The following is a 288,358-nucleotide window of genomic DNA, read 5'->3' as shown; positions in this document are numbered from 1 at the left end:
TCCTTTGCTATCTGGTTAAGCCATCATCATGGCTGCAATCATTGTCCACAAATTTCTGCTTCTACTTCAAATATCTGATCAATCTCAAACAGCCATCATATCCAAATAACAGAACTGGACAGAAGCATGTTTCCTTTTCTCCTTCCACATTTGGAACTCTTCAGCCAACTCCAGAGTAACAGTGGCCCAAGATTCACAAAATTCAGTCCTGGACCAGCTGCAGGTTAAAATTCAGTATCTCATGAGACACCAGGGCTGCAGATGGGAGTGTTATTCATTAGAAATACATGGATCCTCTTCCAATGGCATATTGCTTTTGTTTCTGTGGGTATGTATGAAAAAATACAGTAACGTTGTAAACTAAGGGGAAGATAAAGATTATGAAGGACAGCAAAATGAGGGTGTTTTTGACCACCAGAGTAGGATTCTGAATAGGCAAATGAAGTTTAGTTTGGGGTCAGATAGACAAGTTCACGTTTTCCTTGACTGTTGAGAGCATTCATTGCTAATGGGAATTAGACACAGATCTGCTATATTATTTATTTTTGCAATGTACACAGCAGTAGGGTATTCTACCTGGTTCTTTTAGCAAGAAACATAAGGGGGCTGATTCTCATTTATATTAAAGCCCGTTTACAACACTCTGGCAATAGAAATGGTCCTTAAAGTGGGTAAAATTACATTTACATGCCGGAAGGAAATAAAGGAGCCTTGGTGTAATTGAGAATCAGGCCCAAGATGTTTGTTACCCAGGTCTGTCTATATTGATGAAAGTGTGTCTACTTGGTTCTCAGTATCAGCCGACCTTGGAAATTGACTAGCATTTAGTCTTTGAATCTGTCATTTTACGGTAGGATAAGATAATCATAACAGAACCAGAACAGACAAGTGATGTAAACAATAAGCAAACGGACAGATCAATACGTGCTGAGCGAGGCATGCTTCACCTCATATTGTATTGACTTACTGCAAAAACAATGGAGCAACAAGATGAAAATGTGTTATGTTCTATCTGAGTTGTGGTCAGTGGTTACATACAGGACAACACAATGTATTAACTCAGATGGGACTTGCTGTTCCAAAAAATAGCCACGCACAGAATGTGCTGTCTCCTGGAGTGCACAGCAACTCGTTGCGATTTGTTACACAAAATATGTGAGGAAACAAAAGCAACAATAAATGTATATGATTAGAGCCATTGAAAGAATGTGAGAAAGATTTCTAGGGCTAAGGGCATAATTTTTGTGTCCTGTTAGTCCGGCTGCCCAGTGTCTGAAAGATTTACAGGGCCAGTGAGGAGTGATCAAAAGTGTTTACAAAAGTTTACCATTTGTTAGCTTTTATTTTTTGGTCTCTTCGGTTCAGACTATTTACGAGAAGTAGAAATCTGACTTTGTGCTGACTGACTGCTCATGAGAATGTGTACTGCAGATCGGGTAGTCAAGCAAATATAGAAATATTTTAACTTCTAAGGCTTTTAGTTCCAAAAGGCAGATTATAATAAAGCGGAGGAAGGGGCCAGAAGGAGATCTTATGTGGCTAAAGAAAACTGGGGTCATACAACCTAATTTTATTTTTTTTCTAATTAGATCTTAAGGTAAGAAGGCATCTCTATGATCATCTAGTCCAACTTCCTGCATAGCACAGCCAATGCAGAATTTCATCCAGTAAGGTTAATGATTAAATACAACATGCCGTTCAACTTCTTTGTTGCATATTGGGCTCAGGAATTAAAAATTGATTCATGTATGACCAGGTTTTAAAAAGATCTCAGCACCCAACGGCTCCCATTTAGACACCTAAATGAAACAGCTGGATTTTCAAAAGCGTCCGCAGCCGGCAGCTCCCGTTGTTCTCAAACAAAGCTCTTCTGAAAATCTGGGTGCAATTGAGGATGCTGAGCGCTTTTGAAACTCTTGCTCTTATTGTAAATAGATGCATAGACATGAACACTGGCACAGACATTCCTCCAAAGAATCACCAAATTGTGACTGTGGTGAGGTACAAACCATGCAACACATCACAGACAACTGCTGCATTCATGCTTACGGTGGTGGTACAAGGAGGTTCCATCTGGTTGCCCCAGAAACATTAGAATGGCTTTTGAATCTTAAAATTCAATTATAATCCCAGCCTGTTGCTTTTTCAAATGCCATACAAAGGAAGAAGACAGACAGACCTCTGTGTGTGTGTGTGTGTGTGAGTATAGAATCTGTATATCTCTATGTATACATACAGAGAGAGAGAGAGAGAGATAGGAGCCTTGCACTAAAATCTCTTTGCTCACAGAGTAACCCTGCGGGCTGATGTGCATCATAATGAACCGGAGTTGCAATTGGCCATTGCAAGGCATGTAAACAGTCAGGGGGTCTCATTCTATGTCATTATAAAAACAAAGCTTCTTTGGAAATAAACAGAATAATCCCCGAAGCCACCCACACAAGGCATATGCACATTCATAATATTAAACCAAAGGCTATTCTGTGTGGGGATGGTGAGCAAATCTCCTTTTTTAAGGAGGTATGGATGATAGCTATTGAAGAAGAGGCCATTGCTGGGGGAAAGTAGTTTTCTGCGTCCACTGAGGTGCAGTGATGGTGGTGGTGGGGAAGGTTTTGGGAAACAATAACTCACTGTTATTTAGCAGTTTATTGCCTTAAAATGGATTACACGTGTCCTGAAAATAGGGCATTCTTATAGCTCTATGAACACATCTCTTTTCTTCCTATGGAAAATAACAGGAATGCCTGCTCAGGAATATGGTATGATAGGGGTTCATTATGGCTATTTGGTTAACTGTGATACAACACGACATGGAGTATAATTTACTTTAATAATAATTATAATTGACTCATGCAGTTGTACAGACTGCAGGTGATTACTTTGATGGATAAGCTCATTGCAGGATGAATGTACTGCAGCCGCAGAACTTCATAAATGTAGTGTAAATGTGCCAAAGTATTTTTCATAAATCCCAGGACTCAGCCAGAGTCTAGGTCAGGAGAGCACATAAAAATCCAGGGGACAATTGTCAAAAGAGTTTTTGAAAATCTGGCCATGCTTCACTTTTGAAAGTGGGTTATAGGCTCCTAAGTCACATAGGAGAAAATTTTACCCACGATCTTGGCTCTTGGTCTTGAGGTGGTGTAGTCTGGTGGCAGTCAAGAGACCTGGGTGCTGTTCCTGGCTCTACTGCAAACTTGCAAAGTGATTTTGGGTGTCACTTCACCGCTTGGTGCCTCTGTTTCCGCTCCTGCCCTTATTCTATTTACTATGTAAGCAGGGCTGTCAAGTGATTAAAAAAATTAATTGCAATTAAAAAAAGTAATTGCGATTAACCGCATGATTAATCGCACTGTTAAACAATAATAAATACCATTTATTTAAATATTTTTGGATGTTTTTGACATTTTCAAATATATTGATTTCAATTACAACACAGAATACAAAGTGTACAGTGCTCACTTTATATTTATTTTTTATTACAAATATTTGCACTGTAAAAACAAAAGAAATAATATATTTCAATTCACCTCATACAAGTACTGTAGTGCAATCTCTTTATCATGAAAGTTGAACTTATAAATGTAGACTTATGTACAAAAAATATCTGCATTCAAAAATAAAACAATGTAAAACTTTAGAGCCTACCATTCCACTCGGTCCTGCTTCAGCCAATCGCTCAGACAAACAGGTTTGGTTACAATTTGCAGGTTACAATTTGCCTGTTCTCACTTTCAGGTGATGTAAACAAGAATGCTGCCCGCTTCTTGTTTACATCACCTGAAAGTGAGAACAGGCATTCGCATGGCACTGTTGTAACCGACATCACAAGATATTTATGTGCCAGATGCACTAAAGATTCATATGTCCCTTCATGCTTCAACCACCATTCCAGAGGACATGCGTCCATACTGATGACGGGTTCTGCTCAGTAACAATCCAAAGCAGAGCGGACCGATGCATGTTCATTTTCATCATCTGAGTCAGATGCCACCAGCAGAAGGCTGATTTTCTTTTTTGGTGGTTCGGGTTCTGTAGTTCCCGCATCGGAGTGTTGCTCTTTTAAGACTTCTGAAAGCATGCTCCACACCTCGTCCCACTCAGATTTTGGATGGCACTTCAGATTCTTACACCTTGGGTCAAGTGCTATTTTTAGAAATCTCACATTGGTACCTTCTTTGCGTTTTGTCAAATCTGCATGACAGTGTTCATAAATCAAACAACATGTGTTGGGTCATCATCCGAGACTGCTATAACATGAAATATATGGCAGAATGCGGGTAAAATGGGACAGGAGATATACAATTCTCCCCCAAGGAGTTCAGGCACAAATTCAATTAACACACTTTTTTAATGAACATCATCGGCATGGAAGCATGTCCTCCAGAATGGTGGCTGAAGCATGAAGGGGCATATGAATGTTTAGCATATCTGGCACGTTAGTACCTTGCAAAGCCGGCTACAGAAGTGCCATGTGAATGTCTGTTCTCACTTTCAGGTGACATTGTAAATAAGAAGCAGACAGCAGTATCTCCCGTAAATGTAAATAAACTTGTTTGTCTTAGTGATTGGCTGAATAAGAAGTAGGACTGAGTGGACTTGTGGGCTCTAAAGTTTTACATTGTTTTGTTTTTGAATGCAGTTATGTAACAAAAAAAATCTACATTGGTAAGTTACACTTTCATGATAAAGAGATTGCACTACAGTACTTGTATGAGGTGAATTGAAAAATACTATTTCTTTTGTTTTTCAATTTTTATAGTACAAATATTTGTAATAAAAACTAATATAAAGTGAGCACTGTGCACTTTGTATTCTGTGTTGTAATAGAAATCAACATATTTGAAAATGTAGAAAAACATCAAAAAATATTCAATACGTTTCAATTGGTATTCTACTGTTAATTTTTTTAATTGCAGTTAATTTTTTGAGTTAATCGCGTGAATTAACTGCGATTAATCGACAGCCCTATTTGTAAGCTCTTCTGTCTCTGCCTATATATATGCACAGTGTCCAAAACAATGGGGCACTGATCTTAGTTAAGGGTTATAGGCCATATTGTAATACACATAATAACAACAATAATAATACTACATAATAACAGTTTCCAGCTGGGTGGATTGCCAGATTTGGTCTAATCCGTACAGACTATGGGACTCGGGAAACAGAAAATATTTCAGTCTAAGAAGTGAGCCTCTTTGTTCAAGGAACACATACATGTATATTAATGCATGCTAATTGAGTTGATCCTTGTCAGTTAATATCATCCCATTAGTTACAAGCACTACCTGTTAAACACTAGGATATTTTAAAGATCAGATTACTTTCTGAAAGTAGTACCGTGAGGGGAAGAGAAGGCGGATGGGTCTGGAATAGGAATGGTGATAGCTATGTTAGGGGCAGCCATCTTGTCTTTGCTCCTAGGCTGAGAAATGGAAAACACCTGATGCTCACGTTGAACCTCACCGTTCTGGATCATCTGAGCTGAGGTGGCAGCATCTCCCCACCCTGCCGGTGCACATCTGTGGAGGATGCTTTGAAATATCACTTCATACTCTGCATCCAAGAGCCTGAAATTGATTTGAAAAGCATTGCTGCTTCAGGGCTGAGAGACAATCCTGTTGTATTCCACACAGCCATGGGAATATCAGCTTGCCGAGAGCCTGATCCAGAGCTTGTTGACTTCGCCACGCTTTGGATCAGGTGATGAGCATCCAGGGTTATTCTCTTTGGTGCTGCCAGGCTGAAGGCTGATGGGTGGGGTTTAAATTAGTGTCAAATCCAACCAGGCTCAGCCACGTTCATTCCAGAGTGGGAGGGGGGCTGGGGTGCTTTTGCCAGGGCTGCTGAGAGAAGACTGCAGAGACCCACAACCCTGCCAGCCAATTAGGGCATGGCTTTGGGTTGGGTCATGGGATTGGTCCCACGTGGGGAAGCTCAGGATTGGATGGATGGAGAAGTGGCTTGGATTCTAGAAGGACCCAGAAATGGCATAAAGCAGCCCCAAAGGAGTCATTTTGCTATTAATTTATAATTAAATCTGCCATTAATTTGGCTGCTTTATGAGAGGCTGAGACAATGCCTGTTTAAGCTGCAGTCATTTAATACTACTTCTACGTGCCTTTGGGCAAAATCGACTTTAAAGTATTGCATACAAATCAAATTTTTGAAGTTATTCCTGTTTCACAAGACTCTGATTAGACACATATCCCCCCCCCGAACATTTTCCATGATGTTTTAAAATAAATGTTTAATCATCATTTTTATTAAAACCATGATCAACACTGTTATCAGCATTCTTGTGTTCACTGAGAACTGAGAGTTCAGTAAATAAAACATCCAGATAATGGTTTTGATAACCATAAAATTGTTGATAAAAAGATAAATAAAAAGTGTGAACAAAATTGAAAAAAAGATTAAAAGGTAACTTGTCTGTGATTTTTTTTTTATTTGTGGGAAAAAGTCCTTTTCCCAACAAAAAATCTGTACATTGGTAATTTTGTCTCAGCTAAGAAGGGCTGTCAGTGAGCCTGATTCTGCTCTCAGTTACACTAGGGTTAACCTGCAGTAACTCCGCTGACTTCAGATGTATCCTGGTATAAATGAGTGAAGAATTCGGGCTAGTGAGTGTGCACTCACCACTGGAATTCACAGCCCTGTTTGGCATGCCAGTTGGGACAGTGTTCCCAGAGGAAGTGAGAGCTGGAGATGTAACTTTGTGTCAGGCACAAACATACCCATCTTTGTGGGATAAATGAGACTGGATTGTAGGATTTTCCCAAGACGTACCCTTCTACAAGAGGTCTAACCCCAAATGTATCGTGGTGGGGTGTGTAATCTGCACACTGATTAAGTATGGGCTAACAGGAGCCTGAGCTCAATTAGGCCACTGGGGGGCACCTGGAGGGTAGATACTAATTGGTGATCAAACCAGCTGGGGAGGGGCATAGCGGGCAGTGGAAGGAAAGCAGGCTGGGGAAGAGACCCAGGAGAGGTGTAGCTGGTGTTTCCTTTCTTGGGCTAAAGACAGAGCAAAGCCTGGAGTCAGAACCAAGGCTCCTGAGCCAGGAGGTGGCCAGGGGCAGTGAGGCCTTGGGCCAGAGGCAGGTTGCCCTGAGCCAGGAGGCAGTGAGGCCCAAGAGGGAGTGACAGTGGAGTCCGGGGGGCTTTGGACAGAAGTTGGTGCTGCGGGGAGAGAGGGGGGAACTCTGCAGTCCCTCTCTTGGTGGCAGAGTGTGGAGGAGAGGGGCACAGGACTGGAGCAAACGCCTGTGGCTGACCCTTTGCACCAGGGCAGGAACCGGACCTCTGTGGAGAAGCCTAAGAGGCTCTGATCATTGCACAGAGCCCAGGAAGGGGCTGGGGGAAAGGCCTGGAGAACTGCTGATGGCAGGAAGAAGTCCAGGGAGGCAGCGGCGAGGTGTCTGATGGAGCGGACTGTGGCTGCTCGTCCGAGAGTCTCTAGACTGGAACCCAGCATAGAGGAAGGGGCTGGGTTCCCCTACCAGCCACTGCGAAGGTGATGTGGAAAAAGGACAACTGAAAACCCTGAGAGGAGGCTGTAAGGACCACAGGTCCGAGAGTTGGGGCTGGGGACCGGCTGTAAGGGCACTTGATTTTGTGTTGGACTTTGTTACCCTGGAAGTGGTGGGACAAACATGAGCTGGCTGGAGAGCCAAGTCGTGAGAAGAGGTGACCTCCACAGGGCCAGAGCGACCGCTGGCAGGGAGTGCGGGATACGAAAGAGCTGCTATGCCACACCCAGCCACGAGGGTCACACCGACAGTAAGTCCTCCCTTCTACACACACGTTATAATCTACCAGCCTCCGTTGCACCACCAAAGAATGTGAGCGCGGGAATGGGCCGGTGCTTGTTTATTCCCTCTGGGTTTGGAACATTTGGCTCCTTTAGAGGGACAGGAGAAACTAGTGTCCCAGAGAGTGAGTTTACAAAGGGTAGTAGCTGGAAGTGGTTCCCCATCCTCTGAGCTCTGACCTGTTGCAGATTTTCTTCGGGTTCACTAAAACGATGGCATTTTCTAGCTTAGTTCCTTGAAAATAGGCTCCAAAAGTTAGGCTCTGATGACTATATTTAGGCACCTCAGTAAGTAACCTGCTTTTCAAAAGTGCTGAGCACCCAGCAGCTTCTATTCAGGTCACTGGGAGCTTCCGGATGCTCAGAATTTTTGAAAATCAGGCTTCTCATTTAGGTGCCTAAATATGGACTCAGAAGCCTGACTTCCAGCGCCTGCTTTTGGAAAACCTTGGCCTTAGAAGGGGTTAATAAATGCTAGCTCCTTTGAGGACCTTTGGCCTGAATTCTTCAGACCTCCTTCACTTGCCCTCTAAAACTGGTCTCATTTCTCCCCCAGAAGTTTTGCAAGGAGGTCTTGCCTGGGGTGAGCCTACCATTTACTTACATTTCTGTCCTCAATCCTCCTTCCCTTCCCCCCGGCACCCACTCCCATTCTACTGGAGAGCAGGAAGTACTTTTCCCCAGTGAGGTTCACGGTGGTAACTCCCCCACCACAGACCATGAGATGGACAAGGGGTTTTAATAGATAAGAAAATGCTTCTGTGACGAAAGGAAAAGGTTACATCCCAGTTTATTCAGCGAAGGCATGGCCAGTTCCTCAGCGAGTGGAGCTCGATACATAGCACAATTGACTTCAGTGGAGCGATGCTGATTTAGATCAGCTGGGGGTCTGGCCTGTTGACTTCAATTTGGCTATGCTGGTTTACACCAGCTGGGGATGTGGTTCCTCGTCTTTCCATGGCTGTGTGCTTTCCTGCCTTCTCAGAAATGCTTGCAGCAAACTGCCTCCCTATTAGGATCGAGTTAGGCTTATTGTTTGCTCTAGTGCCAATGGCCGTGGGTTTGTCTCCCACCGTTTACTTGGCCGTCTAGTTCTTTCTTAAGCTCTTTCAGGAAGAAGGAGGGAGATATGATCAAAGACCCTTGGAAGTCAGGGAATGGTGACTAATGCCAGGGTCCAGATGAAACTGATGTGTAATATTGTTGAGGGTCCCAACCAGAGTGTGTGGGGGAGTGTCCTGGGTCTGGGTAGGAGGGTTCTATCATGAAGCTGAGGAGTTTGGGTAAGGGTTGGTGGCTGCAGAGTAGAAGGGTTTACTCTGAGAGAGGGGCTGTGTTGGGGTGCTTCTCATGGGATGAAGCTCGTTAGGCCTCAGTTGCTAGGTTAGGGTTTCTGGAGGATCATGGTAGGTGGGTGGATTTTATTGCAGAATGTGCTGATTCTGGTTTTGGGGGGATCCCTCACAAGTTTAAACAGGCTGCCGACTGTGAATCTAGGACAGTATTTCCAAAAACACCAAAGGGAGTTGATTTCATAGTTGATGTCAGTGGGAGGTAGGCACCTAAATACCTTGAAGGGACTGGGCCTGAGTTACCCAGCTCCCACTGAAAATCTAGAGGAGCTGGGTGCTTAACTATGTTAAGTGCCATTGAAAATTCTACTCCTGGATAATAAGAAGTGGCTCACACACTGTAGAGAGAATAATTCTTCTCCCATTGGCATGAGCTACCCAGGTATATGTGGCAATTTCCCATATGCCATCCCAGTAGATGGTGGCATGCATTTTGTCTCCATAAAGCCCCTGCTGTGATGGCTGAAGACCAAAGAGACCCACTTTGCACGAGCATGTCCAAAGCACGGGTGCTCCTGGGACACGAGGCTCAGCTCTGCAGAGGAGATGGAGCGGGGGACTTTGAAATGACAGGCTACGAGTTTCTGTCGCTATGTAGCCTGCAGCAGTGACTATGGGGAGAGCTGGCAGCTGTGAATGCTGAAGGGATGAGCCAGAACATCTACTTTCCGCTTTGGATCATGCGAGTGAGCTAAATAAACTGTGATTGACCCGGCTCTGTAAAGCTAGATTCCTCCAGAAGTGTGAACATCCTGTATGCAGCAGTGCATAATGTGTTTGCTTCTGAAATGACTGCCACGACATCACTGTATGTGTCTGATCGCACAGGATCAGCTCCCTGCTAGCGTGCATGCAGTATGAGGGAACCACCATCCAATAGGAAGGGAGAGACAACTAGGGGCCTTGTACAAGGTACCTGGGCTGGGGGAAAATGTTCTCTGCCATTCATTCCTCCCCAGTTGCACACCTGCCTCCGAGTCCTTGTTCCAGGGAAGTGCAAGGAATGCTTCAGGCTAGCACAGTGAAGTGGGGTGGGCCAGGCTAAAGATGTTTATAATATGTTCATCTAACTGATGCTCCCTTTACACCCCTTGCACGGGGGGAGGTGTGGCAAAAATCCACACTGTAGCAATCTGATTGTGAACTGCCCCCACCCCTTCCATGTGAAAGGCCTCAAGGACCTCAGCATGCCCCGCATAAGTCTCATGAATGTGGAACTTTCCCATGTGCAGCCTTGAGCAGCACACAGCAATAATGCCTTTAACCCCTGCAGCAGACAAGAAAAGCAGGGGAGCTGTTTGAGACATAGAACAACTGCGCATTTATTATAAAGAGGAAAAATAAAGCAAGTCCTTACAGAAGGTTTCGGCAGCAGCAGGGGAGCCATCGCTGCAGCTGGCAAGTTGCGTGGGCTTCTCCGTGTGCAGATTTCCTTACCTCGCCCTCCCATCAACAGTAGCAGGGCTATAATTTCAGGCTGCGGCAGTCTGAGCATTCACTGAAGCCTCGCTGATAATAGTTCTCCAATAACTAATTACTGGAGAAAGGAACCGAAAGCAGATCGGAGTGTTCCGAGGGTGATTAGAGCGGGGAGAATGCATTTGAATAATATTCCCCACTGCTTGAGCTCGGTGGATTTTAAAGGTACTTGTGCCATGGGATTTTTTTCTGAAGGTGTAGACCTGGAAGAAATATGGTTCCTTGCGAAGATGAACGGAAAGGCACTTTTGTTTTCAAAATAGAAGTTACAAGTGGTTTACAGTGCAGCCAGGAGGGACGTACTACCATATGTATAAATACTCCGGGACAGATCATCAGTTGGTACAAGTCATCAGTTGGTACAAATCAGCCCAGCTCCAGAGACATCAATGGAGCTGCACTGATTCACGCCAGCGCACAAAGCCACCCCCATGAGCATATAAATAACCGTTTAAAAATCAACTCCTCCTATTGGCTTACCACGACCTGAGCTCCACACTCCAGTGTTTCCCTTACACATTAATGATTCAAAAGAATCTAAAGGAGGAGACTTTTCTGCACTCTCTGCCCTAGGCCCCAATTCAGCAAAGCACTTAACCCAGGCTGAAGGTCATCCCTACTCAGCAAAGCGCTAGAGATCATTTGGTATGGCGAATATTTAAACTCTATGGGTTCTGCAGTAGCCATCAAAACGCAGTAGCAATCTAGTCTAGATGCGATAAATCGACCCCCGAGTGCTCTCCCGTTGACTCCGGTACTCCACCGGAGCGAGAGGCGTAGGCGGAGTCGACGGGAGCATCAGCAGCAGACTCGCTGCAGTGAAGACAGCGCGGTGAGTAGATCTAAGTGCGTCGACTTCAGCTACATTATTCACATAGCTGAAGTTGCGTAACTTAGCTCGATCCCCCGCAGTGTAGACTAGGCCATAGAGAAAGACACAGTCCGTGCCCTACAATCTAATAAAGACAAAAACCAAACAGAGGGTGGGGAAAAGGACACAACATGCAAACAATTGATTTTATTACTGTAGCGTAGGAGCCGTATTCATGCGCCAGCTCCCTGTCGTGCTAGGCGCTGTACGAACAGTAAGATTAGGGTGATTGGCCACATTTGGTTAGTTCTGTTTTTTTAAATCTAGATCGAATGACTTGTTTGTTTTTGGACATTTTTGCCTGTCTTTTTAGGAGGCACTTGGGGATAAAAGGCAAGAGGTGAAAGGTGGAAAGGGAGTGTCGGTCTAAGAGAGGGGAATGGATAAAGTGATAGGGGAACTGCATGGGAGGGAGAGACCAAGGACAAGCAGCACCATGGGCAGAAGCAAGAGGCTGGGCTGCTGATGGGAGAAAGGGGGGACCAACACCTAATAGCAACACAGTAAATGGAAAAAAAACACTCCTGGAGTTTAGCTAGGGCCAGACTTTCCAAAGATCTCAGCTCCCATGCAGTGGAACAAAGCAGATTCCCCAAAGGGTGCAGTGCCCCTAGCAGCTTTTGCTCAAGCTCTTTTGAAAATCTGGCCACTTATTTAGGTGCCTGAATGGGCCCTGTGGGATGCTGACTGCGTGGAAAGTCTGGCCCTGACTTCCTATCCTTGAACAACGTGGCACTCGTGGTTAATTATTGTGCCCTTAATTCATCTGTGGGCACAAAGCAAAGTGGGTGCGAATCGCCCCTGCAGCAATGGAAGCCTGCCTGGAAGTGTAGGCTGGGAGGTGCTGGCTTCCTCGCCCGCCATGAGTCTCTCTTTAGGCACGTTTTAAAAAATATTTCCCAACCACAAACCAGTTCTTCAGCCCACCCTGGGCTACAGCTGCCACTGGATTTTCCCCTTCGCCTCTCTCAGCCTCTCCTGCCTCAAAGCCCAGGACAGAATTCTTCTGAACGCCACCTTCCAGGGGCTTTCTCTTGGGATGTCCTTTCCCCTAGCCACCTCCTACTGCCTCCTCACACGGGGGCTACCTGCTGCTCCTGCTCCCAGAGTATCCCCCTTCCTTACTGCCACCCTGCCTCTTCACAGCCCCAGGTGCTGTCCTGCCCTCATTCGTGTCCCAGCTGGGAGCAGCTGTTCTAGCACAGGGCAGCTGAATCTGCTTCATTTCAAGTCTGTACCCAGCTTTAGAGCTGTCCAGGGCAAAGCGTTTAAGGTTCAGTGGTGACTGGCTGCGCGGAACCGCTTTAGAGCACAGATCTCCATGGCTGTAATTTGATTGTGTGGCACATGTGATTGTCTCCCTTTGAGGTGCGGAGGGTATCAAACCTGCACAACTGAAGGCTGATGGAGGGAACAGCTCCTGGCTCCCTGAGCATAGACACTGCGACCGTGACAGGCCAAGGCCATCTTCTTAGTGTATGTGCAGTGTGCCTCAGGGTGGCACTTGACCAGGATTCATCACCAAATTTGGTCTGCTGGTTGGATCATTGGCTTCCCTGGGCCGGGTTCTGATGCAGACCATGGCGTGAACGCTGATCCATGCCCCCCCAGACCAAGGCAATGGGAAGCTGGAGGTGTTCCCAGAGTGCAATGCATTCTGGGTATCCCCAGCCAGCAGAATGGTTCTAGCATAATTTAGAGCAATCCTGTGGCTGAATTGGCTCTTGGCTGGCTCCAGGATCAGGCATGCAGAGAAGTGACCTAGAACCAGGTTCTTTGATCCCCTCAAATGGGGTGCTGAGCCCATCCTTGCTACCAGAGAGAGCTGGCCTATTAAATGGCAATGTAACTTGCACCCCAGAGAAGACTCTGGGCACACACATTCTGGGCAGGTTCAGATTCTAGGCTGTATTCCAGTCTCTCCAGCTGATGCTGATATGTGACTATTATTTGTATTCCTGTAGTGCCTGGGAGGCCGAGTCACAGAGCAGGACCCCACTGTGTTAGGTGCTGTACAAACACAGAACAAAGACAGTCCCTGCCCCAAAGAGATTACAAATGTAAGTATAAGAGAAGAGACAACAGAGGGATGCTGACAGATGTTGGAATACATGTAAACAAAGAGACAGTATTGGTCGGTATGGTAGGCAGCGGTCTCAGCACACTAGCAGCTTAATCCCTGTCAAGTGTTTTGTAGGCGTCATGGCCAGGGAGAGTCTTGAGGCAGATGAGCAGATGTGTAAGGCTGTAGCTTTGTGGATGGTTCTCCCAAACGTGAAGGACAGCCGGGGAGAAAGCACAAGATGCTTGGGTTCAGAGTAGCAGCCATGTTAGTCTGTATTCGCAAAAAGAACAGGAGTATTTGTGGCACCTTAGAGACTAACCAATTTGTTTGAGCATAAGCTTTAGTGAGCTACAGTTCACTTCATCCGATGATGGCAGGCTCGGTGGAGTGGGGGCAGGGCTTGTGGCAGAGTCAGGGGTCGAGCAGTGAGCACCCCCCCAGCCCATTGGAAAGTTGGCACCTGTAGCTCCAGCCCCGGAGTCGGTGCCAAGACAAGGAGCCGCATCTTAACTTCTGAAGAGCTGCATGTGGCTCCGGAGCCTCAGGTTGGCCACCCCTGGACTAGATGATCATGATGGTCCCTTCTGGCCTTAACATCTGAGTCTGTCTATATGTATCACTATCTACTGAGCCTTTACAGAAATGTGGCCACCTCACTGTGGTGCCTAACCAGGAGCTGAGTGCTTCTTAAAATATGGCACCCGTTGTGGGTGCTGAGCAGAGCTGGCTGGAGATGGGGATTTTCCCATGTGGAAAATTTTGACCTTTCACCACAAAACAAACAATGGAGCTGAAAACATTTTGGCTGTAAACGTTTCCAGATGTCCAATGAAACAGTAAAAAACAGAACAATAACCACCCAACCCCAAGAAAAGCAGATACTTCCTTGAAAATTTGAGTTCCATGGAAAACCTAAGTTTAGCCTCAAGGAGCCCTGGTGCTGGGTACTCTTGAAACTCTGTCCTATATTTGTCCTTCAGATTACACGGGCTTGAAGTACAGGGTATGCAGTAGCTGTGGTAAGTTTAAAGTCTGATATGTGACATCCCATCAGAGCTGAGTTTTCAAAAATGCTCAGCATTGGGCCTAATTCTGCCGTCATTGAAGTCGGTGAGTAGCTAACACTCACTGATTTCAGGAGGAGTAGAGCTAGGCCAATGTTGAAACTCCCACCTTAGGGGTTTATACTTTTGGGAAGGAGAGAGATTCCCAGCTTTTCAACATGATCCACAACGCTTTCCTTTAGCCCTGATAGGCCATGAGATACAGGACTTTAAAACTTCAACATTATTATGTATTGCGGAGGTTTATACTCTGGGGATCTCTCTCCTTCCCAAGCTTTTAACTGGATCCACAACACTTCCCTTTAGCCCTGGAAGGCCTTGAGATATAGGACCTTAAAACTGCAATATTATTATTTATTGGAAAGCTATGTTACATATTTGTATAGGGTTGTAAAATATATTGGTTATGATCTTCCTCCTCCGAGACCTGTGCAGATGGACTCAGTAGGATTGCTATGGCAGCAAGGTTTGATGGATGTGAAAACAGTAACAATTAAAATTGCAAAACGTCCTTTCCTAAATAGTTTTTCTGTAAAATATGTGGCACCCTTGCGAGTCTTCCAGAACAAGATATTAAACAGCTACTGCTGGCCTCCAGAACATTTGTTCAAGGCTAGATTGGCAACCCACAGTGAATGCTGGAGATGCAAACAGCCACGTGTCAACCTTTCGCACATCCTCTGTAGCTGTCAAAAATGTCTGTGTTTTGGAACACCATATTCCGTGCTCTCTCCAAAACTTTAAATGTCACTAGCTTTCCTTCTCCAAGCGTGTGTATTTTATGGGTGCTGGAGGAGTTGGTATTATCAGTTAACATTAAGAAATGGATTGCTGTAACCATGTTAGTGGCCAAAAGAATTATTTTGAGAAAATGGAAATCTGCAATTCCTCTCTCACACACTGGCTTAGTGAGTTCTCTACTGCTGCATTAATGGAAAAAATGACTTTGTCTTATAGAAACTATTGGAATAACTATGAGGATGTCTGGTCACACATTAAACTATTGCATACTTTTTGCAGCTTAGTGTATATATTAGTCCTCCACACTTATCGGTTATGGTATCACTGATCTGTCTAATCACTTTAATAATTGATGCCCTGAATGACCTCCATGGGTTCAGGGTTTGTTTGTGTCCAGGTTTTGCAAATAACGCACATTGGATTTGGTTATTTATGTGCTATTTCCATCTTGTGCATGTATTTATATAGGCCTGTTTTTGTTGTGTTGTGTTGTATATAAAAACAAAGTTAAAAACAATCAAATATGTGGCAGGTAGCGTAGATAGACGACTAAATCCATATTTAAGCCCCTAGATAAATGGCCTGGTTTTCCAAAGTCCTGACCACTCAGCAGCTCCCGTTAAACCTCAAGGGGCGCATAACTTTAGGCACCTATTTTAAAGCCCTAGGGCATGTCTTCACTTAAAATGCTACCGCGGCACTGCTCTAGGGCTTCAGCATAGACACCACCTACCCCGACGGGAGGGGTTCTCCCATTGGGGTAGGTAATCCACCTCCCTGAGAAGCAGTAGCTAGGTCGAAGGAAGAATTCTGCCATCGGCTGAGCGCTATCTACATGGGGACTTAAATCGGCTTAATTACACCTCTCAGGGGTGTGGATTTTTCACACTCTGATTTAGGCCGTTAAACCACCCTAATTATCTAGTGTAGACCTGGCCTGAGTCACTTTGAGGGAGATTTACAAAGGTACCAAGGGCAGTTCGGAACCCAGCTCCCACTGGAAGTCAATGGGGTTTAGATTATATTTGTTTCTGTGGGGGTGTAACCCCCACACCTCCTGGGTGTGGTGTTCTGTCACCTCTAGTGGCACCGAGACCACTTAGAGATTAATGAGTCTGTTACAGCCTTAGTTAAGGGCCATGTGGCTTTTAGCTCATGCGGTAGAGGCTCATGCATTTAGCTCCAGAGGTCCCAGGTTTGATCCTGTCCGACGACCGGGGTCTGTCGGTGTTACAGGGGCACCCAGAGCCCTGGGTTGTGGGGGGGAATGGGGGACCCAAGTATGGAGGGAGGTGAGAATGTGGAAGCACACAGAGCCCCAGATGTGGCAGGGAGGATGTGGGGGGGAGAGGGTAATGGGGGACACACAGAGCCCTTGGCATGAGGGAGGGAGAGAGTCAGGAGTCCAGAAATAGAGGGGGCTGGAAGGATGGCACACAGGGAGATTGGGGAGGGAGGGGGAATGCAGGGAGCCCCTGGTTTGTGCAATATGCTTAGCCTACACAGTGTGCAACCCCTCTATTATTCTTGGGGAGCAAGGAGAAAGCAGATGAGAGTAAGACTCAGAGGGATGTGTCTGAGTCACAGCACCTGGAGGGGTGCAGTTTACACACCAGCCCTTACTCAGAGTTAGCTCTCTCGTCACAATCTGGCCTACAGTGGATGTGTTTTCCTTAAGTCTTCCAGCTTTCCGTTGTCTATAATACACTCCCTGGCTCCTGCTTCCAAGCGAAAGCGTCGAATTCCTCTTTGCATACAAGTTGTTAATGCATTGTGCATGAGGTTTCTGATTAATGCTCCACTGCAGATGGTGACTTTACATGGTAGTTCTTAACCTTGGTACATTTCAAAGTCAATGCTTATGTTTTGGCCAAAATTTTTTGCCCACCTCCACTTCTTAGTATCTTTCACTTTTGAAAACACGACTTAAGGCCTTTTTGCAAATGTTGCCCCTACACAGTAAAAAACCCAAATGCTAGCAATGTTGAAGGGGCCAGCGAGCCACCTGTAGTTGGTGCCACATATGCCAAATATGCTCAGAAGGGGGAGATGCGCTCACCTTTATTCTTTTTATATGAAAAAATTAATAGGAGCATAAACAAAGACTTGGCTATTGAAGTTGACCGGCAAATCGGCCCAAAGAACCGGGCCTGGATTCCGTTAAGACCTGACTCCGGTTAGCTTCAGTGGCCTTTGGAGCAGATAGAGGGGAAGAATGCTTGGGGCACTGCCAGTCTGTGTTAACGGTGTTTTGCACCCAGTTGGCACTCACTTTGCACAGAATGACCGTAGAAGATGCAGGCTGGTGGCGAACCTCATCCCTGATATCTGGCTCATGACTGGAGCCGGGCAAAGCTTTTTGGTTGAAACTTTTTTTCCCCCCCAGCGAAAAATGCAGATTTGGTGACATCAGAATGCCTTGCAAATTTGTCCCTTTCACAGTTCCACACCAGCCCTGCTGCTCAGGCCAGTAACTAATGGCACCATTGTACCCCCAAATGACCTGGAGTGACCCCATAAACCCTGCAGAACCAAGGTAAACCATGTCTACGCTAGGACTTGGTAGCAGTGTTGGCTAAATTCCCAGTGTAGACAAGGCAGCCGTGTCTACATTGTTGCCAACTCTCATGATTTTATTTCAAAAATCATATGTGGTGTCTGTCTTAAAGACCTACCTGATTTCACGAGAATCTCAGCTTTCATTTCAAAAAATAAAAAATCTAGCCCTCAAGATTGTGGAGAAAAGCTAGAAAAATGTGACCCAAGTGTAATCTAAAGGGCAAAGTGAAAAGACCAAAAATGTATTGTTTTTGAAGAGCTTGTGAATTTTTGGTCAGCCAGTCGTGACTTTTTGGGGCCACTCATTATTTTCTTGAATGTTTGGGTTAGCTTGGGTACCGGTATGGCCATGTTATCTCTTGATCATATACGTGTGCATTTTAACTCCTTCTGCTCTTTTCATCTCACCCAGCCTAGATATTTCACACTTAGAGGGTCCAGATTTTTTGGGTGTGGGGGAGGGGAACCCTCCAGTCCCAAGTATTGAAGTCTTAGGAACCTTGGCCCTTATTTGCTGCTCGCTTGCAGTGATGTGTAATGGAAAAGGAATACTTACAAGATAGGTTTCTTTAGGAAGAATTCCACTTCTGATCCCACTGGCAATAACTCAAACTCTCTGCAAACTATTATGTAGATCTTTATAGTTAACAGATCAATTTTATTATACTTGGCCACAGAAGTGAGACTGTAAACTCCGGCTGTTGGCTGATGCCAGGGAAATATATTTATAACTTTATTCCTTTCCTTTAATGGCATCAGTTTTTTTATTTAATCTAAATTGTGCTGTGCTTTCTTCCCTGCTATTTTGTTATGCAGAACTTTTCCACATGGCCAGCTCCAGCAGAACATATTGTACTAATGAGGAAGCATTCACAATTCTAATTAATTACAGGTCTCTCTTTCTTGATTTTTCTGATTTTTCCTCCGTTAATTTATGTGAAGGTGTTTAGATGCTGTGCTTGCAAATAATAAATTCCAAGGAAGTCCAACATCTGAGAGGGGAATATTTGCTTCAAACGACTTATTCTTTTTTTAAAATTAAAACTGGAATGTGTACCTGTGTTTACTAAGGATCAGAATGAGTTGTTGATATTTGCATCACAGTAACATCTGGAGGCCTCAGCTGAGACTCCATTGCGCCAGAAGCTGTACAAAACCAGATGGTCAGAGATATTGTAAGCTCTTTGGAGCAGGGACCATCAACAGACAAGACAGATAGAGGAAAGGGAAATTGAGGCACAGACAGGGGAAGTCACACAGCAGCCCCTCCCTCCACTGACCCTCCCTCTGCCCTGCTAATCCAGCAAGCCCTGGAGAAACCAGCTAAGTGGCCATGAGGAAAACTCTGATCATCAGAACTCCTAATTTTAGGGTGACAGAAGGAGGGTAACACTCTTTCAGGGAATCTGACGCGCCCTTTGTTTGCATGTCTTTGCAGTGACATGCGCCTAACCATGCACGGTGAGGAGCGGGTGCTTGACTGTGTCAGGAGCTGGTTGCACGATGTTTATGAATAGCTCATTCAATCATTTTTCCCCTCTGTCAATTATTGAAAAATGATTCACAAGGACATGTCTGACCAGCTCTCCTGACTTATTTATTTAGATTTCAACATGTCAGATACAAAGGAACAGCATATCCTAGGCTCCATGCACCCTTAAGTGACTGTAAAAATGCAGTCCAGCCCAAAACACACAGAGCATGAGCCAGCAAACAGCCTCTCAGCACAAAACCAGCCAGTCCACAAGATTGAAACTTCCCTATCTCAGCTCCCAAAAAACCCTAATACACCCCCAACCCCCCAAAAAGTTGTGTTTTCAGTGAAAAACCCAAACTAAAAACTATTTTTTTGGTTAAAAATCTTTAATTTTTGAAACTCAATAACTGGAAAATTTAACCTAAACCAAAAACATTTTATACAAAACCTAAATTTTTCACCTTTTTCGCTTCCTTGTTCTTCACTGAAAAACTGGGAAAAGTTGATCAAAATAAAAAATTTTGTTTTGGTCCAAAAGCCATTTTTTGTCCAAAACATTGACAGACATTTTGAGCAGTTCAGTTTGGTGTTTAAAACATGTGAGGTGGTCATGGTCATCCGAGAGTCCAGTCTACCAGTGACTTTAATGGGAGCACATAGGCCAATTTTGAGCATTTTGAGGATCTCACCCTAGAACACTATGCAAGAAACACAAGTCTGCTTGATTCCCAATTTGGTACCTTGATCCCCAGGCTGAAGCACTGCAACCACAGTGTACATGAGTTAGTGGTTCATGGAAGGGTTACCAGAAGGATGGCTATCTTATAGTTTCATAAAGAAGACTGTGCTCTCAGTCAGGGAGGGATTTGTTGAGCAGCGTCCGCTTCCTTTGCGGACGTGTTGTTGCAAGGGAATTAATGAATCAGAAATCTCCAAAGACCTTTTTAAAACAAACCAAGTTTAGGAACATAGGAATTGCCAGACTGGATCAGACCCGAGGTCTATCTAGACCAGTGTTTTGTCTCTGACAGAGGTCAGTACCAGCCACTTCAGAGGACGACAAAGAACCCTGCAATAGGCAGATATGGACTAATCTGCCCCACACAGGTCACGTGCTGGTCTCTAATATTTAAAGATTAGCTTAAATCAGTGGTGGATTAATGATTTTGCCATCCCTAGGCCCAGAAATAATTGCCGCCTCCCCGCCCCTCCAGCTTTCCTCCGCTCCACCTCCTCCCCTGAGCACACTACTGGGTCCTGCTTCTCCCCGCTCCCTGCCGGTGCTTGTGTGCGAAACAGGTTTGCAAAGGAGGGGGGAAGGGGGGGAACGCGGCACGCTCAGCAGAGGAGGCGGGGCTGGGGTGGGGATTTGGGGAAGGGGACCAATAGGGGCAGGGAAGGGGCGGTGAAGGGGTGGAGTTGGGGTGGGGCTGGGGGCAGAGATTGCAAATCGGCACTGGGGGAAGCAGCCTCTGGCTGCTATTATAAATTTGCCGCCCCTGCAAATTTACCGCCCTAGGCCTAGGCCTTGTCGGCCTAGGCGTTAATACGCCGCTGGATTAAGTCTTGAAGTACAAAGTGTTATGTCTCTTCAAAAAAAAGTTAATTACAATACCTCTGGATGTTCTTGATATTCATATCAATAATGTTAAATACAAATTCAGAGTTTACTGGGAAAACACAAAAGTGCATTTCTACTTTGAAAAGCATCTGTGCACAAATGGCCCCATCTTACTTGAGAGACCCTCTTCCTGTTTGTACTCCAGAGTTCTCTCTTCCTACTTCGCTGTCTAAAGTAAGGTTTTACTGCCTATTAATCTGGCAGTCAAAGCAGTTCTGGGAGACTGATTCCATCTGGCTTTGAATCGTCAACTTTGTTCTGGCCAAAGAATCTTTATGGTTGATCCTGGTGAGTTAGAAAGGACCCAGTTTGACCTGCAGATTCCAGGTTGTGCTTGCAGGGTTGACGGTTAAGAAAAACTAATCTTTTGTATTTGTTCTGAAAGTCAGTGAGAAGCCTTATATGGATGCCTACTGGGCCATTCTTACAAAGTCACTTTTCAGAGTAGAATCACACCTTAACTTCTGTTGTGATGCGAGGTAACTGCTTTATTGCACGTCAAAATTATCCCCACAGGTGCTATGTCTCCCCACGCATCCCCGGTCAGGCCTTTGCTAATGACATCTCTTTGCATTTCAAGGTGGTTGAGCCAGCAGGACATATGGTGCATAGCCACAGAACTTTAAAAATATCTCTCCATGTGACATATGCTGTGCGTCCCTGAACACTAGGGGGGTTAATTGTTAAAGGAACATTAATAACAGAAACTGATGGCATGCTTGCTGGGGAGCATTCCACTGCCAGCAACAGACTGTGCTAGCATGACGGCACTGGCAAACGGGTTAATCAGTAGATTGGAAATAAATGGAGTTGCTGTGTAAGTAACTCAAAACTAGATAATTTAAGAATAGTCTGGATGATTACTAATTAGATCCACTGACACAGGGGAATTTGAATTATTCATGATCGGCTGAAAACAGTGGGTAATTCGTTCGTGCACTTCTCTGCAACTAATTTGAAAGTTGTTTATTCCCCCACCCCATCCAGATGATGTGCTAAAAAATTATCCCTAATTTTAGTTTTAATACTTTTGGGAATCACAAGATTTGAAGAAAAAACTTTAAAAAAAAATGTGGAAAAATTGAAACAAGACACATTCAAACAAGGATTTTACTGCTTATTCCTTATGATGCTTGGGTAGTTCAGATAAGCATTGGACTGTCTGAGTGCTTATCCAAATGATGATATTATTCGTTTTATTTCTATTTTGACAGCACCTTGAGTTGCCAGCAACAAATCAGGGCCCGGGGGCACTAGGTGCTGTATGTATAACAAAAAGACAGTCCCTGCTCCAAAGATCTTAGACTCGACAAGAGAAGTGTTTGCCTGCTAGGTAGTTCTGAAGTTCACACACCCTTAGTATTGAAGGTTTCCACAGGAAGTGGTGCTAGTTTACTTCCTGCTCTGTAGAGGTGCTATGGACCATTTGTAGAGCTGCCATGTTCTACCGGAGATGAATTTCAGTGGAGGGCAAAGCGTGGCAATGTATATGTGTGCACAAACATGTTGGTGTTTACACCAAGTCTGGGCTTGTATTAGCTTCTCAGGGAATCTCCTGTAGTTGCAGAGGGCAGCAGGATGGACATTCTTCAAAGTCGCTCCCATAATGTGCCCCCTTCTGCCCAGTCTTGTTCTGACTCCATTCATTCCTCCATGCAGACATCAGACCGCATGGAGAATGCTCCACAAGAACTCCCTCCACCCTGGGAAATAGTCCTTGATTATGCCACTTAGGCACAGCCTTGTGCAGAGGGCAGTGCAGACCCCAAAGAGGTAGAATGCCTCCCGTTATTCCCAGGGTGCATGGGAAGAGTTCACACTGCCATATCCCTTTAAGGGAGACCACTCGCTCCTCTATTGTGAAGATGGCCAGCTGTGCTGGCTGGTCATTGCAGTGGCTGAGCGTATGGATCCGCCTACTCTTCACCTCTCCTTGCCTCCTCTCTTTATGGTGCTCTCAACCCCTCGGGTAACACCTTTCTTCCCGCTCTCTGCATGGTCACAGCAGAGTCTGCCAGAATCCAGTACATAATAATTTGGCAGTTATTTTACAGAAACTCTGCCATTCACCTGTGAAGTTGTGTGACTGCCTGCACAGAAAAAGACATGAACAGGTGCAGAGCTAGAGACTGTAGACATTGCTCACGGCCCTAGGCAGGAGCATTGCCGAGCTGGATGCCACCTCAGAGTGTGTGGCGGTGCTTCGGAGAGGCACAAGGCCTCCTGAGGCGCCCCACTGCGCCGTCTGCTGCACTCCCTCCGTGGGCGTGGTACACAAACCCTCCACACACGTCCAGCCTGTGGGGGAGGGGGGGCAGAGCTGATTCTCCATTCTTCCCGCCGCCACTTCTGGGGCGCTGTGTGCCGTAGCGGGAGTGGGATGGGGATGTTCAGCCCAAGCCATCCTGGAAAAGGTTAATGAGGCTGAGAAGGGGCCAATTATCCAGACAGGCCGCACCTGAGGAGAGCTAGGTGGCCGAAGCAACCCCTGATTGATGCTAGAGCCCAGCTGAGAAGGAAGGCGCTGCACTGAGGTGGACAGCTGTCACCCTCTAGGCATTAGAGAGGGCAAGGAGGCCACCCAGGGGAGAGGAGAAGCCCTGGGATACAGGCCCGGAAGGACGGGTTTACGCAGGAGGGTGGTGGAGCAGAAGCCTGAGAGAGGTGGAGTGGGGAAAAGGCTCAGGGAAACAGCAGCAAGTTTTGGGAGGGAGCAGACTTTGGCTGCTGATTTAGAGGGTCCCTGAGCTGGCACCCAGAGTAGAGGATGGGCTTGCGTTCACCTACCAGCCCCTGAGGGAAGTGGCATAGCTTTGGCATAGAGGACTGCAGGGAGCAATACCCGGACGGGCAGGCTGATGAAACTTTGGCACCTCAGAAGGGGAAAACATATAGTGACCTGACCGGAGGGCCAAGCCATGAAGAGGGAGCCACAAACTTACAAAGATGAAGGGCTGCACCTCCTGGACCAGGAGGTGCCACAGTGCAAGCGAGAGGCCAGGAGTGTCAGACTGGGCAGCGTAATCCCCAGATGAGCCACCAGGAGGTGCCCCAGCTGTGAGCCATGGACCCCGTGACAGGGTGTGATTTGGCATTCCCTGGAGTGCAGGGACCAGAATTCTGCTCATGCAATGCACAGGCTCTGCAAGGTTCCCTACTTCTTCCATATCAGTTATGCACCCTGCTATGGCCCAGGAAGTATATGGCTCCTAGTAATTCATGAATAGCCAGCCATGGGCCACTGGGAGACAGAAAAATCCTAAGGGCTCAATTCTGTTTAGATCCCTGCTTTACACCAGTGACTTCAGGGGTGCATTGTACAGTTTACTCCAGCATGGGGAGCTGTAGGGGGCTTCTAGATATTTAGAGCAGCCAGCCTTACTCATGTTGAGCAGCATGGGGAGTGACCTCATTGAAATCAAGGAAGTACGGTACTACTTCATGTGGAAAAGGCTAGCAAGATCTGGCCCACAGAAAGTATTAAAAGCAAAGGATTTAAAATATAGAATATGCTTAATGTCTATTTGTATTTACTCCTCTCCCCCAACCCTGGAAAGCTTAATTGCGAATTTTACGCTCCGTCCCTTTTCTCCTTGACCTTAGAACTCTGTAGCTACCGTCTTTCGCTGCACTCCATAAATGACAGTAAAAATACCTGATCTGGCAAGTGTGCACTTTATGAAAAGTGATACGGCATCCGTCATAATTAACCCAGATGTCCCTGTCGCAGGCTGGGGCTGACCCCATCACATCTGGTTTCCTGTTGGAAAATGCTTCAGTTTATGTAGGTTTAGCTGATAACCATGAGACTGATCTCTAGGCAACGGAGCTGTTAAAAGATGAATTATCTGTCACTCAGAAAGATGCCCTGGCTATGGAAACAATCAAGCACATCCATACATTGTGTTATTACTCCCCCACCTCCTTTGGCTTCCCTTATTTCTTGGATTGGCTTGCAGCTAAGCATCTACTTTTAAAGCCTATTGAAAACAGCTATGGGCAATGTGAGGTGGATGAGAGACCTACTGATGTGATTTTTGAGTTGTCTGTACATTTGGGTCATTCTCTCAAATAAAATGATGTATCCTTAGCATTTTAGAGCTGCCCTTAATCTATAAGAGTCTCTTATCAATTTGAAACAAATTGCCATGCTGCTTAGTGTTAGGGTCAGAGGCGCTGGGCATTCTGTGCTACGGGATTGTAACGGGGCTGAATCAAGGTGGAGAAATCTTGTCCATAGGCGAGTTATGCTGTAGGAAGAGAGAACGGATGAGGCTGCAGGCTAATTCCACCCCCACCCCACCAGCCCTGGCCTGAGGAAGTCTCTGTCTACAGAGATGATTCAGGCTATTTCACTACCATGCTTGTCTAATAATACTGTAGTACCTGAGTGCTTCACAGATATCCATGAATGTATCTTTAAACTCTCCTGGGAGGGCAAAGAGTATTATTATTCCCATTTTACAGATGGGAGAAACTGCCAAAATGACATGTCTGAGCCCAGAGCCAAGATTATAGTCCAGGACTTGAGGTGGCTGCACATAGGGTGTGACCAGACAGTAAGTGTGAAAAATGGGGACAGGGGAGTGGGAAGTAATAGGTACCTATAGAAGAAAAAGCCCTGAATATCAGGATTGTCCCTATAAAATCAGGACATCTGGTCACCCTAGCTGCACAATGGAAATTATTCTCTGAGAAATTTAGAACGAAGCTTGTAGGCTGAAAAATGTTGGTTTTCCTGTGGGAAGTTTAGAACCAATTCAAAAAAATCTGTGTTTTGTTTGGACTTAAAATATTGTTTTGTTTCGGTTGTTCGGTTTCAAGGACTTCTGAGTTATAGTTGAGATGGAAAAAGTTGTGCCATTCACTGGCATTTCCACTCACTCCTGGAGTTTCCAGCCAGCCTCCTTGCCCTTCCATTTCATTCTGCATGCTTCCTCGCTCCCTGTGGCATGTTCTCTCTCCTCCCCAAGCTCTCATCTTGCTCACTGTCTCTCCCATCTCTGCTGTCCTGCTCTACCACTCCTTCTCATGCCTGATCTCTCTCTCTTCCAACCCAGGCTCTTTCCTTGTCTTCATTCCTCCATTGTTCCATCCTCTCTGCTGCTCATTCACTCACGTTTTGCCTCAGGCCACACCCATCAAGACCTCCATGTCTATCGTATAGTCGCTGCTGACCCCTGATTCTCTCACTCTCTCCCAAACTCAAGTCTTCCTGTTCCCCCCACAGCAAAGGGTAACTATGCTAGCCCCACCCTTCTCCCTGTGAAAATGGTATTGGCTGCACTGGACTCTCTCCCTTCTCATACATCTCCTACCTGAGTTTTCCTACTGGCTTCTGGGCAGTTCCCCTCCTCCCCTTCAAGGCGCCTCTTTCTTCCCTGAAAGGGTTGGGGGAGGATGGGTCTGGCAGACGCTGTCCTGTGGAGCATGGGCAAGAATGCAGTTTAGTGGGACAGGAAGGCCGAACCAGCTCCTGTGTGGGACACACTACGCAGTAAGGTACAGTTTAGAGCTCTGTTCAGTGCTGGATCCCCATCACTAGATGTTTCCATTACCCCTTCTAGAGTTCCCTGATCCAAACAACCCTCTACCACCCATTCCTACTCCCCACCCCAGCAAGAGAAACGCCGTGTGGGACATGGCTATGTTTTCCAAAGCATCTAAGTAGTTTAGGATCCTAAGTCCAATTTTTAAAAGTTTCCTAGGAGCCATGGCTATTAGGACTTATAAGTCATGGTTATTTAAGTACTCTAGAAGCCTAAGTGCCTAAATCACATTTGAAAATTGGACTTAGGCTCCTAAGCCACTTGGGCACTTTTGAGAATTTTATCCACTATCTAGTAAGGAGCAGGAGTCACAGAATTACTGGGACATTTCCAGATTGCTACCTACCCACCTGAGAAGGTTTCTAGCATGGCATGAAATGATCCTCTGCTCTTGTGATCTTCCTGTCTGCGAGGACAATTCCATCTTCCCCTTGCACCCTACGTGTAAAATCATTTAAAGTTGTCAAAAAAATTTTTTTAAAAAGGTAAAATCTACCTACTTACAAAATCTATTTTCCCTCCCAAAGAATTCTTGGAATCTGTAAAGAGCTTTTGTGGATTTGACATTCCAACAAATCTAACAATATACATCTAACCTAGCTAAACATCTCATTTGAGAATATTTGAAGTAATGTTTTTTCCTCACTGTAAAATATGAGCGATAGTTTCAATACTGTTGTGCAGAACATCTTGCCTTGGCATAGTCTGCACATGCTCCAAAACAGACTAAAAGTTGTCTCACATGTGATATCTTCCGTTGTGTTGCTGCCAGATACTCCACTAATGGCATGTGTCGATTTTTTCCTCTTGCTAGTGAGAGGTGAGAACGGGTTAATTCTGGCATTTCTTTATAGGATATAAAATTGAAATTAACATAAGCGATGGTCACATAAACACCACCCTATACTGGAAACCTACTGATCGCTATACTTAGCTACATGCCTCCAGCTTCTATCCAGGACACACCACACGAGCCATTGTCTACAGCCAAGCTCTAAGATACAACCGCATTTGCTCCAATCCCTCAGACAGAGACAAACACCTACAAGATCTCTATCAAGCATTTTTAAAACTACAATACCCACCTGCTGAAGTGAAAAAACAGATTGACAGAGCCAGAAGAGTACCCAGAAGTCACCTACTACAGGACACACCCAACAAAGAAAATAACAGAACACCACTAGCCGTCACCTTCAGCTCCCAACTAAAACCTCTCCAGTGCATCATCAAAGATCTACAACCTATCCTGAAAAATGATCCCTCACTCTCACAGATCTTGGGAGACAGACCAGTCCTCGCTTACAGACAGCCCCCAACTTGAAGCAAATACTCACCAACAACCACACACCACACAACAAAAACACTAACCCAGGAACCTATCCTTGCAACAAAGCCCGATGCGAACTCTGTCCACATATTTATTCAAGTGACACCATCATAGGACCTAACCACATTAGCCACACCATCAGGGGCTCGTTCACTTGCACATCTACCCATGTGATATATACCATCATGTGCTAGCAATGCCCCTCTGCCATGTACATTGGCCAAACGGGATAGTCTCTATGCAAAAGAATAAATGGACACAAATCTGACATCAGGAATCATAACATTCAAAAACCGGTAGCAGAACACGTCAACCTCTCTGGCCACTCAGCAACAGACTTAAAGGTGGCAATTTTGCAACAGAAAAGCTTCAAAAACAGACTCCAATGAGAAACTGCTGAGCTTGAATTAATATGCAAACTAGATACCATTAACTTGGGTTTGAAGAGAGACTGGGAGTGGCTGGGTATTACACATATTGAATCTATTTTCCCATGTTAAGAATCCTCACACCCTCTTGTCAACTGTCTAAATGGGCCAGCTTGATTATCACTACAAAAGTTTTTTTCTCCTGCTGATAATAGTTCATCTTAATTAATTAGCCTCTTACTCCACCTTTTCATGTTCTCTGTATGTATATATATATATATATATATCTTCTTACTATTTGTTCCATTCTATGCATCCGATGAAGTGAGCTGTAGCCCACGAAAGCTTATGCTCAAATAAATGTGTTAGTCTCTAAGGTGCCACAAGTCCTCTGGTTCTTTTTTCAAGATGCAGTCGTCTCTACCTGCAGAGGCCACCTGCGCTGCTAATTCTTCAAAGTCCTCTTTCCAACAACTTTCCTGTCTTTTATTAAACATTTGTCACTGTCAAGCATATCTCTCAACCTGCCACGGCCCGAATGCTGGATGCGATATGTGACAAAGCCTCAATGAGAGAGAGAGAAGTTATTTGTACAGGGAATTTAAGATGCGGTGGGATTCATTCCTTTAGCGTGAACAGCCCTCCGGGTAGCTCAAATGAAGGCCGTTTGAGAGAGAGACTTTCAGGAGCCATGGAACATGAAGTCAATAGCAATTTTGTATGCCTCAGAACACCATGATCAGACCTTTTGTTCCTTATTTTGTCTTCCTCCAGAAACACGATGGTTTGAGATATTTTAGGATTTAGTCAGTGCTGACCTATACCATATAAAACACAATGAGGTCCAATTCTGCACTGTTTTATGCCCCATGCAACTCCACTGCCTTCAGCAGAGCCGCATGGGGTGAGTGTTACACTGATTTGGCCAATAGTTTTAAATAGGCAGATTATTTTTCTTGTTTTACTGTTTACATCTGAATAGCCTCTTGATTCTGGTACCGTATCTTCTTTACCTGGTGGATATTTTTGAGGCCTACTCTGCTTGCTGTTCTAGTTTTTCTCTCCTTAGGTTAGTAGTTCTTCATTTAATTCCTGCAAAATCAATTCCAGTATCGTATACAGGGCTGCATTATCTTGTTTATACTGAAGGCACGTTACCTTTTGGTTTAATTTTTGAAGTGCCTTAGATTAATTGCCAATGAATAAATGCATACATCTATGCATGCGCAAGTAACCCTCCGCATTTTTCTTGTCAGGCTTTTTTAATCTCATCCTTCAAGCTACAAGTAACTCTGTCGCGCAGCTGACTTTCAATCTTCCTTGTTGTCATTTGCTTTTTCATTTTCTCCCATATCTTGAGTTTTTGTTTTCAAAACTTCCTCCTTATTACCAAGTAAGGCAAAAATCAAACCATGTGCTTATTTCTTTCTGTATCTTGTATCAGTTGACTGTGGATCACTTCAAAGGTACAAGATCTACAGAGACCATGTTAAGCAACAATTTGCTTTCACTCAAACTCCTGCATAAAATGTTTTTTACATATCCCCCTGAGAGTAGAGAAGGCAGTAAACATGAACAACTGGATTCCAGTACAGATTACTCATGTTGATTAATACCTTATTGAAATCAGTGGGACCACGCATGGAGTAAACCAAAGTGAGGATATCCGAATCTGGCCATAAGGCAAAATTGTCCTCTCCATGGATCAGATCCTCCGTTAGTGTAAAGCAGTGTAGGTTCCCTGACTTAAATGGGGTTTGTTGAAGAGCTGACCCTGTAGCTACATTGAGTAATCCTTCTATTGCATCTTTGGCTCTCAAAACCCTGGGTGAGAGTCTCATTGACATTAATGTGATTGTAATATGATGCTTTCTGGAAGTGAGTTCTACAATCGCCAGCCAGCTACCAAGCAACCTCTGCCCCTGCGCGCTCAGAAATCTCAGCCTTGTTAACTGTTGTCCTGCTGGCAGCTGTCGTGGGAGGTCATGTTCATGTAGAAGGAAGCAGTTCCTGGACAAATCCTGTAGCAGGCTCAGAATATTGGATTTTCATTCTATAGTCCATGGGGACGGGGAGCCACCAGAGTCAGTGGAGCAGGGGGGTCATGAGCCGTTAGTAGCATGTATTGCGGAGCTGCTGCATTCTGAACCAGCTGCACCTTTTCCAGGGTTTGTTGCTTCTTTGCTAGTCATAGTGAATTGCTTTAATCAAGCTAGAGTTCAGGAATCCATAGCTCAAATCATAGGCCAAATCAGTCTGCTACAGTAGGTCTGCTATGCCATAGATGGAGGAGGCCATTTTTAGCAGCCGTAGAAATGTATCTAGAGGCTGCAGGCCATCTCGATTATAGAACGGTAGATGGTCTTGATGGAATATGATGTTATGGGTGTGACAAGTTCTTTGTTGCTTTTTGAACTGCCACGGCACACGCTGAAGAGAGGCACATCAAGCTACAGGCCAGGTCTTTCTCCTGAGTGGTTACCAGTAATTGAGGACCCAGCAAGGTGTATCAATAGTTCATGTGATTCCTTTCAATGTCCATTACCTGGCATTTGTGAACTCTGCATTCCGTAAGCCATTGAGCAGCCCGCTTGGCCTACATTCGTATGCTCCTTGACTGCTTGAGACAGTGTAAGATAGTCATTTCTTGCACGACCCATGGCATGCAGTGCTGCTGCTTTCAAGTCATGCTACTGAGCAGCAATCCATGTGGTGGTAGAACTGTGTGTATCCACTCAGATAGCACCCACGCTCTTCATGACCAAGTCACGCTGGCTCACCTCTGTCTTCTCCACCTCCTTCAGAGCCGCCACACTTGTCCTGGGGCTTGATCTAAAGCCAGTTGAAGTCAATGGGAGTCTTTCCATTGATCCGAGGCCCACTGAAGTCAGGGCCTAAATGAATAAAACACATTTTGTTGTTAATAAAAATACTGCTACCCTTTATTATTCTCATATTTTACTCTTCCCACAGTGGAACACAACTTTTTTTCAATACCTTATTTTTACTATTATTAATCCCACAGAGACAAAAATAATGAAATTTTACATTTTTCCATTAGGCTAGCTTCAATAATAAGAAAAAAAAAACCCAACTCCACCCCGTTCCCCTAGTACACAGCATTATTTACTGCCGTTTTCATCACCCTACTATATTCAAAACACTGTTGCAATTTTTAATAATTCCTGCAGACCACTAAGTGACAAATAGGCTGGCATGCATATTTTACAAATTTCTGAAGAAAAAGTGCAGATGAGTATTTTTAATTTCCATGGCGCATAGAATAAAAAGTGTTGTTATGGGTGTTCGAAAATTTTCTATACTACTGATTTCCCTAATAAAAAGCCCCTATTTATTTATTTATTTATTTTTACTACAGCCGTCTCTACTTCAGAAGCGATATGGATGTTCGTGCAGTGACCCCCTCCAAGTGGTGTCCAGAATTCATAATTTCATAATTAAAAAAATTTGAAAATTTTACTTTCCCATAAGACTTAGCTCCATAATAACCTAGCTAAATTGTTACCTTTGAATACAGTGATCATTACCGAAGAGGAATTTCTTTATTCTAATCGAGAATTGCTACATCTTTTCACCTGCTGACTGCTTCTTTTGCAGTGCCTAGGGCAGAGATGGAAAAAAAGCAAAAACAGATTCACCTGAGCGTGTTACGTTGTGGTAATTTAGAATGACTGCGTATGAAGCCTGTGTCTTGGGCATTAGCTCAGAGTATGCTTAATGCACGGTCCTCATATCCTCAGTGTAATCGGTAAGGACCCAATGCTGCTCTCATTGAAGTCAATGACCAAAACTTCCCCTGCCTTCCTTAGGGGTAGGACTAAGCCCTAATTGACCTGATTATCAATATCCTGCCAGTGCACACACAGCAACTAACAGTAGTGACTGATATGGGGCTTACAGTGGATTCTGCTGCCCACTGGTCTGTTCCCTCAGGCTCAAAACACTTCCTGTTAATTCCCAAACACTTCTAGATGTCCCACTGGTGGCAGCAGTTTGGATGGAAATTTGCTAGCTGGTAAAGCCTCCTTGGGGACACTGGCCCAACTGCATACCGAAAAAACCTAGTTGGTAAATGGCTGTCCACTGCAATGCGCACATGAGCTCCCAGAGTGCATCTAAGCTGAGCACTGATGCCGTTGGTGGGATTGGGCCTAGATTCAGCAAACAAGAGCTGCTTATTTTATCACAAGTTCATCAATACTCAGGACAGAAGGGACCACTGTGATCCTCTGACCTCCTGTGGACCAGTCTGTAGAACTTCCCTGAAATAGCTCCAGATCGAACTAGAACCTTTGCTCAGGAAAAAACATCCAACCTTGATTGAAAGTTACCAGTGATGGTGAATCCCCCGTGACCCTTTGTAAGTTGTCCCACTGATTAATTAACTTCACGCCTTGAATCTGTCACTATAAGGCATGTTTTCCAATCCTTTAATCACTCTGGTGGCTCTTCTTTGAACCCTGTCAACTTTATCAACATTCTTCTTGCATTGTGGACACCAGAACTGGACATGGTATTCCAGCATCAGTTGCACCTAGGTTTCTTGGGTCTTGTCCAGTTATACACCCATACTCCACGACAAGAGATGGAGAAATGGGAGCACCCTGCTTGCCTATCTTATCTAGGGCACTTCTGTGGTCACCATTACCATATCTGAGCACCTCATCAGCTGTTAATGTGTTTATCCTCACAACACCCCTGTGAGGCAGTTATTATCCCTATTTTACACAGGAAGAACTGAGGCACAGAGAGACTAAGGCCCGAAAAGCTATTCCCATTGGAGTTAGGTGCCTGAATATCTTTGAGGATCTGGGCCTAAGTGACTTGCCCAAGGTTGCACAGGACACCTGTTGTGGAGCAGGGACTTGAACAAGGTCTCATGAGTTCCCGTCGTGTCTGACTAGGACATCACAGGAATCTCGGCCACTGCAGCAAAGCATTTCCTGTTCCCCAGAGTTGGACTGTTAACCGAGATTTAAAGAGACAGAGCACTTTGTGTAGTGCAGCAACTTTTATTCAAGGAAACGGGCCACAATTTACACTGAAAAGCTATTACAGCTTGTGTATTCCGAACCCCAAGTGTTCAAAAAAAATTTGTGATATTGGCTTAAAAATCGTGAGATTTAAAAATAGTAAATGAGCGGGGGGAGTTCTTTTTGTTTGCCTTCCGGTGTCTGAGCTTTTCAGGTTCACATTCACATTTTCAGGCTTTTGTGTGTAACCATGAGAACGAAAAACTTTCCTTTTTATTAGGGGAAAAAAAAAGCCTGATATTATCCCATAATCATCTGACTCCAGGAGCTTGGATCCCATATATTGTGAGACTTGCCATAAAGTCACAAGAGTTGGCCACAGCGTGTGAATAGCATCACTCGAGTGCTACAGTGAATCTAATCTACACAACGAAATTAGGTTGAATTTATAGAAGTCGATTTTTTAGGAAGCGATTTTATACAGTTGATTGTATGTGTCCCCACTAAGTGCATTCAATCGGCGGAGTGCATCCACAGTACCGAGGCTAGCGTCAACTTTCGGGGTTTTGCACTGTGGGTAGCTATCCCACAGTTTCCGCTGCCCATTGGAATTCTGGGTTGAGCTCCCAAAAACATTGTCATGGGTGGTTTTGGGTACATGTCGTCAGTCACCCCTCTCTCCATGAAAGCAACGGCAGACAATCGTTTTGCGCATTTTTTCCGTGCGGGTGCCATACCGCTTTCAGCAGATGGTGCGTAGGTCTGCAAACCGTTGTCATCGAACGACTGCTTCCGCTGCCACTCTGCTCTCCTGGTGCTATGAATCCACCTCGCAGGTCCTCTATGTGACCGTTGTGATCCACCGCTTCTGCTGCCACTTTGCTCTCTTGCTCTCCTGGTGGTCTCACAGGTCCTCTATATGACCGTCGTCACTTCTGCTGCAACTCTGCTCGCCTGCTCTTTTCTTGCCATACCATGGCAAGCATGCAGCCTGCTCAGCTGTTGTGTCCTGGCAGCAGACTGTGCAGTAGGTCTGCAAAACTGGTCATCCAACCACCGCTTCCCCTGCAACTCTGCTCTCCTGCAGATGTCATACCACGGCAAGCATGGCTCCCGCTCAGATCACCGTGGCAGTTACGAGCATTGTAAACACCTCGTGCATTATCATGCAGTATGTGCAGAACCAGAACCTGCAAAAGAAGGCGAGGAGGCGACGGCAGCGCGGTGACGAGAGTGATGAGGACATGGACACAGACTTCTCTCAAAGCACTGGCCCTGGCAATTTGGCCATCCTGGTGGCAATGGGGCAAGCTCATGCCTTGGAATGCCGATTCTGGGCCCGGAAAACAAGCACAGACTGGTGGGACCACATAGTGTTGCAGGTCTGGGATGATTCCCAGTGGCTGCAAAACTTTCGCATGCGTAAGGGCACTTCCATGGAACTTTATGACTTGCTTTCCCCTGCCCTGAAGCGCAAGAATACCAAGATGAGAGCAGCCCTCACAGTTCACAAGCGAGTGGCAATAGCCCTCTGGAAGCTTGCAACGCCAGACGGCTACCGGTCAGTCGGGAACCAATTTGGAGTGGGCAAATCTACTGTGGGGGCTGCTGTGATCCAAGTAGCCAGCACAATCACTGACCTGCTGCTATCAAGGGTAGTGACTCCGGGAAATGTGCAGGTTATAGTGGATGGCTTTGCTGCAATGGGATTCCCTAACTGTGGTGGGGCCATAGATGGAACCCATATCCCTATCTTGGGACCAGAGCACCAAGGCAGCCGGTACATAAACAGCAAGGGGTACTTTTCAATAGTGCTGCAAGCACTGGTGGATCACAAGGGACGTTGCCTCTGTGTTTTTTTGGTAGGCTTGCCTGAGCTCCTTAAGTTTCACGTGGCACTGCTGCGGGTCCCTGTTATAGCCTCTGTCCTTCATGCCCTTGGAGATTTTTGCAAATATTTTGGCATTTTGTCTTTTGGAACGGAGTTCTGATAGCACGGATTCATCTCTCCATACAGCAATCAGATCCAGTACCTCCCATTGGGTCCATGCTGGAGCTCTTTTGCGATTCTGGGACTCCATGGTCACCACTGCTGATGAGCTCTGCACGGTCACCTGTGCTGATCAACTTGCCATGGTGGACAAACAGGAAACGAAATTCAAAAGTTTGTGGGGCTTTTCCTGTCTACCTGGCCAGTGCATCCGAGTTGAGAGTGCTGTCCCGAGCGGTCACAGTGGAGCACTCTGGCATAGCTCCCGGAGGACAATACGTCGAATTGTGTCCACACTACCCCAAATTGGACCCGGCGATGTCGATTTCAGCACTAATCCCCTCGTCAGGGAGGAGTACAGAAATCGATTTTAAGAGCCCATTAAGTCGACAAAAATGGCTTCGCCGTGTGGACGGGTGCAGGGTTAAATCGATCCAACGCTGCTAAATTCGACCTCAACTCGTAGTGTAGACCAGAGTGAGTATGCATTGGACAAGTATGCCTGTGTCATGTCTGCATAGACACTGACTGTGTGGGTGCTCTGGGGTTCGAGCACCCACTGAAAAAAATAGGGGGGTACTCAGATGGCACACAGTGAGCCCGGAAGGCAGCAAGCACCCACCAGCAAAACCAAGCCAGCGCCTGTGCATGTCAGTACCATTAGCACTCCCAGCAGGAATCCTTGTTACTGCACTGCTCTCTCAACAGTCACCAGGCTCAGATCCAGTGAAGTGGATGAGAACAATACCGCGTCCTACCTGTGTGCCCATATTAAGGCACGGCGATTGCATCCTGCAGCACTCGCGTACGACAGGGTCTGTTTTTTTCTTCTGCTTGCCCCGGCAGGCTGTAATTTAGGTTGACATGCAATAATTTTGTCACGGAGTCCCCAGAGGACAAAGTTATTTTTATAAATATTAAAAAATTCTGGAAAAAAAGACCAAAGTGTAATTTATGAACGTTTCACAGTTGTGAATGGTTTCCCAGATCCTTGCTGCTTCTTTTCTTCTCTGCTGCTTCTGAGTGATTTCTTACTGGAGTGTCCTGACAGAGGCAGATAAACTTGCAGGGGGTGCCAGCATCGCTGACCTCAACAGTTCAAACACCAGGAGTCAGGCCCTAAAAAAAATGGCGAGATTGGTTTAAAAATAATGCGATTTTTCAAAATAATAATTTTTTGGATCCTTTTTATTTGTCTTCTGGATTTTCAGCCTTTACATTTTTCCCCCCACCAGCATGAGGTTCAGAAACTTACTTTTTTTTTTTAAACCTGTTAGCTGAAGTTTTGTGATATTTCACATGACTGCAGGAGTTGAGGCTTTAAGGAAACACTAAATATTGAATAATAATAATGAAATCACAAGTTGACAACACTGGCATTTCCGCTGAGAGTTTAAATCTGAGCTCTCGGTGGCTTGCCTTACTGACCGTTAATATTTACCATAGATGATATATTGTCCTTGCATTATTTATGTTGTAGCTTTTATTCCACAACATTTGTTGGTTTGCTTTGAGACAAAGCCCAGTAAAAGGTCTGGAAAACCTTTCTAATCAATATTTCTGGAAATCTGAGTGATGCCAATTAAGCAAGCAAAATTAAATGATCAAACTGCTAACCTAGTCCAGCTTGACAAAGTGCCCTTTTGTCTATAAAAGGGAGATTGTTAACACACTGTAATTAAAAACAGCAGGCAGAATGACACTTACTGAAAACCATCCTTTCTATCTGCTGGGCAGTGTTGTAACTAGGGGTGTCTGGAACTATAGGTGTCAGATTTTATCCTTTTCTTAAACGGGAACTGCAGAGTTTGGTTTACATGATTTCTCAGCTTTTCAGATTTGCTTAGAGATACACGGTTTGTACAGATCCTGAAATTCCAGGGATGTGATGCATGCTACACTGGCTGTTTTAAAAACCCATATCCTACAAGATCCAAGACTCCCCGTTACCTTATACAGTCTGTTGGGGGTGGCCGGGAAGTAGATGATATAACCTTCCCCTCCAACTACTCTGGCTGTGATGTTTACAGGCTAGTCCTTTAAGTCTCAATTTTTCAGGCCAAACTTCACTGCCATAAGCCTAATTTTTCCAAAGAATTAGCCCTTGATTCTCTCTTACTTTCCACCTGGTTCAATCACTCCCACCTAAGGAAAGAGAATGCCACATGTTTGTAAAATGTTACCGCGTCAGAGTGTTTGCACCCCCTTTTGCACTGGTGCAAATCACGATGCAAGGGTGCAGGACAACAGAGACTCAGGCTCTTCATTTTCAACACATATTTTTTTCCTGTCTTGTGGAGACTATATGTGATGCTAGAAATGTGTTGATATCCAACATGGTCTCTTCTGTGACCCTTGGTCTATTGAGGTCAAAGATATCTGTGGCAGTAAGATCATCCAGAGCATAAGCACTGATATCAATCAATTATATCAGCCACTCACTGCAGCATTGTCACCAGTTAGGAGCCTTGTGTGTGTCGGGTCCCACTCGCAGAGACTGTGCCCCTGCCCAGCAGTAGAGTAGAATTCCCTAACATCAGCCCTCCACTGGCATAGGATCCATATTTTAGAGCAAACCAGCAGCTGATCTAAGTCACTTCAAGACAGAGAGGTCCTGAGAACCAGGGAGACTTACCTGGATCCCTGCTACGTCCCCCTCTTCCCCCTGCCCTCTCCCCCCGCCCCCACAAGCTTGGGCTTATTTTCTGCTAAGGTGGTGGAGTGCTGGAGGGATTTACTGTTCTATTGCCTACTTTCTGGCTTGAGATGTCCTGTACGTAAGATTTTCAAAAAGCAACTAAGGGATTTAGGAGAACAAGTCTTACTGCAAGTCAATGGGACGTGTGCTCCTAAATCCCAGAGGCGCTTTTGAAAATGTCCCTCCACATTTTTAAGATGGGATTTCCATAGGCTCTCAGGATTGGCCTCACTCTGCGCCCAGGGACTCTAGGGGCAGCAAAGTTGTGCCACTGAAGATCCCACTCTTCATGGCTTGTGTATTTTCTTGTCTTGTCATGCTCTTCCCCCGTTCAAGTGGCAAGGAGTAATTTCTCCAATGCCACATTCCCTCCTAGGTGCTTGTGTTTAGTCTGTTTCTGTTTATACCGTGCCAACGAAAACCACTGTCATTTGACGTTGGTTAGAGTTCCCATGGGTAGGACACTTGGGGCTATGGTTAGGGTTCCTATGGGTAGGACTTCCAGCCCTAGGGTTAGGGTTCCTATGGGTAGGGGAGTTGGGCCTAGGGTTAGCTATGTATTCTGTACTAGTCCATGGACATGCTTGCATTGATCGAATTTGTGGTCTCCCATTTCTTGCCTCTGATCACCATTCACCAATGGCAGCTTCGCAAACATTTTAGCAGTCAAATGTTGAAGCTTTGCAGGGCATGGTCTCTTGGCTGTCCCTCTAGTATGAATCATTGGCAGCCCTCGGAGTGACTATTTCCAAAGAACTGCTCTGTGATGTTTAGTGGTATCATTCTCCTGCCCTGTGACAGTGAGGCGGGGTGGCCTCCTTCTCGATTCGAGAGCCAGGGACCACGGCACTCCCCCTGATGGGTGGAGCTGAACCTGCCCCGCCTCCCTCACTGGAAGTACCAGGGCAGGACAAGTGGGGTGGCAGGGAGTAGGGGGCCACGGGCCCACCCGACTCCACCATGTCCCAGCCCACGGCCACCCATACCCAGGAGTTGGCACTTGGCAGACAAACAGTGCTGCAGACACCCTGGCACTAGTGTCAGTCAGTACATCAGAAATGTCTCTTTTTCAAGCGTCTTCGGGGAAAGATTGCGTTGCCTTAGATTACACAGCAGGTGTGGTCATGGGTGCCTTTTATGCATATAAGATCAGCAAGTGGGTGGGTGGAAGTGGCTTTATTTTCTAGCTTATCAATGTATACTCCTTAGTATATGTATATTGTATGTTTCTCAGCATGGATCTGTAGTAGGAAATCACCGTTTTCCCTTCAGCCTCCGCACTGTGCTGTAGAGAAAGGCTGAACGTTGGTCTAGCTCAACGGGCCAGGCAAGTCTGGCTGCTAACAATGCAGCTTTCGCGGCAGTGTGGCCCAATGGGTAGGGTACTAGCGTGGGAGTCTGGGGGAGCAGCGTTCCGTTCCCAGCTTGGCCACAGACTTGCTGTGCGACCTCGGGCAAGTCACTTCATCTGCCTGTGCCTTTGTTTCCCCTGCCACCCCTTGTCTGTTTAGATTGTAAGCTCTTCGGGGCAGAAATTGTCTCTTACCATGCATTTGTGCAGCACCTGGCATAATGTGGCCTGATCTCAGTTGAGGCGTCAGCTGCTACTGTATTATAAATAATGAAATTTCAGCTCTGGGAAGCACAGGCAGTGATGCTCTGTACATGTAGAAGGATGCTACCGCTCTGAGACAGTTTTATCAACAGCTTGGAGACTAGCTATTATAACCCCGTGTTTTCCTTCTGCAGTCACCTGTTGTGTCTTGTGTGTTGCTGCTTGCCTGACACGTGTCCTGTATGTGGGAGGGTGAGGAGGAGCGTTCCATTGATGCTGATCTCAGAGGAGCCTATCATTTAATTTATAGGGCTCGCCTCGTGTATGAAGATTTAGTCACCCCCGCCGGTTCATCGTGTGACTGTTTGTGTGCAGAGCACAGACATCAAACGACAGTGCTTTTCGTTGGCATGCTGTAACACAAACAGGCGAAACACCAGCGCCGAGGAGGGAAAGGTGGCACTGGGGAAACTACTCTTTGCCACTTGTACAGTGGGAAGAGCATGACAGGACAAGAAAATATACAAGCCCTTAAGAGGGGGATCTTCAATAGCACTCACTTTGGCCTAATTTGGCCATCCCTAGGGTCAATGAGAGCAGAGTGAGGCCAATCCTGAGAGTGTATGAAAATCCCATCTTAAAAACGTTGAGGGACATTTTCAAAAGCACCCCTGGGATTTAGGAGCACACGTCCCATTGACTTTCCGTGAGATTTGTGCTCCTAAATCCCTTAGGTGCTTTTGAAAATGTCCCTCTTCACTAATAGGACACCTATGCATTATAATTAATGATCCCGTTCCTCCAATCTACTATGCAGGAATAACTTTATGCTTCGTGGGCTATCTTGCTGGAGTCAATGGGACTTTGCAACCGAGTAACATTTCTCAGGTGTGTGTTTGTAGGATTGGGACCTTTCAGTCCAATCCTATTCCCACGTAAGTGAACAGTAGAGCTCCCACTGAGTTAAATAGGATTGGGATCAGGACCATAGCAGTGGAGCTGTAGTGGTAATAATAATAATTAATAAAAATATTTAATTATAATACTCATCCCTCACTCTGGTCTTAGTGCATTTAGTCAGTAGATCACAAAGTGCTGTGCAAAGAAAGCCAGTATCATTATCCCTGTTGTACAAATGGGGAAACTGAGGCATGGAGAGGTGATTTGCCCAAGGTCACCCTGCAAGTCAGTGGCAATAGACCATGCTACCTTCCCAATATTACATTGTTCTCGTAAACGGGAATTGCATTGTCCAGTGATTAAGAAGATGCTGAAGATAGGTTTTGCTAAGGATTCCTCATAATAGCGAGCACCGCGTTTCTCAGCACCATTGCCTGGCTCAGGGTATGCTTTGCCATGCTTCCCTTTCTCTCCTGCTGGGGAACAAGACCAATATCATCAGAAGTTGTTCAGAGTTCAGACTTGTCTCCCGTTGGTTTGCCTGCAGCAGTGCTAGCAGGAACTTTTGAGTTTGGCTTGTTGTTTTTTTTTAAACTGGGGTTCAGGTCTGTCCACCACTTTTCTCAAAGGGGTAATCAATCAGCTCCAGATTTATGACTATTTACAAACACCACCAAGCTTCCAGACTGCATCTGAGCCGAGCAGTGGAAATAGTTGATCAGGGGTTTGCTGAAAGAAATGTAAAACACTGTCATTAATGACAGGTTTCAGAGTAACAGCGTGTTAGTCTGTATTCGCAAAAAGAAAAGGAGTACTTGTGGCATCTTAGAGACTAAATTGGTTAGTCTCTAAGCTGTCATTAATGACGGAAAATAGTGCAGTAAGATAAAGGATGGCTTCCTTCGATAGTCTAAAGAAGTGAGTAAAGAGAGATTCCACAGGAAATCAGTATGCAGAGAAATTGATTAATTGGAATGGTTGCACTGACATTTAGAAATAATATTGTAGTGCACCAGGGAAAAGTTAGCAGCAATATTTGCAAAAGTTACTCGTTAATACAAATTGCTTACATTTAGGGATGCCACCTTTCTAATGGCTGGTAACTGGACTGTCGAGGCCCCTTCCCTGCTCCGCCTCTTCCCCCACAAGTTTAAAATAACTGGACATCAGGGCTTGTCAAATGGCACCTGGACACACAAGCCCAAACCCCGACTGTCAGGGTGAAAACCGGATGGGTGGCCACCCTGCTTGCAGAGTGCCATAAGTATATACACAGCTTCACAGACTCCAGCCATTGGATCTGCAGTGGGGACTCCTGAACCAAAGAGGAGTCCTACTGACTTCACTGGGATTCAGTGCAAGACTAAAGATCCCCCTGCAGGATTGTAAACTGTTTGGAATGGGGAACAAATCTTCTTGAATGACCTTGGGCATGTCACTTAGGCCTGGTCTACACTAGGGGGAGGGCGAGTTAAGCTGGTCTAAGTTACGCAACTTCAGCTATGAAAATAGTGTAGCTGAAGCTGACGTACTTAGAGCTACGCACCACAGTGTCTTCACTGCAGTAGGTCGACTGCTGACGCTCCCCCATCGACTCCGCCTACGCATCTCATTCCGGTGGAGTACCGAAGTCGACGGGAGAGCCCTTGGCAGTTGATTTATCGTGTCTTCACTAGGCACAATAAATCGACCCCTGCTGGATTGCTCACTCCGGAGGTAAGTGTAGACATACCCTGAACCTCCCTGTGCCTCAGTCAGTTCCACTTTATACAAGGAGGATAATAGCACTGCTCTACCCCACAGGAGTGTTGTGAGGTGTGAGGATGAATACATTAGAAAAATCAGAGGTGTTCAGATCCTACAGTGATGGGGCCATATAGTGAAATCTTGTCTGATTGTCCAGAAGGGTTTTTTGTGACATTTTGCAAGACTAAACATGATTTCTGGTGATTCACGTGAAGATGTTAAAAGCCTTTCCATGAATTTTGGAAAAGCTGAAGGAAGAGGCACCCCAACTCCACCAGCCAAAGTACATGGTCTGTTTGGTTAGGGACAGAGCTTTTGGTTGTTTTGTGAGTTCTAGTCCATCTCTGCCACACAGTGGCTTTGAGAGCGCTTTGCACGTACGTAGCGCTTTACAAGCTTTATTTAATAACGCTCCACACTCACCCTACGAACAGTTAAGGCTAAATCACTGCATTTTCAGAGATGCTGAGCAGCTGCAGTTCCCATTGATTTTGTGGTTTCTCAATACCTCTGCAAAGCAGACTACTCTTATATATGTTCCTAAATAGTAGAGGGGCTGTGGAAAATTTTGATGAAGCTAAAGAGAGAGGGGTTTTTTTGTTGAAATTTTCAATGAAAATTGTGGCATCTTCCACAAAAACAAAACAATAACAACAAATCCAGAAATTTTTGAGCCAAAAAATTAAATATTTTGATTCTGAAATGTTACCATGGTGCCTTCTGTGAGTTGTAGTTCAAGTGCCTCGTGCTCCCAATCACCTCTATATGTTGGGCTTCCCGTTTGGACTACAATGCCCATGATGCACTGCTTAATCTTGGCCTTAACTTAATCTTGGCCTTAACTTGTTGATGTTTTCTGATTTTTTGGGGGTTAAATTTATGAAGACCTTGATCCAGCAAAGCACTTAGGCATGTATCTACCTTCAAGCACATGAAGTCAACGAGACCACTAGCCTGCGTAAACTGAAGCAATCACTTAAGCCCATTGTTGGATCAAAACCAGAGTGTTCAACCCAGTGTAGGGCTGAACCCTACTCTTGTCTCTTATCCTGCAATCAGATTCACATAGAAGGACCCTGGCACTTGTGAAAAGGTCTATCAATGGGGCATCTGTGAAATCAGTGCAAGATCTGGGTCTTTATTTGCTTCCCTCACAGGATTTTAGGACATTTGGGGGGTCTGAAAGGAGCGGTATTATACTTTTTCTTTTCCATGTACTAGATTTTGCCAGGAACATAGGAACATAAGAACGGCCATAGTGGGTCAACCAAAGTTCCATTTAGCCCAGTAGCCTGTCTTCCAACAGTGGCCAGTGCCAGGTGCCCCAGAGGGAATGAACAGAACAAGTAATCATCAAGTGATCCATCCCCTATCGCCCATTCCCAGCTTCTGGCAAACAGAGTCTAGGGACACCATCCCTGCCCATGCTGGCTAATAACTCTCCATGAACTTATCTAGTTCTTTTTTTGAACTCTGTTATAGTCTTGGCCTTCACAACATCCTCTGGCAAAGAGTTCCACAGGTTGACTGTGCATAGTGTGAAGAAATACTTCCTTTTATTTATTTTACAGCTGCTGCCTATTAATTTCATTTGGTGACCCCGAGGTCTTGTGTTATGAGAAGGAGTAAATAGCACTTCCTTATTTACTTTCTCTACATCAGTCATGATTTTATAGACTTCAATCATATCCCCTCCTAGTCATCTCTTTTCCAAGCTGAAAAGTTCCAGTCTTATTAATCTCTCCTCATTCGGAAGCTGTTCCATACCCCTAATCATTTTTGTTGCCCTTTTCTGAACCCTTTTCAATTCCAATATATCTTTTTTGAAATGGGGCGACCACATCTGCACGCAGTATTCAAGGTGTGGGCGTATCATGGATTTATATAGAGGCAATATGATATTTTCTGCCTTATCATCTATCCCTTTCTTAATGATTCCCAACATTCTGTTCGCTTTTTTGACTGCCGCTGCACATTGAGTGGATGTTTTCAGAGAACTATCCACAATGACTCCGAGATCTCTTTCTTGAGTGGTAACAGCTAATTTAGACCCCATCATTGTATATGAATCGTTGGGATTATGTTTTCCAATGTGCATTACTTTGCATTTATCAACATTGAATTTCATCTGCCCAGTCACCCAGTTTTGAGAGATCCTCTTGTAGCTCTTCGCAGTCTGCTGGGGACTTAACTGTCTTGAGTAGTTTTGTATCATCTGCAAATTTTGCCATCTCACTGTTTACCCCTTTTTCCAGATCGTTTATGAACAAGTCCCTTTTAGCACAGAGTGCCAATCCTTTTGACCTGCTGAGTGTTTGCAGAGCAGCATGCATCTAGTTTAATGCTACTAGTGTTTTGATAAATGTTGTGGAATGGAAAATTAGATCTACTGAGTATTTATATGACCTTTAGCCAATTTTCTAAATACATACCAAATGGACCTGTTTGAAAGCTGCCTCCCCAGTCAGATTTACGGATGCATTTTGGAAGTAATAGTGCCATATAATGATTATAAAGCATTTTATTGTTCATTACCATTACTGTACATTAATTCACTATTATCTTCTAATGCATTGGCAGTTGCAAAAACTAGTCCCCATGGCAAAAGAAATATGAGCAGGCTGAAATCTGATCTCATTTGGAGGGTAGCTATTTTTGCTAAGAAAACACTACTGCTCATCTTCATATAAAGGCAAATCCAGCCTCCCTTCCTGAGTGCAGAGGACCCAGATACAGCAGAACTGATGTGGGTTAATCATAGACTCACAGAATATCAGGGTTGGAAGAGACCTCAGGAGGTCATCTAGTCCAACCCCTGCTCAAAGCAGGACCAATCCCCAACTAAATCATCCCAGCCAGGGCTTGTCAAGCCTGACCTTACATTTTTTTACCCCAGATCCCTAAATGGCCCCCTTAAGGATTGAACTCACAACCCTGGGTTTAGCAGGCCAATACTCAAACCACTGAGCTATCCCTCCCCCCAGACTGGTTTTACCATGTGAGGGAGAGGGACCAGGAGGCAGGGGCTGTACAGGGTGTGTGCATTCCATGTTGGCTCAGATCTCTGTGCTCTTACCTGTGGTGGGTTTTGGAACAAGGCAGGACTTGCTCAGGGGCTAGCAGACTTGCAGATGCATGGATCCAGCAGCCTTTACCCACATGCTGCAGGTGTGCAGGAGCCAGAGAAGCTATTATGCATGAACAGCTGCAATGGGGAAAAAAGGGGAAGCGTGTGTGATGGGCTGGATCCCCAGGGGTGTCACCTGGTGTGCTGGGATGCCACTGAGTCAGACTATTCCACCAGCCTGGGTCCCCTTTACCTGGCCTTGCGGGGCTAGGCTCCCCTGCCTTTCCCAGCCAAGCACATAGGCAGGGCCCCACCCAGCTGCACAGAGAGACACAGATCCGCTCTGGGAAGGCTCAGCTTAAGGGGCTTGCCACAGCACCCAGACGCCCACCCCACCTTGGAGTACAAACCCAGAATGATATGAAATTCACCTCTTCCGTCCACATGGAGGAGGGTATGCACAACTTCTCGCCCCCCAGTTAGAAATCACATCAACTGGGTTATACTGTAAACCAGAAATAAATGTATTAACTATACCAGGGGTATTTTAAATAGTTAAGGAGGTAGCAGACAGAACAAGGCAGATTACTAAGAAAATAAAACAGAGCATGCAATCTAAGATTAATACACTAAAGAAATGGGTTACATACATCTCACCCTAAATGTGGTTCTAATAATCTTCTTCATAGGCCAGATGCCCTTCCAGCCTGGGTCCAGTTCTTCCCCCCAGTTCAGTCTTAGTTGTTTCCAGCAGTCATCTTGGGTGGGGTAGCAGGGAGAACTGAAGACCAGGATTACCTCACTCCCCACCCTTTAAATAGGATTTGCATAAGGCGGGAGTCCTTTGTTTCCTAGTTTGACCCCTCCCCCCAGCTTCTCGTGGCAAAGTATTCAAGATGGGTTCCAGTATCAGGTGCCATGGTCGCATGCCTCTGTAATGCCCCTGTAGCCATTCTTCTCAGGCTGACCCACACGTTCACAGGAAGACTGAGCTCTTTTACAGTCCATTGTCCTTGTTGATGAGCCATCCACCCTGTTTGGCTTTTCCATTGTTGTGCCTGAAGTGTTAGCAGGGGGTGTCACCCAAAGTAACATAGTTGAAACACAGATTCATAGTCAATATTCCTAACTTCAGCTCCAGAAATGATACAGGTATACAAATAGGATAATCACATTCAGTAAATCATAACCTTTCCAATGATATCTCACATGAGCCCTCTTGTGTAAAGCATATCTCAGTTATGTCATATTCATATCATAAGCATATTTTCATAAGAATATGGAATGACACATCACAGCGCGGTCCAGTGGTTAGGGCACTGACTTAGGATGTGAGAGAGCGATGTTGAAATCCCTGCTCTGCCACACACTTTCTGTGTGACATCAGGCAAAGTCATTAGGCTCTCTGTACCTCAGTTTCCTACCTGTAACACAGGGATAATAATGCTTTGCTCCTTCACAGGGGTACTGTGAGGATAAATGCATTGCAGATTGTGAAATGCTTTGAGATCCACTAAGGAAATAGGCCTTATTAAGGAAGATTCCTTTCGCAAGGAAGCAACAGCTTAAGTTGCGCATCAGAATAAGTTGTCAGATTTTCAGAGGCGCCTCAGTACCTGGGGTGCTGCTTTGAACTTTTTTTGAAAATCTGTCCACGAAAGTCACAATGGGAGCTGCAGCGTGCTGCGATCTTTTGGAAACCCAGCTGCGATGGTGAGCTCTTTAAAAATGAGATGCTTGTGGCTTGAACCAGTGCCCATTGAGATAAAGGGAAATAACTGCCCGTGATATCAATGGGCTTTGGATCATGCCCGTAGGGCCCACTGCTGCAGGACTTGCTCAGATTGGCGAGCATATACACCTAGGCATAGTTCTGTTCATGTCAACGTTGACCATGGGAGTGATGTGGTGAGGTTTGCCCAGCCACTGCATGCACCACACCCAGTTAATTGGTGTGCTGTGCATCCCACACTTTTATGGACCAGGAATTCACCCCATATTTGTGCCTAGACCAAATGCAGCTGTAGTTTGGATTCCTAACTGTGTGTTTCCTTCACAGTGAAATGAGCGTAATCCTGAATTCCTCCTTCTGAAATCAGGAGTGCAGTTTTTTCAAATGCATCCAGGCATACAGTGGCTACCAGATAAGATTTCTCATGGACAGCCGATGATAACATTTTATTGAACTGGTGCATGGATTAAACCCTCTCAGGCATGACAATTAAATAGGAAAACATGTGCATGCCATTTCCAGGGATAATATTTAATCAGAAATAGACAAAAACATGAGTCATCAGCTCACAAACAACCCCAGTCTTGATATAAATTCAATTGAACTCATTCCAGCAAAAACAAACAAATAAATAAATAAAAAATCGCTTTTTGCACCCACGTGGCAACAGCAAATGAACCTGGGTTACTTCCAACAAAAGCTCTGGGTTTCTAAAATGTGATGGGGTTGGCTTGTTTTGAATGCCCGTGGCACTCTTTATCGGAGCTGAGTGAGGAAAATCATTTCCTCACTGGCTGGCAAATTAGCAGCCCTGGGCCAGACTCCCAGCTCTGGGTGCAAGTGAGGGGTTGTGAATGTGGCATCAAACTAGTAGAACTTGCTGGGGCTACTGTTTGCAGAGCTAGTTCCCAGGCACATGCTGGAGTAGCTGGTGGCCCTGCTGTAATTTACTGCAGCAACCAAACAGGAATGATTTGGGGGAAGTTCTATGGTCTGGGTTATGAGGGAGGTCAAACTAGATGATCAGAGTGGTCCATTCTGGCCATCAAATCTATGAATCTAATCATTAATTCTTGCCTTTAGTACAATAGCTGTGGCTGAACTGGAGCAGATCTTTTAGAAAAACATCTGATCTTGATTTAAAAATTGCCAGTGATGGAAAGTCCACTAAAACGCATGCTAAACTGTTCCTGTGGCTAGTTACCCTCACTTTTCAATAGGTGCACCTTTTTTCTAGTCTGAATTTGTCTAGCTTCAACTTTCAGCCTTTGGATCTTGTGATACCTTTGTCTGCTAGATTCAAGACACTTCTATTATAAAACTTGTTCCCCATGTAAGTACTTATAGACTGTGATCAAGTCACCCCTTAAACCTTCTCTTTGATAAGATCAAGCTCCTTGACTCTTTCACTGTAAGCTATGTTTGCCAATCTTTTAATCATTCTTGTGGCTCTTCTCTGAACCCTCTCCAATTTATCCACATCCTTCTTGAAATGCCCAGAATCTGGACACAGTAATCCAGTCAGTATACAGAGGTAATATAACTTCGTTACTCCTATTTGAGATTCCCCTATTTATGCATCCAAGGATCGCATTAGCCCTTTTGGCCACACTGTCGCTCTGGGAGCTCATGTTCAGGTAATTATCCACTATGACCCCCAACTCCTTTTCAGAGTCACTGCTTCCCAAGATAGAGTCCCCCAGGCCTGGCCTATATTCTTTGTTCTTAGATGTAGGATGTTATGGTCTATGACTGTCATATTGAAATATGTATTGGTTGCTTATGTCCAGCTTACCAAGTGATCCAGATAGTTTTGGCCCAGTGACCTGTCCTCTTCATTATTTACTGTGCCCCCAGTTTCAAACTTTATCAGTGATGATTTTGTTTTCTTCCAGGTCTTTGACAAAAAAACAAGTGTTGGGACAAGAACAAATCCCTGTAGAGCCCCACGAAAAGCACATCCTCTCAGTGATAACTCCCCATTAACAATTACATTTGGAGACCCATCAGTCAGTTTTAATCCATTCAATAAGTACCATGTTGATTTTGTACCTTTCTTATTTCTTGATCAAAATGTTATGTGATGACAAGGCATGCCCCTTAACAGAAGTCTAAGTACATTACATCCACACTAGTGTCTTTATCAACCAAATTTATAATATAATTATAATCCAAATATGATTTTGACAAGATCTATTTTCCATAGATCACTATTGAGTGGCATGCATTATATTACCCTCCTTTAATTCTTTATTAATCTGAGTCCTGAATTAGCATTCTATTATTTTGCCTGGGATTGATGTCAGACTGAATGGCCTATAATTAGCGGGGTCATCCCGTTTATTCTTTTAAACATTGGCACAACATAAGCTTTCTTCCAGTCCCCTGGAATTTTCCCCAATGTTTCAAGTCAGCACTAATGGTCCAGAGAGCTCCTTCGCCAGCTCTCTTAGAACTCTTTGATGCAGTTATCCAGACCTTCTGATTTTGAAAATAGTTAACTTTCGTAACTGAACCAGTCTGAGAACCGAGAAACACTAGTTCCACTTTCATAAAAAGTGAACGCAGAGGATGACTGTAGGAGGTGCCTGTGCCTATCAGTTAATGAGAGTAAAATAAACAACTCTCCTAAAACGAGGACAAGAAAATGAATGTATGTTTTCACAGAGACTCCATATATGTCAATAAAAAAGCTTTAGACATGTACTACAGATTGCACGAGAAAATGCTCAGTCATCATGTTATACAAGCAATAGCATGAGAGATGATTTATGAACAAATAACTAATATGTTTACAGTCAATACAGAATTTCCATCCATGACACTAGGTATAATATTTACAGAACACCAGTGCTGACGTGTTGTTTATAAAGTTTGACAGTATTCCACCTAGCAAGTCATGCATTTTTTTAAAGGTATAGTAGTGAAATCTGGGGCAGATTAATTTGGTGAATGTAATCTTGAATCAAAGACGATGGGAAGATGAAGCATTCCTCCAGGAGATAAAACTCTTTCCATGTTGATTAATATCACGGCTAATGATTGTGCCCATCAGCTTCAGTAATGCAGGGAAACTCCTCTGATTTCCTGATGGCAGATAAAAGGAGCTTTGTTCAAAGGCTGACAGTACTGAACTCAAACCTCTTTGCTTTTGGACTCTGAGCACTGTGAGGAAATGTTGAGCAAAATCAGTATCTAGCCAGAAGTACGGGGAGAAGTTTCCTGTCGTTCCAAGTTCAGCTGTGACACTCAGCTGGTGTCAATCAGTGTAGCTCCAATGGAGCTATGCTGATTTACAGCAGCTGAGAATCTGGCCTTTTTCAGTCATACATTTACATTTTCATGAGATATCGGTCAATGTTAAATCACAAGGCTAGTCAAAATTCTATGTGGCTTCAAAAAAAAAACACGTGGGGAAAAAAACAAATGTGTGTGTTTAGATAACAGGAAAAAAATTTAAGAACTCCAACTAGATTTGCAAAATCAAAAGTAATTTGCAAAACCTCATAAACGTGATTCTTCTGTTGCTGCTTTCTTTATAACAATGACAGTGACAATGAAGATGGAGGGAGGAGCATTTCCAATCTTTGCTTTTACTATCTCACACACAATGGTGAGTTACTGATAGACATGAGCCTGGATTGCATGGATGAAGAAAACTTTCTCTCAAACAGATCATAGAATATCAGGGTTGGAAGGGACCTCAGGAGGTCATCTAGTCCAACCCCCTGCTCAAAGCAGGATCAATCTCCAATTTTTGCCCCAGATCCCTAAATGGCCTCCCTCAAGGACTGAACTCACAAACCTGGGTTTAGCAGGCCCATGCTCAAACCACTGAGCTATCCCTCCCCCCTCAATGGTTAGCTTCAGAATTACCTACTGTTGTATTTTAAATCATTGTCTGCCACAGTGTTGGATGGCAGTCAATATTTTCCAGTTTAATAATTGTTTGATAATGAGAGAGCTGGTCCTGAGAAAGAAAGGGTGGTTTTATGGTTAAGGCACTTAACTAAGGGCTTGTCGACACTTACTGGGGATCAATGCAATTGATGCATTGGTGGTCGATTTAGTTGGTCTAGTGAAGGGCTGCTAAATCGACCGCAGATCTCTCTCCAGTTACCTCCTGTACTCCATCGAATCGAGAAGAGTAGGGGGAGTCGACGGGAAAGCATCTCCACTTGACATTGCATAGTGTGGACCCCCCGGTAAGTAGATCTAAGCTACATCGATTTGAGTAACGCTATTCATGTAATTCAAATTGTGTAGCTTAGATCAAATTTCCCCTGTAGTGTAGACAAGGAGTAAGACTGAGAAGGTATTGGTTGTATTTCAGGTTCTGCCACAGACTTCTTGGGCAAACCATTTATTCTTTCTGGACCTCAGTTCCCCATCTGTAAAATGGGATAATACAATTTCCTTTGGCTGTGTTGTCTATTTAGGTGGTAAGCTCTTCGGGCCATAGGCTGTCTTTTACTATGTGTCTGTACAACACCTAGCAAAATGGCGCTCCAGTCCCAGTTGAGGCCTTGAGATGCTGCTGTAATGTAAATAATAACTCTAGTAGTGGGAAAAGCAGAGCAAGCCATATTCTTTTCTCTCTCCTCTGCGGTCATGCACCATTATTGATAGATCTTCTGAAAGCCTTTCAAGCTGAATAATGCTGCTGGTGGTTCTGTCATCCAGTCAGTAGTATACTGCTTCCTTGGTGCTGTTAATGAACCTATCACTGCTTCATTGCAGTGACAAGGTGGTGTCAGTGAATGGTCAGGGTGAGAGAATCCTCCTCATGCCGGAGCTGGTTCTGTGTAGTCTCTCTCCAGCTCATCACAGAAGCTTTTGACCTGCCATCCTTCTCAAGGTGGATGGCCACTAGTGACATCATCCACCTCCTTGACCCTTCCCCTTTCACTCTTAGAAGTCCTAGGGAGTCTCCCTGGGAGATTGCATTACCCTGAATCATTTAGTTGCCATTTAAAGGCTAGGACGAGGTGAAATGCTGAGGAAACCAGGTTACACTCCGTTCAATGGGCTCTTATTAGCATTCGATTCACCACGGCATTACTCTGGGTTGATGAGGTCAATGGGGTTACACTGGTGTAAAACTGGAGTCAGGCAGTGGAGAATCAGGCCCTCTCTATTTGGCAAGTAAACTTACGTGATCTGCTGTAGCCCAACTAAAATTTTACTGGAAGCAACTAGAATATTATGATGGCAGCTGGTGTGGGAAAACTGGCTTTGAAATCACGTTTCCTGTTGAGAGAAAACAATACGTTATTTTCTCCTGTGATATAGCAGAAGTTTATGAGTCTGAAATTATTCTCTTTCAAGGAAAAGGGGGAAAAAAAAAGAAAAATAATCGGTAAGAAAGACACAGACTCCAGACGTAGGGGCTAGATTGTGTGGTTAAGGGGCTAGAGTGGGACTCAGGAGATCTCAGTTCAGTTTTCAGCCAAAGACTTCTTATATCACCTTGGGCCTCAGTTACCCATTTATAAAATAAGGTTAGTAATTCCTTTGCCTACTGAAGGCCTCATTAATGGGAATCTTTCCATTGATCTCAATTAGCATTGGATCAGCACCTTAGGCTGAAAACTGTGAAAGAAACAATTTTGTATTTATTTGTACCGCCCCTAGCACAATGGGGCCCTGATCTCAGTTGGGGCCTCTGAGTACTACCGTAACACAAATAATTAGGAATAAAAAGAATAAAATGTCAGTTTTCACACTGTTCTTTATCCAATTTTACTTTGAACTCTGGAAGAGTAAGTGGTGGTATTATTGTGGAGTAATTTGTCCCATTGTGTGCCGTGTCAGTGTGGGGTAGGGAATAAGTAACATGTTACATGCTCCCCTTTTCAGAGTGTCAGGAGTAGCCATTGTTAGACAATCCAAGCTTTGCATTAGGAAATAGTAAAATGCTTTGTACCAGTCTGTGCTGCAGGCTTGTCTTTACTAGAGGTCAACGCTGCTGCGATCGATGCAGTGGGTGTAAGACCTGCTAAATGGACAGCAGAGCGCTCTCCAGTTGACCCTGGTACTCCAGCTCCTGGAGAAGAGTAAGGGCAGGTCTTCACTACCTGCTGGATTGGCGGGTAGTGATCGATCTATCGGGGATCGATTTATCGCTTCTCATCTAGACGTGATAAATCGATCCCCGAACACGCTCCCCGTCGACTCCGGAACTCCAGCTCACGAGAGGCGGAAGCGGAGTTGAAGGGGGAGAGGCAGCGGTCGACTCGCTGCCGTCCTCACGGCCAGGTAAGTCAATCTAAGATACGCCAACTTCAGCTACTCTATTCACGTAGCTGAAGTTGCGTATCTTAGGTTGCCCCCCCGCCCCCCAGTGTAGACCAGGGCTAAGGGAAGTCGACCGGAGAGCGTCTCCCATCGACGCAGCGCAGTGAAGACTCCGGGGCAAGTCGACCTAAACTATGTCGACTCCAGCTACGTTATTCATGTAACTGGAGTAGTGTAACTTAGGTCGAATTACCCCAGTGGTGAAGACAAGGCCAAAGAAACAAAAACATGTACTTGCTTGAAAAGGCCACATATGCTCCTAAAAATGAGCTGTTAGGATGGTCTTTCATCCCAGCCCTAGCAGATAAAAGCTTCTCTCTCATTGCACAAGAAGACCTGATTGAAAGCCGGGAGGCTTTTTGTTGTTGTTGTTGAATTGCTATGGTGAGGGGAAGGTAGAAAGAACTCTGAATTTTTCACAAAATTGAAATGGCTCTTCTCCTGATATTGCCTATTTTCTGATATATATACGTACTACCTGCTTTGCAAGGAAGGGGTAAGGGAATCTTCACTATAGTAGGCGATAGCCTTCGAAAGCCAGTGATCCCATTTTTTGTGACTGGCTCAGCTGGTGACATCACTTGGATAGGTTTCCAGTTTAAGCAAAGCAATCTCGGTAGGCAGGGATGAATCAGAGAGAGACTTGCAGACTCTTAGCACTTTCATGGCAAAGCAAGGGCTATATTTTTCAGGGTCCATGTGGAAGTGATCATAAGGAACTGAAGATTCTGACGTAAATGAAATGTGTGAGTTGCCACAAATGTCAATAATGGAAAGGGAGCCCTTTTGTATTTAACAACCCACGTTTTACTCTTGTTCAAACTGTTAGGATTGTACAACTGTAACACAGAGGAGAATCTGCCCTCCGACAGGGAAGTGTTAGAGAAGGAAGGTTTACCAGAAAATACCATGCTTTACAAATGAGAATGAAGTCCTCTGTTTAGTCACATGCTCTGCCTGCCATTGGGCCCCAACCCTGACCCACAGGAATGGGGAGGAAGGGGTGTCTGATCATGCAGATGTTTGGCAGTAGTCAGGAACCAAGTGCTGAATTAGAAGGCTCAGACGTCAGAGTCTTGCCCTCTGCTGGGCTCAGGTGGCCTGAATGTTCCTCTGCTTTGTACATCCGTGGGCCTAGTGACTCACAGTGGGAGCAGGGGATACAAGAGAAGAGAGCTTGTGGTGCTGGGTGGTGGAATGAGTAATGTGCCTCATCCCTGGTGATCTGCTGAGGCCCCTTAAACCACACTGTGGACACAGGGAAGATAAAGTCTGGAGCCTAGGAAGGGGCACTGTACCCATGGCTGCAAGAGCTTGGGCTGAGAGTGAAAGGTCTCAACCAGGGCAGAGAGCTGATGATGTACCTGCGATAGAGGGTATGTGTGAGGGATGTGGTCAGGTAAGGGGAGCCCCGGCAATCCCTGACAGAGTGGGAGGAGTGGTTCCAGGGGAGAAGAGACCTGAGGCAGGCAATGTGACAGCAGAGGGGCAGGATGTAGCTAGGGGCAGCTTAAGGATGAGGAACCCTGAGAAGAAGTCTGGCCAGACAGCAGAGACCATGAGAAGAGACCCAAGTTCTCAGATACCGGTAAGAATAAAACAGAGGGCATGGGTGGGTTCGGTCTGCAAAATACAGTGCATACCAGGATGGGAAACAGCAATACTTGGGCTGGTGACAGAGGCAGCAGTGACTGCTGGGCAGAGACCAGCTGCTGGGGAAAGAGCAGCAGGAGAGGGAGCATTTAGCAGGGCAGGTACGGTGTCTGGAGGATGCGGTGACACAGCCAGGCAGAGGATAGACCCAGAAGAAGTGAGTGGATTTGAGCCCTGTGGGAGGGGGCGATGGCTGTGGCACTGACAGGAAGGATATCAAACCAGCAAACCAAAACCAAACCCAAACACGCCCCCAAAGCTGGGGGGGGGGTGGTGGTCCAAGGGGTGTTTGCAGAAAGTTTCATTTCCCACATGGGCTGTCAAGGAGGGAGCTTTGCCACCCTCATTCTACCTGTCTAACATTGTCTAATAGTAATAAGAAAGCCTTGCAAGGTAGGCAGCTAATAGCTGGAGGTGAAAGTGAAGTTAGATAATGGAGACTTGGATAACTACCACACCACTGAACATATTTTAACTCTGCTGTGGAAATGAGAGGTCCGAGTGCCTAGCCGTTGGTGTCTCAGTGAAGTTTGTATTGAATAAGGCATCATGGCTACTGGGGCTATATCCGGGAGAGAATGGCCCATTTTAATGCTGCCTGGAGAACTATACTTCTCACGGGGGAGGGCTTAAAGAAGCAATCACTGGTTTGAAGGCCGTCAATAGGTCGTTGTGTGGCCCAGGAACAATACGTAATGCAAGGACCATCTTTTTATATAAACACCTGGATACATGGAGAGGATGAACTTTTCCTTGCCTCCAGTCATTCAGGACAAGATTTACAAAAACAGTAGCTGAAAATTAGATGCCTTTAATAAGGGTGGCCTGATTTTCAAAAGTGCTGAGAACCCTCTGCTGCAAATGGCTGTAGATCTGACACGTGTGAGCATTCCCTTTGACTTCAGTGACACTACTTGTTCAAGTGAGTGCTGGAGGGTGAGTAAGAGACACCACAGCTGGATCTTAGTGAGAATTGCAACAGGATTCAGCTTTAATATTAGCACTGTCATGGCAGAGTGTAACACTAATGGGCCGAATTCATTCCTGGCATAACTCTTATTGCTTTCAGTGGATGCGCACCCCTAACACTGGATTGTTGCAACCCATTCTCCTGCTGGTGAGGATTGCACAGATGTCATATGAGTAGAGGATCATCAGTGTAAGCTGAGAACTAGAGCTGGTTGGGAATGTTCTGACAAAACATTTTTCCACCAGAAAATGCTGATTGGTGAAGGCAAATTTTTGTGTGGAAATAAGTTGATTTTGACAAAATTTTGTTGCATTCAAGAGCAAAAACATGTTAACACAGCATTAAGGTTCCTTGGTGGTATGTTGTCCCCTTGCAGAATGCTAAGTTGAGGAGAAACTCAGCTGTCTGAAAACCAGGAAATGCTCACCAAACACACCTTTACCAAGCAGGTCCAATGACTGCCTCTACCAGTTAGTGGTACACCACTGAATACAGCCGGAATAGATGCAAATACTTCCCATTGACACAACCTTAACTTCTATGCCACTCTAAGAATTGAAATTTGAAATTGGAATAATACATTTTCATTTTATGAAAACTAAATGCTTTGATCCCATTCTTTAAAATAAAATTTGACATGGGAATTTAGAATTTTTTAAAATTTTCATTCTGTTTTTGTAAGGAAAAAAATTGAAATAATAGATTTTTGCATGAAATAGAAACTCTTAAACCTTGGGAAAGTCACTTAATCTACCCTGGGTCTCAGATGGCGATAATACATCCCTATTTCATCGGGTTGCTGTGAGGATAAAATGTACTAATGATGGTGAGGTGCTGTAAATACTACAGTGGTGCGGGATGTATAAGTACCTAGTCCATTAAACCAACTTAAACCATAATGACTTGCGTTCCATATGTAATGCTATGGTGAATTCTACTGGTAGTATTGGTAGATACATGAGCATGTATGGAGAGAAAAATAGACCCTTTAATGCATGGTTGTCTCTTAGCTCTTGGGTTTCCCTCTCTCCTGTTGGTGTTGAAAGCATCCGGTAGATAAAGGAAGAAGAGGGTTTGACAGTTTTTTGCCCAGTGAATTAATTATAGATCTGTGCATGTCAAAAGAAAAGAAGGTTTCAGAGTAGCAGCCGTGTTAGTCTGTATCCACAAAAAGAACAGGAGTACTTGTGGCACCTTAGAGACTAACAAATTTATTTGAGCGTAAGCTTTCGCGGGCTACAGCCCAGTTCACTGGATGCATAGAATGGAACATATAGTAAGAAGATATATATATACGTACAAACAGAGAACATGAAAAGGTGGAGTAAGAGGCTAATTAATTAAGATGTGCTATTATCAGCAGGAGAAAAAAACTTTTGTAGTGATAATCAAGATGGCCCATTTAGACCGTTGACAAGAAGGTGTGAGGTTACTTAACATGGGGAAATAGATGCAATATGTGTAATGACCCAGCCACTCCCAGTCTCTATTCAAACCCAAGTTAATGGTATCAAGTTTGCATATTAATTCAAGCTCAGCAGTTTCTCTTTGGAGTCTGAAGACATTTATGTTAAAGCACAACGTTCCCTACCCCTGGAGTGACACATTTTCTATTTTGTACTTAAATAGTCTAGTATGTTATCATCGTATAACTTAATACATGTTCCTAGTATATCTTCCTCTAGAAATCCAGTAACATGAAGTACTCCAAATGGTAACTAAATATTGTTAAGCCAAAACATCTCCATAGCACAGCTAGGAACAGCAATGACCTGAGTTTCATTCACTTCTTTAACTCCCCAAGTTATAAATGGCCCATTACAAGTACATCTAGGGCACTGGATTTGGACTCGAGAGACCTGAGTACAATTCCTGGTTCAGCCACAGATTTCTTGTGTGTCCTTGGGAAAGTCACTTAATCTACCCTGGGCCTCAGATGGCGGTAATACATCCGTATTTCATAGGGTTGCTGTGAGGATAAAATGCACTAATAATGGTGAGGCACTGTAATACTACAGCGATGGGGGATGTATAAGTATCTAGTCCATTCCAGAAACTCCTCTTGTTTTCTATCTTGAATATTCAGAACTTGCATCACTTTCTCAAGCTCCTGAGTCTCGGTGTGATTGTTTTCAAAGTCAGCTTTGACCTTCCAAGGTGGATTGCTTCCATTTAATGAGCATGACTTCCTTTAAGGAACGTCAGAGCTGGGCGCTGAGTCAGATAATTTGATTGTGTTTTGCACATTAATCAAAACCCAGGTAATAATTTGATCTTGGCCAGAACAAGACTGTGTCACACGCTGGCCTGTGCTTTCCCTTAGCCAGTATGGTAGCACTGTATGGCAAAGAGGTTGACCATGGATCATGATGCAAATATTCCATTAGATCATGCCTGCACTCTGCAATTCCTTGCCACTTCGTGGTCCCTTCAGTTTTTCAGAGAATCACAATAAAACTTTGTTCTTCACCCAGAGTGATCCAGTACTATTGTTTTTCCCCCCTTACTTTTCCTCTTAGATCATCTTGTTGCTAAGTCTTAACAATTACTTTCGAAGAGAAATGTATCCTGGAAACAAGAGGAATGTGTTTATACAAAGGAAGGGCTGTGAAGCTAAAAACAGGGAAATGTTGGGCTGAAATTTTTTTCTTACAAGGCAGCCAAATAACTTGGATGACATTTAAACTTGAGTACTTTGGGGAAAGATGACAGACAGTAATTAATTTACCAATTAGTTAAAGTATTGATTCACAGGATCTTAAAAACTTTGTTGCCATTTAACTAGCCAATCACTTATCTTGACCGCAGTAATGTTTGGTTTAACATTTCCATTAGGCATACAACTGCGTCTCACTGTCTATCAATCACTTGCTGTTGGCCCCAGACAGACTACCCCTTAGTACGGTCCCTCAGCCTTCATACAATTATTGTTCTAAGGGAGAGCTGGGAGGTTAATAGTTCTGATGGCTGTATTATGCTGGCAATCAGCAAGGAGAGCAGTGGAGAACACTAAACTTTTCACCCAAGAGCTCAGCAGGGACTCTGCCTATGTTCCCAGAGGTGCAAGGGCAGGCCATTGGTTCACAATGCTATCTTGGCTCTGCTTACAGGTAATCTGAAACCCTTACATAAACTAAACCACTGAAAATATTTCACTGTATATCTGTAATTGACTCGGACAGTTGTAAGCATTTGATCAGTCTCTAGTACAGTGTGGCCTTGGCCCATGACTTGGGCTCCTAAGAGCTATTAAGAATAAAAATATGTGCCCACATTTGGGAGTAACCCTCCTTCTATCCCTGCACAGGTGACCCAGATATCGGGTCCAAACATTTATCTAGGAACTTCTCTGACCCTCATCATCACCATGGTAGTTGAGTACGTCACAACCATTAATAGATTTGATCCTCTCAGCATCCCTATGAGGTAGGGAAGTTCTATTACCCCCATTTCCCAGCTGAGGGAATGAGACCCACGGTAGATTTAGTGACTTGCCTAAAATCACCTAACCTTAGTTTCCTCAGTCCCATTCAGTTCCTTAACTACCAGACCATCCTTTCTCTCTCAAAGGAAATGAGGCTATTACCCAGTTACCCCTTTGCTGGAGCACATGGGTAGGAATGGGCAAGGAGCAGATGAACACTTATCTCCACACCCCCACCTCAGTTAGCCAGTGTGACAGAGCCCGTGCTGGGGCGAGGATGTGTAGAATAGACCAGTAGTAAATTACTAGCTGGAAGTGGTCAGGGGTGGTGCGGATGACGTGTCACTCCTTGCTCCGGGCTGGACCTCAAGTCCGAATCTAGCCCAAAGAGCTAGATAAAAGCTGATGTCCTTTCTATATGGACAGGGGCAGTGTTTTCATTGCAGTTTGGGAGCTGACTCGTCTATGTACCGGAATGCATTGCAGAGAGATGCAATGACTTGGTCTCCTTCACTTTTTTAGCACAGATTGGAGTCACTGATGTCAGGGTGATTATGGTCTGGGAAGGCTTCTGAGCCGTTCTTTTCACAGGAAGTTATAAAAATAATAAGCTACATTATTACTAAGCTCTTTGCTGGAGCATGTTAAAAGTGTGGCGAGAATCACAAGATACCTCAGTAATTTCAAAGAGCGCTGTTGGTTGCTGGCTATAAAAACCAGCACAAATTCCTTGAAAAATAATGGTTTTATAATGTGGTTGGTGCCATTTTTCTTTTTTTACTTTTTTATCATTTTATGCCAAAATTCATCTGTGCTTTGTCACAGTCAGATCTTTTACTATTTGTATTCCAACACCTGGCCTATGCTCTGGTGCAAACAGTGACACAGAGCACATGCTGTTGCCTACAGCTTGACACAGATCCTTTCATGCACCTCCACCCATAAAGGAAGGGAGGAGGGTCTAATGGACAGGGCGCAGAATTTGGATTGGGATGAAGAGACTTGGTTCAAGTCATGGATCAGCCAGAGACTGCCTATGATACCATAGATACGTCCATTAATATACTGTGTGTCTCAGTTCCCCTTCTGTAAAATGGGTATAACAGTGCTGCCCTAACTCACAGGGGAATTTTGAGGAGCTCAGACACTCCAGTCCCGGGGGGCCATACAATACAACAATAGACATACCCATCTACCCAGTTGTTCATTCTCAGATGGTTTTCTCCCACATTTGCCCTAGGAAGATGTGAATGCTCACAAAGCACCTGCGACTTCCTGCCCTTAGGCACATGTGTACACCTGGAAATGTAACCTATAATGAGATCACTAAATGGGCTTGATCCTACAGTTCCTACTTAGGCAAATTCCCATTGAAGTCAAGGCAAGTTTTGACTACTGTTGACTGCCAGGGGACCCTTAATTCTGGCATTTCCTTATTTCTGAGTCCTTGACTTTGCAACTGTAGTGTTCTTTTAACATAGTTTTCTGTATGTAGGTTTTTAAAAGAGCAAACGGAAACAGCAGAAATTCCATTACGTGGCACCATATTGGTGCCACGTTGCTCGTCAGCAAGGTTCAAAACTTTTGATGCTTACTTGAGCTAACAGAGTAACTGAGAGCACTAGTAGGTTGTCATCCTCTATGTGTGGGCTAGCCACTAGAGGGAGATAAGGTACCCGTTTTGCTAATGGATTTCACAGCTATTTGCTGAGAGCAGAGGAATGCTGAGACTCCAGGATCCTGGGTTCTATTCCAGGGGACTGAACTGTAGGCCAGTGGCTCTCAACCTTTCCAGACGACTGTGCCCCTTTCAGGTGTCTGATTTGTTTTGCGTACCCCCAAGTTTCCCCTCACTTCAAAACTACATGCTTACAAAATCAGACATAAAAATACAAAAGTGTCACAGCACACTAAAACCGACACATTGCTGACTTTCTCATTGTTACCACAGAATTATAACATAAATCAATTGGATTTGTATCGTATATAGAGCAGAATAAACAAGTCCTTGTCTGTATGAAATTTTAGTTTGTACTGACTTCGCTAGTGCTTTTTATGTAGCCTGCTGTAAAACTAGGCAAATATCTAGGAAGACCTCTGAGTACCCCCAGGGGTACGCATAACCCAGGTTGAGAACCAGTGTTGTAAAGGGTACAGATCCTGCTAGCCTGTCTCACTGTCCCTTTCTGCTTCTATCCCTCCCCCGATCCTATCTTCCCCTCCATCTCCCAGCCCTGTCTCTCCTACCCCCTTCCCAGTTACTGCCCGTGTTACCCTCCCAGACAAGAAAAGGCGTTGTGTGTGTCTGCATGCAGACATAACATTTTGGAAAATATTTAAGGAACAAAAGATAGGGGGCAATAGCAATTCTACCAGTGTACGTAGCCACAGCTCACACATATTCAAAGCCGCTATCTTGCCTGGTTTCATTATTTGAAGCCAGATACTGATTTCCCTTCCCCCACAGCATGTGGCACCATTGACATCAACAGGACTACGTATGGAGTAAAGTGTTGTTCAAGGTGAGTAAAGGCTAACAGGATCTGACCCATGACTTATTTTCTGGGCAGCTAAGCATGATTCCTTTTTCTGGGGTGCAGTTTCCTTTCAAGCAGTGTAATTCAACACAATCTTTAAAGATTTTTATATTTTCATGGCAAGTTTTCTTTCTAGTTTCAGGTTCGCCCACTGCTGTTGAGCAATATTCTCAGAGGACAAATCTTGAGAGAGAGAGAGAGAGAGAAGAGATTGAAATGTTTGAAAATTAACAGGTTCCTAGCACACATGAACTTAAAATGTTTCTTTTATGTGACATTGTTCTTGTTAGTTTGAGACTGACATACCAGTGAGGCCCCGAAATTGAGACTTCTTTAGTGCATGTGAGCAAAGTATTAAACAGTCTCCCAAATTCATGTGACTCTATCTATCTACGCACCTATCTATCTACGTGTGTTGTGTCTGTCTTCTATGTGTAGATTTGTCTTCCTGTCTGTCAGTCCATCTCTGCATGCATGTATATACGCTGCAGTTGCTCTTAATGGCTCCATAGTTAAGGTTGCATTGTGATTTCCGCTCAGAAGATCATATCAATTGAATTTAGCTTCCACGTTTGTCCCAGAATCTCTTCAAGAGAAAAGTAAAATTTCTACACAATTTTGACAGTAAACGATTCTGTGCCATTTGTAGAGAAAACCTTTGATATTGCTTCCTGCTAAAAAATTGGACGTGTTTCTTTTCCTGATATTTCTTTGGGTTCCTTTAACTTAAAAAAAGTAATGTTCCACAAACTTCCAATTTCATGTGCTGGCTCAGGTGTAGAACGTCTTGGACGCAGGCTAGGGTTATAGGAGAGGCAAAAGCAATCTGGAGACCAATCCAGACCACACGGGAGAGGAACAGAGGTAGCTAGGGCGAAAAAGCGTTTCACGGAAGAGGCAGTAGAGACAGCTACAGCTAGGAATAGAAAGCAGTTGAGGGCATTCTTCAGGGTAGATGTGGGACTGAGCTTGGGATTCTGTCTTCAGCAGAAGGGATAGAAATCAGACAGAGATTCCTTAAATTACAAGATAGGGGATCTTGAACCAGGTCGTGGGGAGCTATGAATGAAGGAGTGAGAGGTTTGAGTACGGGGATACAGGAGCATAGAGACACTGAAGACATCTACATTCGAGCTGGAGGTGTTGTTTTTTTCCAGCTCGAGGAGCCGTACCTGCACTAGCTCTGCTTGAGCTGGTGCCATCAAAAGAGAAGTGGCGCTGGGGCAGCATGAAGGGCAGGTGGGGCTAGCTGTCCTGAGTACAAGGCCATCCGACACCCATAGCACCTGCTGCCCGTGTTGCTGCAGTAGCCACACCACTGTTTTTAGGCCCCCGCTGCTGTGTAGACGTACTCCAAGACTTGGGGTGAAATTCACCCCCGTGCAGAGGGTCCAGACAGAGACCTGTGCACCACTTAAACTGCACGTTAAGGCCCTATATAGAGCCCAGTACAGCACATGAATTTTACCCTGCGTGCTGATTTGGGTTCTGTCAATTCATATTCTCCTTCATTGTTGTTACAAGGCCAAATATCAGATGGTTCCTTTGTGAATAGAAATGTCTTAACAGTGGAGAAACAGAAGATATACATTCGTGAACCTATTGCAAAGACGTCTCAGGGGCTCATAGAAAGTTTTGGCTCCAATCAAAAGCGAGACTGATATTTTCACACTTGTGTGACTGATGTCACCTAAATCTATTTAGGAAAATGAATATTTGACATGACTTTCAGAAGTGCTGAGCACCCAGTAGTTTCAAAGGACTTTAAAGCAGTTACAGCAGGGATGAATTTGGCCCATAATGCTATGTGTTTGTGACATCTTAATTAGTTGCTGTGAAGCTGATCATGTCATCATCACAGAATTCAAAGTGACCTTGAAAATTAGAAAACTGGTCTGACAACAACAAAATGAAATTCAGTAAGAGCAAAGTAGGGAGGAAACATCAAATGCACAACTACGAAATGGGGACTAACTGGCTCGAAGGTATTACTGCTGAAGAGGGTCTGGGAGTTATAGTGGACCACAAATCGAATCTGAGTCAACAATGTGATGCAGTTGTGAAAAAGGCTAATATCAAACCAACCTAATGGCTTTCTTTGACAGGGTAACAAGCCGTGTGGGGATAGGGGGGAAGCAGTGAATGTGGTATATCTTGACTTTAGTAAGGCTTTTGATACCGTCTTGCATGACCTTCTCGTAAACAAACTAGGGAAATACAACCTAGATGGAGCTACTATAAGGTGGGTGCATGATTGGCTGGAAACACCTACTCTCTGGGAACGGATCAGTGGTTCACAGTCATGCTGGAAGGGAATAACAAGTGGGGTCCTGCAGGGATCGGTTCTGGTTCCACTTCTTTTCTTCAATATCTGCATCAGTGATATAGATCAGGGGTGGCCAACCTGTAGCTCCAGAGCCACATGCAGCTCTTCAGAAGTTAAGATGCGGCTCCTTGTCTAGGCACCGACTCTGGGGCTGGAGCTACAGGCGCCAACTTTCCAGTGTGCCAGGGGGTGCTCACGGCTCAACCCCTGGCTCTGCCACAGGCCCTGCCCCCACTCCACCCCTTCCCGCCCCCTCTTCTGAGCCTGCCCTGCTCTCGCTCCTCTCCCCTCCCCCCCCAGAGCCTCCTGCACGCCACGAAACAGCTGATTGGGAGGGAGGGGGAGGTGCTGATTGCCGGGACTGCTGGTGGGTGGCAGACGCTGGGACTGGGTGGTGGGAGCTGCTGGGGGGCTGCTGATGTATTACTGTGGCTCTTTGGCAATGTACATTGGTAAATTCTGGCTCCTTCTCAGGCTCAGGTTGGCCACCCCTGATTTAGATAATGGCATAGAGAGGACACTTATAAAGTTTGTGGATGATACCAAGCTGGGAGAGTTGCAAGTGCTTTGGAGGACAGGATTAAAATTCAAAATGATCCGGACAAACTGGAGAAATGGTCTGAAGTAAATAGGATGAAATTCAACAAGGACAAATGTGAAGTATTTCACTTAGGAAGGAGCAATCAGTGGCACACGTACAAAATGGGAAATGACTGTCTAGGAAGGAGTGCTGCGGAAAGAGATCTGGGGGTCATAGTGAATCACAGGCTAAATATGAGTCAATAGTGTAACACTGCTGCAAAAAAAGTGAACATCATTCTGGGAGGTATTAGCAGGAGTGTTGTAAGCAAGACACAAGAAGTAATTCTTCTGCTCTACTCTGTGCTGATTAGGTCTCAGCTGGAGTATTGTGTCCAGTTCTGGATGCCACATTTCAGGAAAGATGTGGACAAATTGGAGAAAGTTCAGAGAAGAGCAACAAAAATGATTAAAGGTCTAGAAAGCATGACTTATGAGGAAAGTCTGAAAAAATTGGGTGTGTTTAATCTGGAGAAGAGAAGACTGAAGAGGGACATGCATTTTTAAGTACATAAAAGATTGTTACAAGAAGAAGAGAGAAAAATGTTCTTGTTAACCTCAGAGGATAGGACAAGAAGCAATGGGATTAAACTGCAGCAAGGGTGGTTTAGGTTGGACATTAGGAAAACCTTTCTGTCAGGGTAGTTAAGCACTGGAAGGAATTGCCTAGGGAAGTTGTGGAATTTCTGTCATTGGAGATTTTTAAGAGCAGGTCGGACAATGTCAGGGATGGTCTAGATAATACTTAGTCCTGCCAGGAGCGCAGGGGATTAGACTAGATGACCTCTCGAATCCTATGATTCTGGGGTGTGTTAACAAGAATGTTGTATGCAAGACATGGGAGGTAACTGTCCTGCTCTACTCGACACTGATGAAGCTTTAGCTGGAATACTGTGTCCAGTTCTGGGCAACACACTTTAGGAAAGATGGTATAGATTGGAGAGAGTTCAGAGGACACCAACAAAAATGGCAAAGAGTCCTGTGGCACCTTATAGACTAACAGATGTATTGGAGCATAAGCTTTCGTGGGTGAATACCCACTTCTTCAGATACATGTCATGACTGCAATATGCTGCAATACGTCTGTTAGTCTATAAGGTGCCACCGGACTCTTTACCGCTTTTACAGATCCAGACTAACACGGCTACTCCTCTGAAACTTGACAACAAAAATGATAAGTTTTAGAAAGCCTGATCTACACGGAAAGATTAAAAAAACTGAGAGTGTTTAATAACAGAACAGAAGACTGAAGAGAGACCTGATAACAGTCTTCAAATATGTTAAGGGCTGTTTATAAAGAGGACTGTGATCCACTGAGGGTAGGACAAGATGTAATGGGCTTAGTCTGCATCAAGGAAGATTAAGAGTAAAAAAAAAAAACCTTTCTAACTACAAGGATAGTTAAGCTCTGGAATAGGCTTCCAAGGGAGGTTGTGGAATCTCCATCATGTGGGGGATGGGAGGAGGGGTTAAGAACAGGTTGGACAAACACCTGTCAGGGATAGTCTAGGTTTACTTGGCCCTGCCTCATTGTAGGGGGCTGGACTTGATGACTTCTTGAGGTCCCTTTCAAGCCCTACATTTCCCTCTTACAAAGAGAGGCAGAGATTTTAATGAATGGGTGCCAGTTTCATTGGGATTTGGGTACGTAACTCACTCAGGATCATTTGAGAATTCCAGCCCTAAATATTTTTCCAGGCACCTAAATTAATGCTGAGCGCCTGGCAGATCCTATTGAAACCAGTGGGAATGGCTGGGTGCTCAGCACTGTTTAAACTCGTTGTCTGAGCGATTTTATGATGTCAGGTGCCCTTTACGCAAAACCAAACATTTTCCATTGGAAAAATCTTGATGATGGTTCCCCAGCTGCCCACTTGGAAAGCTCTTGTCAATTTTGCTTCCTTCCTGCAGTGAAATTAATTAAAGCTTTCTGGGAGAGTTGCTGAGCCCTGGTTCTCTGCCTTTTCCTCCCCCTCTGGGGCTGAGCACCAGTGGGCTGGAAGGCTCCTGTCAACTTTACTTTCTGCCTGGAAGTGAAATTGGCTTCCAGGGAGGCCAGTGGAATAGTCTTCCAGGGAGGCCACCAGGTTGCTGAAAAATTCAGCATTTCTTTTGGTGCTCAAAATACAGACTTAGGTGACCAGATTGTCAAAGGAGCTCAGCACACCCAGTTGCTCCCATTGTGAGCATTTCCGAAAATCCAGGCCATGACCGTAATTCTAGACACCCATTTTTTAAGATCTTGATTGCAGGATCTAATCGGTAAGAGAATTCCAGATCTTAGGTGATCAGTGGTGTTAGGAAAAAAGAAGCACAGACCCTTGCCACCAAACGTGAATGTTTTGATGATGTACTAGGAACTTTTCTTCATAGCAACACCCTTATTCCTCAGAATTCTCTGCAATTTAGTTCTAATATAGTCTTCTTCATTACCATGAGCTGCAAACCAGCAGCAATCAGAGAAAAATATGATGTGATTCAATACTTTTTTGTTACAAGTTCATGTGAGCGCCACCTGTGAAGAATGAATTTTCAAGTGTCTGTGAGTACGTGCATCAGAACGTGAAATGTGCATTGTCATATTCAAGTGCAATTTCAATGCCAGACTCAAAGTCATGAGGGTGAGGCTGTGATAACTAATCAATATGGTCCGACAGTACATGATAAATAAACAGTCCTGGATGGAGAGTGGGATTACAGAGAACGTTTAGATTTACAACAGGGTGTTCATGTTTCCTTTAAGTGTTAATTAACTGGGCTCATGCATAGTGGATTGCAAATCAGCAAATTGCAAACATGCTGGAGACCCATTTACCCCTTAGACAGAGCAAATGGACTGGACTTTTTTCTGCTTTCGGGTGGGGGAAGCCAAAGTGCCAAAGTTCCATTCATCATTTATGTGTGTGCAATGAACTAATTACTACCTGCTGCATTTATGACCTCACTGCAGTGTTTTTCTTGTTGTGCATTGACACAGACTGTCTTAAGAGGCTCTATATCAAATGCCCATTTTCTTTTCCTTTGGTCTGAAAGGTGAATATATGAAAAAAAATTACAATCGGCTCCTGAGAATCCCATTATTCCAAATTTTCCTTGATCATTTCTAGAGACCCGCATAGCCACAATATTTATTGTGGTTATTTCTATAGCAGTAGCTGCTAAGGAATGCCTAAAGGGTTCAGGATGCTTTGTAAAAACAAATAATGCAAAGGCAGCTCTTACCCCAGAGACCTCACCATGTAAGATTCAGATAATATACAGGAAGTGAATAAACAGGTAAGAGGGGGTTGGGGGAGTGGGACTGGAGGGGAGGGTACAAGTAGATGCATGTGCAGTTGCATAAATCATTAGTACTCACAGCAATTGTAAGTGGTCACCAGCCCAACCAGTGCCAGATTAGCTGCCACATATACAGGAAAAGGGATGAGGGAAGCTAAACCCTATCCCTTCAGTACGGATCATTTGCTCCTATGTCCCTGTTTGTTTTGGAGTGGAGGGATGCAGGGTGATTTCCCGGCCAACAAGACATAGACAGTTCTCGTCAATTTTATCTGAAGGCACGTTGCGTGGCAAAATACTTTTAAACATGCATGCAAACAATAGTTGGAACATAAGCTATTCCAGGCCTTCAACCTCTGTTTTTATCAGCCGGTGCTTTTATTACTTTTGTTACAGTAGCACCTAGAGATCTCAACCAAGATCGAAGCCCCATCGTGCTACATACAATAAGAGCCGGTCACTGCTCTGAAGAGCTTACAGTCTAAATGTAAGAGGGAGAAAAGGGAAACAGAAGCACAGAGGTGAAATGACTTGTCCAAGGTCACAGAGTAGGTCAGTGGCAGAAATGAAACTAGACCCCAGAAGCCCCATCCCGCCAGTCTAACTCCATTAGAGCACACTGCTAATTTGGCTATTGACGCATTAATTGTTTAAAACGAAATTAAATGTAGAGACTGTTAATTTAATAAAAATCTGATTTAATTTTAACAGCAGTGAGGAGCTGATGAGCAGGGAGAGTATTAGGCAGTCTGTGTAAGGTACTCTTTGGAAAAAAATTAGGCTGAATGATGTTAGATTGCCAATATCCGTAAGATGAAAATCAAGTTGGCAACAAACTGTAAGACCAAATCCCATGTAAGTGTGTACACACACACTGCCCGTCTGTCTGTCTGTCCCATCTGATCTGCACTTTGGGGAAAAGAAAAGAAAAGGAAAAGATGAGATACGTGGGGAATGAAGCAATAACTAATGCACACAGGCTTGGAAAATCCATACGACATTTTTTTCCTTTGGAAATCAGTGAAGGTCATTGAGTTCCTTTAAGATTAATTCCCTTTTTAATATGCCAGTTCTCCCAGATGCCATCTAATTGTTTTTTCAAATGACCACAAATATCGACTCTGAGCCAAATGGCATATTACACATCTGTCAAAACGGCAATTCGCTGCCGCGTTGTGTTGTTTACAAAGCACGACCACAGCTTTTTGGCTTGCGTTTGCTGCTAGCTCTGTGTGCTCGTTACTTCTCCTAATACTGTTGATTCTTTCATTGATGTCATTTGTATAGAAGAGGGTGCCCCCAGATGAACAACATGGTCAGCTGTGGCAAACTCCGGCTTTGCTCCCAGAGGTTAACGTACCTGTTTCAACACTTGTGGGGATATAGCAGCCAAGTCAAAGCCAGGAAAAGAAGAGAGAGACAAAGCTTGCAGCTTGGAGGGAGTAGGGGCTAAGATGGGTGTAAGCCACCTTTGTGCCCTGCCAGTCCTGGGCAGCTCCCATGGCTGGAGAAGCTCTTGGGGGGCTGACAAGATTACAGTGGCCTGACTGGACTGCCCCATGGGCCACAGTGCTTCCTAGAATCTCTGCAGCACTATGCTGTAGCCTGGCCCCTGGCATTCCACGCCCACTGCTCTCCATCTCCATCCTCGAAATGCCTCCTACTCCAGTGCTTGCCAGGGCTGGGGGTGTCCCCAGGAGGCAGCCTTATGGCAGTCCCCTGCAGTGCTTGTTGGTTGTGGATCCTCCCTGAGCAGGAGCCAGGGCTTTTAGGGCCCCTTTTCAGTGACTCAGACGGCACCAGTGTCGCTGTTAAAGACTTATGTGGGGTGTGTGTGTGTGTGTGTATGTATAATCAGCTGGACACAAGTTCCTGGCATGACGCTGTGGCCAAAAAGGGCAAATGCAGTCCTGGGATGTGTAAAGAGGGAAAATTAGAGTAGACGTCCAGAGGTTATTTTACCTCTGTATTTGGCACTGGTGCAACTGCTGCTGGATACTGTGCACCGTTTGGATAGCCACAGCTCAAGGAGGGAGAGGGGTCAGAGAAGAGCCACGAGAACGATTAGAAGATTAGAAAACATGCTTTATAGTGGCAGACTCCAGGAACTCAATCTGTTTTGCTTCACCAAGAGAAGGTTGAGATGTGATTTGATCCCAGTTTGTAAGTACCTACATGGGACAGAAATTTGATAATAGGGGCCTGCCCCGCTGTGTCTCAAGACTCCCTCTCTCAACTTGTCAGGCTTTCATACTGCTAGGTAGTGTCGTCTGCCAGGTCTGTTGCCTTGTGTGATTTCTATGCCTATGTAGATGGTGGCTCTTCAGGGCTAACTTGGGAATCTCATGGCTGCCACGGCAACCCTGGGCCTGTCCCAGCTAGTTTCAGACTGCTGTTTTGTGTGTGTCTTCATTTAAAGTTATACCAGTACCAAATGCTCTTCTCCTGCTTCCACCTTCATCCACCACAGGCCCTCTGAATGCCCAGGTGATCTGTGATTGTACGAGCCTCTATCAAATGCAGCTGGAAGACATTACAGAGTACAGTAAATAGACTTCCGCATGCCTCCTGTGGGAGTCGTGGGTTTCAAATAGGGCCAAATCTCAGCTCTGTTTCTCTGATGGGATATTAACCTCTGATATTGCCTAATTATTAGCGTTATCCTTTTCCTGTGGGTGAAACACGGAAATGTCTGCCCTGCCTTCCAAACTTCGCTCTGATTTACTTGACAGCTCGAAACTGGACAAGCTAGGAAGTAAACTAAGAGTAATTACTTATGATTAATCAGGATTTAGATGAACAATTATGTTGCCCAGAATACTACCCAAAATCTCCACCACCCACAACCATGCCCTCTTCAGCAAGCTCATTATCTTTAATGGAACAACAGAGGAATAGGAAGCGTGTAACATTTCAACCAAACTTTCTAGTTATGACAAGCCCTAGATTGGTTCCTTCTTAAGCAGAAAGCTCTGTTTTTCTTAAGTATAAAGCAGTGTGAAATGTTGGCAGCTTTTCCACACAGTTGCTTAATCTGGGATTCATATTGTCAGTAGGGTAGATTGATGGAAAGGAGAGGTTCTTCAGACCGATGTGGTGAGTTGTTTTTCCATGGGCACTGGACACATGGTTTGACTATGTATATTTTGTATTTTTCAGCTTTGTACTGTCTCACCTAGATCTCCTTCTGTAGATGTGTGTTAAATCAGTACTTACTGTTGTATTAATTTAGATGGAATAAATGGATCCAAAGAATCAAATGTGTTAACATGCTGCTGAAACAGTCCCACACTAAACAGTTTTAGATAAGATTTGGGGTTTGGTAATACAGAGATCTCAGCCTACTTACTATCATGGCAAACACACCATTAACATCCCACTTTTAACAACATCCCCTGTTCCCTTTCCCTTTAGCTGGGATGTTTTTTAGAAAGAAATCTCCCTTGTTTGACAGTCTCATAGATGGTATTAAAGATGGTAATAATAAATTTCCTTTTGGGGAAAAGAGAAGCAGTGAGTCAAAATGGGCTGGAGCTGTCGTTGCTGCTGCTGTTGTTAAAGTCTGATCCTGTTTCCTAGAAGACCAAACCAGACAAACACACACAAAGGGGAGAGAAAAGAATGGCAAAGATAGAAAATGCAGTTTTTGTCTTTGGTGTCAACTTTCACTTGCAACCTTTGCTGCTGGAAAAACACAGGCCCAGCACGTGGTCTGATCTGCCACTCTGAGACCTGGCAAACTTGTACCAGCATCGGGCTGGGTTCAGGCTTTGCTGTTATCTGCATCTCTGGTCACGGGCTACAGGAGTGTAGCAAAATCTACAGTGTTGGCTGGTTAAGCCAGACTCTTATGAGATAGAAAGAAAAAGAAGAGGGATAGGAAAGAAAATAAGGTGAGGGAAGTAAAAGGACACATGGGGGGGTTGGGGGGGGCAGAAGAGAGAGACAGTCTCAAACACCACCTGGGATGTGGGATTTAGCCGGAGCTGGTGAAGTTGGCAGAGTCATCCTGTAGCCCACTCTGGTCAGGGGCAGGGCATCTCTCAGGATTAGGATGAAGAAGGCACAAGGGTATCATGCTGATTCCCGGGATCCCAGGAGATGGTGGGCTTGCCAGCCATGTTGGTGAAACTCACTCCTTCCCTTTCTCCTGTCTTTTAAGAGAGAGCCAGCTTTTTCCCAAAGTCTGTCTGTCTGTCTGTCTCTCTCTCTGTTTTTTTAATAAGGACTTCAAAAGGGAGTGATGGATGGAATAGCCCATCCTCTCCTCATTTTGTCCACGAATTAGGCCCAATTCCAACACTAATTGTGGTCCATTGATTTCTGGTTCCACCCTTTTCTTGTTGACCCAGACTTGATTTTAACACAGTTCCTGAGTTATAGCAGGAGGCCTTTTTGTTTTAGCTAATTCAGTTTTTCTGTTTCCCCTTTGCGCCTTTTCCCATCAACTTTTGTCATGACAGGTTATTGTGACATTTTATGAACTTTCCCTCCTCACAGTTGAGCTCACAATTAGGGCACATTTGTAGGCCCAATTACCATAACATAATAAACATAATAAAGGGTGAGATTTTCAAAATCATTTAGTATTGTATTATTTGCCAATCTCAGGTGTTCAAAACTCACTAGTCTGACCCTCCCAAAATCACTGGATTGTTTCAAAAATCATGAGATTTAACAAAAATGATAAATTTTAGGTTCTTTTTCTTGGCCTTCTGGTTTCTGAGCATTTTTAAGTGCACTGGGGTCACATTTTCAAGTTCTTCTCCGCAACCATGAGGGCTAATGAAATCTGATTCATTCTCAGGTAATCACATGACTCCAGGAGTTGGGGTTCTAAGAAAGAAAACAAATATTGTATAACTTATGAAAAAAACATGAAAGTTGGCAACACTGCATTGGCTTAAATTTCCTCCCAGTAAAGTTTATTTAAGCTCCCACTGGCTTCAGTGGGAGCAGAATTAGGCCAATATTGAGTGCTTTTAAAAATCACAGACAAAACTACTGGCAAAATGGAGTGTGTCTGTGAATATGGGTGGAAGCTAGATACTGAGGATTACATGTCTGTTTTGGTCCAGTATTGTAGTGGTGGTTGGCAGGGTGAGTAAATCCTGGTCCAGTCCAAAAAATGTTAAACTTGCCCAATTAATCCTGCTTTTCATCACAATGTCATGGAGAGACGGTGCAGGGGCAGAAAGGACAGAACCACTAAACATTATTGAATGCTTGACCGGCTTATATTTGTGGTTTAGTTCATTGACAGGCCTTCTTATTGATTGATAGAGTTTGAGGTCAGAAGGGGCCATTAGATCTTCCACTCTGACCTCCTGTATAACACAGACAATTAAATTTCACCCAGTTATCCCTGTACTGAGCCTAATAGCTGGTGTTTGGCTAACGCATCTCTTCCAGAAAGGCATCCAGTGTTGATCTGAAGATATCAAGCAATGGAGAATCTACGACTTCACTCAGTAGCTTGTTCCAACAGTTAATCACCTTCCCTGTTAAAAATGTGTGCCTTGTTTCTAATTAGAATTTGGCTTCCGCTTGCCTTGAGGGACCTTAAATGGGCCTGATTTTCAGAGGGTGGGGTTCTTAGTGCTGTCTGAAAATTAAGCCCCTTTACAGTGTTTCAGATTGGACTCCCAAAACTGGAGGCACCCAAGGTCACCAGTCACTTTTTGAAAAATCAAGCCAGTTTATATATTCCAGAGCATTCAGCAAAGTCAGCAGAAAGGCCCCGCCACTAACATGGTTTCTATTCTTGCAAGCTTCTAACTTTACCTTGTTCTGACCTAACAATTCTAGCAAACCCTGTAGGTTTTAATGATCCTGGGACTTTAGCCATGTTCTCTAGCTCTCCCTCGCTTTTGGGTAGTATGCCGATGATGTCACCTGTATATTTGACATGATTTGTCTGCAAATACTGAGACCGTCTGTGGGGATAAAACCAATTTTTTAAGATGGACAGTTGGATTGTGTCTGCTGTGATTGCTACACTGCGGGATAATGGGTGTGTTGTCATTTATAACTTTTATTTTCCCCAACCTCCTGTTCTACCTTATACCATCATTTGTCTTGTATTGGTAAATTCCCATCTGTACCCAAAATGAGTTTTCATTGCCATGTCGACTGAAAGATATAGTCAGTCTCGGTCCATTTAATCTTCATCTCTGTCAGCTGCCGTGTTCTTTTTGTCACAAATTAAAGGAGATAGTTTGTTTACAAAAAAGGCCTTTGTCGTCATTTTTATGAATATCAATTTCTCAACATTTCCTGCTTCTAGAATGATGTTTTATTGGCCACAAACCATCTTGTTTAAAATAATCAGTAAGGAAGGTGCTTGCTGGTAATTTCTGGGTCCTCATAAATTCTTGAGGTCAGCCTGTATCATGCTGGTTTATTTAGCCTGTTTTAAACATTTTAATGAGAGGGAAAACTTAAAACTCACAAAGTACAAGTCGATGTAAAGTCAGGCATGTATTTCCACGAAAGTCAAAAGTCAATATTTTCAAGTTAAGGTACTTAAAGTTAGGCACCGAAATACCTTTTTAAGCATGTAAAATGGCTGTTTTTCAGCAGCAAAATCAACAAGAAGTGTGTGTGCTCAACACCACTGAAAAAACAGGCCACTTTTATTTAGATTCTTGAATACTGACTTAGGTACCTAATTTTAAGTACCCAGCTTTAAAATGTTTGACTAAAGTCTACAGACTCAAGCTTGCTAGTTATTTACATTTATAGATATTTCTTAAACTGATATAAAATCCTAACAATCACTTCTCACACCATCCACTTCTCTAGAGTCTTGTTACAGTACACAACTGGATTTGTGGCAATCCCATAATTGATGATCCACACAGGACAGTATGCAGAATGCTACATGGGTAAAAGAATGAATGTTAGGTTCTTCTGGATGAATAGTGCTTATGAATGCAAGGTATTGTATGTTAATTCTTATGAATGGGCTAAATCCAGAGCCACGGGCTCTCTTTTCATTCAGGCATACTCCTCACTGAAGTCATTATTACTAGGAGATGCATTAAAGGGTAGACTGTGGATCTTAAGTCAATTTCCACACTGGAGAGGGTGTAGAGGGGCCAGCAGAAACCTCCAGAAGATAATTCCTTCTAGACCTTTCAAAGGGTACATGTGCTCCTGCTCTGTGTGAAGGGGCAGAACTATGGATTTGCCCTCAATTCACTCCTTTTCAGGTAAGAGTCTGCAGGTGCACTAGCAGGAAACAGTCCTTGCGCTCTGAAATACTTTTGTGCTCAGCATCTATACAGGGATACAATGGATGGGGAAAGCTCCTTGTCCCTTCTCCCCAGCCTCATGCATCATTATATAGCTGGCCACAACAGCTCCTGAATGATTCTTGGTCAGTAGTAGGGTTATTTGGTGCTTGCTAATTTTATACCTAATAATTTTACACTTTTCCAAAATAGCTTTCACTTTCCAGAAAATTGCACGGCTGCTCTGAAGTGAAAGGGATAACACACGGCAGTAACTGGGAAAATGTAACATATATAACATCTGAAATAACAGCAGTGTAGAGATATGTTTGTAGAAGGTTATACTTTAGAGATGCTCCCTCATAAGGGACAGCATTATGAACGTAAGAATTTGGAGATGTGCCGTGAAGGTGGGGGTTGAGAACCCCCCATTGCTGTGCGCACCAGTTCACCAGAGAGGCTTTCCAGTTTGTTTTGTTAAAGTTTTATTCCTTTCTCATTTGTTGGTTTGTTATTTAATAAACCCCAAGATTGTTACATGGTGTCAGAACATTTCAAATTACCAACCGGAGAAGAGATTATGGCTCAATTTGCAAATGCTCAATATTTCAGTAAATTGGATGCATCCTCAGGTTTTTGGCAGCTAAAATTAATGGAAGAAAGCTCAAAGCTATATACATTTAACCCCCCATTTGGAAGATACAGATTCTTATGCTTACCTTCGGCATAGCTTCAGCACCAGAAGTGTACCACAAAACCATACATATGATCTATGAACATATTAATGGTGTTAACTCAATGGATGACATCATCTGGGGCTCAATGAAAGAGGAGCAGGACTTCGGGAAATCCTGGATGCAACTAGAGTTGCAAACCTCAAACTAAATAGGGAGAAATGTGTTTTAGGGGTTACAGAATCAACTTCTGTATTTCCAATGAAGGTATAGAAGCTGATAAGAGGAAGATTTCAGCCATTGAAATGATGCCACATCCCCAGCCAAAGAAAGATATCCAATGGTTCCTGGGAATGGTTAATTATCTTGGAAAATTCATACCTCACCTTATCTACTAAAGCAGCAGCTTTGAGAACTAGAGAATGAAAATGAATAGTATTGGGGTGCAGAACAGGAGGAATCATGGGAAGGTTTAAAACAACAATGGATACGAGAACCAGTATTAAAGTTCTATGCACCAGGAAGCTCTTTTAAAATTTCAGTAGCTGCTTTACAGTCTGGGTTAGCTGCAGTGGTTTTGCAGAAGCATGGGGATTGTTGGCAACTAGTGGCATATGCATCCAAATCACTGACTGAGGCAGAAACCAGATACGCACAGATTGAGAAGGAGCTTTCTGGAATATTGTTTGCCTGAGAGAGATTCAATCAGTATATTTATGGTCAGACAGTAGAAGTTGAAATGGACCACAAGCATCTGATAGCTTTATTTAGCAAACCACTAAAAGACTGTACCTTAAGGATTCAAACAATGATGATCAAGCTGCAAAAGTATGATTTGGTTGTGACCTACATGCCCAGTAAATTCATGTTAACTGCAGATGCACTTTCCAGAGCAGTGGCTTCCATGAAGCCAGAGAAGACTTTAGAGACAGAGATGCAAGCCTGTGTAGATTTGATTTTAAAGTCAATTCCCACAGCTAACAGGAAACTGCAACAAATAAGAGAGGAAACAGAGAAAGATGAATCATTGGGAATCCCTAAAGAAGTGATAATTAAAGGGTGGCTTGAAGAAATAAGCAGTCTCTGTCCAAGGATAAAAGAGACTATTGAAACTGCAGAGATGAACTTACTGTGATAGATGGGGTGATTTTCAAAGGCAGTAAGGTTGTAATTCCAATAAGCCTCTGAAAAGAAATGTTACGGAAGATCCACGAGGGTTATTTAGGAATTGAGAAGTTCAAACAATGAGCACGAGAGGTGCTGTATTGGCCGTGGATCAATCATGACATTACTAATGTGGTAAGAAACTGCTTTTAATGCTTGAAATACAAGCCATGCCAGCAGGCAGAGCCACTGAGACCTCATCCAGTTCCACAAAGGCCTTATGAGAAGGTTGGCACGGACTGATTTACCTGGCAATCAAAGGATTATTTAATAGTCACAGATTATTATTCTCTGTATCCAGAAATTTTCACGCTGCACTGTACTAATAGTAAGTCAGTGATAACCGGCATGAAGGGAATCTTCTCCAGACATGGAATTCCAGATGAAGTCTTCAGCAATAATGAGCCTCAATTTTCCAGTGCAGATTTTAGGCAATTTGCTATAGATTGGGATTTTTATCACAAAACATCAAGTCCAATTTACCCTCAATCAGGTGGATTTGTGGCAAGGTCTATATGGATAGTAAAGAACCTTATGAAAAAGGCTTTTGACAGTGGGGCTGATTTGTATAAAGCATTACTGGTTTACCAAACTGCATTCCTGGAGAATGGCTCTCCTTCAGCTCAGTTATTAATGGGAAGAAGGATCAGATCTAATTTAGCAATAACTTGCTGAAATCTCTGGAATTTTCCATCTGACTGATCCTTTATCATCAACAGACAAAGGAGAAACTGTCAAGGAACAAGAAAACAACTCAGACTCTAATGAAAGGCTGATACTGAGAAGATCAGAGCGGGACTCATAGAGACTTGCTAACCTGCTTGGAGAAAGGGTATTTGAGGTAAGTGAGTCATAAAGACCCACTTGAGAGTGATGTGCTGGTAACCTCTCCTCTCTAGGTAGTTGACACATTTGGTTTAAGGAAATGTACTACGTGGGCAGAGAATTTAATGCATGTGTTATTAGATAGTTGTTAGTTGTTTATTTTTCTTTAAGAGGGAAGATGTAGAGATATGTTTGTAAAAAATTATAGTTTAGAGATGCTCCCTCAAAAGGGACAGTATTATGAACATAGGAATTTGGAGATGTGCCCTGAAGATGGGGATTGGGAACACCGCGTGACTGTGTGCAGTAGCTCACCAGAGAGGCTCTCCAGTTTATTAAAGTTTTATTCCTTTCTCATTCACTGGTTTGTTAGTTAATTAACCCAAGATTGTTACAGGCAGTTCTACTTTTCGTCTGACACACAGCATAGGCAAATAATACATGCCACAGGCCTGCTGGGTGATCTTGGGCAAATCACTTCCCCCTCTCTGTGCTTCAGTTTTCCCATCTGTAAAATGGAGATAATAATACTGCCCTTCTTTGTAAAGTGCTTTGAGAGCTACTGATGAAAATTGTGAGATAAAAGGGAGATGATTAATATTTTTATAATAAATACATTAAATTCATTTTAATTTTTTTCAGAGCTATGCTGTGTTCTTTTGTTCTCTATAGGGAATAGTCAATCTGGGTTGTATGTGTGTGTGTACATGTCTCCTATCTTTGCTTTCAGTCTTTGTCCTAATTAAACCATAGAAAAGTTTTTCAAGTGCTCTGGTTTTGTTGTGGGTGATTCTACCCCATAAGCCAGAATCTGCTTCCTTTATTTATGTTGGGTAGCACCAGACTCCACTGATTTCAATGACATAACTCCTGAGTAAAGGTTGCACAATCTAACCCAAATCTGGCTCCAAACATTGATTTCCCCTTTTCATACTTTGCTGTGAAGGAAACTGCTGTTATTTCTTCCATAATTACTGGTCCTGGTCCTTAGTGAACCATGCATTTATAGAGGGAAATATTTTCTTTTTCCAGCATCTGGCTACTAACAGTCTGGCAATGACTAAGTGGTGTGATATGAAGTCACTATTCCCTTGGATTGTTTAATTATCTACTGAAAGACCCAAAAGAATCACTAATGGATCCTCTGGCAGTACACCCAACTATTAACACCATTTGTGTCTGGATCTTATTCCAGTAATCTTGAAAGACCAAGCACTTCCAGCAAATATGGAGGAAGTCCTTCTTTTCATCACATTCCCACCAGCATCATTCTGCTCCCAGCCTCAAGATCTTTTATCACCCCCCTGATACAGTAGCTTTAAACAGTTCTCTTTTGTGGCCTGTATCAAAACCCATCAGAGTCAATAGGAGTCTTCAGTGCGTTTATGGCTTAGGCCCTTGTTTTGTTACAAATACAGGAAACTGGGCTCTTGCTCCAAACTGACTGCCATTCCTCCTGTTTAGATCCTTGTCCTGTCCATCCTGTGCCTTATGCATAAGACCAACCTTCCTCTTTGGGTATGTCTGCAGCTGGAGCTGTAACTTCCAGCTTGAGTTGATGTTCATGTGCTCATTTTGATCAAGCTAGCACGCTATAAATAGCAATGTAGCTGCAGCAGTATGGGTGGTGGGACAGGCTATCTGCCCGAGTATGTACCTAGGATCATAGGGTAGGTACTTGTACTCAGCCCATGCTGCTGTGAGTGCATTGTCATCGGTATAAAATCCTACCCATGTCCAACAGTTAGGGAAGAACTTTGATCTGACAATGTTTTACACCCAATTTGTGCTCACTGTGGAAATGCCTCCACAAGGTGCAAGGCAGAAGACAAACGTGCCCACTATCACTGGGGAATAAATCCACACGCTACTTAAAGGCAGACACTCATGGGCTAAAAACAGGGCTTCTTTCTGAACATTGCACAGCAATGTAGCACACCTAGGAAGGAAGGGGAGTGGATCCAATTGTAACTACATGGGAATTGAAGTAGGTGGAATGTAACTCCGTGCAACAGGGAGATAACACTGTTCTCACAGCACAGGGAGCCATAACCGTTTTAGTCAGGAGAGTTAAACAATTGTACACTTAATAGTTTTTACGCTTCGTTGCATTTTCTGGTGTATTATTTGGAATAGCCCCTTCTCCCACATAGCCACATCCTCTGGATTTATACAGAAATGCCGTTAAAAGTCAGGTGATTAAAATGGCAGCAGGTTGGGGTGGTGGAGATACGGTTATGAAGACAAAGTGCCTTCGCTGATTGACTTTCAAAGCGAAGGCCAATTGTCTTTATATCGCTCAATCTATTTTACATCCTTTATCTATTTTAACTACTATTACTTGAAATATACTCACCTTGATTCACGATGACACATTACAGCTGGTGAAAAATGGAAGTGGTAACTTCTAGCGGAATGAGTAGTGTTTCAAAACAACAGCTCTTTTAAAGCCCTGGCTGCCACTTGTGTTTTAAAATTTTTATAAGCCATGGAATACAGTTTGTCAGAGCAATCATCTTCCCAAATTGGTCATTACCAAAGTTAATGACCTGTTTATTAGAACATCAACCTTGGCTTTGCCTCATGCTGTTAATTAACAAATCTGTCATTAACTGCTGGTAGCCATGAATATTTTTTGGGGGGGTTGAGGGAATAATGCATCAGTAATTATGGCACAGTTAAAGTGATATCTCTGCAGATCAGCAAGACCACAAAACTTGTGCTGGGCTCTCGCCCTCTGGACAGTTTTAGTGTTATGCCAAACCCATGCTGTTAGCACGTGCCATTTATGGAATGAAACAAGGGTAAAAAGTGTGGTACAGTGTAAAATGTTCAAAAGTGCTGAAGTGACTGAGGTGCGTATGGGAGAAATTTATAAAGGTACTTAGATGCCTAAAGATGCAAATAGGCATCTAGTGAAATTTTCAAAAGTGCCTAGGGCCCATATTCTCAAAGATATTTAGGCATCTAAGACCTATTGGTTTCAATGGGAGTTAGGCACCTAAGTACCTTTAAAAATCTGGGCCTCAGTGCCTAATTCCCATTGCTCCTTGGTACTTTGAAAATCCCACTAGACACTAGTCTGCATTGTTAGGTGCCTAAATACCTCAAGGTATTTAAGTGCCTAACTCCCTGGTACAGGGTGGCTGGCCTTTGTGAAGGGACATAGCTATGGCACAGGTGGGCTGGAACCTAATTTGATTCCTCATGTGGAGAAACTGAAGCAAGTCATGTGACAAAACCAGGGCTCTGGGGAGGTGGAAAGCAGAGGCCTGTGGTCAGTTGGGGGGAACTGCAGACTGAAGTTCAGGGAGAGAGGGTCTCTGGAGAAGGGAGTTGGAGCTGGATAAGAAGACCTAGCTGAAAATTTTGCTTTCCTTTTGGGAAGGATGCAAAGAAGGCAGGCCAGGCCTTGACTTTCCTTCAGGTGCTCGGCTGCAGAAAGGGACAGTCCCTCAAGGATGAAGGGCTATGCCCAGTTTACGGCTGTGGGTAGAAAGGTTTTGGTGTCTGTGGGTTTTTTGTTTTTTTGGAACTGTGTGATGACAAACTCAGACCTCAAGAAGGGCTGTGAATTGGACAAGATAGACTGCGTGGTGTTGTTATGGGGCCCTGAAGTAGGTGGAATGTAACTCCTTGCAATAGGGAGATAACACTGTTCTCACAGCACAGGGAGCCATAACCGTTTTAGTTGGGAGATGGAGGCAGGGAGCTACAGAATGACCTCTGGCCATGAGGAGGTGCTGTGACAGTTTTCTGTTACCAATCTGCCTAGGATCTCAGGTGATCAGGCCGAGACGGCAGGACTGTTCCCGGGGGAGATACAGGAGCACAGCAAGTGACTGAATTTTAAAGCTTTATTGATAAAATAATAAAATAACAGTGGTGAGCGCTGGGACTGTTCCCACGTCACTCAAAGGAAGGAAGACGTGTGAGTGCTCAAATCCTGACCCACTTTCATACTCACAGCCAAGCCACCCCAGGCTGGCCAGGCCTGGGGGTACCGTCAGAAGAGGAGAGTGGGGGGGATGGATGGGAGTCTGTCCTGTGCACAGGTCGTCCAGGGTTCTGCTGCAAAGTCTCCAACTTGGTTCCACTCTTGGGAGGGTTTTTAAGTCCTGGGGTCTCTTGGGGGTGTCCTCTTCGGAGACCTTTGTTCCCCATGCTCGGTGTACCAGTTCCAACCAGCCTTCCGTAGTGTCTTCAGCTTTCCCCAAAACAATTAGTCTCAGGACCGGGAGAAAAGACTTTTGATCTTCTTTACTTTGCTTTGCTGACCTTCGCTGCCTTGTTTTGGAGTTCCTGCACCTTCTTGTTCTGTGACTCTTCGTTCTCACAGCAGGGCAGGGTATTATCTCAGCCCCCACCCCCTTCTTTCTTCGCAGGTAGCAGCACATCTGTGGCCTTGAGTTGGCTGAAGTCACCGTCTTATCTTGGATTTAGCAGGAGCGCAGAGTTAACCCATTTTCTGCTTTCTCTCCTTCTCTGCTGATTTTCTCTTCCCCCCCACACTCACCGGCCTTCAGAAACCTGCAAAGGAATCTTCCATTCCACACTCACCTTTAACCCCTCCCATAATACTTTGCGATACTTGCAACAGCGTTAGCAACATATACTACTACTCTGCTTCCCCAAGGGACCTGAGGGAGGGGGCCATTGGGGTGTGACAGTGCTTAGGGGGCATCTGCCCTGTCACAGTCCCATTGAAATAAGGAGCAGTTAGGTGCCTCGTTACCTTTCAGGATCTGGGCCTTAGTGACTGTTGAGGCTCAGAAAGATTCTGTGACCCCAAACAATTTGCACTGACTCAGCTGTGTTGTTCTTCCCATTGGTAATGAGCATACGCTTTATGGTGGGACTTTCAAAGCTCTCAGCATTGGCCTGATTCTGCTCCCACTGACGTTTCCCCCCATTGAAGTAAATGGTGAATGTCTACTTGACTGCAATGAGAGCTGAGTTAGGCCAATGCTGAGTGCTTTCGAGCTCCCTACCTTTCGGGTATTTCTTATGTTCCCTAGACCTCCCCACTTGTCTATATGTCTACATCTTAGACTGAGCTCACTGGGTTAGGGGCCACCATTGTGGTGTATGTTTGTAGAACCCATGACTTGCATTCACTTTTAGAAGTGTTCAGACCAGAGACGACCCGTGCCTGCCGATAGTGGGGGTAGGGAGGTGGGAGGAGGGGGGGCAGAGTGAGGGCATTCGACTTCAGCAGGGTTACTGAGCACACTCAGGCTGTGTGAGCATGCTCAGTACAGGCCAAGCAGCAATTTGAGGGAGGGAGCATGTGTGTGACCCTGCATGCCTCCTCCCCCCAGTTGTTGCCTCTGGTTCAGACACTTGCTGCACTTCTATCTGGACACGGATAGCAAGGCTTCTTCAAAACAAAGAGTGGACTTAGGTCAGGGCCGGCCCACAACATTTTGGCACCTGAGGCGGGAAGCTCAAATGACACTCCGATGCCCCCTCGCTTGGGCCAAAACTTTGAAAGGTCTCAATTTTGCCTTCTTCCTGTTCTACTCCTCTAATGGGACTGCTCTGCTACCTCCCCCAATAAAGCAGAACTAACTTAAAATGCCTCGTTCAAAAATTTTAAGTAACACTTAACTTTCAAACACCTGAAAAGCAAATGTAACTTTTCTTGTCTGCATAGCAAACACTGGCATTTTTATCTGTTTGAATAATCCAAGCGGTGCTTTCCGTGCTGCCTTGGTTACAAAGATTTGAACTGCTTCCTGCTGAAGGTCCACAGTCTGGGCCAGCCCATGCTCTATTGAGATGGTTGCAAGGCCGACCAGCCTCTCCTGTGTCATTGTGGAGCGTAGATGTGGTTTTATTAACTTCAGCTTGGAGAAGCTGCGTTCTCCACTGGCAACGGTTACAGGAAGTGTTAGAAGTCTGCTCAGAGCAACAAAAGCATTTGGAAAGAGGGTGGTCAGCTTATTTGTGCACATATATTCCAGAACAGCCTTTGGAGTTGATCCTGCTGAAATGTATCTTGAAAGGGCTTTCAGTTCATCACCTACATCACTCGCATCAATATCGCGCATGTCATCATGTGTCAACACTGTCTCAGGTGCCCTGCATTGCTGGTGTAGGTCTTCTTCAGGTATAGTGAGGAGTTTTGGAATATCATACATCATCTCAAATATACTGCTATGTTCCTTGAGCTACATGAAACGTTCTTCAGCTAAGTGCATTGCACAATCTAGCACCTGGTTAAAGAATTCAACTTTGAATTGTTGTTTGGGGTCTCTTATGGGATTATCCCGTGCCTCGTAATCAAAATGTCGTCTTCTTCGGTGACTCTTGTATTCTTGAATGGGTGGGAAAAGAGCTTCAGGGTGAAGTTCCTCTGCCAACTTCTGTGGCCTCTTCAGAATGTTTTGAAATCCCTCATCTGACCGGTAAGACTGTAGGTGTGACTTTGCTTTGTCCAGTTGTTCCATTGCTCCAGATATATCAAGGTCAACACCTTGGAGTCTCTTGCTTACAACATTTATTTCAAACAGTATGTCATGCCACAACACTAAGCCAAACGGAAATTTGAAGTTACGTATGTTTCTGGTGATTCCATTTCCCTCTGCCACTGTTCTCCCATGAACAGTTCCTGTCATAGCATTATCCTCCATAATGGCAACTATGGCATCATCTGTCTTCCCAGTTTGGTGTTTGATAGGCTTTATCGCCTCAGCTCGACTTTCCCATCATGTGGCACTCAGTGGTTTCAGTGTCAGAGAGGATGTTCCCAGATGTTGCTTCAAAATTGGCCATTGATGAGTTGATGCAGAGAAAAATGCTTTGAATGACATTAAAAAATTCAACAGCCTCACTAGAAGCTGATGCTGTATCACTGACCACCAAGTTCAATGAATGAGAACTGCATGGGACAAAAAAAGCTCGAGGGTTTAACTCTCGGATCCGTGTCTGCACTGCTCTGTTCTTTCCTCTCATGTTGGCACCATTATCGTAGCCCGGACCTCTCATGTCAGCTATCGCAATTCCCATATCTTCCAGCTTTTTAAGAAGCACGTTTGTCATACCAGCTCCTGTAGTATCATCAATGTCAGTAAACTCTAGAAAATGCTCTCTGACAGTCACCATTGCAGGGACATTTTCACTAGGTTCTGTTGTTGTTACAAAACGCACCATTAAAGTCATTTGTTCCGTATGGCTGATGTCAGGTGTGCAATCCAGAATGGCAGAGTAATATGTTGCTGACTTCAGATCTGCCACAATCTTCTGATTGACTTTTGTTGCCAGTAACTGTATGATCTCATTTCAAATTGTTTTTCCAAGGTAGTGGTGTGTGTGCATTTCTTGGGTGGTGACTTGGGTGGTGACTCTTCTTAGAAGCTCCTGGAGTACAGCATCAAACTCAGCCATCAGCTCCACAATTTTAAGGAAGTTTCCATCGTTTGGCACATGCAGCTGATCTGAAGTGCCACTCAGTGCTAGGTTTTGGGTAGCCAGCATTCTCACAATGGCAACAAGCCTTTTCAGAACATTTTGCCAGTAAAGAGACTCTGATGCAGCCTTCTCTTGATGCTGATCATCTATGATGGCCTTTAACCTTAGTCTCATCTCAATCACTTTCCACCTATGGAATGCTCTCTGGTGATTTGCTGCCTTCTCATGGCATGCCAGATTTCTAGCCAGACTTTTCCAGTCCTTTGTTCCTGTAGAACCCAATGTGGCTGGAATATTAGACTGGAAGAGTTTGCAACAAAAACAGTATGCAGCATTCTGGGTTTTTGAATACATAAGCCATTGGGGATTTCACGCCGGTAATGGGTTGGATGGAAACTTCTATTTTCATTGTCTTTGGGGAACATGAAGTTTTGCACTTGCTGTGGCCCGTGCAGTACAAGGAAGTCCCCTCAGGCTACTGCTCAAGTGGGTCCACAGTCCTGGATCATCTACACTTAAGGATCTAAACTCAGCAGCAGCTGTTTCTTGCGCCTCCACCACACTCTTCTCTGATCTACACTTTTCTTCAGGAATGTGCACGGTTACATCCATTTGAGATGGAGATATGGATGCTGCAGTAGCTGCCAGGTCACCTGCACTCTGACTAACTGGAAGATCAGGCATCTCCTCACCACTCATGTCCTCACTGGGGCCGGAAGGCTCACTGTGAACATTTGTGTCTATAAAAAGAACAGGAGTACTTGTGGCACCTTAGAGACTAACAAATTTATTTGAGCATAAGCTTTCGTGAGCTACAGCCCCTTTTTGCGAATACAGACTAACACGGCTGCTACTCTGAAACCTGTCATTATGCAAGGCACTGAATTTGTGTCTATGTATCTCAGGAGAGCTCCTTCCTGCTTAGATAGAAAAGCTTCCTTTGCTTTCTTTCTTTTTCTGAATGCTGCCCCAGAGGGGCGTTTTCTTCTTTCGATCATGACTGCTGTTCTGTGCCAGCTATGGTGGCTCTCAACACTCAGTTGAAGGGGACAAATAAGCAGGCTGGTAGCATGCCCGAGTGAGGGAAGGTATCAGCGTCTTAAGGGCCTCACTGGCTCCTACTACTTCAGTTGACTGCCTGTTCTCCTCAAGTGGGTTCAGGGAAGCAGCAGGAAAGAGGAAGCTCCCTGAGAAGCTGGGGTTAATCAGTCCAGGTTCCTGGGGGTGCTAGAGAGGTACATGAGAGGCTGCTCTTCCTCTCTCTCCCTGCAGCTCCTGCTGCTTTCTGTTATTCCCTCTCACCTTTTCTCCTGCCTGCCTGTTATGTCTCTTGTGCCCTCCTTCCTCCAGCACAGCACTCCCCCATCTCTGTGCATCTCGAGCAGGGAGAATACATATGCACCAGCAGCAGACACCATTTTCTACACTCTGGGTCCCAGTAGCGCTCCCCCCCACAGTCTCGCACTTGAGGCAGCCGCCTCAGTTCGCCACACGGTAAGGCCAACCCTGATTTAGGTGTTTGAAATCTCCCACCTGGCAAAGGAGCCTCTTTTCCACAAGAGACAGGTCAGGATTTAATTTGCACAAGTGCTCATTTGTAAACTGTACCCAACAAGGATGAATCTAAGAACAAACAATTTTTTATGATCAAAAATGGAATGACAAGTTCCGACCGCCTAGACCATTTCTGGCTTGGTGAAAGCTGCTGAAAATTAATCAGATCTTTGTTATTTTTAAAAGAGTTGCCAAAGCATAATCTATAATAGTTGAGTCTGGCATCCTTCTCCTTTAAATGAGGGTTTGGAAATTATAACTCTTATGAGTCGTCCCTACTTGGAGATAAATGAACTCTGCCACTCCTCAGAGTTATGTATCTTGTGCTAATTGTGGTGTCATAAAATCAGATGGATGAACAGGGCTTCAAAACAGACAGACCTCTTTGGGTCCTTTTCATGGTTCTACAGGGCCTTGTGATAAGGTAGTGGTCTTCTCAGTGACTGGTTAGTGTTATAATGGTGTCTGAAGGCCTGCACTGAAATCGGGCCCTATTGTGCCGGGTGCTGTACGAACACAACACAGTCACTGCCTGAAAGCAGTTGGGCTAATTAGACAAGACAGATAAAAGGAAGTGGGGTTATTCCCATTTACAGATGGGGAAATCAGGCAGAGAGGGTGAAATCCTGGCCCCATTGATGTCAATAGCAACTCCCATTGATTTCTGCAGGGAGTTCAACCCGTGAGATTAAGGCCCTGCTTTGTCAAAGCACCTAAGCACATGTCTAACTTAAGCATGTGCATAGTTCTGTTGAGTCGACTGGGACAATTCATACTTCAGGCAGGGATTTTCAGAGGAGGCTAAGTCAATTAGGTGCTCAACTCCGACTGAAATTCCCATCCTATCAAAATCCCAGCCACATGGGTTGCTGAATCCGGGCCCAAGTGACTTGTCTCAGTCACAGCAAGAATTGGTGGCAGTGCCAAGACCTCACCAGTTCCACATCAGTGCCCAAACCATATGGGTCTCCTTCCTCTTCATGAAGAGTACAAAATGGTCTGGAAGCAGGCGTGTCTGAAGAGGTTTGTTATTACTCTCAGAACTTGGTTTAATCAGGCGTACCAGCCTGGCACGGACCCTTAAAAACCACCTGACAACTGGATTCCTTTTTCAGCCTTTCTTGCAGGTTCGTACAAGAATACGTCTTTTACCTAATAGCACAGAATATTTATGTGCCACCCCAACAGCCCTGTGTGTGGTGAAAGGGGTGTTGACCATTTCCACTGAGAACTGGCTAAGCATGACCTCGCCAGTGGGGCTATAGGCAGGGATGGACATATATATGCAGTTGCATGTGAAGATGTTATTTTCAGTGATGTCAGGTGGAGAACTGCGTGGAACAAAATTCGAAATCACCGCTGGTGATTATAACTTGTAAAAAAATTAATAAATCACATTTTCAACCCAATTTTAGAGAAGAAAAACAGTACTGTCTTGATAAGTAGATTTTTAAAGACCTGGTGATGCCATATGTACCTTTTAACTTCCACCCCAAGAGATTTCTCCTCTGGTGAAAAGCAGCTTTTATTGGCAAATAAATAATCTTTGATCACTCATGAATTACCCCCCAGCCCAACTCCCTGAGACAGTGTGTGAATACGTAAATGTTAAACCTTGTAATCTCAGTCTAAGTCCTAAAGAAAACAGTCAAATATCCTTTTCTGTGGTTTTGGGCTGCAAATCCCCTATAGCAGAACTCTCCCGGTGAGTGCTGCTTTGTAGATTCCTGATTTGGTCAGCTCTGCAGACATACATGTAGTGGTCTGGCTGGCGCTGTGCTACGAACAACATGCAGCGTAGCTCACAGGTTAGAGTAGCTATCAGAGCTACTTGCAGCCTAAATATAAAGTATTTAAACAACTTAGGGCTGCTGGGAGTTGAAATATATTGGAATAAAACCCCATCTCAGACTTGCCATCTTAAGGTATGCAGTGTTGTCATAGCTGCGTTGGCCCCAGGATATTAGAGAGACAAGGTGGGTGAAGTCAAATAAAAGACATCACCTCATCCCCCCTTGTCTCATTTTAGAGTATGTCTACGATGCAAACGGGGTGTGTGATTGCAGCGTGTGCACACATTCCCAGGCTGCCTCTAATCCAGCTACTAGCTGTGAAGTCGAGCCATCATGGCCTTCGGCGTGGCCTGTACGAGCCCGCCTGGTGCTCTGGATATCTTTTCTGCACTGAAGTGTGTGCTGCTGTGGCATCCCTGCTGCTGGTACACAAGCTAGCTAGCGTAAAAATGCTTGGGTATGTCTACGCATGCTGTAATTCCACTCCTGCTTGTAGTGCGGACGTACCCTTAGACGCAGAGATGGAGATGGCCATTGTCTAGTCTGTTTTCCTGACAATGAAGAGGCTTTTATTCTACCCTAAGGTTTGATTTTTCTACACTGAAGGTGTGACCCTAATTCTGTTCCCATTGAAGCCAATGGGAAAACTTTTTCGATGGGAGAACGTGCTCTTGAAAACCCTACACTGTATTTTCTAATACTTTGTCCGGTCCTGTTTTAAACATCAAGTAAAAGATCTTCCACCATTTCTAATGAGAAACCATTGAATGTGGAGTTTGAAGTGTTGATTGCAATTCATCTGCTGACTGAACCATTCAGAATTTAGTGGGTTATGCTTAGAGGAGGTTTATAATATTTTTTTTGTAATGTATTGCTCAAAAAAACTCTCCTTACTAGCCAGGGACCTTACAGGCCTGAGTGCATCTGCTTTTGTTAACAAATACTGTGCCTTTTCACTGGATTGATGGTGGACTTTAAAGAAGCAGTTGTTTTCTTGATAAATGAGTTATCATATGCATTGATCTATTACAGAATTGCAATGGATAATTAATCACTGCCATCAGCTCATTACTGCTGTTCCGCGTATGTGTGAATATTCTGCAGGTTAACAGAATAAAAACACCAGGTTAATGGCATACTTAAGATCAGTGTGAGACTATGTTGTAAATCATCCAAACAGCATTTGAAGCTGGCATGCATTTTGGAACATCCTTTGTGAGTGCTATTCCTTAAATGGGCCTGATCCTCAGCAGGGGCAGATTGAAATATCCCTATTGAGGTCACTGGACCCAATCCTCAGTGGGTGTAAATCACTGTAACTTAACTTAAGTCAATGGGTCAGATCCTCAGCTGATGTAAATTGGAATAGCCCTACTGAAGTTAAGGGGGCCATGGAACTTTTCAGCTTGGAAAAGAGAGAACTAAGGAGGGTCCTGACAGAGGTCTATAAAATTGTGACTGGTGTGGAGAAAGTGAATAAAGAAGTGTTATTTATCCCTGCGCATAACATAAGAAACAGGGGTCACACAATGAAATTAATAGCCAGCAGGTTTAAAACAAAGGGAAGTACTTCTTCACACAACACATGGTCAACCTGTAGAACTTGTTGCCGGGGATGTTGTGAAGGCCAAAAGTATAACTGGGTTCAAAAAAGAACTAAATAAGTTCATGGAGGATAGGTCCATCAGTGGCTATTAGCCAAAATGGTCAGGAACACAATCCCTATGCTCTGGGTGTTCCTCGCCTCTGACTGTCAGAAGCTGGGAGAGGACAACAGGGGATGGATCACTCAATGATTGCGTGTTCCTTTCATTCCCTCTGAAGCACCTGGCACTGGCCACTGTAGGAAGACAGAATACTGGGCTAAATGGATCATTGGTCTGAGCCAGTGTGGCCATTCTTCTGTTCTTATGATTTACACCAGCTGAGGACCTGACCCATTGTATCAAAGCACTGAACATAATGAAGGACTGAAGAAAATGCAAGAAGTGGCTAAGCTTATGCAACAAAATGAACACACAGATGATGTGGGGTTTTGCTAAGGAAGAGCTAAGCCTAAATGGTTGCCAAACTATTTCAGCATGGAGAGTCTATAATGTACAGCATATTGTAGCTTTGCCGATCTGGATTCTATCACTGGACAGCAAACAGACCTCAGAGATGAACAAATCGAACAATCAATTTATAATTAGGAGGGTGGTGAAGCCCTGGAATGGGTTACCTAGGGAGGTGGTGGAATCTCCTTCCTTAGAGGTTTTTAAGGCCCAGCTTGACAAAGCCCTGGCTGGGATGATTTAGTTGGGGTTGGTCCTGCTTTGAGCAGGGGATTGGACTAGATGACCTCCTGAGGTCCCTTCCAACCCTGATATTCTATGATGATTTCCTTTCTTCCTCCTGGCAGCAGATGGGAAATGGAGGATTCTACAAGCACTTGATTATTTAATATTTTGCTGGCATGAACCAGTTCTCACATCAGTTTGTTCCAGAGGGTTCTGTTCACATGGGAGCAGGATGGATATGGGTTTGCTAAGAAGTCTGGAGAGTTCATCTTGAAATTATCCATCTCTGACAGTGGAGATCATAGCCCAGATCCTCAAAGGTATTTAGGCTCCTAACTTAATCAATGGAAGTTAGGGGTCTAATAACCTTTGTGGATCTGGGCCCAGGTGACATGGGCCAAATTCTGCTACCAGCTATGAGCCCACAATTTCCCTTGACATCAACGGGATCTCAGCTACGTAACTGGCGACAATGGCCCATGACTTTTTGCCTCTCCTCATTTAACACAACTTCCTCCCATGCTCTCCTCCTGCTTACTTGCTTCTGCTCAATCTTCTGCTCCTTTAACGTCAATAGAAGAAGGAGCAACTCAGTGGGGAAAGACCTGCATTACAAGTAACAATCCCAGATCATGAGGAAAAGCTAGTGATCTGGAGTCATACTAGACATTGCACACCTGGAGAAATTGTAACCTGGGGTGACTGAAGGAAGGTAACTGCTTTCATGAGACGAGGAAAGAGGGTCTTGCAGTTAAGGAGGTAGCCTGGGGCTCAGGAGTTCTGGAGTCAGATCTTGTCTCTGCCTTGACCCTTTGTTGTGATCTTGAAGGTTGCTCCTGCAAGGGTCTGAGCACGCTGGCCCACAGCCCACAAAACACTGATTTAATGAGGCTATTCACATGCTTAAGATTGAGCACATGGTTAAGGGCTTTGCTGGATGAGGGCCAGAGTGCTCTGCACCTTGTAGGATTGAGTCCTTAGTCCAGGGGTGAAAGTAAGTTAGAGGACTTACCGGTATGCCGGAGTCCTGAGCAGGGGGCGTGGCCTCAACCGGAAGAGGCGTGGCCTTAACTGGAAGAGGCAGGGCCTTAGATTCCCGGTCCCTTTAAATCTTGATTTGGCGGGGATTTAAAGGGCGGGGGTGGTAGCAGGGGCTGGAGCTCCAGGGCCCTTTAAATCCCTGCCAGAGTCCTGCCACCGCTACCCCAGGGCTTGGGCAGCAGGGCTCAGGCGGGATTTAAAGGCCCGGGGCGGTAGCGGCGGCTGGAGCTCCAGGGCCCTTGAAATCCCCACCGCAGGGCTTTAAATTGCCTCCTGGGAAAGCCGGTCCCGGCACGGTGCACCGGCTCTTACCGGTACCCCATACCGGGGAGTACCAGCTTACTTTCACCTCTGCCTTAGTCCCTCTATGCAATGGGGATAATAAGTTGTTTTCAAGCATATGCTGTCTCTCTTTCCTATTTAGACTAAGCATTTCAGGGCAGGGATGGTTTCTTACTATATATGTGTACAACAATTTTGTTTAGCAACAACTTATGATGTTTTGAAATTTATTTTTGTTCCGCACTGGAACAAACCCCAAATCTGTGGAATGTTTTCACAAAATGGAATGGTGTTAAGATGGCTGTTTTGGAGTGAACAGCTCAGACTTTTGATTTGCTTTTCTTTCTCCCTCTCTCTAGGGAGAAGGGACCAGAGAGCCCTGGACCTGAAAAACCTTCCCAATGAAAACTTGGTTGAAACTGGTATGTCTCTGTGAAATATTTCTGCTTCAATTAAACATCGCATTTCAATGAAATTTCATGTTTTCAAAAGTGTTCCAACCAATTGTAGCGTACAGCACCTCACACATTGGGGTCTTGATCTCAGTTGGGGGTTCTAAGTGCTTCTATATTATAACAAAATCATGATAATACATTTACTTACCCGAAGGATCAGAAAACCAGTGTGTCCCATACAGCAGCAATCAAGCTATATAGTTTGGAGGAGATTTTCAAAAGCACTCGGTGTTGGCCTAACACAGCTCCCACGGAAGTCAACAGAAGTTTTACCCTCATTGCATCACTGATTTCAGCAGGAGAGACAGCAGGTCATTACTGAGTGCTTTTGCAAATCCCACCCTTTCCCTTTCCCTTTAAATTACAATAGAACGCCAATTTTATGAACACAGATCTTCTGAACAACCAGTGAAATGAACCATTTTTATCCTCCATGAACAAGGTACATGTCTATGCGCTTGAGTAGAGATCACATGAACTCAGAGAGTACATATCTTTACCACTGGTGAAAGTATCTTAGTAGCAGATGAGTCACATCTGGGAAAGCTTATGTATCATGCTGAGAGATTGGTGGCAAAGAAGAGATGCAATTCTCTTAAAGAAAAATCAGCAATTTATTTCACTAGGGACTACAGGATCCCTACCTCATGTACATACAGTAGTGTGTGATGCAGCGCAGTCCATATGCAAGATTGTAATAGGCATACGGTATACATTTGTTGCCATTCTTCATGTACACTGTCACTGAATAATTAAATTAATTTATGCACCATACCTACTGTAATTTGGAGATGGTCGGTTTTGTGAACTCTTGGATTTGCTAAACTCATCAGTCCCCAATTAGTTCATAAAATTGGGGTTCTACTGTACCAGAGGAATCTGACACTGTGTCAGAGGGGATGTAATCTTCCAACAGTACAATGAGATAGAGGGGTCCTTTGGCGGAGTTTTCAGGGTGCTGCTGCTCCTTCAAGGTTTTAAGCCCATGTTTCACTTAGAGCGCATGAATGATCTCGTTTTCGTCAATGGGGCTACTCATGTTCTTAAACATGTGCTGGAGTCCTTTGCTCGATGGAAGTCTGTTGTGTTACTTACGATGGAAAAAATAGGCTCAAAGAGTTAAAGGTGTTGATGTGACCCTGAAACTATCCAACATTAAACGGTGTTAAACAAGGTTTGGGGTTTGGTATGCAGGGACCTCAGCCGGCTTAGCACCATGGCGGGCATACTACGAAATTCATGCCAAAGGTTAGAAATGTGTTGATTGAAACACACAAAAGGAAAAGAATCAAAACAAGGCAAAAAGCATTGAAACTGAAATTGAGTGATTATGCAAAACAAGCTTAATCAAAACCTACCAAAGTCTGTCTTTGAAGATGGTGATTATTGTTAAAGTCTCTTATTCCGTCAAACACTTCTACTTGGTGGGAAGAAAGGGTTAGATCTATTCTTCAATTTTGTGTTGGGACCAATAGTCACTTTCCTGCTTTTGACAAAACAGACAGAAGCCGACGGTTGAGAAGAGAGAGGACAGGAAAGACAGGGGATTACTGTTTTGTTGATGTTCTCAGGATACAAGGCAGCTGCTTAGTCATGGACAGGTGCTTTGGGGCCTGGCTGGTCAGCCACAACAGTTGTGGTTATCTGAACCCCGGCTTGCCTTCCCGGTCAGGGACGTCCTCTGGTTGGTCAGGTCAGGCCCCACTCCTTTGCTGGTCCTTCTCAGGTTGAGCAGAGCTGGATGGCCCGTCTCATCTCATCATGCTGGTGCTGTGCAGTACAGTTGTTTTCAGGATGAAGTGAAAAGCCGAGCGAGAGAGAAGATTGGAGGAAGATAGTAAGGGATGGAAAGGGGGACCCGAGGGAGGGCATGACTGAGCTGGATCTCACATGTTTCAGGCTGAGGTCCTTGCTGGCGCAGCAACGATGCTTATATGTCTCCACTGGCGTATTAAGGTCTGGTGTCATAGCAACAATCCTACTTCTGCCGCCGTGATGATGGTAAAAGTTCCTTTTTCTCCCTCTTGCCTCCTTCGAAGAGCCCCCACAAAGTGGTGATGGGCGGAATGGTCTATCCTCTCATTATTTGGTCCACCAGTTAGGCCTAATTTCCAAACAACCAGTTTGTGTCAATTGATTTCCAGGCCCCTGCTCCAATTGTAACCTTAGCCTGGTCCTTGAATGGTATCAGTAAACCTTCTCTGTCTAACGACAGGTTTCAGAGTAGCAGCCGTGTTAGTCTGAATCCGCAAGAAGAAAAGGAGGACTTGTGGCACCTTAGAGACTAACCAATTTATTTGAGAACGAGCTTTCGTGAGCATCCGATGAAGTGAGCTGTAGCTCACGAAAGCTTATGCTGAAATACATTTGTTAGTCTCTAAGGTGCCACAAGTGCTCCTCTGTGTAAGTTCATTCTGTCTCCTTAAAGTAGGCCTGCTAGGTCTCCGTTATTACAACAGGTCTTAACTCCAGAGGGGTTACCTAGCTCCTTACCTCAGGCTAGGTCTACTCAGGGATGCAAAAGATGCATGGCTGGCCTGGGCTAGCTGACTTGGGCTTGAGGGGCTGAAAAATTTCTGTGTAGCTGTTGGGGCTCGGGCTGGCGCCGGAGAGAAGGTCTCAGCCTTTCAGAAAGCAGTTTTTAGCCCTGCAGCCTGAGCCTTGCAAGCCTGAGCCAGCTCACCTGTGCCAGCTACAGCTGTGCCCCGGGACTGTTATCACCATGTAGACGTATCCAGTGGTGAGCTGGAGCCAGTTCCCACCAGTTCGCAGGAACCGGTTGTTAAATTTAGAAGCCCTTTTAGAACCGGTTGTTCCGCGAGGGAGAACTGGTTCTAAAAGGGCTTCTAAATTTAACAACCGGCCAAAAGTGGCACCTTAGGTGCCGACTCCATGGGTGCTCCAGGGCTGGAGCACCCCCGGAAAAAATTTGGTGGGTGCAGAGCATCCACCGGCAGCTCCCCACCCCACCCCAACCCCGATCCAGGCTTACCTCCGCTCCACCTCCGCCTCCTCCCCTGAATGCGCCACCCCGCTCTGCTTCTCTGCACCCCCCCCCAGTTTCCCGTGAATCAGCGGTTCGTGCGGGAAGCCGGGGTGGGCTGAGAAGCAGGCGGTGGCTTCGCACTCAGGCCCAGGGAGGTGGAGGTGAGCTGGGGCAGGGGGGCGTGAAGAGGGCTGCCCGTGCCGCAGCAGGTAACCTGGGGGGGGCGCACAGGGGAACCGCCCACCCCCCCAGCTCACCTCCACCTCCCTGGGCCTGAATGTGAAGCCGCCGCCTGCTTCTCAGCCTTCCCTGGCTTCCCGCCAAACAGCTGATTTGCGGGAAGCCGGGGCGGGGGCGGAGAAGCAGAGTGGGGCGGTGTGTTCAGGGGAGGAGGCGGAGCGGAGGTGAGGTGAGCTGGGGCCAGGCGCGGGGTGGGGAGCTGCCGGTGGGTGCTCTGCACCCACCAAATTTTCCCCGTGGGTGCTCCAGTCCCGGAGCACCCACGGAGTAGGCACCTAAGGGGCCACTTTTGATGTGATCAGTGGGGGGAGCGGCCGCTCCCCCTGCTCCCCCCCAGCTACGCTGCTCCGCCCCTAGGAGCCAGAGGGACCTGCCGGATGCTTCCTGGGAGCTGCCCCAGGTAAGCCCCGCCAGGAGTCCCCACCTTGCCCCCCGGCAGGTCCCTCTGGCTCTTAGGGGTGGGGTGGGGTGGGCACCCACTACGGTGGCCCATGAGACCCTCCTGCCCAGTTCTGGGGGCAGTCAGGGGACAGGGGAGAGGGGTGGATGGGGAAGGGGTCCAGGGGGTGGGGGCATCAAAGAACGTGGGGGGTTGGATGGGGCAGGAGTCCTGGGGGACGGGGGTGGGCAACGACCCCCTCGTGGGGTGAGGGGGGAACCAGTTGTTAAGATTTTGGCAGCTCATCCCTGGACGTATCCTCAGTGCCTTAAGTCCTTCTGTGTTTCCTAGGAAGCCAGTTTACAGACTAGGGGGTGGCACAGTAAAGTCATGGCAGAACAAACAGAATATTGACTTCTTTGCTGGCAGACCAGAGCAAATATAATGGAGGCGGCTCTGTGGGCCAGGGATATGTCCTAACACCCTGAAGAGCGGAATCTGTTTGAAAGCTGTTGCGGGGTTGGACCTATCTAAAAACAACATCTTCAGTTGCCTGTGAAAGCAAAAACAACAAGTCTGGTAAAAATCACTTGAAACGACTAAGAACAGCTTGGTGTGTGCTGATGGCAAAATTAAAAGGCAGACATACATACAAACCAATGAGCAAGCTGTGTGAGTCAAGAAATCTGATGTGCACGGTGTGCCTTCAACAGTTTCTTAGTTCCCAAATTACACAGCATTGGACAGAGACACTTGAAAAGCCTCCTGCCACGTATCTGTGCCTTGCCACGAAACACTGGGATCTGGTTTTGCAATGCATTGCCATATTCCAGTGTGAGTTTACAGGAGAACATTTTCCTTCTCATCAATCTGTCTGTCATACCTCACTAAGAAAGAGGAGAGATCACATTTTTTTTATTGTACACCCGCAGCATTGATTATTGCTCCCTGACAGCTTTCTTCCTACCTGAGATTCTCAGCCTGGGGCCTCTCCGGCACTGCTCCACATGCAAGGAAGCAGTAAGAACGTCTGTGATGTTACAGCACAGGCCTGGAATCCAGGTCTGTGTCGGAGGAGAGGGAATTTTAATATTTCCCACTGCCATGCAAAAAGTCCCCCCTCAGCAGAAGGTGAAAGGCCTTACAGGCAAGACAAGGAGCTCGTGTTATGGTGTAAGAGTGGGAGCCAGTGAAGGGCTGCAGAGAGGGAGATGATTTGGTGGGGACAACGAGCCAAAGGGTGAGCTGCAGCAGTGTTTTGATTGAGTTTGAGGTGTGCGGTAGAGCTGGGCTCAAGACCAGAGTGAAGGTGATGACAGTAGTTGAGGTGCAAGAAGATTAAGAGTCTTGGTGGTCTGGACAGACAGGAATGGCTGGCTCTGGGAAATGTTATGTCGGTAGAAATGGCAAGACTGGATGTGGTGGGTCAAGAGAGGGCTGAGTTGAAGACAGGCGTTTAGCATTCTTTCCCTCCTGCCCCTCAACGCACTAAGTTTTACCTCATGAACGGCCAATGGCTGGTACGTGATCTCCAAGGAGGCTACGACCAACGAGCCCTCTTCTTTTGCTTTGTGCTGTGTGGGCTACAAACTCCACTGACCACAACATTTTTGTGCTTGGGGTGACACCTGGGGGTGTCAAGGATAGCAGGAGGTTGGGATGGGTGCTATGCATGGGGAGAGGGAGAATTGTGGGGTGCTTGAGGAAGTCAGGGTGTTGGGGGTAGGAGGAGGGCGGGGCAGTTGGGTGTCAGGTGTACAAGGGGAGCAGGAAGGCGGGGCAGTTGGGTGTCGGGGAAGGAGAGGAGTGGGGTAGGTGCTCTGTATGAGGAGGGCAGGAGAGGTTTCAGGGGCAAGAGGGGAGTGGGGTGGGTGCTGTGTGTGGGGGCAGTCGGGGATAGGAGGGGAGTGGGATAGATGCTCTGTATGAGAGAGGAGGGCAGGAGAGGTGTTGGGTAAGAGGGGAGCTAGGTGGGTGCTGTGCATGGTGAGCAGAGGCAGTCGGGATGTTGGGGGATGGCGATGGAGGCTCTGCATGGGGAGCAAGGGGAGCTTCTGAGCCTTGGTGTGGGGAGGCAGCCAGCTCCAGGCTGGGAAGTGGGGTCCCAGTAGTTCATGTCTGTTTCACTAGGGTGCCAACTTCTGACTTGACTATCTCAGTACTTACTTGCTCCTGGGCCCAATCCTGGGTGCATTGGTGGCCGGGCAGCCCTGCTGGGTCCCACTCTTACCTCTGCCTGCAGCTTGCAGCACCCACCTGGGGACAGAAGAAGTTTTGAGCGGCACAGTATATGCAGTATATGGGAGATTGCTGTATGGCTGCACATGTGTGCTGTTTACAGAGACCACTGGGATTTGCCTTGATGACCGCCAGTGAAATGTGTTTAATATGGGGTTAGTTTCCACAGATGCTAAGACGTCAAGAATTATAACATTCAAAAACCAGTTGGAGAACACTTCAACCTCCCTGGACACTCAATTACAGACCTAAAAGTCTCAGTTCTACAACAAAAAAACTTCAAAAACAGACTCCAACGAGAAACTGCAGAACTGGAATTAATTTGCAAACTGGACACCATTAAATTAGGCTTGAATAAAGACTGGGAGTGGATGGGTCATTGCACAAACTAAAAACTATTTCCACATGCTAATTTTTCTCCCTACTGTTACTCACACCTTCTTGTCAACTGTTTGAAATGGGCCATCCTGATTATCACTACAAAAGTTTTTTGTCTCTTGCTGATAATAGCCCACCTTAATTGATTAGTCTTGTTAGGGATGGTACGGAAACCCCCATCTTTTCATGTTCTCTGTATATATATCTATATATATCTATATATAGAAATATATATCTTCCTACTGTATTTTCCACTCTATGCATCTGATGAAGTGGGTTTTAGTCCACGAAAGCTTATGCGTAAATAAATTTGTTAGTCTCTAAGGGGCCACAAGTACTCCTTTTATAGGTAGTCCTACATTCTCTCTGGTGTCCTTTCTCACCGCACTGTGTCCGAGGTAATCAGGTCATCTTGGCCCACCAGGCAATGTCTGGGTGACATTTAGAGCTGTGGGATTTGGGGCTTAGCCAGAGGGCCAAGACACCTCAGTGATCATTTCCCAAACTCACTGGGACTGGTGAGAATCCACTGGTTCACATGTACCTTTTGCTTTTTACACAGCACACATGACCTGAAGGAACCAGACAGGTTCTAAATAACTGTATGTACAGAATATATACAACACAAGAGGCCTAGCTACATATACACTGCTCCTGTGGTTGGGTTCTGGTGGCTTCTAAATCGCAGAGCGTGGTGAGCACCACTAGAGGACTCATAAGCTATTTAAAGGGATACTACCCTATTCCTTTAAACTACACACAACAAACCCTGTAAATGTTTCTGTGCAAATGCAAGATGTTTAAAAGCAAAAATAGGTGAACTATAATGTCTGTCTGGCAATAGGAGAGGACCTTGACCCTCCATGTTGGAATCATGCCATCCAACTACCCAGTTGTCCCAGTATCTGAAAGAAATAAGCACATGAAAGAAGAACAGCTGGCCCAAGCTGAACCCAGATGACGCAGCTGCTAAAGGAAAGTACCTTGATGAATCAACAGGAAATGTGGCTGCTCCCTCTAACAAGGGCATCTTCCCTTCATTTTCCAGAATGGTCTCAGAGCTCTACTTCATTCATATCTCTGACAAGGCTCCCAAAGAGCAGCCATGGGCAGAAACATGTTTCTCCACCAGCATTTGGGACAGCGACTCTGCTTCTTCCTGGCAGACATGAACCTAGTCACGGTGATCCAGGTTTTCCTCAACTCTGAGCTGGGTACTAAAGCTGAGTGCAGGGCCCAGATGAACACAGAGCCAGTCGGGCCCACAGCAGCACATTGCCTGTGTATCTGGAGGTTTAATGTTCACCAAAGTGCAACAAAGAGGGGATATATACATTCTGTAAGAGTCGGTCATGTGACAATGACAAAGAATCAGTCAATTTCTTCTAACACTGAACAAGGAACTTTATTTGCATAAAATAAACGCAATTATCCTTAAAGCTCCTCAGCTGTCTTTGGCTTCTGCCTAGCAACTTTCCCCTGTCCCCAGTTCTTCTCAGCTTCTTGCTACAGGTTTAAAGAAACAGTGCATTTATCCTCACACCTTCACTCCACCTTTCTTTCTGTATAAACAGTTTTTAACAAGGATTAATATTTAACTAGAAGTCGTAGACCAGTGACCAGTGTCACTGCTCATCCACTTCTGATCAGGGTCCTCACAAGTAGAACTAGGGGAGAATTTTTTGATAAAAGCTTTTTTTCCGGGGGAAAATGCAGATTTGTATGGCCAAAACAGTTTGAGGGAAAGAGCTTGACATCAAAACAGGATGTTTTATTTGACCCCCAAACACATTTTCTTTTTACTTTGAGGTGTCAACAATTTTGAAACATTTCATATTTGGGTTGACCCACCCCACAGCCTCCAATTTTTTGGAATTGCCAGTGAACCACAAAGTCTATTATTTACATTGATCTAGATTCATAGATTCCAAGGCCAGAAGGGACCACTGAGATCGTTGAGTCTGACCTCTTGTATAACACAGGCCAGAGAACCATAGAATTTCCCCCAAATAATTCCTAGAGCAGGTCTTTTAGAAAAACATCCCATCCTGATTTAAAAATGGCCAGTGATGAAGAATCCACCACGACACTTAGTAAATTGATCCAGTGGTTAATTACACTGACCATTAAACATTTATACCTTATTTCCAGTCTGAATTTATCTAGCTTCAACTTCCAGCCATTGGATCATGTTACACCTTTCTCTCCTAGGCTGAAGAGACCAATATTAAATATTGGTTCCCCATGTACATACTTATAGACTGTGATGAAGTCAACCCTTAACTTTCTCTTTGGTAAGTAAGCTAAATAGACTGAGCTCCTGGATTCTGTCACTGTAAGGCATGTTTCCTAATCCTTTAATCATTCTTCTGGCTCTTCTCTGAAACTTCTTCAATCCTTCTTGAATTGTGGGCACCAGAACTGGACACGGGATTCCTGCAGCAGTCACACCAGTGCCAAATGTGCAAGTAAAGTAACGTCTGTACTCCTGTTTGAGATTCCCCTGGTTTTGGATCCCAGGATTGCATTAGCTCTTTTGGTCTGAGGTCTCATGTTCAGCTGATTATCCACCTCTCCTTCCCAGTCGTTTTCAGAGTCACTGCTTTGACTCACAGTTGGTTTCGCCCTAGGCTCTGCGTGTACTTTGCAGTGTCCACTTGAGCTGCATCATAACAGTTATTAGATGCTCACTACGAAATTGCCTATAATTCCCAGACAGATTCTGGAGCAAGATTCTGTGGTGGCCAATCAGCTTGGCCTGGGACTCCATCCCAGGATGTGGGGTGGCGCAGGACGCTGTAGTCAGCCAGCTCGTTGTCTGGGCTTGTCTGTCATCTTTTTACAACTCGTGCCTGGTTCCCCTCCAGAACCCCCTCTCCTGGGGGAGTTCCCTGTGGGGGTCAGCTCAGTCCTGGGGTCCTTTCTGACTCCACTGACCTCCAGTCCCTGGTGCTGCTCCTCAGGTCCAGCTACAGGGTACAGACGGAGAGCAGCAATCCAGAGCCCCTCTCCAGGCTGCAATGTCTGTCTGCCCTAAACAGGGGGAGGGGAAGGGAAGGCTGATCACTGCCTTGGGCTCAGCTCCTCTGGCTACTGATCTCTCTAGCAGCCTCTTCTCTTGGGCAGACTCCTCCCCTGTGGTTAGCTTCACCGTTTTAAGCTCCCCTTCTCCAGGTAGCGCATGTTCTGCAGGTGCGCCTGACTGGCACTGCCTGAGTGCAGGGACGCTTGTTCGGCTTGCTGTCAGTGAATGGGGGCATGTCCCATCACAGATGCATAATGGGAAATAGTCACTGCAGATCACAGGTCACAGCTCCAGGGAGCTTCCAAGCTTGCAGCAGCTCTGGAGGGGAATTTCTGAGGGCTGCAGCCCTTCTTGTTTACATGCAGCAGCTGGATAAACATACCTTAACTCCTGTAGCAGCTCAGTAAGCCAGAAAAGTAGGAGAGATTTACACACTCAACTGTACGGGCTCCTTACCAGGCAGAACGATCTGTTGGGTAAAAATGAAAATCCACTCCTTAACAGCCGATAAATATGGCACCATTAAAATGCGTGACTAGCTGTGTCGGAAATGGGCTTGCACAAGACAAAGTGTATTTGTATGCGAGAGGAGGGCAGCTTCTGGAGGAAATGTTGAGTCACTTGATTTTACAACCAGCTATAAATTGGGGGGTTTTTAGGTGTCGTGCAAGATCACTATAATTTCCCCTCCACACACCTGAAACCAATTATGTTCACAAATTTAACCCTAGGGGACAAAAGTTCTCCATGGATGAATGCGTGTGGCTCCCAATGGGCAAGACTGAAACAAGAGGCTGATCCTGATCCCTCTGTGGGCTATCTGGGCCTGGGGTCTGAGGAGGTAGGAGATAGCAGGTGCTGTGCAACCATTTCCCTCTTCTTCAGAGCCAGTAGGTGGGGAGTGGTCAGGGATGGTGGGAAATGGGAGGAACTTAACTGTGTGGAACTACTGACATTTGCTGCAAATAAAAGGCATTTGGAAATTACTGCCCCTACTAGAGTGAGGAGAAAGGAAGTGAGGAATTGTGAGTCAGAAAAGTGTCTCTAAGGCACAGTACTTCCTGGAGCTGGAGTCCAACCCAAAGGTAGCATTGCATGCCCATACATCTGAGGGTGCTGTGCATGTGGAATGCAAAGACTGCAATACAAGCGCTCATAAACCAGCAAATATTGATCCCAGCTCGTAGCATCCTGTCTCCTCCTCAGCCGCAAGAGGGAGCAGAGGTTTTTATATTGAATTTGCTGGCTTTTGTCAGGTTGTCACTACCTTAACGTTATTTAAATGTAATTTTTTAGTCTAAGAATTTGAATTATACATGGATTCGATTCATTACCAGCACATGCCTAGTAGCCAGTTTCTAAATTATGTTGTTGCTGACTTGAATTATTATAAATAAGACCGTGCCAAATGTCAATTGATTATTCAGAATTAATCAATGGTGGGGGGCGGGGGGAGGGAGAGAGAGAGAGAGAGAGAGAAAAAGACAACTTTGGTTGACGAACAGCAAATTATTTTTTATTCCAGTCATGGTACATATAGCAAGGCAGGAAAATGTGCTGTCCTCAAACCCCCACACAGATAGGTACAAAATAAATGCAGCCTTTTCCTCATTTGAGACAACAAGGCAGTGGTGGACCTGCAGCCAGTTATACACCACTGGAGATGCTAAAACTTCCTGCCACAAATGTTCTGATTTGTAAATATCCATCGTATCTATCACTGTTTTGTTTTTTTTAAGGGCTAGATTGGCACAACCTCCACTCTTCCATGCTCAGGGAAAAGGGAGAGGGCAGCCCTTCTGCTTCTGAAGATGGATAAATGAGGAAGCTTTTGTGGATATTTTCAGGGAGCACCTCCCAATCGTATGGGGCAGCATAGCAGAACACACAAACATTCCCTGTTTGAAATTTAACCAGTGGGCGACAGAGGCTGGGCTGACAGGAGGCGAGTGTGAACAGCTCCATGGCGAGTGAAGAGTAAAGGCTATTTGCCTCTACTCCCACTTGTGATGCAAGTGGGTGGGGAAACAGGGGAGAGGCGGAGCAGCTGTGATTGGTTGGTAAGGATGCGCAATGTTTAAATAAAACACGTGTAAGTGATGAATACAAGTTGTATCTTAATAAGAACACAGCCTACCCATTTTGTCCAGTGACATATTCTACTTAGAAACCCCTGGCACAATTTAGCCCCTAATAATAGTATTTCCAACCTGAGTTTCCAAACATCTTAAGGCAGGTCCCCCAAAATAATGAGATTGGCTTAAAAATCATGACTTATTTTTTTAAAATAATAATTTTGGGTTCTTTTTATTTATCTTCTGGGTTTAGATCCTCTAGGGGGGTCATGTTTTCAAGCTGGGGTTTTAAGAAAAACATCAGATATCGTGATAGTTGGGATAAAATTGTGAGAGTTGGCAACACTGTATACAGCTGGTATAAAACAAGTCTCAGTTTCTAACAATTAGCAGTGCACTCCCTTTATGTGAAAGCTAATGACTTTAAAAAACCCAAACCCATGCTTGATAAGTGTGCTAGCTAATCCGGTATTTGAACATCTAAATGGCTTGAATTGCAGCTGCAAGTTTGCACACACAGTTTCTCATTTCCACCACTTGCAAGCATAAAATGGAGCCGACTTCTGAATGTCTGACCCTAAAGGCAAAATGTTAATGGACAATAAGGTTGGTTTACATTCAGTTCTCTGGCTGGTGCTGAATACTGACCACATCCCACCGTCTATGGGCTTGTCCTCACTACTGGGATAAGTCGACCTAAATTACGCAACTCCAGCTATGTGAATAACATAGCTTAGGTAGACTTACCCTGGTGTCTTCACTGCGCTCCATTGATGGGAGATGCTCTCTGGTCGACTTCCCTTACTCGGGGAGGTGGAGTACTGGAGTCGACTGGAGAGCACTCTGCCGTCGATTTAGTGGGTCTTCGCTAGACCCACTAAATCAACACCTGCTGCATCCATTGCAGCAGGATGGATCTCCCTGTAGTGAAGACCAGCCCTTAGATCTTCCTCCTTATAAGAGGCTATGTCACCTTGTTCTTCTGAAGGAAATACTCTTTCCCAAAGTGGAGAGTCAGACTAGCCTTCATCCTGAGGTATCACAGGGAAAAGCTAAGTCTTATGGTGCTCTCTCTCTTCCCTCCTGCCCCCTTTCTTCTTCTTTTTGCCCAGTTCCATCTTAACTATTGCTAGAATTTCACAGAAAATTATGCTGAGACATGAGGGTGTGTGTGGGGAGAGAGAGACCTCTAGCAAGACCTAAATGGAAAGAAAAATAAAGCAAACCAGAGATGAACGTTAGTATAATTCAAAGGAAAGTTCTGCTACCACGTCTCGCTGTACTCTACAAAACTCATTTATTTCAGGGTCATCCAGTTGAAACCTGTCCCTTCATCACCCTTCACAACATGAAACTCTGAACCCAGAGTGGGAAAAAAATATGTTTGTGAAATTGGGAGGAAGGCTACATGATATATCGTCATTAGCAGGCAAAATTGCTTCTCACTTTCACTATGTTCTATAGAATCATAGAATCATAAAATATCAGGATTGGAAGGGACCTCAGGAGGTCATCTAGTCCAACCCCCTTCTCAAAGCAGGACCAATCCCCAACTAAATCATCCCAGCCAGGGCTTTGTCAAGCCTGACCTTAAAAACTTCAAAGGAAGGAGATTCCACCACCTCCCTAGGTAATGCATTCCAGTGTTTCACCACCCTCCTAGTGAAAAAGTTTTTCCTAATATCCAACCTAAACCTCCCCTCTAACACCCTCAGCCAGAGTTGCTTTCTGTATGGTCCAGTTAGTTTGACGAATTCAGTACAGATGGAAAGGAGTAGGTAGAGAAAATTACCACAGTCCCAAATGTGGTACAAACTGGACAGAATATGGACATGTGGAATGGAGGCAAATCTGGAAGCAGTGTCATCAACAGAGAGAGAAAATGTAACAGACTCCATCAGTGTAAATCAGTGTAGTTAATCGATTTACACCAGCTGATGGCTCTGGTCCTAGGTGTATTGTGTTTTAACATCCACTACCATTCCTGGTTCCTCTGATTGGACAGTAGCGAGAGTAATGGTTTCCTTGAACACTGACCGAGAAAACATCATTATAATGCTAGTTAGCATTTTAAATTTAAATGCCACAGAGCAGCTCGGTTTTATGTGAAAATCAGAGGTAAAGGCAAGTCACAGAGTGCCAGACTGTGAACCCGTTACTCCCAGGAGAGCCCAGTTGAAGTCAGTAGGACAGTTTGAGCAGAAAGGTGCTACCCAAACTGAGTAAGGGGATCAGAACCTGCTCCAGAGACAGAGGCCCCATGGACATTCACCTGCTACAGCATTTCCTGGCTTACTTCTAACTCCAAATTAAATGGCAGTGGGACAATTCATCCCTAGTGTAAATCCACAGGCTTCAATAGTCACACCAGGGATAAATCTGGTCTGTGTCATATTTACAGTGTTGTCCACACTCATGGATCAGATCTGGGTCCGGTTCTGTTCAATATCTGCACCAGTGATTTAGATAATGGCATAGCGAGGACACTTATAAAATTTGTGGACGATATCAAGCTGAGAGGTGTTGCCATTGCCTTGGAGGATAGGATTAACATTCAAAATGATCTGGACAAACTGGAGAAATAGTCTGAAGTAAATAGGATAAAATTCAATAAGGACAAATGCAAAGTACTCCACTTTGGAAGAACAATCAGCTGCACACATACAAAATGGGAAATGACTGCCTAGGAAGGAGTACTGCGGAAAGGGATCTGGGGGTCATAGTGGATCACAAGCTGAATATGAGTCAACAGTGTAACGCTGTTGCAAAAAAAGAGAACATAGTTCTGGGATGTATTAGCAGGAGTGTTGTAAGCAAGACACGAGAAGTAATTCTTCCGCTCTATTCCGCGCTGATTAGGCCTCAACTGGAGTATTGTGTCCAGTTCTGGATGCCACATTTCAGGAAGGATGTGGACAAATTGGAGAAAGTTCAGAGGAGAGCAACAAAAATGATTAAAGGTCTAGAAAACATGACCTATGAGGGAAGATTGAAAAAATTGGGTTTGTTTAGTTTGGAGAAGAGACGCCTGAGAGGGGACATAACAGTTTTCAAGTACATAAAAGGTTGTTACAAGGAGGAGAGAGAAAAATTGTTCCCTTTAACCCCTGAAGATAGGACAAGAAGCACTGGGCTTAAATTGCAGCAAGGGCAGTTTAGGTTGGACATTAGGAAAAACTTCTCTGAGGGTGCTTAAGGACTGGAATAAATTGCCTATGGAAGCTGTGGAATCTCCATCATTGGCGATTTTTAAAAGCAGGTTAGACAAACACCTGACAGGGATGGTCTAGTTAATACTTAGCTCTGCCACGAGTGCAGGGGACGGGAATAAATGACCTCTCAAGGTCCCTTCCAGTCCTATGATTCTATGATTTTATCATGACTCTTGTGATATTTGGTGTTTTTTTCTTAAAGCCCCAGCTTCTAGAGTCTTGTCATTGCAGGAGAATCTAGCCTTGTGGTTGCCGAGAAAAGATTGAAAACTTCAACCCCCAAGACAAACTCCAAATGTCTTAGTTTTTTTTTTTTAAATCTCATTATTTGTAAGCCAGTTCCATGATTTCATTTTTTTAGGGCCTGACTCATGATTTTTAAACACTTGGTGTTGCCAGTCCCATGATTCAGAAATGCAGCAGGGATACATGGGGGCTGAATCAGTACTGCCAATGCCAAGCGTTCAAAAATTATGACTCAGACACCCCACAATCAAATAGTAAAGTTTTCAAATAGTAAAGCTGGAGTTTTCAAATAGTGAAGTTGGGGTTACTTTTTACTTGCCTTCTGTTTTTTTGAGCCTTTAAGGTGCACTTGCTTCCCATTTCCAACTTGTCTCTGCAGCCATGAGGGTTAGAAACTTACTTTAAAAAAATAAAATCTGAGATTCTCCCGTATTCATATGATTCCAGGAGCTGGGGGTTCACAAAGAACACCAAATATCATGAGACTCGCAGTAAAATCGTGAATAGCAACCTGAGGCTGGATCAGCACTTGAGTAAGAGACAGGGTGGTAACTTGGGAATAGGGAGGGGAATGAACTGTGATCCCCCCACTGCCTGCCCACTCCCTGCCCATCTGTGTGGGAACAGTAGTAGCAGCCTGGAGGTGGCTGCCCTGCCCTGACTCAGACTGGCAATACCGGCAGTCTGTGTAGGATTCCTGACAAACCCTTACTCCCTTGCTCAGGTGTGCAGCCAGGCTTGCCGTTGACCCCAAGGTAATTCAGCTATATTGCTAGACATGGACGCGTAGGGTAGGCACGTTACCTTTTCACCTCCTGACCTACAGCTGTGCTTTCTCCTGCAGCCAGCAGTTTTCCATCTCTACTTGAAAAGCTGAAGAGCCTCCACTCTCCTTTCCAATCATCACGCGGTCACCATCACATTAACTAAAAATCATGTCTCTGCATGTTGCTGTGAAGAGCCATTGATTACAGATTGCCATAGCCAAATCAGAGACAAAAACTAAATAACAGGGCTTCCAGCTAGCACCAGGAGCCTGTGGGATTCAAGGGGGGGCACGTGGTGTTTTAAAGGTGTTTATAATTCAGCTGTAGCAACGTAGCATTTATTACCCGTGCACGTTTATCCAGCGCCCTAATGTGGTCTGTGCGGGTGCGCGCATCAGTCAGATCATCTGCTGACTTCATTTCATTTCGTCTGGAAGCCTTGAAATAGAAACCCTGCAAAGGCCTGTAAGCATAGCATGGTGAGTGTGACAGAAGGAGAGAATCACAGGGGTGCACTGCATGTCGCATAAAATAAAAGCCCGCACCCACTGGCTTGATTCTGCACTTCTCAGTGTAAATGATAGACCAGAAGTAACACCGCAAAAAATACTTCAGGGCTTTTCAATACCATGTGAAATGCGCAGTGTGCAATTAACCTTCCACTCCCTCCTGTGTGGCAGTTTGTAATAGAAAACACAGGAAAGACAATCGGCTCAGGACCTGCCAGAGGGTATTTTTCTTACATTCTCTGAGTTTTTATATCTTCGGTTCTTTCTGTAGACTCAGGGCCCAGTGTGAGGCCAATGAAGTCCATGGGAGTCTTTCCATTTTGACTTCACTGGGCTATATATCAGGTGGTTAGAAAAACCATTTAAAAACAAGGCAAAGTTGAGTCATGGCAGTGACGGGGGCTGGCTGAAAAATTTCCATCAAAACTGTTTCTTGACAGATGCGTGGGTTTCTGATTAAACAAATTGTTTTACAAAAAGTCCTGCCTGAAAGCCAAAATATTTCAGCTGAAATCTGAAATATGTTGATTTGGAAAGGCTGTTGGGGTGCCTTATGGGAGCTGTATTTTCATTGCCTCATGTTCCCATTCTCTTCTACGCGCTCCTCTGCCAGACTACGTTTCCCCTGCACCATGGCTGGGAACTCCCATGATATACCAGCTCCCTTCTCCAAGAGGGAAAACCTTGGTGCCTCATAGAAGATGTAGTCTGCCCAGGGAGCCTAGCTTATAGAGGAGAGTGGGAGCTTGAGGTACCTGAACTACAACTCCCATGACACACTGCAACAGTATTTCCATATCAAAACATTTTTATTTTTTGGCCACAATATTTTGGATTTTGACTGAAAATTTTCATTATTTAAATTTCCACTGAAAAAACTGAAATTTTATGTGGGAAAAAGTAGATGAAAACAAATTTTTTGGAGCAGCTGTCACAGTCTTAGCATTAGAAAACAAGGCAATGTTGTCATCTGTACAATGATGGAATAACTAAGGTATTGTTATGACAGTGCCAAACTCTAGAACTGTACACTTCTGAGTTTTTGCAGGAAGTTATACAATTTATTACACCCCAAAATTAATTCTCATAAGGCACGCTATTTCTGGATAAATGTAGAAACCTTCTTGCTCTTCCTCATCGTCTTCCTTCCCCTTCTCCACATCCCTATTTAAAATAAACGTGGGCATAATATTTAAAATGATCTTAGAAACATAAAATAGCTATCTGCTTTTGTGTTGTCAAGTTTCTGACACAAAGTTTTGTATAAAATATTTCTTGTCAACTTAACTGCTTATTGAAGTTGGATGCTACCTTTTTATTTCATTTTTTAATTATTATTATTATTTATTTGCACAATTGGGAAGCCTGGGATAAGGTTACTTTTAATTAGTCATTTCTTGGACATCACATGGTATTTATTCCAGTTCACTGGGTGGCTGGGCCTTCTCCATATGGTAAGGATAAGCCATTTGGATGAGTTTTTCAGATGCTTGCTTGCTCTGAGCCAATAGGAAAGAGCCAGTGGCTGATTTTTCAAACGTGGGAGCACAGAACTGCACACATATTTTGTGTGTGTCCAGTTCATGTGTAGGCAAATTGCAGAGTGCACACATAGATCTCAATTTGTGTGCACAAATACTCACAAGCATGTGCAAAATCAGGGTTTGCTTGCATTCCCAGTAGTTGTGTGTGATCCAATCAGCAGCTATGTGACACACAATGTGTAACGATTTTGAAATATAGCCTTTGTTGCTTGCAATTTCCCGATCGGCCTAAACTCCAGGGTTTCCCTAGAAAGCAATCCCTGTCAGCCAGTAGCGGCAAGAAGTGGCTTTCTACAGTTCCCTGATACCATGCAGTGGCCCTTGTGGTGAAGGGCATGGTATGAGACTATAAATAGACTAGAGGAACAATACCCTCTCAAGACCACCACAGACAAAGAGCCATGTGATGGGGTGTCCACCCCATAATAGGCAGAATGGTTAAATTAGGTTAAATAACCTGATAGGCTGCACCTGGGAGAGAGCCAGGGATTGAAAGATTGATTGATGGATTGTAGCCAAGAAGGAACAGGCAGGGCTGATCTAAAGCCAGGAAGATGGCAGCGGTAAGGGGCTGCAGGGGAAGTAGTTTGCCATCACTCCCTGGGGGAAAGGAGGCATGTTTGGGGAGTATGGAGTTAAGTGACCTGCAGTTACTCCCTGTGGGGAAGGAGTTTGGACTGATAATCCCGGGGGGGGGGGGGAGGGAGGAGGGGGAAGAAGATGTAGGGAAAAAACAACGGGATCTGGGAGAAAGTAAACTGCCCTGCACTACAACCCGGAGTAGAGGGCAGGCCCAGCCACTGGGGAGGTGGCACAGACCAGGCAGTGGAGCAGAAGATTGCCTGGGGCAGTTGTCCTATAGGACTTTGCTACTCCAGAAGGGGAGGAATATAGTGACCTGGCCAGAGGGCCAAGCCACAAAGAGAGAGTGCTCTGAGTCACAGATAGAGGTGGCAGGGTGTGCGAATGAGTGGCAGAAGGAGCTAATCCCCAGAGCAGCCAGGTGGAAGTGCCCTAGCAATGTGTGGACCCTGTGACAGGCCATGATCTCTAGGACTGCCCAGCTTGCATGTATGATGGAATTGAACCCAGCTCCCTTGAGGCAAAAGCTGAAAAATTCACTGCCCTTCTTATTTGGACACCTGGGAAGGTATGTGGGTTCAACAGATCACCTGTAACCATACGTGTAAAGGAGTGCATATGTGAGTACTCCTACTGTGGCAAGACACCAGAGCACGAATAAGAAGGCATCAGCAGTGGTATCCAGTGGCATGAGAGATTTCCACACCTCCCATCCTCCTGCTGCCCATATATGAGATGCAATATGTGACAAAGAGCCAGAATAAGGGGCCCCAAAAAGGATTCCTGCAGGAAATGGTAGAACGCTGTGGGATTCACTGTTTGGAGGTAAGTAACACTCTCTGACTAGGGTTCCGAACCTTCCAGGATTGTCCTGGAGTCTCCAGGAATTAAAAATGAACCTTTAATTAAAAGGTTATGTCATGTGATGAAACCTCCAGGAATATGGCCGATCAAGGTTGGCAACCCTATCTCTGACACCTCTGTTTCATGGTTATTTATTACGGATGTAAGTTATTTTCAGCAATAGAAGTGAGGGTGCTTCAAATTTATGTGGAATGTAGAGAACTCTGGGACTCAGTTGGGGATATCTGAGAAGCACGTCTCTCTCCCTCTCTTTCTCTGTCTTTGCCTACATGATATACACGTGTCTGCTTTATTCTTCAACCCAGACTTTCACAAGCCAGACCATTTAAACCAATTTGTTTTCTTTGCATGTTGTAAAGCAAAACCTAATCTTCCCCCCAACCCCAGAATTTCATGCTAAAGCAAAATTTCAGGGTGGGGTGGCAAAATACCCCAAACAAAATGGTGAGCATAAATGCTTCTGCTTTTGCACTGCTCAAACTTGGTTGATTGCGCTGTAAATTGGGAGCCAAGGGTGTGACTGGCACTTGTGTGGGGAGGAGGAGAGAAAGGGAGAGACAGGAAGAGCATAAGGAACGTCCGTTATCTCCCCTGCTTATTTGTCCATGTGCATTATGTAATGGGACATTACAAGAGCTTCCCTCGCCATGTATACCCCCAGGGCGATCCCCACGGAGCAGGCTGATAAGGGCAAGATCATTGCCATGTTCTCCTTTCTGGCACCAGCTCATGCAGCCTGTTTCCCTTCCTTGACCATGGCAAGCTGGGGAGGTACAAACAATGGCAATGGATCTGTGGCAAGGTTATGGATTTGCTTTGGGATGAGTGGTAGGTGTTTACAGTAGAACCAGCAACATATTTCATGTAGTGATCTGATTAGTATTTGAACTTTTTAAGCATGGTAATGAGCAGTCCCTATCCTGCTATAGCTTTTTTAATTGTTGTGACATTGTGCAACTAGTCTCACCTTTGTGGAAGGATACCAACCACACTTCCAAATCCTGGTTGTTCTGATGCATCATGGGAAATGTAATAGTCTTTTCAAAGAGAACCATCATGGTCTCCTTCAACCTTTTCTATACTGAAATCTCTTTTCCCATAGCAGGAGTCTCCTCTGGGAACACCGCTCCCATCTAGCTGGGACCCCTCTCTCTGTGGCAATATGGGAAGGGCATGGGGGTTGAGCGTAACAGGATGAAAACTCATGGACTATGATGTAGTCCTAGAGACAGTCCTATTCTTCCCATCAGGTATGAAAATGTTGATGAATCTAAGGCCTGACCAGTCATGAAGCACATAGTTAAGATGTCCTTAGTCAAATGCATAGTCAGCATTTTCAAACTTGAATGCCTGAAATTTGTCACCTGTAATCCAAACTCATTTAAGTGCCTAAACATGGATTTGAGGTGCCCAGCACTAGGCACCCATCTTTGAAAATATCAGCCTAAGCTTTTATAAAACAAAATAAACATTTCCAAGTAGCAATGGAGATCAGAAAATCAGTCTAACCTAAGAAATTAGTAACTCTGCTTTCAAGATAACTAATTTCAGATGCAGGCTGTAATGAGTTGCACCAGTCTATCACCTTTTATTTATCATAGGCATTTTTAGCCAATAGGAAAAGTGTTAGTTGTATGTATTTCAACTTAGACCATGCATACATGTGAAATAATTAACCCGTTATTTCTTGGATTGCCACACTGTGTAAAGCTTATGTCTAAAATCACCATAAAGTCTCATGGAGAGTGTTTTGTACTGTCTGACAACATTGAAGTAGGACTTTCACATCAGATGGCTAAATGCTGCCAAAGAGACAAAAGGTTTCTGACACATCAACGTATAAGGCAGACTCAAATATATTTAACTTCACTTGGCTACTACAGCTGCTAATGCCAGAACAATCTGATATGTGAAATATGCTGGAATATAAACATTTAAAAACATATTTCAAAGAGATTCATTGCTAAGACTGTATGGCGCACTGGAAATCTCATATACATTACATAGGGTTTTTTTTTTAAAAAGAAAGAATTAATTGCCTGGCCTGAAATGTATTGGAATAACTCAAGAGAAGCAGGCTTTTAAAGCTGACATAAATCAATGAAAGTCCTAGCTCAGGATTATCTTCTGGCACGAAACAATCAATGAGCTTGGAAGGGCTGTTTTCTGAAAGCTCGTCACTTTAAACTATTATAGTAGCAGCCGTGAAAAACTAGAGATTTAAATGAAGCCGTTTTTGGATCAAATTTTCACTAAGGGCCTGTGTAGTGACTGTTTCCAGGGTGACTAGGTAGTTGATTTTCCATCCTGGGACCGGGGAGGGTGCATAAAGAGGCGCTAGCTAAAGTAGCGTTAGCTTTCAGAGTGCACTTGTGTCTTCAGCTCCTCGTTGTGCCTCTATGCACCCTGCAATGTGGGGCTGAACCCATTTCAAATCAGGTGGCAGTTGGGGGAATGCGCACGTTCCCCACGCTTCCGGCATTCCATAAAAACCTCCATCCCTCCACCGAGGACCTCTCCAATTCTGGCTACTTCTCCATAGTGGAGGGGAGGAGGGAGGGTGAGCGTAGATCTGAGAAGGCAACCCAGGCAGGGAACAAATTCACTTCAGTAAGTGCCCTCTTTTTCCTTCATGACAGTGCAGGTGTAAAAGTTGACCCATGCCGATCATCGTGCAGCATCGAGGCCTAAATGAGCATTACATTGTTCTCTCGAGGCCGCTAGACTGGGGCTCCAATTAGACTGCCACAGGGGGGCAAATTCCACTTCCAAAGGCTCCGATGAGAGCCCTTCGGTCAATTATAATGGGCCCGATCCTCCTCTCACCCTGTTCTAAAATAGGAGCATCCCCACTGAAGTCAGTGGACTTCAATGGCAATATGCTGGAAAGAAAGCGATGTGAGGAGAGAGTTATGCCTCAGGGTTCGGTCCCAGGAATTGATAGAGCTTCGTCTTTTATCTTAGCTGCCCTGCAAACATATAGGATGGGAGGTGGCCTCTCACACAGACAGGTCTCAAACCATTAACACTTACGTCACACCCTAAGCAGACTGGTAGCCCATGAGTCCAGCTCTGTACTGCACAATCGGGTTCCCAAGGGAGATGATGATAACCATACTCGCACTGAGTAGCACTTTACTGCAGGAGGGATCTCACTCACTTCAGTGGGAGGATTAGTGGAGTAAGCCACTATCTCACGCTGGTTAATATATCAGACTCTGGCCTTTAACCTGCAGTGACAGGCAATCTGAATACTGCTTGGTGGCTGTCTGTCTCTTTAAACAGTCAAGTATGTATCACTGCATATCTAGTTGTGATAAATGAAGGGGGGTGGGGTAGCTCCCTTTTATGGACACCCAGCCAGCCAGTGGCTATAGAATCCCTCTTAGTAGCTGTTCTCTAATTGCTCTACCTCTAAAGGGTTAAAATGTCTCACTGCTATGCATAGGTAAAAGGAAGTGAGTGGGCACCTGGCCAAAAGAGCCAATGGGAAGGCTAGAACTTTTTAAAATTGAAACAAGACTCCTCTTTTGTCTGTCTGTGGTTGTTCTCCGGGGAGAGGCAGACAGAGCAGCTATGCTGTAAAAAGCTTGGGCCAGGTATGAAAACCCATCAGTATCATACCTAGAAACTACTCATTTGAAACCCCAGATATGTAAGTAGATCAGGAAATGTCTAGGAAGACGCGATTAGGTTGATCTCTTTTATTCCTTTATGGCTTGTGGATTCCTCTGTGCTAATCCCAAATGCTTTTTGTTTTGCCTGTAACCTTTAAGCTGGACCTCAAGAAAGCTATTCTTGGTGCTTAATTCCCAAGTGCACCTTCCTGGGCTCTCAAAGGGGTTCTGCACTTGGGTGGTGGTAACATTTACCAAGCCAAGATCAGAAAGAAGCTGTAACCTTGGGAGTTTAATACAAGCCTGGAGTGGCCAGTATTAATTTTTAGAATCCTTGCGGGCCCCCACCTTCCGCACTCGAAGGGCCAGAGTGGGGAATCAGCCTTAACACTAGTGTATTAGCCACAAAAACCACTGTGTGTAACTGCAGTAGTCGCCTCTACACGGTGACCAGTAATGCACACCTGCAAGCCTTGGATGCTTGTTCCTGCATTAGTCCAGAAACATAGCTCCATTCCTGTAGTCCAGGGGTGGGCAAACATTTTGGCTTGAGGGCTGCAGCTGGGTATGGAAATTGTATGATGGGCCATGAACGTTCACGAAATTAACAATTCAGAGATATTCAAATAAACTCTATTTAATAAAGATACATTTTAGTGAAAATAAACATAAAACCTTACTTACTATTATAACTGTACCATCATAACAATGTATTACAATAATTAAACCAAATTTAACCCCTTTCCGTGCCCTCTCTGATTAATGTGAACAATGCAGCTGGTCACCCTTCTTTACAATGGCATCAAAGTCTGGTGTCATTCTCGTTGTGGAAATCCGCAATACTGAGTTGAGATGCTGGTCGGTTAACTGGGATCTGTAGCAAGATTTATTGTAATTCAGCACGGAAAATGTTTGTTTGCACACATAGGTGGAGCCGAACAAAACAAGGATTTTCTGTGCCACCTTGCGGATATTTGGGAACTTTGTTTCACTCAAGGAGGCATAAAACTTGTCCAGTTTTTCTGAATTGTACTTTTCCTTCAAGGTGGAATCGCACTGGAGATCAATGAGCTTGTGGGGCTTTCTTGTAGTCAAATGACAGTGGGCATGACACCAGCTCCAGTGTCTTCTCTATCGTCTCAAAGTCAGAGAATTGACGAGAAAATTCTCTGTGCAAGTCATTCAAAATTTTGCTGTACTTTTGTCTCTGCTCTGGTGACACGTCCAAGTATTTCACTGTTGGAAAGTGAGTGAACACTTTGTCCTTAATTTGTTTTGAAAACAAGACTAACTTGGCTTTGAAAGCTGTCACACTAGAATACAATTTGTGTACAAACACATTCTTTCCTTGCAGTTTTACTTTAAGTTCATTTAAATGTGCCAAGATATTCACACCAAAAGTGAGGTCACACACCCAGTTTGAATTCTTTAATTCAGGGAAATCATTTTCTTTCCCCTGCATCTCCAGAAAAGTGCAAATTTCATCTCTGAGCTCCCACACTCGCTGCAATATCTTTGCTAGGCTGAGTCAGTGGACATTTGTATGATCAATTAAATCCTGGTGTTCGGCGTCAGTGTCTTCAAGAAGGGAAATGAATTGCCGATGATTAAGTCCCCTTGCTCTTATGTAGTTCACTATTTTCACTAATGTGTGAACAACATAATCAATGTCCAGGACATTTTTGCAGAGGGCCTTCTGATGTATAATACAATGCAGAAAAATCACCTCTATATCAGGGACGTCTTCTTTTACTTTGTCCTGAATTCTTTTTAAAAGTCCTATGGTTTTCCCAGTTAAATTTGGCCATCCATCTGTGATTACATTTGCCAGTTTACTTCAGGGGAGCTTGAGATGTTCAAGGCAGCCAGACACTCTGTCATATAAATCCGATTCCTTAGTTGTGCCTTTCATTGATTCCATTGATACAATTTCCTCTGTGATTTCAAAATTGTCATCAATTCCTCTGACAAAAATCAGTGACTGTGCTGTGTCCTTAATGTCGGTGCGGTCATCGAGAGCTAACGGAAACAACGTAAAGCCCTGTGCTTTCTTGTTCAACTCAGAAGCCAAATGTTCATCAATCACTTCTACACGGTGAGTAACAGTTCTTCCTGACAAATGAATGTTCTCAAATTTGTTTTGGTATTCTGGGCACAGCATGCCAGCAACATCAACCCTGCATTCTTTCCAAAACTCCCCTTCAGCAAAAGACTTATTTTGTTTAGCTATTTTAAATGCCAGAACATAACTTGCCTTTGTTGTGGCTTCCAGAACTGTAGCTTGTCACACATATATATTTTGCTGAAAAAATATTTTGTATTTCATTCTTTATTGAAAACCTGACACTCACTGTCCACTTTTTTTTTTTTTTGCAGCGCTCATCTTTGAATGGGAAAAGAAAATCCTAACTGCTGCCCTTATTTCAAACAGCTGTTTGAAAAGATGGCACGTGCTGTGAAAAATCTGGGCCCTCTCTCTAGCCTGGATTTGTCGGGTGTCAGTGCCCCTGACAATTCTGAGCCACGGCACTTTATGCCAGAACCCACGTGGACGAGAAGTGGCAGAGGCAGGTGTAAACTCAACTGTAACTTTATGCCCCAGCCTCCCCTCAGAATGTTCTTACTGTTGTGAGTTCTGTTTGCACTGTTGCGTTCATTAAAAGTTTGTATGTAGTAAGGGATGTTACCGAGGTGGGGCAGAGGACTCCTGGGGCGTGGCACGTGGGGGGCTCTCCGGGGCGATACCAGGGACCTTGCTGGCAAGGCAGCTGTGCCACGTGCAGAGGCACACGAGCTGGGAGGGGTGCAGCTGCGGCCCCTCGGCGGTTCCCCTCCACTCGCGGCTCTCGAGGAGGAGACCGGGAAGGGATTGGGCGTGCTGCCGCATCGGGGCGGTGAATTCGCACCTGCTCAATGTGGCTCTTCTGCATGCTGGAAGAATCTTCCGGGAATATGGTGCTCAAAGTCAAACTGCTCATCAGGGCTGGGCATGCCGGGTGGCGCACGGAAAGCCCCTGACTCTGCTCCCTGGTGGGAGCTCGTGGGCTCAATAAAAACATGTCATAGTCCATAAGCGTCCCGCGAGCTGTAGTTTGCCCACCCTGTTGTAGTATGTGGGTGTAACGCCGACAGACCCCAGTCGGCGGCGGGCAGGATTGAACCTGGGATCTCTGAAGCTTAGTGCATGAGCCTCTTCCGCATGAGCTAAAAGCCAACTGGCTGTTAGCTAAGGCTGTAGGGCAGACTCATTAATCTCTCTCTCTAAGTGGTGTCAGTGCCACTAGGTAGGACAGAACACCACACCCAGGAGATGTGTGGGTTACATAGGCACCTCACAACACCTCTTTGCTGTCAGGAAGCACTATCATCCCAGTTCACAGATGGGAACTGTGGCACAGAGGGCCAGTGACGCCCATTGATTACCTCTGTGATTTGCCCAAGGCGACACAAGAAGCATGAGACACAGCAGGATCTGAATCCTGGTTGCAGGCCAGGCCCCTAACCCTTGGACCATCCTTCCTTTTCCTCTTTCCAACAGCCAGCAGTGACTAGGACTAGTGAGAGAGATCATAACATGGCAGCTCCAAAGTCAAAGCGGCATGGTGGAGACTTGCAAGCAGGCATAGATTTGCTTTTGTGCTTTCTAGGTCACAGGCTGTCAAGGTTCCTTCCCCACTCTGAATTCTAGGGTACAGATGTGGGGACCTGCATGAAAACCTCCTAAGCTTACTTTTACCAGCTTAGGTTAAAACTTCCCCAAGGTACAAATTAATTTTACCCTTTGCCCTTGGATTTCCACTGCCACCACCAAACTTTATCTGGGTTTACTGGGAAACGTAGTTTGGACACGTCTTTCCCCCCCAAAATCCTTCCAACCCTTGCACCCCACTTTCTGGGGAAGGTTTGGTCAAAATCCTCACCAATTTGCATAGGTGACCACAGACCCAAACCCTGGGATCTTAGAACAATGAAAAAGCATTCAGTTTTCTTACAAGAAGACTTTTAATAAAAGTAAAGGAATCACCTCTGTAAAATCAGGATGGTAGATACCTTACAGGGTAATTAGATTCAAAACATAGAGAATCCCTCTAGGCAAAACCTTAAGTTACAAAAAAGACACACAGAAAGGAATAGTCATTCTATTCAGCACAATTCTTTTCTCAGCTGTTTAAAGAAATCATAATCTAACACATACCTAGCTAGATTACTTACTAAAAGTTCTAAGACTCCATTCCTGTTCTGTCCCCGGCAAAAGCAGAATACAGACAGACACAGACCCTTTGTTTTTCTCCCTCCTCCCAGCTTTTGAAAGTATCTTGTCTCCTCATTGATCATTTTGGTCAGGTGCCAGCGAGGTTACCTTTAGCTTCTTAACCCTTTACAAGTGAGAGGATTTTTCCTCTGGCCAGGAGGGATTTTAAAGGGGTTTACCCTTCCCTTTATATTTATGACACAGGCTTAATTTTCTCGGAGCAAAGCTTGACAGCGGCCGCACTGGGCGACTGAAAATGGCGAGGCGCGTTTCGCTGGATGATCTCTCCATGCATGGGCTGGCAGCGGGACGTTGGCGTTTATGGGTCGTCATTACCCTTATTAGGGAGACTGTCTGCTCCGTATCACTGACATTTGTAAATGGCTTCGTTTAGCTGTCACTAGTGCACTAATTGATGGAGGCTTTAATTAGTGGCTCTGGGATGGCAGGTGGAGAGCAGTAAGTGGCAAAATTGCATACTGGCTTCATGAGGAATTTAGTGTGTCCGGCTGTTGGCGGCTGTGCATAAGGGAAGGCTGACAGGGAGGAGGGAAAAAAGTAAATACATTCAGCAAGACGGATGGGAAATAAAGGTCTTCTGAAAGATGGATTATCCAGGTGTCTGATGTTGTTTTCTGAGCAGAGGCATGGAGCCAGCGTACTTGCTGTCACAAACTCACTGAGCCAAATAACTCTCGACCAGGGCTGACATTTTATGATTATCCTGATCCTGAGAGTTGGTCCCAACAATAGGTTTTCGATTCCACCTCAAAGCCTGGAAGCAGCTGCTCCGCATATTTACAACTTCTGCAGACAAGATAGCGAGTGGGGCCATGAGAAGTGAGCAGGCCTTGCTGAGAAGATCAGAGAAGGATTCTTCAATAGCTCTTGCTCAGTTATTTAAAAAGGGAGAGAGAAAATTTCCAGCTTCTGAATTGTCTGCTCAGAGGGCGATTTTTTAAAGACACAAATAGCAGTTAGGTGCCCAACTCCCATTGACGTTCAGTGGGAGTTAGGTGTCCAATTGCCACTTGTGCCTTTGAAAAATCTTGCCCTGAGCTGATCTATGTAACCTTGTGCTCCAATAGTCACTGTGTCTGTTTGCTCACTTCCTGGTCTCCATTGGGTCCCCCCTACTTGTCATGCCTTATCTCTGTTTAGAGTGTAAGCTGTTCGGGGTCAAGGCTGTCTTTATCTGTACGGGGCCCTGATCCTGATTTGTCTCAGGGCATTACTGTAATGTAAACAAATAACACCACCGCTTCCTCCTCCTCATGAGAATGGCGACAGTTCCAACGGCAAGTAATTGCTCACTTCTGTGTAATATTTTGGGTGCCATTTCAACTACTCTTACAAGTTCTGTTTAACTGACCATGTGGTCGGTTAAATCTCAGGAGGAATGCTGTGTTGTTAGCTGCGGTGCAGCTCCTTTTAGAACCTGAGCAACTGACCAGTAAAGTCTGTTCCCCGCTGAGCTTCTACAGCTAATAAAAAGGGAAAGAATCATAGAATCATAGAATCTCAGGGTTGGAAGGGACCTCAGGAGGTCATCTAGTCCCACCCCCTGCTCAAAGCAGGACCAATCTCCCCCCGCCACCCCCTCAAAAAAACAAACAAAAAAACCCAGCAGCACAAACAGAGGCCTTCACATGGGCTGAAAACCAGCATTGTGGTAAGGCAACAATTTCAGTTTCCTATCGCCACTGCCACACCCACCCTGTGAGGTTAGGCCCACAAAACACAATAACTTTGCAGAAGCATCTGTGTGATGAACGCCTCCATGTAGCACCAGACAAACATGGCCTAAGGCAGAATATTAAGCAGCCTGAGTACATAATATCGACCCACTACGCCTAATGCAAATGAAACACATTCAGGATTAGCATCTCTTTGTGATGCAAGAAGCTGTGTAGGGATAGGGTAGTAGCCCTTTAAATGGCTTGTGGCCCTTACAGGGTTCTGTGTTTCCGAAACCTCCCAAACCCTGCCGAAGCAGCAGTGTATGTAGGTAGCCACGCCTTGCATGTTACACATGTCTCGTAAACACCGTTATTTGGTTCCCACCATGCCTGTGTGGTTCCTTCATCTCCAGTATCTTGTGGACAGAGCAAAGACACAACCCTGGGGCATCATGCCACCTGACAGAGGGCCTGGTTCACATTTGCTCTGCCCTGCATAGTCATGTTCACCAATGCAAACTGACTGTAAAATGCTACCAAAGGAGAATGGGTTTCACACCTACTTTGCAGTGGTGTAGACGACTACAGCAGGAACAGGACAATACGACAAATGCCTGATACAACTCAGGCATCAGAAACCTACGGACGAAAGGATCGTGCCTGAAATCTGTTCAGAAAAAAACCTGGCTGGCGAAAAATTAGCCTGTTGCACCCTGCCCTGAAAGCAGATGTATTCTAGTCCAACAGCAGCCACCAGAGGGTCTACAGCTGGAGGCCACAGTAAACGAAGCAAAACAATCAATAATAATTTTTCTTCACACAAAATAAAGTAAAAAAAAATGCTTGCAGGATAGAGGAAATAGTTGCAAAGGTCATTTAATACAGAGCTTTTCTACATGAAGGCCATCCACCACAAACCTATCGATCATACATGATTGCTAGCCAATCTTCCCGGCCTGTAATTTCTCCATCTAAAGAGAGGGCAGCAAGTCCAACGCTCTGATGAAACTTTTATGAAGGGGAATTTACACTGGTTGTACCTGATGGCAGGTTGGGAGCTGATTAAATGAGTGGGTTTTTTTTAACATGGGGTCAGAAAGCCTTGGCAGATTAAAAGAGGAGGTACGGCTTCCTGGTGTACATTCCCTCTTCAGGGCATAGCTGGTAGAAATTGCTAATGTGGTTCAAGGTGAGTTTGGTAACAAGGACTCAATGAAAGGGGATTTTGCCGCAGACAGGTACGGCCCATCCAAAGGTGATGATCTTGGGGGAGGGGGAAGGGGGAAGGGCAGGCTGCTAAGAGGTCAAGGGGAGGTGGGGTAGCCAGTGGTTTGTGGGCTAGGTTGGGACTCTGGAAACCAAGGTTCAGTTCCCAGCTCTGCCACAAACTTCCTGCTTGGCCTCAGGCAAATCACGTGATTGTTCTGTGCTTCATCTGAACAACGGGAATAACGTCACTTCCCTACTTCACAGGGGCATTGTGAGGAGAAACGCATTAAAGGTTACGAAGTGTTCAGATACTAAGGTTGTGGATGTCAGATAGGGTTGTCAACCCTCCCGGATTGGCTGGGCATCTCCCAGAATCGAAATCGATCTCCCAGTGGCTACTGAAACCAATCTGGGAGATTTTAATAGTCCGCTAAAAGTCCATTTGGCAGCGCAGTGGGGCTAAGGCAAGCTCCCTACCTGCCCTGGCTCTGTGCAGCTCCTGGAAGAGACCAGCAAGTCCCTCTGGCACCTAGGCACAGGGGTGGCCGGGGGGGTCTCTGCACACTGCCCCCTCCCCGAGCGCCGACTCCGCAGCTCCCATTGACTGGGAACCACAGCCAATGGGAGCTGTAGGGGTGGTGCTTGCAGACAGGGCAGCACGCAGAGCCGCCTGGCTGCCCCTGAGCCTAGGAGCCAGAGGGACATGCTGGTCACTTCCAGGAGCAGCCCAAGGTAAGCGCCGCCTGGAGCCCACACTTCTCACCCCCTCCCACACCCCAACCCCCTTCCCCAGCCCTGAGCCCCCTCCTGCACCCAAACTACTTCCCAGAGCCTGCACCCTGAACCCCCCCCCAGAACCCCAAACCCCTGCCCCTGCCTTGAACCCCCTCCCACACCCAAACTCCCTCTGAGCCCACACCCCCTCCCACACTCCAACCCCCTGCCCCAGCCCAGTGAAAGTGTGTGAGGGTGGGGGAGAGTGAGCGATGGAGGGAGGGGGCTGGAGTGAGTGGGAGGTGGGGCCTTAGAGAAGGGGTGGGACAGGGGCCGGGCCTCTGGAAAGGGGCAGGGCAAGGGTGTTTGGGTTTGTGCGATTAGACAGTTGCCCCCCCCAATGTCAGATAGCACCTAAGAGAGTTTGAAATGTTGGGGTACCAGCAATGCCACCCTGAAACATTCAAATGTCATGCTCCCCACCATGATGAGATTAGCTGAAAAATTGGGAGATTTAAATGAATACATTTAGGGCTCTTTTTATTTCTCTTCTGTTTTGGGGCCTTCAGGTGTCACATTTTCAAGCTTTTTTTTCTGCAGTCACCAAGAATAGAAATTCCATTTTTCTCTAAAATCAAAGCTGAGATTCTTCCACAATCACTTGAGTCCAGGTGCTCGGGCTTTAACATTTAAATATAATTGAAATTCCTTTCAATTAAAAAAAATCAAAATATGCAGTGGGAAATTTTGAATTCAACAACTTGTCACGCCTTTTTGACATTCTTCACGGAAAATATTTCCTTCTCAACCAGCAGCACTAATAATTGGAGCTGAGAGAAAGTTGAAATATCTGCCCTGTGGGAAATTCTAATATTTCATCCTAATTGGGACCAAAAACTCAAAATATTGACATTTTTTGCAGAACAAACAAAAAAAGTTCTGAAAAGGTTCCGTTTGGACATCTTGAATTGAAATGAAACATTTCAGCCTTCCTGAATCAAAGTGTTTCGTTTCCAGTCAGCAGAACACTAAACTGTGTCTCCCCATGATGCTGCAGTGGCTCATAAATTGATCCCAAAATATTCCATTTTAATTTTTTCCACCAAAAACAAAATCTGCAAAATTGAAATTTGATTGTGGAGAAATTGCATTTTCCATTGAAAAATCATTTCACCACGAGCTCTAAGATTAATAAAAGGTCCTTTGAATGCTGACAAAATGTGTTACACAACTCTAAAGCATTATTAGGATCACAGTTACATGAAACTGATAAAAAAAAGACAAGATAAAATTATGCTTGAATGTGACCTGGCATTGGTTGCTATTTGGTTTTTTTGCATTGAACGAGGCAAATTAGCAGTACGATTCTGCGGTTATTACAAGAGTGCCCTCCAAATCACACCACTGATGGGTAGCCATAATAATGAGAACCTAAAAGGAAAAGGAGCGGCATTGCTCTCTTCGGAAGCTCTCCCTTTCAGGAGAACTAACAGGAGATTGCTGTTTTAAAGCTGGCACTGCCATGTCTGGTTCCTGTCAAGGGGACAGAGCCCACAGCACAAGCATCATAGGTTTAGTATTCCCTTTGGGTTGTTATAAACAAAATCAATATGTACTAATGATTGCAGCAATACATTTAATCATACTTCATATGGTAACATTCTGCACTTACCCAGTTCTAGGTTTGACAGAGAATAATAGAGTTTACCCTTTTAAAGTTGTAAATTACTATGAAAATGCTGAGCCTCACAGTAAAATACATTCAGGAATGTTTTTAAGGGTAGGAAATATTGGTAATACTTTCACTAAGCATACTATTAAAATAAATAAATAGCGTTTATTGCCTGATTCCCCAGCTGCGGCTGGATGAAGAAACAGAACATGCATATTTATCACACAGCTCAAGGCTTTCTATTTGGCCAAAACTGCTTCTTGAAGAAGGCAATACAAGAGCCTCCAGTAAAGCTGGTGGAAAATGTTCTATTTGCCATCAGGAAATGCTGATTTGACAAAACCCAGAGGATTTAGCCTGGAAAACAAACAAACAAATGTATTAGTTTAGAACCAACATTTTTGTTTTCACTTTTATTTTATATTTAGGTTTGGCAGAGTTTGATTTATAGGTTTTATAATTTGATTTAGTTGGGGATTGGTCCTGCTTTGAGCAGGGGGTTGGACTAGATGACCTCCTGAGGTCCCTTCCAACCCTGATATTCTATGATTCTATGCCAGATAATATCAATGATTATTTTAAGCCCTTTTATTGTTATTGATTTACATTTTCACAGTTGTGTAGAATTATGGGATTTAAGCATTTTAATTTTTTTTCCTATTTAAAATGTCACATTTAGGGACATTATGAGGGAGGTCAGGCAATGGGGGCAGGTGGGGGTCAGACAATTATTTAACAACATCAGAAGTTGGGATTCAAAAAGGCTTTATAACGGTTAAAACACAAATTGTCAACATCGCATGTCAAAAATATCCAAAATAAATATCCTTAAATCAACTTCTGGTTCTCAAGCAACATTCTTCTTATTTTGCCTAGCTGTAAATTTCAATGATCATCAATGGAAATATTTTTTCGTTGCTTTCTGTGTTTACAGTGAGACCAATGTTTCCCAATATTTACTGATAGAAATCGAATCTTTCCCAGCCTCGCTATCTATTATAAATTACAAGTTATAATGTACAGTAAAATAAATGTCAAAGCTGAAACATTTTGATTACCCCACAACAAAATATTTCAGAGTATTTTGTTTCACGGCAAGTTCCGCGTTTCGACATTTTGTTCCGATTCAGAATGAAAGCAAATTTAAATTCATGTGGAATTGCCCATGAAACAGCACAAAAAAGTGAATTTCCACCAACCTCCGTTCTTTAGCTCTAGCTCTCGCTTTGATCCTGGGTGTCAAGAAGGAAACAGATAATCTGGTGGATTGAAATACATCCATCTTGTTACAGCTATTCTGGCAACTAGATAGTGGCAGAATATTTGTGTACGTTTTCCCGTCAAACCCTTTGAAGAGTAAGTGTTGCCTAGTTTTTTAATGATTTATTATGTATTGCTTTACAGTAACACATCAAAGCCCTTTTGTGCTAGGTGCTGTACATGTATTATGAGACAGTCTCTGGCCAGAAGAGTTTCCCATCCAATAAGAGAACACTGACAAAGGGTGGGGAGAAAGCTAGTATTATTTTGTTAAGGATTGATCTGTGTTTTCTAAACCACTATGGGCCATGTTTCCGAAGGGTCTCAGCTGGGGCCAGATTTACAAAACCACAGAGCCTTTTTTGAAAACCTGGCCAATTGTAAATATTCCAAACACCAGTTCTCTGCACGCTTACCCCAATATTACACTGGCGTAACTCCACTGATGGCAATGGAGTTCCTCCAGATTTACACCTCTTTACCTGAGAGCAGGATCTGGCCCAAAGAATAATAATCTCCCAGTTCTGTATCTTTCTTATTTCCATTACAGAACACCAGTCAAGGGGCACGGTGGTGCTGTGTATTGCAGCTGAAAATAAATCAGACATACCACACTGTTGGCAAAGTTCTGTACAGACTTAGCTTCCATGCGGTACGGATTACTTTATTAGGGTTGAGCAGGGTGTAAATCAGTGTGGAATTTGGCCATAGGCCTTGTTATTATGCAGTTGAATCTACGTATAGCATAGTGACCTCATATATCAGAGGAACTCCATTTATAATGAAATAGAAGAGTAGTCCCATATTGTTTTCAGTGTCTCCCAACTCACCTTCATAGTGAACGATCTAATGCCAGTGAAGCTGAAGCTGTGAAAGTGTAATGCAATTACAAGGGGATCCCATGTATATGCCTGCATTAAGCAGTGGGGGAATAGCTACCGTTTAGAGATATGCCCGATGGCTGTGTATTGTTTTGGTTCGGCAAAGCCAAGCCAGCCTTTCCCTACATAACCTGCTGCTTAACTACCCACAGAAGAATCCTTGAATCATTCTGGTCCCCTGGCATGCAAAGTGAGATTTTTTCATGCAAGCATTAAAACCCCCGACTGATTCGTATTGTGAGAACTGTGCACGTGTCTGCGTGAACCCGGGACAGAATCCTCGCCATCTGATGGGGGAGTGGTGCCAGGGGATAGTGCCACAACTGTAATTAGCACGGCAGCTAAATGAATCATTCATGCATTCAAGTTAATAATGGATGATTTATCCTATTGTAGCAAATGCCCGGCCCTCTGAAAGAGGACCAGGCATTCAGAACGGTCACATTTATCTAATTGGTTGCCGTATACGACATTGCATGTAGCCCTTATGTTCATACACCATGTGGCAAGAGATTGCATGGCACAGTGTTACCGCTGGGCTCATAACCAATCTGACATTTTGGAGCTGGGCTGGTTCTTCCGGTGGTGGAGCGGTCGTGAGACGATGGTTAAGAATGAGTGAGACATGGCCTGACACAGTGAACTGTCACATGGGGGAATCGAAACAAAACAACCCCCCCTCAGGCAACTGGCTCCAATTAATACTCTCAGAGGCTGCTGGGAGTGGCAGGGCTTGAGGCCTACGTAAGCCAGACCCAGGCCATTTCAGGGGGGAGAAGAGGAGAGGCCCCTGCTGAGAGACACTCTCTTTGTCAGCTGATCCCTGATCTGCCTCAACTGGTGATCACAGATCCCTTCCGGGTGACTTCACTGCCAGGTGACCTCTCTGCTTGTGAACCAGTTCTCCTGAGTAGGAGCCAGCCTTTTGTCCTGACTAGGTGATCCTTTACAGTCTAACCAGACACCATTGTGCCTTGTCTGTCAGAGACATGCTCCAACATCTTCAGCAGATAGTGGATTCCATGTCCACAAAGAAGTAGTCCATTATACAACTGTTTCATAATAACAACTTCATAATGTCAACCAGAATGCTTAGGTTGTACATAGATTCTGAGATCATCACAACATGGCATTTAGATACCAGGGTGATAAGCACCTTAGAGAAACCTAAGGTAGACACAAAACCTTATTAAAGCAGAGTCAGGATGGGCTCCACCCTGACATCTGGTGGTGAGGTGTGGCAAGTAGTGGAAAAGAACTTCAGGGGCTGATCTCAATTTGCATAGGCACACCCACCCCGCCTAGAATGAGGCCATAACTGCCCAAATGGTCACTTTGGCTGTTGTGGGATCCCCAGTGTCTTTGTTATTGGGGCGGGAAGAGTAAATTGTTATTACCCTGATTATGGGAACTGTGCTTGGAACTGTACTTGGCCTTTTGTTATGATGGAGGGACTCACCATCAACTGAGTAGCACTCACTAGGCAAGGGACATGGGTTCCAAAACTCTGTGAAGGGAGAGAGACTTGAGACAGGTATTAGTACCTGGTGGTGTGGGCCCCTTTGTGAGGGCCTGAAGCACCAATTGCACCTCTGTCTCTCTCCACTGTGGAATGTCAGAGCTAATTTTGGGTCTATTAAGAGTCTTGCTACAGGTACTGTGCTGCATTCACTTTGGCCTTATGGTGCACCAGCACTAAGGTCCCCACTACTATGAGCTGAAATCACTGAGAGCTGAAATCACTAAGAGCTGAAATCACTGAGCACTGTGTCAAGTAGTGGGGAGCCGGAAGATCTAGAGTGCAGTGGTGCTGTTCGTGAGACGGCGAGCTGTGCAGAGCGGAGCCGTTTGCGAGACGGCTAGCTGAGCAGAGCTGTTCGTGGGACAGCGGTGTGTTCGCGAGATGGCGAGCTGAGCAGAGCTGTTCGTGGGACAGCAAGCTGTGCAGAGTGGAGCCGTTCGTGAGACAGCGGTGTGATCGTGAGACGGCGAGCTGAGCCGAGCTGTTCGTGAGATGGCGAGCTGTGCCGAGCGGAGCCGGTCGTGGTGGAGCGGAGCCGTTCGTGAGACGGCGAGCTGAGCAGAGCTGTTCGTGAGACGGCGAGCTGTGCAGAGGGAGCCGGTCGTGGTGGAGCGGAGCCGTTCGTGAGACAGCAGTGTGTTCGTGAGACGGCGAGCTGAGCCGAGCTGTTCGTGAGACTGCGAGCTGTGCCGAGCGGAGCCGGTCGTGGTGGAGCGGAGCCGTTCGTGAGACGGCAAGCTGAGCAGAGCTGTTCGTGAGACGGCGAGCTGTGCAGAGTGGAGCCGGTCGTGGTGGAGCGGAGCCGTTTGTGAGACAGCGTAGCAGAGCAGAGCCCTGTGGGGCAGTCAGCTTCAGGACACGTAAGGTACCCCTTACCTCTTTCCCCCACACACAGGCACATTTTAGCCAGACTGGGGAGTAACACTCTGCAGATGAACTTTTGAACTCTGGGGCTGGACTTTTTGGATTTTGGGTGATTTGAGGATTGGTGGACTCAAGAGACATTTGGGTTCTGGGACTCAAGAACCCGAGGGAAAGGATGTGGCCCAATTTTCTGGGGTGGGTCTTTGCTCATGGTTTGGTTAATGAACACTAGTTGTGGTGTTTTCCCAATTTAATGCTGATGTCGTTTACCTCATGTTATTAAAGATTCTCTACTACACCGAGACTCCGTGCTTGCGAGAGGGGAAGTATTGCCTCTTCGAGGCGCCCAGGGGGTGTGTAAGATTTTCCCAGGTCACTGGGTGGGGGCTCGAGCCAGTTTTGTATTTGCTTTGATGAGAGGGAACCCCTGTGTACTGAACCCGGCCCTTGCTGCTATCAACTTGGCCTGGCAGAAGGGTTACACTTAGATAACCAGCTACTTAGTGAGTCTTGCTACTTTCCCTTGCAGTGGCTCAGTTGGATACACTCCTGTCTCTAAGCCGACGGTTTTCAACTTTTTTTCATTTGCGAACCCCTAAAAATGTTGAATGGAGGTGCAGACCCCTTTGGAAACATGAGACATAGTCTGTGGACCCCCATGGGTCTGCGGACCACAGTTTGAAAAACACTGGCCTCAGATCCAACACCAGAACTTAGGTTCATAACGCAGGAAAGGAACTGGGAGAATTCCCTTTTAGTGATACCATCCTCCAGAAGGGCTCTTAACCTGTCTCTGTGGTGGCAGCCCAGAAGGAAGTCAAGATGCTTACAGAGTTTCAAAGGTCTAGTGGTGGCAGTGAAGGCTATTTTGGGCTGGCCAGGACCCTAGTTCTGCTCTACCCAGGCCTTTTCCATTAGAGAGGATTGTAATCAAAAGTGGTCCTGTTTTCAAGCAAACACTTGTGCAAGGTGTGCCAGCTCCAGACCATGGCGAACTGTGTGTGGCATTGTGGGGTGAGCCAGAGATTACTATGGTTTTTTGAAAGTGAAAAGAGCTGTTGTTTGAAACAGAATCTGGACACTTGGCTGTGTTATCGCACACGTTCTGGGTCCATTTGACCCTAGCAGGGCTCCTGGGATGGCAAGCCCATCAGAAGGGAGTTTACGGAATCAAAAGGAAGCAGTAACTTCCTTCCTCCGAGGGTCCTGCAGCCAGCCGGGCTGCTCCAAAAGTGGGTCATGGGGGGTATCATTAGGCTGTCCATGCGTGTGTTCTTAGGGAGCCTGTGCTGGTGGATACCACATGGGAAATGTAAGACAGTCTTCCCCAAGTGAGTACCCAGGGCAGAGCAGGTGGTGCCCTGTCACTGCACCACCAGGATGTTTCCAGCTTGCCAAACTGTGTATCCTCACTTACTCCAGTGCATCGGGTTGAAACAACGTTTTCGAACACGTTTCATGTTTCATGATTTTTACTTTCAGTGAAAAACGTTGTTGACAATCCAATTTTGCCCTCACCCCTCACCCCCCAGAAGCCAAATCCCACCACTCCAAATTATGCTGATAATTTTTGACATGATTTGGGGGTTTTGTTATAGAACTAGTTGAAATTTTTATAAAATATTGTCCAATGACCAACTTTATTTAATAATAATAATAAACACAGTGTGATAATAATCACTAGAATATTTAGCTCCTCCCACCAGCTTCCTATCATAGGGTGTCTCACAGAATCCTGAGTTCATCTCTCAGCCTCTTCCTGGCTATCTGGAGGTGACTATATCTCCATTGGTGGCTTTAACTACCATCCGTATGCTAATGGCCTGCAAATCTCTCTCCTCTGCTCACTCATCTCCCTCCCTCCAATCTCACACCTGACTGCTCTTCGAGAGCACCCTGACATCAGGATTGTCTGGCTACATAGACTCTCTCCTCAGGGCCTATGCTACCAGAACTCCTAGCTATCTTCAAGACACCACTGTCTTCCTGAGGAAACTACAATCCATCGGTGATCTTCCAGAAAACACCATCCTGGCCACTATGGATGTAGAAGCCCTCTACACCAACATTCCACACAAAGATGGACTACAAGCCATCAGGAACAGTATCCTCAATAATGTCACGGCAGACCTGGTGGCAGAACTTTGTGACTTTGTCCTCCCCCACAACTCTTTCACATTTGGAGACAATGTATACCTTCAAGTCAGCGGCACTGCTATGGGTACCCGCATGGCCCCACAGTATGCCAACATTTTTTTGGCTGACTTGGAACAACGCTTCATCAGCTCTCATCCCCTAAAGCCCCTACTCTACTTGCGCTACATTGATGACATCTTCATCATCTGGACCCATGGAAAAGAAGCTCTTGAGGAATTCCACCATGATTTCAACAATTTCCATCCCACCATCAACCTCAGCTGGGACCAGTCCACAGAAGAGATCCACTTCCTGGACACTACAGTGCTAATAAGAGATGGTCACATAAACACCACCCTATATCGGAAACCTACTGACTGCTATACGTACATGCCTCCAGCTTTCATCCAGACCACACCACACGATCCATTGTCTACAGCCAAGCCCTACGATACAACCGCATTTGCTCTAACCCCTCAGACAGAGACAAACACCTACAAGATGGACTACTTCCTTGCTCCATCGTTTCCAAGTTTACCTTTAGTCAGTGATGCAAACACAGATTGGATCATTTGCATTTCTTTGTGAAAAGCAAATGTTCATCCTCTCCCCAACTATTTGGTTTAAACTATTCATTGCTGATCATCTTTCAGAGATGTTGGTGCTTTGGGTTGAAGGACTTTATTGAGAAAGGACTTGATAAGAACAGTACATTACATTTCTAGTTTGTCAAATGTCTCAAGGCTGTCTGGGAAAATTAGTGCAATATCATAACTTGGGTGTAGAACTACATTTCACAAAACAATAAATTCATATTATGTATTGAAGCTGCTAGCAATGCCTATGTTAATTTTCCATGGCTTATTAACAAAATCATAACAATGCATGCTATTTATGCAGGATGCATTCAGAGATTTATCTTCTCAGTAATGTATTAAATTAGCACAGTGACATTAGAGACAGATGAATGCATTAGCATTTCTCCTCTAGTTTAGAGTCAGGATTATATCACAAAGGAAATTAGTTTCATGGTCTCATCATCGACCCACTTTAGGTTCTGTCCTTCACCAACTCACTGTCAATCACGATCACAAGGAGAGATTCATGTTTGTGCCACTTTCTCTTCTCATTGCACTCTTGGCTATAAAAATGAGAAACGGGGAATGTTAATGCTTAACAGAGTCTATAAAAGACAAAACTATGCTCTACTGCTTTAACCTTTTAAGTGTGAAGTGTTTGGGTTGGCTGGCTACTGCGTCAGCTGCAAAAGAAAATTGGAATGTCCAGCCAATCAAATTATAGAACGGTGCAAAGGTTAAAACCTATAGAATTATGGCTGCCTTTCATTGAATATGTATGAGGAAATAAACCTCATTCTTGCGACAAAGATTATAGCAACTGGCCTGTCATCTTTCAAAACACAGAAGAGTAAAGAGAGTGACTGAACTGAGTTTTGGATGAGCAGCATAGACCTATCAGTATATAGTATATTCCAACAATGACGTTGAGAGGAGTTTACCCGAGGCATGCTTATTGGGCTTCTAGTAGCTTAATATTGCATACATGTTGCTGTGTGGAAGATCTAACTTCAGGTTTTGACATTGGCCTCTCATTGCATGCTTTGGTGAGCACTGGGTTGTACAGCACTGGTTCAGACTCAGTTTTATAATTTGATGTATGCCTTAACAAATACCAGTTCAGGAACTGGATTAATCAAATGCTTGAGTGGAGATTTCACTTTTAACAGAACACACCAGGACTGAAAAGGCACTTAAAGAGGGGATCATCCTACCAGAGACTGTTGGGATGGAGATCACATCTGTTCAGTCTCTAACCTCTTTGTTGAGGCTGACCAGTGGTTTCTGTGATACGGGCACCTGTCCACTAAGAATGCGACTGAGACTGGAAATCTACAGCCATCTGGAGACCAGGTTGGTAACAACTTTTGTTTGTGATCAGCATGGGGCAGATCTGAACTGATGATCTAGTACAGTGAGTCTCAAACGTCTGTCCATGGAGAACTGGCTAGTCACATAGTGCTAATGTCCCCCTTTTTCCTACTTGCCAAATCTCAGGAATGAGAGCTGAGGCTGTGTAGTCTAGTGGAGAGACTTTAGGCAGGTCACTTCTTCTCTCTGTTCCTGTTTCCTCTCCCACCCTTTTTCTGTTCTCTCTATTTAGCTTGGAATCCGTTCAGGGCAGGGTCTGTCTCGGCCCGGGCGTTTGCATGGGGCTTAGCAGAATGGAACCCTGATCTCAGTCTCCACGCCACGGGAGTATAAATAGTAACTTAGTGTACGTCACATCTTTGTCTAGTCTCGCTTTTCCGTGTAAGCAGATGGAGTGGTGCCAGAAGAGTTACGTGGTTGCGAAGAGGAGGTGAGATGGGCTACAAGGCAATGACTTTCGGAAGAATAAAGCTGACTGGCCTTTTTTTTTTTTTTCAAATTTTAAAATTTCAATACAATTTTGAGTTTCAGAATTGGAGGGAAAAAGTAAAAACATAGTAATGAAAAAAATTCAAACAGGTGCTTGTGATTCCTCCACCCCCCGCCGTCATTTTCCACTCTGCTGCAGTCGAGATGTGGGCATGTAACAGGGTAGCTGACCCACTAAAGGAAATTGGGCTCAGCTCTCCTGTTCCAGTCCAGCAGTTCCCTGTTTGGGCCAATTCAGAGGGTGGGGCAGCTATGGGAGCTATAGGAGGCCCAAGAGTGCGTTAAGTGGGTCAGAGATAGATGGCAGGAGAGAGGTCACTTGATCATTACCTGTTAGGTTCGCTCCTTCTGGGGCACCTGGCATTGGCCACTGTCGGCAGACAGGATACTGGGCTGGATGGATCTTTGGTCTGACCCAGTATGGCCATTCTTATGTTCTTATTAGAGCAGACTGGTGTAGTCAGGAAGAGCAGTTCTTCGGTTGAAAGCAGGAGAGCAGTGACGGGTTTGCTGGCTCATGTCCCTCAGCCAGTGCTGGAGAGGACTGAAGGCAGGAGGTGCAGTAGCAGGAGATGCATGCTGGCTGTGTGCTGGAGCCAAGGGCCAGAGGGATGAAGGAAGGGAAGCAACCAAGGGGCTTACCTGCCGGCATCTCCTTGTTGGGGATCTGGGTCCCAGAGGAACCAGGAGAGGCTCCCAGTGGAGAGGCTGTGAGAGTTTGCACCGGGAAGAGTGGGGTTGTGCTCCAGAAGGAAAGGATGGGGTGGCTGCCCTGATGGGTGGACAGAGGGTGACTGATAAAGAGTGTTGGTCTGGCAGAAGACACCAGGATGGTTAGAATGGAGCTGGGTTTTTAAAGATTATGAGCATGGGATTGATGAGGAATATGTTGTGGGACTTCTGGCTTGGGACTTTTGCCCTGTGTTTTGGTTAATGCACTGTGAGGGACTTGAGGACATGCTTGTATTGGACTCACTCTGAACTCAAGAGGGAAACTGAGGCAAGTGGCCACTCTTGCGGCTTCCTTGAGGCCACCAGGGGGCACTTGGGAGGAGACTGTTTGTTTACAGGGCAACTTAATGAATCACTTTCAGAACCCCTTCCCTGGAGATGAAAGTCTCTGCTACGCAAAGCTCCTGCGTCATCCAGTCTCCCACATTGCCATATATTTACTATTCCAGTAATGCTGTGCCCGGCTGAAATCTTTTGTTTCCATGGAAATTCTGTAGCAATGTAAACAATAGAGACCCATTTGATAAAATATGGCAATTAGTAAATATTGTTGTGCTTTTTGGCAAGATCAATATATGTCTAGTAAGTCCAGACAGTGGGAGCTTCGTTTGTTTAGGCAAGATAATTAGTTTAAAATTTCACCTTTAGTTGAGATATTTCTGATGTGAATGTACACGTGCAGACTGCTCCTGCTTCTCTAACTTTAGCATCTGTCATTTCAGTAAGAGCATTTGAACAAAACAAACAAACCACAATTTCCTGGAAGTTTTCAGTCTCACAGAGCTGCCAGCTTCATTTCCATAGTAATGCAATTTAGATGTTCCAAGACGACAAAAGATAAGACAGAGTTGTGTTTTCACTAATGTTGGCTCTGCTTCCATGTCTTGTTGAAACATATGGTGCAGTTACTGGCTTCATCTCCTGTAACAAGGAGACTCACTTCTTTGATGGTGCTGCTGTCAAATGTGTTCTAGTACTCCAGGGCATGAGACACGTATGCTGCTTACCCAGTGGTGACCTGGATTCTTAGCAAGGAAAAATAACAGCAGGACTCAGAAGGGTCAAGGCATACTTCCTGTATCTTTTAAAACTGTGGGCCTTCCACTCCTGGAACTCTCATTAAAGACAATGGACCTGATTCTTCACTCTATTTATTTTGTCTGGGTGTAACTCTACTGAAGTGATCAATGGAATTAGGCCAACATAAGTCCAGAAGTGGAGAAGAAACCTAAAGGAAATACTGCCAGTGGAAAGCTTTCCAAAGTCCGGCTCTTTGTGAAGAGGAACGCTGAAATATCTTCTGCAACATTCTTATTACAGACAGAGCTGACAGCAGTGTCTATAGTTCGAGATGCCTGTGAGTCTGGCTACATTTGAGCTGGGATATGTGATTCCCAGCTTGCCTAGAGGTACCTGTGCTAGATGTACTTGAGCTAGCAGTGGTTGCACAGTCAGCCATTCCAGTTAGCTGCCCCAAATGCAATCCCGCCTGACCCCTGGACATATAATTTGGCAGCCAGCTCAAGCTGCTGCTTGGGCTGCCATGGCCACTGTCAGGGTTCCTCCCCACTCTGAACTCTAGGGTACGGATGTGGGGACCCACATGAAAGACCCCCTAAGCTTATTTCTATCAGCTTAGGGTAAAACTTCCCCAAGGCACAAACTCTTTGCCCTGGGAGGGTACGCTGCCACCACCAAGTGATTTAACAAAGAATCAGGGAAAGGACCACTTGGAGTTCCTATTCCCCCAAAATATCCCCCCAAGCCCTTACCCCCCCTTTCCTGGGGAGGCTTGAGAATAATATCCTAGCCAATTGGTTACAAAGTGATCACAGACCCAAACCCCTGGGTCTTAGGACAAGAGAGAAATCAATCAGGCTCTTAAAAGAAACAGAATTTTATTCGAAAGAAAAAAGGTAAAAGAAGCACCTCTGTAAAATTAGAAGGGAAGCTAATCTCACAGGGCAATCAGGTTTAAAACACAGAGGATTTCCCTCTGGGCAAAAACTTTAAAGTTACAAAAAGAAAACCAGGAATACACCTTCCTCTCAGCACAGAGAAAATCACAAGCCAAAACAAAAGTAAACTAATGCATTTCCTTGCTAGTACTTACTAATTTGAATGGAGTTGGATTGCTTGCTTTTTTGATCTCTCTCCTGCAAGCACACAGAACAGACAGACAAAACCTTTCCCAACCCCCCCCCCAGATTTGAAAGTATCTTGTCCCTTTATTGGTCCTTTTGGTCAGGTGCCAGCCAGGTTACCTGAGCTTCTTAACCCTTTACAGGTAAAAGGATTTTGTGCCTTTGGCCAGGAGGAATTTTATAGTACTGTATACAGGAAGGTTGTTACCCTTCCCTTTATATTCATGACAGCTACATTGCTATTTTTAGGTGCTAGCTCGAGCGTGGGCACATCTACATGAGCTGGGAATTGCACCTCCCAGCTCAAATGTAGCCAGACCTAAGAATTTCAATTATATCTCACTTTTTTTACTTGCTTATAACTTCCATCTGGCTGACTTTTTCCATCTGCCAGGCTGAAGCTTTTTACAAAGTTTCAGCAAAAGTGCTGAAACCATTTCTGAGAATGAGGCTATGGAAAATAGGTAGCATTTTTCATTAGTATTTGTTTAAAAAACCACCTCCATCATCAACAACAACAACAAAAACCTAGGAAATTCCATTAATAAAAGAACCAGTGGAGATTACCTCATATACTTAACTATATGGACTGTGTGCCTAATTTCCTTTTACACTGCGGTCACTTTGCACCACTCTGGCAGTGTAAATGGACCCTAAGGCGAGTGTAAATGTTACTTATGCTCACCTTAAGGCTTCGTTACACGGCCAGAGCAGTGCAAAGCAGCCTCAGTGTAAATATGAAGTAGGTCCTGTGTCTTCAGTGCGACTATTTGCTGTGGCTGAAGTTATGCCCATGAGTAAGTCTTCTCAGGTTCGGGGGATAAGGCTGTAAACTGAGGCACTGGAAAACACAAAGTGCCAATGCAATCCAATTTGGTCCCAGTATAAGTAAGAGCAGCTCCCATTGACTTAGGCCTGGGCTGAATTTGACACCCAAGCATAGCAAATTAGCGTAAGATGTACTACTTTCCTACTTCCACCCACTTGTAATATTATCTGCCGAACTCACAGCTGATGGGTAACACCCCTTACCCCAGCAAGATTACCCAGAGAATTCTGCCTGCTTCCGGCTGGGATGGATCCCAGAGCATTCAGGGACAATTCCAGGCACACTCTCTCACAATCAAATGAACAAGGCACAAACTTATTATTTATTTTTTATTTATTGATTTGATTTTTTTGACAGGATACTGAAGTAGCCAGGAGTGAACACTGAAGATCAGAGGAAATATAAGGTAGTGACTCAGTGATCACAATGAATGCAGTGTAAAAATTTGAGTAGAACAGACTTCCTAGCTATGCACTAAGGCACATGGTTGGTCATCCAGGAGGATTAGAGCATGTGGAGAAAGCAGTGGGAGCTGAAGACTGATGTTTAATTCAAGCTGCCACAGATGTTTTCATTATAACTTTTAAACTCTGGATACTAAACCACACCACACAAAAGACCAGATTGAATAATAGCAACAAAAGCCAGGCGTAGGGTGCCTCTCAGTTCAGGATCTCAAGGCACTTACCAAACAGTCATTCACTAACCTTCACGGTATCGCTGCAAGGTTGGGAAGGCCAAATGTATAACAAGTTTAAAAAGGCTAAAGGTTAAAAAGAATTTGATAAGTTCATGGACAATAGGTCCCTTAATGGCTATTAGCCAAGATGGTCACAGGTGAAACCCCATGCTCTGGGTGTCCATAAATATCTGACTGCCAGAAGCTGGGACTGGACGACACGATAGATCACTTGTTAATTGCCATGTTCTATTCATTCCCTTTGAAGCACCTGGCATTGCCCACTGTTGGAAGACAGGATACTGGGTTAGATGGATCATTGGTCTGACCCAGTATGGTCATTCTTATGTTCTTATATCTTTGTCCTCATGTGACAGATGTGGAAACTGAGGCAGAATCAGTTAGTTGTCCAGGAATGGACAGAGAGTCCTTGGAAGAGGTGGGCGGGGGGAGGCAAACCCCAGGATTTCTGACTTCCTGTCCCACACAACAGCGATGGTTATTTCACAGTTTGTCACAGTGTGGAGTGCATCTTAACAGAGACAGTCTAATGTCAACAACTCTTCTCATTCATTACTGCCCTGGTTGTACAGACCTCTCCCTCTTCTTCTGGCAATTGGGTGACATCTCTTTGGCAGCTACAGCAATTGGTGACATGGAGTAGGCATAACAGAAAAGTATTTCGTATGGTTTTATCTTTTCTGAATACAGTTTAGCAGCTGGAAGCAAGGAGGAGATCCAGGTCCCTGCAGCCCGCCAGCAAGTGCCCCCATATCTCTGGTGGTCCTCCAACCAGTGCTTGGGAATAACTGCTTTCAAGAAAATGTGATGGCACAAGTAATCATTAAGAATAAAGGTCTAGATTTTTTTCTATGGTGAGATCAGCATAGTGCGGGGTGGGGGTCAGGGAGTCATTTAAGTTTCCTTGATTCAGTTCTCTTGGGGAATCTGTGCTGGCCCTGGCCCATCAGTGTAAGTTTTAGAGCAGCTTAGGAGCTGCTATTTTATGTCACCTGGTTCTCTTGTGTCACCTGCTCTCTTATGTCACCCTATGGGACCATACAAAAGTGGAGAACTGTCAGAGCACCATCCACTCCAACATGCATCCTCCTACACCATGCCAGGATATGACAAGACAGTAGCATAGGAGCTGGTTTTGCCACTTTACTCCAGTTGGCAGCTCCCTTATAATGGGAGAATTCTCAGCCGGGAGGGCCAGATTCTGTGCCACATGGGTGGTGCACAGTGGCTGGAACAGGAGGATGGAATCTAGCCACAAAGCTGCCATGAGATGGTGCTGTGGTTTATGTCACACTCCATCACTGTAAATGGGATGGGATTGCTGGTTTGCCCCCGGCTGTACATGTTGACTATTGCCTTGGATTTTTTATTCTTTCATAAGTTGCCATAGAAAGTAGGTAGCTCTTTACCTCTGCTTATCAAAGTGGTGTTAAAACATATGAGAAAGGAGCACTTTTGGCGCACACACGGCCGTTCTGCTTGTTTTAAATATCCACCGCTGGTTTCATCATTATTCACTGTGGCCATTTTTCAGATTCCCGCACACCTATGCATGACTAGATTTGATTTGCACTTTAAAAGGCACATTATTTAAAATTAAATATTTCAGGATGGCGCACAGGAGCTTGTAAAGGGAATATGTTGATTCGCCTCTGGCTTTGTGTTTTGTGGTGCTCAGCTAAGAGGTTCTGGTTCAGTGTACCTGGGGAATATTAGAACTACGCTGGATGAACTTGAGACATTCTTTGGTCTGGTCACCTGCACAATAATGATATTGCAGATAGCGCAATTTAAGCTTACATTTTCAAAGTGACGAGTGATTTTGGGTGTCCAACTGAAGATACCTTAAAAGGGACTTGGTTTTCAGAAAGTGCTAAGCACTCATCCTCTGACACCCAGGTCCCTTTAAGATGTCTTAAGTTGGACCCCCCAAAATGGGGGCAGCCAAAATCACTAGTCACTTCTGAATATGGAGGCTTAACTGTATCGATCTGCTGGTTTCCCTCAGTCTGACTGATATAACCCCTTTTTGTACTCTTTTTCCCTTGGACAGGTGGGGATGATCCTGTTCCTTCTCCTTGCTTTGGGGACCACCTGAAAGACGTCAGTTGTTCTGTGTATGCATCCGTTCGCTCTATTGGCTTGACGTGGAGCACATGACCAAGTACATGAACTCCGAATTTTGAAAGTCCAGAGATTTGAAATTTGACTGTGCTGTGGGAGACTTGCAGTACTAATGAGGTTTTGCTCAATGTCCCATCCACTTTTCCTCCATGTGAAATGGACAGCAAATACATTTTCATGACAGTGACAAGAAAAATAGACGAAGAGCAAAATATTTAAAATGATGCCCCTAAACTGCACATGCAAATCATGCAGCTGGATTTCAATCAACTAAATCGTACCTAGAACATGAAGAGATTGCAAACAGCATGTGCAATCACCTTTCCTATGTGTGCAGTTGCATCTTTTGCATATGCAATTTAGGGAAATGCTTTTGAAAATTTAGTAGTCCACATTTTAAAAATGTACTGTAAACAGGAAAAGTAATCAGTGATACAGGCTGTCTATTCTAATTGTTCTATGACTGTCAGAAATATTTCCAAATGTAGCATGCCCACCGAGACTGCTGCATACAAAATGACTGAAAAAGAGATAAAAAGGAGAATTGGCCTGAACAACGTTCCTGGATTTGTCTTGAAGTTGACCTTGAAGTTGGGCATCAACCAGAAGTGACAACTTGCATTGCTCTAGTAAGAACCAGCTTGCATAACCATCATCTCACAATTTTGTTAAAGATAGTGCACGAAGAGTCGCTGAATATATTAGACATCATATTTTAGCCTGAATTGTAATCTGATATGGGAAGGATTAGTTTTTCCTTCTGAGATGAGATTGTGTTTCTAATGCTGAATATGCTTTCTTTAAAGCTACTAGGTGAATGAATGCAGAAGGATATCATTGCTTAGGCTGGATGGAGAGCATATATTTTATTTATCTCTGTCATGGATAGCAGATCTGGGCCAACTAAAGCCATGTCTACATGGGGCACTCAGGAAATTTAAGGCGAATCAACTAAAGGTGTCAAGTCAGGGCATACAGGTTAAAGCACCTGATACCCCAGTGTGGATGCTTTACATTGAACATTAAATGAGGATTCAGTGAATTTAAGGCTGCTTTAATTTCTGCTCACATCTTTAGCTGATTGGTCTGACCCTCAGGAAAGTTATGTCTATATGCAATGTAAGCCAGAGCTCAGACTCAAGCTTGAGCCCAGATCCCCTTCAGTGTAGAAACAAATCTGTCCAACTTGGGCCAGTAAGCCCTCCAGGCCCTAGACCTGGCAAGAGGGGTGGCTTTGAGCCTAAGTCCCATTGAGACTCTGGTCCAAACTCCATCATTTTGCAGCATGGTCTCAGATCCCCCAGACTTGTGTCCTGAGAGTCCGCCAATACTATTCCACAGTCCCATGCACCAGTGTTCAGACATTTCTATCCCCAAACTAGCCAACTGACTCCCAGGAAATAGAAGCAATGCCCTGGTTCAAGCACAGGTGCTTGGCATTTAATCCTTTCATTTTATTACGACTGCTCAGCTGCAAACAGAGTGAACCGTCTTGTGCATTTGCAATGGCCACTAACAAGAAGTCCTTTGGCAAGCACGCTGCTGCCTGGTCACAGGATTGCAGCCAGATTTGGTCAATCTCTGGTGTGAGGCAAGCAAGACATTCAACTTCAGTAAGAGTTCCAGTAATGACTATGCAGACCAGGAAATAGCGAAGCTAGCTGGCAGCTTTCGGGATTTGCTGGATGGGTGTTGGGTCCAGGGAGCAGATTAAATGGCTCAAGAGCAACTGTTGTAAAGCCAGGGATGAGAACCACATCTCTGGGAGGTCTCTATCATTCTCTGTCTTACGAGGAGTTTGACCGGATCCTGGGTCTGCCCTGAGCACTGAGCTAACTTTTAAGAACATTTATTACTATCACTGCATGAGCTCACATAATGTGTATTTCTAAGAATAAAGATAGTCCAGGTACAGCACAACTGGGAAGTTGTATCCAACACAGTTTGTCTGCCCTGTCTGAATCACTATCTTCCTCTTCTTTCAATAGGTGCCTACGGTAGGTCAGAAGTTGCTGCCGAAACGTCCACCGGTATCTCATGGATGCTCTGCCTGTTTGCTGACACAGGAGTGAAAGCCCAAGCAAGACAAGTTCTTCAAATAGTGACTCTGCCATGTTGCTTGCTCCAGTTGACAGGAGCCTGCAGGCCTGAAAGATGGGTTGGCTGGATGCATTGGGAGGCTGCGACAACTTACTGTGGGATGGACAGTCAAGTTTTTCCACAGTGCCTCATGTATAAAGGACTAGGGTAAGGACAGCTGGGAAGAGAGCTAGGAAGCCTGGGATAGGTTAGTTTGACTCAAGGCTGCCTAATGCCATGTAGATACCTGAATGCGGGTATGAGACCCGGGTTCAGAAATTACAAACCTAAGGTAAATATTCAGTGTGGACACTCAAGCCTGGGCTTACAAACACCGAGCCAGAAGGCTTGAGTCAGACTGACCCTGGGCTTCCATTGCAGTGTAGACAAATCCTGAGTGTCCCTGTGTAGACACACTCTCAATTTCATTGGATTTTTGATGTGTAGCAGTCAGGAACCAGGTAACATTTGAAAAAGGGAGTTTGTTATCATCTCTCTTCATGCTTCAGGGCATAAGCCAATGTCTGGTGACTACAGGAAGAAACTTTCCCTGGGCAGGCTATATCATAACTGTTACTACAGGATTCCTAGCATCTTCCTCCAAATCAGCTGGTAGTAGCCACTGCTAGAAGACAGTACGCTAGGTGGACCACTGGTCTGATCTAGTCTGGGCAATTGCTGTGTTCCCCCTGTGAATTGTTTATCTGTCTTTGCTGCCATAGTTAATTTAGGTGAAGTTCTGATTTGAGTCACTTGAGATATTTCCTGATTTCTGTGGAGTTAGTTTTGCCCAGGAATTTGCACTGTGGAACATGGCTAAATATAAAGATTATACCAATAGGAAAAAAGGATGTGAAGAAGACATATGAATTATTAAATGTCAAAGGCTTGATTCCAGTGTAGGCAACCCCAGTCATTCAAAAATCAAGATCTAGGCCTGCCAAAATCATGAAATTTTAAAAAATAATAATTTAGCGGTCTTTTCCTTTGTCTTCCAGTGTGATATCCTTTAGTGGTCCCATTTTCAAGCTTTTTTTTCCACATCCATGAGGCTTAGAAACTTACTTTTTTTTGTTAAATGAAAGCTGAGAGTCTCACATAATCACATGACTCCACGAGCTGGGGCTTCAAAAAAAGCACCAAATATCAAGAGACTCATGATAAAATCATGAGAGTTGGCAGCACTGGGATTCTGTGGAAACCCCAGTTTTTGAAAAGTCCAGCTGACTGGTGACCAGAAGTAGCTGTTTGCCGGTGAAATCAATGACTGGTTGGCTGAACACGTGCATCTCAAGGACCTTTCCCCACCAGGCCTACTGCATGTTGATACATGGCCTACCAGCTCAATGGGCTTCCTCACAAATCTTTGAACCAGCCCTCCGATTGTGCTTGCCAAAATTAGAGTTGCATTAGTGCGAACGTTTGGCACAGGTCATCACTGTGAGTTGTGTCCATGTCTTGCCACTTGTTGGAACAAAGGCAGGGGACAGAAAGCTGGAGTGTGCCAAGCTGGAAGAAGTTTACATTAACGAGTTGCCGGGCTAATACCACTTCTGCCGATGTGCGTGGAAAGGACAGATGGTCTCCAGAATTTGCACTGTGAAGGAATTCAGTTTTCTGCAGCACTAAGAACCATGGGATGTACCTCCAGAAGTCTTAGCCCCACACCCCGGTGAGTACAGTGCCAGTGTCCCAACACAGGGCATTACAGCACCATGAGTGTTATTTCTCAGTGTGGCTGCTCTCACTCATGCAAGGCTAACCCAGATCACCTAAGTTTAACTCTCTACAGTCAGGTGCACAGAGTAGCAGAGAGGGAGAGAACTGGCAGATGTAGATGACCTTGATATTCTTACCTTCTCATGCACACCTCCTCAATGTTCACCAATCCTTGCCGTCACTCTGCTTCTGTGCACATATCCCCCTTTTCACTTTGGAGAGCAGAGGAAGGAACGTTGCAGGTTCAAAGTGTGAGAACTTTCCTTTCAGTGCGTGAAGTTAACAAGGGAAGAGATTTGTTTTAAGTTTTTGCTTGTTCGGGTGTTTTAGACCTTTAACTCTACCAGGATTTGGGGCACTCAGTATCTTTGTTCTGAGTGAAATTAGAACTGCTTGAGAAAAAGACGTGTGGAGGACTGCTGGACATGCAATGATCATTTCTGTTTGAGGCAGGTGAGTGGAATCCTGGGCTGTTTATTTAATAAGGCTACACGATATTTGGGGGAGGAGGAAATGACTGCTATGCACAGGGCCTGAGTGTTCAATTGTACGTAGGCAACCCTGTTGACTTAAAGGGAATTACTCATATGTTTAAGCACATTGCTGAATTGGCGGCAAAGATCCATGATTGCTAAAACAGTTCATCAGGAGACAAAGCCAGTGCTCTGTAAGGGATCAGGACATGTGATGGCCTGCTGGGGAATGCACATCTGCATGAGATGTAGTGCAAACATTATCTCCTATTAAACATTCTCAGTCTTGGTCATTAATTGGCCAAGTTCCACAATATTTGGTGGCTTTTAGTCTACACAACAGAGTAGTATCTGCTTATACGCAGTAAAGGGTTATAAAGAAATGTTTAGTAGGTGGCAGGACAAAGTAGCAGAACAATTCACAGTATCGGCAGCAGTAGGAGAAGTGCACATCTGGTTTCTTAGCACGTTTTTGGCACACTCAAAACTCCTCATATCTTCAGCAGAAGTAGGGTGATCATAAAGTCTTCAGGGTTGGCGCTACTGAGGGTAAGCAACCTACACAGCTGTAAGCAAGCTGTACCCAATGTTACAGGTGAATCAAATGGGTTAAAACTAAAAGGAAAGTATTCCACTTCACCGCTGAGAAGAGAGACCAAGAAGACCTGTCGTAACATAAGGTCCATTGTATGATATGGGCAATAAGTATGTGACAAAAAGTAAAGACCCAAAGATTATAATACTCAAATGAGACGTGCTGTTTAACCAGAAGCTAAGCATCTCCAGCAGTGAGTATAGAGTGCCATGCTTAATTCTAATGTTTTACATCCATAAGATACATGCAGCATTTATCATGCTAAAGGGTTCTTCTCTGAGTTTTATGGCTACATCTCAGATCTCTGCAGTTCCTTATGCTCATCGGTGGGATTAACTCATTGCTGACATGAGGGAACCACTTCCAGGCTATCGGGGTGACTTTTGAGTGGGCCACACACACATAAAAGAGCCAATTTAATAAGGGTCATTGCTCAATTAGCAACTTGCAGAGCAACTTGTCTGCTTCACGGGAAAACAGTGAGTGCAACTGAAGGCTGGTCTACACTACAAAGTTAGCTCGACCTAGCTACTTTGCTCAGGGGTGTGAAAAATTCACTCGCCTGAGCAACATAGTTAATCCAATTTAAATCCCGGTGTAGACACCACTAGTCAACAGAAGACTTCTTCCATCATCCTAGCTACCGCCCCTTCTGTCGCTGTAGCAAGTGTCTACACGACAGTGCTACAGCAGCTCAGCTGCAGTAGCGTTTCTAGCGTAGACTTATCCGGAGATTCACATGGATTCCTGGTCTAGCTTTAGGAGCATGTGAACCTGATAGCCCTAGGTTACTTGAAGGGATTGAACTGCTGTGGGAAAAACCCTACAGCTTAGGTACAAGTGAATTTTCATAAACTGAAACCAAAGGGATTCATGCAGTTCTGCTTTCGATGCACAGGACTCGCTCTCCTGCAGATCCTTTGTGTATCTTTGGTGAAGATACACACTCGGTTCTTCCCTTAGCACAGTGGTTCCCAAACTGGGGTTCGCAGAATGTTACAGGGGGTTCGCCAGAAAAATTTCGCTCACGGCGGCCAGAGGACCCCAGGCATTGGCGGCAGCAGGTGGGACCCGGTTGCAGGGCAGACAGCCCGAGTCCCAGGGAGAGCGGGGCCGGGCAGTTGGGGCTGGCAGCCTGAGCCCTGCCCCTGTCAGCGGGGGAGCTGGCCGCCCGAACCCCAGTGGAGTTCAGTTGACCAGGGCGGTCAACGGAGTCCAGCAGCAGGAGCCCCATGGAGTGCGGAGGAAATTTAAACTTAAATCCCTGGAAATATTCATTTTTAGGAGGGGGTTCACGAGATTTCGCAATTTAGTGAAAAGGGTTCACAGGCTGTTAAAGTTTGGGAACCACTGCCTTAGCAGGTATAATCCTCAAAACCTGCAGTCTTTAAGTACAATCCTAGAGGTTTCATCCGACGCAACACATCAGGGGACAGAGCAAATCCTAAAGTGCAAGGCAAGCTGTACATGATATCAGGCCATAAACTGGTTGCTCCACTATTGGGTAGTGCCAGGGGGAAAGTTCATTGTGAATGTGAAGTGTCTCAAAGATGGAGCTGCACCTTTGGAATTGAATGTTCACTTCCCAGGATCATGGGACTGCTTGAACTTCAGTGGCACAAATAGCTGCAAAAAGGGAATGTTAAGTTCGACAGTGGATTCTCAATTGGTTATGTAGTTGTAAAGTTAGCTGTTCACAATGCACACTGTGTTTATTATGGATATTATTTATCCATTATATGAATTATCATTAATATGTAGCATTATTTGTATGGTGGTAGCACCTAGAAGCCCCTGTCACAGACGAGAACCCCCATGGTGCTAGGTGCTGTAAAAACACAGAACAGAAAGACCATCCCTTCCCCAAAGAATTTACGATCTCGTTACATAAGCCATCCAGTTGAGGTGGACAACCCATGACCTAACCAGCCCAGTGCAAACTGTACACACCGACTCCCAGTGAGCTGTTCAGGAACAATTTGCAAGTTACGACATTTTTTTCTTGAAACAAAAGTAGGGAATCGTTTCAAATAACAAATGCATTTGAGGATCTTTGTAAGCAGACAAGATGGCAGCATTGAAATTGATAGAATACGGGGCGGGGGGTTTCCAGTGCAAATGATTTGCTCAGAGCACTTTAAACAGGCTAGTAGGGCAGGTGCTGAAAAAGTTGAGAAGCTGCTGCCTTTACGTCTTCTGCTACTACTAATTTGATTCTGCTGAAAAAAATACCTTTCTTCCTGGTGGCGGCTTTGTGTGTTGGCCTTTTTACTATGTTTTGATCTACTTGTTCACAGATAGCACATTTTGGGCCCTTCTGGTTCCAATTAGTGATGTATTAGTATAGATAGTCTGTGAAATCTCTCTCTCTCTGGCTTTTATTTTAATGCTTTACTTCCCTCACCCAGAAATGGACGAGGGAATGCAAAAGCAAGTGTGAATCAGTGAAATGATAGATTGAGTGCAAGAGATGACAACATTCAATATCATTTACTGTAACCCTGTGTTGCTTTGGCTATGTTTTCCTTCCTTCCTTCCTTCCTTCCTAACAAAGAGCAGCAGGAAATGAATAGAGGAGAGACTATTATAAGCACCTAGGTTAAAATACACTACTCAGTAGTCGGTCTCATGAACCAAGCCAGGTCCTGGGATGATTCATGGTTGGGAAAGGGGGTTGAGAAGATCTTCCTTCCCAGACTGTGGGGTGGCTGCAGAGATGCTCCATGGCTAACGTAGGCTTTGGGGTCTCTAATCTGTCCCCTGTGGGAACTGGAAGGATAAACTGATCGAACTCCTCACCTCTATTCCAGTCTGCACCCTGACTCCTCCTGCACAGGAGGAGTATAATTTATCACATGCCCTTTATGATAAACAGCTTTGTAATGCTCCTACTAACCCCACCTCTTCTGGAATAAACTGTGGGCTAGATCCACAAAAGGATTTAGGTGCCTAACTGCAGCTTTAGATGCCTAAGTCCAACATTTAGATCCTCTAAATCCCCATTTCAGCTGCTGCCTCACCTTATAAGGGCCTACATTTCCCTTGGTTTCCAGCAATAAAGTCCACATATCACCTAAATGTCTGCCTCTGGACATGTGCATAGCCACCTAAGCCCTGACACCTGGCACTTGCCTGAGTGTTCCCCCACCTGTCTTACCTGCCGGGCTTAATCTGGTAGGCATGCTCAGAAGCCACCTTGGGGCACATCTACTTGATTGAGCTCCACCCAAACCAGAGGCAGTGGTGCCCCCTCCTACCTGCTAGTTAGAGCACTCACCAAGGATGGGGAAGACCCAGCTTCAGCTCTGCTGTGACTCAGACAGAGTGGGGATGGAACCCAGGTCTGCCAAATACTCCTTGAGTACCCTAACCGGTGGCTGTGGGGCATCCTGGGCTGGGAGGCTCTCCTGTTGATGCTGTTCTGTTTTGTTTAAATGAAAATTAATTGGGCCAGAGTGAGACAATGTGAATAACTCTCTAGCCCAGTGGTGAGGACATGTGGCTGGGATGGCCGTGCAGCCAGGTTCAAGCCCTGGTTCCAATGGCTGGTTGAGTATTTTATACAAAGGAGGCAGCTTCACCAGGAGAGTGTGTGTTTGATCTGATGCAGAAGGCAACAACCCTGAGGGAGCCCTAGCCCAGTGGTTGGTGCACTCACGGAGCAAGTAGGAGCCTTAGTCCCCACTCAGGCAAAGTGGGGAGTTCCACTTCCACCTCCTCTTCCTCAGCTTTTTGTGAGAAAGGGCAGACCTGGCTTAAGTTCCTAGCTCCAGGAGACGGCTCAGGGCTGTGAATCCCAGGCAGCTGCAGGCACCTCCCTTTGAGGCCTGAGCCCCACCCCTCTTCTCTGCATTTCCTTCTGGTTAGCTTAGGTGGCTCCCTTCTCAGTGTGCTGGCTTTAGCTCTCCTCATGCATTGTATAGGGAGGCTGGCCCTTCCCTTGGGGCGGTGGATTCGACTAGGCAGCAGGGTGTCTAAAGATAGGTGTTGCAATGTTGAGCCTAAACGCCCTGTGTGGATCTCGCCCCAGGAGCTGCTTTTCAGCAAAGACATTTGGGGTTCACTGGTCAGGCCTCTTTGGTGAGGTAAACCAAAAGAAAAGTTATCAATACATTTTAAAAAACTAATGATGGGTAACGTTTCCAAACACCCTCAATTCAAAACCCTGCCTCTGTCCCCCACCGCCACCTTCCCAGAAAATTCCTACCCTAGAATCAAATGTGGCAGGTGAAATCTCAGGGTGATTGATTTCTTCCTGGGGTCGTTAGGAAGGTTGGAAATCAGGCTTATAATGGGACGTGATCGTCCACCTGAACTCTGGAGCAGCTACTTGTGTCCCACCATGTGTTATTTAAAGCCTATTTTATAATAGAATATGGTATTACAGTATATATAATTTATAGTATATTAAAGACCATTTCATAATATATTTCAATCTCCATGATAAATAGTCAGGGCAGTTTCGCAGCTTCTATAGTATCTCTATGGCAACATCCCTTAGAAAAAGTAGGACGATTCTGCGATAACAGTGATTGGTCCGGAGCAGAATAATGCAACTTGTCAATTTACAGCCTTAACTAGTAGTTTATTTTTCTCTTTGTAAGGTGCTCCCATTTCAATTTCATGCATGCTTCACTGACAATGCCACTGAAACACTGCCTGCTCTTTGATCTTCAAGGGCTGGATTTTCCAATGAGCTCCCATTTAGGCACCAAAATGAATCAGCCACATTTCATAAGTGCTTTGCACCCAGTAGCTATTGCTGAGCTTGTTTGAAAATTTGGCCTCAGACAAACTCCTAAATAAGTCAGAGGGAGCTGCTGGGTGTTCAGCACTTTCGAAAATCAGGCCACTTATTCAGGAGCCCACTTTTGAAAATCATGGCCTTTGTGTCCTACTCGGTGTTTGCAAAAAGAAAAGGAGGACTTGTGGCACCTTAGAGACTAACCAATTTATTTGAGCATAAGCTTTCGTGAGCTACAGCTCACTTCATCGGATGCATCGCTTATGCTCAAATAAATTGGTTAGTCTCTAAGGTGCCACAAGTACTCCTTTTCTTTTTGCGAATACAGACTAACACGGCTGTTACTCTGAAACCTATTTGGTGTTTAACACTCTTGAAAATTTGGCTACTTATTTAGGTGCTTAAATTTGGACTGAGACTCTGAATGCCAACTATTTCAGTCCCTGCACAATGGTCAGCAAAACAGATACCCTGTTCAATATTGAAGGGGACAGAATGTTTCAAAAAAATAACATCCCATTACTCTTCCCATTCAAATGGAGACGTGCCTATCAAATGTCACCTGAGCAGACCTAGAAAATTACCATAACAAAGAGTGAAAATCCATGAATCCTTGTTTGCATAATCATGTGACATTGTTATGTTAAACCCTCTGAATGGATTTCAGAGTAACAGCCGTGTTAGTCTGTATTCGTAAAAAGAAAAAAGAAAAGGAGTACTTGTGGCACCTTAGAGACTAACCAGTTTATTTGAGCATGAGCTTTCGTGAGCTACAGCTCACTTCATCGGATGCATAGCATATCGTGGAAACTGCAGAAGACATTATATACACACAGAGACCATGAAACAAAACTTCCTCCCACCCCACTCTCCTGCTGGTAACAGCTTATCTAAAGTGATCATCAAGGAGGGCCATTTCCAGCACAAATCCAGGTTTTCTCACCCTTCCCCCCCCCCCAGACACACATACAAACTCACTCTCCTGCTGGTAATAGCCCATCCCTCTTTGAAACCTCTCTTTATAATGCGCATGATAATCAAGGTGGGTCATTTCCAGCACTAATCCAGGTTTTCTCACCCCCCCCCACATCCCCCTCCAAAAACCACACACACAAACTCACTCTCCTGCTGGCAATAGCTCATCTTACAATGTGCACAGCAATAATCCAAGTTTAACCAGAACGTCTTGGGGGGGTTTGTAACCACACTATCAGAGGCTCGTTCACCTGCACATCCACCAATGTGATATATGCCATCATGTGCCAGCAATGCCCCTCTGCCATGTACATTGGTCAAACTGGACAGTCTCTACGTAAAAGAATAAATGGACACAAATCAGATGTTAAGAATTATAACATTCATAAACCAGTCGGAGAACACTTCAATCTCTCTGGTCACGCAATCACAGACATGAGGGTCGCTATCTTAAAGCAAAAAAACTTCAAATCCAGACTCCAGCGAGAAACTGCTGAATTGGAATTCATTTGCAAATTGGATACTATTAATTTGGGCTTGAATAGAGACTGGGAGTGGCTAAGTCATTATGCAAGGTAGCCTATCTCCCCTTGTTTTTTTCCTACAAACCCCCCCCAAGACGTTCTGGTTAAACTTGGATTATTGCTGTGCACATTGTAAGATGAGCTATTGCCAGCAGGAGAGTGAGTTTGTGTGTGTGGTTTTTGGAGGGGGGTGTGTGTGGGGGGGGGTGAGAAAACCTGGATTAGTGCTGGAAATGACCCACCTTGATTATCATGCGCATTATAAAGAGAGGTTTCAAAGAGGGATGGGCTATTACCAGCAGGAGAGTGAGTTTGTATGTGTGTCTGGGGGGGGGGGGGGGAAGGGTGAGAAAACCTGGATTTGTGCTGGAAATGGCCCTCCTTGATGATCACTTTAGATAAGCTGTTACCAGCAGGAGAGTGGGGTGGGAGGAAGTTTTGTTTCATGGTCTCTGTGTGTATATAATGTCTTCTGCAGTTTCCACGATATGCTATGCATCCGATGAAGTGAGCTGTAGCTCACGAAAGCTCATGCTCAAATAAACTGGTTAGTCTCTAAGGTGCCACAAGTACTCCTTTTCTTTTTTCTTTTTCCTCTGAATGGATTTATCCTTTACCTGCCCTGTTCTTAGCTAGTCTGTTCCTGAAGAACAGGGTTTGAAAGATTTCACAGACCTTGTCTCATCTGAAGACCAAATACCTACAATACCACATGCCCCAAGAGACTCATTCCTGGTCATGTTTGTTTAATTCTCATTGGCACATCTTTACTCCCCCAATAAATCAGTTTTGGCCACAAATTAGTTCTGCCTGTAATTGTATGTTTACTTGCAATAAATTGTTCAGGCACTAGATGACCCCATATGTTGTGTAGAGTCCCAAGCAGAATGCCATCCCTGGTAAACAAGGACAACGCTAGAACTTGAGCTGTGTGGAAGTCTGTCTCTGCAGTTGTAGTTCTGTTTTCTTTAATCAATGCTATTATAGATTCTGTCCCCAATCAAGTCTGTCCCCATCCAACCAATTCTCCATTAATTCTCCTTCCTCCCTTTGGCAAGGTTCTTCTTCATCTGCAATCACCACTTCTACTTCTCTCCTTTAGCCTACAAACTCCCCCCTTCCATTTGAACCCTACTTATCCCTTAAAGAAACAGCAGTGCCTGAGAAGCTCTCCTCACAGCCCACTCCATCTTGTTAAATGACCAGCAACAAATGACCCGACTGCTCATTTTCTTCCTGAGGCAAGGGCTTGCTCAGCAACTCTCTGCTATCCAGCCCTGCTCAGTTCGATGGGGTTATCCATGGGCAGTGCTCCCTACAGGGTGTGTGTTTGTGTGAATTCTAATGTGCACAAATATGTTGCACACTATTTGACCTGTGTAGATTCTGCTGGCGTGGATTCCTTAGTGCACGTTAATGTGGTCCGGAATTATGTTAATGTACATGAGGGAACTCTTAATGCACACTGGCAGGGTCTACACGGGCCAGTTAGTATGCACCACATTGATACACATTAGAATTCACACCTCTGTAGTGCGCATCATCACACCACATAGACCAGACCAACAATTGGTGGGGAAAAGAAGCCAAATAAACTATTTGCAAATATCACTTCACCAGCTCTAGTCAAGGCAGTTGAAATGAGATGATGTTGTCTTGTTTTCAGTCCCTGGAAGATGCAGGTCCCTTGGTTCTGCAGTTCATTTCCCCCCTTTGTCCAAAAACAGAGCACAACAGCTGACCTTCACAGAGTAAAGCCCATCAGGTTTTCGCTTGAAGCGGTGATGGTGGGATGAATCCACGCCTACATGTGGAATTCTGGGTTGCATCTATTAATATGTCATTGATATTGCCAACTAATTTCTGTACTTTTGAAAGAATTTTATTCTTGTGCCCAGGGAAATATATGATGGGGACATTGTTAGAAATGTAAAAGAATACATTTCTGGAATGAAATCCCCTTTTAACCATTCTTATTGAAGTAGTGACAGGTGCAGTGCTGCTGATTCCAAGGGAGTGAAATGCTTCCAAGAAACAGGAGCAGAAAACACGAGTTTTGAGCCTCTTCTTTTTGTTCTGTGTTTGCACAGCACCTAGCACACCTAAGGCTCCTAGGCACCATCACAACAATAATAGCGGGAGGATTTCATTTTCAGGGTATGTGATCATAGAGATACTGGCCAAGATCTAAAATACGGGAACACTTGAGTGCAGCCACACACCCCACTTATCTGGGTGCTTCATTGTGGACTTCGGAGCCTAACCGTAGGTCTTCCTCCAAGGAGAAGATTTGGAGAGCAGTGGGGAATAGTTGGTGGAATACCCAGCATTCCGTCAGTTCTGGTGCTAAGAACATTCCATATGTAGCTCTGGTGGAGCCAAGAGACGCACAATCCCTAAAAAGAACAAACTTTTACAAACATCTATGAACATGGACACCTCAGACAAGCCTCTCAGAAAGCTCAGTGGCACCTACAGATAGCTCTGCTTTAAATGCTGCAGAGCATCATTGCTGACGGACGTGTTTAAAGGGCTGCGGTTCCTTCTCACATGCCTGTGCTTTTCAGAATGAATCCTTGCTGAGAGTAGCCCTTTACTTCCGCCACATCCACAATATTCTCATTCCCCCTAGAAGATGAATACTTTCTTTTCCAAGGACCACTGGACCTGTTCCTAACCACAACCTTTAAAGTGAATGAACTGTGAAATTATATAGTTAATAGACAGTGGGATAATTAAGAATAATACCACAAAGGCCATGTTTAAATGATCTCCCCATTCCCACTTCTCATATTTCCCTTTAGACAACTACATTTACTTCAGTATATATAGAGAAAATTAGCTTTGAAAGTGCTGATGTGCACGAAGCCCTGCTATGATTGCTTGGGAATGGAGGTATTGTGTTCCAAGAGACTTTGTAGGGGTTACTCACATCTGTTTGTCTTTTCAGGACAGGCCGGCCAGAACAAGACCATGGGTAAAATTTTGAAAATCAGCTCCTAATGGGAGTTAGGCACCTAAATGGATCTGGGCCTCAAGTCACTGTTGAAACTGGGAATTAGGTTTTTAAATCAGGAAGATGCCTTACGAACTTTATCCCATCTCTCCTCCAACCCCCAGTTCCTACGTGTAATGCTGCTCTCTTTCAACATACTGCAACTTTGCTTAGCAGCTGCCTATCCAGTTATGCAGAGAAAGCTCACAAAATGCCATTCAGCTGGTTCCTGATGAAAAGCAAGCTACAGTCTGTAGAAAAACAATATAGTTTGTGGCTGTTTCAGGAAATGATGTGCATGCAGTATGTACATACACAAGATTTTCAGATCAGAGCATTTAAAATTAGCCTCCCAAGGCACAAAAGTAATTAACCTGATTTTCACAGATGATGAGCACCCATTGATTCACTGAGAAGTTGGAGCCGGGCTGTGGAAAGAGTTGTCCAGGGAACCCGGGCCACTGTGAGGAGCCCTGGACCTTCCACCTGCCCTGGGCAGTGCGCTCCAGGGGGCAGGGACATGGGACCAAGGCCTCTCTTGAGTATCCAGGCCCCCCAGCCAGTTGTCAAGAGCAATCGGGACAAATGCACAGTTTTGCCAAAAAGGGTCTCGGGGGGTGGGGGGTGGGAGAGGAGCGGGAGGGGTCAGCAGCGGGTCTCAGGCCAGCCCTGTGTGTGGTAGAAGAGCGGTTCAGGCCAGCTCCACATGGGGAGAGGGAGAGGGACTCAGGCCAGCTCTGAACTGGGGGTGGAGGGTTAATAATATGGTCACCCTACCACAGCCCAGCCCCGGCTTCTGGCCTGGCCAGGGGGCAGGGCCTCAGAGGAGGAAGAGGAGGAGCAGGGGGTGCGGCCACAGTTCTAGCTCTGGTGGTCCTCCCACTTCTATACAGGTTCCGTCACTCCTGCAGGGGCCCCCAAATTGGCTGGGGCCCCTGGTCATGGGGCCTGCCTTAATCTGCCACTGGTGAGAGCTGCTGAATGCTCAGCGTTTTGAAAATCTTGGGATGATATTTTCAAAAGTGCTCCGCACCCAGCTGTGCCTTCTGAGACCAATCGGAACAAATGGCTTTAAGCTGTTCTGACAGTACGACCACTTTCTTACATGCCTAAATGGGAGCTATCAAGCTGAGCTTTCTTAAAAATCAGGCCCTAGATGATTAACTTTAGGCACGTAGTTTTGAAAATCCGGACACATGGTAACTGCAGCATTTGTGTTCCAGGTGCGGTGGGATAAAACCAGTTTCCAAATAAAAATATTTTATACTCTGTTAAATACCCTAAAATAGTTTTTCTGTAGCATATAATGGATAAACAAAATATTGAATAGTGTAATATGAAGGGTTTTTTGGCATGAGTTGGAGACCTTGAGACATGACATCCTCATTCATGGCTCTACCACTCATAAGCAAAGAAATTATTTTGATATCATGCCTATTAGACATTTAATCCACTATAGGACACCACCATGCATTATCCATCCTTCTCTCTAATCTGCACAGACCTATAGATAGACAGATACAGGATATCTAGACCCGAAGAAGAGCTCTGTGTAGGTCAAAAGCTTGTCTCCTTCACGAGCAGAAGTTGGTCCAGTAAAAGAAATTTCCTCACTCATCTTGTCTAGATAGTTAAAATTATTCTGGTTATATACATGGGAAGATAAGACTATCGTAGGCTGTTTTGCATTCAAAAGCCTCTGCTTAATTAACAGACTGAAGGAGAGTTGCATGAACTAGCTTTGTAGTGTATATGCACTCTGGAGTCATCTGTTACCATTTAGAATTTGTACTTGAATTCAGAACATAGAGGGCCCTACTCTGATCTTTTGGTCCAGCCTGCCTCTATCTGAACTTGCAATATTTAAGTCTTAAGTTGTCCCAAGGGGATATGGACTGTGTCAAGAAGTCTGCTCTTTGAAGGTTATCCAATCAGCATGTAAGAGTTTCGGTCAATATATATTCTACTATATAGTTGTGTTGTGTTTAAAAAAAGATCAGTATTGTATTCAAAGGAACTCTCATTTATCCCATGCTGTATGTTAAGCAGATGTTCCTTTTAATTAACCAAGCTATATAGGTCTGAGTACAATTTCTATTCCAGGTGTGCAATTAATAATGAGTCAATCTAAAAAGTTTGGAAGTTCTGTTTGGATAAAGAGGAGGAGCAGTTCTGTGACTCAGATCCTGGCTAAAACCAAGAATCAGAGAGAGAGAGAAAAATAAAATACAAAGTTATCCAGACATTCTAAACTCAGAACAAAAGTTTCAGTGAAAGTTTGTGTCATTATTTTCTGCCCGGCTTTTTATTCTGACCTTGTCAGATCTCACCAACTAAGCCGGGCTGGGTTAGGTCAGTACATTGATGGGAACTGTCCAAGGAAAAATAAAATAAAAATCTTGCAGAAAGTGGTTGTGGGAATTCAGCAGGTGGCTCTCTTCCCTCTGGGTGAATGTTGAAATAATTCCACAGCTTTTCAAAATGGCTGCAAGGGTGCTAATGGCTGAGGATGTATATTTGCACTACTATTTGTTATAGTTTTGCTTTCCATGCATATTCTTTGGAGTAAAAATAACTCATTCATTTGCAAACAAAGGTGAGATCCTAACCACTGCTCTGGCCCCAATGCGCTGGGTAAAAGGACTGGAGCAGTGCAAAGTCACCATCAAAGCCCCAGATCTGTGAGGCTGTAAAACTGTGACAGACAGTTGGGCTCAGGCTGGAGCTTGGCCTCTGGGACCCTCCCCTCTTGCGGGGTCCCAGAGCTCTGGCTCCAGCCCAAGCCTGAATATCTATGCTGCCATTTTACAGCCCCACAGCCCAAGCCCCGTGAGACCAAATCAGGTGACACAGGTGTCTAACTGCAGTGTAGACATGCCCCAAGGTGATTTAAGAATGCTTGAGCACCAGTCACTGGCCTGTAAATTCTATGCTTTGTCATAGAAGAGGTGCAATGTGGAACCTCCCACCAAATGAGCCAAAGGAGATGGGATTGTATAGGTTTGATCTGCAAGAATATCTTTCCTTTTTAAAAAAAAATCTACCTGTCTTTATTCAGCTGAGAAGATGAGCCAACACATTTTAGACAACTTGTGAATTGGAACTAAGGGGCCAGTTAGCTGTTTCTCTAGTTCTGATCAGCTGGGTTGGGATTTTCGCCTGTCGTACTGGAAGGTATCAGAAAATTACCACTTTTGCTCTAAAGCGAAATGTTAGAATCCCCAACATACTGGCTTTAGGGTTATACTTTAATCCTATGTGCTAATATGCCAGTTTAGTGGGTTAATGCAGATTAGCTGAAAATAGCTTTGGCATTTACGGATTTTCCAGTGTTCCTACACATTGTAATCTCTTTGCTTTGGATAATGTTTATTACACACACAGATAATAGGTTTAGTGCTTTTATGACCTCTGCAGCAAATTCTTTTGGTGCTTGCATTAAGAGCTACTCTTGCTTAGCTTCCACTCCAGTCATTAATCAGTCTGGCATGATTACCCTGGTCACACTCATTCCACAGAGTCTCCAGGGCTCAAGCCCCTATAACAGTAGGTTGGATAGTTAACAAAATAAACATTTTGGCTTATTAAGCCCATTCTATGCACCCGTGATCAACACAGAAGCCATTTTCAGCCCCGCACAGAGGGGAAACCTCTACTCTTGGCTCATACGCAGCTGGCCAGAACCTGCTTTGTCTAGATTGCTGTTGTGTCACATTGCTGGACATTGAAGCCCAGGTTGGCAGAGATCCTTGTTGGCTACAGAGAGGCATTCAAAACATGTCCTTCCCCACTTATATGGCTGTAACATGAAAGCCACCATATAGCCACTTTCCTGCCAAACACCATCTTCCAAGGGCCTGTAAACCCTGAATGGCTTCACCAAGAGATTTTGTCAGTCTCCTGAAAGTCCATGTGTCCAGCTCCTGGGTTAGGAAGCCAGGAACTGCTCAGCAGTTACAGAGAGGAAAGGCCTGTTAGATCAGCTAGGGCTGCACCTGCAGTGCTACCTGCCATCTGTTCCTAAGAGTCAATGTGCAGCCAATTCTCCTCCTAGAAAAGCTAACCTGTAACTGCAATACATACACTGACCAACTCCAGGGCTCTGCTCTTTTTGTTTCTTAGTGTTTGACTTGCTCTGTTATTGAGATAGTCATAAATAAGACTTTTTTGTTTGAAAAAAAACAAACCCTGTGGATTGATTGCTTTAGGAAGTTTTAAATGCCTCTTTGCATTCCTTTGGCTACAGCTTCTCTTCGACTTGACAAACAGCAGCAAAGGCAGCAGTGTGACCTGCTGGTTAGGAGAGTGACTGGAGACTCAGCAGATGTGGAATCTCTTCCTGGCTCTGCTACTGACCTGCTGGGTAGCCGTGGGTGAGTCACTTCTTCTCCGTGCCTTAGTTTCCCCTCTCACCCTTTGTCTGTCTTCCCTGTTTAGATTGAAAGCTCTTTGGGGCCTAGAGTGTCTCTCAATATGTATATGTACAGCACCTTGCTCCATTCGGGCTCCTAGCCACTGCTGTGATATAGAGTAATGGGGAACCCAGAGTAGATGAGAAAGATGAGAGCTCTGGGCCATGCTACTAACTACTACTTGTTATTGCCCTGCAGAGAGCCAGGAGGCACCATCGGGAGCAGACCTGTGCCTTGCGGGTATTCACAAGCTGCTGGTGATAGCTTTGAGTATTCTCACAGCTGGGCGAGCTGATTGGCTTAGGGGAAAAAAAAGAAGCCGGCCTCCCCATGGTGCATTTGACCTTCTGAAATCAGCCTGCAGGGCTGGGAACTGACGGCTACAGAGTGGGGGTTTGGTGTCCTCATCTCCCTATCATAAAAACCATCAGTTGCGGTTATCAAAAGTGCTCAGTGTTGGCCTAACTCTGCTTCTGTCGATGGTGTATTTACCACTGAAGAGACCTGTGTTCCCTCCTCAGTGCCTCCTAGCTCTGTGACTTGCAGTCCATGCGTGACAGTGACTCCAGGAATTGGCCGCAGGGAGCATGTACATAGAACACTACGCTCTGCCTCTGTAGGACTGAGGCGAGTCAGCCCCATATCAGCCTGTATTCCCTGCTCTGTGCCTCCTCCCACCACTGCCTGCAGTCTGTGTGTACCAAGGCCAATATGGCTCCATCAGGAGCTCTATAATGACCGGACAATCATAAAGGAAGCCTTGTGGAAACAAGGACGAATTACTAAGGAGGAATACAAAAGAATAACACGAACATACAAGGACAAAATCAGAAAGGCTAAGGCACAAAATGAGTTAGGCCTTGCAAGGGACATGAAAGGCAACAAGAGGAGATTTTTTAAATACGTTAGGCCAGTGGCTCTCAACCTTTCCAGACTCCTGTACCCCTTTCAGGAGTCTGATTTGTCTTGTGAACCCCCAGGTTTCACCTCACTTAAAAACTACTTGCTTACAAATATCAGACATAAAAATACTAAAGTGTCACAACACGCTATTACTAAAAAATTGCTGACTTTCTCATTTTTTCCATGTAATTATACAATAAATCGATTGGAATATAAATATTGTACATACATTTCAGTGCATAGCAGAGCAGTATAAACAAGTCATTGTTGTATGAAATTTTAGGTGTACTGACTTCTCTAGTGCTTTGTATGTAGCCTGCTGTAAAACTAGGCAAATATCTAGATGAGTTGATGTACCTCCAGAAGACCTCTGTGTACCCCCAAGGGAACCACTGCACTAGGAGCAAGAGATAGACGAAGGAAAGTGTAGATCCTCTACTTAGTGGGGAAGGAGATGACATCAAGAAGGCGGATGTGTTTAATGCCTATTTTTCTTCAGTCCTTACTAAAAAGGTTAATGGTGACCAGATACTCAACACAATCCACATTGCAAGGGGGGGAAGGAATGCCAGCCAACATAGAGAAAGAACAGGTTAAAGAATATGTAGATAAGTTGGATGTACTCATGTTGGCAGTGCCTGATGAAAAACTAGCTGAAGCAATTGCAGAAATGTTGGCAATTATCTAATCCAGTGCAGGGGGTGGGACTAGATGACCTCCTGAGGTCCCTTCCAGCCCTACGTTTCTATGATTCTATGAAGGCCAGGAGACCCCAGGGGCAGCCAGGTATATTGAGGCAGTTGCAGCCCCACCTGGTGTCCTTGGTGGCAGCAGGTGGTACTGCACTCTGTATTACAGTAGACACAGTACACAGTTTTCAGAGTAGCAGCCATGTTAGTCTGTGTCTGCAAAAAGAAAAGGAGGACGTGTGGCACCTTAGAGACTAACAAATTTATTTCAGCATAAGCTTTCGTGAGCTACAGCTCACTTCATCCGATGAAGTGAGCTGTAGCTCACGAAAGCTTATGCTGAAATAAATTTGTTAGTCTCTAAGGTGCCACACGTCCTCCTTTTCTTTTTACAGTGCACAGTGTCTACTCTACAGTGTAGCTGAAAGCTGTGGTGTTATTAAAGGGGTTAGACCCATTAGCTCTAAAAAATTCAGAGCAGAATTTGACCCTATCTGCCAGGGTGCTTGGCGAGGGAAAGCTTAATATCTATCTTTGATACAGAATGGGAATGACTATAAGCAGGTCCGTTTTACTAAGGGTTATTAATTCTGTTGCTAAGAGTTAGTCCCTGTGCTTTTTGTTTTAAAGTTCTCTTTGTCCTTTGAGGACTATGTTTGTTAACTGATTGTGATCAAAGCCTGAGTTGTCGTCTACAGCTTCTGACACCTTAGGCATCACAGCAACAGAGCTCTCCACCATCTGTGATGGCTTGGAAAATGGGAACATTATCATCATTTTCTCTGCCTTCATAGACTCAAAAGGTAACATCAACAGCAGCCTGAGTCATTTTTTGTGCAGGGATTTTTTTACTCCCCCCCTCCCCCATTTTGCTCTCGTTTGGGAAATAACGAGAGAGCCTGGCTTCCATGTGCCTTTTATCAGTGGGGAGAGCTCTTCAGAAGGACTCATTAAAATAACGAAAAGGTTTCAGAATGGTTAAATAGGTCCACAGCTTCTCACTGCCCTGTGGTGAGCGAGTACTCCAATCTACAAAACACAGATATAATCCTGTGATGGCTGGTCTTTCACCAGCTCCTTTAAAATAGACAGAAAAACAGCATGCTGATACTACCAACCTTGGATGGGTTATCTGCTTCATTGAGCATGATCAATCTGCTCATTGGGAGTGGATGGATTTCGGATGAGCAGGGTGGGCGGAATTTGTTGGGTACACAGGAATCATAGAGGGGTTTGCAAGGCACATTGTCATTGGGGTGAATTTAAATGGGGTGGGATGGGACAGGGAGTTAGAAATCCTTCAGATAAGCAAACATGATGGAGGGGAAAGGAATTCAGGCTCCCCAAGCTCTTCAAGCTGTGCTGTCAAAGAAATACATTTTCTGATTAATCCGTCTCCTCTGCTGACAGGTTGCATACGGTGAACTGAGTAATAAATGCTTGCTTTGTGTGACTCCTTGTTCCTCAGAGTCTGAATTCAAAGGACCATGGTATGGACAGAAAAGGTTAGTTTCAATAGTTTTAAACGTATAAAACTGAAGTCTATGAAATCCATGTGTATGTTAAGGTGTTTTAGCTTTCTGTGCAGAATTAGGGCTGAAGATTCAAAAGTGCTTTGTGGGCACCCACAGTCGGGGAAGGACTTCACTGCTCAGCTCACGTTTACACACCTAAACGATGTGGTCAGATAGTCAAAAGGGTTCAGCTCCCATTTGCAATAATGCATTGTGACCCTATACCCTCTTTATGCCAACAGGCAAAGGACGCACTCAAAACACTGCTGTCAAAATACTTAGTCAAACAGTGTCTTATAAGGTATCACGTAAAAACTGATGCCACACTGGTCATGAATATCATTGTTTGATGTACATACAGGTTGTGTATACAGAGTTATATGTGTGTGCTCGAAATATGTTCTTATAATATGTTTGGGAGGCAATGGATAAACAAGCCTGCCCTAGACAAAGGAATGTGGCTTTACCTGTCTGCTTGGCTTGGTTACAGGCAGAGGACAATGAAAGTATATTTACATATAGGGTAAACAAAGCTAACAAGCAGCAGAGGAAATAGTTTGGTAAACACTGTGGAGGACACACCAGAGTCTGAACCCCTAGAATGTCTTCCTGCAGTGCTTAATTTGTGCCAGGGCTTGCCAGGGCTGAGCTCTGGCACGTCTAGGCTTGGAAATTCATAGCCCTGGCACCTCTTGGCTTGCTGCGTCAGTTATGAATATAAAAAATTGCTTGAGCCTTGGCATCTAATTGCTTGAGCCTTGGCACCTCTTTCTTTACAAATTAAGCACTGCCTTCTTGGGTCGTGAGGCAAACATAATGGACTTTGCAAAATATAAAGGGAGTAAAAAGACGTCCTAGTTATCCATCACTTAGGGAAGAAAGGGACGAGCAGCCTCTGATTCTGTGTAAAGTGGACCCTCCTACCTGAAGGACTGAAGTTGCTGATACCTTAATGTAAGTGAGAAACTGCTTTATAGCTTGCTAGAATTAAGTTTTTGGCACTAGAAAGCATGTTTTGTTTGTCACCCTTTTTTATCCCTTTTAGTCTTGCTTGGCATCACTTAAATCTGTGTGCTTTATTAACACACTTATTCTGTTTTGTTAGAAAACAATCTCAGTGCTGTATATGAAAGTGAAGTGTGGGACCTCAGCTAAACTAAGAGACTGGTGTGTGCACTGTCTCTCTGGAGGCAGCGAATTTACTAATTTCTGTGAGTGCCCAGTGAGAGGAGCTGGACATGCAGAGAGATGTCGCTGGGGAACTCGGATTTACTGATTGTTACCTGCAAGGTCTATTGGGAAGAGATGGGGTCCACCTGACCAAGAAAGGGAAGAGCATCTTCATGTACCACCTCACCAGCTACGTTCAAAGGGAGCATGTGACAAAAGCCCACAGGACAGAATGAAAAAATGCAACCTGAACAGAGGGTTAGATGGTGGAGGTGGGGGTACATGGAAAGCTACAATAGGGTCATAGGTGCAGCAAGGAGGAAACCAGTGGGGAAATCTGCTCAACATCTTAGATCTCTATGCACAAATGCAAAGAATATGGGGAATAAACAAGAAGAACTGGAAGCATTGGTACATACACCAAATTGTGACTTAATTGGCACCACAGAGACGTGGTGGGTAAGTCTCATGACTGGTTAATTGTTATAGAGGGTATTAGCTTATTCAGGAAGGACAGTCAGGGTGAAAAGGAGGTGTTGCATTATATATTCAGAATACAGGCACATTTTCTGAGGTCCAGCAAGGGGTGGGAGGCAGACCAGTTGAGAGTCTCTGGGCAAAAATAAAAGGGGTGAAAAATACGGGGGATGTCATGGTAGGAGTCTAACACAGACCACCACCTGAGGAAGTGGATGAGAGTAAATAACAGAAATATCCAGAACACAAGACCTGGTAGTAATGGGGTGTTGTAGCTACTCAGACCTCTGTTGGAAAAGCAATATAGCAAAACACAAAATTTCCAGTAAGGGTTTGGAATGTACTGGGGACACCTTTTCATTTCAGAAAATGGAGGCGGTCACCTGGGAGACAGCCATTTTTGGCTTGATTCTGACCAACAGGAAGGAATTGGTAGAGAATCTGATGATGGAAGGCAATCTGGGGGAAAGCGACCATGACATGATAGATTTCATGATTTTAAGGAAAGAAAGGAGCTGGGGTGGGCTACGAACAATGGGGCAAGGTCCCCAGATGGAAGCGAGCAGCTTCCTGCACCCAGTTCCCTGGACCCAGATGGGCAGGGGATGCCTGGGTGTGTTTGGGACCATCCCTTGTCTGGGTGTTGGGGGCCTGAAGGAGCTGGGTTGGGGGAGAGCTAGGAGTCAGGACTCCTGAGTTCTCTCCCTGGCTCTGGGAGGGGAGCGGGAGGTAGTGGTTAGAGCAGGGGGAGCCAGGGTTCCTGGGTTCCATCCTCTGCTTGGGAGGGCAGTGGGTTAGAGCAAGGGGGGCTGGAAATCAGGACTCCTGGGTTCCATTTCCAGCTCCTCCACAGACTTGTTATATGATTTGTTATATGGCTGGGATGATTTAATTGGGGATCGGTCCTGCTTTGAGCAGGGGGTTGGATTAGATGACCTCTTGAGGTCCCTTCTAACCCTGATATTCTATGATTCTATGATTCTATGACTTGAGTGAGTGGCTTATGGAAAGAACCTCCCCCACACCCTGCAGGTGACTGGTGGGGTGAGGAGAAAGCTGAGGTCCCCGGGCGGGGTGCAGGGGGGACAGGAGTGAACGGAGGGCAGGACCTTGAGGGAGGAGGTGGAGCAGGGGGCAGGGCCTCAAGGGGAGGGGCCGGAGCAGAAATTGGAAAGTTGGCAATCCTAGCCAGAGGAGAGCAACAAAAATGATAAAAGGCTCAGAAAACCTTGCCTGTGAGGAATGGTTAAAAAAACAATGGGGCATGTTTGGTCTTGAGAAATGAAGACTGAGGCTGGGGGTCCATAGTTTTCAAATCTGTTAATGGCTGTCATAAAGAAGATGGTGATCAATTGTTCCCAGCGTCCACTGAAGGTAGGACAAGAAGTAACGGGCTTAATTTGCAGCAAGGGAGATGTAGGTTGGATATTAGGAAAACTTTCTGACTCAATCAATCATTCAATGGCACCGCTGCTTTTTCCAGAGCATGGTGTATGCGCCAATGAGTTCTTTGATGGCTGCTGAGTCCAATGCTTGAGTGACAGCCCTGCCCACAGGTAGGGCACACCCACGCACAAGCAGTGCTCTGAATCCGAGCCGGCGATTCTTTCCTCCTCTGACGCCAGTCATCACAAAGCTTGATCCAGTCCACCTCGCCACGCCTCACTCCATCTACAAGCTGACTCCACCCACCGGAGCGGCATTCCGCACTCCAAGGGTCGTTAAGCTCTGGAACTGGCTTCCATGGGAAATTGGGGAATCCCATCATTGAAAGTTTTTAAGAATAAGTTAGATGAGCACCCGCTATGGATGATCTAGGTTTACGTGGTCCTGCCTTAGTGCAGGGGGCTGGAATTTATGATTTTTTAAGGTCTCTTCTGTCCTTACATGTCTATGGTGCTGTAATTGTAAGGCAAGGTTCAGACTGGCAGAGTCTCAGGGAGTTTGCAGTTGAGGTGGACAGGGAGCTGACACACAGTTTAAGTCCCAGCAAAGCTCTCCCTTGCTGAGGCAGAGAGTAACCCGGTGGCTTACAATGCTGCGTGCCCTGAGGAGAATGTCAAACGGATGTTGTTGGGTGATTGAACGCATTTGAAAATCCAGCCACTTAGTTACCTTAGGGGAGCAGTCCCCAAACTTTTGAGGGTCAGGCCCCCTTTACCCCTGTCTGCACCCCCCACGCCTCTCAGAGCTGGGGCCAGGAGCGGAGCTGTGGCACTGGATGGGGGGGAAACGGGGGGGGACATGGACGGGGTAAGGGGGATGAGGCTGGGGCCACAGCTGGGGGTGGGGCTGAGGCTGGGAGCGGGGTCAGGAGTGGGGCCATGGCCAAAGGCTGAGGCTGGGGGCAGGGGCGGGAGTGGAGCCACAGTCAGGCTGCGGTGGGGGCCAGACCCATGGCCAGGTGCGGCTCCACTCCCAGACCCACCCCGAGCCTTGGCCCAGGGCTGGGAATGGAGCCACAGCCAGTGGCCAAGGCTGGGGGTGGGGCTGGGACCAGGCATGGGGCTGGGAGCCAGGGACGTGGCTGGAGGCGGGACCAGAGCAGAGCTGGGGGTGGGGAGGGGCTGGGTGGCGCTCCTTCCCTGCCCCCTGTGGAGGCTGGCCTGGGTTCCACTGTGCCGCACAGTTTGGGGCCCTCTGCCTTAGGGTATGTCTACACTACAATCAAAGGTGTGGGTGCAGCTCAGGTAGGCATACGCACGCTAGCTATAATGTCGCTAACCATAGCAGTGAAGAGGTGGGTGCAAGCCTCCCGAGAACCCAGCCTATGTATTCTCATTCCCACCCCACACCAGGGTCCATGCCACTGTGTCTTCACTGCGGTTTTTAGCCATGCCAGCTAGATTAAAGCTAGTGCAGGTATACGCTCACACCTCTGATTGCACCGTAGACGTACCCTTTATCTTCATCCTGACCACACTGCGCCAAGGGACAAGGAGCTGGAGCAGGGAGCGGGTCCATCCCTGTGGGACAGGAGACCCCGGCGAGGTTCATCCTCCATGATGAACACTGACACTGAGCTCCCGCAAGATGCAGCGTGACAGCGATAACTCTGGTAAGGAGTCACTAGGGAAAATGTTAAGAGTATCTAAAGCTGCTTTATCCATACCCCCACGAGGAGAGGCTGACTTGAAAGGGAAAATTGAGATGCAAAGTAGCAACCTGCCTCAGACAGAGATGAAGCAGCCCTCTCTGGACCATCCGGCCGCTAGCAAGGCCTATTGTCCTTACTGCCAATGGAGAAAACTGGCATGATGGTGAGAGTTAGAAATGAAACCAACTGTCCCAGAACCATCTGGAAGGGAATGAAGTTGGCACGATTGTACAGGACAGAGAGTGTTGACAATCCCACCATAGGTACCCGTCAGAGGCTGGCTGGCCCTTTAAGGCAGGCAAGGCTCAGCCTTACTTGTGAACTACCAGCTAGCCCCCAGCTTATGGAGATATTGCACTTATTGATAATTAGTGACCCCAGCTGCAGGGAATCAGGAAGAACTACTTACATAGAGCTGGCAGCTCAGTCTAGAGGAAGAGATTGTAGAGAAGCCAGAAATCTTTTGTAGGTGGGAGGATCCACAGGGAGAAGACTGGTGGGGGAACTCCTGTGCTAGGGTATGCAAGGAGCAGGGAGATCCCTAGGGGAATTTGCTAGGGTCTCTGGGGAAGGGCAGCAATGAGGGAAATCCTGTTAAGATGAGAGACAGCAAAGGAAGACCTCTGCAGCAGCAGGGCAGGCTCCTGTGGGGAGGCCCTGAGGAAGGGTTGTAAAAGTATTTCAGTGGAGCCCAGGAGGGGCAGAAGAACTATCATTTGTGTATTTAGCTTGGACTTTCAGCTGGACCTTTTGTTACCTTGGAAGGAGAGTGTACCTTGTGACTTGGCTTGAGGTTTGAGCCACAGAAGACCCAGCCAGAGGCAAACAGCCTTCAGGAGGTGCTGGAGACAAGGGCCCCTGACACAAGAAGGTGCTATGGGTGGTGAGTATGCTACCTTAGAGTACCTTAATATAGGGCCCAATTCTCAACTGGTGTAAAATATCATTGCTCATCTGAAGTCAGCGGAGCCCTGAGAATTTACACTGGATGAGGATCTGGCCCTAAGTAGCTAAACGGGCTCTAAGCATTTTGAAAATCCATTATTTAGGTGCCTAAATGGGAGCTGCTGGTCACAGTCTCTTTTGAAAAATCTGGCCTGGAGTCTTAGCCAGTCTTTTCTTCTCCCAGGCAATCTAAACACATTGTGTTGGATTTGGCTTCAAAATGAATAGAGGTTTGATTTTTTTTTTTCCCCTCAAAGTCACCTGTGTGATTCGGGGAGCACAAGCTCATTGGCTTTTGAATAAGACACGGGGATCTGCGTGACATAGGTACTTTTGAAAATCCAACTCTAGTGGGTTATAGATAAAAAGACCCTTGCATTGACTTCCATGGAAGAAGAAGAATCTTTTAGCATCATGTGGATAAAGACGCGTCTGTGATATTGGAGATAAGGATATTTGCACTTTTTCTCTGGGAACTAGAGAGATGAAAAAATATATAGATCAAAGATCTCTGGGGTAGGGACCATCTTTTGTTGTGTGTACAATGGTGCCCTGATTGGAGCTCTGTGCTACTGTAATATAAATAAGCAATAATAACAGCTGCCCCTTTATCATAACTTAGACCCCAATCCTGTTTGCATTTATGCCCATGCCTGACATCACATACACGCATAGCTGAGATGGTACCAGGATCAGGGCCGTACATAAGGGTCTGCATGAGCTGGTCCTTAATTCTGATAGCTACTCATGAATTGTAAGTAATATCTGTTCTCAGAGGTGGCAATTTCTTGACCGCCTTGATTATTGAATGTTGGTAGCATGCAGTAGAATGGCATTCCTTGTTTGTTTGTCTTTTTTTCCCTTCACATTGAGTCTGTGTGAATTGAACAGCCATGATGACAGAGCTATTTCCCCCCCCCCCCTTATATATTTACTTATCTGTGGTGTTGTGATTAAAAGTTTGGGTGGGTTCTACTTAAAACCATAAATAAAAAACCTCTGAAATACAGAGTTCAGGCAGAGTTTCCCTCCCCCCTCCCCCCGTCTGTTTGGTCTCTTAGGCCAATAAGGTCTTGCTGGGGCAGGGACTCTCTCTTACTGTGTGTTTGTACAGCAGCTAGCACGACGGGGCCGTGATTTGATGTGTCCTCAAAGCTCTGTGGTAATGCACACAATCGGTGAAAGCTTGTGCTGCTGTTACCTGCAGGGACCTGTCTACAGTTTAGACTGGAATTTCTGTGTTGCTCAGGGGTTTGCTCCAACTGTTCTCCTCCCCTCCCTCATAGTTCCTTCATCTGTTTCATTCCTTATCTGCCCCTCTCATCCCCTGTACTGTCCCCCTCATCCCCTTTCCCTTCAGTGTCCCCTCTCCCTTCCCTTTTCTTTCCATTTAGCTGGTTCCCTCCTAACTAACCCCACTCTTTTTTTTTAAAGGGGGGGTGGAGACTAACCTGCTGTTTGCTGCCATCACATTTTCACTTTGCCCCTTCCCCTGCCCTGTGTCTCATACAAACTAAATGGAAGCATTTTGGGACCCCTTCTTGGTTGACCCTTAAGCATTGCCACAACAAACACGATCAAAAATAAGTACCCGTTCTGTAGATCAACACAGAAGTCTGGTCTGCAGAGCTAATAATCCAGCATCTCTCATCAGTAACTAACAAGAATTGTATTTATTAGGTGCTGATGGGCTCAGTCTCATACAAGACACACAAGTTAACCCAGTTCATGCTTTTTAGAACCCAGTTCCTTAACAAACCGAGCATAACTCCATCTGGGGTACTGTGTCCAGTTCTGGGCCCCACACTACAAGAAGGATGTGGAAAAATTGGAAAGCATCCAGCAGAGGGCAACAAAAATGATTAGGGGACTAGAACACACGACTTATGAGGAGAGACTGAGGGAACTGGAATTGTTTAGTCTGCAGAAGAGAAGAATGAGGGGGGATTTGATAGCTGCTTTCAACTACCTGAGAAGTGGTTCCAAAGAGGATGGTTCTAGACTGTTCTCAGTGGTAGCAGATGACAGAACGAGGAGTAATGGTCTCAAGTTGCAGTGGGGGAGGTTTAGGTTGGATATTAGGAAAAACTTTTTCACTAGGAGGGTGGTGAAGCACTGGAATGGGTTACCTAGGGAGGTGGTGGAATCTCCTTCCTTAGAGGCTTTTAAGGTCAGGCTTGACAAAGCCCTGGCTGGGATGATTTAGTTGGGGATTGGTCCTGCTTTGAGCAGGGGGTTGGACTAGATGACCTCCTGAGGTCCCTTCCAACCCTGATATTCTATAGAAGTCTTCTCTTAGCGGGGGCATTTAGCTACCAGCCATCTTGGTAGTCTCTAAACAGAGAAGTGAAATTCTCAACATTCTTCCTGGTTTCATAATCTGTGGTGGTACCATATACAATATCCATGAGCTTTATGGTGCCACAGTCCTTAAAGGGGCCAGATTTTCACAATGGCTCAGGCCCTTCTCTCTCTCTCTCTCTCTCTCTGCGCGCCCCCCCCAGCAGCTCCCATTATGATCCTTATGGCCACATTTTGAGAAAAGCTCGGCGCCCAATGTGCTGAGCTCATATGAAAATCTGGCCACTTCTTCAGGTGCCTAAATTGGCATGGAGCACTTCTGAAACTCTGGCCCTACATGGGTGAGTATTCAGCAGAAGGTAGGAAGTGGTTGGGCAAAAATAGGCACACTGGGTGAGATTTTTTTCTTAAGTGGATTTGGCACCGAACTGCCATGGACTTTTGATGGGAGCTAGGCACAACACAAAGGTGTGTCGTGTTTTTTTTTTTAATCTCACCCGTTATTGGGCCTGATTCGCACTTCCAGCGGGATGCGAAGGGACCTTAGAGTAAGTGTTAAAGGGCCTTGAAGCGAGCGTGAATTGCAGGTACATCTCCATTTAAGTCCCCTTCATACTGCCCTAGCGTAAATGAGAATTAGGCCCAGTAACTCCCAGGGGACTCATCAGGAGGCTAACTACTACATACCTTCCCCTGAATGCTTACCCCTGCTGGGATGGGGGTGAGGTAACTAACCATGCACAGTTCCCAAAGCTGGGTCTGCAGAAATCACTCTCCTCCATCTGGCTTCCAAGGAGCCAGCTCTGTCCTTCAGGCATGGAGTCAAGGGCTGCAGAAAGTGTTGACTATCTGGTCTGTAATTAAAAGAAAGGTACTTACAATAACCTCTCCATATCCTTTATGCTCTCCCCCAGGATCATTTAACTGACTAATTTGGACAGCCTAGACAACAAATGACGACTTGGTCTCCTCTTTCTACAACTCTGTAAACATAATCCCCGATTGATTGGCCTCTAATACATCAGACCTAAATGAAAAATTAATTAGATTGGCTACAACCCTGAAGTGAGCACTTTACCACTTTGTTGTTTTGTCCATTTGATCCTTTCTCCTTTGATTTATGGGCAAAGGAGAGAAAGCGGGGGAGGGGAGGAGAGGAGGAGGAGGAGGTTAGTACTAGATGTCATCTGAAGTCCATATGCCAGTTTTCATGACAGCAGAGCCCGGTCTCCGGTAAACGAAGGAATAAAAGTAGCAGTAACACCTCCCAGGACTGCTTTGAGTGTTCACTGCACTGTTAAGATGGGAACATGTAGACAGATGAGCTTTTTTTGCCCTCTTGTCTTCCTCTAAATCCAAGTGTTAAATAAGGTCATTTAGGTGCCGCTAAGATCCTCAGCCACCACCTAAATTCCCTAAGCACCTCAGGTTATACTAGCAAAATCCCCTATGTTTCCCCAAGTTTCCATTGGTGGGCATCACACAGCTGCATAAGTCCTTATGCCACCGAGCTACTTGGCACCCTAGCTCAAGCTTAAACCCCAGCAGGATTCACAGACTAGGCGTTCCCCCACTGATCTGTGACGCCTAAGCCCCGACATGGATCTAGCCCTTCACCTTTCTCTTTCCTCTCCCACCCTTTGTCTAGTCTATTGAGATTAAAGACTGTACAGGGCAGGGGTTGTCTCTTATTACATGTTTGTACAGTGCCTGGTATCATGGAGCCCATAACCACTACTGTAATACCAGTAATGGAACCAAATTATAAATCAGATTATGATCTGGGACACGCACAGCCAATTTTTTCAAGTGGCCTATAATCTAGGGTACACAATTTGCTGCGCACAATTGCCCACACGTGTACATGCAAACCGGTATTTGTATGAGTAAATGTGGCAAAGTGTTCCATTACTGCATTGGCTCGCATAAATGGGGTAATTCCATGCCCTTTCTTGCACGAGCAAAACCTGTGCATGGAAAACTAGAGGATGGCCTGCAACTGGCTGGATATTTGTTCATTAACCTAGGTAGTCGAGAGAGGCCAGATAGTGGGCTTGAGGATTGCAGTGTGCTTAATAGATCCAGAGGTTGTGGTGTAATTGAGCAATTCCATGTTGCCTTATTCACATGAGTAGCCCAATTTAGTTGAGTGGAATTACTAAAATAAGTAAAGTGATGAGGATGCAGCCCCTTGTGGGGATATATGACCGCATGTTCTGAATGTCAGAATAGTCATAATGCCCCATAGCCTTGGCATAGCTTTAAAAAATTGCTGTTTGTGACCTGTACACACCCTTCACTAGGGCTGTTACTAGAGCAGTGGTCAGATCCTTCCAGTCTAACTCCTGGCGACTCCCACTATTCCTTCCAGCCGAGTGCTATGGCTTGGGATTTGTTCTTGGAAATGTAAAGAGACAAGGAAGGAGATGGATTTGAACCTGTCTTCCAGTGTGCCCTGTGCTGGGCAACTCCTCATGTGAGATCAATTGTCTTCAGCTGGCAGGATGCCAGCAACTCTGGAGCACGCGTGTGGTAGGACAGAATTGCTCTGAAAAGAGAGGACCTCAAAAGCCAGCAGTACTGTGACCGCTAGTAGTCGTGATTGCTGGTGTCATGGTATAGCTCTACCGGGGCAGTCAGCCAGTCTTTGACACTAATACTCGGCATTCCTCTTCTAGTGGTCCGCCAGTGTGTCCATGCTGTAGTGCTAACAATAGCGCTGGTGGGACAATGCCTCCCTGCCCTCCAGGTTAAATCATTTAGTGCCTTGGGGCTTAGCTATTGTAAGGGAGCTAGGCATTGAAATGGCCCTCCCTTTTTAATAGGGAAGCTTCTGTGGTGGTGATGGATACAGTAGATTTGTAAGTGTATTTAATACAGGAGACGCCATGTGTGGACAGGGCACTGAACAGCGCCTCAGAGACTTTCTATGCCCAGCCCTACCACTGGCCTCCTGGGTGACCGTGGGCAATTTGCTTTTCCGCTTTGTGCCTCAGTTTCCCTACCTGGGTAATAGGGATAATGATACTGACCTCTTGTAAAGTGCTTTGACACCTGGTGGCGGTGGAAAAATCTATATAAGAGGGGGATGATGATGGAGAGCTGCTGGGTGCTTTTGAAACATTGACCAGTATGATATTGAATTATCGTTCAAAAAAAATCTTTTCCTTTGTTACTTGAATACTCCAGCAGCCGATGTTGGTTGAGTACCAGTCAGATATGTTACATCACCACATGATGCCTCTCATTGAGAAGAGCATCTCAAGGCCAAAAAAAAAATCAATGGAGTATCTTCTAGCTCCACTGGACATTCTATCATTCGGATCTTCCCAAAGTTAGACTACCAGCTTAAGACTCCTCACTTAGGATTAGAGACAAAGAATCTGAACTTTAAAAAGCCAGGAGCCATGGATAAACTAACAGAACGTTATTAATTACAACTGGATTTTTGGAAAAGCCCAAGGCCCGGAAAAGCAGTTGATAAAAGTAGCAGAATATTAAAAAACAAAACAAGCTTATGACCAAAGGGGAATAATGTGCTGCTAAATCATTGAAATGAGAAACTTTTTTTATATTAAAGTTATTAAAAAGTGAGGCCAAAAAATCAAAATGAATCCCAAAGAGCAGTGATATGTGATTGCATGAATTTTGCATTTTTTATGTTTAAAAGGAAAACTTCGGAGACAGGTCTTAAAAATGGCATTGTTTGTAAATAGAGCAGAAGGCCAGTGTTCAAATTTGAACAAAGCAAGGTTGCTATGAACAGCTAGACCCTGATTCAGGAAAGCACTTAAGCATATGCTTAACGTTAAGCATGTATGTAAGTGTTTTCTTAGTAAGAATGTACATGCTTTCAGTGCTTTCCAGAAGCAGAGCCCTAAAGGACAATGCACATGGGGCTGGATTCTGCAATCCTTACTCAGGCGAAGCTGTCTCTGACAACACTTTTTTCTCTCCTCTCCCCAGCCTTGCTAGTCGCTCATATTCTGGACTGAATCCCATACGTGCCAGTGAGACTCCTTTGTGTGGCAAGGGTGCAGAATTTACTTTGGATATCTGTGCAGCAGATGAGTTGAATTTCACCTTCAGGCCCTAATGTTCTGGCCTGTGTGTGTGGTGTGTGTTGTTTTTTTTTTTTTTTTTTTTTTTTTTTTGTGGGCGGTGGGGAACTTTTTGGGAAATTGCATGCTGCATATTTGCAGTACATTCTACACAGATGGTTTTGTTTTGTCCCCCCCCCCCCCCCCCACACACACACACTAAGTTCATCAATGGCTTTATCCTGCAAGGTGCTGAACAGAGCTGGTCAAAACCTTTCTAAAACTTCTTCCTATAGGGGAAAAAATGCTCGTTAATTGAAACAGTTTTTCAAGTCCAGAATGGAATTCCAGATCAAAACCCAAGAGAGACCCACCTCCAGAATAATCAGGTGTCTGGTACCTAGGGCACCCCCTTTCAGTGGGAGAGACCCAGATTCAAGTCCCTGTTATAAATCATGTGGCTCAAGAACTTGACCCAAGCTTTCCCACATCCTAGGTGAGCCCCCAACTACCAGTTTTTTGGCTATTCTGGAGGCTGTTGCTTGTTTCTCACAATTTTTGAAAGGCCTTGTTTTCAGTCCATGGCCGAACAATAACAAATTTTCAAACTTTAACATTTGGGGTGGGATCTGAGTTACTACAGAGAATTCTTTCCTGCGTATCTGGCTGGTGAATCTTGCCCACATGCTCACGGTTTCAGCTGATCGCCATATTTGGGGTTGGGAAGGAATTTTCCTCCAGGGCAGATTGGAAGAGGCCCTGGGGGTTTTTCGCCTTCCCTGCAGCATGGGGCACGGGTCACTTGCTGGAGGATTCTTTGCACCTTGAAGTCTTTAAACCATGATCTGAGGACTTCAATAGCTCAGACATAGGTGAGAGGTTTATTGCAGGGGTGGGTGGGTGAGATTCAATGTGGCCCGCATTGTGCAGGAGGTCAGACTAGATGATCATAATGGTCCCTTCTGACCTCAATATCTGAGAATCTATATCTGAATTACCTTTTGTGAAAAGTAGACTGTTTTCCAGCCAGGCCTGTTGCTGCGCACGCTGGCCTGATCCAGCAAATCACTTAAGCGCCTGCTTAACTGTAAGCAGTGAGACAACGTGTGGGGTAAGATGCTATCCAAGTGGAGTAAGATGCTATCCAAATCTGGTCCTTTGTCAGTTACACAGCATGGCTCCCTGCTTGTGTAGTTTTTAAAAGTGGTGTTGGTTTTCCCAATTTCTTTATGTAGAAGGCAAGGGGTGGTTCTGGGGACTTTGGGTGAGATTTTAGCACTGGGGAAGTTTAGTGGCAATTTCCCTATTGACTTCAGTGATGCTCTAACTCTGCTCCCACTGAACACTTGTTAGAAAATTCTAGCTTTAGCACTTTTTGTTGGGCAATGGGAGGGGTGTGTGCACGGTGGGAGTGATTCGTGGTATAGGTATTTGTTTTTCAGCTGGTCAGAGTGTGAACCCCTCACTCGCAGCGAGACTCATTTTACTTCACAAGTTGCCCCAGCAAATGCACTTGTGGTCAAAGCTGATCCTCCGTGAGAGGAAGGATAGCACTGTCTGGCCTGCTGTTCATTTTCCTGTTCCATTATCTGGCCTGTGGATTTGTATCTCAGGGCACCAAAGTGATATTTATCAGGCTGTTGCATGGTTTTGTGAGGAACACAATTTATTGTTCTAATGCAACCTGTGAAAATGACAATAAAAAGCATGGAGGGTGGATTAACATGTGATGACTCACTTTTGTGTGTGTGAGACAAAGATTGTATAGGAACAGAAAATGATACCATTTGAATCCATTCCGGGCAGCGACAGACTAATGAGAGTGGATATGAACATAACCTAGTGCATTCTCAGTACACACTTACAATTCTTATCTTCTGGCCCTTCTCAGAGGCGGCTACTTCCCAACTCTGACCAATGTTTCTAGGGAGAAAGTCTCTGAAATAGATTACCCCTTCTTCTAAATGGAAGAGATGATTGAGACTTTCTTGGGGAAGAAACAACTGCCTTCGGGAAGAGTAGTATATTTTAGGGCTTGTCTACATGATGGGGTGCTGTGCTCTATATGTAAGGGGACTATTGCCCCCTTACTAAAATTCATAGATATTTAGGTCAGAAGGGACCATTATGATCATCAAGTCTGACCTCCTGCACAACGCAGGCCACAGAATTTCACCCACCACTCCTACAAAAAAACCTCACACCTATATCTGTGCTACTGAAGTCCTCAAATCGTAGTTTAAAGACTTCAAGGAGCAGAGAATCCTCCAGCAAGTGACCCGTGCCCTATGCTACAGAGGAAGGCGAAAAACCCCCAGGGCCTCTGCCAATCTGCCCTGGAGGAAAATTCCTTCCCGACCCCAAATATGGCGATCAGCTAAACCCTGAGCATATGGGCAAGATTCATCAGCCAGATACTACAGAAAATTCTTTCCCGGGTAACTCGGATCTTACCCCATCTAATAACCCATCACAGGCCATTGGGCCTATTTACCATGAATATTTAATTACCAAAATCATATTATCCATCATACCATCTCCTCCATAAACTTATCGAGTTTAATCTTAAAGCCAGATAGATCTTTTGCCTCCACTGCTTCCCTCGGAAGGCTATTCCAAAACTTCACTCCTCTGATGGTTAGAAACCTTTGTCTAATTTCTAATCTAAATTTCCTAGTGGCCAGTTTATATCCATTTGTTCTTGTGTCCACATTGGTACTGAGTTTAAATAATTCCTCTCCCTCTCTGGTATTTATACCTCTGATATATTTATAGAGAGCAATCATATCTCCCCTCAACCTTCTTTTAGTTAGGCTAAACAAGCCAAGCTCCCTGAGTCTCCTTTCATAAGACAAGTTTTCCATTCCTCGGATCATCCTAGTAGCCCTTCTCTGTACCTGTTCCAGTTTGAATTCATCCTTCTTAAACATGGGAGACCAGAACTGCACACAGTATTCCAGGTGAGGTCTCACCAGTGCCTTGTATAACGGTACTAAAACCTCCTTATCCCTACTGGAAATACCTCTCCTGATGCATCCCAAGACCACATTAGCTTTTTTCACAGCCATATCACATTGGCAGCTCATATGTATGATCAACCAATACTCCAAGGTCCTTTTCCTCCTCCATTACTTCTAATTGATGCGTCCCTAGTTTATAACTAAAATTCTTGTTGTTAATCCCTAAATGCATGACCTTACACTTCTCACTATTAAATTTCATCCTATTCCTATTACTCCAGTTTACAAGGTCATCCAGATCCTTCTGTAGGGTATCCCTGTCCTTCTCTAAATTAGCAATACCTCCCAGCTTTGTATCATCCGCAAACTTTATTAGCACACTCCCACTTTTTGTGCCCAGGTCAGTAATAAAAAGATTAAATAAGATTGGTCCCAAAACTGATCCTTGAGGAACTCCACTGGTAACTTCCCTCCAGCTTGACAGGTCACCTTTCAGTAGGACCCATTGTAGTCTCCCCTTTAACCAATTCCCTATCCACCTTTCAATTTGCCTATTGATCCCCATCTTATCCAATTTAACTAATAATTCCCCATGTGGCACGGTATCAAACGCCTTACTAAAATCTAGGTAAATTAGATCCACTGCATTTCCTTTGTCTAAAAAATCTGTTACTTTCTCAAAGAAGGAGATCAGGCTGGTTTGGCACGATCTACCTTTTGTAAAACCATGTTGTATTTTGTCCCATTTACCATTGACTTCAATGTCCTTAACTACCTTCTCCTTCAAAATTTTTTCCAAGACCTTGCATACTACAGATGTCAAACTAACAGGCCTATAATTACTCGGATCACTTTTTTTCCCTTTCTTAAAAATAGGAACTATGTTAGCAATTCTCCAATCATACGGTACAACCCCTGAGTTTACAGATTCATTAAAAATTCTTGCTAATGGGCTTGCAATTTCTTGTGCCAATTCTTTTAATATTCTTGGATGAAGATTATCTGGGCCCCCCGATTTAGTCCCATTAAGCTGTTTGAGTTTCGCTTCTACCTCAAATATGGTAATGCCTACCTCCATATCCTCATTCCCATTTGTCATGCTACCATTATCCCTAAGATCCTCTTTAGTCTTATTAAAGACTGAGGCAAAGTATTTGTTTAGATATTGGGCCATGACTAGATTATCCTTGACCTCCACTCCATCCTCAGTTTTTAGCGGTCCCACTTCTTCTTTCTTTGTTTTCTTCCTGTTTATATGACTATAGAACCTTTTTACTATTGGTTTTAATTCCCTTTGCAAGGTCCAACTCTACTTGACTTTTAGCCTGTCTCTCTTTATCCCTACATGTTCTGACCTCAATAAGGTAGCTTTCCTTGCTGATCCCTCCCTTCTTCCACTCCCTATATGCTTTCTGCTTTTTCTTAATCGCCTCTCTAAGATGCTTGGTCTACAACTCCTGCCTATGAATTTTTTCCCCTTTCTTGGGATGCAGGCTTCCGATAGCTTCTGCAGCTTTGATTTAAAATAATCCCAGGCCTCCTCTACCTTTAGATCCATAAATTCTTCAGTCCAATCCACTTCCCTAACTAATTTTCTTAATTTTTGAAAGTCAGCCCTTTTAAAATCAAAAACCCTAGCTGCAGATTTATTTTTATTAATCCTTCCGTTCAGTTTGAACTGAATTAGCTCACGATCACTTGAGCCAAGATTATCCCCTACAACCATTTCTTCTATGAGGTCCTCATTACTCACCAAGACCAAGTCTAAAATGGCATTCCCTCTAGTCGATTCAGCAACTACTTGCTGAAGGAATCCATCAGCTATCGCATCTAGGAAAATCTGAGCCCTATTTATTATTATTTATTATTTATTATTATTATTTACTAGCACTCGTCCTCCAGTTTATATCTGGGAAGTTAGTCTCCCATGATCACACAGTTTCCATTAGTATTTACTTTATTAAAAACATTAAAAAGGGCTCTTTCCATATCCAAATTAGATCCTGGCGGTCTATAGCACACCCCAAGCACTATCCCAGGGGAGGCTCTAATAGTTTTCTTCCCCAATTTAATTTTTGCCCAGACGGACTCAGTCATATCCATTTCATCGCTTCTTATTTCTTTACATTCTATCTCATCATCGATATACAGTGCTACTCCAGCACCTTTACCTTTAGTTTGGTCTTTCCTAAACAGCACATACCCTTCAATACCTGTAGCCCAGTCATGACTACTATTCCACCAGGTTTCTGTTATACCTATAATATCTGGTTTCACTTCCTGCACCAGGAACTCTAGTTCCTCCATTTTGTTACCTAGGCTCCTTGCATTAGTGTACAAACATCTTAATTTTTGCTGTTTGGCCTCACTCACATTCTGTACCCTATTAGGCACGGTTATTTTACTACCAGTGTAACCTATTAGACTTGTATCTACACTGCCCTTCCTCCTACCTACAGCTGTATCCACTCTTACTTCATTTTCTTTCCACTCAATGCTAAATTCTGGCGTGGAGATTACCTGGACATCTCCCAACCATCTCCCCCAAATTCCTAGTTTAAAGCTCTCTTAATCAGTTGTGCCAGCCTCCATCCTAGAAGTCTATTTCCTTCCCTACTCAGATGAAGTCCTTCCCGAGAGAACTGTCCTCTATCCATGAACGCCTCCCGGTGGCCATACATCCCAAAGCCCTCCTTATAGCACCACTGCCTAAGCCATCTATTGATAGTCATAATCTTGTCACACCTTTGTTGCCCTTCTCTAGGAACAGGCAGAATCCCACTAAAGATCACCTGAGCCTCAATTTCCTTAGGCGTCCTCCCCAGCCTAACATAGTCTCCCTTAAATACTTTCCAGCGAGAATCTAGCCGTATCATTTGTTCCCACATGAAGGATAATTAGGGGATTCTTTCCCGCTCCCTTTAGAATCCTTTTCAACCTCAGGTCTACATCCCATATCTTAGCACCTGGAAGACAGCACACCCTCCTATTTTCTGGATCAGCTCTGGTTACAGGTCGGTCTATCCTTCTCAGTAAAGAGTCCCCAATTACATAGACCTGCCTTTTCCTAGTGATGGTGCTATTCTCCAGTCTATCCCCTGTTCCCTCTGGCTGCAAGTTCTTTCCATTCCCATTCTCCCTTGTAATCCTTTTTAACCCATCCTGTATCCTCCTGGGGCTCATATTTGGTGTAATCTCCATTAACTCTTCCCCTTTTCCTGTAGGACTAGCCGCTCTTTTCTTCCTTACCCTTCCACCTTCAGTGACTACCTGCTGAGCCCCTTCTTCATTTTCCAACTCTGCAAACCTATTCCTAAACTTTCTCCTTCACTAGCCCCTCTTTTCCTCTGCCTAGTTCTTTTAGTCACATGCCTCCACTGACCACTTCCCTCACCCAGTCTCCCCTCAGAATTCCCGAGTCCTGCTTCCATCTGCAAGTCTGAGCTTTTCCCTTCAGACACCTCATGTCTTTGCTCCATAATCTGCTCAAACCCCTTCCTAAACTCTACCAGACTTTCCACCTGCATCTCCAAACCTTGGATCTTTTCCTCCATCAGCTCTATCAGACGGCACTTCATGCAGACAAAACTCTTACCAGGTGCCCCCTCCAGGATCATGTACATACCACAGCTTCCACATCCAGTCATCTTCATTGTGTCTTCTGCTACATGGGTCACTCCCACTGCCACCTCTGTATCTGTCATAGCCTTCCCACTTAAATCCTGTTAATCTAGGAAACACAAACCACACCAAAACACCACCACCCACAGCAAAACCAAACCCCACACAAGCACCACAGGACAGACTCCCCTTTCAAACTCCCCTGTTTACAGCTCTGTTTGCTAGCTCCTGTGCCGCTGCAGCTGCATTCAGTGGGGGTGTTTTGGTTGGCTAGCTCCCAGTACTAAAAGGGGAAACATCTATGGGAAATCAGGACCCCGAGACTGATAGTCCCCCAGGAACAATGGGGAGAGGCCAATGCTCTAGGTCAGCCTGAATGACAGGGCGGGCAGGCTAATCAGGGAGTCAGGAGGCCAGGGAGGTCTCGTCCTCCGTGTGAGCTGGATTTGCCTGGGTCAGACAGAGTGGGGCCGAGCTAAGCTGGGGAGCAGAGCTGTGCCAGATCCAGAGCGACCAGAAAAGCAGCCCAGAGAGAGCAGACCCTGTCCTGGGAGCAGAGCTGCAGCAACCAGAGGCAGGGGGGCCAAAGAAGCAGCCCAGGGGGCTGGAGGTAGAGCAGCAGCAGTGCAGAGACAGAGTGGTGCAGCTGGGGAGAGCGAGGGGGACCCTGGGCAGCGGGCCCAGCGCAGGGAGGCGCCTCAGCCAGGATGCTCTGCAGGCCAGGCTTGGATCGTAACCCTGACAGGGCGGGGTCAACGCTGGGAAGAAGGGTCCTACCCCTTAGAGCCTGAGAGCGTGTGGCCACCACCAGAGCAAGTGTCCAACCCACAGCATCCCTACAGCACAGCCAGGGCCTGAGAAGGAGGCCTGGGACTTACAAGGAACAGACTGTGAACTGCCCAGACATTCCAGAGATGCTGTTTGATGTTCCCTGCCACCGAGCGGGGTGATGTTTCCTTTAACTTTTCCCATTTTTCCTTTATTCTTTTTAATCCACAATTAATTTTAAATAACTTGCATTTGCTTTAAATTGTATGTAATGGTCAGTGGGTCAGAGAAGTGCCCAGTGCAGAGAGAGCACCCTGGCCCCTGCCCTAGGTGACCACAGCAGGGTTGGGGGTCGAGCCCCCAGGAATCCTGGGCCCAGCCTTGTGGGGATTACGAGGACTCTGCCAGACAGGAGAGTGGAAGGGGAGTCCTCAAGGGCAGGGAGGCTGCTGGGTAAAGGAAGTGGGAGCAAGGACTCAGATCCTTTCGCTAGCCCACTTCACCGGGGTAGTGCAGAAGCCACAAACGTTTCCCACAATAGTGGGACTATTCCCCCCGCTTACATATAGGAGTGTGACTTCTAAAGCACAATCCTTTGCCGTTCACGATTTGTCCATGTAGACCCTCCTGATGCATGTTAAGGGTGCACTGCACCAATTAGAAATCACGTCCCTGTAGAGCTACCCCAGATGAGATGTAGAGAAGCCCTCAGATTTAGCAGGCCAGATTCACGTGTGGAATAATACCAGTGATTGGATCTGGGTCTACATGCACAGGGTATAATACTTTTTGCATACCCTGTTAATACTTGTACTTTAGCTGGAATTTTCCAAGGAGCTTACAAGATTTAATGAGGGGTAAGTCATTGGGAGTTAGGCACCTTCTGGATGCCTCAAACATGTAGGTGCCTAACTCCCTTAGACCACAGGGAAAATCCAAGCTCCTGGTTGTGATTGTTCTCCAGGTACCCAGGACTGAGAGTCCGCTTCCTTCAGTGAGAGGGAGACTTCTCCAGTTAAACACAGGGCATCGTCTCCCTGATGCCTGCAGTCTGCTAGCCACCCAGACAATCTCTTCTGGGTAATGCCAGCCCTTATTTTGCCTTGCAGGGTAACAGTCAGTGCACTCCAGTCCCCAAGCACCTGTCATGTTTAGCCCCTTATCCACTGACCACTCCCAGTAATGCCAGGTCTGCTGTCCCCAAGGGAACAGTGTACACACCAACTAGAATGAGTCAGCTCAGGATCAGCTCCTTGTACAATACCTCGGCACTGAGAGAGAGTTGTTATAGTGAAAAGAATCTGAGCTGCTTCTCAAAGATCAAGAGAAGAGATGGTAAGAACAACGGGAACAAAAGGGTTACATGTGAATCAGCATCAGAACATGCTTCCTTAATTTAACAGACTAACCTCCAGGTCAAATAAGTTTCTCATCCAAATGTACTTGGCAGTGTTTCAAGCCTGAGGTCCCATTTTCATGAATGTAATCACATTGCCTGATTATTTCTTAGGTGAAGGATAAAGGGATGTCTTATAGCCTCCTACATATACTCCCCTTACCTGCCCATGGTGAGAGTTCAGCTTTCTCTCTGAGGTCCCCATCAATGGCTGACCCAACTAATTCCTACTCAGTTATAATATTGGGGGGAGGGGATGATTGTCATAAAAAAAGTTTATCAATGCTATTTTCCTCTTTCTATGAACTCACCAATAGCAACAGTAAGGAGAACACTACTAGACTGGCAAGAAACTAAGGCCACAGTTTTCAAACCTTCTGTTAGTGCAGGAGCATCATCCTATTGATGCCTGAGAAGAGTTAGAGAAAAGGCCAGGCTAATATTGTGCTGTTGATCCAAATAAACGGCTCGGAACGTTGTTACGAGGACCAAGCTTTTCAAATCCTACATGTAGGTTCTTAAATCCATATTTAGCCACCGAAAACTGTGGTCTGATTTTTTTCAGAGGAACTGAGCACCCAGCAGCACCTGTTGACCTCACTGAGAGCTGTGGGGATGCTCGGCACATTTGAAGAACTAAACCTTGATTCAGGGAAGCAGTTAGCAGGATTTAAGCACCTAGCTGAGGCTAAAAAAATAACAAGAAACAAATACCCCAGCTCTGTGGGATTTAAGCACATGCTCAAGTGCTTTCCTGAATCTCAGCGCTAGGGCATCTGTCAATGCATGATTGTTCTCTCTTGTGCGTTCATTAGTGTTATCTTCAGCTTTGTTTTTAAATGTTCCAAGTGCTGGGCTTCTGCTGCTTCCCTTGAGAGGCTATTGCACAGCCTAATAGTCAGCCTGAAACTACCCTTCTTTATTTTATCCCATTATTCCCAGTTATGATCTTTTACTGTTCTAAGTAATTCCTTTCTAGAGCCAAACAAGAAATGTTCATCAGTGGGTTTTTTCTCCAGTAAAATGGCCATTTGACAACACAATTTTCTTGAACAAAATTTCTGGGTTTGTCATCTTTGTTTTTGATTTTTTTTTCCAACAAGTTTTGGTTTAATTGGTGAAAATTAAAATGTCCACCGAAACTTGGTTTCAATTTCTGGTGGACATTTTAATTTTCAACAATTAAACCAAAACTTGTTGGAAAAACAATGACAAACCCAGAAATTTTCTTGAACAAAAATTTTCCATTTCCTACAAAAATGCATTTTTGACTAGCTCCTTTCATCTCTTTCCTGGGTCCTTGCCCTAAAAGTTCATGAGCAGTACACAACTGTGGATACACAGGCTATGGGTACACAGCAGCTGTATCCCCATGGCCACTCTGCTATTTTCAGGTGCCCGCTCAAGCAGCACTAGTGTATGTATGTCTTCCCCTGCTGGGAATGACCTCTCCCTGTCACTTAGCTTTCTTCTATAAAGTGCTCTAGAAGTTAAACAACAAGTTTAAAACACAATCATTAGCTTCAGAAAGGAGGAAAAAAATCCTTCAGTGAAGAGGGAAGTTTGTCCTGATGGGATTTTACCTGGCATTGATTTGAGAAACTGTGGTGGACCTATATTCTGATGGGTTATGCAGTTCTATCTAACTTTGCAAAATTGGGTAACTTTTACCAGAATTTCCTTTTGGGCAGGAGTGGGGAGGAATGGAAAAGAGTCCCAACAATGCTGAAGCATCCCCTTTTGATGTTTTTGGAACAAAACATTTTATTTTAAAATGATTGTTTTGAATTTAAATTTTTATACTGTAATACAAAATAAGCTCTCAAAATTGAAATGAAACATTTTGAATGATCTGCAACTAATTTTTTAGAATGTTTTCTTTGCAGAGAATTTTTTTCCCCTAATTTGTACCCAAATCCTTCACAAAATGGAATTTCTGTTCTCTACCTAGCTCTAATTTTAACCTCTTGAAGGGGGAATTTTTACAAATAGGAAAATAATTGTTGAAGTTTTAACAGATATCGGTCCCATGCCTGAGAACAAAAGGTGAAATCCTCTTCTGAAGTAAATGGCAAAAGGACCCTAACTTCCCTAGAGTCAGAGTTTCTCTCTCAGCGTCTGGGGAATGTGAGATGTCAGATTAGTTGTTAAAATATGTTAAGCTTGTTCCTTTAAGCCTTGAATGTGGCTCAACAATATGCAAAGAAAGGCAGAAATTCCTAAGGAAAAATTCCAGCAAATATTTGCATACATAGAAATGTAGGACTGGAAGGGACCTCAGTAGTCCTCTAGTCCAGTCCCCTGCACTCAAGGCAGGGTTGAGTAATGACTAGACCATTCCTGACAGGTGTTGGTCTGTCCTGTTCTTAACCTCCGATGATGGAGATTCCACAAACTCCCCAGGCAATTTGTTCCAGAGTTTAGGAAAAACTTCCTGTCAGTGTAGTTAATGTCCAACCGAAGCTTCCCTTGCTGCAGTTTAAGCCCATTGCTTTTTGTCCTATCCTCAGGTAAGAGACAATTTTTCTCCCTCCTCCTTGTAACAACCTTTTATGTACTTGAAAACTTATGTCCCCTCTGTCTTGTCTTCACCAGATTAAACACACCCAATGTTTTCAATCCTCCCTCATAGGTCATAAGCAGAAGTGATCTCTCTCCTGCTATCCATCTCCACCGTCTGACAAACAGACTAGAGACACCATTCCTTACCCGTCCTGGCTAATAGCCATTAATGGACTTAACCTCCATGAATTTATCCTAGTTCTCTTTTAAACCCTGTTATAGTCCAAGCCTTCACAACCTCCTCAGGCAAGGAGTTCCACAGGTTGACTCTGCACTGCATGAAGAACTTCCTTTTATTTGTTTTAAACCTGCTGCCCATTAATTTCAGTTGGTGGCCCCTAGTTCTTATATTATGGGAACAAGTAAATAACGCTTCCTTATTCACTTTCTCCACACTACTCACGATTTTATATATCTCTATCATATCCCCCCCTTAGTTTTCCTCTTTTCCAAGCTGAAAAGTCCTAGCCTCTTTAATCTCTCCTCTTATGGGACCCGTTCCAAACCGCTAATCATTTTAGTTGCCCTTTTCTGAACCTTTTCTAATGCCAGTATCTTTTTTGAGATGAGGGGACCACATCTGTACGCAGTATTCAAGATGTGGGAGTACCATGGATTTATATAAGAGCAATAAGATATTCTTCATCTTATTCTCTATCCCTTTTTTAATGATTCCTAACAACCTGTTTTGACTGCCGCTGCACACTGGGTGGACATCTTCAGAGAACTATCCATGATGACTCTAAGTGATTCAGCCATTTCCAAGAGGAGGCTAGTGAAAAATCCATTGTTTCTCTCATATGAAATAGTGAGAAATTCTTTAAGAAGCTCTCACCCCATGGTTTGGAGCAGGGATTTGAAATCTGGAGGGGGGGTGGCAAGCACCAGACCTAGTGGGGAGGCAAGGGAAGTAGGTTGGAACAAGGAGCCCAGGGAGGGCGACAGGGACTGGTAGCCAGAAGGGATGGGGAAGTGGGGTGTGTGGGTTACTGGAGGGAGGAAAGAAGAGAAACAGATTAGATGGAGAGGTGAAAGGTAGGAATTAGGAGTGGCTGGGCAAGGACATGAGGGCAAGGAGCTGTTGGTGTTGGGGGAGAACTTGGAGTAGCTAGCAAGGGGATTGGTGGGATGAGATACCTGAGGATTGGAAACTGGGACTACCTAGGTGAGGAGAATGGGACTGGGGTTTTCACTAGTCCAAACTTCTCTCCAGAGCCTGGAAAGGAATCCAAGATTAAAAATCTTACCATTCCTCTGATATCAGCAAACATCTGTGAAACTCACTAGCAAAGTGTCACATCTCCCCCTAGTGCTGGCCCACACAGAGGATGACAACCTACTACTGCTATCAGTTGCTCCATTAGCTTAAGTGGCATAGGTCAGTGTGGTGGATTCATGTTTTCTAGACCTTTAATCATTTTTGTTGGTCTTCTCTGAACTTTCTCCAATTTGTCCACATTTTCTGAAATGTGGTGCCCAGAACTGGACAGGGTACTCCAGCTAAGGCCTTATCAGCATGGAGTAGAGTGGAAGAACTACTTCTCGTGTCTTGGTTTACAATGTGCTGCTGATACATCCCAGAATGCTGTACATGCTTAGCTTTGTCTGAGTGGTGATGCTGAAGTGGGCCTAGTCATGTGCTTAAAATTAAGCGTGTGTGTGGGTGGGGGGTTGAACACCTGTGATCAGTCAGCCCCAACCTGCTGCACCTGTTAGGCCTGGGGTGGGCCCTTAAAAGGGAGGAACCCCGTGCAGTCAGGGTGGTACTTGGAAGTACACAGAGGTAGGGCTGCCAGACTGGGGACCTGTGGTATGAACTGATGTATGGCTTGAGAATGCTGCCCACCCAAGCCCTCTGAGGGAAAGAAGACAGGCTGGTCTGGATTTCCATGTCACTGTAAGATTTGGTCTTGGGCTTAACAGGGTGTAGTAAGCCGTGTTGCAGGGAGTAGGTTTGAGCCCCCACAACACTTAGGAATATTAGCGGCACCTTCTCTTCTGTAACGTCATTTACAATAACAAAAAGCTCAAAACATTCTGTATACACACGCCATTGCACTACATTCTCCTCAAAAGGTTCCAGTGGCCCTGTAAGTGTAGCCATGGTTTTAGTTTCAGGTTTCAGTCAGTGCCAACAAGCCAGTTCTCACTCCCTTCCAACAGCTAAAAGATTTTGGTAGGTTTTTTCTACCTTGACTTCTACTTCCTTCTGTTGCTGGGGCAGCACAGGGATCCCATCCTTGTCACCACTGTGTTGTATCCTTGGGGGCAGCAGTTTTAGGAAGAAATCACTTGAGAGACAGAGCTGTGAGCCATGAAAGCAGCTATTTATTTTCCACACACTGAACTAGCCAAACCAGCCAGTTTTGGCTGGGCTATCGCCTAATAATGTAACTCAGCTGCCATAGCAATAACAAGGTGCTGTTACCACAACAACCAAATATACAACATATTTCTCCCCCCTTAATAAGAACGTCCCCTAACTAAAACAAACTCTAAACTAGAGAAGGCTGGTAGACTGCCTCCATTCCCAGCTAAACCCTGGCGATTATTTTGCCCCATAACAATGGGTTCACCCTAGCTAAAGATTCATCTATTGAGGAGGTCTTGTGTCTCTAGGTGGATTATGGCAAACTTCTGGTGTTGCACCGGAAAGTACCTTGGGTGCAGGCCTGACAACGGGCTCAGGGTTCATAGCGCGAATGGGTGAGGAGGTGGTATCAGCTTGTTCCAGGCAAGGGGGTATCTGAGCTGCCAGCAGTAATGGAGGAGAACAGTCAGGAACAGGCGATTCTTGATTCGGTGTCTCGCCAGAAGAGGTGAAGTCAGACAAATCAACTGAAGATGTGTCCTGAGGACTGGCATGACTTGGCAACAGCTGATCTACATATCGCCGCCAGGTGAGATTCTCTGCAGTCTGGACTGTGTAGGAAACAGGTCCTGTTTGAGTGATGATTGTGGCAGGGACCCATTTAGCTCCAGAAGTATAATTTCAAGCCAAAACTGGCTGTCCCGAGCTAAAGGTTTGGTCTTTTGCTCTGGGTGCACGTCTGATGACTTGATGTTGCACAATTTGTCAGGGTTCAGAAGATTTCAGCCGATCAAAGCAAGTGCGCAGCTGTCATCCCACCGTTAGAAAGCCCGGGGATGCCTTGGTCGTAGCATGAGGTGCCTTTCTGTAGGAAAGTAAGAAGGTGTCCAGACGCTTTTGAATGTAGTGTTGTCCCCTTGCTGATTTCAAAGCTTGTTTCATTGTCTGCACAAATCTTTCAGCTTATCCACTGGTGGATGGATGATATGGTGCTGAAGTGATGTGGTGTATCCCATTTGCCTTCATAAAACTTTGAAACTCCTGAGAGACTAACTGTGGTCCGTTGTTGCTCAAAAGTTGTTCTGGCAGACCGAAACGACTAAAGAGTCCCTGTAGTTTCTGGATAGTACTCTCTGCAGTAGTGGACTGCATTATAGAGACTTCTGGCCATTTAGAATGGGCATCTACCACCACCAAGAACATGCTTCCTTCAAGGGGGCCAGCAAAGTCAACATGAATACATTGCCATGGGTTTTCAGGCCAGTCCCATCGGTGTAGGGGCACCCACTGGGGTGCATTCCAGACACCCTGACATGACATACAAGCTCTTACTTTCTCTTCAATAGCACTGTCCAATCCAGGCCACCAAAAATAGCTTTGTGCAATTTCCTTCATGCACGCTAGTCCACAGTGACTAGACTGTGGCTGTTCTAACATCTGTGATCTCAGTGATGGTGGGATAATGACACATCTCCCCCACAACAAACAACCAAATTGGATCGATAACTCTGTCCTCCTGGACATGTAGGTAACAAGGTCGGGTGAGACCGGAGAGGTTCATCGAGATTTTTCCATACATCACCAGATCCTTAACTTGGGGCAATACGGGGTCAACGCGAGTTGCCTTCTTTATCTGAGTAGCAGTGATGGTTGTATTCTGTGTTCAAAGTAGATTTCCTTTTGGGCAGTATCTTGATGTTTGATTGGCAAAGGCAACCTTGAGAGACCGTCTGCATTGCCATGCAGAGTGGATTTCCGATATTTGATTTCATATGTGTGCACTGAAAGTAACAATGCCCAGCGTTGCATACGACTAGCAGGTAATGGGGGAATGCCTGTGTAGGGTCCAAAAATTGACGTCAGAGGTTGATGGTCTGTAAGAAGAGTAAAGTTCCGCCCAAACAGGTACTGATGAAACTTCCAAATTCCAAAAACGATTCCCAGTGCCTCACGTTCAATTTGGGCATAGTTAGTTTCTGCTTTGCTTAGAGTGCGTGAAGCAAAAGCAATAGGTCTCCCTTCTCCCAAAGGCATAACTGTGACACGGCTGCACCCACTCCATAAGGGGAGGCATCGCAGGCCAATTGTAGGGATAAAGATGGATCAAAGTGCATTAGAACTTCAGAATTTAGCAATGCATCTTTAGCTTTGTTAAATGCAACATTACAGGCTTCAGTCCACTTCCAGGTCTTGTTCTGCCCAAGGAGTTTGTGAAGTGGTTTTAGCAGTGTGGCTAACTGTGAGATGAACTTTCCATAATAGTTCAATAGTCCTGGAAACGAGCACAGCTGGCTAATATTTTGAGGCAGGGGAGCCTCCACAATAGCCTTAACATTTTCAGGGGCCTTATGAAGACCCGTAGCATCAATGATGTGTCCCAAAGATTCAACAAAAGCCTGGAATAATTCACACTTGTCCTTGCAGACTTGTAGGCCTTACTCTTCCAGTCTTTGTAGGGTAGCCTCTAAATTCTTTAAGTGAGCGTCTTTCCTTCCAGTGACCAGGATGTCATCCAGATAGCACTGAACTCCTGGCAAGCCACACAAGATCTGGTCCATAGCCCTCTGGAACAGGGCGGGAGCAGATATTATTCCGAAGGGTAGGCGACAGTATCTATAAAGCCCCTTATGAGTCACAATAGTCAACAGCTCTTGGGACTTCTCATCAACGTGCATCTGTAAATACGCTTGTCTCAGATCAATCTTACTGAACTTTTGTCTCCCAGCCAGGCCCGCGAAGAAGTCATCGATGCGGGGAAGCGGGTATTGCTCTGCACACAACACCAGGTTGACAGTGACTTTAAAATCATCACAAATCTGGAGGGAGCCATCTTTCTTCACTATTGGAATGATAGGAGTGGCCCATGGACTATGGGTAACTGGTATTAGGACTCCATTGGTGACCAGGCACTCCAGGTCCGCTTCAACTTTTGGCCTGATGGCATATGGCACAGTTTGGACTTTCAGATATTTTGGTTGACTCAGGTTTAATGTTCAGTGTCAGTGATTCCCTTCATACTTCCAAGATCCTCTCCAAAAACAGCAGCACGTTTCCTTAGTACAGTGGTCAGACCAGTTTCTTCTGTAGTCATTAGGTGTACTGTTGCCCAGTTCAGCTGAATCTTCCCAAGCCAACGATTTGGGAAGATTCAGGTGTACTGTTGCCCAGTTCAGCTGAATCTTCCCAAGCCAACGATTTGGGAAGATTCAGCTGAACTGGGCAGAATCTGGGTAGTAAATTACCCAACTACCCAAACAACTGGCAATTTAGCAGCCTGTCCATTGAGCTCCACCTTATCAGTAGTGCCCCACATGGGCACAGCTTGTCCCGTATACATCTTCAAAACAGTTTTTGTTGCCTGAAGCGGAAGATGCTGTCGCTGTTCTTTATACAGAGTCTCGGAGACCAGCGAGACAGCTGCACCGGTGTCCAGTTCCATGTGTATAGGTTTGCCATCCAACAGTGGCGTTACTCAGTATTCATGTGAGCCCACTGCCAAAGACAAAACGTGGAGTGGCACTTCTTCTTGCAATGAGGTGTCTCCTTGGTCATCCTGGGTCTGCTCTAGGGCGTGCAGGTTCCCCTTTCTGGTCGGCCAGACCACGGGCCTTTTTCTTTTGTTTACAGGCACACTCAACATGTCCCTTTTTGCCACAGTGTCGACACACCAGGTCCTGACACCAGCATTCTGAGGCCTGGTGACCCCAGCTTACCACAGCAGTAACATTTCTGACTCCGCACCGTTTTGTGGGTAGGTTCTTGTGACCCTTTATGCACCCTAGAGGATGCACCGATGTATTGCGCCTCCTTTGTAGCCAGTTCCATGGAGATGGCAATATCCACCGCCTTTGGTAAGGGAAGCTGAGCGTCTGTCAATAGGCGCTTCTGTATAGCTTCACTGTGCAGGCCACCTGCTAATCTGTCACGTGGGGCATCATTTAATATCTCCTTAAATTCAGTGTTCTGCTAGCCTTTTAAAAGTTGCTACAAATTGTACAACTGTTTCATCTTCTTTTTGGTCTCTTTTGTGGAACCTATATCCTTCAGCAATGACCAGTGGTTTGGGGGAAAAATGGGACCCCAGGATTTCCACAATGTCACTGTACGATTTGGTCTCAGGCTTAACAGGGTGTAGTAAGCTGCATAGCAGGGAGTAGGTTTTAGCCCTCACAACACTTAAGAATACTGGCACCTTCTTCTCTTCTGTAACGTCATTTGCAATAACAAAAAGCTCAAAACGCTCAGTATACACGTGCCATTGCACTACATTCTCCTCGAAAAGTTCCAGCGGCCCTGTAAGTGTAGCCATGGTTTTAGTGTCAGGTTTCACAGTCCTTGCCAACAAGCCAGTTCTCACCCCCTTCCAACAGCTAAAAGATTTTGGTAGGTTTTTTCTACCTTGACTTCTACTTCCTTCTGTTGCTGGGGCAGCACAGGGATCCCATCCTTGTCACCAATGTGTTGTATCCTTGGGGGCAGCAGTTTTAGGAAGAAATCACTTGAGAGACAGAGCTGTGAGCCATGAAAGCAGCCATTTATTTTCCACACACTGAACTAACCAAACCAGCCCAAACTGGCTGGGCTATCCCCTAATAATCTAACCCAGTTGCCATAGCAACAACAAGGTGCTATTACCATGACAACCAAATACACAACAGCTGGTTTCTCTCAAGCAAGCACATGCTCAGGAAACCACCTGACAGTCTGTCATCAAGCAGCCGGGCCACTTACCATCTTCCATTTTTGGTCAGGGTTGTTGCAAAGATTGCAGCGAGAACTCTAGCACTTAGAAATCCTGGATCTCCTTGACCCCATGTTAACCTGGGGTGCAGATGCAGGTACAACACAGAGGTCGTGTTGCTTATCTTGATCAATGGTTCTCCCCCCCCCCCCCCGGCAATAGATTAAAAAATCAGCAGATGTATTGCAGACCACAGTTGGAGTGAAAGGAGCTGCTCTTCTTAGTGAGTGTCCTCAAAGGGTGGTGCAGTGGCTTATCTCTGGGATTGTTCTCATGTGTGGATCCAGAGAAATGTGAGTTTTCTCCCCTCCAGTTCAGTGAGTGCATGGGGGCCATTCACTACAGTCTCTTCAGAATGCCAGTGCCATCCAGCTCTAGAGCTGTATCTCGTCTGACTCAGCCAGTGGAGATGCCTGGCTGAGAAAGGAGCATGGATGATGTCTAGCTGACTCAAGCCCCTTCTAGACAAAACTGAAGTGATGCTGGTAGGTTGAGGGACTCACCTGGAAGAAATGGCAGATGGGCAAGTAGTCAGGGGGAGCTGAGGGCTTAATTTCTCTCTTTCAAAAGCCAAGCTATAACACCTTGAGCTTGTTGAAATATTTGCTTGAAATTTTATGAAAACTTTTCCTTAAAATTTAACTTTTTTTCCATGATTTTTGACTCATCAAAATGGTTATGGAAACTTTTCATTTATACTAAAACCTAGTTTTCTAAAACCTTCTAGCCATTTCAATGTTTTGATTAATTTTCTTATTAAAAATTCTGAAAAGTGAAGGGTCCATTTTGAACCTGGTGAAATGAAGAAACTGACATTTTGATTTTGGGGCGGGGGGTGTGTGTTTTCCCTCCCCATTTTTCAATTGGCTCTAACAAAAGCGTACTTCATTCCTGAATAAGCATTAAAAAAAACAAATCAAAATAAAAATCAAATGTCTTTATTGGTAGGCCATGCAGTCTTTACTGAATGATTAGAAAGAAAAGAATATAGTAGGAACAGTAAGTATGCTGCACTCTTTGCATACTTCAGCTTGAGAGTTTTTTGTTCCAGGGGTAATTAACATTTAACTCGTATCAAGATTTACAAACATTAAATGCCATTAAGCACTCCATGCCAAGAACATCTTAGAAGCTGGTATAACTTTGGATGCATGTATTGCTGACACTCAGAACAATCTTGTCACTTAAATGGCACTCAATTCACTTAAAATTACAGTGATTATGGAAGGAACTGCAAGTAGCATCATACATGATTACGCTGTGATTATCACAGGCACAGTGCTAACTACCACTATTGCTGTCTCTCTATTGCCAGTTTGCAAAAATCTTTAGAGGACTGGAGCACGTGGCTCATTAGAGAAACTTTACCGTTGTACCCCACCAACAACACATTCAGTGCTTCTAGTGTGTTTTGCCCGACCCGAGAGAACTCTGGGGGCCAGGTGTGTTTGTCTTTTCTTGACAAATGTGGGGCAGGCAGAACTTGACCGTCACTTCTTTCATGGGTGCTAGCGTAGAACACAAGTTCTTCTACTTCCTGTGGATGGGATTCTACTGTGTGGCCTTGAGGGTGGTGGCACATCCAAGCAGGTCTGATTCCATACAGGAGAGAAACGATCCTCCTACACACAAGCAGCATGTTACAGGATCCATGACCTCTGAAACTGTCAAGTAACACAGGAGCATCCCGTTGCCTGTGGGGCAGACCGCATGCTGGAAAGGGCAGTGTTGGCCACACGGCAGTGAGCAGAGTGTTTGCATGTTGTCGAGTGCATGGCGCAATCCCTTGTCGTCTATTATCTCCCTGTATGCAAATGCAGGCTTGTAAGCCCTCAACTGGCATCCCAGATATGCGATCTGGGACTTGAGAATGACCGTACTAGATGACACTGGGTTTTCCTTCTTGACTTAGGGGAGAACATGGAGCCTGGCTCTGCAGGGCTGACATCTCCTACCTTTTAAAAACGAGTCCTTGTGGCACTTCTAGAGACTAACAAATTTATTTTGGCATAAGCCTTCATGGGTTAGAACCCACTTCATCCAATGCATTGAGTGGAAAATACAGTAGCAGGTGTGTGTGTGTGTATATATACACAGTACATGGAAAGATGGGAGTTGCCTTACCAAGTTGGGGGTCAGTGCTAATGAGACAATTTAATTGACAGCAGGATACCAAGGGAGGGAAAAATAACTTTTGAAGTGGTAACAAGTGGCCCATTTCAGACAGTTGACAAGAAGGTGTGAGTAACAGTAGGGGGAAATTAGGTTTAGGTTTTGTAATGACCCAACCACTCCAGTCTTAATTCAGGTCTAATCTGATGGTGTCCAGTTTGCAAATTCCAGTTCTGCAGTTTCATGTTGAGTCTGTTTTTGTTGTGGAAGAATTGCCACTTTTAGGTCTGAGTGACCAGGGAGACTGAAGTGTTCTACTGGTTTTTGAATGTTATGATTTCTGATGTCAGATTTGTGTCCATTTATTTTGTGTAGACACTGTCCAGTTTGGCCAATGTACATAGCAGAGGGGCATTGCTGACCCATGGCATATATCCCACTGGTAGATGTGCAGGTGAACGAGCCTCTGATAGTGTGGCTGATGTGATTAGGTCCTATGATGGTGTTGAATAGATATGTGGACAGAGTTGGCACTTGGGTTTATGGCAGGGTTTGGTTCCTGAGTTGGTGTTTTTGTTTAGTGTTTAGTTTGCTTCAGGTTGGGGGGCTGCCTGTAAGTGAGGACTGGCCTGTCCCCCAAGGTCAGAGAGGGATTGTCCTTTAGGATAGGTGGTAGATCCTTGATGATGTGCTGGAAAGGCTTTAGTTGGGGGCTGCAGGTGACTTTCTTTATTGGGCCTGTCCTGTAGTAGGTAATTTCTGGGTACCCTTCTGGCTCTGTCAATCTTTCTTCATTCAGCAGGTGGGTACTGTAGTTTTAAGAATGCTTGCTAGAGATCCTGTAGGTGGTTGTCTGTCTGAGGGGTTAGAGCAAATGCAGTTGTATCTTAGAGCTTGGCTGTAGACAATGGATTGTGTGGTGTGGTCTGGATGAAAGCTGGAGGCATGTAGGTAAGTATAGCGATCAGTAGGTTTCCAGTATAGGGTGGTGTTTATGTGACCATCGCTTATTAGCACTGTAGTATCTAGAAGTGGATCTCCTGTGTGGACTGGTCCAGGCTAAGGTTGATGATGGGATGGAAATTGTTGAAATCTTGATGGAATTCCTCAAGGGCTTCTTTTCCATGGGTCCAGATGACCAAGATGTTGCCAGTGTAGCACAAGTAGAGTAGGGGCATTAGGGGACGAGAGCTGAGGAAGCGTTGTTCTAAGTCATCCATAAGAATGTTGGCATACTGTGGGGCCATGCAGGTACCCATAGCAGCCGTGCTGACTTGAAGGTATAAATTGTCTACAAATCTGAAATAGTTGTGGGTGAGGACAAAGTCACAAAGTTTAGCCACCAGGTTTGCCGTGACATTATTGGGGATACTGTTCCTGATGGCTTGTAGTCCATCTTTGTGAGGAATGTTGGTGTAGAGGGCGTCTATGTCCATAGTGGCTGGGATGGTGTTTTCACATTTAGAGGCAGGCAACCACCCTTCCCAGGTGAGGAGGCAGAGATTTGTGTGTGCAGGGGACAGACCCTTAGGCATGAACAGGCTGCAACTTGGCAGTCTGCCTCTGTAAGCAGGGGCAGGGGGAGCACTGCTCTTTAGCAGAACCCATTGGAGGACAAGTGTTGGGGACTGGGAGGTTGCAGAGAGGATTATCAAATCCACCAGGGGAGGGGGTCAGTTGACTGAGTCATATGACTGCCTGCTGGGAAGTAGAAGAGCACTCCCAGGTCAGTCAGGAAGTAGACCGGTGTAGACCTGAATTTGATGTGAGTTGTTATGGCTTGCCACTGATCACAGCCAACCAGAAGATTATAGGCTCTTATCCAATTCAGACTACAGAGTTCAAGAACTCAGAGTTCTGTATTGGAAGAGGACTCTCAGGGTGGTTGGCAAGAACACATACGCTGAGGACCATACCAAATTGATAACTTTATTGAAATTAACATAAGAATAATAAATGCTATGAAACTTATAATTGCAAAACAGTAAAAATTCCAAAACTCCTGGTGGTAACATTTTTATTGTAAGTATCTTAACCGAACATACTTGCACCCTTCCTTGAGGACCCAGTAATAGGAGGTGAAGAACCAGCCTTACTCCTGGCATGCCCAATTACACGATGGTGCTGGCTTCCAAAATAGTTAGGAATGTTGAGTAGTTATATTGTACTGCACAAGCTGAGCTGATAGTCTATAGAGCATAGGGAAACTGGAAAAAGCACTCCCAGAAACTGAAGCTTGAGGAGGTAGAAGAGCCTACAAGAGCTCTTACAAGGTATTTTTTAGGATCCTGACCTATGTAATTCAGGCCCAACTTACTATACCCTAAGAAATTTATGGGTACCCTTCTCCTATAGGTTAGTGGATTATGACACTTCTCTAAATATATTAATAAGGATTAAGTATCTCACTCCAAAACTGCCAACCTAGGCTCTCTTGGTGATCTCCAAGTTGTGGTGTACCCTGCAGTTACCAACCGGTTGTAGATGCCGGATAAGTGGATAGTTTGTCCCTTTGGTTCCCTATAGTTCAGGGACTGTTCTTCTGTGCCAAAGGTGCCAGCTTTTATGCTGACTTATTCAGAACTGATTATGCTTTTTGCTGTATAGCAGATCTTACAGGCTGGTGGTAGTCTTGCATTTCAGCAAAACTTATTAGGAAACACGTCTCAACACATCCTAAATTCCAAGGAATTAATACTGATAAAATATAAGAATAAAATGGATTAATTTCAGAAAGAAACATATTAACTGATACTGCTGGCTGGATTAGTAGGATATAATAGCGAGTAAAATAATCCTATGGGCTACACAGGCTCCTGCAGAGGACCCAGGGCCAGTGGGAGAGGACATGATTGCTAGGTTGGACTTGTGTTAAACAGTTTTATTTCTTCAAAAATAAAACTAAAGCCCTGAAGAAAAGGGGCAGGAGACCAATGGCTGGACAGTGTTCTCTGGGACATGAGCCACTGAGGTAGCTTGCTGGCTCTTCCAGGCCTCTGACTTGTACTCTGCCCTTACTTGGACAAACAAAGATCCTCAAACTCTAAATGAGGCCCCCAGGGTTTGGCCCATTGACAGGAGCTGTGTAGTGACAAGCCCCAAACCTCCACCCAGAGACCTTTTTAAAGGGAGATGGTTGGTTAAATGCAAACTGTAGTGTGAGGCTCTTTCCAACGCATCTGCTGTGACCGTGCTTCTTGTCTCTGTCTTGGCAGACATTGCTTTTAAAAATCCAGCTAGGCACTCCGTGTGTTAATAATTAATGGGCAATATGCAAGGAAAGGGGTTTGGGTTCTTTTCACGCTTGTTTTCCTCACCAAGGAAGGGCAGAACTGTGCCCTTCCTCTCTGTACACAGGACCTTATGTCTTTTAACTTGTCCATTTAACTAATCTCTTGCATGAGTACAGCTCTGAGTTTCCCATTGTAGCTAAGGGGGGGGCAGTTGAAAGTGCTGGGGCCTGATCCAAAGCCCACTGAAGTCAATGCAAGAGCTCCTGGGATGCCACACAGCTTTGGATTGGGAAGACAAAGCGGGTGCTTCTCAAAGGTGTTCAACATTGGCCTGGCTCTGTGCCCATTGAAATCAGTGGTAAAACCCAAAGCGTGTAAGTCATAATATTCAGTGTGTGCTGTGTGTTTTTTGGGGGGGGGGGGGGCACCTAGATCAGGGTGGCCAACCTGTGGCTCCTGAAGAGCTGCATGCGTCTCTGAAGTTAATAATATGCGGCTCCTTGTCTAGGCACCGACTCTGGGGCTGGAGCTACAGGTGCCAACTTTCCAATGTGCCGGGGGGTGCTCACGGCTCAACTCCTGGCTCTGCCACAGGCCCTGCCCCTGCTCCTTTCCCCCCTCCCCCCGCCCCCAGAGCCTTCTGCACACCACAAAACAGGTGATCAGGAGGGAGGGGGAGGTGCTGGTCAGCAGGGCTGCCAGTGGGTGGGAGGCACTGGGAGCCGGGGGGAGGGTGAGTTGGTGAGGGGCTGCTGACATTACTGTGGCTCTTTGGCAATGTACACTAGTAAAGTCTGGCTCCTCCTCAGGCTCAGGTTGGCCACCCCTGGCCTAGATGTTATGGGCCAGATTTGTCAAAAGAGCTCTGCTCCCAGGGGTTCCTAGTAAGAGCAATAGCTGGGCTCTTTGGAAAATGTAGCTTTGTTTTGGTCACCAGAGCTGGACAAAACTACATTCGCTTCAGCTACGTTTGCGGCTCTTCTTATGTTCGCTTTCCACAAGCATTCTTGCAAACAGGTTTACTAACAGGAATGCTCACAGAACCAGCAAATTCTAAGCGGTGACTGGAGAATATTTTCAGAAAGCAATCTTTTCATTTGTAAATATGAATATTTGGAAACAGACATTTGGTTTTAAGAGCCACATTCATTCAATCAGAAGAAAGAAATTGTACCATGAACCTATAAGTTCAATGAAAACTACCCAGCCCACTTCAGATGCTTAATTTTTGATTTTTAAACTGCTTACAAGCTATCTATAGACCAACAATTATTCTGAATAAAATATTTTCAAGTGATAGGCTGCAGAAAGAGGCTACGTTACCTGACTAAATTATTGGCTGGGACATTCACTCTTCTCTAACCGAAAAGTCACATTTTGGAGTGGGGGAGGGATATTTGATGTACTATAGGGAGTAGTTAACCCATTCTGCCTATAATAAAAATATGCACTTATTTTAAACGTGGGGGAGAGAGAGAAGCATGTTTAAATGAGGCCTAGATAATTTCACCTGGGTCACAAACATGTTCAGATCCAGACTCTATCCTTGACATTAATGCATTTCATTTCCTTTCTCAGTGGAAAGAGGAAAAACTCCAATGTATGTACAATAGTTTTCCAGTCCCAGCTTTAATCACTGTAGATTTATGCACTCAGCCAGGTAGTAAATCCCTTTTTGTATTGATCCAGCTTCTAATAGTAGGTGACTTTGGACAATTTCAATCTTGTAAAACAGAACATCCAGAAATGACATGCCACAAAGGCCTAAGCTACAACAGAGATGGAAGCAGATTTATGCCAGTCATCACCAGGCATATTTAGTGCTATCAGGCACCTTTTGTGCTGCATATGACAATCTAATACATACAGAAACCTTTAAGACATTCTAGGTTGCAGTGCTTGAGTCAGGACAGAGCACGTAAACTCTGTTACGAAATTATAAATCCACATATACTCCATGTTTTATCTATATAACAGTATTTATATGAACACACGTGCTGTGTGTGTATTGAGATTTTAAAAAGCACTTACAAGATGTCCAAATTCCATTAACTTTCTATGGGAGTTGTGTCTCTAACTCCCTTAGGCATTTTTGAAAACCCCACTCTGTGTCTAGATTAGAGCAGATTGAAAAATTGGGTTTTATGACCTTTTGAGCAAAAAAATTCATGTGAATATTTTAATTCAAATTTTGATGGGAAAATGTTGAAGTAAAATGAAGTTTGAATTGTTTCATTTTGGATTTTAAAAACCAAAAAATTAACAATTAGTTTAAATTCCAAATTTTGAGCTTTTTTCCCACCCTCCCTTTATTCCTGCATTGCCACTGAATCCATTATCATGAATGCTGTAGAAGTAGAAGGCTTGTGAACTTTTTTCTTTTCCAAACTTTTCCAAAGTTGGAGACTTTAAGAGTGGGGAAAAATTAGTCTCTCAGCCTATAGCTTAGTCACGTTGCCAGTTTACAACTTTTGAGATGTTAGAGAATTTACTTTTTCCTCTTGTAATTTTTCCAAAGTTGGAGAAGTTCTGCAAACTACTCAAGTTGGGGAGGGGAGAAAAGAGTGGGGACCCCTTTTCTCCCCCTACTACACATGGTTCTGTTCCATGGTTTGACAAAAATAACGAGCGAAGGGGAAAATGCATCAATAACCGTAATGAAACAATTTAATTATAAAAATAAATGAACCCTTTTATTTCCTATGGGGAAAAACTCAATGCTGTCAAATGACCTTTTCCTGTGGAAAATGATGGATTTGTTTTTTGGATAAAACCCATTTTTTTCATAAAATTTTGTTTGGCCAAAAATTTGTGACCAATTCTAACTGAGCGCTGATACGGAATGCCACTGGGCAAATCTCAGATTTCACAAGCAGTGAAGCAACAAGTTACACAGCTCATCACGAACGAGTACTGAAAACATTTATGCCACATCATGGAGTCTGTATATGCTGCTCATCTTCATAGAAGGAGAATTGTTGTGCTTTATTTAGATCAACTACAAAACTATCCAAGCCTCTCCCAAAACAAGGGCTGGACCTGAATCTTTTTGGAGATTCAAAATATTTGATTCGGCGTTGCTGTTAACACTTTATTTACTTGGGGGTAACTGGCCCCAGCAAACTGCAAAAGGTGCTGTTTGGACATCTTCCTGGAGTCTTGGCATTAGTGAATATGAATTCTTTCCATTGTGATTCTGCTTTTAGGATTTATTTCAGGAGAACTCTTCTGCATTTTTACACTTTTCAAGGCAGAAGTTACCCCTTAATGATTTCATGGGCCTTCAATTCTGATCCTGACACCATCAGCTTTCACATTTGCTCTTCAAATGTCACCAACATTTAAAATGCCCTTTTAGCTCTCTACTTCAATTTCATCAGTTTCTTAATGGAAAATGCCATTGATGGTCTAATCAGCATTATCTCTGGAAGGGCCTTATTTGTGTTGCCATTATATTCTTTCATCTTACCTGATTTCATTTTCGTTTAAACATGCATTAAACGTTTCTGATTCTGATGCAGTGAAATAAAATCATTCATTTGTTTATTCCATGACAAACAAGGTGGTGGTATTTCTCCCCATATCTTTTCCTCCATCTCTAAATCTTACTCCATCATTGGTGCAGGATAGAAAAATTTGTGGGAGGATAAAATGATGGGAGACAAACTAAGGTGAGATTTTTATAGCCATTTTGCATATTTACGTGTGTTGCCCAGGTTCTGTCTAAAGAACTTGTGGTCCCCATCTCATCACCTCCATCTTTAATGCGTTTACCTTCAACTCTCCTATGCACCAAGGCAGTGTTATCCCCATTGCACAGATGGGGAACTGAGGCATAGAAAAGCTAAGTGACTTGTCAAGGCTGCAGAGGAAGTCTGTGGCAAAGCATGGACTTGGACTTAGCTCTCCCTTCTCCTAAAATGGAGCATTTTTTCCCCTTGTGTTATACTTTAGAATTAATATTTTCATCCAATGGTGGTTTGTTTGTTTTCTCTCCCCACTTCCCATGATGAGAAAGAGGCATGTTGGATTCCCCAGTGAAATGTTATATGGATTCTGCTATCCTGGTGTTAATATTTCATAAATGCTGAATACTTTATTGCCTGACTATACTTCCCAGAGCAAAAAACAAATTGGCTGCCAAAGAATATCCTGCCCTCTGGAGTTGGAAATTAATGCCAGGCTAGCATGGGCAGCTGCCGAGGAGGCTGTTATAATTGCTAAGTGTAGAGAAGGTTGCAAGCTTTCGAACGTCTACTGAGGGCAACCGTATTGGAGTCAGCCGGAGCACAGTTCTCCTATGCTTCATGTCCTCATCTTTCACTGCCCTCCTAGGTTAAAGATGGTGGTCGGCTGTTTACCTTTTGCTGTGCTTACTAGTAAGGAACTGGCAGACGGCCAGGAGAACATAAGTTAAACACAGTAGGGGCTCTTGAAAATCCCTCCCAAGTGATTTAAGCCTGGGCTATACTAGTAGACAGTTTATACCAGCATCACTCTGTCAGTTAGGATGTGACTCTTTTTAACCAGTATAGTTGTTGATCTATACCTTAGTGTGGATGCAGAAATAACGTTATACTAGTTCATTAATCAGCATAAACCATACTGCTACAAGCTCTTTTATACTGATATAACTGCATCCACCCTAGGGCTTTTTGTCTGGTTGAACTAGACCTCTAATTAAAAATGTCCAAGTGTAGACCAGCACTTTGGATCATAAATCCAAAACACATACAACAGCCATTTTTTGTCCCCCTCTCCCCCCCACCCCAAAAAAAAAAGACAGGGAAACATTGTTGCCCAATTTCTTTAGTGGTTATTGATCATTACTGGTTTCCAATTAATTCTAATTTAAAAAGTTAGGGGATTGTAGAGTTCTAGTCTCTGAATATGGCACAACACAATCAAGGTTGACAAGTTCAGGGTCTAGTTTGGAACTCCAGTATGCACAACGAAGACACTCAGTGAGGGCAAAGCAAAACTCTCAGCTAATTTATTAGCACAATTAGTAAAGAGACAACCCCTTCCAGCCACATAAAAAGATAACAAAAATACAGAATTAAAGCACTATCTTGTACCATTCCCCACACCCATAATCACAGCCTTCCTTGGGCATCTGGTGGTAAGAGGAAAAAGGTCCAGCAAATCCAGTGGTGCAGAGAGATTGACTGACCCTTCTTACATGGTGGTCTGGCCTATTATAGGGACAAGAGGCTGTCATGAATATTCATTCAAATGCCCAGCCTCCTTTGTCCATATCTAACTTCCTCACCCTAATAATGTTGGGGACCTTTAGCCTATAGGTTAATTGATTCATAATCTTATTACCATGTACGTCAGTTTGTTTCCAAGGCAAGTTTACGGTTAAGCATTTGCCAATATTCTATGCTAAAATATCCAAGCTAAGTATCAATTCAATGTTTTTGTGATTTTTTTTTTTTCCTGGTATAAAACTCCCTTTTAAGTACATGTTTCCCAGTTCACCAAAATGCAGGGTGACCATTAGTCCATTTACCTGAGTCAAAGTTCAGACTTCAAAGCCTTATGCTAACTGCTTCAGCTAACGTCTTATAGCCGTGGTTCTCAACCTGCAGGCCACTTGCCTCCCAATCAGCACAGAGCTGCAGCCCATGTGACATCCACAGGGCCCTACAGGTCGTATTGGATGCGGCTCACAATGGTAAATAAGTTGAGAACCGCTGTCTTACAGAATACAGGCCTATAGGTTCATTTGCATTACTGTTGTGTAAAATAAAATGCGAAAGCTAGCGCTAAGGGCTACACCATCAATTTCTTTTCCAGCTGTAGTTGAGAAACCTAAAGTAGTAGTTAGTTCTGCTTTGTACTGTATAAGTTATGCTTTTTCCTAAAATTTCTTCCCAATCAAATTGCAGAATCAGAACAAAGGGTTAAAGTACAGAAAACAAAAGCAGTACATGGATGCTATTGAAGGGTCTTTGCCATCTCCCAATTCTCTAATATTTGGAAGTACTGGCTAGTTACGCATCTTTGGCCAGGAAATTGCTTGTCGACATTTTGATAGTAGTAAAAGAAGGTGAAGTTCGTACTGTAAATGATTTACTGTGCATGAATCACTTGGCTCTAGCAAACACAATCAATCATGTGTCACGAGTTGGGACCAGGTTAGGCTTGAAACCCAGTTCACCAAAGGTAAATGGCGTTGATTGATGCATTGTGCCACCATCCAGCGTTCTCCTTAGCAAACTGGGCTGAGCAATTAGCTTTTAATTTTTAAGGGGCTTTCTGTCCCCTTCCCTCCCCTGACAATTCCTTCTGGATCTGATTTGGGGCCAGTTTGTTTTGAATGTTTTTCTTTCTGGGCTGAGTTCAGACAGTAATGAAATTAAACTCACCGAGGACCGATAAAAGCAGCAGAACGTTAGCAGTGCTGACTTATGCCACTCTTCTCACTTGGATTTCCCATTCCAGCACTGATCACTGATGCCTGTGACAGAGCTTTAATTTTGTTTTCCAAGTTGGCTGGCTCAAAAACAGGGAGTGGGAGATGCAGAGATGACACTTTAATGAGACAGGAAAACAAGTATTAAAATAGCATAATGTTTCCCGTTTTCATCAACAGACTTAATAATGCGTTCCTGGAGCTATTGAGGGAGGGGTGATAATTAGACCGAAAGTATGCAGATTTTTTTAAATTGCAGACATTGCCTGACCTTGAAAAGCACTTTGTGATGACAATTATCCTTTTAAGGCCAATCATGGGGTCTTTTGCTTGGATTGTTGATGTCCTAGGGAGGTGGTGTGCAACACACTTTATTATAATTTATTGTTCTTTATATTCCAGTTGTGCCAGCTGAGATCAGGGCCCTATTGACCTAAGCTCTGTAGAGACCAGAGTTCTCAAACTTCATTGCAGCGTGACCCCCTTCTGACAACAAAAATTACTACACAACCCCAGGAGTGGGGACTAAAGCCTGAGCCCACCCAAGACCTGCCACTTCAGGTGTGGCGGGCCAAAGCCTGAGGGCTTCAGCCCCAGGCAGGGGTTCTGTAACTTGAGCCCTGCAACCCATGGCTGAAGCCCTCAGGCTTTGGCTCAGGCCCCAGCATGTCTAAGTCAGCCCTGGCGACCCCATTAAAATGGGGTTGTGACCTACTTTGGGGTCCTGACCCAAATAAGTTTGAGAACCGCTGGTATAGGAAATATAGTAAGACAGTCCCTGCCCTGAAGAGTTTACACATTAAGTAATCAGGAGTGGGAGAAAGGAAGCATAATTATTTCCAGATGGGGAAAGGAGAGGTGAAGAGTCATGCCCAAAGTCACATGCCAGCCCAACTGTAGCAGAACTGGAAGCAGAATCCATGTCTGCCGACTCCCAGTCCACTTCCCTATTCTCTAGACATCAGAGCCTCCTAGCTCTTTCCTCCTTTATAAAATACCTCTTTCTATCCGTCCATAAACTAATGCACAAGTCAATGGGAGTTAGGCACCTAAATCACTTAGGGCATGTCTACACTACATGCTTCTTTAAGAGGTATGTTGTGTACGTGCATGCATAGCGCCCCCCCCATCCCTCAGCACGGGTATAAATCCTGCTAGGCACCTGTCTGCATCTCTAAGCACCCAGATGCTTTTGTACCTCTGGCCCTGAGGAGCCTAAGTCCAATGGAACTAAGTCATGTTTGAAAATTGGCTTGGGCACTTTTGAAAATGTCACCCAGGTCCAACGAAGTGCTACGTGGGCATCATGAAACTGCAAGATTGAAAAATATTCTTGTTAGTGGGCTACAAATTCTAGCCAAGTCAGTGAAGATGTGAATTCCAGGTTAAGATTTTTAAAGGGGCCTATGGGAGCTAGATGCTCAACTCCACTAAGTTGGGATCTGAGTGTTTAAATCTTCTAAACTTTTTAGAAAATCCCACCCTAACTCTAGCAATGGGTGTCTTGAGAGCTGAAGAAAGTGTTAATGTATAAACTTAAAAAATGCAGTCAGGCTTGTTATGTCTGTAAGGAGTCTCCTGTGAATAGGAAACAAAACTCATTCGAGATATGTTCTGGCTACCTGCCTGAGAACATATGGCATATGGGTGAAAGAGGCTTGCTTTTCCATGCTGTACCCACATACTCGGTTGTGGAAGCAGCCATCAAAGTCAAGGATAGAAAATTGGCCCAAGGGACCCATAGCTGTGCCTTTGTGTGGTAGCATGACCAATGAGAAATGAAAAGGGGTGGCTGAATTGGCATGCCATGGAACCCGGAGCATTTCATGATGTTCCCGTGCTCAATCTGCTAGTCCTGTGGAGACCTAGCACCAAAGCCTTGATGGCGTCTAACCTCCCAGGGGAATTTAAAATGGTGGTGGTCAGAAAAATGCTGCTGGAGAGGTCTCCTGTTTGGTGACTGAGAGCACCCCTGTCCTCTTGATAGGAGCCTTTCGAATGAGAAGCCAGAATGATGGCCAGAAAACATCGTGGCCAAGATGATCAGAAATAGGCAGGTAACAGTAGGCTCCTAAAGCCATATTTGGGCACTTATTGACGTGGCCTGGGCTGTCATTCTGAACCACTGACATCTGGGGCAAGCTGCTGTATACCGGGGGAACTGCCAGATGCTGAGCATTTTTGAAAATCTGGCCCCATCCTTTTTTAAGCTTCTTTCTTTCAAAAGTGCTGAGTGCCTAGCAGCTCCCAATGAAGTCTGTGTTTCAGGCCATTTACTTAGGTGCCTAAATATGGAATTAAGAGCCTAACTTTAGCCTCTTATTTTGAAAGTCTTGCCCCCCAACCTGTCTGCAGTGAGTGGGTGGTAGGACAACCGCTGTCAGCATTTAGTGACATCTGTCTGCTAACACACTTTTGCATGCATGGCATTTCTTGCATAAATTTTCCTGCTTCTGTACAGCAGTCTACTGCAAAGTGGCGCGCACTGAGCGGGGGACAGTTTGGTGGGCTTTTATTTGACGGTGCACAATGCTCTGCCCTTCCTTGGCAATCTGTACTAAATAGCCTTCCTGAGCTGATTAGCTACATTAGATGGCAACCTTCAAAATGTGATTGAAACTAGAACTGGGTGACTTTTTTTTTTTTTACGATGAATAGTAAATTTGCTATAAAGTGCATTTTTCAGGGCACTGAACCTAATTGTGAATTCAGGTCAAATACAGCTTGAAAAAAAGTTGAAATGGTTTAAACGGTTCATTTTGACAGTTCCAAAATTAACTGTTTTGACTTTGTTTTGAAATGGTTTTATTTATATTTGTGTTTTGGGGGGAAAAACCCCACCACCACGCAATGGTGAACACCCCCAACCCGAAGATTTCAGGGAGTGCTTCATTCCATGTTTGGGTCAAACAAAATACTTCATTTGACCAAAAACATTTTTTTAAATTATTTTGTTTTGGCAAAAAATAAAAAACCTTCCAGTTCTGGTTTGGGGGCAAAACCGAAAATCGGTTATTCACTTAGTTCTAAATGAATTTGCTGCTTTTGTGCCCATATGAGGCTACCAATTCCAGTTGTTTTGGTTTTTATGTATTTTTAGGAGGGGAGGGTGAAAAGTGAAGAATGTTGGCATTTTTTTACATTATCCTGAGTAAAAATTGAGCATTAAGTAAAATCACATTCCCACCAGGGCTGGTTGAGAGTGTGAAAAAGAGTTTACTACACTTTTAATCATTTGAAATGTTATGGCCAGCTTTCATCATAAGGGAGTTTGGATATCACAAACCTGACACATTCTTGCTCCCCATATAATCTATCATTTAATTTATGGAAGATGCTTATGGTGCTGAAGGCCATATAAGTCCCATACTTAGATATGATGCCACAGCAGTTGATCCAAAGCTCTTCAGATGAGAGCCACCATCTGGTGTCAACAGAAGGAAGCCAGTGATTGGACCGTCTTAGTGAGAAGTCTGAGGTTCTGAAAGTTGTTTCATGCTTCACAGCTGTATCCAATGGGAAGACAACAAACACTTGGAATGACTTAGTGGAGTTTGGATGAGGCCCAACCTTCATCAGGGCTGGGATTTGGTTCCAGAGATGCCTCAAGGCTCATTTTCTACCAAGGGTTTTCTGCAAGGAGCAGAAAGTGGGGCAAAGTGTTGAGAGGTCAGTGGGAAATCCTGTTCCAGGATTAGTAGGTGTGTTTAGGAATTCTCTCTGGAAACTTGCCTTAGAGTGACTCCAGAGGAGTTCAATATATTGATCTGATTGATGAGAAGGTTCAGAGGCAGCTTGATTGTGATCTAGAAGTACTTACATGAAGAGAAGCTATCCGATACTAAAAGCTATTTAATGTAACAGAGAAAGGCAAAACAAGAGCCAGTTGCCGGGATTTGAAACTTGACAAATTCAAAATAGAACTAAGTGCAAATTTTTAACAGTGAGGGACATGAATGATTGGAACAGCTTTCCAAAGAATGTGGTGGGTCTTTTTATCCCTGGAAATCTTTTAATCAAGACTACATATCTTTCTTAAAGAGTTGCTTTAGTTCCCCCACAAGTCATTGAGCTGCATGTAGGAATAACTGGGTGAAATTATATGGCCCCTATGTGGAAGCTCAGACTAGATGAACTTGATCCCTTCTGTCCCTAAAATCTGAATCTTCTGTTAAACTTCACCAACAGTACTTAAATGCTATCATTGTATTGGATCCAATATTGGTTTGTTCATTCTCACAAGTATGTGTGTCGTGCAATGAGTTAGCCATTATTTGTTTGCTTTTTTTGTTCGAGAGAATGTCCACTGTTGCGTGCTGCGCTCTAAAGTTTGGTTAAATGGTGTGTTCTCATATGGTGTCAGCTCTGCCGCCTGTCCCTTAATTCTCTGCACAAATCTGAGTTTGCTTTGTGCTGTGTAAACAAAAAAAAATATCAAGAGCCTCTCCTAAAGGGGCACACCTCCTGTCTTGTGCACAGTACTGTGGGCTCTGTTCTCAGGGGTGCTAAGCACTTACAGCTCCAATAGAATGGGAGCACCTCTGAACATCAGAAAAAGTTGCCTAGCTCGAGTCTTGAATTCAGTTCCCCAGTTTTTCTGCAAGCTGCATGTGTGATCTTGGGCAAGTCACTCGGCCTCTCTGTGCCTCAGTTCCCCATCTGTGCAATGGAGATAATAGCATGGCCCTATCTCAGTGGTGCTGCGAGGAGAAAAACCCTGTGTGAGGTGCTCAGATATGATGGTAATGAGGGCCCGATATGTATCTAAAATCAATTTAAAACTGCATTCAACGTCCCTTTTTTGTGATCTGTCTGTCTTTTTTGACCCAGACAGGGGGGCTGGAACAATCTGTTTAGTGGGGGCACTCGGAGCCATTGAACACAACTATAAATCCTGTACATAATGGAAACCCCTTCAAGCCAGAGGGTGGTGCAGCACCCCTAGTTCCAGCACCTATGGAGATGGCTCTCTTCCTGCTCAGAACTCCTAATTTAGCCTTAAGAACCTGATCCAAAGCCCATTGAAGGCCCTAAGAGAGCAACTTCCACTGTCCACCTACTGTTCCCTGTGTAGCCGCCTGCCCCTGTCATCTGTCTGGCTGAGGCAAGGGATTTTCTGTTTAAAAGAAATCCTCCTCTTTCTCCTCCCCCCCCCCCCCCAAAAAAAAAAAAAACCTGAGCATAATTAACTTTCTCACCGAGGCTTTGGTTCCTGCGCTATGAATTAGTGTACTTGTTTTCAATTCAACACCCAAGCCCATTGCTTTCCTAGCCATACACTGCACACAAACAATCACGCTATGTTTCCTTTAGTCCAGATGGCAGGCGGGCTTTAAAAATGAAGCTACGCAGTAATAAACTGTGTAATTACTGCAGATCAGTGGGGAAAGGTTACATTTATCCGACTTAAAATAGGAGCTTTGTTCTAGGAGGAGGAGCAGAAAAAAGGTCTTAAGTCCATTTTGTTCATATCACTTTTTTTTTAATATCACAGACCCACCCATAGTTAAAATGATAACAGGAACTAGCTTGAAAAAGTTGGACTAAAAAAGAGTTGCATCTTAATGGAAAACTAACTTTGGAGCAGCCTTATCCAAAAATGAGGTGAAATTATTCTTGGGATACAGTAGGATTTGGAGGGTTGTTCTCCCCTAGGATAAACAAGGATTTTTTTTAATTTTTTTTTTTTTAAATCCTGTCTCTGCTCAATGAGCAAACAGGCATCAGAGAGATGCAAAAATCTCTTGGCACGTTACCCTTATGTCTCAGCACCCAGTAATGAGATATCGGCTCTGGCTTCACCCTGAGTTTGGACTTCATGCCTCATTCATTTCTGACATGCCTTCTCTCCCAGGGTAACGTGGCCACATGGGACAATGTGCTCATTGGCCTATTCATAGTTTTGAATTGTAAATCTGAGGAGAGGGAGAGACAGCTTGACTGAACCCAAATTATGTTACAATAGACGGTAATGAATGTCCTGCTTTAGCAGGATAATAGAAACCCTGCTTGTTGGCAGTCATTCAGCCTCTGTCTCTCTCATCCATTTGCTTTGTTGGCCTTGACCCTAATCCAACAATTGCACATCCCCAGCTGCTCTTTAAGCCGCCTCATTAGTGGCGCACCATTGGGCAGCTCCCGTGACAGTCATCCAATGGGGCCAAAGACTGTAACTGATTGGCAAGCATTACACTGAAATCTGAGGCAGGGCTGGAAGAAGCAGCATAGGGCAAGTGGAGGAAATGAACAATGCTAAGGTATTTAGGCACATGCCAACTCAGTAGCTCAGTTCTCTTTCCACCCTGGCTGAAGTCGCATGCTCCCCTCCCCACATGCACAAAATAAGTTTCACTGTTTTTCTGTGCACCAGGGTAATTTTTTAAAATAACTCTGCCACATTAGACTAATCATTATTGCATACAACTCTCCAAATTCCTAATTTATATAGTTTTGTAACAACAATAAAAAAAACAGCCCACTGTCTTAGGCCCTCATCCAGCACAGGACATAAGCAGGTGAGTAGTCCCTTTGAAGAACTGTACAATACTTGTCTTGCATCTGGTTGCTTAGGAGAGCATCACAATCATAATGAATTTCATCTCCTGCTTGGTCAGTTCCAACAGGAGAAAGACAGTGCATAAAAACTGTGTGAGAAAGGAGAAATATTCCTTTGAAGTGAGGGTGGGGGGAAGCATAGTGGCAGTGAATGACAACTCAGCCAGTGAGTATGATATGTGGCTGAAATCAAATCCTATCTAGTTTGGAATGACACAAATTGTGGTCCATTGTCTATCACAAGTTCTGGAATACTGAAGTGAGCAAAACTGCACTTGAGTTTCTTGATAAAACTGACATGTTATGTCTTTCAAGTACATTATTTCTATATATCTGGAAAAATAGTCCCCTACAACCAGGAAATGATGGCCTCTAAATTTACATAAATCTTCAGCTAGTCTCGTCCAGGGTCTGTTTGGTAGAGGTGGTGTTAAAGGTTCTTTTGTGCCGGTCTGTTAATTTTGCAGTGTTCACATGCCGATACTTTCTTCTTTATATGCTTGCTGATGCCTGGCCGCCTGTAATATTAGTCAACTCCCTGACTGCTTTCGTGTGGCAAACAGCTGCAAAATGTCCATATTTTGTGCATTTATTAAAACTTGTACCTTTTGGCAAAACATACATCTGAGGACTATGAATTTTTCCACATCTTCTGCATTTAGGCTTGAAAGGCTTTGGTGTTTGACTGGAAATTGTCCCTCTTAGTTTGAGAGTTCTCTCCTTGTCTCAGTGATGATTTCTTACAGCTCTCATGCTGAATTTGTTAACATCTTCTAAGCTATTTTCTTGTTTGTTCAAGTTCGGTGAGTTGCTCTTGGTTTTGCTGTCTCTCCATCTCTGACCGCTTTGCTATTTAGATAGTTGTGGGTAGGGTTAAGTCTGTTTTTAATTGTAGCTGCTGTGAAATATTTTTATGTTAACCCAATAACCATTCTGTCTCTCTGATATTTTCATGTTTTTCAATTCCAAAATCAGTTTTCAGCCAATGCCTGCAGAGCTCTTTTAACACATTTTCCCCGGTCTTTGAATTCTCTGGTGAAAACATGCTCTTGCATAAATCACATTTCTCTGGGGTATAAAGTAGGCATCAAACATAGCCAGAACGCTTTCATAGTCATCTTTGTGACTCTCTTCAGTAAAGAAAAAGGATTTAAAGATATGTTTTGCCTGCTTCCCCATAGCATAAGTTAAAGAACATATTTGGATATCTTCAGTTTCTTTCTGGAGTTTTGTAGCAATTTGAAATCTTGCAAAATACTGCCTCCTCTCTGTCCATTGTGAAGGTTTGTCAAAGCTGAAGTTTTCAGGGGCATTGAAAAGTGGCACCTTGATGAGATCCCGCAACTTTTGTTGCTTTTTTTCCGTCTATCTAAGTATCCTCCAATCCCTTCAGAGTTCTTCAGGTGAACTGCTAGCAGGAGGGGAAGGGGAATCCTGCAGGCAGAGGACTAGCTGGGAGATGCAAGATAGGTGGCAAGGCATCAGAAAGGTAACCTAGGTCACTCCTAAAGCTAGTATTGTACTCAAGTTGTGTACAGTATTTTTGCAATTCTGTGGCAACCTTGGCCTAGCCTTGGTTAAGCACATGCTAAAGAGGTTTGCTGAACTTTGAACCATAGGAGTACTCCGGTGGAAGTCAATGTGAAGATTTTTTTGCTTAAAACTAGGCACTTGCTGAAGTGCCTTGCTGGATCAGACACTGTTTGATTTTTGAAGAACGTGCGTTTTGCTTTGGACTCCTGCATTTGCACAGCAGAAAGGAAAAATCCTGAGGCTGCAAGAGAAAATCCAGAGGGCAGGGTTGTGATCTCAGTTTAGCGGATCTCCCAAAATAGCTGCTTTCTGGGATGTTTGCAACTGGCAAAGTGGCTTCTAATTAGTACATCCTCTGCTCAAGTGCTTTCTGGGCTAAACCATCACCTTCAGCATATGGGAAATAGATGGCATCTTCAAGATTCAGATGGATTGGTTTGGTTTATAAGACAGTTGGCAAATACATAAATTAAACACTGATTTATTCTTAAAACATGCATAAAATTCCCCTTTATTTTGCATTAAGGGAGGACAAAAAAATCTTTACCAGCTGCAAAGTGTTGCCATGTTGTCTGCTCACTAAGCAATGTACAACAATTATTTCACTGAGGGTTCAGTGTTTGTGTACGTATGCAGCATTGCTGAGCTATTAGAAATTACTGTATTATTCCCGTTCTTTTCAATTACCTGAACATCCCCTGGGTCTTCAAAGATTAATAAGATTTCAAAGATTGCTGACTTGCTCATCCTATTAAAAAAATATTGGTTTCTTCCCATTCCCCCTCCAATTCTAACTAGAGTACATGAAATTTAGTCTTTATTAGTGGTTTTTAGTTCTTGTGCTTTTGGACTTTTTATGTAAAGTCAACAGTTTCCTTTTGAATTTGTCTCTCCAATAGCAAAATGGCTATTTTTCCCTCTTTATCTGTATGCACCAATGCAATAATAAAAATAGCCATGATAAAATGCTCTCTCTGCATTTTCTGAATATGCAGAAAATCTGACCCCTTCGTGCAGGTACCTAGATGGGAATCAGAGTTGTTTCAAAAACCCAGCCCCAATTTTGGGGGCTGAGCACTTGTGACAATCTGGCCCAAAGGCCTTGTTTGAGATACAGGTTCTTTTGAAAAATTACAGTGTCCTAATTATTGGTAAGCAGATATTCACAGGTCTGGGTTTTGATCCCCGATATATATTTGAAGCTTGCCCACATTTATTTGAAGTTTTTTTGAAGATCTCCCGTCTCCCAGGCTGACTGTAGACAACCTCCTCCTACCATCCTTCATTTCCTATCCATCCTGGCTATCTTTCTAACACCCTAATGACTCCTGACAGGCTGATGTATTCAGTAGTCGTCTTCATCATTCCCAAGAATCTCCTGATCACTCTCATAGCTCAGCCGGATCACCGAAAACATTCCCAAAATCCCATCTCTCTCTTCTCCTGTTGGTACGGTTTGCTTACTGTAGTGCTTACCGGCTGTAGCTGTAATGGGGGGCCCCCAAACACTGTGCAGCCACATAGTAAAAGACAACCCCTGCATCAAGGAGAGCAGTCTAAATGGAGAAGACCAATAAAGGGTAGAAGAGGAAGCTGAGGTGAAACAACACACCTGATGTCGCACAACAGGTCAATAGCAGTGCCAGGAGTAGAGCCCATGAGTCCTGGTCTGGTAGCTAGAGCACTCCGGAGGCTCTGAATGCTCTAGCCACTGGACTGCATAGTCTCACTGCCTAATTCTAAAAAACTTAAGTTCCTTCCCCTGCAAGCCTGCACTGTGTGTTGTGTTCTGTGGGGTTGCCACCTTCCACCCTGGAAGCAGCTGCATTTACACAGCACTGCACCTGCAATGTTTTACAATTGCTTAATATTTGTACCTATCCCATATCAAAATGTTACCTGATATCCAGTGAGTAAAACCCGCCATTTCAATACAGCCTCCTCAGAGGATCGATGCCCTTAAGCAATAATGTCTTCACACACAAGGTCCTCTTCTTCTGACCATGAAGAACATAAAGAGAAAAAGCAAGTGAAAGCCCCAGTATTGGAAGACTTTGGGTACATCTTCACAGCAGCTGGAAGGTGTAATTCCAAGCCCAGGTAGACATCCACACACTAGCTCCGCTCCAGCCAGCATACTAAAAATAGCAGCATGGCTGCAATGGTGCAGGCAGTGGCCTGGGCTAGACACCCAAGTGCAGTCCTGCCCCCGCCCCCGGGGCAGCTAGTTTGTACCCAGGGGGATGCACCGTATTGCAAGCAGGATGCTGACTGCTAGCTGAGGGGGTTAGGATGAAGATGCCAGGAAACTGTAGCTGAAGCTGTCAGAGTTGGGGGAGAAGGCTTCCTACCAGATCATGGCAAATGGGGTCTGGTGGGAGGTAGGGAGGAAACTCTGTGGCTGGGAAGGCAGCAATGTTTTTTGTTGGAGTTTTATATTCCCATCAGATGATGTCCATATTCCAGGATGCAAATGTCAACTACATGGAGCGACTTGTCTTAGGAACCAAGGAGGTGTCCTTAGCTGGTTTATTCATCCAGAAGGGCTTGATCCCATCAAGCTCAAATATAGTCACTATTTAGACAGGACCAAATAATCAGAACTCCTCTCTTGCTGTGTGCCCTGCAGCCCCCTCCCCGTATGCAGGTGGTGGAGAGGAAAAGCAGGGGCAGAACGGGGGGCAGTGCTTCCGCTGAGTGTTTGCCCTTCCCTTGGACCATGTAAAACACCCTCGATGGCCAGTCTGTGGGAATTAGGCATAGAGCCGAGGAGCAGCAGCTCTTGGGCACTCTTGTGACTCCATGGATAGCCATGTGGAAGTTAACCAGGACGGGAACAGCATTGAATTCAGCTCTGCACTTGCTGTCCCCAGTAGAGAAGGGTGGGACTCAGGTGGGGTGGGGACTGCTGCCACTGGCGGGCCCATGCCGCTTTTTTTGCGGGTGCCTTGGGTCTCTGGGGCCATGTGGCTGCCCTTAATATTCCCCACTGTTCCTGGAGATCTTCTCCTTTGCATTCCACAGGGCGTCCAGATAGCCAGCCCTGTCCTCGTTTGGTAGGTCCTAGTGGCAGTACAGCCGTTCAGCAGCAAGATACACCCACCCCGGACGCGTTACAATATATTATCTAGAGCTACACACCAGGAAACTTGCAAGTGGGTGTACATCCAAGGGCTTGGCCTGCAGTGCTCCTCTAACTCCGAGCAGCATCGTCTACTTTCGGAAGGATCCTATGTTACAGCTGAATACAGCTCTGTTTGCAGCCATTTTTGTTAACGCTGGAGGACATGTACAAAGTTTGTATCTGTCTGACAACGGTCAGGATTTCTCTTGCCTCACTTTGGCCATGCTATGAACATTGTTTATGCAGCCTGCTCCTGGCATGGGGATGGCTGGGAAGGCATCTGACAACTTCTTATGACACCTTCATTGAACTGAGGTGTTTCATAAACACTAGTACCACCGCTTTCACAAAAACACCTTCCTGCCAGCAGCTTCTCCTTTACAGGCGATTGCCAGTCATCGCAATCCAGAGGCTCAATCTCGTCCATGCCTTCCTGGGGGATCCCAGGGAAGATGAAGGGGGTTAGTCTAGGAGAGCATCAAGAGCAAATTGGGACTTGGATTGCATGTTTGCCTAGGGGAGCTGCTGGGATCAGAGCTCCCTCTAGAACCTGAGGTCCCAGGAGCATGTGGGGAATGCTCCTTCCCTACAGTAGATGTGTGGGGGAGGGCTCTGGAATTGGGGGAGTGCTTTAGCTTCACAGCCCTACCTGCTGCCCAGAATAGCTGAGCTGGTGTGCGTGGGAGCAGGTGGAAGCGGGAAGGACTACAATTTATTGCTGCTATAGACTGCTCATAAATGAATGGCCCCTGGGGCCAGGAGAGGAATGGTCTCCGAGGGCTATCGCTGTGTCACAGCACCTTCTGAGGCTTCTTCTGGAGAGGCACAGCTTGCCCACCACCCCTGCTGAGCGCTGTACATAAAAGGAGAAACTGCACCAATGGGACAGATCCTGCCACCTTACTCCTATTGAGAAGTGCCTTACTCCAGGATTTGCAGCTTAGCCCAACGATCTTGCAAATCCCAGGCAGGAAACTTCATAAAATGAATTTTTTCATTTTGGCTCACTGATGTCTGGATTATCATTCATTAGATAACAATCAATATTTATACGGTTTGTATGATTTTTAGATGTGGCTTATCAAATTACTTATTTACAGACTTTTATTTAATCAAGGCCAATCTCTTCACAAAGAGAGCTACTTACTTCTCGAGCAAGGTATTCAATTTTCTTCCTTGCTATACAGGGAAAACTGCTCTCTAAAATATCCATGTCCCAAACCATGTGCTAGGCAGAACTAGCACCTTGGATTGCATCTGGAAGAAAGGAAATAAATCAGGGCAGTTGATAAAGAATAGGTCTAATCCACTCAAAGCTACTGCAGTAAGTGCCCTGTCTCATTCCACACTGGCTGGAGAACCTGATTTACCTTCTCTTTATTCATTATTTTTATATACTTCTATTGTTTCACTTATTTGTCTCTTCTGTAAGGTAAATGGTTCTTTTGGTTTTGTTGAAAGATGATTTTTTTTATCATATCTGATTTCCCCCCCCCCATCCACCTGGTTATGTGGGCCAGGTGTCACACCATAAATTATCTGCTATCATTCATCAATGACAAACACTTTCTCCAACTGCTAGGCCATGTGCTACTTAGACAAATGCCACAACACTGGATTCCTGCCACATTTTTATCGTGTTAATTGAAGTTGGATAGCGAGGAGTTGAGATCAACAAATGGATGTGTTTGTCGTGTTGTTAAAACTCAATCTGTCCAACACTGGAAATGTTTTTCAGATCCTTTAAAATTAAAGGGAAACTGTCAACTTAAAAATCGCACTTCTAACGGAACTGTTTTTAACAATAGCTCCAGGTAACAACTGAGATGCTGGAATGGAAAGAGATTAGAGGGGAAAACAATGTGATGTTTTTTTTTCTTCTTCTTCTGCCTTTTCAGGCTATTTACAACTTTGTGCATTTGACAGCATGTTGGCTGGGATTTTAAAAAACACTCAATCCTGGCTTTCATCTGCTCCAGTGCATTTTTGGATCTAGATTAAAATCCCCACTGTAATTTGGACCAGGGACTTGTACTGAGGTCTTCTACCTCCCCGGAGAGTGCCCTAGGCTGTGGGATGTTCTGGGTGAGGTATCTCTCAGCCTCTCCTGTTTTAAAACTGTACCATTTTTGTATTAAATGTTCATTGGGCCAGAGAAAGCAAGTGATTGACTGTAGACCCCAGTGGTTAGGGCACTCTTCTAGGGAGAATCGGGTTGAAGTCCCCGGTGCATGCAGCTGAGCTGGCCCAGGGAAGGGTATCTTAAATTGTGGCCGATTCTTACACCCCTCGGTGTCCTAGGTCAGGGAGATGTGGGAAGGAGCTGAGATTCCCAGGGATGTCTTTGGGATCTCCTGATGCAGACTAGTCCAGTACAGCTCACACATGGACCCATGCTCATGGCTCTGCTTAGAGGTATCATCTAGCCCTTAGTCGTCTTCTTTATTGTTATTCTACAGTTAAGGTTTGCTTTCCTGATCAGAACCTGTGAAGGGAAGTCCTTACATTGGTCTCCTTGCTGAGGTGCTCCTCCCTGAAAAGCAGCTAGTGACAGGATGATTGAGGCCCAGACAAAGACTTCTCTGACCTTGATGCGTGGCCGCCTGTCAGCTTTTCCCCTTAGTAAGCCTAATACAGCCAGAGATGTGCATGGACTGGGCCAGTTCATGCAGCCAGGTGCCATTCCATACGAAAGTTATGGCGATGCTAGAAAATTGTATTCGCAATGGTTATTGTCCAAGTCAATACAGGGTGCGTTACCTGTCATTAGGCTTTGCTCGGTGGTGGTGGTGATGACTACCCCATTCAGGATCAGATCCCTTCCCCCCCCCCCCAACAATATGCAGGTGCTGTTACAGGAATAATGAAAGCATGTTTCTGCATCAACCCATGAAATGTCCCTTATTTATTGCGTGGTTGCTGCAGGAATTAAGGAACACTGACAGGCTTGGCTGACTATTACGTACTTGCTGAGACAAACAGCCAATAGCTCCCTTCTTTGCCATCCTTATGTCTCTGTGTGCAGGCTTTGGATATGAATGCTAAGGGGTCGCTCCTGGCTTGTTTTTTCCTCTGTTGATGCTACAGAAGCCTTGATAGCTTCCAATTTAGAAAGGCTCCTTTCAGGTCATTTAAAAATGAATGAGTTGGCAAATATCTATGATGGATAGCCCAAGGGGACATAACCTAACTGTTCACCAGTGGCTGCTACTGAGCTATGAAAATTGAGCAATTACCTGAGGAAATACTTTGCAAAATCATGACCTTCGCCCTCCATTGTTTCCATGGATACCAGTTGTAAAGGATGGAGATATATGGGTAAGGATGAACGTGCATATGCACAAGCAGGACTGGTCCTTCTAAGCTTACTGGTATATCTTGAGCAGATTATTGCTGTAACTCTTCACAAAGTAGACTTTTTTTTTTTTGCTCGGGGTCTCTTGAATTTTGATATTTAAAAATGCATTTATTTTGTTGTTGCTCTAACAATCTAAAAGGCTCTCTATTTCATATCAATGCTTCCCCGTTTGCAGTTTTACCTCCAGGTGTAAAGTCTTAGTTTGGTCAAGGGGGGGCAGGGGGAAGTAGACTCCTGCAGGGACAGATCCTGATGTCAGTCAGTTTAGCTATCCTGGCTTCAGTAGAGCTATTCCAATTTACACCAGTCAAGGCGCTGGCCCCCGCTTCCCATTAAGGTTAATGGGATTTATGTCTCATTCTCCCTCCCCCAACCCCATGTACCCTGATGAAAATTGGTCCCATGAAGGTTAACTATGGTGTGATCATTGCATCCACTGGTTATTACAATGGATCTGTTTATCAATATACTCCAGACGTATTCAATACCGGTGCATTCTATAAAGAATTACTGTAAGTTGCCACTCTGTGAAAACACAATAAGGGAATACACAGTGCATTGTAGGAATGATAAAACAGCCGGAGACATGGCTTTAATGGCACAGATCAATTTTATTTCTAATTTTGAAATGGAAGTGTGCACACCCTCTACATATTGCCCTGGTACAGAATAATTGTCATTCTGCTCATCTCTGTGGTAATGTTGGGACATTAACAATGATTTACAATAGTAGCTTTTAACAAAAATGTATGTCTGGGTATGTAAAAAGCACCCTCTCTATTTGTTTCAAGACTGATGTACACATTTCTGTGTGCTTGTATTAGATTGTGCATCTTTCATTATGTATCTAGTTAATTAGTGCTTCCAGGCGACAGAATTGTTGTAGTTGTGTTGATTTTGCTAAACTATACTGCGGACACCACAAAAAGCAATGGATGGATCAGCCTTCCTCTGCTATACATGACATAACTACCTTCTGTGGATTTAATATCATTTGATCCTTTAGACAATTTTTCTGTCATCTATACATTAGCTGCTCAGATCTGCTTACTATGTTCATCAGCATTCACTGCACCCACAAGGCACACATTTGTGTGTACAAAACTGGTATTTGCATGTGCAATTCATATGTCCATTTTGTACACAAACGGTGTGTTTGCAGACAAAGTGGACCAGATTCAATACCCCTAGAACTCAACGGGAGCTTTTTCATTGACCTCTGGGCAATGGAACACAGCCGCTGAATGGGAGTAATTTAGACATCATCCTTTGAAATTCACCCTTTTATTTGATTATTTTCAAAGTTCAGTCATTCCCCAAGGGTTCCCCCAGTCACTAGTGCAAATGCAAGAGATCCTTCTGTGAGACAGTGGAGTTGGAGGGACCAGCATTTCTGAAAATCATGGTTCTTAACCTAGCTGCCTAAATATGGATTTAAGTACCTCCATTTTTAAAATTCCAGCTAATAGTAAAAAGGCAGTCCTTGCCCAAAGATCTAACAAACTCGCTTATAAATACGGTATAAATTGGAATAAAAGTCTGTTTTATTGAGGATTTTGTAATATAATGCCTTACGCGATGGACCCTTGTATATTTAAAGGGACACAAGTGACACAAAAGTCATATGGTGAAATCCTGGCCCGGCTGAATATTATAGGAGTTTTTTGCCAAGGATTTCAGTGGCGTCAGGATTTTACACATTAAGTATGATCTGTTGTGATCTATACAGACAAGATTTTGGAAAACCTAAATTAATTTTCCCCATTTATTTCCTAATTTTGTTTGCTTTTGGCATTTTGCTCTGTTTGGACAATGATGATAAACTAGATAGTTTCACTTCCTGGTTCTCGTACCACCGCCACCCTCTTCTTCCCCCTCCTTCTCCCCCCCCCGCGGGACCGTGCTGCTGCTAAGTGGCTGAATATTCCCCTCCGGCCCATTGGTTTTTCCAAGCCTGGCCTTTGAGTCCAAACTGGGAGCTGAGCTCTTTTGAAAATCTGTTCCTTCTTATAAACGTCATGAGAGAGAGTCTTCATCTCTGGCAGTTTTTAAACCGAGATTGCATTTTTTTCCCAAAAGATATGCTCCGAGGATTATTTTGGGGAAGTTCTCTGGCTGTGTTATGTGGGAGGCCAGATTAGATGACCCCAGTACAAATGGCCTTAGAATCTACACATCTCTGGTGAGAGAGTAGAACACAATGACCTCCCGTAACATTAGAGCAGTGGTCAGATCTCCAATCTGGACTTCGTTGAAATAGTATGGAGGCATGTGTCGGTCATTATTATATTGGCATGATAGGAGCACCAGACGTGGACCTGGACCCCATTGAGCTAGCTGTTATACAAAGACAGAACACCAAGATGATTCCTGCCTGTAAATATTAGATAAGTGAGAAATGATGGATACTGACAGCCATGTTTCTGTCATTCACCTACCATATACAGCCGCAGTGCGGAGTACACTTGAGTCCCCTTTACGAGCAGTAAAGCACAATATTAAATGAAAGTGGTTTCCTTCCACATCCAAGGTCAGCATTTAATCCCCCTTAAATAAACAGTCCGGCAAAGCATGGAACCATTTACGAGAACAAGGCCGAGTGCGGGTGTCAGACCACTGATGTTAATGTCTGCTGGCAGCCTGAAGCACATTTGTGCCACCTTTGCAGATAGGTCACCCAGGGAGTGCTTGGAGAAGATTAGTCAATGGCCCTCTTGTCGTCTGACTAGCGCAATAAATCCCTGATTGTGTGCACTGTTTTCAGACCATGGTGCGTTCGTTTCGGATGTGGTTCTCTGCTCGGGATTGATTTAGAGGTTTTGTCTTTTGTCTCTTGATTGGAGGAATTTTGCCAGGGGGGGGACCAACATTCCAAACCTTTAAATCATGTCTGATGAGCCACACCCTACGCACCAGGCTGCCAATATCTCGCTTTTGCCCTGCAGCCCTTTCCTCTGCATTGAAGTATGGAGGTTTTGATTGGTTTCACCTGCAGACTGAAGCAGACCGTATCAAGCACTTTCAGGCCTTCCAGCAACTCTTCAGTCCATTGAAAAGGAAATCTACCACTTGCAGTCTATTGTCTATTTAAAACTATTTAATTAACAATTAACAAGACACCTCTTGCTCCTGTGAGTTAATTAAAGAGCTAGTGGCTATTAAAAGGATGGAAATGCAATAAATAACCTAGCTGTGTAATTAAGGAAATTTCCATAAGTAATAAACATGGTATGGCCTTCTTCTAAAAAGAATACATTGAACTTGTGCTTATTTTTAAATCTTCTGTTAAAACAAGTGTTCAGGCATTTAATTAGGCTAAAACGAGATAGCTGTGGCAAATTAATTGTATGTAATTTCCTTTAAGTAACTGTTGAAAGTGTAACACGCAGCATGACTTTTGTGTGCACGGTCAGGAAGCCGGAATTAACCTCTGCGTCTTCCGTTAAGCCTTTCGGTGCTACATCCCAGCACTGTGTTCCAACACAAATCTACAGAATGTGGAGTCTGCCAGAAAGCTAGTTTGGAGCCTGGTCCCAAATGCTCACTTGACCTTGGCCTAAAAGCAAGTTATTTTTCCATCTGTTGTATTGGGGCAGTTGAAAAGGGGCGGCTGAGTATCGATGCCATTGTAAACCATTTATTATTTAAATTACCATGGCCCCTAGAAGCCCACGGGGCTAGGTGCTGTACAAACAGAACAAAAGGACAGTCCACTACCCCAAAGAGATTGCAATCTAAATTGATGTTTGGTTGAGGTTTGGTCTCAAATGTCATGAGCCAGTGGCCAAGGCACATGGGTTTATAATAAATGACATATTTTCATAACAATGAATGGAATTTTCACTAGCCTTAACAGGTGTATATTTCCAGGTCTGTGAGAACCAACATGCCTGTAATAAGGCTAGTATATAAGGAATATTGATTCTGTACCTTGTATATATTTCTGTGTGAAATAAGTCCAAATATTCGTCTTTAATAGACCCTATTGCTGAAGGACCAATTCTGTTACCTGTACTCACACTGAGTCATACCTTACCCTGCCAATAGACTTTTGCACCTGTGTCATTCTTCACTGTGGCCCTACAACATTATAGGTGGGATCTTCAAAGATGCTCAGTGCTGGCCTATCTCTCTTCCCACGGGAAGCAATGGTAAAATTCTCAGCAACTTTAATGAGAACAGATATAGGTCAATGCGCCGCACTCTTGTACATTTTGCTCTGCTTGTGTCAGAGCAGCTCTGTTCCAGACACCCTAAACCGGATCCAGATCCCTTTTACTCACTGGAGGCATGCAAAGTCACCACCTTCCTGAGCTGAGCCGCGTGCTACCAGTTGTATCCAAGGATCTTGTCCGGAGCATCTCCTCAATGACACAGTGAAGCAAATGTGTTAATAAAGAGCAGCTGAGACCTGGAAAGTTTTGAAGTGCATTGTTTAGAGCCTATTCCTGCCTGCATTCTGTATAAGAGATTCACTTTTTTTTTTTTTAAATTCCCTCTGGGGTTTTTGCTGCTGTAAACATTTGCATTAAACTTGGATTTCTGTTGCGCGGGGAACTGATGTTTTCCCACTATTTACCGGCCTCTCAGAGTCATAGTCCTGTGGCCAGTTACATCATCATCATTTCAGCAGCAGCCATGTGTACTGTCCGAGATGATGACCGCTTCAGGTGGAGAACTAGAAGCGGGAGCAGACGAACCCTTTGCAACGCAAGCCTTGTTCGCCTGCAAGTGTTCCCAGTAACAGATCCACAATCGGGCGTGAGAAATGCAGGCAACACAACAGAAATTTCTCTAAACAGGATAAGTTGCAGGAGGCATCAGCAGGAATTTAATATTCCTTTAATAAGCAAGCTTGAGGCAGTGGACTCTGGCCTTGTCCAGATGACCAGTTTGCCTTGTCTACACTTGCAGCGGCGTGCAGGTGGCATGTGGCTACACGCCACAGTGAAAAAGCAAGCTTCCCCCACACTAGAGGGTATAGCGACATGTACGCAGTAAAAGGCGCCAGCAGCTGGATGCTGCCAGAGCCTTTCCCTGCTGCATGTCGCTAAACACGCTGGTGTGGATGAAGCTTGCTAAAAGCAGCAGTGTTGATGGGGAAGGCGCCGCTTGGGCGTGTGGAGAGCCAGGTCGGGTATGTACCCAAAGGTTGTGCTGTGTCTGTACTCACCTAAGCTGTGCCTCACCGTCGAAATGCTGTGTGTCCCTGTGCGAGCTGGGCACGCAGTGCAAGCATTCTAGATTCTGCCGTAAGAGTAGACGCAGCCTTAGTCGGTGGCAGGCTGGGATGGAAATCTGCAGCAAAGCAGCGTGCTGCACCCTGACTGCTCATGCAGACCCTGCGACCGCACACTAAAAGTTCCCTAGGGTGCTTTCATAGAATATCAGGGCTGGAAGGGACCTCAGGAGGTCATCTAGTCCAACCCCCCTGCTCAAAGCAGGGCTAATCCCCAATTTTTGCCCTAGATCCCTAAATGGCCCCCTCAAGGATTGAACTCACAACCCTGGGTTTAGCAGGCCAATGCTCAAACCACTGAGCTATCCCTTCCCCCCACCCCCCTCCCTGCTTTGACATGGGAGTCGGTCAACCCTCACGACGCAGCTTTTAGTGCATGTATCAGGGTCCCCCCAGCATGCTCGTACACTGCAGATTTCTTTCCCAGGTTGCTGCGCACTAACTGGTGATCTAGACCAGGACTGGCCAACCTGAGCCTGAGAAGGAGGCAGAATTTCCCAGTGTACATTGCCAAAGAGCCACAGTAATATGTCAGCAGCCCCCCATCAGCCTCGTCGATCAGCACCTCCCGATCAGCTCTTTCGTGGCAGGAGGGAGGGAGGAGCGAGGGCACGGCAGGCTCAGGGGAGGGGGTGGAAAGGGGTGGAGCAGGGGCAGGGCCTGTGGCAGATCCAGGGGTTGAGCCGTGAGCACCCCCCGGCCCATTGGAAAGTTGGCGCCTGTAGCTCCAGCCCCGGAGTCGGTGCCTAGACAAGGAGCCGCATATTAACCTCTGAAGAGCCACTTGTGGCTCTGGAGCCATGGGTTGGCCACCCCGATCTAGACAAACCCTAAGACCCAGGGGACCTGAGTTCTCTTCCTGGCTTTGCTTTTGGCCAGCTGGGTGATTTGGGAAAGTCACTTCACCTCTCGAAGCCTGTGTTTTCTGCATCTGCAAAGAGGGAAGAATGGCACTTTACCGAGGGAAATCGCATGGATGAAAAGCACGATTTAAGAGTGAGCTCTGGTTACTGTGGTAGATTTTTTTTTTTTTGTCTTACACTCCTAGACCAATTTTATTTTACCACAGAAACTGAAGTGTACATCTCACTGATGTAAACTGGTGTAGCCCCATTGACTTCACTGGAACTATGCTGATTTTCAGCAGCTGAGGCTCTGGGCCTGAATGTAGAGAATTCACTTTTTTAAAATGGGTAAAAATCCATTCTTCCGTCTGAGTTGGTATTACACCTGTCTCCCCCAAGTTACAGGAATCTTGTGATCCCAGCAGTGCCAGGCTTCCGGGACTTAATGCACGTGTTAATATTTCATAAAGCTTCCCCCGCAGCGACATCAATCCATTGCCATGAAGCGCACCGTGCAGCGTGCAGCCCGAGAATACACTGTACCCAACGGCAGCATGCTAAGGTGCCCATTGAAGTGGAGCTCTCCCTTCGTGGGGCTCGTCCTCCAACAGCACTGTCGCTTTCCAAGGGCTGGCCGGTAAATGGAGCACACCGTGACCTGCGTTGTCAAAGTGAATGATCTGTTGAATTCCCCATGTCAGCCTTTACGTCCATGAGTTCGGGTAAGAGCCTTGCTGCTGAGGTTGCTGGGAGATCTGGAAAGTACAGTAAGGCAAAGAGATTCAAAATAACCCGTCTATAGCAGAAATAGATCCCTCTAAAGTCAAGCCCTGTTGTGCAATATTTGAGATGGCAGTAGTCCCAGTGAGCCAGGTTGAGACTGCAGGCTACCCAGTCCTCCGGTCTGGGCATGCAGGAATAAGCCGGCCGTGTGTGCCCCCGTGTGCTCGCCTTCTGGAACAGGCGGGCAGGGAGTTCAGGGCGCTCCAGCTGAAAGGACAGTTTTGAAGTTAACATACAGTTGTTACCTATCCTTCGTCGGTCTGTGGGTATGGCTCTGCTTGGAACAGATGTGTGATTTCCCCGCTTGCATAGACACCTCTCACTAGCTGTCGTCCAGCCAGTGCACTAATAGTCGTGTAGCCGCACTAGCACGGGCAGTGGCATGTGGTGGCATGGGCGAGCCATGCTGTGTACAAACCCGCCTGAACCCTGGCATGCTGTACTCTGGGGGGTTAGCCTGTGCCCACGCTACCACGGCTTCGCGGCTGCCTTCAGTGCTCTAGCTCAACGAGAGCACGGCGACGGGCACTGGGATCACAGCCCCGTTCCAAGCGTAGACCTACTTCGATTGGAAGGCCCTCAGGACCAGGAAAATCTTGTTTTGGACAGTGCCTGGCACAAAGGACCATTTGGGCACTACTGTAATGTCAATATTTACTACTACCCAGGGTACATATATGGCCTTTATTCCTGTAGTATCTGAGCACCGCACAGTCTTTAATGTATTTATCCTTCCTATACCTCTGTGCAGTAGGGCAGTGCAATTATCCCCATTGTGTAGATGGGTAACCGAGGCACGGAGAGACTAAGTGACTTGCTTAAGGTCCTATGAGAATTTTTTGGGAGACCTGGGAGTTGAACCTGGGTCTCCCAAAATCCAGGCTAGTGTCTGAACTACAGTAAAACTGGGTCCGGAGAGTACTGACTGAGACTGGCAGGCAAGAGTATGAGGGGATGGGGGTTTCTAAGAAGAAACTGACTGGGAAGCCCCTCACCCTAAAGCTGGCCTTGGAAACAGCAGTAGAAGCTTGTAGGTGCTTGATACTTGAAGCTGACAGAGCTGGCTTTCATACCTTACATAGTGTGAAATAGCACCTCGCTCTATGAGGATTCCCACAGAAGCTGAGGGAATCAGTCAGGTTTCCAGAATCTGGCCCTTCATACTTATTTAACAGTATCCTTTAAAGAGGAAAGGACAAGATGGCATTGTGGTGCTTTTGTACTGTTTGAAATGACCCTTTTGAGAAGGGAGGAGGTCACTGAAGGACAGAGTTTGATCCGTTTAGGGTGCTGGGTAGCATCCTCCAAAGTCGGTCCACTGAAGTTAAGGGGCTATTGATGCTGATTTACACCAACTGAAGATCTGGGCATTTGTGATCTTGTCTGGTTGCATTTGCTCCCCCTTCCCCATTAGGCAGGTAGCCCTCAACCGACGAAAGCTGATGGTTCTTAGCACCTTGTAGGAGGTGCTCAGCACCAGTTAGGATTGGGCGTCCCACGAAGAATATGGAATGTTTTTGTTCTCTTTTCCGGTCAGGTAGGTGGTCTTGCCACCACACAGTGCAGAGGGATAGAGTGGAGACTTTTTGTTATGGGATTTCACATCACAGTTTGTATAATTTAGGGTTAAATACTCAAAGCATGGCGATTTAGCTGATCAAATCCTATTAACATCAGTGGGAATCCAATGGCTGACTGCCCGGTCACCACTATGAAAATCTCTTTTCCAGGCTACAGCCACTGCATAAATTAACTCGGTAACAAATTACGCACATTCTTTATTGGGTCCAACTAATACAGTGCATTCCATTTGTTATGTACAGGTGTTGGGGGGGGGGAGGGAAGTGACACCCCAAAGTGGTGGTGATAATAATTGTCGCTCTCAAGGGCAGCGTAACTTGGGGAATCCAGGATTCGATTCGATTGTATATAGGAACTTAGTGGCACCAAGGCAGAGGAACTAATCAAGGGCCAATTTTAACCTGGGCTACTCTTTATGATCCTCCCTGCTGCTCCTTGTTGTAAATCTACGCTCCGTTAGAAAAGGGCAGAGATGTAAACAGCTGTATCGTATAAGTTGTGGCACATGTTATTGTATTGCTTTGTGGGTGTATGTAACTGGTGGGCAAGTCTTGCATGGTAAAGACATGTTCCTCTAAGCCCTTACCCACCCAAAGGGTTTACATCTGGGATATCATCTTCACCGTAAGAAGAAATTACTTCACTGCTAGTACAACCATTTGGAAGGTCTGTTATGTACAATATCTGTCTCACCCATCTATTTTAGGTATTTCTAAGACATCCATAACAATCTAAGCTCAGTGGGCTTTGTTGGTATATATGGGACTCAGTGTTATCAGCACTTGCAATTTTATTATGAATTTTTCAAGATTTGATATTTTTCTTAAAGCTCCACCTTCTGGATTCATGTGAGAATCTCCACTTTCATAAAAAAAAATAAGTTTCTATTCCTCATGGTTATGTAGAAAAGCTTGAAAATGTGACACAAGCACATATAAAAGGCTCAGAAACCAGAAGGCAACAAAAAATTCCTAAAATGTATACTCCTTTTTAAAAAAAAAATTGTTATTTTTAAGCCACTCTTATTTAATTTTGGGACCTGACTCATCATCTTTGACTGCTTGGAGCTGTCAGTTCAGGGACTTGACAAATCTCATTTGTTAGCAGGGTCTGAATGAGCTCTCCCCTGACATCTAGTGATGAGCTGGGGGGAAAAGACTTCAGGACCAGGCTATGTTTGCACAGCTGCACCGACCCTGCCCAGGTGCACAGCATGATGGAGCTGCTTTGCCAAAATGATCACTTTGGGCTGGTGTTGGGTTACAAATCACTTTAGTATTGAGTACAGGGGTAATGAAATGTTATCCTTTATTGTATGGGTAGACGGCAGCAGAATTATACCTGCACTGATGGGGGGGAATGGTCACCCTAAACTGAACCTCACTCATAAAGCATGGGGTAGGGATGCCAAATGGTAGTGAAGGAGATGGGGTCAGGGGTGTTGATGCTGCTAGCTGATGGTGTGAACTCTGCCCAAAGAGTCTTAGGTATCATTTGACCTTTCCGTCCCTTCTCCACTGTTTTAAAGATGGAGTTGATCAGACTCAACTGAGAGTCATGGTTTCTGTTCAGTGATTACTTGAGCTGAATCATTGATAAGCAGGTCTAGGGGCCATGTCTTAAACATGGTGAGGGAAGGGTGGTGAAATGAAAGGTAATACAGAGGCGGTAGTGGTAGGGAGGTTCCCTGCTACCCAGTGAAATCACTAAAGATGTGGGTTCCGTGGTAGAACCTCAGAACGTGGCATTGCAGGAGCAGCAGCAGGGAAAAGCAGAGCAAACCGCAAGATGCTGAGGTGCACAGTGACCACGGAGATGTAGCTTGATGTCCTCCTTCCCCTTTCTGGGGTGGGAAGTGAACGCCTGTGAACACCCCTCTGAACTCTGGGTCTTCGATAACCAAGGACAGCAACTGTGAGTGGGGTGTCGCAGAGGGAGAGGGGAGTGATGTATTAAAGGGACACTCATCCATTGGACTGATCCACTGCAAGGTGGGAAACCGAGGCAGGGGACACTACCCAATGCACTGTAGGGTTGGGTTTGCTTTGCTTATGGTCACATACTTTTGAATGTGGCTGCGGTGTTTCCCAGATTAATGCTGGGTTCCCTTTCCCTTCGAACAAAAATTCTCTTTTGTTGTACGCAGACTTGACGCTTGTGAAAGCGGAAGTGTTGCCTCTTAAAGGCATACAGGGGCGATGGTAAGTTTTCCCAGATTACTGGGTGGGGGCTTGAGCTGGTTCTGTTTTGTACTGAACCCAGCCCTCGTTGCTGTCATCTCCAGTTGGCAGAAGGGTTACATGTTTACAGAGGGATTGAGACTATACACATGGCTGGATGCACCAGGGCAGCTAAGCAGCCCAGGAGGTGGGATAGTGAGTGTGTCCACATTGCAATAAAGCATGTCTTCACAGCACCGAATCTCAGAATTAAGGTCCATAGACTAAGGCTTTTGGAGCTTTAAAAAAAAAACCCTCACTGAGCTCCAGCCTGAGCAGGAGTGTCTACACTGCTTTTTTTAGTGCCACAGTGCAAGCCTGAGTGTGTATCAGGCTCTGGGACTTGCTGCTGCATTGTTTTTCTTTTTTGCAGTGTAGACATATGCATGGAGGCGGGCACGAGGGGTCACATTTCCCTCCCACTCAAGATTTGCTGCTTGGCTTGTACTGAGCATGCTCAGTAACATCTGCTGAAGCCGCTTCCCCCCACTATCCGCGGGCGTGGGTTGTCTCTGCATATGCGTGCCAGCTAGCCCCTTCTGCCGTTCACATCGCTGCGCCTACGTTCTATTTTTACCTTGCCAGCTCAGTCAGAGCTAGTGTGGGTATGTCTCCTCCAGCTGCCATTGACCCCTTCCAGTTTGAAGTGTAGACACACCTTGAGAGTCTCTGGTTCTCCCAAGGGAGAAGTGATCTGCTACCAGCACATTCCAGTACCAGATTACATTCCCCTCTGCTCAGCACCGGGGGAGCAGGGTCAAGGCTCCACCCCTTCTGGGCCCTGCTCTCCCTCCATTCCGGGAAGAAAAGGGGCATAGCCCCCAGAAAAGCTGGGAGAGCAGGACCCAGTCTTGCCTATAGTGTTTGTCTCATGCAGAGATTCACTGTGCTTTCGTTCAGTGCCTGGAGACGGACCCTACCTCATTTTTCATTCCCTTTCCCTCCCCATCCCCACCACTAGCCATGGTCTTTTTAGGTGGAACCACACATTTAAATGTTTCCTTAATTATACAGCAGTCGGTGCTATAGTTTTAAAGGCAGGGACAGCAGACAACTTATGGCTTTTTTTTTTTTAAATCTCCTCCAAGAAATGAAGCCATTCTTTGCGTGTTGGAAGGCAGTGTGCGCCTTTTCACCTGCCACACACATCATCTGTTGTGCACTGTTCCTCTGCAAGTGAACATCTGCAAAAGGGAAATTTGCACATTCATGAGTTAAGCACAAGCTTCCTCCTGAAATGTTGGGGCTGAGTGGCTCTGCTTCTGTAAAGGCTGTAACCAGCTTACTGTCCTTGTCACAGAAGGATCTGGAATTGCAATTGAAAATTAATTCTTTCCCATGAAACTATTACCATAGATTTGTTAATAGAAATTTCAGGGAGCAGAAAGGCCCACAGGGTAGAAAGTAGCTATTTCCTTTTGGAGTATATGTAACAATAAACCATACTCAGGACCTAATTTAATTCCTCTGTCACTGTGAGCTGTAACCAAAGATTACCAAACAAGTGCTTTATTGCTGTATTCCCACTCATGTCACTGAGTTTACAATGTAATCAAGGGCCAGTGTGCCTTTAAAATTACATGGGCACTTAAGAGACTGAAATCACTAAACCTGCTAGGTTTATATGATGCAGCAACGGTCAATTTCTCATAAATCTGGCTCTTTTCTTAGATGTGGAAGATATTTAGAGGCTTCACAGAGATCTAATGAAAGATGACAGATTAATTAAATATTGGAGATGGGCCAGCTATGGGACACTGTGCCCCGGCAGGTGCCCTGGTTCCCAAGTGCTATAGTTTGTTTGTTCAGATGGTTGCAAACTAATTCAGCTCAACCGGAGTTATTTGGTATTATGAATTACTTGGATAATTTGCTCTGAATTATTTAGGCAAACTCACACACAGAAAGTGCTTGGGCGAGGCTAGAAGGAAGGAAACACTTCTTCGGTTACACAGGAATTGCCATACTGGTCCATCTAATCTGGTATCCTGTCTCTGACACTGGCCACTACCGGTTAACTCAGAGGAAGGTGGTAGAACCCCACAGCAAGCAGATGTGGGATAATCTGCCTTCCCCCATATTAGACTGGCTTATGCATGAGGTTTTATATCCCTTCCAGAATTGTCGTTGTCATTAATTATGATCACTCTGGATATTCTGATTTTCCATAGCCCTGGAGGTTTTTAACTTCTTGACCTCAATGACATCCTGAGGCAATGAGTTCCAAAATCTAATTACATGTTGAGGGAAGAAGTATTTCCTCTTAGCACTTCTGGATGGGCCACCTCTCCATTTAATTAAATGTCCCCTTGTGTTCGTCTTATGAGATGGGCAGTAGAAGCTAACCAAACAATCACCACCATGCGCAGCAGCTCTGTCTCCTGTTCTCTGTGTCCTTTACAGCCACGTTGTGGCCTGCTTTAATCCCCTGCAGAGGCCACTGATATTGCACAAGGACACAGCACAAGGAGGGTGGGGAGCAGCCTTCACGGGGCTGCTACTCCTCATCGTGCACAGAGGACATGGAGCAGAGGGGCAGTGCCTAGGTGTGGCTTTGCCCATGCCAGTGCAGCTGAGCCGGCATGAAATAATCTGAGCCATGTTATGGGGCTACTGCAGATCAATTCCTAGCTGGAGCAGAGAGAGAACCAGGCACCAGACGGTGCCTCTCTCTAAGAAAAATCTTTCACTCACGGCAAGGCCGCCTGTCTGAGAACACCTCTGTAGTTATACGGTGCAACACGATTCCATTTGTCTTAGTGGGGAAGTCCAGTGCATTCCTGGCTGGGTTTCTGCGTAGCTGTGTGACCTTGGCCAAGTCTCTGTGCCTCCCACTTTGTCTACTTAGACTGCAAGGTCTTTGAAGCAGGGACTGTCTCTTACTGTGTGTCTGTACAGAGCCTAGCACCACTGGGGTCCTGATTTTGGTTAGGGTTTCTAGATGCTGCTGTAATATAAATAGTAATAAAAATCTGGGCTTTTTCAGCACAGACATTATTTCAGCCCATTGCAGATTACCACAGCCTTGTCAGCAGCATCTCACACACCTTTGCTTTTCCTCTCTCCTGTGGTTTATAGAACTCGCAGCTGCAGCTCCAGAGTCTACTTAGGCTACTATCTCGGGAAAAGCTCGATTCTGAAAGTGTAGCAAAGACCAAGAGGGAATTACAAAAGGGAACTATACTTAGATCCCTTACTATGGGTGTAGCTCCCAAAATCTCTGCAGATTCTGTAGTGCAATACCTGCTGGAGAAGTGCAGTGTTCCTATAACTTCTCAGATGCTACCTGAAAGCTATCCAGCACCCAGTGACAACAGCAAATGGCAACCCAACGAAAGTAGACTTCATTTCTTAACAGCCAGGGCCTATTTCCCATTTATCTTCGACTAAACACTCTTTATGGTTTAGTGCAAAAGCTGTTGTGGAGGTACCCAGAAGGAAATGCTTTACAATAGGTGTTAGCAGCGTCAGGTTTGGAATAAACACATCCTGCTTGTATATGCCAAGGCTGATTCTAGCCCTGGGTCATAGGCTGAACAGTATGGTAACACCTGTGCTTGGCTAATTCCAGCCAAAACTGCCTCTTACGCAACCTAACTCATGGTTAAGGCACTGGCCTGGGTCTTGGGATTTCTGGCTTTCATTCCTGGTCGTGCCGCGGCTTTTCTGGAGGATCTCCGACAAGTCTGCTTGGCTGGGGCTTTAGAAGGAACCTAAAAGGAGTGAAGTACTCAAATGGGCTCGGTGGAAAACCCCAGCCGTAACTTCTCTGGGCCTCAGTTCCCCATCTTTGAAATGGGGATGATAATGTTTTCTTTGTCTATTTAGATCAAAAGCTCTTCAGGGAAGGGACTGCCTCTTATTCCATCTGTATCCAGTGCCAGGCACAATGGGGCTTGGTTGTGGTTTGGTCTCCTAGCTGCTACGGGAATTAATACTAATATCAATACGAAGATTCTGACTTAGATTAGGGGAAAGAGGAAGTAAGATAATGAAGTACTTGGTCTCTCCTTGCAATGATACAGCTGCTATGAAAGAGGACCAGCCAACTCCTGCACAAATGTGCCACATGGGTACAAGCAATACTGATGCGTGCCACTTAAGAAGCATCTTTAATATGAACCAGATGCTAATGACTTAAATGCTGTTGTGTTTCCAGCACCGCCGTTACGAAAACCATTGATGTTCGCTCACGGCAATACTTTTATCTTTACTTCTGTTCCCCACCCCCACCCCTCAATCTATATAGTGGTGCCAAATGTTAATGAAACAAACCTTCCGATCCAAGTCGCAGTCTGACTGGCAGTTTTCGGGTGTCATTTTGGTAACTTACAAACAAACCAACGCCACTTAAGGCCAGATTTTTTCAAACAAGCTCAGCTCCCATTCAGACCGTTATTGAAGGTAGGGTGACCAGATCGCAAGTATGAAAAATCGGGACACCTTTTTTGGGGGAGGGTGTGGGATAAAGTTGCTTATATAAGACACCGCCCCTGATATTGGGACAGTCCCGATAATATCAGGGTGTTGGTCACCCTAACTGAAGGTGTTTGCAGACCGTCTGACTGATACTTGCTTAATGCCCCTAGCATATACTGCTGTCCTGTTTACTTACCCTTTCTCCCGCATGCTCTTTCCCGTGTGAGTGGTTTTGGTAGCAGAGTCAAGTCCCACATCCTTTGCTTCGGGAATTCGCTTTGCGGATCTATTTTTCTGCTCATTCCAAATTCATTACCCAGTACATGTGCACCCCAGGTTAGTTACAGAAACCAAAATGGATGACGTTAATTTGGGGAAGAGGTTGATTTGGGGGGCGGGGGGAGGCAAATTAGGAAAGAGAACCATGTTTCCTCCAGCTGCTAAGTTTATTTAGTGGCTGCATATCAATTTGTTTGAACAGGTTTCATTACAGAAAGTGCAAAGCCCCTGAGCATGTTTTAATATATGCTAATCCTTCCTTAGGCAGGAAATGGAAAAGGCTTGTTTACAGTTTAATTTCTAATCCATGTGGGCTGACAAGCTCCAAGCAGGGACATAAATAGAAAATCTGAAGTGACAAGGAGCGCTCACTTACAATAAACAGGGCCTGTTCTTCCCACCCCACCCCCAACCCCCCAATCTACAGTCTTATGCCAAAAGTACTACCTGGATCCAGTTTGTCACCTTATAATGTAGGGTTAAAACTACAGTTAAACTGCTCTTCTTTTTACGGCTGTCAGACGGACAAGAGATTATAACTCGGCAACAATATTAACCGCAAGGGAATATGCAAAACAATAAGTGGGTGGTCAGCCTCTTTCCTGCTGTGCTGAGCACACAAGGATCTATCAAGTCTATTTTGTCTATCTAGATATCGGTCTGTTTAAATATGCCCCCGCCCCCCATGACAGAAGCATATGAATTGGAATATGGTGTCCTTTTGTGTCTTGGTTTGGCAACAGTAAATTAAGTTCAAGATTTTCAAAACCAGCAGTTTAAAGTTTGGCTCCTAAGTCCCTATTTAGGAATGTACAGGGGAGATTTTCAGAGATACCTATGGGATTTAGGAATACATGTGCCCATGAAAATCAGTGGGACTTCTGCTTCTTTTGGGGCTTCGGTTCTTTTGAAAATTTCCCCATAAGTAAATGAGCTAATTTTCAAAAGTGTTGAACACCACACAGCTGTTGTTAATTTAACTGGGAGTTCAGCAGTTTTGAAAATCAGATGGCTTCTTTATAGGCTTGGAAGGATTAGATTTTTATTGGTAAATGTTGGTAAACGTCAGTTTCACTTCCCCCCACCCCCTCCACACACGTGCACGCACACAAATTACAATATTTCCGTGGATAATTATCAGAATTCACAGATAGACACAGGAAGAAAAATGCGGCTTGAGAACTTATGAGAATTCAAGATAAAGATATTTATGATGTGTATATTTTGACGTGAGATGCTGGCATTTTGTGTTTTAATGATTGTAAAGCTGTGACTTTTTGAATCTTAATGTCTGCGGTCACTAAATAATTGTCTGTTTCCTCCCGACCACCACCATGGGTTGCTTCTTCCATAATTTTCTGCAACTGTGAAAATTTAAATAAATAAAAATAGGAAAAAATGGCTAAAACCCATCATTTTGCACAATTGTGAAAATATAAATGGATAAAATAGAAAAAAATACTTACAATTAAACATCCATATTATCTGTTGAAACTACATTAAAAAAAATCAAATTCTGCCAAGCCTTCTTATTTAGGAGTCTAAACAAGGGCTCTTAGGAGCTTAACTTTCTGCTCCTATCTTTGAAAACATTGGCCCGAGAGTTGCTTTTCTTCTGAGATGCAGAGATTAGGATAGTGGTAACTGACAACTGAGGGAATTCTTGATTTCTGCCCCAGACTTAGGGCTTGAGCCCATGCTGCTAGGCTCAATGGAGGCCCTTTCCATCAACTGGAATGGGAGCAGGTTCAAATCCCTGGTGCATTCCAAGGAGAAATAACCGGATCTGGAATCCTTAACTTGAACTGATTTATTTTTTCTTTACGCGACGCTCACTTCTACTCATTAAAGTTCAAATTTACAGGATATTTGTTTATATTAAGAGAAAGGAATCCACGAGTGCTAATCAGAAAGGAAAAGGTTGCAAAGTTGTGGCTGCAGGTTCTACTCAATACAAGGGATATTTCTTAAGGACAATAATGGTATTCATGTATTGCCTCAGTGTCACAGTACTTTACACATACTCAACCAATGACTCTTCCACACCCGCCTGTGAGATGTCAGTGCTACTCACCACCATTTTACAGATGGGGAAACTAAGGCACAGAGGAGTGTAGTCCCATATCCCCATCAGTGCATGGAGCTGGAGCTGAGCCTGGAGACCTGTGGCATATACACCCCTTTGCTTCCCAGTCCCATTGACACTCCTCCATGGGGACACTGCAGGGTTTTATCCTGGCACAGCTTCAAGGAGGTGGGGGAGTCGGCGAGGCTGCTTCAGATTCTCCTCCTAAAACTTGCTCTGGGAACAAACAGAAATTAGTACAGAGAGAGGCTGTATTCTCATACACTGGCTTGCCCTTGTGTGTAGTGGAGATCCTCCTTCAGGGGCATGAGCTAGTACAGGAGGACCCAGGAAGCAGCATGTTGGTTGGACCTAGAGCAGAGTCAACGTGCCATCTAATGCAGATGCTCCTTTGCCTTCTGCGGACCCCCTGAGATCCACATGGATCCTGTGGGATCAATAGATTAATGGGACAGAACCACAGCTGAGCGAACTCTCCCCCTTGATGGAAGAATTCCTAAGGAACTCCATGGATCTGATTGGTGAACCTGGCTGAGTTCAGTGGAGTCCTGGAGGTATAAAACTGTGCCCAGGAGCTTCAACTCATGCTCCTTCCTCTTCCCTACTCAGGCGAGTATCACAAAGGGGCCCTGAGTGCCTTGAGTCACTGTTGTCAAAGGTGACAAACCCCATTTAGATTCTCACTTAACTGGATCGGCTATTCCTGTGTAGTGTTAGGCATGTTGCTATTACTAGGTTGCCAGAGGGAGGGCACTCAAACTGTTCTTCATTAGCATTTGTTAAGTTATTAACAACCCCTCTCTAATTAAATCTCTACTTGTGTAAGATCAAATGCCAATCTAGGAGACCTGAGACTGGAAATGTTAATCAGTTGTCCGGCCTGGTGGCTTTGCTGATGTAACACATAATGGGCGGTATCCTTCTGCAGACCCTAAACCGGGGACTTGGCTATTGACTAACTGGGAGCTGAACTTTTTGAAAAACCAGGTCCGCTTGTGGGTGCTGATCACTTGTGAAAATCTGTCCCTGCTGTTTTTGATAAGTCTATTTGTAGGGATAGTCAACTGGTGGAGTGGGGGGCCAAATCTGGACCACCAGACGCTTTTGACCGGACCGCAAAATCTTTTTGGTTTTGTTTTATTTATTTTTTGTTGCTATTGCCATATGAAAAATGTCTCTGGAGTCTGGACCTAGACTATACCTTGACACACAACAATGGACTACCCCCGGTCTATAGGATGTTTATGAGAAAATGGCAGGATGACAATACCTGCAAGGTTACTACTTCAGCAAAACGCAAAGATGGTTCTCCTGCGGTTGGACTGTGAACAGGCTTGAGTAAGAGTGGAGACAGCGAATATTCAGTGATGTCGCCTTGGCCCTGAAATTAACCCCCCACAATCTCCCCTTTCAGGGAATGTTGCACTGGGGATTCCCTGGTGGAATAGGGAGGACGGTTGAATGGACAGGGTGAGTTGTACTTTGGATGGGGTGAGGGGTTAATTGTAGCCATTTAAATGTTTTATATTTGCATGGTGTTATAAATAAATATTGTATTGTACCTGCAGGGATGGGCAGGTGTATTTTAAACCCAAAGAAATAAATGTAGACCGTGAACAAGAAAAAAGTGAATATGTTAAACAAAGCACGTGACGTGAGGCATTTGTCAGCTCTCTGGGCCTGATTCTTCTGTGCCTTGCACCTTGAGCAGTCATGCCCACCTGTGCAAAGTACGTATAACACAGCACATCCTAAGTGGGTTCCATTTTTACCTCAACTTTGTCCTGCTGCAAGCGACTGTGCCAGGTGCACAACAGTGGAGAATCATGACCTCTCTTTACAAAATAAAACAGTTCAATGATTCAAGTAAATGGCTAGAGAGGGTGGTCTGGTGGCTCAGGCCAGACACCGGCACTCCGGCGAGCTGCATTCTGTTCCTAGCACAACCACCCTCCCTCCTGTTGGCCAGCATCTTCACTTGGAGTGGGTGTGGGGGAAGTGTCTTAACTTGAGGTAAAATCCCAATGAAGACACAGCACTTCATCACTTTCACATGAGTTAGCAGGTAAGGGTAAGGACTGGGGGGTCCTAGTCTGTCACATGACCTGCTAGCTTATGTGACAACTGCAAACTACCTGCCTTGTCTTCCATAGGAATTTACACCAAGTTAGTAAACTCAAGTTAAAATCCATGAGTTAATCCACCTCTTTTCCTAGTGAAAATACAACCTCTGTAATGCTGGCTGAGTTACGGCCTCCCTCTGTGCCTGTTAGGTGTGTGTGCAGTGGGAATAATGATTTCCACTGTAAGCTTTCTGGGGCGGGGTTTGTGTATGCAGCGCCTGACACACTCAGCCCCTGCTCTCTTGGCGCTGTCATAATATGAATAGCGGATGAGAGGAATGCCTCCTCTGTAAGTAGTCATTGAAAATACAGCATTATAACACACGCTATCTGCAGTTCTGCTGGCTGGTTATGCAGTGCTGGGGGATTTGTGGCGGTCTGTTTGTTTTAGAGCTGGATGGATACCACATAGATACCTGGGACCCCCAAAATACGTACGTAAAGTAATTACCCCCAAATTATGGCGGTGCTTGCACTATATTCAACACCCTTGCTACAGCATGAAGGAGCAAAAGGGAAGATGGGTGGGGGGGAAGCAATGTAAGGTATGAAGATTAAAAGAGTGCAGCAATCAGAAGAGCAGGTTTAAGTCTGGTTGCAGACCCCCCCCCCCCCCGTGTCTGCCTCCATCTCTCTAATGCATTTCCTTCTTCCCTAAAGGCCAGCAACTGGCATGCGGCACATGCTGCTAATGGATCAGCAGAGGCACCATACAGCTGTATCCCTCTGACACATACAGGTGTTTGCAGGAGGCAGTCACATGATTGCGGAGGTCACCCAGAGCTATTGTAAAGAGAGAGACAGGCAGGCACATGCTCCCAACTGGCTCTGATTTTCCTCCTCCCCGAACAGGATCCATATTTTTGCCACAAGTATGATTTTTCACTCTCCTCCCCCCGCCATCTTGATTATGATTCACTGTCCTATTTCCCTAACCTTCTCCAAATGCGTGGCCGATTGTCTGAGCAGTGATTAGATGGGCCCACAATTCTCCACTTCTCGCTGGCTGTACAACCGCTTTCCATCAGTTGATCTGATGGAGGGAGAAGGGGAAGTGAAACAGCGTCTGGATTTTTACTCTGTGCTATGATTAGATTTCTGAGACAGAGCTGACACTGTGCTGTTTGTCAGAGGGTGTCCTTTTCATGCTACCTAACTCCCATACGGTGCTTTTCGTCCATAGTTATCAAAGTCTAGCATTGGCCTGTTTAAACCCAGGGTTGTGGGTTAATCCTTGAGGGGGCCATTTAGGGATCTGGGGCAAAAATTGGGGATTGGTCCTGCTTTGAGCAGAGGGTTGGACTAGATGACCTCCTGAGGTCCCTTCCAGCCCTGATCTTCTGATTCTATGAAGAGGTCTGTATCATTATCTCCTTTAAACACAGGGAAACTGAGGCACGGGGAGGGGACGTGATTTGCCTTAAGCACCCAATAAACCAGTGGCAGAGCTGGGAATTGAACCTAGGTCTTCTGAGTCCAACCCCTAGGCACCACTACCTCCCTTAATGGGTGCGACCGCACCAACACTGCAAAGTGCAACAGCAGCTGAAACAGTGGCACTATGGGGGCTGTTCCTCTAATTTATTTGTGTGTGAAAGTGTTGCCAGCTCAGCACAAGTCTAGTGATATTTGCTGTGTTTGTCAAAGCCTTGGCCCCGGGAGTCATGTGAGTATGTGAGAGACTCAGCTTTCATTTAAAAAAAAAAATTTCTAGCCCCCATGACTGCAAAGAGAAGCTTGAAAGCTTGGCCCCTAAAGGTTCAAAAACCAGATGCACATTTAAAAAAAAATCCAAGGTTTATTACATCTTAAATCTCGTTATTTTTTTAAGCCAGTCTCACGACTCATGGAAAGACCAAAACCTTTGCCAACGTAGTGAGAAAATGATTACAGAAATAGAACACAGCGGCTCTCGCTAATGTCAGTTGACGTAAACATTCTCCTCTCCTTTGTTTTGTTCCCGGCTCTGCTTTCATCTCCCCCATTCTACTGATCTGGTTTCTTTTCAAACCAGCTCCTGTTTCCAAAACCAGAGGCCTAAGGTGAAGCTGCTAAGGCCGGTTTTAGGCTCCTAAGAGGAAGACGGTACGCCAGTATTGCAGGGTAGGCTGTTTGAGCAGTTGTGTAAGCCATCTCCCATATCACACCCTGGCTGTGTAAGGAGTGGCTGTTACTGCCCTGAAAGGAAGTAAGTGAAGCCGGTTTCTCACAACCCAGCAAGTTCTATGCAAATCCCCAAAGTCCTTGGGTAGGTCAATGTCCGCCTGCATGCTGCAGCCTGGGCAAGCGCCTTGTGTCAGCGGGACAACCTGGCCTGTGCTAGGGCTGTCTTTGGGCCTGCTTCTCTCTTTCTGGTAGGACGCCGAGGCCCAGCTGATCAGCACGACACGGGTGGGCAGCCACGTTCCCTCTGGCCCAGGACTGGCGAGGTAAACCACTATAGGCTAGGAGACCCGTGGCAGGCCCTCTGCTACCTGCTGCTGACATGGGGTCCACCTAGATGGGCTCATTTACATAACCCTGCCCTAACCTGCGGTGACTCCACCTTCACTTGTATATTATGCCAGGCCATCTCCACGGCCCATATGACTCCCTCTGACTGTACGGGATGGCAAGTCAGGGTCCTTACTATTGTCATTGCAGACCACCTGCTCCTGCATAACCTAAGGGCCCAGGGTAGGGGGCCTAAATTTGGCCAAAGTAGGTAACCTGATTTTCAAAAATGCTGCATACCCAGAATCATCTTCAGCAGCAGCTAGCCTGGTGCTGTGTGCCCTTTTTGAAAATCTCCACCCGTCGTCTCATGAGGCCGATTTTTCACTTGTGTTCTATTTGATGTAATTCTTTGATGGCTATTTACATTTTATTGTCTCACTTTCTGTGTATCTCATCTCCCTTCTTCTTCTTCTTCGTCTTGCATCTGCTTTGAATCTCTGCATTCTCTCTCCTCTGCACTCCTTCTGCTTGTGGAGCCCACTGGTCAGCATGTTGCCAGCTCCCTCTGGGCCTGATCTGCAGAGGATGCGAGGCTGTTACAAGTCCCCATGCCACCCCCGAGCCTGGTTCTTTTAGCTCAAGCTCTGGAGATTCAGACTGAGTGTTAGTTCATTTCCCTGCAGCGCTGGCTGTTACAGTTGCATTCACGTACAATTCTCTTGCTTTTCTCCAGTTCCCTTTTCCCATCCTCTCCCCCCCCCCCCCCCCGTTCTGCCTTCTCCTTCTTGAGCTTCACCCCTTATCCATGCCCTAAAGACCCATTTTTCTAACACAGTCCAAAGTCCTGAGGTGGGTCTTGTGTGATAATGGTGGACAGAAATCACTGATACTTGCTGAGGGGGTAAAATTTTGTTTTACAGCTCTGGCTGAAAAGCTCAGGCCAGCTCTGCTCATTGCTAAATAACCAAACCCATTCATAGAATCATAGAATATCAGGGTTCGAAGGGACCTCAGGAGGGCATCTAGTCCAACCCCCTGCTCAAAGCAGGACCAATCCCCAACTAGTTCATTCTAACCTGTGACCAAATAAAATCAATGACCCGGGCCGAACTGTTGCTGAGTGAAGGTCACGGTTTCAAGTAAAGAAGATCTTTACATTCTTGCATTCTGTGGCATTGAAGCCTAAAGCCAAACCACCAAATCCTCAGCTAGTGTAAATCAAAGTAGCTCTCTTGAGGTCACTATGGGCTCGGTGAGGATCTGGCCCAAGACCCTGTAGGATTCATTTGTATATTTGTGAGCCAGAATTCTAAGAGATGGGGAGAACAGGGGAGACTTTCAAAGGCACAAAGGGCAGTTAGGTGGCCAATTTCCACTGACTTTCAAAGGGAGTTACTCATCTAACTGCCATTTGCCCTTCATAACTGAATGACATTTAATGGCCTGTGTTGTGCAGGAGATCAGACTAGCTGATATAATGGTCCCTTCTGCCCTTAAACTCTATGAATCTATGAAAATCAACCTGTAAGAGAGCAACCCTCCCCAAAATGCATATAATGCCAATTCTTGTAGTCCAGATTTTTAAGTAGTCTGCTTATCTACTTAGCAATGGGAGGAGGAGGCATTAGTCCAGATATGGATTCAGAGTTTGCAGTCTGGCCCTTTCCCTAGTTGTCACCAGTTGCGCTCTCACAGCGTAGTGACTCCAGGTTGGGAACAAGCATCAACCTCAGTAGACAAATTCTTCAGAAACAAAGGCCATGATTTTAAAAAAATCATATCTAAGGTTAGACTCTTTGATCCTTCCTTAAGTATTTAAATAAATGGCCTGATTTTCAAATCTTCTAAGAACCTAGCAGCTCCCGCTGAAGTAAATGGGAGCTGCTGGGTGTCAATACTTGTGAAAGTCAGACAATTTATGTAGAATCCTGAATATAAACTTATGAGAAAAACTGGTCAAACACTTCCCACCAAACATTTTTTTTCAACAAAATGTTTTTTTTTTTTGATTAATCAACCTTTTGCAGGGAAAAAAAGATCTATTTTTTATGGGGGAAAAAAATGGATTTTCAGCCAAAAACTCTTTTTTTCATTTTTCAGGGGGGAAAAAATCAGTTTTCTGTTACCCAAAACATGAAGAATTTCAAAGAAAAAAATTAATGATTTTTTTTCTTTGAAGTTTTATTAGGGACGGGGAAGAATTAATTTCCTGAACAGCTCTATTTATAAGCCTAATTTTAGATCCTTATTTTTTAATATCTTGGCCAAAGTTCTGGTAGCTTTGTTGATGTCACTTATCCATAATTAAACAAAACAGGAAGAAAAACAGAAAAATATATGATAGAGAAATGGAATGTCCTCAGGCTAAACAGGTTTTTCAAAGTTTTCCAGGAGATATCAGCAGTTCTTTAAACTTTTGCTGTAAGTGATAGAATTTCATATACAATTCCCCTCTGTACACTAAAATTTAAAAAGCATAAAATGCTAACTACATGCCAAAAAAACTTTTTTTTAAAAGGTATTTTAGTTGTGGTTATTACTTGTCAGTAAACAGTGAATTATTTGGCCAATAATGTATGTATTTAGATGATTAAATAGCTACGCAAACATTTCACCTAGCCCCTTTGATCCTCCATTGTGGTACTGATCTGACAATGCTGTTTCTTATCAGTGGCCTACATAATATATCAGTGAGCCAGCCAGTCCCACTGCCCAAAGGCAAGTGCTGTAGCTAATAATTACAGCCAACCCCCTGCAATTTAGCAGATGAAGGGAAAATCTGCATTTTCTATCCCCAGCTCTGACCCATAATTGGCAAACTGGGTCAGGAGAGAGGTTTCTCACATGTTACTCTAAGCAACAAACACCCATCTACCTCCCACCACACACTGCTACACACAGACTCAAAACTCAGCGTCCGATTTAAAGCTGTAATTCTATCCCTGCTCACCAGGAGTCTGTAATAATGCTGAAAAGACTCCCACTCCAACTAAAACACAGTGGAAATACCCTTTTTAAACTCACCCCCAACTGAATCATTTGCCCCATGAATGAATATTAATGGTAGTGTCATTCAAAGACCTAACAAACCAGGATTGTGGCAAAGACATACAGAACTGAGCAGTTGTCATAATTCTGTATTTATTCTTCCTAGAGCGGTTGCACATAAGGACACAAACGCACATAAGGACACAAACAAGCATCAGGACCCACCCCCACCACACACACACACTCCCTGCCCCAGCAAGTTTATGGTTTAGGAGACAACTCAAAGTCAAAACGGACCAATGCTAATTTTTGCTCAGGAATTTATCTAAAGGAAGAGCAAGAAAACAGAATTAATGCCTGCAGCGATTTAAAGATTTCCTGGAACAAATAGTTAGGGGCTGCGCCTTCCAGAGGCGTGGGGCAGGGTGGGGAGTTGGCAGGCGGGATTCATTACTCCTGGCACACCCCCTGCAGGCAGGGTTGTGATGAGGCCCACGTAGGACAGTCTACAGCTGTCCGAGGCCAAGTCTGTGCGGAGGGAATTCTCCCAGCCGTTTGCATGCGATTGACAGCCTCTCTGCACCCCCACAGAGGCCTACAGCAGTGAAGAGAATCTCACCCATTTTTATCCAGACTTTGCTAATGAATTCTGGAAACGCAATCAATCAGTTCTCCTTGCCCACCCCTGGACATATGCACACCCCTTTGGCTTGATTGGGGGGGGGGGGAACCTCTTCGCCCTGCACTGATTTATAACAAGCTCTGAGGGATGGGTTTCTCCATCTTTCTAGCGAATTCTCTTGCCTGTTTGCCTTCACTGGAGCAGCATCCGCTTACAGCTGCTTGCCTGCCGTATCGCAGCTCTCAGGCGCCAAGTGCGGCTGCGCACTGCAAACCCTTGATCTGTGCTTAATGTGGCCCCCCCTGAAACCTGGCCCCATGCCCACTAGGGACTGCATTTCAAGGCATATCCCTATTAGCTTATTTTGATGTTTTTATCTTTCTGTGATTGGGAACCATTCTCTACAGCCAAAACAGACACTTCTCTGCAGGCGCTGAGTGAATTTTTAGCTGTCCTCTGAGGAGGAAGCTTCAATAAAACATGAGGCCACTACCAAAGCTGACTGGCTTGAGTGATGTAACATCTCATGCGGTTCGTGCATTTCTCTGTACGTTTACACTCGTGTGAACATTAGCTTGGCTGCCCTGTCTCGCTTTAAGTGAAGGCTTGCACGCAAACATGGCCTCCCCGAAAGTTACCTCAGGCTAAAGCACTTCCATCATCGACCAAACGAAGCATTACACTTGGTCTCTGGTGGGTAACTCGGCCTGCAATTGGGCTGGGGCTCATGTTTTATTGATAGTGTGAGATTGTCCTTTTTATTTCCAGCCTCCCGCAGCAGGTGAGCTTGTCATATTCGCTAAGAGAGAACCAGAGCAGATTGCCAGGCACTTGTGTGGATTGTTTCCCCAGTTCTTCATTTCTGTTGAGAGGCACGCAATATAAACAAAGTTTTGCTTAACGGCTGGAACATTTGTCACCGATTTTGAGACACGCAAGCCTCCACTTTGGAGCTAGGAAAACATTGCAGAGTTCCTCTCCCCACTCCCCCCCCCCATTAACCCTGTGAGTGCTGACCTTAATTTCTTTCAGTGATAAAATAAAGGAAAACCACAGGCTCGCTGTGCAATGGAACTGGCGGAGAGCAGATCCGCAGAGTGAATTCCTTTCCCCTTGCAGCAAGGAGAGGGAGGTGGGGTGGGCTGGAAGGCTGGCTGTCCCCTACTCCAGTTTCTTAAACCCCCCCCCCCCCTTCCGAAAGCTGAAATAACTAAAAGCTCAAGTAGTCAATGCTGGAATGGAGAGATATTAATCAAATTAAGTCAGTTTATTTTTATGTTCATGTTGAAGTCTGCTGGGATTCTTCTTTAAACTGGGCCAGTTCTTCCATCTCAGGCCCTTTAGTATGGACTAGGAAAGCCCTTGCTGGAAGGAAGGAAGATTGATTGATTGACATGTTGAAAAGCTCTGGATATAATAATACTTCTCCTAGCACAGTAGCAGGACTCTGTAAGCGCTCTGGGCAAGAGAGCTTTACCCTAAGTTTGTACCGTCTCTAGCATAACAGGGCCCTGACTCTTCTGTCAGTGCTACTGCAGTATAAATGTCAAATTCTCAGCATCATCTCCTCCCAGGAATTTGTCCATTTGACCTTTACACATATTTTTGCAGATTGCAAAGCGGGGAATGTTACTGTTGGGTGGGTAAGTCTGGTGGAGTCATCGTCGCTCTGTGGCTGAGATAAGCTTTGGTGCAACTTGGCTGGGGGAGAAGGGCAGGCAAAGTGGAAGGGTGCTCACCCTGCCCTAGATTCTGTGGCTGGCCAGGAAGTGGTTTGACTGGGATGTAAACCAGACAAGTCCTGTTCCGGGGACTGCAGGAAAAAGTAGCACAGAGCCATTCTGCAGGTTTTGTGTCACCTGGGGAATCCTCCTGTGCAGAAAGAATTCCCGAGAGGCTGGCTTGCTGATGTATGAGGTCAGCAGCAGGAGGAAGGGAACCCTTGCCCCACCAGGTCTTGTGAGGCCCCCCTCCAGCAGACATTAGCAGGTCCATGGAAGATATAGCTATGTGAGAGAGTTACGTCAGGGTGCAATGTGGAAGTAGCTAACAATATGGGGATGGGGAGAGGGCCCCTTTTGCTATCTTGAAAACTTGAAGGACATTCAAGTCAATGACAAAATTCCCCTTTACTTCAGTAGAGAAGGATTGGCCCCTAAGTGCCTAAGAGACTTATATCCAGAAAATACAAAATGTTGAAAGTTTTACAAGTGGATAAAGAATTATTTCTGCCCTGTCCCCCTCTATACTTCCTCTGTACCCCATCACCTTCCATGGCTATCCCTTGGGATGTTTATAACTAGAATAAATACATCTCCAGTAAATGTAGGTAGGTAGGAAATAATCATGTAATGACCCCATGGGACTGGAGTGGATAAGCTCATAGAACTTTTCCACCTCTAACTTGTACGATTCTGTTGTTCTGCTATGCCATGCTTAATGTCTGTCCAGTCCTCTTCCTTCAATGGAGCTAATCAAGAGGGGCCACAGTGGAACCCCAAATTGGAGCCAGTGGTTATAGGGCAGTGAGGAACTGGCTGAATCCCTGGACGGTTCCTTTCCAGACTTCTTAACAATTGGGTCATTTGGGGTTGTTGCTGTTGGAGGTTTTTTTTTAACGTGTAGAATTTTTGACTAATGTTGTGGACTCCAGTGGAACACACTTTCCACCGTCACGCTTGTTTCAATAAAGTTTTTTGTTTGGGGGAATTTCCCTGTGATGTATGAGGTCAGCAGCAGGAGGAAGGGAACCCTTGCCCCACCAGGTCTTGTGAGGCCCCCCTCCAGCAGACATTAGCAGGTCCATGGAAGATATAGCTATGTGAGAGAGTTACGTCACTAGTCAGTGAAGAAGAGGCCAGGCATAGAGAGGTAACATTGGGAATAAGCCACAGTGAGGGTCTTATTTAAACCGTGGCACCTAAAGAGGTATGGAGTAAGGGGAGGATGAGGAGCCATCAAAGAAGAGGAGTTTGGAATGGCCAGCAAGGTAGGAAAAAGACAGGGATACCATAGCGTTATGGAAGCCTGGAGTAGGGTGGAACCAGGGGAGGAGAGAGCTAGCCTTGAGGGAAGAGTTTCAGAGGCACTGGGGAGATGGGGAAGAACAGGAAGCGGTGGTTATAGTAAGGAGGAGGCTATCAGTGACCTTAGGGCCATGGAATGGAGAGGGCAGAAGGCAGGAGAAAGACGGTGGAAGGAAAGTCTAGGAGGAGACAAGTGGAGGAGTAAGCCGCAGTAGCAGTTGGAAACATTTCTCGGATAGGGGACCCAAGCACATAGTCTTTGGCCTGCAGAAATGAGCTGGGAAGATGGCGGAGGACAGAAAGAGTTAACAATTATGAGAAGGAAAAAGAGCTGAGGGGGAATGTGATAGCTGGGACAGGTTGCAGGGTTAGCCATGGATAACAAAAGGCGGCCATAATTTGGCATAGTCCTGTGACCTCTCCAGAGTTGTTCTGTAGGACAGGCAGGCATCTGGTATGAAGGGTGGGCCTGGACTGGGCGAAGCAAGTTGAAAAATAAGAAGGATGTGGAGGTGTGAATGACGCTTGAGTGAGGGGAGGAGACGATGCTGAGGTGATGGGGGAGAGGAGGCAGTGGCGTCGAGGGGATAAGAGGGAGGAGGTGAGGTGGTAGGAGACGAGGCAGAGGAACTCATGGGGTGAGAAGAGGATGGAAAGTAATAAGGGGAATGGAGAACAGATGGATGAGGTGAAATAGTGAAGTGATTAGGAGGGCAGGTGGCTGAAAACGGGCGATAGCTGCGTTGCAAAGTGAGATGGGCAGGGTGTCGGGTGCTTCAGGGTAACGTATTGCTGGTAGTGACTGAGGATTCAAAGGTGAGGACGGGAAGGGAGCATTAGGAGAACAGGCCAGTGCCACAGAAGTAGAGCGAGGTCACTGTGCTGACTGCTTCCCTGAGGCTGTGCAAACAGGCCCCTGGGAGGAGATTGCATGGGCTGATGCTCCTCGGTGGTGCATTGAATGGCCTTCAGCCCCAGGAGATGTAATTCTTTCACAGGCCTCCTTGTGCTCTGCCAGGACTGCATGATGTGGGGCTAGTCCAGGTGATTCAGGGTCCCTGTATGTGACAGCAGAGCAGGGTTATGTGTGGCTGCTAATCAATCCCTTCCCCAAATGGGGAAATTAATCTCCATCGCCTCCATTCTGGCATGAAAAAACAAGCCACTAATTACTTCTGCTTGCCTATGACAGCTTACAACCTATCATGTGTTCCCAGCTGCGCCCCGCCCCATCCTGGGCTTAAGTCCTATTGATTTTCAATATGATTTAGGCTCCTAAATCACTCAGGTGCTTAGAAAATTGTGCTCAGTGTCTTCCACTTATTTTGCACAGAATAAATGACTACACGAGATGCAGGACAAGGCAATGTATGTCTCAGGTGAATGAGGCTCCACACAGGTTCTGGGGTGTGCACTGCTGGGTTCAACTGCAGGTTGGGACCTGAGGGAAAACCGTGATTTTTGGCTACTGCCATAACGACCCTGTGTATCCCCCCCAGGTCACATTGCTGGTAGCGGACCTCCACTCAGACCAAACCAAACCCAACAGCTGAAGAAAGGGCTCTGATTACATCCAGACCTAAGTTATCTAGAATTCCCTCATGCGGTCCATACTTTCCCAATGTTAGTTGAAGTCTAGGAAAAGTGACAAAGGCTTATTTACATGATTGGGTTTTATTTTGTCTTTCGTCTCTTCAGAGTGTGTGTTTGGTTTTGCATTGTCAGAGGACTGGTGACAATCCTTTGAAATGAAAGACAAGAAAAGTATATTGTATAGAATTATATGTTTACATATAAGCATATACCTTAATAACCTAGATCAGTGCCACTTCAGATAGTTGTGTAGATTAAACAGGTAAATGCTTTGAAGATGAAAATGCCCTAAAGTGCTAAACAATGTATTGTTATTTTGTATGTTTGCTCTCCAGTTTCAAAGATCTTCTCTATAAAGTTAACGCATGGCATCAAATGCCCTCTTATGTTATCAGACTGCAAGGAGTAGCGTATCATAAAACGATAAAGCCCTGCAACCCATCTTCATTAGCCTAGAACTGAAGAAAGTGCCCTCTAAAAACAGTAAAACATTTGCTCAAGTGTTTTTGTATTCATCTTTCCATAACATTTTCTGCATTAATGTAATCAGGCAAAAGATTAGTTTAGTTTATCATTTGGCTTTTTTTAATTTTTACCAGTGTCAAGCTGTCTTGCAGTGGCTCGAGAGCACAAGTACCAACATCAGAGCAGACCAATAAGGAGCAGGGCACAAACACTAAATTGGTTGTGAATCCTGCACTTAGATTTCACCAGCCAAATATCAAGTGTTAATTCCTCAGTCACTGTAACAGCCTGAACATGGAGGCATAGACAGTCGCCCTGGATATTCTGATCTGTCTCACCACCCAGACGAGCCTGCCTTTGTGATAGATGGTCCCTTCCAACACAGACCAGCAATACTCAGGTTATTCCCAATCCCAAAGGTCCGGTCACTTATCCCAGGTCAGTTGCTCCTTAGATCTCACACCAAAGACGACACTTGTAGCCAGTCCTGTAATAAACTATATACAGATTTATTAATGGAAAAAGGAAACAAGAGCGTTACTTACAAGCTTAAAGCAGGTAAACATATGTACACAAATGAGTTACAATCTTAAGTTTCAGAAGATAATAGAAGCTTCTAGAATAAGCTAGCTCTACACGTCCTTTAGGGCTATCCCGGGCTAAACAGCTAGGGATCTCTTGCTTATGCCTAGAAAACTCTGCCCTCCAGAGTCTAAGTAGCATAGAGATACAGTTCCTTTTGATTAGGAGTTTTTATTCCCTTCCCCACTTGTGCTTTGAGCTGCAAAGTTAGCTGATGGGACAAATTCACTTGCATGACTCATCTTCATGGGGCTGGAGGGAGACCAGTGAACAAAGTTTTTTGTCCCCTTTCATGTTTCACAATAGTTTGTCTGGTGTTGACGGGCCTTCCTTGTTGGCCAGGATATAACACCTTCTGTTGGAGATCAACACTTTATGCTAGTTAATGTCTCCCTCCCATCTGGTGATTTTACACAGTCCCAGAGGCTTAAGACAAATGCTTAAATATTACCTTACAATATGGGATGCAGATGTTATAAGTCAGATTAATGCAGACAGCAACATACAAGCATGCAATAAAGACTAGCACATTTGCATAATTCTAATACCTATTTTTAACAATACTAACACAGAGGTGAGCCAGAAAGATCCCAGCTCTATTTGTCAGTGTTCCACTGAGGCAGGGGCCCCTTGGCATGAGCTGGCATCCGGTCAGCCTGGTATTTTAGAAAATAGCTCATTTCGAGTGTTATAAAAGAAAAGGACAGTCAGTTATTTATTAAGTTTTATGTCACAATTTGGGAAGATTGGCCTTAATTTACTTTTGCTATTAGGGACTTCATCAAAGGAACGAAAGAGCCGTTTGTCAGCACTTTCCCTAGTGCCATTAAGTAAAAATAGCAAAGCCTTAGAGCACTATCAACTGGCCTTTTCTGTTTGAAAAAGCCGGCACAGAAAAATATTAATTGGATTTCTAATTATATTGATATATCCAGAGCTATCAGCCTGTTAGTTAATGTGTGCTCTTTACTGCCAGCCTCTGAGAAGAGAGACATTTCCCAAAGAGTGCTGCCCAGCCAATGGGAATGGAAGACAGTCAAAGGCTAGTGGGGTGAAAAAAGACACTGCAATGAGAGAACTGAAAAGCATAACTTATTTTGTTTTCAAGCCTTCTTTTAAATAAATACCACAATAGCAAGGTGTGCAGAATAGACCAAAGAATCAATCTTTGATAGCCAATGGCATTAACATTGCTGTTGCATATTCCTGTATAGTGATAATCCCTATCGGACTGGTCATGTGTTTAAAATTAGGCTTTCAGAATCAGGGCCATAGCTGGGTAACAATAATTACACTGCAGAAGAAACCAAATGGCCTGAGATCAACAGCAGGGGTTATTTGTGTTTCCAGCAATTTGCAAATCATTTTTAGAATTTTCCCCCCACACTTTAAAGCCCTTTGAAAGAATTATTCTTCCTTCCCCCGATTTCAGTTATGGTATTGTTGTGTGGGAGCAATTTTTCAATTAACAAAAATGTTGATTCTAATCAGATTTGCAGCTATAAATTAAGACTAAGAATTACCAGATTCAGGAGACACTGAAAAGGGCTGCTTACTCAGTTATGACAAATGAGTGTCCGAACAAATAGAGGGCCTGATCCATTGAAATCTGTGAGAGTCTTTCATCTGTTTTGGATCAGGCCCATCATATCATATAGGCAAATAGTTATAAAATATGTATCCTGCTTCTCTTCTCTTTGCAGTTTCTCTGTGAGTGTGCGCGGAGGGCAAGGATCACTTGACTACTCATTTAACATAAGCAAATCTTTTTCGAGTTTTCATGAGAACAATTCTAATAAATAGAGCAGGCATTGCACATAAAATGCCTGGATGTTACACTGTTAGAACAGTGCAAGTTGTTTTCACGCCAACATTCATACCCACAACTTTCTTTAATATACAATCCCCTTGTACATATCTTTGGTGAAGAAATACAGTAAATACTGCATTTTGTGGGTGTGTGAATAAGGTCGGGCATATGTCCCTAGCCTTCACATGTGAAGCTTTTTTGTAATTAGCTTTCTATTAAAGTCCTAGATAGACATCCTACATTTAGAACAATAATGCATGTTTCCATGATATATATAAACTTAATTTACCACAAATATTCCATTTTCAGAATGAAAGATTGACAGTATGTGGGCAGATAGGGCATTCATTTTTGCCATTTATTTTGTGAAAAACAAAAATAACATTTGAGTGTTCTAGTCTGGGTAAGAAAAGGTTAAAAAGTACCAGACTGTGGTATAATTACCAAATTACGAGATCTAATTTGTAGGTTTCACTTGCTAATTATGTGTGATACATGGGTGGCTAAGGGTGAATATCAAGCCAAAGAATCCATTCTTTTGTCTTTGTAAATTTTGTTTTGATTTGTAGGAGGAACAGAGAAGGAACGGGTTTCACCACATCAAATTGCATCTTCCTCTTTCAATTGCCAGAGTAAATAAAAAGGAAATCTACATTGCTGGTTTTTAGATTCAGTAAAGCCAAGAAAGAAAGGAAGGAAGGAAAGGATGCAATTGAATGATGCTTTGTACACTCCTGTAGTTTAAAATTTGCATGAGCAATATCCTCAGTGCCCTGAGTCTTCTCAGTGACTCTTTTAAAAAACAATATTTGAAAGACTATTCTTAAAATCGGTACAAAAGCCTCAGTGTTTACGGTCCTGAGTTTTCAAGCACTGTGATCAATATCGGTGTTCCCTGGTAGTTGTAAGATCAGATCATACACAAATACCAACTGTATCTTTGAAGACAATCACTTTATACTCTTCCCTGCTTTGTAAATTACTTCAAATGTTATCTAGTCAATATTAAGCATGATTATTTACCCTGTCAAAGTGGATGCTTTTTAATTAATTTTGAAGCTCTAAAATAGATTCTGCTTCCCATTTGATAGGTGGTGTTAACATTCTGTCAGCAACTGAAGTTCTGGGGACTGTAGGAAAATTTAAATGTATACACAGCAGAAGGCTGCAGAAAAACCGAGCTTCTGAACTAGATTGTGAGAGCAGGAAGGAGGATCAGAATGACCTACATTTTGCCCTTGCAAGCAGAAAACCTGATCATCAAATGAAAGACAAGTAAATAATTAGTTTATGCCTGCTTATTTGAACAGCCGATATGTTTATGTTAATACTGAAACCAAGCTACTCCTTCGTGAACTTTCTTGAAAACCTGAGTTACAAGGTTATAAGCGTAGATGTCTTTTTATAACAAATTGATTTATCTGTGGAACAGATAAATTTGAAAATATATTTCCAAACAATAATCAGTCTGATAATGGATTGAATTCATCACTAGTATTTGCTAATTTTTTAGGAAGCATTAATTTTACTGATTTTGCAAAAGTAAATGTTTTGGGTTTTAGATCAGTAGGGTTTCCCCTTCTAGAAATAATTGCTGTTCTTATTTTAAAAATCTGAGATATATTTGCGTTCAAATTTAAATCCTGAAAATACGGTCTCAGTACTTCTCTGGGAGTTACAATATACAGTAAAATCCCAAATCCAAGTGGTGGTATCCTGGACCTTGCACTCTAGTGAAGTCCCACTGAAATCAATAAGACTTTATATGGGTGTGTCATAAATATAAAGGGTGTCATAAATATAAACACCTTTAAATCCCTCCTGGCCAGAGGAAAAACCCTTTCACCTGCAAAGGGTTAAGCAACTAAGATAACCTCTCTGGCACCTGACCAAAATGACCAATGAGGAGACAAGAGACTTTCAAAACTGGGGTGGAAGGAGGAACAAAGGTCTTGTCTGTCTGTGTGATGCTTTTGCCGGAACCAGAGCAGGAATGCAGGTCAGAACTCCTGTAAAAAGTCAGTAAGCAATCTAGTTAGAGATGCGTTAGATTCTGTTTTGTTTAAATGGCTGATAAAATAAGTTGTGCTGAATGGAATGGATATTCCTGTTTTTGTGTCTTTTTGTAACTTAAGGTTTTGCCTAGAGGGATTCTCTATGTTTTGAATCTGATTACCCTGTAAGGTATTTACCATCACAGAGGTGATTCTTTTACTTTTTCTTTAATTAAAATTCTTCTTTTAAGAACCTGATTGTTTTTCATTGTTCTTAAGATCCATCGGTTTGGGTCTGTGTTCACCTATGCAAATTGGTGAGGATTTTTATCAAGCCTTCCCCAGGAAAGGGGATCTAGTGCTTGGGGGGATATTTCCAAGTGGGCACTTCCCCTGTTCTTTGTGTAACACTTTGGTCGTGGCAGCGTTCAACCTAAGCTGGTAAGAATAAGCTTAGGGGGTTTTTCATGCAGGTCCCCACATCTGTACCCTAGAGTTCAGAGTGGGGAAGGAACCTTGACAGGGTGCAAGGAGTGAAGTTAATTAAGCCTGATGCAAGATCCTGCTCTAAAATGGTTACATATTTCATTTGTGAATTAAATTTCATATTAAAGCTAGATCAACTTTTAAAATAAAGATTATTTACTAATGTTCACTTAAATAATATAAAAACAACCCCACAAAAATATACGTAAGGAGATGTGCCCCGATTAAAATGAGATGGAAAAGTGTATATGGAAGATTGGAAATTGAATACATTTTGAGTCTCAGACTCGAAGGTCCCAAAGTAAAATACAGGTCAATATCGTGTTTGTAGTATGGGCCTGATTCGTTTATTCTTAATCACATAACTAATTCTTACATATATGAGTAGGCCAACTGACCTCCATGGAACTAATCATGTGTGTTAATACAATCATTACTCATGCAAATAAGGGTTACAGGTATGTGTGCCTTGTAAACTGGTCTTGTATCAAACATTGAAATGCAGGTGGAAGGATTGAAACTATAATTAAAAGAACATTTTAGCTTTAAGTCATTGAAAACAGCCCTTATTTGAGAAAGTTGTATCTCTCCTGCAAAATGTTATAAAGAGGTATAATTTTAAGGAGCATGTTGCAAAATTTCATTCTGAGAGGAAAGGAGGGGTCTCAATGAAAATAGCTTGGCTTAACTATATATGCAAATTTAGCATTTATAAGCATTATATCATAGTTACATATATAATATATAGGGCCCTAACTAATTCTCGGCCATGAAGGATGTGTCACAGACCATGAAATCTGGTCTCTTTCCCCCCCCCCGCCCCGCTACCTCCCCCCAGTGAAATCTGGTCTTTTGCATGCTTTTATCCCATACTATACAGATTTCACAGGGGAGACCAGGGCTTCTCAGATTGAGGGTCCTGACCCAAAAGGGAGTTGCGGGGGGAGTCGCGGTATTGCCACCCTTAGTTCTGCGTTGCCTTCAGAGCCGGGCAGCCAGAGAGTAGCATCTGTTGGCCAGGCGCCCAGCTCTGAAGGCAGCATCCCACCAGCAGAAGAAAGGGTGGCAATATCATGCATGCCATACATGCCATCCTTACTTCTGCGCTGCGGCTGGCAGTGGCTCTGCCTTCAGAGCCGCCGCTCTCCAGCTGCCCAGCTCTGACGGCAGCACCGCCGAAGTAAGGGTGGTAATACCGCAACCCTTCCCCCCTTCAATGACCCCCCCCCAACTCCTTCTTGGGTCACGAGCCCTACAATTACACCACCATGAAATTTTAGATGTAAATAGGCTGAAATCATGAAATTTATGATTTTTTAAAATCCTATGACTGTGAAATTGACCAAAATGGACCGTTAATTTGGTAAGGCCCTAATGATATACCTTGTTTTTGCCTTATTTTCTCTTTTTGCTGGGCTATGAAAACTAGGAGTGTCTTACGTCAGTTCTGTATAAAGCTGCACCAAGTATGTGACTATGCCGTGAAGGGCTAGCTTTTACAGGCATGTCATGCAACAAAATATATTATTGAAGAGGAGTTAAAAGCACAGATCAACAGCCATTGCAGACACTTAATATCTGCATTCTAAAAGAACAAGTGACATTGCAGTAGGCCGCCTTGTTTTTCATTTCAGGAAAGCAGATTTCTGGTATGTGGATTCCCCTTATTAAACCCTCCTACCCTTTCCCCTGTGACATCGGCTCACAGCAGAGTGAGTGGATGGTACATGTCCCCATCTACCTTATTCAAACTTTCAGTGATCTAGGGTTTGTTTTCCTTCTTGCAAAAACTTTTTGAATTGTTTGCCAACAAAAGCACTGTTAGCTACAAAACAGTCCTTACCTAGCATCGATTAGGGCGTGGAGTTCCATTTAAATCAATGGTGCTTTTTGCAATAGGAATCGATAAACGGCCTGACTCTGATCCCATTGAAGTTTATTGGGTTTTGCTATTGACTCCAATGGGAACAGGACCTGTCTTTATTCCTGCCAGTAAGTGTTGGCCAGATCAGGCCCCAAGTTATCACAAAGAACCCCGCAGCACCAATGCGGGGGATGAGGAGGAACCTCTCCAAATTAAAATTCATGGCATTTCGCCCTCCCCTCTCCCTGCCCGCTGGTTATAGGGTTTTATTTTTTTTCCCCCACAGAGGATGCACTGAGCCTTACTCCTGAGGGGATAAATTATGCATGTCTCACCCAGGCCTGCGGTCAGTGGGGTGGTACCGTCACAGGTCTGCAGCTCTGTGTGGCCCTAGGAATGTTCAAAATGCACAAAGGCCCCAACCATCCAACCCTCGGGCACGCAGGTGAGTCATTCCTCATGCTGGCGGCAGCGAATGGGATTAGGTAGGTGACATTAATGGACGGGGGGGGAGGGGGCACTGCCAGGCCCCGGGGGAACACATCTCAGCCCCTCCTTGGTTTTCTTCCTTTTCTCTTTGGAACCTAGATGTGTCTGTCTCCCTCCCCCCACTACCCCCCAAAAAGTGTTAATTCAACCCTTATCCAGCGAGGTCAGTTCCTCTCCCGCAGTCCCTCTATCTCCAGCCAGGGCTTCATCTCCCTGAATAAGAAGTGAGCACCCCCAAGAGTTCTGAGGAACGGGAGGAATTTGCTGGCTGTACTCCTAAAGTCAGCCACCCCTCCGTGTTATGGCTGTGTCAGGGCAGGAGGATTGGGCCTCCGAAGTTTCTTTCCTTTTGTCATTTTGATTCCACATTGTGTGAGCTGTATTTGGGCAGCTCCCTGACCTGGACGATAGGTTGCTCCGCCAGCCTAATAACTTACACTAAAGCATAAGCACAGTGAATGGAAACCACTCCCAGGCACTAGTGTTGTGTTCTTAAGGGTAAAAATAGAATTTCAGGCATGTGCCATGATTTACACTTCTTTTTCCCCAAACCTATTTTGGATGCCTCAATGTCAGGGGAGCATGTCCGATTTGATTCTATTTATTGTTTGTTTAAAAAAAAATCTCAGAAATGGAGGCAATTTGTGTAATTTAAACATCTGTCCACTTTAAAATTGTGTTGTATCAATTTTAGCAGCATTCAAGATGCATGATTTAAATTACACACCATATGGAGCAACGCTAAGGCCATTTGCTACCGTGTTAATTGCGTAAAGCTACATTCATAGAATCATAGAATATTAGGGTTGGAAGGGACCTCAGGATGTCATCTAGTCCAACCCCCTGCTCAAAGCAGGACCGATCCCCAATTAAATCATCCCAGCCAGGGCTTTGTCAAGCCTGACCTTAAAAACTTCTAAGGAAGGAGATTCCACCACCTCCCTAGGTAATGCATTCCAGTGTTTCACCACCCTCCTAATGAAAAAGTTTTTCCTAATATCCAACCTAAATCTCCCCCACTGCAACTTGAGACCATTACTCCTTGTTCTGTCATCTGCTACCCCTGAGAACAGTCTAGAGCCATCCTCTTTGGAACCCCCTTTCAGGTAGTTGAAAGCAGCTATCAAATCCCCCCTCATTCTTCTCTTCCGTAGACTAAATATCCCCAGTTCCCTCAGCCTCTCCTCATAACTCATGTGTTCCAGTCCCCTAATCATTTTTGTTGCCCTCCGCTGGACTCTCTCCAATTTCTCCACATCCTTCTTGTAGTGTGGGGCCCAAAACTGGACACAGTACTCCAGATGAGGCCTCACCAGTGTCGAATAGAGGGGAATGATCACGTCCCTCGATCTGCTGGCAATGCCCCTACTTATACATCCCAAAATGCCATTGGCCTTCTTGGCAACAAGGGCACACTGTTGACTCATATCCAGCTTCTCGTCCACTGTAATCCCTAGGTCCTTTTCTGCAGAACTGCTGCCGAGCCATTCGGTCCCTAGTCTGTAGCGGTGCATTGGATTCTTCCGTCCTAAGTGCAGGACCCTGCACTTGTCCTTGTTGAACCTCATCAGATTTCTTTTGGCCCAATCCTCCAATTTGTCTAGGTCCCTCTGTATCCTCTCCCTACCCTCCAGCGTATCTACCTCTCCTCCCAGTTTAGTGTCATCTGCAAACTTGCTGAGGGTGTAATCCACACCATCCTCCAGATCATTTATGATGATATTGAACAAAACCTGCCCCAGGACCGACCCTTGGGGCACTCCACTTGATACCGGCTGCCAACTAGACATGGAGCCATTGATCATTACCCGTTGAGCCCAACGATCTAGCCAGCTTTCTATCCACCTTATAGTCCATTCATCCAGCCCATACTTCTTTAACTTGATGGCAAGAATACTGTGGGAGACCGTGTCAAAAGCTTTGCTAAATTCAAGGAACAACACGTCCACTGCTTTCCCTTCATCCACAGAACCAGTTATCTCGTCATAGAAGGCAATTAGATTAGTCAGGCATGACTTACCCTTGGTGAATCCATGCTGACTGTTCCTGATCACTTTCCTCTCCTCTAAGTGCTTCAGAATTGATTCCTTGAGGACCTGCTCCATGCTTTTTCCAGGGACTGAGGTGAGGCTGACTGGCCTGTAGTTCCCAGGATCCTCCTCCTTCCCTTTTTTAAAGATGGGCACTATATTAGCCTTTTTCCAGTCATCCGGGACTTCCCCCGATCGCCATGAGTTTTCAAAGATAATGGCCAATGGCTCTGCAATCATATCTGCCAACTCCTTTAGCACTCTCAGATGCAGTGCATCCGGCCCCATGGACTTGTGCACGTCCAGCTTTTCTAAATAGTCCTGAACCACTTCTTCCTCCACAGAGGGCTGGTCACCTCCTCCCCATGCTGTGCTGCCCAGTGCAGTAGTCTGGGAGCTGACCTTCTTCGTGAAGACAGAGGCAAAAAAAGCATTGAGTACATTAGCTTTTTCCACATCCTCTGTCACTAGGTTGCCTCCCTCATTCAGTAAGGGGCCCACACTTTCCTTGACTTTCTTCTTGTTGCTAACATACCTGAAGAAACCCTTCTTGTTACTCTTAACATCTCTTGCTAGCTGCCACTCCAGGTGTGATTTGGCCTTCCTGATTTCACTCCTGCATGCCCGAGCAATATTTTTATACTCATCCTTGGTCATTTGTCCAATCTTCCACTTCTTGTAAGCTTCTTTTTTGTGTTTAAGCTCAGCAAGGATTTCACTGTTAAGCCAAGCTGGTCGCCTGCCATATTTACTATTCTTTCTACACAGCGGGATGGTTTGTCCCTGTAATCTCAATAAGGATTCTTTAAAATACAGCCAGCTCTCCTGGACTCCTTTCCCCCTCATGTTATTCTCCCAGGGGATCTTGCCCAGCAGTTCCCTGAGGGAGTCAAAGTCTGCTTTTCTGAAGTCCAGGGTCCGTATTCTGCTGCTTTCCTTTCTTCCTCGTGTCAGGATCCTGAACTCGACCATCTCATGGTCACTGTCTCCCAGGTTCCCATCCACTTTAGCTTCCCCTACTAATTCTTCTTTCTTTCACCCTTTCAAGAAAGTGGTGGCTGCTGACAAAGAATGGCTTTTTCCAGCAAGGTGTGTGCAAATCTCACCACTTTCAGGTACGCAGGGAAGCTCTTGGAATGCACACCTGCTATGTGACAATGACGCCCAATGTCTCGCTGACCTGTAGGTCAAGGGTCACTGTTCAAAAGTGCTCAGCCCCCCGTGTCATGGGACGATGGGCTTTGTGTGTCAAAATATGTTCTGGATGCTACTGAGCGTGTGCCCACTCCTGTGAACAGACCTGGCGAGTGTGTGTATGCCCATGGAGACTGTGGCAGTCAAGTCTCAAGCAGGCCTTTGTCCTTACCCTGCTTTTTGCCCTCAGTTTTAGGGGCTGTTTGGTTTCACATGCCCAAGTACACTGAAGCAGGCCCCAAGGAGGGCCCATTTTAACATGTGGGGGGCGGGTTATGTCTCTCCTGCAGTCAGGAGGTGTGCTTGCAACCCATGTTGGCATACCCCCAGATCAAAGCTAGCTCGGGTAATGGCAGCAGGCTGGCAGCATTGGCTAACCTCCAGAGCACAGCCTTCCCAGGACCTAAGGTACAGCCTGGAGCGGCTAGCCAATGCCATCATGCATCCTACAGCAGCTACACCGCTATTGTTACTCGGGCTGGATTCAAGCTAGCGCGGGCATGCCTGCCCCGCCAAACCATTGCCACAAGTGGAGCTGGTGAACTGGCACAGTTTGGGGGCGGGCCCATTCTGAAACGACCCCACAGCTGGGGGCAGCTTTTCCCGCCACAGGGCCCTATTGTCCTCATTGTTGTGTCATGCATTTTTTCCAGGGCCTAGCACAAGGCGGGCTTGATCCCTGTTGGGGCCCCTAGCTGTGGCCACAATACAAAATAACAACAGAAGCTGGGGACTCGGGAAAATCCAGGAGCGAGGGGACGAGACTAGAGCCAGTCTAAGACTTCCTGCCGAATCTGCAGAGGAAGCCAAGCGTGAGATTCTCCACGTTGCCTTGCTTCCAGTGCCCTCAGCTGTGGCCTGGAGGGGCTGCTTTCCCTAGAGCTGGCAGGTGATGCCAGTTCAGCCCTGCTCCTTTCTCCAGTACAAAGGGCAAGCTGTGCTAAATGTGGTGTTATGAGAACTGAGCTGCAACGAGCAAACTTTGACCACTGAGTTTGAGCACGAACAAGGGAGGCAGGGGGCTGAGCTCTATGCCGTCTCTGCTAGGTGGAGTCATCCAGAAAACACAATGCTGCAGTGTCTACTGGAGTGGAAGGAAAATAAAGTCAGCATTTAAAAACATCCGCAGGCAAGATTTTCAAAAGGACAAGTGAGGCTGAGTGCCTCAGGTTGTGGGGTGGCCAACTGGAGATGCCATAAAGAGGGAGGTAGTGTTGCTCAGTGGGTAGTGCACCAGAATGGGATACAAGAGACCTGCATTTTTTCCCTGGTCTGCTGGGTGACCTTGGTCAAGTCACTTTGCTACTTTGTGCCTCAGTTTCCCCATATGTAACTTCCTTTGACTGACTTCCTTTGTAAATACTTTAACACCCACTGATGAGAACAGCTAGGTATTATAATAAAGGGGCCTGAGTTTCAGAAAGTGGGTGCTCAGTACTCTCTGCACATCAGGCCTCAAAAGTGAGTAACTAAAGGCTGACATCTTGGCCACTCATACTGGATCTCCGCCTGACACCGATTATATTTTACCATTTCAAACAAACAGTGTCTGTACAACTCAGTTTCCTGTGCATGGTGGGAAAGCACTTGCAGATTTCTTTGCAACGGGAGTCAATGAAGGGATAAAATAAAAGCAGGGGAAAAAAGGTGTTACGTTTAATACTGTCTGCCGGGCTGCAATCCATGTCTGTTTCTGGCTGCTTCTTCCTGTGTGGCAGTATTGTAATAGGATTCTCCCATATTAATATTTTAAATGAATAAATAAATATCTGATGAGAGATACTGTGCATCTTGACAACCTTTTCATAAAATCTGGGAGGAAAAAAAGGTGAGAAAATTAAAGAAAAGATTGAAACTGTCCGGATGATTTATTTTTCTCTGTGTTAAATTCTCTCTCTCTCTCTCCAGGTTTTTATACTGTGCCTATCGATGTTGTAGCATACATCTATTTTAAAAGGCAAATATATTCCATCAGACCATGCATTTCAGAAAGACCATACATTCTGGACATCACATGGGGTCCTGATCTCAGTTGGGGCCGTTAGCTGCTACTGTAATATAAATTGTAATTGAATACCCCAGTATATTATTATTATAAGGATGTCTGTATTTAATAAGGGCTCCAGCTGTATGTGATCACTTTATTTGACCCTAATCTTTTTCAGGAAATACATCAGCTGTTTTCAGAGGGTTTCACTTTCTTTTTTCCCCAAGCTGTGTGTTACAAAGCAAAGATCTGACAGCCAGGAGCCAGGAAGACGATGTACCCTTATTATCAGAGAGAAAGTCATGCTGAAATCACAAGATTTTGGAAAGAAAAGTACTGCCCCACATAGATCAATATAAATGGTAGCTGTAAGACATTTGAAAAGGCATGAGAAAGGTGCAACACTCAAAGATGAGTTGTAATACTATTCACATCATTACATCTATGAAAGTCTGTTACTAGCAGGGATTATTACGCTGACACTGAGCCAATTTGTGCCATAAGGATGGGCCAGTATGTAGGATCCGCACAGAGGCCTTGAGACCTGAGTTGAATTCTGCATTCTACCACTGACCTTGGTAAGCCATTCAACCGCTATATGCCTCAGTTTCCCATGTGTAAAATGGGGATAATAACCCTGTCCTATTTCACCGGATTGCTGAGAGACTAAATACATTAGCGATTTTGAAGTGTTTTGAGAGCTACTGATGCAAAGTGCTAGATAAGAGCTAGATGTAATTATAAATTGATCGGCGTATAGAATGAGATTTTTGAAAGCACTCAATGTTGACCTGAGTCTGTTCCCCACTGAGTCAATGATTAAAACTCCCACCCATTTCACAGTGGAGCCAGAGTTGGCCAAATGCTGAGTGCTTTTCGTAATCCCACCCATGCTGCCTGTGTACATTGGGTTTCCTTCTGTGCTCACATCGTCAGTGTAGCGCTCATGGAGTTATTCCCAGTTTACACTAACATAAGTGAGAGGAGAATTAAGACCAGCTCTTAAAGAAGTGCAGTTCATTTATAGAACAAAATGTTTAATTACGTTTAGTTTAGGCTTGGATTTTCAATTAGGCCTAAGGGCATTAGAGGGCCCAATGTCCATTGACCTTCCCTGGGCATTGGGTAGAGAGGGTCACAGAATGGTAACATTTTTCATGACAAAGTTTATCCTATCAAAAATATCTAGCTTTGAAATAGCTTGACTAGCTCTAGAGTTGGGCAGAGGCTTTTGCTACTCATTCGCTTGAAGGCATCATTTTAAAGCATGTATTTTTGGGGGTGTGCTTTTCAGGTGTTAGGAAAGCAAACAGATCAAGTTTTAGCACTCGACTGCTTGAATGCCTGGAAAGAACAACTCTTTTTAGCTCTCGCTGTCTCTGCGCTGCCCTGACTATGTCCCCGCACCCCAACTTTTCCCACCCACTACAGAACATTTTATGCCCCTCTAGAAAAGTTTTCACAGTTCACCACAAATTGAAATGTGTAAAGTGGGACGTTTATTTGAGAAGTTAAGGTTGTCTGATGAAATTCTGCAGGTGACGTTATATCAGCCTTCTGTTCATTCTTTGTAGCTTACAATCAGGATAGAGAGTACTATTTGTGGGAAAAGGTGGCCCACTTTAACTGCCTCGCGTAAGTGTATGATTGCAAAGATTGTGTATTTAGGGCTGGTTCTGTTAAGAGGATAATGGAAATAGTGTTAAAGTGTTCTACAGTTTGGGTTTTGCTCTTCTTTTCTAGAATTAATTTTTCTCAAATATTTATAGATTGCAAACACTTTTACGCACCCAGCTAATTTTGAGATTGACAGACAAGCTGCTGTTTGGCAGGTGTGAATTATTTTCATTGGCAAAAGCGTGTGTGTGTATAAAAATGGTGACGTTTCCTAACTCTTATGTGTGCTTTTCTTTGCAACCGTAATAACTTTCCTTGACCTTTTCTGGATGTAGGTATGTTTAATGAGAAAAATACAGTTCTCTCATGCTGAAACAGTGAGTTACCTATGGAGGATTAGCACCATTTAAGAGGCAGGGGGGGAATCCAGTCCCATTTTGGTAAAATGCACCAGTTTACATACAATTTTGGCAGTATTCTGCCTTACATTTTCATGTTCCTAGGAGCTAAAAACTCAAAACACAACTCGCTGAGTTCTGAAACTATGTTCCCTGTAACCAGCAAGTTTCCCACAGAGCCCATGTGGAGAGATAATTGCCTTGCATTTTCCAAGGTGCTGTGCTATCTACCTTCATAGCTGTGGACTAAGTTGTCAAGCTACCTTTTATTCATCAACTTGTCTTTCATATTAAATAGAAAAAGAACATTAAAAGTGCATGTCTCATTTTGTACATTCACTGTGATAAGTGTTTTTTTTATATTCGCTCAGCATACAGAACTAAAGTATCATCATTAATGACAGCACCAACCCTCTGTTCTAGTCTTCCAATAACCAGCAACTTCAATTCATTCCCTTTGGTCTTTGCCAGTAAATACTGTGTCATGGGGTTTTTTTTAAACCTAAACCCTGTGCTTTGCAGACTCTGCTTGATGGGGAGAACTACAGGCCTGAGTCAATACCAAAAATTTTAGTCTTGCAAATCAGAGGAAACTACAGCGTTTATAATAGTGGGCGGAATTTTCAAAAGGGCCCAAGTGCATTACTACACCTATAATGTAAGTATAGTTAGGAGGGGAGCACAAGTCCTGTTGGGAGGTCAGTGGGACTTGTTTGCCTCAGTTATGCTGACCTAATTTCCTAGTTTAGGCTAGTCCTATGTCCCTATGGGGTGTGAGAAATCCACACCTCTGGGCAATGCAATTAAACTGACCAAACCCCCAGCGCAGACCATGTTAGGTGAATGGGAGACTTTTCCTGCTGCCCGAGCTGCAACCTCTCGCGGAGGTGGATCACCGATGCCGAAAGGAGAACCTCGGCTGGGGCGGTAGTGGTGTCTATGCTGAAGTGCAGCCGTATAGCTGCAGCTTGTTCAGTGACTGAGAGCTTGTCTACCCTTATGTGCTTCTGAAAATCCCACCCATATCTAGTTCTCAGCTAAGCTGCAGTGTGGACGCTTTAAAGCTATATCTTTCCAAGTCTAGGAAATAAACTCAGCCTGGAGGTTCTTAAGCATACAGTGCCAGTCACAGCAGGCTGCATAAACATAAATTTGATAGAATTCAGGATGGCAAAAAACAAAAACCTGGTCACGATTTTCATAATTAGGAGCCTAAATCTTGGTTCCTCAATCCTTGTTTAGGCTCCAGAGGCTGGATTTCAAAGGAGCCTAAGCAAGTCCGTCACTGAAATTCAATGGGATTGGTGCATGTAACTCCCGTAGGCAGTTTTGAAAATCCAGCCTAGATAAAGATGTTGATTTGCAAAAGTTCCGAGCACCTGACAGCTCCCATGGAGGTCAACAGAAGCTGTTGGGATCACAGCACCTTTGAAAATCAGGCCACTTAGGCCTGGTCTACACTACCAACTTATGTTGGTATAACTATGTTGCTGAGGCAGGTGGAAAATCCACACCCCTGACTGGTGCCGTTATGCTGACCTAACCCCCGCTGTAGACAACACTGTGTCGATGGGAGGGCTTCTCCCATTGACATAGCAAGTGCCTGCAGGGGACATGGAGTCGGGAGAAGTTCTCCTGTCAGTGTAGGTAGTATCTTCACTAAACGCTACAGTGCTTCACTAAGCTGCACGTGGACATTAGAAGCCTAAACTTGTGGCACTGATTTTTGCGTTGCATGGCCAGGTGTGATGACACAGGGAAGGTACAAGATGATTGAGGCAGATAGCAAGTATATTTCAGAAGATGGAAATCTATCTGGCGTGCAGTCAAGAGAAAGGAACACAAGAGATGGGAGGTAAAATGAGAGCAGCCTAATCCAAAGCCCATTGGACTCTGGCTCGGAGAGAGGGGAATGACATTACTCATTCCCAGGAAACAGAGCTTGTAGATCTCGAGGAAGTTTGGGGCGTTGAATGGGGAAAATTTTGTAAATTAAATCTAAGCACGTGAAATTTCCTGAAAGCCATTCTGCTCCACACGGTTGAAAAGCTGGAGGACAGCCCTTTGCCATGCCTGCTAAGAAATAACACATGGTTTGTACAAAACATACCTTGGAGGCCCAGTACCTGGAGTTAAACAGCTCCCCAGCTCTTAGAACATGTCATTCTCTGATGATGCCTTGCTCCACAGGCAACAGCTGGGGAACTCTGTTACCACAAAGTTGGGCAGTTCTTTACATGTCCATCTTCCATTCTGTCTCCAGCCTTTCTGCCTCCCTCTCTCAAGGTCCATATCCTCTCAGCAGAAAGGAGGCAAGAGAGCTAACAGGATTCCTCCATTCCCAGGTCACCCTCTTCATTCTAGTGGCCACAGAGCTCATTACACTTCTTACAAACCTCTTTCCCCCCCATAGCATGCAGATTCCCTCTTTCTGGCTTCACCAAGCTGCCTTCATGCTAAGCTAGATCCTACAGACTCCATCTTCTTGACATGATTGCTGGTGACAGCATTGTGCCTGCCCTATTTCTTGCAGTGCTAGCTTTCAAGACATTATGAATCCTGAGTTTGCTGTGGGTCAGGAACCCCTGTTCCCCCATGAATTATGAAATAATCGGGATACATTGCACAGCTGCATGATGACAGCATGATGCAATGTTTAGCCTGGACACTGTTGGTCTCTCACAAACCAATTCCCAAAGCTGGTCACTTTTAGGCCATATCAGCACTCCATCTAATTTCCCATGATGCCCTTTGTTGGAATTTACCTTGCAAAGGGCAGGTGAGAAACTGTCCACAGTAAGTACCTCCATGCCTAATATAAGATGCAATAACTGGAGCCCACAGCTTAACACCATTGAAAGCATTCTTCCTCCAGATTTTTCCACTTTTGCCCTGTGTTAAATGGAAACATTTAATAACCAAAGCATATAGCTCTCAACTTCCACACGGCTGCATTGGCACATATCTTATAAAAGAGGGCCAGACGCCATCACGTACATCTCTGCCTTTTATGGTCAGACTGCTAAATTAGTACTCACATTTGTCTACACTGAAGCACTTTGGAACCATGCAATAAATAACAAAATACAATCGCAATACATTAACTAAGAAAGAATAGCAACAGGAGCAATCTCCAAAAAGGTCTACTTATAGAGGACTTATGGAACAACCTGAGAAGATTTTTGGTTGAAACATGGAGCGTTTGGTTGCTTACTGTGCTCACCCATAATGAGACTCTTGCAATGTTGCTGAAAACACGGGCTGCTTAGCTTGATTTTTCAGCCACCCGGCTACTTGTTTAGTTCCAGAATCTCTCAAGTGTTTTATTTTGAAGCAGATGCGCCTCTGGGCTGTGTTTGTGCCAAGTTTTGCATAATGTCTTATGTTCTTTATCAGTACAACAATATGAAATATTTAATAGGAAGATATCACTGTGGCCAATATAAAAGATTAAACAGGCCTGTCAGTCTGGGTTCCCAAGAAGGAAACATGGTATAGAGAGGGAATCAGAAGAAACAGCATCAAATATACAGCTATGGAATCTGATCAAAACATTAGCATCTCTGCTTTCTTGGTCAGCAGCTTCATCACACCAAGCTGTGGGGAACAAGGCTAGGTAAGCACTTATGCTTCTTTAAAAAAAAAACAAAACAAAACAAAAAAAAACAACCACCACCAACATGACATTACAAAGCTTATCTAAGGTGTAACCCCTTTACTGAAGTAGCTGAGCACCTCACATTTGTTAGCATAGTTATCCTCACAACACTCTGGGGTGGGTGGGCAGGCAGGTCCATCAACCCTACTGAACAACCGGAGGGCCTGAGACGCTTGCCCAACGTCACACAGCAAGTCTGAGACAGAACACTGAATTGAACTCATTTATCCAACTTTCAGGGTAGCAACCTAACTCCTGGACCATCCCCTCTCTGTGATACAAACATGTTCTGGGGGAAAAGGCTTAGAATAAGAAGGCAGACTGGTTTTGTGGCTTAATCCTTAGTTTGGGACCTGGGACAGCTGGGTTTCATTCTTGGACTTCCCACTTCCTGTGGGACTTTGGACACCTAATTTAATAGCCTTAGTGCCTCAGTTGTTGTCCCATCTGAGGAATAGGATTAATAACCCTTTCTGATCCCCATCCTTGTCTATTTAGAGTCTATGCTGTGACAGATTGACAATATCCTGAACAAACCTTATGGAATTAAGATAACTGTTATTGAATTAAAGTCAACCCTATTGATTTAGAAATTAACACCTTTGGAGTTCATTGTATTACAAATGCAGATGTTTATGCACTAATGTCTTTCTGCTAAAGCAGATCACAAGTTTAAGACCATCTCTGGGAGGGATGAGGATGTACAAAAGTCTTTTTAGAACACTGGGTGCAAAGTGGATTTCCTTGCCTTTGGTGAGGGGAATACAACTTCCCCCGCACCAAAGTCAACCTTCTGAAACTACACTCTGGGGGGAGAGCAACCCTTTGTATACTAACTACCTGCTTCTGGAAGTGCCACATCAAAGACCCCTGAATTGCATAAAAAGGGAACTGAACATGTTATGAGTGTTCTTGTTTTGAGCTGAAGTGCCAACAAGCTTGTAACCACAAGGATGCCCCTAGGGTGGGATGTTAAAAGACTGCACTTGCCAGAGCCCATGTGAGAGAGTTGGGATGAGCTTGGGAAGGCTTATTAGCATGTGGGTAGGTTCTTTTTGTTTGTTTTTTTACTATGTTTTCTCTGGGAGAGTGTTAAACCATCTCCGATTCATGGACGATATTGTGTTGATTACTGAAAATACTATCAAACTACAGAAAATGGTGCAAGAACTCAACATAAAAAGCAGCCAGGTCACTCCAAAATGAAATTTATGTAGTTTGATACCTGCCCAAATAACAATCAAGGGAGAACAAACAGAAGAAGTTGAGCAGTATGTCTGTTTGGGCCAAGAAGTTAACAGGTGCTAGGATCAGGAAGGTGAACTCTCGCGAAGAAAGAAAGCAAGTTGGTGCACATTCAATTCTATCAAGGATGACCTCCAAGGAAAAAACAACAAGGCAACACGTGCCAGCCTCTTCAACTCAACAGTACTGCCAGCAATGTTGTATGGCAGCGAAATATGGAGACAGAGGAGCAGCAACTGACTGTCATGGAGAGGGCGATGAAAGAAGAATTCTGGGAATTTCACTCCGTGACCCTAATGAAGTGATCAGACAGCAGAATGGAGTGCAGGACCTCGTTGTTGAGAGCAGACATGGTAAAATGTGATGGGATGGGCATATCGCGAGGCTCCCGGACAACTGATGGACTGCAGCTGTCGCCGAGTGGTACCCACGGGAACTGAAATGACCACTTGGCTAACCTCCAAAGAAATGGGAAGATTTTTATCTTGAAAATACATGGCCACACATGGAGAAGGAAGGCCAGGATATGAGAAGAATGGAAGATGTGTTGTGATCAGCACAATCTATATGAGGGCTGAAGGACCGATTGATCAAGGAGATGTTTTCTCTGTGATGCTGAAGAATGAAGTAGGCTTACTTAGAAAGACCTGTGTGGTAACATAGCTGCAGCACTTACACAGTTATCCATCTTCAAAGAGGAAAACTAGCAGGTGTCCTAAGGAATCTGTCTGTGCTTGGACTGACACCCTGATACCAGGGAACTGTCCAGCCTGGGAAAACCCCGCTCAGAAGGGAGAGAGACATGTCTCCATGCAAGAGAGGTTACAGCTGCAGAGCTGAAATCTGAGAGTTGGATCCCTTGCTGAATGTCTGTGGGGAAAATACAGGTACAGTTGCCCTGAACTATGACCCATGCTCTGCGGGACAGGGCCTCTCTCTTACAATGGGGTTGTCAGCTCCTTGCACAGTGGGCCCCTGATCTCGGCTGGGGTCTCTAGGTGTTTCTGTAACACAAATAAGAATAGGGTGAACTGGACTTTTGTGAAGGACTCTTGGTGCTTGAAATAGACAGCTTATCCCTACGGAACTGGGCAAACAAAAAATGGTTTGGTGGAACTGCATCTACGCTAACCCAACTGAAATTCACTGCTTTACAATGCTCCTGAGTCAATGGCTGAAGTTTATGGAGCCTGATAATTGATGATATTTTTTACGATAAATGACAGCTTTAGTTATTTTACCTACTCTATCAACAACCACCACCCATCCGCACTGTGGTAATACAAGTGCCTAAGGGGGTTAGGTACCCAGCTCAATGGGAGTTGGGCAAATAACTCCCTTAGATACATTTAAAAAAATCCTATCCCATGTACATATAATAGGGGTTAAAGAAAATATCTCCTCACTGGACAGCATCACATACTTGTCAAGGTGAATTATGGGGCTTGAATATAATACCACCTAATTCTATACAGCATGTTTCCTCAGTAGAGCTCAAAGCCCTTTACAAACGAAGGCAGTCTCCTTATCTTCAGTTTACAACTGGGGAAACTGAGGCACAGAATGTCAACATGACTTGCTGAAGGCCACCCAGCAGGCCAGTGGCAGAGCCAAGAATAATTCAGAACTCCTGAGTTCTAGCCCAGCATATTATGCAGCCACCCACATAGATAACTAATCATAAAGTTAGGCAATGGCACAGTTAATAGCAATGCACCTCTAGTCCCCCTCCATGGTCAAGCAAGGACACCCACTCTAGGCTGCTGGTTCCTCAGCCGTCACCTCCCTTGGGAGCAGACCTGTCTGTCTCTCTCCCCCACCCAACCAGGGTTTTCCAGACTGCACACATCCCTGCCTTCACCGTGTTATTTCCCAGCAAGTCAGACTGCCGAAACAGGTCAGCATCTGTGCTTAGCTTTCTCTCTGAAAGCTAGGAACAATGTAATTCCCAGCCATCACAAGCTACCACCTTGCTCGTTATAAGCAAGCGTATTTATTCTTAAGGTGAAAGCATTACAGCGAAAACACACAAAAGCTCATCTACACATGCTGAACGCTTAGCAGAGGTTACCCCTCAGCCTCACAGAGGAGGCTCAGTACTCTGAAGTCCTTCCAACCCCTCCCTGGACAGAAGGTCCTGTCCATTTGCTGAATCAAAAAGCAGAGCTGAGTCCATTTAAACTCAACCAAAAATCCTCTCTTTGTCTGTCGGTCTCTGGAGAATCCAGTCTGAGCTAGTTATAGGTAGTGAGACCTCTATGGAGGTTTTTACAACCTAAATGAATTTGTCTAATTGCCCTCCCACCCCTACTGTTCCTGGAGGATCTATGTTACCCTATCCCATAGAATTACAGACAGTCCTTGACCCACCACACAATACAGTGAGAGCTCCCAAAGATGTTGCTGGGTACTGCCATGTGTCACACACTTCCTCTGGAACGGGTTGTGTAGACGGTTAGACACACCCTATGGGGACCTGAGGGTCTGATCTAATCTGTGAAAACAGACAAGGCAAAACACCCTCCCCTATAGCAAAAAATCTCATCTCTAATGGGAGAGATTTTTCAAAGGCACTCAGCCTTGCCTTAACTCTCCTTCCAGTGATGTCAGAACTTCCAGCAACTTCACTGGGGGCAAAGGTAGGCCACCAGTGAGCCCTTGGGGAAATCTCACGTTTCCACCGTGTGGTGACGATGGTCTTGACAATGACAGTTTGTCATTGCCTCTTACCATAATTGCCTATATGTAAAATAATGTACCAGGGACCATTTTCCAAATAAATTAGGTGCCTGGAGAGCCAGCAACCTGGTAAGTTATTTTAATATGAAATAGAGCAATGAAATATTAAGGTTTGGAGAAATCATCCAAAGACCTCATGTGCTGTGATCTTTCAAAAAGGCTAGCCCTTTTTTCAAAGAGCTTTGCTCCAAGAAGGCTAGCCCTGTTGGTGGCTGTCTTTTAGGGAATGACTCTAGTCATTGCTATGCCAAATCATAGCTGGGATCCAGCTCATCCAGTAGTCTGTGTCCAACAGGGGCCACAGCCACTGCTTCAGAGGCAGGTGCAAAAAGCCATATGGCCAAGAATGAAATACCCTTCTCAGGGTGATTTTCTTGTTAACTCCCATCACTTTGTGATTAATCATAAATACCAGCATATGGATGATACAGGATAGCCTTTTGGATAAAATTGTGCATCATGTGGATGTTTTCATTATCCATATCGCTATTTCTAATCTTTTTCTCAATATTGATTAGCATGTTGCTCCAATGATATTTTGCGGTGATAAATTGCACAGCTTAAATGTGTTTTGTGCAAAGAAAGCAGCATAAAAAAGTATACGTTGTGCAAACTCGTTCCTTGGGTCACTTTTTTCATTGTTGCCTTTGAAATCCATTAGATGTCTGTTTGAACTTGTACAGGAAAAGATAATTTGGCATTCCTGATTGACTACCTGGATACCATTCATTATTTTATAACAATGCAATTAAATCATAGAATATCAGGGTTGGAAGAGACCTTGGGAGGTCATCTAGTCCAACCCCCTGCTCAAAGCAGGACCAATCCCCAAATTTTGGCCCAGATCCCTAAATGGCCCCCTCAAGGAACTCACAACCCTGGGTTTAGCAGGCCAATGCTCAAACCATGGAGCTATCCCTCCCCCCTCAACTGAGCTATCCCTCAATTGTATGATAAAGTTCTGTGGCCAGACTGTCTTGGGATGCATGGGGTAAGGTTTGCTATAGGGGAGGGGGGGAAAGGGCTATGAAAGGCTCCTACCCCCTTACATAACTATGTAAGGTCCAGAGACAATCCAGCCTTGGGAATAAAATGACCACAGTACAGAACATATAACAACAACAATCTTACTATTTTTCAGATGCCCAGCCATCGCTGTTCAATGGCTAATCTGGTAGATTTGCCTCTTTTGAAGTTCAATGTATCATGATATGTTCTTTGCAAACGGAGGTGTTTATTAAAGAAAAAGAGCTACAACTGCAAACTCAAATAAATAAGCTTCCTCATAGCTCATGTTCTAGCTTTGTCTCTCTTGCTTACCAGGTACCCCACGCTGTCTGGACTGCTATACAGCAGACAGATACATCTAGTGGCTGAATAATATATTGCAAGTAAACATGTATGGAAAACTTTAAAAGAACAAAAAGAAAAGGAGTACTTTTGGCACCTTAGAGACTAAGGTGCCACAAGTCCTCCTTTTCTTTTTGCGGATACAGACTAACACGGCTGCTACTCTGAAACCTTTAAAAGAACAATAATTCTTAATCTGCAATCATCAAAACTCTATGGAAGGACCACAAATCAGTTAAACTCACCTTGACATCAAGTGAATTGGTATTTAATTGGCACTGGAATAATCAAACTTTTTCATACAGTTTGGTGGCTATTATCTCTTTTTTCTAATTTGGGATTAATTTAAAAGTGCATAAGGGTAATGCATCAGATAAGAGCGCCAAAGACTCAGTGGTAGGGAATACAAACATTCGGGTTCATGTTGTCAATCATGGAATATTAAAGAAACAGCCCACATTATGGCTGGCTTATAACAAACATACAGGTAAGAACAGATATTCAAAATTGCTCAGTACCAACCAACATACCCTGAGGTCCTGCTGAGCACCACTGAAAATCTGGCCTTTTCATACAGATGCCTGAATGGTGCTGAGCACTTTGGAAAAATCTGGTCCATAAATGGTGGGTCCCAGTTTAGAAAAACATGGAAGCATATATTTGAGTAAGTCCATCCCAGTTCAGTACAGCACATAAGCACATTCTTAACTTGACCATGTAACATGGGTGTTGAAGTGCTTTCCTGACGAGGGATGCTTTTCTTAATTGGCGTCTAGATACTGTCCTGACGTGTCTGGGAAATGTGGCAGCCGATGGCCCACCTATTTTAGAGCCCATCCCCTGCAGCAACATGAATACAAGGCTCCTGCATGCTACTTTAGACTCCTCCAGAGAAGTGCACAGGGTGTGCGCTCCTTGTAAGCCACACTTGGTTAAACATGCTTGATACTTGGCTCCCAAGAACAGCCCAATAGAAAAGGAGCAAAAAAATTCCCAATCCAAACCAAAGCACCCCAGCACTGAAGGGCTGCAGCACTTGGGCCAGATCCCAACGGCCTCTGACTCCATCATGATGAAAAGAAAGAAACCTGCAAATAGAATCTAAGGGTCCTGGGCACAGGTACCAAAAGGCACGAAGTCCATTTACCCTGGTGAATCCTCACTGCTTGCCTCCCACAAAGTGCCCTTGAAAAGGCTTCCTGGCTTAACAACAAACCAACACACAGGTGCTTCTCTTTCCCCCCGCCATGTACTAATGAAAATCTATTCTTTATACTCTGGCAACAACTCCCACTCCTGGATATTGCAGTAGCCCTGGGGAGAGGAGTATAACTGATAAGAAACCAGCACGCTATCAATACTGTGCGGCTGCAAGACTGTGTGTTAATTCTTGTCATAAAATGAGCATACTTGACTGGCAAAAGGGATTGACAGAGGGATTCACTAATCCCTGCACGGTGATAAAATGCATGCATCCTTCTTCTGCTATGCATATCAGCCGTCAAGAAAAAAAAACAAAGAAAGGACATGGCGTTTGTGTGTGTGCGTGCGCGCCCGCCCACCCACCCACCCACCCAAATAGACAGTTCATGGCGTGAGGACACATTGATCATCAAACTAACTCCATTTAATTAGCGTCTGACAGCGCTAATGTTTCTCCCTGTGTATTCAGAAGTAAAAGCTGAAGTTACTGAGCAGTTGCTGATATTCGAAAGCTTGCAAACTAAATTTGATGTAAAATGGATGCACTGCAAACCCCTAACCTGAATGCCCGTGAAGTGTCTCAGGGCCAGATTGCCAAAGATATCTCCCATTCCCCACTGAAGAGTGGGGTGCCTAACCTGCTTAGGCACATCTGGAAATCCTGCTAGGTGCCCATGTGTACCTTTAAGCCCCTAAATACCCTTGAAAAACTGGCCCATAGACAATTTTGAAAATCAGATTTTGGGTTTTCTATCGTATAGATGCTTTTGAAAAGGATAACCTAATTCTATTAATTACTGTATGAAACGGGAGCTAGTTTAAGCGTACCTGCATTAAGCACTGGAGAAATTAAATCAGTATAGTTATACTGGTGCAAAAAAACCAGCAACAACCTATGTGTAGCCCAGCTGTGGATTTAATACTAATGTCCCAGAGAGAGCTTATGCTATCTTCTCCTACAGTTACAACTCTTCTTTTCCAAAGGCTGGGGAGGATCTCACTGATTCTACAGAGCTGGTTTTGGAGGGGATAGCTGTGGATCCTTGACCACTTGTAACACACATTGAATATGTACAGAGAGGTATTTGAATTATAATTCTCAAAAAGAACAGGAGTACTTGTGGCATCTTAGGGACTAACAAATTTATTTGAGCATAAGCTTTCCGTGAGCTACAGCTCACTTCATCGGATGCATTCAGTGGAAAATACAGTGGGGAGATTTATATACATAGAGAACATGAAACTTGTTAGTCTCTGAGGTGCCACAAGTCCTCCTTTTCTTTTTGCGAATACAGACTAACACGGCTGCTACTCTGAAACCTGAATTATAATTGTTATCATGGACCTGGCCATTAAGAATAATAATACAAAAGATGTGGTGGGAAAGGTCTTACTTTTGTATCGGGTTTTTAAAAAGAAAAGTCACAAGCCTATGGCTGTAGACTCCCACCCAACAAAACACTCTTACGCCCATGCTTAAATGTAAGCATGGGAATATAGTCCCACTGATGTCAGTGGAAGCCAGTTCCAGCCTAACCAGTAAGGTACAGCACATGAGTTCTTGGGTGCTGCAGACTTTTTCTACAGTGTTCATTTCTTTCCCCTTTGTATTAAACTGGGAGTGAAGAGTCATTCATGAATGAATGTCATATTTTTGCTACGGAAAGCTTATTGCTCGTCAGCAGTCTCAGTTCTGCATGTTCTATAACGATGGCCCATTAGTAGAAAGCGTGTGGCTCTGAGGAATTACAGGGAGCTGCGAGAAGCAGCTTTATTCCAATAAATGATGGTAAATCCACAACACTGAAAAGAAAAGAATCTGCAAATGGAGAGGCTAATGGGTCTGTATTTGTAGGACAGCATAGGTAGTTCACTGCAAACAGAATCAGCTCATTCTCTGGTCTCCCCTACCCAAAGGAGCTAGACAGGACAGAATGAAACTGTGTTAGTAGGTTAAACTGATTTAATAACTTTTACCTATATGATGATTAGCAGAAGAGGGCAACAAATTCCCACAAGAAGTCAGATGAATTTAAAAAATGAATTTGCTTGAGCTGTGTTACAAATTATCATATAATAAATAATATTACCATTGTTCCTAGAAGTCCCAACTAAAATCAGGGCCACATTGTCTGAGAACGACACATACATGTATAGAAAGCAAGGTCCTTGCCTTACAGTGCTTTCAGGCTCAGGCCTTGATCCTGCAGAAATTAACACAAGTGCTTACCTTTACTCATTGTCCCTGTGCAATCTCTCCATGCAGGACTAAGCTTAAATAGAGCTGGGAGTAAGGAAGTGTTGTTACTCCTGTTTTAGAGATGGAGAAACTGGGGCACAGGGCAATTGTAAGTCATGCCCAAAGTCATACAGGAAATCTGTACCTGAGCTAGGAATTGAATTAGCTGCTTCCAAATCCAGCTTCTCTGAGACACTCAGGTGCAGCTCCTCAAGGCTATGGGAGTTAGTTGCCTAGTTCCTTTAGGATCTGGGCCTCAGTGGCTTCATTCCTGCCTCCTGGGAATAGAAATTACAGTCGTCCAATCAGGGGACAAAGCACATACCATGTGGCTAATCAAGACTGACTCAGCCTGAGAGACTGCCTAAAATTCATCCCTTAATTACTAGTGCCATGAAGCCCATGAGCAGATAAGCTGCTAAATCTGTTGAGTAAATTCACAAGTAAATTATTAGGACTTCCCCCCATTCCGTGGGAAATTCAGAAATTTAAAACCAAATGTGGTCTTCATTGGAATGAAAGCTCAAGACTCCGCAGACTGGGAATTCTGAAATTGTATTTAAAAAACAACCAAAAGGACTTCTAATATGGGCTTTTGAAAACAGAATTGATGAGGTTCCCCTGAGCTCCCCAGAGACCTGTTGCCTAGCTGGGAGACTGGCTGCCCAGAGAGTCCTGGCTTCAGTTGGGACTCCCAGGGCTGCCTGCTTCCCAGCTCTACTGCAGCCTGCCATGGAAGTGGGCCAGCTGACAGGCAGGTTTCTCTGGCAGAAACATTCCCAGGGAATACGTCAATTTCGTCAAATCATCATTTTTCCAGCAGGGAAAAAAAAAGTTCCATCAGAAAATTTCCAACTAGCTCTATAAATTATTTGCTCAGCTATACTGATTAGTTCTTACCTGAGTGCTTCCTTCCTTCCTTCATGCCTGAGGGAAAGATAAGATATTGAATTATACAGTTCACTTCCCAGGGCTATGAATTCTTAATCTTCTACTGTCACTGGGCCAGAGCCTCAACTGGTGAAAATCAGCATAGATCCATTGATTTTTGTCTGTGGCCTGTCCAGAGCTTCAGTTTCACCTTATTTTCACCGGTGTCCCGTCCAGAGCTTCAATTTCACCTTATATTCAACAGCTGGGGGTCTAGCCCATTATTCTGATCACTGAGATTGGATTTGTTTTAGTGCTTATAATTAATTTGCTCTCGATTCCACTGGTATAAAAGTTCTACCCTAGACTTTATTTCTGTAGAGAACTTAGAAAGAGTCTTCTCTTTTATTAAAAAAAAAAATCATGTAAAGCTGAACTGTCCGTTTGCAAAGTTTTGTATGGCTCAGGGAAAATAAGATTATGCGAGGAGAGAGATTCTTTTCTTTTCTGATCTGATCTAATAATGCAAATTTCAAATGGCAACAACAAATTTTATTAGATCTAAGCTCTTGCTATCTGTCCGTCAAAATGTTATGAAGTCCTTTAATGATTAATAATGGTGGTGTAATATCCATGAAGAGATGACAGTAAATAACTGATTTTTGTGTGTGGTTATTTGACTCTCCAGCACCCACACAACTGACCTCTACCTGCCCATCTTCTGACCAGTTCTAGTCATGTCATAATACAAAAATACATAATAATAGTCCACCAAGAGTAAAATCCCAAACATAGCAAATGGGAAAATTAATGTCTTCATTTCATGACCTCATCCTCTCCTTAGTATGCCCTGCCCTCCTCGGTACACTGAGATTAGTATTATGCACTTACCTTTATACTGAGGAGGAGGCAAATCCAAATGACAGTTCTTCCCCACAGAGAGGGTAAAGACTTTCCTGTTGCCATTGGTGAATAAGTGATTGATCGTTTTGAAAGCAATTTCAATGAGGAACTGGAAGTTTGGGTGATTTGCAATAGGATACAGAGTCTTTCCACTCTAGGTCTTTGGGTCAAATCCCTCTCTGATCAATGGAGACTTAACTTATTACCATCTGAAGATTAATTGGGAAAATCTGGTGGTATCAGTCCTGTTCTTTGTAGACCGGTGTCTCCATCACAACGACCACCACCACCAACAGCAGAAAAGCCAAGGAGCAAATGGGCATAGAGAGTGAAATGCTCTCACACCTCTAGAGATGGTATACTTTGTGCAACTCTGGTCTCCCATGTTTAAGAAAAATGAATTAAAACAGAACACATGCAGAGGAAGGGTACTAGGATGATGCAAGGAACGGAAAACCTATCTTCTGAGAGGAGAGCTTGGCTTGTTTAGCCTAACCAAATGAAGGCTGAGGGGAGATATAATTGCTCTCTATAAATACATCAGAGGGATAAATACCAGGGAGGGAGAGGCATTATTTAAGTTATGCGCCAATGTGGACATGGGAACAAATGGATATAAACTGGCCATCAACAAGTTTAGGCTTGAAATTAGACAAATGTTTCCAACCATCAGAGGAGCGAAGTTCTGGAATAGCCTGCCAAGGGGAGCAGTGGGAACAACAAACCTAACTGGCTTCAAGACCGAGCTTGATACGTTTATGGAGGAGATGGTATGATGAGGCTGCCTATGATGGCATGTAGCCGCTCTGTGACATGTTCAGGGTCTAACTGATGCCATACTTCGGGTCAGAAAGCTATTTTCCCCCTGGATCAGATTGGCAGAGACCCTGGGGTTTTTCCACGTTCTGCAGCATGAGGCATGGGTCACTTGCAGATTTAAACTAGTGTAAATGGTGGATTTTCTATAAATTGAAGTCTTTAAATCATGATTTGAGGACTTCAGTAATTCAGCCAAAAGTAATGGGTCTATTACAGGAGTTGGGCGGGGGGTGGGGGAGGTGAGGTTCTGTGGCCTGCAATGTGCAGGAGGTCAGACTGGATGATCACAATGGTCCCTTCTGGCCTTAAAGTCCACGAGTCCATGGTCCTTCAAGATCAGCATTGAGAAATACTTCCCAGGCAGCATGAGGAATCTTATACTACACCTCTGTTCTGTGGCTAAGGGGAGGAGTTCATACTCTACAAGGACCACATCCTGCAAGTTTCTCAGCTGTGATTTTGCTGTCCTGTTTGGAAGTTCAGGTCTGTGTGTCATGCAGCAGCAAAGCTATTTTCTTGCATCTTAAATTAATGTCTTCTGATTAGAGCCATTCCCAGTACAGATATGAATCAGTCTGTAACGCAGAACCCGTTACAAAGGGTTGGGGGGGGTCACATTGTGCTAGGCACTGCTTCTAAAAGCAACTGGTGTAGCTCTGAGCTGGTGCAATTACTGGCTCTCAGATGTAGTGCTTTCAGATTTTTCCTGCTTTCTGACTAGTTTCTACTATATTGAGGGTTTTCAATTTTCAGTGATTATGTAAATTATCATTCATTTTTAGAAGGTAATTAAATTCATTTACATTTTTCCTCCCTTAAATAAACCAAAACTCGTTTTTGATTTAAAGTAAGTTTTGTACCACAAATTGAAAACCAGGGGAACATGACACAGCAGCAGGATTTCAGATTAACTTCAAATGATGAGAGCCGATGGAAAAAGAGCAGTTTTCCTTACTGGATTGACACACCATAACACTGTGAACTAAGTCCACTATTTAAAAAAAAAAAAAACACCACCATGCGTCATTACTGTCAGTAAAGCAAAGATCTCAGAACTGTTGACCAGTTGCAAATTTTGGCATGCTTAAATGTCTTCTCTGGGGTGATCGTTTATCCCAGTTGATCAGTTTAACTTGAAAAGGGGAAACTCTCCTTATGTTTTCCAGTTAGAGAGAGCTTGGAGAGTTCATAGATTCAGGCCAAAGGCAGGGCAGGGGGCATTCAATCACCTAACCTGACCACCTGTACAGGCCACAGAATTTCACCCATTTATCCCTATATTGAGCCCAATAACTTGTGAATGACTAAAGCATTTCTTCGGAAAAAGCATCCAGTCTTGATAAGAAGACGTCAAGAGCGGGACAACCCGCCACTTCCCTTGGTAGCTTGTTCTAATGGTTAATCACCCTCGGTGATAAAAGTTTCAACGTCTTTGGCTTTAACTTCCAGCGACAGGTTCCTATTCTGCCTTTCTAGGCTACATGAAAGAGCCCTCTAGTACCCAGTATTTTCTCCCTGTGAAGGTCCTTTCAAAATATGAATATGAAACGGTTTGTATTCTTTCTTCAGTGTCAGAGGAGGTACGGGCTGTAGAGTCACCATCACTTTGACCTGAAAGAGATTCTTGAGCATTATTGATGTGATTAACGGTCACTGGTCTTGACTCCCCAAGCAAATCAGAGCACGACTTTGAAAAGTCATGTTAAAGGTGACTTTGCAGTCACTTTGCAAGGCCAAGTCGTGTTTGACATCATGCCAGCCGGTCACTGCCAAACCTCACTGGAACCAAGGTTTAACCACCACTCCTCAAGGTCATATTCTAAGACAGCCTAATGGTATTAGTTAAAAGAAGCCCGTTGACAGAAGTCTTTTGAGGGAGGATGTGTGATGTGCAGGGTCCGGGGGACAAAGCAGGCAAGGAGGGGTGGGGGCATTGAGGGATCTGCCGAGGTGCTTTTGGGAGAAGGAGACAACGCAGAAGATAAAGGAAGAGGAAGTAGGTGAGCACAACACCCGAGCAGGAGATGGAAGGAGATGGGGGTAGGGACAGAGCAGTGAAGACCCTTGAAGGCACAGATGAGAATTTTGAATTTGGTGCAGGCGATGGGGAGCCTATGAAAGAACTCTGAGCAGGGGTAGTGTGATTCTTAGGCCTCCTGTTTTCTTATTCGGAGAGATGTTCTGATCACCCCAGACAAAAGGAGGGAACCAGGTGACAGTAGATGGTCTTCACAGGCTGTGTCCACAACTGTATCCTCTGCAGTCATAGGACAAAAAGAGGGAGTTGGTGGGTTACGGATCATCATAATAAATCCAGTGTCTCTGTTCAGTCCATGAGCCTTCCAGAACAACAGATGCAAAACCTACAGACATATCTCCACTGCTACAATGGTCAACACCCTGTCACAACACAGCTTTCAAGATCCAGGGGTCCTACATGAGTGGGGGGGGGGTGGTTCATAGGACCTCCTGGAGCTTCATCCCGGGCACGGCAATTAATGCACCATTCCTTACTTGGGGCTGTGCCTGAAGGCACTAACCCTTAAACTGGCAAGAAGCAATGAGTGTTTCTGAAACACACGCCACCAAAACAATTTATCCATATGGTGCCGACCTGGAGGTTGGTGTTAGTCTTTGGAGGATTCGATTTTTATTGTTAAGTGGCACATCTTTAGGTGCCTCAGTAAAAACTGAGGAGTGCTGGGTTCTTTTGAAAAAATCTAAGGCTATGTCCACGCAACAATTAAACACCTGTGGCGGGCTCACGTCAGCTGCCTTGGGCTTGTGGGCTCTGGCTGCGGGGCTGTAAAACTGTGGCGTAGACATTTGGGCTCAGGCCTGAGCCCGAGCTGTGGGCCCCCGTGTTAGCCCCTGTTCAATGCGGTGTAGACGTACCCTAAAAGTCTGCTGCTGCATCCCTCCTCTGACCCACGTTCTCTGTGGTCTACTTGGGGTCCAGTCCTGCATGCCCGTAGCCCCACTGGCAGTCCTTTACTCTCACGAGGAAAGCTTTGTGGGCGCGGTTCTCTGCACCACTATTTGCAGTGGGTGCGCTCTCCGAGCTCATGGAGTCAGCACTCTGGATGAAGCGAATGCCTATTCTCTCTGCTGAAGTGTGACGTGACTTTAAATCAAAGCTGCTGTTTTGGAAGGGCCCTGTGCTCTGCTAACACTTCGTCCAGCTGCAAAGCACTAAGATTTTCACCTTTGTCAGACTAGATTTAGTGTAGCTGGAAAACGAGACAATCGGTTAATATTATATTGTTGCTATGACTTCATGGAGAGACCAGTAGGCTGTACTCCCTCTGTTGACCTCTCAGGAGTTCAGGATCTGACTACAAAGACAGGAAGGAGCAGCCTTACACGGGCATACTTCATTTTTAAAGTGATGCAGATTTTTAGCCATGCATTCCAGATGGACTTTAACGAGCTACATAGGGCCCTTTGCCCCACTCTGCCAATGTGAGCTTATATAGTCTGTCTCAAATGCAGGTTTCAGTAAAATAGTTAATAGCTTTCCTGTATTTAGAGCACCGATAAAGTGCCAGGTTTGGCATGTGATCGTTCCAGAAATCACAGGGATATCCATGGCAACGGAGAGATCGGGAAGCATACTGACAATCTCAGTCAATCCCAATCTGTAATGCTGCTATACATGTGGATTACTCACCATTTAATTTATTGGGCAATAGTGCAGAAAGGCTGAGTAGTCCATAGCATGCATCATAAACTGATGTCTTTGGGGAGTGGATGGCTCTGAATATTGGTAACGGGATAGACTTCACATCTAAGTCACTGGTCGGTAGCTGCCCCAGGTTGGTGATGTGTGAGAGTCAATGCTACCCGACAACCATTGGATGGCATACGTGAGATGAGTTAGTGTTCTCAGCCCAGCTCATAGGTGTCTATGTTACATCATCATTGCACATGGCAGGCTCTGGAGACTGACCAAGCCCTCAATTGCCCGCAGATGTAACTGGCTTCTTCTCCAATGGGCCCCAGGGATTACAGTGAAGGCTCATTGGCGAGGTCATGCCTGTTTTGTAGATTAAAGGATGGACCTTCATGGTTACTACAGGCACAAAGGGTAAAATCTTGACCTCACTGAAGACAATGGCAAAACTCCAATTTTGGCTTCAATGGGACCAGGAGCTCACCCAGAAGATTCAGAAGACAAATAACATGACATGAAATTAAAAGACAAAAGTATTATCATGAAACTGAAGTGATCCGAGCCTACAACTATCCTCAACATGTCCTGTTCCTTACAGCATACAATATTGTTACTCCCTGTCACAAAGCAAGAGCATGCACCCAGACTTCTGTCAATATACTGGAAGGGCTTTGTCCGAGAGGCATTTCTCAGAGAGTCATTATCTGAAGAAAGGTTTTTTAATTCACATTAATAAAAAGTACACTACTCTGGTTGTCCTGCAGTATCGATTCTGTGATAAAGCGGCTTGCAAGATCTTCTTGTTGCCCAAAGCAGAGTTTTAGTGGTTCCCCCACCGCACCCTCAAAATAGCACAATGCTAATTGCAAGGAAAACGAGTGAGCACAGCAATAAAGCTAGATTGCACAAAATGCCAGATTCAGGTATAAATAGATCTTTCCAACACTGCACCAGTCTGTACTGGTTTGTTCTCCTCATAGACTTTCAGTCTCATTGAAAAGCAATGCTGGCGATTCCAGCTACAGAAGAAAGACTTCCATTGACTTTAACAGGAATTGGAGCAGTACTTTTATGAGGTTCTGTGCTCTAGTGCAACCTGCCAGGCCCACTAGTGAGAATTAAATTCTGGGGCCGTACCTGGAGTTACTCTCCAGCACACACACACACCCCCACAAACATCACCCCATGCTATTTGTGAGAGGGTAGTTAACTCTTGCAAGGGATTGGAGCCCGGCCTACCTCTGCACAGGCTCCCCAAAGGGGAGTGAGGCAGCTCAGGTTCACTTGGGAGTAATTAAGTCAGTGAGTAACTGGGAGGCAGTTAATTAGGCAGGGACCGGGCATGATAAAAGTTTGAGGACCTGAGTTAGAGGAGGAGCTCCTGAGGAGAAAGGAAGCTGCTAGAAAGACAGAGGGACTGCAGAGAGAGGATCCCTCTAGCAGACTGAGGAGAAGCTACCAGAGAAGCCAATATTCCAAAGAGAGAAGCAGGGGAAGCCTACAGAGAAGGAGAGACAGGAAGTAGCTCAGGGAACAACAAGGGACCGAGAAGGACTGGTTCCCAAACAAGGGGTCTGAGCTGGAACCAGTGGAATGGGCGGGCCTGGATTCCCCTACGTACTCCAGCCAAGGACGCTGGAGAAGGCGGCGCTAAACCCAGGAGATCTAAGGTTGTCTAGCCCCCACTAGAGCCATGAGATTTCGCTCGCTCACTTATCCTGAAAGGGGCAGAGACTATTAAGAACCTGGCCAGAGGGCTGAGCCATAACAAGGTCTTGATGACTCCAGACTTCAGTATGGTGGTGACATATGAGAGAGAGTCAGTTTGGTGTAGCTCCCTATCCACTGCTAGGGGGTGCTAACAGACCAGGGCCTATCCATATTAGTATGACATTTAACAAAGCCACCATGTCCTTTCCCATCATTGCTGATGATTCTATACGGTGCATGGTAGCACATCACTATAGGCTAGATTGTACATATAGCCCTGAGTAAGATTCAGTTTGCAAGCGGCACCACACTGGTGGTGACACGATTCCGAGACCTCCCTTTGAGCTGCAATTCCTTCCCGTTGCTGAGGATGTTTATATCGAGGGGGGAAGCGTATTTTGCTGATGGCCCATCTCCTCATGCATACTGGGGACTGAACCAGGGACCTGCAGAGCTAAAAGCACGAGCTACCGTAGCGGAGAGACAAGACTACCCCTCCGGGCCTGTAACGAGAACTGCTCAGGAAGTTTGCAACAAACTGTTCCCCCCCCCCCCCATCAGAAAATGGCAACTTGTCAAAACTGAAACTTTTCATAGGAAAGGGTCGGGTCTGAGGAATTTCCCATTCCCAAAAAAGCTACCAAAAAGTTTCATCCCATTGCAGGATTTTTTAACTGATAAGTTCCAGTTTTTATTTCAAACTGACTTTTTGTTTAGAAATTCAAGTTAATTTACAGTAAAAAAATTAATTGGAAAAAAAAATGGTTTGATTGACCCAATCCATTTTTTTCTGTGCTTTTAGTTTTGAAAAAAAAAATTTTTTTTTCCTTTTTTGTCCCAATTCAAGACAAGAAAATGTTTCAACCCTTGAAAATTCGTACGGGTTGGGAAAACCTGTTTCGAGCCAGCTTTAGCTGTAACGGCTACATCCTCTGCTGAAGAGACGCAGAAAAAGGACCACGCTCACCCGAGGGATACACATATATTCCTGTGCACAGATATGTAGCCAACACCAGAATCCAACCCATGTGTAAAGGGGTCAGGAATCATGTGAAAAACCCCTGGTGTGATTTGCTCAGAGATTGAGTTCTCAGCCCACAGATTTCTTTTTTTTTTTTCTAAAGTTTCAATAAAATCCATTCAGTCATTTCTGAGATTTAAAAAGGGGGGGGAATACCTCTTATTTTAAGTACTTCGAAGATGCATGTTTTTTGCCCAGAAAGAAATTTTTTTCCAAGCAGAAATTTCCAGAATGGTTTGCCCACAACTGAAAATGAGGAATGGGTTTTTCAAAGCCATCGAGAAGATTTGGGAACATGATTCCCATTCATTTTAATGGCAATTGGATAGCAGCTTTATAAAACCCACACCCAGCCCTTTAGATGTTGGAAGGGTGGCGGGGGGGGGGGGGGAAGAGTGAGACTAAAATATAATCCAGTGAAAAGAATGTTTTAAAAACGTGTATGACGAATGGATGGTAACTTTAGCGCTCCGAGTTCTGCTTCAATAACTACGACTCATGGAGTGGATAGGGGCACAGATTTGTGTTCCAGAAACCTGGCTGCTATTCTTAGCTCTGCTACTGACTTGCTGTGTGACCTTGAGAAAGTCAGTTCACCTGTCCATGCCTCTGCTTTGTCTGTCTGATCGATTCAGACTAGAAGCTCTTGGGGGCAAAAATGGTCTCTTACAGTGCCTCGCCCAGTGAAGCTCTGATCTCACTTGGCATCTCTGGGCACTACTGTATTGCTAATAATAATAAATAGCAAGCGCATTAATACTAGTGCTTTGCCTATATTACGTCTGAACTAGCCAATCAGGGGTTCCCATTGGCCGACTTCTCCAAATTACTTGTCGATACAGTTCGTTGAGCACGTCTCCAATTAAATTCAACTACTTTATAAAACAATGTTGAGGGTTTTTTTCAAGCTCCTGGACTAAATTAGTCCTTAATTAGGTCATTTCTTTCTAATTGATTAAAAATAGGGTTTCAAATTAAAACCGAGAGAATGACTAACATCACACAAATGATATTATTCAAATTTGAAAGGGGAAAAAAATCCATCAAAAAGACCATTATATTGAATTGCAGATCAGTCAGAGAGATGACATTTGGGATTGTTCCCTAGAAAATCTATTATTTTGCTTCTTCAAAATGAGGACAAGGAGGCAATCAAATGAAGATGATTAAACTGGTGTAGCTGTATTGACTTCAGTGCAGCTACGGTGGTTTACACCAGGAGAGAATCTGACCCATTGATTTCAATGAAGTGACGTCAATTTACACCATTTTTAACACCCCACCCCCCCAAAATACCCAAACCAGCCTCTTTTCAAATGATTTCAAAAAACTTTTGTGGAAAAATTTCGATTCACTTAAACAATCTTTAGTGCCAAAATGAAAGAAAAAGATTTCACTGTGATTTGATTCAAAACAAAATAAAAATTATTCAGTTATAGATCCCCTCTCCCTGTATCTCATTTTTAAACTTTTTTCCTTCTTTTTCGGTGGTGAAAAGGAGAAAAAACTGAAACACTGAATTTTTTGTTTTTGCTTCATTTCCAAGCTAAATGCATTTTTTCATTTTCTTTTGACAAATAAATAAAAATTAAAACAAAATGAAACCATGTTGGTTCATAATTTTGTGTGGAAAAATAATCAGTTTTTCCTACCAGACTTAGTGAAGACCCAGATAAAAACCAAATATATATCTCATTTACAGCCTTGCAGTCCCACAAAATAACCCATGTGTTTCTATAACTTGTACTACAAGTCTGAAATAAAACCAGGGATGCATTACAAAGTCCTAGTGAGGTGAAGTCTTGATGGTATCTAGTAAGATAAACCTTTTCTCCCCAGCTTCTTTGGCCTTGAGTCAGAGACAGAGGGTATGCCTACACTGCAATTAGACTCCCAGGGCTGGCCCATGCCAGCTGACTCAAGCTCCAGGGCTCAGGCTACGGGGCTGTTTAATTGTGACAGACATTTGGAGTTGGGCTGCAGTGCGAGCTCTGGGACCCTGCCACCCAGTGAACCTGAGTCAGCTGGCACGGGCCGGCCACAGCTGTCTGCAATATGGACATACCCAGAGAGACTCAAAAGCCCTCGCCACGCTTCCCAGTGTTCCAAAAAATGCATTCTGCCTCTACCCACTGCACTAAGCGACTCCTACGGGCCCAGTCAGGTCACATCACTGATTAAGGATCACTCAGGGTATGTCTACACTACGGAATAAGGTCGAATTTATAGAAGTCGGTTTTTTAGAAATCGGTTTTATATATTCGAGTGTGTGTGTCCCCACAGAAGTGCATTAAGTGCATTAACTCGGCGGAGTGCTTCCACAGTACCGAGGCTAGAGTCGACTTCTGGAGCGTTGCACTGTGGGTAGCTATCCCACAGTTCCCGCAGTCTCCGCTGCCCATTGGAATTCTGGGTTGAGATCCCAATGCCTGATGGGGCTGAAACGTTGTCGCGGGTGGTTCTGGGTACATATCGTCAGTCCCCCCCCTTCCCTCCCTCCCTCCGTGAAAGCAAGGGCAGACAATTGTTTCGCGCCTTTTTTCCTGAGTTACCTGTGCGGACGCCATACCACCGCAAGCATGGAGCCCGCTCAGGTAACCGTCACCGTATGTCTCCTGGGTGCTGGCAGACGCGGTACGGCATTGCTACACAGTAGCAGCAACCCATTGCCTTCTGGCAGCAGACGGTACAGTACGACTGGTAGCCGTCCTCGTCATGTCCGAGGTGTTCCTGGTCGCCTGTGTGAGGTCGATCAGGAGCGCCTGGGCAGACATGGGCGCAGGGACTAAATTTTTAGTGACTTGACCAGGTCATTTTTTTTAGTCCGGCAGTCAGTCCTATTGAACCGTCTTAT

General features: G+C 44.8%; 2 long non-coding RNA genes across 4 annotated transcripts; both read left to right on the top strand.

Moving 5' to 3' along the window:
* Nucleotides 1–144,228: 144,228 nt before the first annotated feature.
* LOC141985719 (uncharacterized) lies at nucleotides 144,229–162,179 on the top strand. The gene is made up of 3 exons (XR_012639004.1): nucleotides 144,229–144,323; nucleotides 158,923–159,049; nucleotides 162,091–162,179. It is a non-coding gene; the product is annotated as an uncharacterized LOC141985719 (long non-coding RNA).
* A 900-nt stretch (nucleotides 162,180–163,079) lies between these two features.
* On the top strand, nucleotides 163,080–262,400 carry LOC141985718 (uncharacterized). 3 transcript variants are annotated; one of them, XR_012639003.1, is made up of 3 exons: nucleotides 163,080–163,148; nucleotides 256,646–256,804; nucleotides 260,726–262,400. It is a non-coding gene; the product is annotated as an uncharacterized LOC141985718 (long non-coding RNA). The 3 variants fall into 3 exon arrangements; XR_012639002.1 differs by lacking the exon at nucleotides 163,080–163,148 and adding an exon at nucleotides 167,786–167,821; XR_012639001.1 differs by lacking the exon at nucleotides 163,080–163,148 and adding an exon at nucleotides 182,836–182,908.
* Nucleotides 262,401–288,358: the final 25,958 nt, after the last annotated feature.

The sequence above is a fragment of the Natator depressus genome, chromosome 4 (genome assembly GCF_965152275.1).
Source record: "Natator depressus isolate rNatDep1 chromosome 4, rNatDep2.hap1, whole genome shotgun sequence".
Classification (NCBI taxonomy): Eukaryota; Metazoa; Chordata; order Testudines; family Cheloniidae; genus Natator; species Natator depressus.
The sequence above is the reverse complement of the archived record's forward strand: the minus strand, read 5'-3'. Positions and strand labels throughout refer to the sequence as shown.